The sequence below is a fragment of the Zalophus californianus genome, chromosome 12 (assembly GCF_009762305.2).
Source record: "Zalophus californianus isolate mZalCal1 chromosome 12, mZalCal1.pri.v2, whole genome shotgun sequence".
NCBI lineage: Eukaryota > Metazoa > Chordata > Mammalia > Carnivora > Otariidae > Zalophus > Zalophus californianus.
Window position 1 is genome coordinate 2,113,669 of NC_045606.1, and position 281,332 is coordinate 2,395,000.

The 281,332-nt window shown below is 52.4% G+C and overlaps 7 protein-coding genes across 18 annotated transcripts in view; 3 read left to right on the forward strand and 4 right to left on the reverse strand.

Moving 5' to 3' along the window:
• Positions 1 to 26,520: 26,520 nt before the first annotated feature.
• PKD1L1 (polycystin 1 like 1, transient receptor potential channel interacting) lies at positions 26,521 to 126,523 on the reverse strand. The gene is made up of 50 exons (XM_035723181.1): positions 126,360 to 126,523; positions 120,184 to 120,357; positions 118,333 to 118,452; positions 117,704 to 117,872; positions 117,029 to 117,268; positions 115,514 to 115,646; positions 111,212 to 111,418; positions 108,119 to 108,300; positions 105,576 to 105,797; positions 104,433 to 104,593; positions 102,630 to 102,917; positions 101,863 to 101,928; positions 99,591 to 99,752; positions 98,707 to 98,784; positions 97,296 to 97,438; positions 96,114 to 96,234; positions 93,490 to 93,601; positions 90,502 to 90,697; positions 89,728 to 89,784; positions 84,360 to 84,572; positions 83,129 to 83,371; positions 81,401 to 81,511; positions 81,153 to 81,307; positions 79,869 to 79,969; positions 76,959 to 77,151; positions 76,387 to 76,470; positions 74,462 to 74,669; positions 73,335 to 73,441; positions 72,432 to 72,654; positions 70,798 to 70,971; positions 69,521 to 69,640; positions 69,387 to 69,432; positions 68,945 to 68,991; positions 68,155 to 68,308; positions 66,208 to 66,346; positions 65,180 to 65,264; positions 64,699 to 64,851; positions 63,779 to 63,897; positions 60,377 to 60,487; positions 55,876 to 55,999; positions 55,042 to 55,125; positions 54,113 to 54,285; positions 53,019 to 53,253; positions 51,949 to 52,053; positions 51,543 to 51,683; positions 49,858 to 49,992; positions 47,626 to 47,835; positions 44,022 to 44,183; positions 42,845 to 43,015; positions 26,521 to 27,048 (listed from the first exon to the last, which is right to left on the reverse strand). The coding sequence occupies exons 1-49, from the start codon at positions 126,448 to 126,450 to the stop codon at positions 42,857 to 42,859; spliced, it is 7,236 nt and encodes a 2,411-aa protein (XP_035579074.1). The 5' UTR covers positions 126,451 to 126,523; the 3' UTR covers positions 26,521 to 27,048; positions 42,845 to 42,856.
• LOC118356155 (polycystic kidney disease protein 1-like 1) lies at positions 126,450 to 141,521 on the reverse strand. The gene is made up of 7 exons (XM_035723390.1): positions 141,464 to 141,521; positions 136,635 to 136,759; positions 131,662 to 131,750; positions 128,105 to 128,219; positions 127,353 to 127,564; positions 126,511 to 126,658; positions 126,450 to 126,464 (listed from the first exon to the last, which is right to left on the reverse strand). The coding sequence occupies exons 4-7, from the start codon at positions 128,192 to 128,194 to the stop codon at positions 126,450 to 126,452; spliced, it is 465 nt and encodes a 154-aa protein (XP_035579283.1). The 5' UTR covers positions 128,195 to 128,219; positions 131,662 to 131,750; positions 136,635 to 136,759; positions 141,464 to 141,521.
• A 7,316-nt stretch (positions 141,522 to 148,837) lies between these two features.
• On the reverse strand, positions 148,838 to 160,468 carry HUS1 (HUS1 checkpoint clamp component). 3 transcript variants are annotated; one of them, XM_027573987.2, is made up of 8 exons: positions 160,314 to 160,467; positions 159,037 to 159,164; positions 158,775 to 158,951; positions 157,605 to 157,712; positions 156,637 to 156,711; positions 152,508 to 152,607; positions 151,037 to 151,156; positions 148,838 to 149,070 (listed from the first exon to the last, which is right to left on the reverse strand). In XM_027573987.2, the coding sequence occupies exons 1-8, from the start codon at positions 160,363 to 160,365 to the stop codon at positions 148,988 to 148,990; spliced, it is 843 nt and encodes a 280-aa protein (XP_027429788.1). In that variant the 5' UTR covers positions 160,366 to 160,467; the 3' UTR covers positions 148,838 to 148,987. The 3 variants fall into 3 exon arrangements, with proteins under 3 accessions (XP_027429788.1, XP_027429789.1, XP_027429790.1); XM_027573988.2 differs by lacking the exon at positions 151,037 to 151,156; XM_027573989.2 differs by lacking the exons at positions 151,037 to 151,156; positions 152,508 to 152,607 and having other exon boundaries at positions 148,852 to 149,070; positions 160,314 to 160,468.
• Positions 160,469 to 171,832: 11,364 nt separating this feature from the next.
• SUN3 (Sad1 and UNC84 domain containing 3) lies at positions 171,833 to 189,267 on the reverse strand. 2 transcript variants are annotated; one of them, XM_027574276.2, is made up of 11 exons: positions 188,843 to 188,972; positions 188,440 to 188,700; positions 186,796 to 186,857; positions 184,671 to 184,774; positions 183,351 to 183,391; positions 182,028 to 182,193; positions 180,741 to 180,825; positions 180,048 to 180,163; positions 177,539 to 177,706; positions 172,971 to 173,063; positions 171,833 to 172,115 (listed from the first exon to the last, which is right to left on the reverse strand). In XM_027574276.2, exons 2-11 carry the CDS (start codon positions 188,448 to 188,450, stop codon positions 171,996 to 171,998), a joined length of 966 nt encoding a protein of 321 aa, XP_027430077.1. In that variant the 5' UTR covers positions 188,451 to 188,700; positions 188,843 to 188,972; the 3' UTR covers positions 171,833 to 171,995. The 2 variants fall into 2 exon arrangements, with proteins under 2 accessions (XP_027430077.1, XP_027430076.1); XM_027574275.2 differs by lacking the exon at positions 188,440 to 188,700 and having other exon boundaries at positions 188,843 to 189,267.
• A 5,676-nt stretch (positions 189,268 to 194,943) lies between these two features.
• On the forward strand, positions 194,944 to 212,726 carry C12H7orf57 (chromosome 12 C7orf57 homolog). Of its 3 annotated transcripts, XM_035723167.1 has the most exons (9): positions 194,944 to 195,063; positions 195,454 to 195,620; positions 199,432 to 199,617; positions 201,360 to 201,468; positions 204,537 to 204,690; positions 207,083 to 207,180; positions 208,833 to 209,050; positions 210,289 to 210,303; positions 211,871 to 212,726. In XM_035723167.1, exons 2-9 carry the CDS (start codon positions 195,566 to 195,568, stop codon positions 211,915 to 211,917), a joined length of 882 nt encoding a protein of 293 aa, XP_035579060.1. In that variant the 5' UTR covers positions 194,944 to 195,063; positions 195,454 to 195,565; the 3' UTR covers positions 211,918 to 212,726. The 3 variants fall into 3 exon arrangements, with proteins under 3 accessions (XP_035579060.1, XP_035579061.1, XP_035579062.1); XM_035723168.1 differs by lacking the exon at positions 210,289 to 210,303; XM_035723169.1 differs by lacking the exons at positions 207,083 to 207,180; positions 208,833 to 209,050; positions 210,289 to 210,303; positions 211,871 to 212,726 and adding an exon at positions 206,739 to 207,064.
• A 4,558-nt stretch (positions 212,727 to 217,284) lies between these two features.
• Positions 217,285 to 242,950, forward strand: UPP1 (uridine phosphorylase 1). Of its 7 annotated transcripts, XM_027573962.2 has the most exons (10): positions 217,836 to 218,064; positions 220,986 to 221,081; positions 222,965 to 223,037; positions 232,095 to 232,159; positions 236,066 to 236,183; positions 239,288 to 239,446; positions 239,823 to 239,937; positions 241,503 to 241,712; positions 241,931 to 242,077; positions 242,636 to 242,950. In XM_027573962.2, exons 4-10 carry the CDS (start codon positions 232,116 to 232,118, stop codon positions 242,791 to 242,793), a joined length of 951 nt encoding a protein of 316 aa, XP_027429763.1. In that variant the 5' UTR covers positions 217,836 to 218,064; positions 220,986 to 221,081; positions 222,965 to 223,037; positions 232,095 to 232,115; the 3' UTR covers positions 242,794 to 242,950. The 7 variants fall into 7 exon arrangements, with proteins under 7 accessions (XP_027429760.1, XP_027429765.1, XP_027429763.1 ...); XM_027573959.1 differs by lacking the exons at positions 217,836 to 218,064; positions 220,986 to 221,081 and adding an exon at positions 217,285 to 217,412; XM_027573964.1 differs by lacking the exons at positions 217,836 to 218,064; positions 220,986 to 221,081 and adding an exon at positions 217,721 to 217,802.
• A 21,113-nt stretch (positions 242,951 to 264,063) lies between these two features.
• Positions 264,064 to 281,332, forward strand: part of ABCA13 (ATP binding cassette subfamily A member 13) — a 366,584-nt gene continuing 349,315 nt past the window's right edge. Inside the window, 1 exon segment of the mRNA XM_035723335.1 lies at positions 264,064 to 264,132. Within this exon segment, the coding sequence (XP_035579228.1) occupies positions 264,064 to 264,132 (69 nt within the window).

Consider the following 281,332-nt stretch of genomic DNA (forward strand, 5'->3'; position numbering starts at 1 on the left):
GGGAAGATGAAGACCACGGCTGCCCACCCCAGCCTCGCTATCGGCACTGAGGGCCCGGGCTGACGCGGGGCTTGGCGTGCGGCCTCCTTCCTGTGCGGCCCCCACAAGCTGGCCCCCATCTGGACCGCGAGCTCTCACCGTCTCCTCCTCCCCGCTCGACGGTCACGGTGGCCGGGACGCTGGCTGGCGGGTGCTGCCAGGGGCCACCTCGAGACGGAGCCCAGGCCCGGGCTTCGGAGAGCCAGGGGCTAACCCCCCGCTAGGCTGCATGCCGGCCTCTCCGCCCAACACCTTGCTGGAGCCTCCCAGACTCCGTTTGGGAGGTAAGGGCCCCGGGGCTCCGAGCCACCCCTGCATCGTGACCCCCATCCTCATCGACAGGTGTATCTGTCGGGCGAGGCTGCATTCTGCTACTGCAACAAGGCTGAACTTGACTTCTCTTACATGCAAAACTGCATGCGCCCGCAGCTTCCCGGAGCAGATGTCCCACACACAGAGGCATCCCGCGGGCTGCTCCTGGGCCTGGCTCGGCCCCCTCCAGGGCTCCCCCTGCACCCCCGACTCCAGCGGGGTATGGGCCAGCCCTCATGAAGTCACCACCTCCGCTCTGCCCAGACCTAGGCCCCGAGAAGTCTTTGCTGTGGGGACCATCTTGTGCGTTGCGGGACGCCCAGCAGCATCTCTGGGCTCTCCCCACGAGACGCCAGGAGCCATGCCCGGTTCCGACAGCCCCAAATGACCCCAAACCTTGTCAGATGCCTCATCTGAGAACCACTAGTCTGTATCTCTGTGTGTCTGGGGGAAAGTTACTCAGCCCTTCCCAAGCTTCCTTTTACTAATCTGAAATTTGAGTTCCTACCACCCAGCTCACTGAGATATATGAACACTAGATATCTGTGTCCTGAGTGACCGAGCACAGCACTGGGTGCTACTCATGGCCCGTTCTGCTCCCAGGCCTGGCACACGGGAGGCCCTCGGCACTGCCTGGGTTGAGGGATGGATGGATGGATGAGGGCGTGGTGAGGCCTGGCGTGGGGCAGGGCCGAGCGAGAGGCAGCCCACCTGGTCCCGGATGATCTGTTTAGGCACAGACAGGGTTTTCTGGCCGCCTCCCCCTCCAAAGGCAAGAGGAACCCAGAGAAGGAAAAGGGTGACCCCACCGATCTCTGCTTCCTGCAGCATGTGTCTCCCTGCCCAGCCCCTCCGACCACGGCTTTGTTCCTGTTATTCTCCGAGGGCCCTGGGCTAGAGTGGCTGCAGAGAGGGTCTCCTTCTGCAGATCATCATGCTTCGGCTTGGGAGGAACTCTGGGGCTGGACGGGCAGAGGGCAGGTGCTGCGCCGACTTGACCTTGGATCAGACATCCTCTTGCATCACGGCGATTTGGGCAGCATGGAAACCGTGGAAACCGTCACATTTCCTGGGCACCTGGGACGTTTCCTCCGGGCTCGAGGCTGCGCCTCTCCTGCTTGGCCTGGCCTCACTTCCTGGAGCCCTTAGTCTGGGCGCCCCTGCCCCACCTGCTGCGGGCCCCTGCCGCTCGGAGTGAGCCCATCCCGGCACCCTGGTCTGTCCGCACTGCATCTTGTCCCCAGTGGGCCCCCCTGCCCACGCCCCCCTCGCTGCTGCTCCTGGCCTCTCTTGTGCACCCTGGGTCTGGGGAGGGAGGGGGCTCTGCACCCACCTGCCTCTCACACTTGGGGCTTCGGGAACATGACCCTCAGCTGCAAAGCGACAAGGATCTTCACCCCAGAATTTGGACACAGGGGTGGACTACGTGGTTCCACGAAGTTTTGCCTCCAACCCTCACCTCCCCACTGCTCTTCTTTCGAGAAGGGCTCAGCGCCAGAGTTGGGGGTCCCACTTGGCGAAGGCCAAAGACCTCCCAGTGTTTGCTCAGTGGCATGGCTGCCTGGCACCGTCCCGAGCACCGGGCTTCACGTGGGTCATCTCTGTCATCACCTTGCGCCCCAGAGACGGGAGAGCATCCTGATTTGAGGCCACCCCGTGACCCCTCATGTGCGCGGACCCCATGCCCTTGGCTCTGGCTGATGAATTTGGATGAGCCAAGGTGGCCCTGTTTGCACCATCCATGGTTGAGTGGGCGGGAAAGCCGTGGACACTGCCGGACCCTCACAGGGGTGAGACACTCTTGTCTTTCAGGCCCCTGTGGGTGCTTTTCTGCTGGTCCCACGGGCCAGCAACACAGAGGATGCTCGGACTTCACGGTGTTGCTCTCAGGGGCTCGGCAGTCCAGGATGAGGTCACACTTGTTCTGATCCCTACAAGACAAGGTGTGTCTGCCCAGGGCAGTGAGGTTGCAGAAGGCTGTGCTCCTGACAGCGCGGCATGGGGTTGGCTCTTTGAGGTGCGGCCTGGCGCTGCTTGGGGGTCAGGAGAGAGGAAGGGCGGGGAGACCCAGAGCAGGTGGAATAGCACAGAGGTAGGCAAAGGCCAGGTGCATGTGAGATGACCCGTCTCCCATACAAAGAGCTCCGAGGTGCACACTGCACCTCGGCCCCCGGTGCAGCTGGTGAATCCCAGCAAAGCCCAACTGTGTAGAAAGCCTGCAGATCCCCAAGTCCATGTGGCCCCCACCTCGATCCTGTGAAGAATGCTATTCAAGGCATCCAGAGATGAAGTCATCAGGATTCTTTTGAGACAGCTTAGATTGCATGTAACCCGAAACTTTGACACAAACAAGTCTCTGCCGATGGAGAAACTCCCCCCTCGCAACCCTCCCTCTCTACCCTGCCTTTGATCTCGTGACAGATGCAAGGGACATGTTTGCCAATGGAAGCCACGGGACTCAGCTCCCAGGTCTACCCCGTGATGACTTCGAATTCACAGAAGTGAGGGTGAGCAGTAGTGCCTGGCTGCAAAGTGGAAACATGCACAGGAAGAGATGAGTCGACGTCAGCGGGGAGGGTCTGGGGGCCCATCTTGGGAGGCTGGGGGATCCCTGAATGGGACCCAGGGTCTGACATCATCCAGATTCTTGGGCTCCGGGATTCCGAACTGGGAAGAAGCAGGGGAGGACGGCCAACCTGGGGCAGGGAGGGCAATCTGCAGGCGGGTGGGAAGCTCACAGCCTCCATGGTGCTCGGGGGAGCCGGGCAGGTCAACCTCAGGAACAGGACAAGCCCTGTGAGGCCCATGCTGCTGGCACGCCTTTCTGCCCACCTCTGGGGAATGTCCACAAACTACCTCAGAGAAGGCACCAAAAATGAGGAGCTTCAAGAACCGGGTTGCCCTTGAAGGACCCCAAAGCCCTGAATCCCTTAGAGCCTGACACTTGATGTCACTGCTGGGACACATTTGTGTCTGATAGGAGAGTGTGACTGCTAATTTCATGGGCCCTGGTACCTGATAGTTTGTCAAACATTGTTCTAAAAGTTGTTGTGAAAGTATTTTTTGTGATCATATTAACATTTACATCCGTGGGCTTTTGAGTAAAGCAGATTGCACTCCACTCTGTGGGTGGGCCTCATCCTATCAGCTGAAGGACTTAAGAGAAAAAGACTGACCTCCCCTGAGCACAAGGGAATTCTGCTCCCAGGCGTCTTCCCACCTAAAGTGCACCCCTGACTCTCCCCTGGGTCTCTAGCCTGCTGGGCTGCCCTGCAGATTTGAGACTTCGCAGCCTCTACTTCCACGGTTTTATTCCCCCAAATGAATATCTCCACCCCCACTCTATCTCTATCTCTATCTCTATCTCTATCTCTATCTCTATCATCTCTAACCTATTGGTTCTGTTTTTCTGGAAAAACCCAGAGCCATTTTTGTTTGTTCAGCAAATCACTATCAGGAGCCCTGGTGGGTCAAGGGTTCTCCCTCGGACCTGCTGAGCAGAAGGGAGAAGACTCTCCATTCTTCAGTGAATCCATCTGTTCCAACACCTCCTAGATGATGCCTCTGCTTATGGATCCGCCCTCAATCAGCAAAACACACTGTACATGCGGGAAGAGAAGCAGGGACCCCTGCTATCCATGCTCCTCAAAGGCTCTGCTGTGAACACTCACATGTTCGGGTTCATGGAGGATTCTGGGAAAGTACACCTCTTCTGAACTGTCTCCCTTTCGAACTTGGATTAAGCCAGAGGAGGGAAGCCTCTCCCGATGTGGGTCCTCCAAGAAGAACATTTACCATTACGGAACTACACACGGGCATTGTGTCAACAGTCGGCATTGAGAGGTGGTCTAGCCAAGAGTCAAATAAGAAGAAAGAGTCAAGGCACAGACAGCATCACCCATTGGCGAAAATCTGGTGTCCTCTGGTGTGTGCCTTAACGTGTCTCTGCCTCAGGTTCCCTGCCTGTCAACAGGCAGCCCTTCCCACTTTGCAGGTTGGACTGGCCTCACGAGACAAAGAAGGGAAGATGCCATGCCCCATGGAGCCGGTGACCAACAGATGCCAGTGGCCCTCAGTGCATCGGGAGGGACGCGCAAAGGTGGGGGTGGGTAGAGGGTGAAGGAGAGGAGGCTGGTACCTCCTGGCCAGACTGCTGGCACCAGAACTGCTTCTCGGTTCTGTTTTTCACCAGAGAACCCCACTGCTCCCCCATGAAGCCAACCCAGAGCCTCTAGCCATGGCTTTTTCCTGCATGATTTGCCATCCAGCCAAGCCTGTCTGCATCCCCGAGCCAGCTGCAGGCATTCTGGCCAGATGGCGGATGGATAAGCCGATTATTCTGCACAGTTCTGTCCTGGTTTGCAAAGATGTAATGATCCCCATTAGTGCCTGTTAGTCAACGGAGAACAGGATTTGAATTAGGAATTCTTGATTGAAAGCCTGACCATGTTTGAACTCTCCATAACCTGGTAAATTCTTAAATGTCCCTATTAGGGGGAAATTAAAGCTCTGTTGGCCTAGTTATAGATTAGCGATAGGAAATCTCATTATGAAAGTGTAAGGAGATTTCACATTTCCTCAATATTCAGATGAACAAGCAACATCAACTTGTTTTTGACATTAAGCACAGAAACCAGATTTTTACTGCCTTGGTAATGAACTTGTTTTCCTGTTCTTACTGCAACGAACAGAACGCATTTCTGGATGTGCTTGACTATAACTTGCCATAAAGACCTCAACATGGGGCAAACATGCAGGGGTGAAGATGCTCCGAGTCCATGGCTCTCCGGTGTGAAACTCCTTTCTCTGTCTCTTCCCCCCTCTATTTCCTTTTATGCCCGTTTGCTTTTCCTTTTAAATACAGCCTCAGTTGTAAAGTTTATTGTGAAAACCACTTATTTTTTAAAAAGCTATCCAGTTCAGGAGTCCCCGTGAGGCCGTGGGTCGTTACTTGGGTGAGATATGCTGGAAATTCGCTCTTGGACACGGTCGGGGAGGAAGGGGGCTGAGGGGAGGGCAGAGAGAAGTCAATGCCTCGTCTGGATTTATGTCATCGTGCAGGGAGCACCGGCCGCAGGGCTCCGCGTGGACCCGGCCCAGGTGTGCGGTGCCCAGCAGGTGCGGTGATGGTGGGTGCCCAACCCCCCATCCTTCTCCCTTCCAGCCCTGCTGTTGTGTTTTAGACTCTATCCGTGCATCTCTTCCGCCCTGAAGGATGGATCGTTGGAAATTTCGATTTCCTGAGTTATCAGTGCTTTTCCACAAACACTTTTGGCGGGAATAATTGTGGGGAAGGTGACTTAGGTCTCATGATCAGAGTCTGTCTGAATCTGAAAATTCTCGTTTCCCTTTTGGAGTGGTAGATGGAAGCAGGACGCGCTGTGCAGGCGCGTCAACACCTGGAAGCATCTTCCGTTAGGCCTTTGTGGAGGGACACGGAGGCAGGCTGGGGGGAGGGGGGAGCGCACCCGGCCTCACCTCAGCATCTGGCACTACTGCTGACCAACAGACAAAGACAGCCGGGGACATGCGTCTGCATCTCGGGACTCTCTCTTTGTGTCCACTACTTTTTAAAAAAATAGTTTCTGGGGGTGCCTGGGGGGCTCAGTCGTTAAGCGTCTGCCTTCGGCTCAGGTCATGATCCCAGGGTCCTGGGATCGAGCCCCGCATCGGGCTCCCTGCTCGGCGGGAAGCCTGCTTCTCCCTCTACCGCTCCCCCTGCTTGTGTTCCCTCTCTCGCTGTGTCTCTCTCTGTCAAATAAATAAATAAAATCTTTTAAAAAATTGTTTCTGTTTTTACAATTTCCTTATTATGTAGAGCACCGTCGTTCGAAAGAAATACAGGGCAGGACACGCCATGTGCACTTTTTTCTTGAGAACCACGGTGATGCAATTTTTGCTCTAAATGTCACAAGGAATTTAGAAAACTCGAGAGGAAAAGGACCGTCTTTTGTGTTTACCTATGTTTCTTTTCTACTCTTCGCATTATTCTTTCCTCCTCCTTGATGATCCAGTATTTGTCCTCTTGCTTCCTTTTCTGTTTAGAGAACTTCTTGTGCCCATTTCTTAGGGTAAGTCTGTTGGTGACAAAGCCTCTTCACTTCCCAACACTTTATTTCACTTTGACTCCCGAAAGCCGTTTTCCCTGGATGCACAACTCTGGGTTGAGTTTTCCTTTCACCACTTGAAGAACATTATGCCAATTTCTTCCAGTCTCCATAGTTTGCGATAAGAAATCTGCTGTCATTTGGATGTTTTTTTTTTTTTTACCCCCTGTGGGTAAAGGGCTCCTTTCATGATTTTTTTCCTGGTCTTTAGTTTTGATATGATGAGTCTTGGTGTGGACTTTTTTGATATATTTTGTTTGGGAATCACCCGCTTGAAGCCGTAGGGGTTTTTTTGTTTTTGTTTTTTGTTTTTTGTTTTTTTTGCATGTGCCAAATTCGGGACATTTTGAGACATTATTCCTCCAAAGATTCCTTCAGCCACACCTGTCTCTCCCATGGTCTCTTCTAGATTTCCGATGACACGAAAGTTAGATCTTCGGTTACCGTCCCACTGGCCTGCTCTCTCTGTTCTTCAGATTGGGTCATTTCTACAGTTCAGTCTCCAAGTTCACTGACTCCTTCTTCTCCATCTTTCTCTTGAGCACATCCATCGCATTTTAAATTTGGTTATTGGGTTTTTTAGTTCTAATATTTCCATTTGGTTCTTCTTTATGGCTTTCATTTACGTTCCTGTGATGTCTTATTTTCTTTCCATTTGTTTCGGGTGTGTTCCTGGTTGTCCGTGGAAGCATTTCTCTAATGGCTGCTACAGTCTTTGTGCTTCTGTCTTGCTCATCTGCCTCATTCCAGGCCCCTGGCCTGTAGAGATAAGCCTTTGGTTTTTGTGTCTTGCTGTCCATCTGCAACTCCTGGTACTTGCAGGCCATTGGCTGCTCCAGCTCCCAGTCCAGGATCTGCAAAGCAAGAAGGAAACCCAAGGAGCTCACCGCTGGGCCATTCCTTGGGTCCTGAGGTTTATAGCTGGTTCACCTCCCTCCACTTCCAGAGCCTTCTTATTTTCTGTTTTATAGAGTGCCTAGGATTTTTAGTTGAAAATGGAGAAAAGTATGTCTGTGCCATGTTTCCTGAAGAGGAACTCCCCTGTTGTGTGTGTGTTGATATTTTGGTCAGTGGCTGGGAGCTATGAAGGAAGCATACAGTGGACACGTGGGACAGATGACCATGACAGCAGAGAGCAAGTGTGCTAGATGACAGGTTCAGGTGTAAAAGGCGTTAATCTGAAAAAAAGAAAGTGTCGGTTAATCCTGAGCTAAATTTGAGCCAGAAAGATCTCTTACAGGAATGGTGATCAGAGAAGCGGCCCTTAGACTACCGGGAGGCACAGTGGCCAGTCTTCCAGCCTGTTGGGTAAGTCCAGGATGCCCACCCATGCCCGCCCCTGGAGCACGTGGAGGACTTTAGCACCCAGGACCCAGAAATCCTTGACTCATGCAGGAGGGGGGACGTGCTCATGTGCGGCGAAAATCAGACCACACAGGCAAATGGAAAAGTAGTGAGGAAGAAAAGACATGTCCTAGAGGCCCTTCTATTTAAATGTCAAACAGTCATCCTAAAAAATCGTGTGGCGCAGTCTGGAAGTACAAACTGATATTAACGCGGTATTTCGACAACGACTTCGAAGCACTCTACACATATTCTGTAGCCATTCCAATCCCTTCTCTTCATCCCTGACTCTCTCTATTCCATCCTACACGCCCTCCCCGGACCACACATACATGTACTCACGCACACTCACACACATGCAGTCTCATGGGGACTTACACACGTGCACTCGTGCACACGCACACATACACTTACACACATGCACCTGTGCACACTCACACAGGCACGCACACACTTACTTATGCGCACTCACACACAGTCACCCACATGCACACACTGACACGCATGCGTGTACGCACGCACGCACGGTTACACACACATGCATTCACACGTACTTACACATGAACTCAGACATACACACGCACTCACACACTACACACAGTTATATACACACATGTGCTCGCACACATGCACTTGAATGCATTTACATGCACGCACACATATGCACACACATGCGTTCACACACGTGCACACACGTGCAATCACACATGCGCGCGCACACACACATGCACTTACATACACACAAACCTACAATTAACACAAGTGGGCACATTACAATTAAATGCTAAGGGGAGTCAAAATCAGCAAAGAGAAGTGCAAGACAATAAAACAAAATCAAACATAAATACATCAGGAGTTTTTAGTTCAACATCCTCTCTCCAAATGTTAGTCAAAAAAAGAGATCTAACCCCTCTCCTGAGGAAGAAAGGTTTTTTAAAGACACTTTTACAGAGGAGTTGTTTATGATCAGAAGATCCAGATGTGCTCATGTTTTTCAAAAATGTTGAGACTAGAAATGACTTCCCAGGTGATGGACTCATAACTTCCTGTTTAATGTCACTGTTGCTTAGATGAAAATAAGACTATTGACAATAGTAGAAATATTTTAGTTGTCAAGGTTGGGTAGATACCAAGATTGAATTTTGGGAGAGCGGGTGCTTGTGACTGTGTATTTTCAAATTAAAGCCCCAGCTCGACAAGATTCTTACTATGATTCCAAGCATTTCACCATCAAGCTCCTTGGCAGTAGGGCTTAAACACTAATTTTTAATAAGCACACAAGTCACGGGAGTAGCATTTGAGGCACTGCCGCAGACGGGTCCAGAAGCACCTGCATAACCATCACCACGCCGGGGCCTCCCGTGACCCGTCCCAGTCCCTGCCCTTTCCTCCCTCCCAAAGGTAACCTGACTTCTGACAGCAGTGAGTCCCGCTTGCTTTGTACTTCTTTCAATGGGAACTGTGCACTAAGTGTGCCTTTGGTTGCGCTGTTTTGGGTTGGCCTCGCGTCTGCAACTCACCCGCATGACGCCTTTTGCTACTACTATACCACGATGTACCCATTCCACCGCTGATGGACACGGGTTTCAGTCTCATTTTTGGGTTACAACAAATGAAGCCACAGTAGGCATTCATATATAGGTTTTCTTGCTATCCATCCATGTGCTTGCATTTCCTTTGGGATTTTTTTAAAAAGATTTTATTTATTTGTGAGAGAGAAGGAGCACAAGGTGGGTGGGGGGAGCAGAGGCAGAGGGAGAAGCAGGCTCCCAAGTGAGCAGGGAGCCTGACACGGGGCTCGATCCCAGGACCCCGGGATCATGACCTGAGCCGAAGGCAGATGCTTCACCGACTGAGCCCCCCAGGTGCCCCAGTTTCTTTCTTTTATTTTCCCGCAGGGAGAGAGCCTCGATGCATCGCTTTGACACCAGAAATGCTGCCCGTTAGAAGGCTGGGCTTGTTACCAGCAGGGCCGTCAGAATGACCCCAGCTTCGAAGTGGGTTCCTGCCACAGTTAGAGTGAGAAGGGCTCTTCTAGCGCCAGAAATTGACGAGTCCCTAAATCTTAGAGCTGAGAGGCGGCAAGTGCTCCACGTTTCTAAGGGGCAAGGCAGATTCTTGGGGAAAGTTTTATTAGGAGTCAGCCTGACAGACTTGGAAGCATCGGGCCCTCACTGTCACTTAGACTCCCAGACATGTGCGGACACGTCCACCTGTGACCTCCCTCCGCAGTCAGCGACGTGCCCCGGCTCCACTTCACCTGCTGATTCTCCGAACATCTACCTGTCTCATCATTCGTGTTCTTGTTTTAATGCCTTCAGCGTTGACTCTGCATCTCTTGTTCTGGGGCGGCTCGTGACTCACAATTCCGGGAGTTTCCTCCCAGTTCCCTGCAGAGCAGCTCCCCAGCCTGCCAGAGTGCATCTCCTCGGCCTCTGTGGCAGGCTGGCCCTCATCCGTATGGCCAGGGGGTCCTAGAGCCTCTGGACTAGCCTGGAGTCCAGGCTACGGGTCTTCCCACGACGGCCGCTCCTAGAGGGGCTCTCGGGGGTTTCCATGGGGGTCCCCTGCTCGCGCATCTCCATTGGCTTCCACGCTGCCCTGTCTCTCGGGAAAACACCCCTAATGGGACAGACCTTCTCCAGTAATGTCAGATCTCCTCCCAGCCAGGTGAGAACGAAGCCCCGATGCTAACGTGCCCACCTGACCCCTCAGGGATGCTCTATCCCCTTGCAGGGGAAACATGCTTCCCCCAAAGCTATCGTGGTCCCTGAAAATAAACGTAGGGGAAATAGGGTAGTCGGTAGCCACCTGTCCACTGGCCCCAGCGGATGAGCTTCCTCCACTGAGAAAGAAAGGGAGAGCCATCATCACGCTCTGCCATGACCCCCAACCACAAACCCGCCTATAGACCCTGGAAAATCTCTCCTCCGATGAAGCCCCTGCAGAATCAAGCAGAAAGGCTTTCTTGTAGCTGTCCCTGGCTCCCCTCCGCTGACCGGGGCTGAGCCTGGGTCACTCCTGCTGGATGCTGCTCTGACATGCGCTCTTTTCTTCCACTGACTTCCCCGTGCACGTGCCAACCGTGCGATCCCAGCCAGGCACCCAGAGACCAGATGTGGCCTGCGTGGACTCCATGGGATATTCCTCAGTGGGGAGCTGCTGGCTGTAGGTGTGACCATATTGATCTTCCCTGGATGTGGCCAAGTGCCACGATTCACAGGCTACTCCGCCAGCAGAGTCTGGGATCTCCAGGAGTTTCGGGGGAACCGCGATTATGGGAACTTACTGCGTGTTTGGCTAACACAGAATTATGGGCCCCATCTAAGGGCACGCTCGGACACGGGAGGGAAGGAAGTAGTCCTCTGCACAGCAGTGACACATGTAAGGAACTCATTAGCCACAGGGCATGCGGGGTGACAATATAAATAGGCTCAAAAAGATCTAGATACGTTCATGAATGACAGATAAGCAATGAATGGGTCATTAGGAAGATCTGAGTTTATCTTTGGATTTTTCCTACTAAACATACATTTTCCACTTAAAAAAATTAGAAATGCCAACAAGTTGGAACTAAACATTAAATATGGCCAAGTATCAAAATATGAGCGCCATTGCTGTTTTGTTCTGTCTTCTTCCAGTCCCCACCGAAAGGCTTGTTTGCATAATCGAAGCTGTGCTAGGTCAATACCTTTATAACTTGCCGTATCCTCTGATCTTCTAAGATAAATATCTCTTCAAGGTGCGCAAAACTCTCTGCAACCAGTTCTTAAATGTACCCGATAGTTCAGGGATATTTAAGTTATTCCCAAACAGACTATGATAAACAGCTTTGTACATAGAATTTTGGGGGTGTGTTTAGACTTGTTTCTTTTGGTTATATATATATTTTTACATTAAATAGTTTGGATTTGGGGGAGTCATATTTACTGACATAAATTACTGCTTCCATGATATAAATATCAGGTGAAAAGGTATTCATACCTTTTACAGTTCTTAAACCGTACCGTCAAATTGCCTTCGAAACTGGTTGTACCAATTTCCACATCCACCAACATCGTAGGAACTTCCTTGATTTTACCAGCATTGGGCCCGACATTATTTCAGACGTTTTTGTTAATTTCATAATTAATGAAAGGCACCTCCTTAAGGTCATTGCTATTTTTTTTTAATCACCAGGAAGGGCGACTGACCATTTTCTCCCATGGATGTTCCTAAATTCTTTTTCTTCAGTTGTGAATTATTGGTGTGTCGTTCTCTTGCCTCAAGGGAGCCGGTTTTCATCATTTGTATGAGCTCTTTGTGGAACAAAAATATCTGGACTCTGGCATTTCCCTAGCCTGTGAATACGGTAAATGCTGCCGTGGGCACCACCGGCCAAGCCAAGGAGAAGACATCTCGTTCTTACTTTTTTGCTGTCTTCTCTTTACCGGGCCTTGCTCTCCTTTATGAGCGGGGTCGTGTATATTTTACTTTTCACTACAATTTATTAGAATAAGTGAGTCTGTGTTTTTGCTAACTGCCCACTTCCTCCGTCTTCTCCCAAGGAAAACACAGATAATAGGCGTATCTGGCCCTGGAAAGAAGCGTGCATTTCGGGGCAGCTGTGCCCCGGAGACCCTCCACAGCCTCGTTAATCAAACCCAAATGAAGTGCACCAGCACCCAGACTCGGCCTTCTTCTACAGAGAGAATCGGGTTACAGAGACCCAGGGGCAGCCTCTGCAGGGCAAGTCTAGTGGAGGGGCGGCCTGTCCATGTCGTCGGAGGGGCTGGTGGAGGTGTTGAGACGAGGTGTGTGCACGTGGGATGCTCAAGGCCTCCGCTTTGCCTTGTTGTCGTTGTCAAGGATAATGCCCTGGTTTCTGTCTTGCCAAATCAGGGTGTTGGTGGGGTCAGTCCCTGGGGGGTAAGACAGGGTGAGGAAGACGATGGGTGGGCCATGGGGAGCACTGCCTGGAGGCATGCTCCGGGCCTGAGCCAGCCTGGCCTCCCTCCCAGGCAGCCCGCGAGAAGGAAAGCTCCTGTGGGTGATTGACAGCTCATGGGTTTGATCTAGCCTGTTAGGAATTTAAATCTTGTGTTTACAGGGGTGCTTTAAGGAGCCGGTTTTCTTAGCGGGACAATAAGGTCCTTAGAAACAGCCTTCTCTCATAATCTTTTCTTTTTTAATGAATGGACCGATTTTTCTTCTTCAACCTGTTGATGTGATGGATTGCATTACATGATTTTTGAATGTCGACCCAGTCTTGCACACCTGGGGTAAATCCCTCTTGGTCATGGTGTATAATTCTTTTCATACATTGTTGGATTAGATTTGCCGATATCTGTTGAGAATTTTCACAGGTATGTTTATGAGATGTATTGATCTGTAGTTTCCTTTTCTTATAATGTCTTTGTCTGGCTTTGTTGTTAGGACGGTGCTGCCTTCATAGAATGTACTAGGAAGTGTTATGTTGCTTCTGTTTTCTGGAACAGACTATAGAGACTTGGTATAAATTCTTCTTTAAATGTCTGGTAGATGTCACCAGTCAATGCATCTGTTTGGGAAGGTTATTAAGTACGGATCAGATTCATGAATCAATATAGGCTTATTTGGATTATCTATTTCTTAGGAGTTTGATAGACTGCCTCTTTCAAGAAATTGGTCCATCTAAGTTAAATTATCAAGTCTGTTGGCATGGACTGTTCATAACATTCTTCTATTAGCTTTTCAATGGTCATGGCTTATAACCTTTAAAAATTATTCCACTAGTTTTGTTCTCGGTTTGCAGGTGTTCCGGCTCATTTGTCTATTTAGATAGTCACTATTTTTTGCCCACCTGCTGAGGTCCGGGCTCCGCGCTGAAGCCTGGGGGTCAAAGGGTAACAGTGGGAAAAGGCTCCTGGCAGGTGGGCCTACGTTACACTGTGGGAGACCTTTGGGCACATGGGGCATCGCTCCTGGCTCTGTAGGGGAGGTAGACCACCAGAGAGGTGTTAATCAGAGTCGATGGTCTGGGAGGTATTCTGGAGATAGGGCTGTCTGTGCCCTGGGTCGGGCGAATCTGGATGAGCACGTTTATTCTTTGGTGTGGGGTCTGCATAACTTCTGGGAGGAGGCAGCTAGAGGGGCATCAAGGAGTTGCTGGCCCTCACTTCCGTCACTTTGAGACAGTGACAGGATGGTGGGCTTATGTCAACATATACAGAAGGATTTTAGATCACTCACTTACGAGAACTAAGGATGCTGGGTCACGGAATTGTTGAAAGGGTAAGACACTTTCCCCAACATGACTGAGAAATGCATCTCCTCATAGTATCTGTTGTGTTTCTTTGCTGTGAACAGTGGCCAAGCCTGGCTGCCTGTAGGGAAATGACAGGAGGCCGTGACCCTGGGCTGGGCGCGCAGGCTCCAGGCAGAACGTGCTTTCCTGGAGCAGAACTCCCACCCTTTTGGGTCTCTTTGCCCTGCTGTTCAAGATTCAGACTCTGGGGACAGGGGCATCCCTGTGGGATGGGCTCCCCTCTAACGGAGACCACCTGTTTCTACCCAGTGGCAAAGAGGTCATATGGGACCTCCGAGGACTCCTTTAGGGTATGTTTCAACAAAGCATAATTACTAAATTGAAAGGAATGTCCTTTAAAAATGTCCCAAGATTAAGTGGTGGGTGGGTATCATTTTTGAGTTTCTAGCAAGTCGTTTCCTCTGTATCTCTCTCTTTTATATATAAATACACACACATATATACGGGCCACTGAAAACATTGGCAGACGTAATGGCCCTTCACCAGGAAATGTCTCTCCAAAGATATTCTTCCGTAGGGCCACAAAGCCATTATCAGGCCCTGTGAAATTTAATATTGATTCGAATATTTTCCTTTGTCCACAAAATGTCTTTTAAAGTTTTTTTTGTTTTTTTTCAGAGGCTCAGTTATTTATTTTAGAGAGGGTGGGGCAGAGGGAGAGGGAGAGAGGGAATCCCAGGCAGACTCCCCAGTGGGCACAGAGCCCTGTGTGGGACTCGATCTCACGACCCTGAGGTCATGGCCTGAGCCAAAATCAAGAGTCAGACACCCAATCGACCGAGCCACCCAGGTGCCCCTCTTTTAAAGTTTTCTAAGCAAGACCCAGTCAAGGATTTCACGTTACATTTGATTGTCATGTCTCCCTAATCTCCTTTCATCCAATAGTCTGTTTCATGATTTTTGTTTTTCAATGGTCAAATCTTAAGTCAATCAAGAGGTCAACTCATTTATGGAAAATCAAGAATGTGCCACGAGCTTTGCAGGTGTCAACATAATCTCAACAGTACTTAGTTTAATTTGGGGTTGCCTCCCTCCCTGGGGGAGACCTGCCAGGCAGGGGTCACGTCTGGGTGCTGACTGAAGACCTGCGCGTTGGCAGAGTGACTACCCTCGACCCCATGAGGGGTGCATCAGTACGTGATGCTCAGGGCAGTTACGAGACTCGCTCGAATCACCCAGAACCGGGACAACGGTCATTCAACAAGGACCTCTGATTCGACATCAAAGTCTGCACCGCTTGGAGGCAGCCCATCCTTCAGAACTTCCATTTACCCACACGGAGATTAAGGAATTACACGATCCTGTCTCAGACATACATTCCAGCTCTTGGTATGCTGAAAGTCCCAGCATCCAGAAGCTCAGCAGGAGCCCGCCGAGTGGCTTACAGCAGAAGGAGCATGTTAGGACCCTGGGCTCCAGCCTTGCCTCCACCACCTACCATCCGTGGCCAATAGGCAAGGCATGGAGTGCCTCACCCACACCCCGTGGCCTCTCATAGGAACCAAGGTAACAACAGCTGCCTACCGGGTTGAAGAAGGAGAAAATGAGTCAGGGAGGCAGAATGACGCCCGGCAAAATGCTAGTTTAAACAAGATGGAAACGGAGAACCCATAAAATACAAGATGGAGCATAGGGCAGGCTGGAGTTGAACAAAAGGCACATCTGAATACAGTCATGAAGCAGTCAGCGTTTTCTGCTCAGGGGAAGCTCTCTATTTGTTACATACTTCCAGAAAATGAAGGCCAAGCTTCCTCTTGTGTACTAAGAACACCAACCAGGTGGGAAAATGTTAGCATTTGTTCCTTCCTAGGTGACGGCCAGCTTCTCAATGCAGAGTGTCTGGAGAACACCGACCGCACCATTCCGAGCAAAGGGAATGAAAACCAGCCGTGACCTGGGAGCCTGATGCCATAATTCACCCACACCGTGCTCTGCCGGCGGGCTTCCGTCTCTGCCCCAGGTTGTAGCTCAGAGAATGCATTACACAGGGATCTGTGGCCTCGTTTTGGGATGGCCAGCTGCAAAGTCAAAACAGAATTAAAACTTACTTTAACTCCTGTGAATGAATCAGCATGTGTTGTGTCTTCCTAGTTTTGGGCAAAATAAAGTACACTTAAAAACAAGCAAAAGTGTTCCTCGTTGCTAAGGATTTATGTCTGGGTCCAAACCATCCTCGTTTCGTACACTTTCGATTACTCTCGATTTCAGGAGAACACGCTTCAGTTTGAGAACACGCTTCAGTTTGTTGGTGAGCAAGTGGAGATCTCAGACTTGAGTCCGGTGCTCGACTAGATATTCTAGAGAGAATTCCAGCATGCTTCCTCTGGAAAATGGAGGTGAACGGGATCTCTCAGAAGCTGAGGTCTGCACCGGTGTCCCAGGAACCCAGGCAGGGAAGCCCAACATTTTTTTCATAACCCGACTGGAGAGCTAATGGCTGGAAAACCAGTAGGACGCTGTTATAACAATCCAGGCAGGAAGCCCTGTGGCTGAGGCAAGATGGCAGCAAGTAAAGGACAGGGCTTGGGTTCTGGGAGGGCCCCTCTAGGGGGCCCGCTCGCTGACGGAACGACTAGACGGAGACGGTGGGCCGCATGAAGAGGGGAGTCCGGGGTGAATCCAGGCTTCTGGCTTGAGCTGTTGGGTGGTGGTTATGCCCCTCGCTCTGAGGGGAGACTCAGGACTTAGCAACACTTTGGGGAATATTCCGTAGGCTTTCAAAACCTCAGTTTCTTCTTCCATAAAACGGAGAAGACATCATGGACTCTACAGACGATATGGAAATTGGGAAGTTGTATAAAATATCTAAAAGCGCCTGGGATGGAGAGCGTGTTTTCTATGTTTTTCACACTGCACGCCTACAGCTCCCGGCCTCCCTCCAGCGCTGCCCCCACCCCTGGCCACGGAGTGAAGCCTTTCCTCTCCCGTCGGCCTTCCCCCAGCACCTCATCAAGGCATCCTGTCTGCGGAGGACGGCGGAGGCCAGAGCAGGTATCAGGTCGGTTACTGAGATGAATCCCTGAACTCTAGCCGCAGCACGGGTTGCTGCTGGAATATGGGCTTTTCACGGCACAAGGGGTTACTATTGTTAAACGTTTTCAGCAATGGATCAGTTTCTTTTTGCTTCCTGCTGTTCCCCACTCATGCTTAGCCTTTCCCCTCTCCTTCCCTCAAGCCAACAGCTGGACCTCTCTTGGCTTCGGGAAAGGAGGGGGTGGTTGGAAAAGAGAGACAACAATCAGGAGCAATAGTGACAGCACTCCCAAGTCTCACCAGTGCAGATTCTCCAAACAAAGTGCTCAGGGAATTAAGAAGGTGCGAGAGAAATGAGCACACGCCCATCTGTCTCTTCTTTCCACAACCCACAAGAACGCCTCCCTCCTTCATGACTGTCCCCAAAGGTTGCATGGGTGTGCATGCATGTACATGCGTGTAAGTATGCGTGTGTGCATGTGTGCACGTACGTGGCTTTGCATACGCGTGCGTGTGTGTGCACGTGTGTGTGCGTGCACATGTGAGTGAGGGGTCCGGCGACCTCCCCAGGGAACGGCCCCCAAGTGCCGCTCTCTGGGCTAAGCTCTGGGAGGTGACAAGACCTTAGAAATGTGGGTGTGCACACGACTGACCCCCAGGGGAAGAGCCCCCTTCTGGCCCGCATGGATGCCCAGCACGGCAGCGCACCCAGGGGTGTAGGCAGCCGGGGTCCACAGCCGGGGAGGCAGGAGGACACGTCACTCGGCGCCACTGCACATGCGGAGCCCCAGGGCGGGAGGGTGGCCCGTTGGCGTGACCAAGGCCCCCATACAAACTCAGACTGCATCTGGAGAGGAATGAGAACCCATCTCAAAGTTGTCAGTGGAGCTGATTGGCAATGACCAGCTATTGGACGACAGGTTGATTCTAGAAAACGCTCTTCTATAGATAGGCTTCCTTCATTTCTGAGAGAGCACACAGAGCAGGTTGCGACTGAATTAAGCTTGTCTTTTGCTTCCAGAAAACTATCTTTGGAATAGTTTGTATTCTCACATCCCTGGCCCTCGGCCCACTGGCGCTCGGCGCCGACCGTGACGCATTCTCTCCACCAAGGACCGAGGGGAAGCCAGCCCTGACACCACCCTTTGCTGGCTCGAGAACCTTCTGCCAAACCCACGTCCATCTGTGCCTCTCCACCCCGGGTTCAGTATTCTGATTCGATTTTCCCAGGGAGCTTCATTAGAATGAGAAAAATTAAATTTACCAGGGAAAGGAGGAAATGAGTGAATAAAAAATATGACAAGTAATTTAATTTTCGGTCCATGAACTCCCCTGTGTGATTCAATTCTGCCACATGGAACAAGTAACTGAAGGATGAAGCCTCCTCTCTACGCAGACACCCGTTAATTCGTATTCACTCACATGTGCATGCACACACACGTATTAATTCTGTGCTCATGCTCAGACGGTCCCCCCCAGGGACGTGTGACCTGTTTACTGGTCCTTACAGAGTGGCCCCGGGCCCAGACTTTCCCCAGAACCAACACACCACACACCAGAGTGTGATGTCCTGAGAGCCCACTGCATCGTCAGGACCCCGGTGAGGATGCTCACTTTACCTACGACAAAACAAAGGCCTCAAGGGTCTGGAAGAATAACACAGAGATTGCCAGAGCTGAGACTTGAATCCTGTGCTTTGGTTCTAAGTGGTCTGTTACTTCTTCCACATGGGTGGTGGCTTCTGGAAGGATGCTCCTCACGTGAAGGTGCCCGAGGATCGGGCTGGGACCATTCCAACTGCTCACTGAGCATTTAGCACCTGCTTGTTCTCGGCATCCTTTTCGGTTCCAGCCACTATGAGGGGAGAAATGCTCTCAGGTTCTGGGGAAGGCCCCAAACAGCCAATTCACAGACGGCCAGTTTACGTACGAATGAATTCCCAGTTTTAACAAACCCATCAAGAAGCGATTAAGAAGGAAAAGATAGCAGCCAGCGCTGGGGAGGTGGTAATGGAGGGCCACCCGAACGCACCGCGGATGGGGGAAGCGCACTGCCCTAAGCTTTCTACGAGGTGGGTTGGCAGGGGCAGGAGTCAAGTGGTGTCCCTCTGGAGTTCGTATATTGAAGTTCTGGCGCCTCGGGATGTTCTGTCCCCTATCTGGAAGTAGGGTTTTGCAGATGGAATCCGGGGAAGATGGGACTGCGTGGGAGCGGGGTGGACATAGGCCAGTGTGATGGCACTCCAGAAACCAAGGGGAACCTTGCACAGAGCCGGGCACAGGGAGAACACGATGCAAAGAGACACAGGGAGTGGGTGGCCGTCTACAGTCCAGGGAGCGGATTCTCCCTCCTTCCCGCCTCAGAGGGATCGCGGGCTTCCGGCCTCCAGGTCTCTGGGGCGGCCGCCCAGCAACCCGGCGCAGGGATGGGTACTGAGACCCTCAAAATGCACAGGGCTGTCTTGCCTTTGGCTGTCTCCTTGGATCACGCAGATCCACGCTGATTTACACGCGAGAGTGCAGCTAGCTAGCTGGTCTCTCCTCAACACGCTGAGGCCAGAGGCCAATCGGAGAGCCCTCTGGGCCCCAATCCATTTCTGAAATTTCTCTGGGAGTTTGCGCATTGGGTCTCCCTCCTCATCCGGGCTCCTGGGTGAGTCTGCTGCCCGGCTGGCGGGGTGCTGTCCGGTTTGGCGGAGCCCGCCTTGTTCTGCAGGACACCACCGCCACTACCCAGCCTGGGCTCTGCTTTGTGCATGCCCCCCGTGCCCCCACGCCGAGTGTGCAGGTGGCGGCGGCCTGGGGGTGGGGGCCAGCAGGTGTCACCACGGGCTCAGAACCGTGGAAGACGTGTGTGTGGCTCCCCCATCCTCTTGGGGCAGCTCCCCTGTATTTCTGATCTGAATCACCCAATATCCCCCACAGCCAGGGGCAGGACGAATGGCAGGACCCCTCCAGTGCGGGTTGGCCGACCCCTGAGCTTCAGTGAAAGCAATTCTGGATTTAAACAGCATCTCCTTGTGGGGCCTGTTTGCTGGACCACATGGAGCACCCCCCCCCCCAACGGCTCTATTGACCTCTGACCCCTGGCCCACTCAGTGAGACAAGGTGAGTCCTTCTGGGGCGCCTGGGCCCCTGGGAGGACCCGAGAATAAATCTGAACCTATTTACATTCTCTTTTCCTGAAGGTGATAAATGGCTTCCCCCCATTCAGGCCAAGCCCCTGTGGCCCTTTTATATGCTGCCCGGCTTTAAGAAAGCGAAGAATGTCCTGTGAGTGTTTCCACTGTTTACCAGCAGAAGGGCAGAGATCGGATTACCAGCGCAGAGTGATTCATCTTTTCTCCCAATGCAAAGCCTGTGTCCACAGAGCCTGTGTCCACATGAGTTCACTTTGCGGATTCGGCGATCAGGAGCAGGAGGTCTGAGCAAGGGCGCAGGGGGAGAGGGGCGGGGGGCTCCAGCCGGCAGACGGGGAGCCACGTGGGCCCTCCTTCTGCCTCCTCGTTAGGACCCTAATGGAGCTTCTGGGTTTGGGGTTTTGTTTTGCAACACAAGTTAAAAAACTTGATATCCTCCCCACCTGGGCAATTCATGATGGTTTCCCCAGGCTGCTGGGCTGGAAGGGGTTTTCAGAAGTATGTATGATGCTTGGAAGCATTAATTCGGCAACTGTGAGAACAGAAATTCATATTCGAAGGAAAATATGAGGCCGGGCTGGGGGTCTGAGCCAGGTCATGCCATCACCACTGGCATTTTAAGTTATGGAACATTTGGAATGTTCAGAAAGTGTAGAGAAAAGCATAAGGAACACTTACTTGCCCACCTTAAAAATTCTACCATTTTGCCATATTTGTGTCCGTTTTCACTAAGAAATAAAACACACAGAGAAGCCCCACTGTGCTCCCCTCCCTGTCCTTAAATTGCTCTTTCTCATCCCCAGGATGTAACTCTGCTCTGTTACAGATGACCACATCCATACACAATATAGAGAAAAGGACCGAATTTGCATGGGAGTGTATCATTCTGTAATAAGCTTGTTTTCACCCGACACAGTGCTCATTGCAATGTAATAATATTGACAGATGAAGCATAAGTCATTTCATTTAACTTGCACGCAGCGTTTCATTTCATGGGCATTGCACACTTTAATCGTGATAATGGTGGATGTTTGGGTGGCTTCGGTCAAGAACTGGGAAAGGTCTGGGATCTCATCCACTTGCTGGCCAGCAAGTTAGGCTGCCCCAGCCTCAGGCCGCTGGAAGAAGACATAAGGTTCCAGGGTCAAAGACGGAAGACTTTGTTATTCACGGCCAAAGCAGAGCCGGAGGGCCAGGGTGTGGGCACTGGTTCCCTGCACCTAGTACCCACGGGGTGACCATGGAGGGCCAGGCGACAGCTGCACATGCCGCAGGTCCCATCCGAGAGAGGGCCTCTGACCTTAGGGGGACCCCGTGGGTGTAGAGCAGATGGTACGCGAGCAGCCGCTCTGTTCTGGGGTGATATCACCTCGTCCTTCGCAGTTCCTTCCTATAAATACAGCTTTGAAAAATGGCAGGTCAAGAGCAGTCAAGCCTTTGCAGCCTTGGCTCAGCCAGCGAGGCACAGAGGGGAACAGGAAACCCGAGGAGGACACTGTCTCCCAAAGCTTCCCAGTGTTGGCTCTTCAGAGATACACAGAGCGCCACCAGTGGTGTCCTCACACAGGCCGCAGAAGATAAGATTTATTATTTATTTGGGGGGAGGCGAGTGGGAGGAGGGGAAGGTGGGGGGAGAGAGAGAGAATCTGAAGCAGATGCCCCGCCGAGTATGGAGCCCAACATGGGACTCGATCCCGCGACCCGGAGATCACGACCTGAGCCAAAACCAAGAGCCGGATGCTCAACGGAGTGAGCCACCCAGGCACCCCCAGAAGATTTGCTTCCTGGCAAATTGTTTTGAGCAGTGATTATAGGAATTTGCAGTTCTCCAGCATACAGGGGTTTTCTTCCTTCCTCGCCCCCTGGCAAGTGCTCGTGTCATCACACCCTTTAATCTGTGCCCAACTGAGGGCTACGGAGTGGAAGGGCAGCTTATTTTAATGGTTTCTGGATTCCTGATGAGTTTGAACATCTGTTCTTTCCTTGTACGGTTGCTGCTATACTGACTGGACTATCCCGTGTCCTTTCACTTTTGCCTGGTTTTGTGCATTTGCCTTTTTCTCATGGATTTGTTGGTGTTCTCTGTACATGCTGCGTACTAATCCGTTGTCAGTTATACGTGGTAAGACTATCGCTTCTCACCCCATGGCTGTCTTCTCACTCTGTTTATAGGTTTTAGTTTCAGAGAAAAGTGTTAATGTTTTAAATGTGAAAAAAGAAATTACAAAAAATACATCGCACTTATAATGATATCAAAAAGAATAAAACACTAGGGGAAAAAGTTTAACCAAAGAGGTGAAAAATCTATACTCTGAAAACTATGAGACTTTGATGAAAGAAATTGAAGACCGGGGCGCCTAGGTGGCTCAGTGGTTAAGCGTCTGCCTTTGGCTCAGGTCATGATCCCAGCTCTTGGGATCAAGACCCGCATCGGGCTCCCTGCTCGGCGGGAAGCCTGCTTCTCCCTCTGCCACTCCCCCTGTTTGTGTTGTCTCTCTCTGTGTTAAATAAAATAAATAAAATCTTTTTAAAAAAAGAAACTGAAGAAGACATAAATATATGGAAAGATATCCTGTGTTCTTGCGGTGGAAGAATTAATATTGTTAATGTATCCATACTACACAAAATGACCTATAGATTTAATGCAATCCCTATCAAAATTCCAATCGCATTTTTCACAGAAATAGAAAAAAATAATCCCCAAATTCACATGGAACCACAGAAGACCCCCCAAACAGCTGAAGCGACCTTGAAGAAGGACAAATTGGAGGCACCATGTTTCCTGATTTCAAACCATGTTAAAGAGCTGGATGGTACCGGCAATACAAACAGACATGTGGACCCACAAACAGAATAGAGAGCCCAGGAATACATCCACACGGACACGGGCACCTGATCTTTGACAAGGGTGCCAAGAACACATAATGGGGAAGGGACAGTCTTCAATAAATAATATGGAAAAACTGGACATCCACATGCCAAAGAATGAAACCGGACCCCTACCACTCACAAAAAATAACTTGAAATGGATTAAAGACTTCAGTGTAAGACCTGATACCATAAAACTGCTAGAAAAAAAACACAGGGAAGAGGTTGCTTCTTTTTTTAAAAAGATTTTATTTATTTATTTGTCAGAGAGAGAGAGAGCACAAGTAGGGGGAGCGGCAGAGGGAGAGGAAGAAGCAGTCTCCCCACTGAGCCAAGAGCCCGATGCAGGACTCGATCCCAGGACCCTGGGATCATGACCTGAGCCGAAGGCAGACACTTAACCGACTGAGCCACCAGGTGTCCCTGGGGACGAGGCTTCTTAACACTGGTCCGGACAATGAGTTTTTTGGATTTGACACCAAAAGCAAAAGCAACAAAAGAGAAAAAAAATAAATAAGCAGAACTACTTCACGCTAAAAAACTTCTGCACAGCAAAGGAAACATCGACCACATAAAAAGGCGATCTACAGAATGGGAAAAAGTATTTACAAAGCGCATATCTGATAAGGGGTTAATACCTGGTATGTGTATATAACACACATAACTTCGTAGTAAAAAGCAAACGAGAAAATAACCTGGCTGTAAACTGGGCAAAGGAACTGAAGAGATGTTTTTCCAAAGAAGACATAGAAATGGCCAACAGGTACGTGAAAAGATGCTCAGCATCACTCATCATCAAGGAAACGCAAATCCAAACCACAATGAGATACCACCTCACACCTGCCTGGAAATGGCCGTCGTCAAAGCAACAAGAGACCTTACATGTTGGCGGGATGTGGAGAACAGGGAACCCTTGTACACTTTTGGTGGGAATGTAAATCGGTGCCGCCGTTTTGGAAATAGCATGGAGGTTCAAGAAGTTAAAATAGGGCTTCCGTGATCCAGTAATCCCACTTCTGGGTATTTACCCAAAGGACATAAGGTCACTGTCTCAGAGCGATATCTGGACCCCATGTTCACTGCAGGATTATTCACAGTAGCCAAGACATGGAAATGACCTAAGTGTCTGTCAGCCGACGAATGGATAAAGAAGATGTAGTATATGTATAATGGAATATTATTTGGCCTCAAAAAGGAAGTTCTGCCATTTGCAACAACATGGATGGACCTAGAAGACATCATGCTGAGTGAAATTTAAGTCAAGCACAGAAAGACAGATAATGCAGGATCTTACTTACCTGGGGAGCTAACCACTTGGAACTCACAGACACAGAATGGAATGGTGGCGACCCGGGGTGGACGGGAGGAGGGGCGGGGAGACATCCGTCAGAGGGCACAAACCTTCAGTTATAAGACGAGTAATTTAGAGGGATCCAATGGGCAGCATGGTGACAATAGTTAATGATAATGCATTGTATACTTGGCATTTGCCAAAACAGGTCTTGTGTTCTTACACACACAGATGATAAGTATGTGAGCTAACGGATGTGTGAATTAGCAAATTATTGTGATAATTTCACAATGCATATGTATACCAGATTGTTATATTTATAATTTTATTTATAAATTATATCTTGATGAAGCTGGGCAAAAGCTATAAATAATAAAATTTACTTTTCAGTTTTTTGAGTTTTGCTTGTGTCTTGTTTAAAAAGAAACTTTTTCTGCTGTGAACAAGGCCATACTAATTTTTCTTATTTTTCTTTTAAAAATATTAAAGTTTTACTTCTTACATTTAGGTCTCAAATGCACTGGGAACGTACTCTTTTTTTGTAGTGTGAGGCATGAATCTAATTCATTTCCACACACGTGGACACCAATGGTCTCAACACCATGAATTCCCCATGGACGTGTCAAGGACCCATTCCGTCCCACGTACATCACTTTGCCAGTTGCTCTGGCTCAAAGCCTCGCTCAGGGCCACCCTGACTCCTCTACCTGAAGCCCACTCCAGTCACAAAGTCTGAGAGCTCTACCCTGAAACAAAGCTCCTCGAACCGGCCATTTCTCACCCAACACCAAACCACCCCCACCTTCTGCCTGGGTGACTCCATGGCCTCCCAGCCAGTCCCCCTCCCTCATCTCTTGCTCCCCTACAGCCTCTGGTCCACGCAGCAGCAGAGACAGGTCTTTAAAAATTCGTCGATCATCCCTCCCATTCCCTGCTCACACTGAGAATCAAGTTCACAATCGTACTGTGTCCGCAAGACTCCCCATGCCCTGTCTCTCTCTGTCTCTGCCTCTGTCTCATTCTGCTGCAGGTGGGAGGTGGGAGCACCTCAGGGCCTTTGCACTTGCTATTCCTTCTGCCTGCCTTTTATCCCCTCACGAGGCAGGTGCACAGCTTGCTTTAACCTCATTCAGTTTTCTTTTCTCTTTTTCTTTCTCAAGAGTTATTTATTTATTTTAGGAAGAGAGAGTGAGTGAGTGTGGGGCAGGGAGGGGCAGACAGAGAGGAAGAGAGAGAATCCTCAAAGCAAACTCCCCACAAGCGTGGAGCCTGACCCGGGGCTCGATCCCATGAGCCATGAGATCCTGACCTGAGCAGAAAACAAGAGTCAGACGCTCAACCTACTGTTTGCTTTCTCCTCCACGAGTTTTATTCCCCAGCTGGTTTATTGATTACGGTGCGGTATTGACATTCTTGTTTATACACTGTCTCAAGATTTTGTTCATTTATTCATTTTGTTGGAGAGAAGCCAGGTATAAAGAGAATAAAGAAAAACAGAAATACATAGAATTCATTGTTTGCAATAAAAATACTTCTAAAAAACTTTTTTTGTATCATACGTTTTAATGTTTTTATTGACATCATTGCCACGTAACATTATATTAGTTGCAGGTGTACAATGTAATGATTTGATATTTATATATGCTGCAAGTGGTCACCATAACATCATTACCTCACATCGTTTTCAAATTTCTTTTTTTTTTGTACCCCAAGAAGCTGCAAAAAGAGCAGGGAGGTTTTTAAATGGATTCAAAATATCAACCTAGCCAACTTCAAAGTTCAGTTTGAATAACCATTTTACATTGAATTAGTAAGTCAGGAAAAATAAGAGCCATTAATCTGGCAAGATTCAATTGCTAACTTTACAAAATGAGGACTTTATTTGAAAAACCCTACTTAAAAATCAAAATCCCATCCTGGTCCAATACTTCTGTCTTGTCTTTCCTTTCTTCCTTTCTTTCTCTCTTTCTCTCTTTCTTCTTTCTCTCTCTCTCTTTCTCTCTCTCTCTCTCTTTCTCTCTTTCCTTCTTTCCTTCCTTCCTTCCTTCCTTCCTTCCTTCCTTCCTTCTTTCTTTTCTTTCGAGAGGGAAGCGGGGAGGGACAGATGGAGAGGGAGAATCCCAAGCAAATCCCCCACCAAGTGGGGAGCCCAATGGGGGGCTTGATCTCACCACCCTGAGGTTATGACCTGAGCCGAAATCAAGAGTCAGATGTTTAATCGACTGAGCCACCCAGGCGCCCCCATCCCAGTCCATTTTATTGCATTTATTAGATTTATGTGCTACCTTATAGGAACCGAGACTCAACAGCTAGAACAGAAACGTCACACAATAAGATGATAGTCTTTTGATACCAGGACGGATTCAGTAAAACAAATAAGCAAACAAATACAACAATACGTAGCTCCAGGGCAGCTAGGAAAGGAACCATCTGGAAAACAGTAGAGATGGACTCTTACCCCAATATGGACTGTTGGGAGGGGGGTTTTGAGTGATGGTCTGGTGACAGACAAACCTCGATTGTGACTTAGTTTTCCGTATACTTGTGTGAACTTGAATCATGGGTGCCTTCCTGGAACCTTGATTCTTGTCCTTATAAAGCCCGGACGTCGGCTGCAGACGGTGTTGTGTGGGTTCAGATGTTTGAGAGCACCTTAGCATGGCACCGGGCTGCCGTGAGTCCTCCCTCCCTGGTGGCCAGAAAGAAAAAATGAAAACCATCTTACACCGGAACAAATCCCAAATCCACCTAAAATAAATAGACAGAAAGATGAATCCGTATTATGATCTGTCAGGACGGAGAAGGTTCTGTGCAGTGAACCCCAAGGGCAGAAGCTGAGTCCATCCCGGGGTGAGGTTTCCGTGGACTCTGCTCCCCCCAAGAGGCAGGATGTCCGGATGCGTAAATGCTGGTTCCAGAACCCCAGTGCCTGGTTCACGTGCTAGCGTCACTGCCTTCTCGCTCTGGGACCCGCGACACATTACTTTATCCCTCTGTGCCCTGACACAAAGGCAGAGGCTAATAAAACCTATTTCTCAGGGCTGTGTGAAGACTCAACTAGTTAATATTTGTAAAAAAACAACTTCAAACCGTGGCTGGCATGTGGCAAGCAACAGTAGAATACGCACACATACATAGGTGGTCTGTTGTATTTGTTATCAACGAGAATTTCAAAGGCAAAAAAGGAAGTAGGTAGAATAGTTAGAATTCTTGGTGTTATGGGCCGAATTGCGTCCCCTCGGGATTCATATGTTGACAGTCCTGTCCATGTTCATACGTCGGAATATAATCGTATTTGGAGATAGGGCATTTAAAGATGTGATTAAGACCAAATGAGGCCGTTGGGATGGGTGCTAATCCCATCTGACTGGTGCCCTTATAAGAGGAGGAGGTCAGGACACAGAGGGAGAAGATGGTGTCTCCCCGCCAGGGAGGGAGGCCTCAGGACAGCCAGTCCCAGACACCCCGATCTCGGACTTCCAGCCTCCAGCACCGGTAGGAAACCCATTTCCATCCGGGCCACATGATCTGTGCTACTGCGTTCTGACTGCCCTAGCAAATGAACACACTTACTAAATAAAGATCTTTTTTTTTTTTTAGATTTTGTTTATTTATTTGACAGAGAGAGACACAGCGAGAGAGGGAACACAGGCAGGGGGAGTGGGGGAGGGAGAAGCAGGCTTCCCGCCGAGCAGAGAGCCCGACGTGGGGCTCGATCCCAGGACCCTGGGATCACGACCTGAGCCAAAGGCAGATGCTTAACGACTGAGCCACCCAGGTGCCCAATAAAGATCTCTTCTAATCAGACACAAAAGTAAGTATTTTTTCCAATTGAAAGATGGGCCAGGGCGCCTGGGTGGCTCAGTCGGTGAAGCGTCTGCCTTCGGCTCAGGCCAAGATCTCGGGGTCCTGGGATCGAGCCCCACATCGGGCTCCCTGCTCGGCGGGAAGTCTGCTTCTCCTTCTCCCTCTGCCTCTGTCCCTCCTCCCCCAACCCTGTGCTCATGCTCTCTCTCACTCTCTGTTGCTCCCAAATGAATACATAAAACACCTTAAGAAAAAAAAGAAAGAAAGAAAAGAAAAGAAAGATGGGCCAAGTACATGAACAATTTACTGAAAAAAAGAAAAGTGGCCAGCACACATAAAAAAAAAAAAAAATACTCAACTTCACCAGTAATCAAAGAAATGTGAGTTTGGACAATGGCCTGCTAGTTGGCACAGTGGACTGACCAAGATGGAAGGAAAGAGGTCCCCAGCACGGCTGCTGCGGTGAGGAGTGGCGCCCTCACTGCTCTGCCCACGGCCACGGCCAAGGCTGAACAGCCCGTCGGCCCCGTGGAGGGCATGAGCAGAGCCCTGCTGTCTCCCGGACTTTGTGCGGGTTCTGACTCAGAGCCCCTGTGGATGCGGGCGCGTGTCTCTGGGCTGGTCGGGAAGGCCACCAGCACGCTGGCTCGGGAGCTCGACGTCTCGATGACGTCACTGAAGGCTGTTACGTCTGCGTGGCCCCCAAGTGTCTCCTCATGGCCGTCTGTAGTCCCGCCATCCCCCACCCCCAGGCCCCTGCAGCCGTGGGTCGGGCTTCTGTCACCACACGCTCATTTTCCTGCCCCAGAATCGCGTCTGAACGGAAGCACTCGGTGCCTGCGGACTCTAGCCGTCCGGCTGCTTTCACTCGGCGTAGGCTCACGGGGACCCGTCCCCATCATCCCGTGAGTCAACGGTTCATCCCTCTTTTGCTGGAAGACAGGGAACGAGCAAGAAGAGCCCCAGGATACACGGCCCGCTGCTTGAGTTTCCAGGGAGGGCACACAGAGGCAGGGCACGGCAGGCTCCCTGGGCTGGGGGGCAGAGGTGAGGGCCTGGGGGTCCCGGCAGCTGGCGTTCGCAGGGGGCCCACAGAGGAGAGAGGCCCAGAGAGGCCCTCCACACGTCTGCGAGGGGAAATTCCTCAAGGCCAGGCCGAGAGCAGCTGAGCGGGTTAGAGCAGTGCCCGGTGCCCACGCGGGGCCGGAGTGGACAACCTCATCGTCGGCGTGGCCTCGTGCAGGCCCTTCCAGAAGGGCCTCATCTCTGCAGAGACAACGATTAGCTCCGTATTAAGGCTGCCCATGGCCTGCCTCACATGTCTGCAAAGCAAGAGTCACGTGGCTCAAAGTCTTTCCAAGGAACTCAACAGCATCCCAGAACAAAGCCCATGAGTTTTCACAGAAATACAAAATATCCAGCGTTCAACATGGTAAGACTCACAAGTGTGGTATAGCAGGTATGCAAAGCAGTGGAGAAACGTGACCGAGATGAGAAAAATCAAACAGTTAAAGCTGATGCGGAGGGGACACAGATGCTGGAATTAGAGGGTATAAACCAAAGACATTATTATAACTGGATTTCTAGATAGTCAAGAAATGAAGTAGAGACGTGGAAGATAGGTTTAAAAACCCAACTAATCAGGGGCATCTGGGTGGCACAGTGGGTCGGGCGTCCGACTCTTGGTTTCAGCTCAGGTCATGATCTCAGGGTTGTGAGATCGAGCCCTGTGTGGGGCCCCTCACTCAGCGCAGAGTCGGCTTGAGATTCTCTCCCTCTGCCCCTCCCCCCACCTCTCTCTCTCTGTCTCTCAAATAAATAAATCTTAAAAAAAAAAAAACACAACCAGTCAAACTTCTAGAGATGAAACCTATAAAGCTTGAGATAAGATGTGTGTGTGTGTGTGTGTGTGTGTGTGTGTGTGTGTGTGTGTGTGTGTGTGTGTAAATATACATGCTGTATGGGATTCAGGGAAGATTAGACATGGGGTTAATTACTTAATTAGAAAGATTAGCAAACTTGAGGATACAGAAGATTAGACACTGGGTTAATTACTTAATTATAAAAGATTGGCAAACTTGAGGATATAACTATTTAAAATATTCGAAATGAAACACAAAGAGAAAAAAAGATTGTTTTAATACAAGACTGATGAATCACGGATCTGTACTTCTGAAACAAATAATGCAACATATTTTAAGAAAAAAGAAAAAGAAGAAGATAGCAGGAGGGGAAGAATGAAGGGGAGTAAGTCGGAGAGGGAGACGAGCCATGAGAGACGATGGACTCTGAAGAACAAACTGAGGGTTCTAGAGGGGAAGGGGGTAGGGGATGGGTTAGCCTGGTGATGGGTATTAAAGAGGGCACATTCTGCATGGAGCACTGGGTGTTATGCACAAACAATGAATCATGGAACGCTACATCAAAAACTAATGATGTAATGTATGGTGATTAACATAACAATAAAAAATTATTAAAAAAAAAAGATTGTTTTAAGTGAAAAGGACACCCGTGAGCTGTGGGACAACGTCAGGGGGCCTGACAGGTGCTTGAGGCCATGAAGGATGTGGGGCAGGTGTGAGGAAAATACTTGAAGAAATGTCTCCAAATTTTCCAGTTCTCATGGAAGCTGTACATCCCCAGATCCAAGCGAGGCTGAGCATCGCAGACAGGAAGAAAACCACCCCAAGCACATTGTGCTCCAATTGCTCAAAACCAGCGATAGAGAGGAAATCTTAAAAGTGGTCAGAGATAAAGAACACTTTACATACAGAGGAATGAGGATAAGAACAAAGTAAGAAAAGCTGTCGGCGCTGCAAAGAGAAGCAGACAATCCGTAGCCGCAGGACGTGACTTCAGTCCCCACGTCCTGACCGACTCCAGCAGACAATCAGCAGGTGCGCGAGCCTCCAACAAAGCCGTCAGCCAGCCCTCCCTCAGGGACAGCCAGAGTGCTCTCCCAGCGACAAAGGGGACATGCTCCTTAGGACGTCCAGCCACGTTCAGGGACATAAAACAAGTCTCAGGAATTGTCAAAGGATTCAAGCCACACGAGGTATGTTCTCTGACCACAACAGAATTAGAAATCAGTTACGTGAGGACATCTGGAAAATCCCAATACATGCGGACTAAAAGGCAGGCTTCTACATATGGGGTCACAGAAGAAGCCAAAAGGGAAATTAGAAAGTATTTTGAACTAAATGAAAATGAAAACGCAGCCTGTAACAGCCCGCAGGATGCACTAAAGCCATCCTTTGAGAGCGAACCATAGCACTAAATGCTTGCCATGGGAAAGAAGAAACATCTCCAGCCAGGGAGCTCAGCTTCTATCTGAAGAAGGACAAGAAGAACCAATTAAACCTAATGGCAGCAGGAGAAAGAAAATACTAAAGATCAGGGCAGAAATCAGTGCCTAGAACAGAGAAAGGCAATGAAACCAAAGCTGGTTCTTTGAGGCCAGAGGACCCCAGCCGGGCTGATGAGAAGGAAAACCAGACTCCCGTGAGCCACAACACAGGACTTCCCCCGACCGTCCTGTTCCTGGACTAGTGTTTATCATTCTGGGCACACAGACGGTACACACAGGGCCAGAGGAGGATCGCCAGGAGTCAGCAGGCAAGGGAAGGGGCTCATGGGGACGGTGGGGGTGGGGCAATGTCAGGTGGAGATGGGGACATCATCAAAAAATATAGTTTACAGTTGGGTGGAATGAGGAAAGTATTTCTCTTACAAATAATAAACAATAACTAACACAAATAATAAATAATAAATACAAATAATAACTAATAAAGCCACTTCTGTTGTTTGATGTGCTGAGGTCTTTGACCCAAGCCACCAATTTTCAGTGCATTTAAATCTGGACTAGGGACAAGGGCACTGGAAATGTGGCTGTATCACTGGCACATCGGTTAGTGACTTAAAAGTTCCTCTTTCGTGGCATCTCGCATGTCTCAGTCCCATGTGTGCTGGTCTCTCCCCCCTGACTGTCGTCCCCGACACGGGGGTCTGTGGTGGCTCCTACTGACCTCAGAGGCATCTTGGATCTTGAAGCAGACCTACCCGGAATGCAAGGCAAGACTATTTTATCTCAGAAGGAGTTTTGCCCACAGAACAAACTGGTGGCTGTACCTTTTTAAACATGAGCTGAGCTGACAAACTGTTGTATCAGTAATTCAATCAGGACATTTGCCCCATGGAGAAACTCAACGGTCTTTGACAATATGCTCTCATAGCCTTAACTTATCTGGTCTAAAGCACGACCGAAGTACAGCTTCAGCCCTGCCCAGCACCACGAGGATTTCCGCTTCTTTCTTAGGTGAGGGCAGCGAATGTGGATCCAGAAGGAGGAGGTATTCGACCGTGCGGACAGATGGCCCACCAGTCAGCCCGCCGGCTGCGTGTCCCGTCAAGTGGGCCGCCCTAGAGCAGAGACCAAGTATTTAGTGGTGCATGTGGACATTGAACTTGCATGGTCCTGGGCTGAGTTGCTTTCCTTCATCCATTTCGTTCGGGGGTATTGATGCTGTTCGGATGCCAGGGAGCCTGTCATGGCGGAAACATGTTGCTTGGTAAGGAGCAAGATGCCCATTCGCTGAGCTGCCATGTCAGGGAGGGTGGTTCCGGCTTTAGGCAGAACTCCTGTATCTCTCAGGCTTGGCCGATGCCCTGATCTTTCTTCCATGCACACTTCTGCCAGCGTTCTCTCTGCAGATATCTGGTTACTGACACAAACATATTACTCTGATCCCAAATAATCCTGAGTTTTGGAGCTTCCAAGAGGGACTCTCCAGGATCCACCGTGGCATGGGATCGCCCCTGTCTGAGTCTTGGTACAACAGGAAGTGGAAACAGATGGTGTGGGGCCCAACACGGGCTGGACCCTCATTAGGCAGATCAGAGCACTGGGGACGGCCACCCCTGGAGGATCGCAGATGCCTCCCTGCTCTGGAACTTTCACGCTGGAAAGATAATGGAGGCAAGGGATAAACCCTGGGCCGGGCTGGAGGAAGGAGGTACCGGGAAGCTGCGCGGGTTGTAAAGCACATTTCTGATTGGGGCCACTCTCTTGTCTGCTAGAGAAAGCATTACATTTTTTATTAATTATAAAGTGTCATTTCCATCATGCTAGTTTTGCATGTTAGAACAATCTTAAGTTATTTTTAAACTTTTTTTTTTTTTTTTTTTTACATTGAGAGATCGTAGGTACAGGTGCAATTGTAAAAACCTTGTACAGAGATCCCATGAACCCTTTACCTGGCTTTCCTCACAGTAACGTATCTCGTCTCTCGCAACCACAGGACCATCTCAACTTGGATGTTACATCCGATATGGTTAAGACACAGAACATTCCATCCCAGGGTCCCTCCTGCTGCCTTATTCTAGCTGCATGTCTCTCCCTCCTGCTCTAGAATCTGCTATCCAACTTCGTAATGTTGTCACTTCAAGCGTGTTACATAAACACGATCATATAGTACGTAACCCGAGCTTGGCTCTGACAGTCAGCGTAATTCCCTGGAGATGCACCCTGGTTGCCACACGCACGGATACCCTGTTCCTCTTCACTCCGGCAGAGTGTTCCACAGGCAAATGCCCTATAGTTTCGCTGTTTAATCAGTGACGGGTATCGGGGAGGTTTCCCCACTTAGGGGTATTACAAGGAAGCTAGGAAAGTGCACGCTCAGGGTTTTGTGTGGGATAAATATATCCATTTCTCTGGGATAAATATATCCATTCTGGTACCATTTCTGGATCCCAAGTTCTTGCGTTTCATTTTATAAGAAGTTGCCTATTTCCCAGAAGGGCTGTACCCCTCTGCATTCCCACCAGCAATGGATGCGAGAACGGGTCTCTGCGTGCACGCCCTGTGAAGTGTCACTTTTACTTGAGCCGTTGTCATGGGTGTGGGGTGATGCCTCACTGGTCCCACCCTTCGTCACCTTCGTGGCTGCTGAGGCTCACATCTCGTGAGTTTCTGGACGTTCTCTTCAGTGAAATGTCCGTTCATGTTTTGGTCCGTTTTCTACCAGGATTATTTGTAATTTATTGCTGAGTTCTGAGAGTTCTTTATATATTCTACATACTAGCCCTTTGTCGAATGTGTGGTTTGCAATCTCTAGTTGTTTGTTTACCCTTTTCCCAAGGTAGCTTGTAGAGCAAAGCTTTTAATTTTGATCTTATGGATTGTGCTGATTTGCTTCTTTGGTTCTTCTTTTTTCAAAAATGCTGTGGTTTTATGTTTTTCCTTTGAGTCCCTGATCTGTTTTGAGTTAATTTTTGTCTAAGGTGTGAGGTGCAGATTGAAGCACTATTTTTTTTTCACTTTTTTCTTGCTTCCAGCTGTCCAATTACACCAGCACCATTGTTGAAAAGGCTGTTCTTCCTTCAACTGCATTGTTTTGCACTTTTGTCGAAAACTGGTTGGGCCTGTTTGCATGGCTCTATCTCTGGATTCTCTGCTCTGTCCCCATGACCTCTGTGTCTGTTCTGCCCCACATCACCGTCCTGACCACTGCCGCGACCCGGCATGGTCATCCCTCTCCTCTGACTCAGCGTGCAAGAAACCAGCCACCTCTGAGGATTATAAACGTTGTCATCCACAGCTTTGGGAACAAACCCGCTCACCGTCTGCAGGGCACTGGGTATGCTAAGGTCATCCAAAGGTTCCAGTCACATTCCTGAAATTTGATGATCCAGTTTCCTTGCTCCTTGCCCAACAGCAGGACCAGGAAGATGGTGAAAATGAAATGCAGTAAGTTATGAAGGTGCCTCTGGCCAGCACCGATCTCTGGAAAACAACTGAGCTCTGCTCACTGCACAGAAAGCCTTCCTAAGGCTTCTACATTTCCGAGGCCAAAGGCTAGTATTTTTGTGCTCTTTAGCCAGTTCCAGACAGTCCACAGCAGCGGGAGACATCAGGGAGAAGGTAGCCAGCCCTAGAACAGGGGTCCCCAGTCCCTGAGACTTCCACAGCTGCCTTCTACAAGCACTCTAATTCTGCAGATCCGGCCCAGTACCTTCCCACACCGGGGCAGTGAGTGGGGACGTGCTTGGGTCTGGCATGCCCACGGTGCCTGCTGTAATTAGGACCCCTTCTCTCCCACCCAAGAGAGACTTGGCGATGCCAGAAAGGGAGCATGGGGTCTGACAGGGAAGGTCTAGCCACTGCCCCACCTCTCTCCTTGGTCCCACTGCAAATTACGTGCCTCACCCCTCAATGTCATGAGGCAGGATGAGCTCCTCAGGACACGTCCCCAAGTGCGGCACCTGCTTTGATCCACTGCACTAGAACCCACCCAGACTAGACACTTCCTTCTGAGCTGCTGGGGAGTGGGGTCAGTCCTTTACAAAGGTGTGGTATCCAGACACCCATGGTTTCAGGGGGAGGCTCAATCGTGAGCCTATATATTTTTTTAAGATTTATTTATTTGAGAGAGAGAGTCCTGGGTGGGCTAGAGGGGAAACAGAGCGAGGGAGAGAGAAGCAGACTCTGCACTGAGCACGGAGCCCGACGTAGGGCTCGGTATCAGGACCCTGAGATCATGACCTGAGCTGAAATCAAGAGTCGGATTCTCAACCGACTGCGCCACCCAGGTGCCCCATCGTGCTCCTAGTTTAAACTGCCATTTCAGGTGGCAAAAACGAATTCATTTTTTGGTTATCACCTGATCTTTTTCAGGGTCCAAGAACTCGGATGATTCATTCCTTCTGTAGTTTTTACGATAATCAGCATGTCCTAAGATGCAAACATTTGTCCTATGAAAGCCTCCCCACAGGAGGATCTATGCGGAGTAAAAAAATAGAAAGCTTGTGAAATTTTTGTTTTACTTTTTTTCACCTAGTGGAATGAAATTCCTCAAAAAGTTGAAATTAATTGAAACGATATAGCCCTTGTCCTCAAGTAGTGACATTTGCTCAAAGGTATTCGTGATGGGTCCCCCACCCAAAGATGCCAAGGTGCCACCCCAGTGCTTGTAGATGCGACCTCACTCTATGGATGATCACATCAAGATGAGTCCCATGGGGGGAGCCCTAACCCCAGGTGACCATGTCCTTATAAAACACACAGACAAACGCAGGGGGCCACCCCAGGAAAACAGGAGCTGGGGGTCCCCAAGCCGAGGAGCCGGGCAGGGGAGGTGGGGAGGCCTGGCACAGACCCATCCCCGGCGCCTTCAGAGGGTGCGAGGCCCAGTGGCACCCCATCTCGGATCCCGGGGCTCCCAAACTGTGACACGTTACGCTTGTGTTTCTGGGCTTTTGTTGCAGCCGCCCCGGCAAACAAATGCAGTATTTTGCTTATTATTTTGGGACATAACCGTAGTTTGAAAGACTCTCAGCTAAAACAGAAACTTCTTCGGAAGGCAGTCAGCTGATAGTGCCATTTAGTCTTTAGGAATCCAGCTTCCTTGGCTCCCACGACAAGATAATTTGGTTCACGTAAATAAATTACGTTTTCACAGGCACACAGAAGTCCTGGTTTCTATCCATCGCGTCTCAAGTGTTACCCCAGCACACCACGAAATGGAGAAGGGATTAACAATAATACTTCAATTTGGCCAGAGCTCGGGCTGCCAGGAAGCAATGAATCAAGTCCGACAAAGTCCGACAACAGCTCTCCATCTTGGGAAGTTATCAGGGGCAAACTTAAATATAATCCCGAAAGCAGAGGAAATTATCTCCAAGACTTTCGGCTTCAACATTTGTCTGGTTCTTTCCACTTCTGATATATTATGCATCTGTAAATCACAGCTGAATAGTTCTCTTAAATTTAATTAGCTTTTCTTGTGATGTCCACGGAAGGGAAAAATTCCAAGGTATTCTTAGACATGGAGAAAAGTTTAGAAAAACAATAAGAACCATCACAGCTAATCACACCCGTAGCTTTGACTCCAGCATGTTGCCATCTTGCCGTGCAGTGATTCAACAGAGCCTTTTCGTTTATTTTTTATTTTTTTTAAGTCATCTCTACGGCCAGCGTGGGGCTCGAACCCACAATCCCAAGATCAAGAGTCGCACGCCCCACCGACTGAGCTGGCCAGGCGCCCCAAAGCTTTTCATTTGGAAATCATCTTGAACATACAAGAAAACTTGCAAGAATAGTTCACTTGAACGCTCCTATACCTCGTGTTGGAATCACATATTAACACTCTGCCCTATTTACTTTATTTTCCTTCTTTCTACCCATATACATATTTTAGTAGCTTCTTTTGGCCAATCACCGATTACTACGTATTTAGTGAGCACCAGGCTCTGTAGAAAGCCCTGAGAGGAGAGGGTGAGACACAGCTCACGGGCAGACCTGTGGGATGCTGGGTCAGTTCAGTCAAATCCAGGGCCAATCTCCTGCTACATATTGAGTGAATCTTGGGAGTTATGGGGGAGTGCATTCTTCCTAGGAAACCTCATTTTATTAATTTATTTTAAAGATTTTATTCTTTATTGGAGAGAGAGAGCAAGCACAAGCAGGGAGAGGGGGAGAGGCAGAGGGGGAAGCAGGCTCCTTGCTGAGCAGGGAGCCCGATGTGGGACTTGATCCCAGGACCCTGAGATCATGACCTGAGCCGAAGGCAGACGCTTAACGACTGAGCCACCCAAGCGCCCCGTCGTTTTAATTTTTTATTATCTTTTTAAAAGATTTTATTTTTAAGTGATCTCTACACCCAGCGTGGGGCTCAAACTCATGACCCCGAGAGCAAGAGCCGCAGGCTCCACCAACCGAGCCAGCCGGGCGCCCCGAGACCTCATTGTAACCCAGCATCTGCATCATGAATGGCCCCTTGCAGCCTCCCACGACGAGGCCCTTCATGCTGCAGATCCAAGTGGGCACCGGAGTCGCTGAGAACTTTGCCTCCAATTCTGAGACTTGTATTTTCCAAGTTCCAGGAATAGTGTGTCTTCTCGGGAGACACAGACATCCCTGGACCCCTGTCCCCAGCCCCTGGGAGCTGTGCCCATCATAGCACTCGGTCCTTCACCCGGGAGGACACTGAGGTTCAGGATGTTAAGTCGCTACCCTAGGCCCACCCACCAGCCAGCCAGCGCCTAAAACCAAATCCCACTCAGCAGGTGCTCGAGTACCAGTCCCACCTGCCTCTCCCGGGAGCCCATACTTCCTGTGTGCTCAGGCCAAGCGGATATTTCCTTAAACCAACCCTTCATAACCTGTTTTCTTCTCAAGGATTCGAGTTCCGTGTGTTCATGAGTCCAGAAAGCTGGGTTTATGGAACCCGATCAGAACCACAAAAAGTCCTGGATTTGGGGGGGAGGGGGAGCTCAGCAAATTTCCTGGGCGGGTTTCTGTGACATTCATAGGCTGTCCACGTTAAGGAAAGGCCAAGCCTTCCAAATATCTTTTAAGGCCACCCGCAAACTGGCAAAGGGAAGGGAAGGAGTGGGATGAAAACCCACCCTTCTGAGGGCTCCCCGAGTCCTGACAGTCACTGACTCACAGGGCACACACAAACCTCTCCGAAGGTTTCCTTGGAGGTGGAAAGTGAGCCCCGGATCCTCCACGGCTACACCAAATGCCCAGCTTCCTCCTGGCAGGTGGGTGCTAAGGAATGACATGTCCTTGTAAAGAAGGACCAAAACCGCTCAGGCAGACTGTAACCTGAGGTCGGGATGTTCCTGACCTTCTGGATGCTCCTGCCTGACTCAGCCATATTCATAAAAGTGAATCCAGAGGGAAATCAGCAGGAAAAACCCCTCTGGCCCCTCAAAGCTGCACTGAAGTCTCAGTGGCCTGGCCACTCCCACAGAGCAGTGGGTCCCTGGGGTGGTGGGGTCGGGGGGAAGTGACGGGGTCCGGGCATCAGGAAGAATTTGGGGCAAAGTCCTCTGGTGTGCAGCTCTCCCCGGGTGGGATCGACACAGCCTAGCAGAGAGCGTGCTAAGGTACTTGCGGCTGCCAAGCGGGCAAGGATGAAAGCGCAGAGACGGGCAGCCCCGCGGCATGTCGCTGCACTGAGTCACTCCAAAAAGACAAAGAACAATGTGATTGTAGGTGGTTCGCATAGCTCCAGGAAACCAACCCTTCCAGTTTATAACGATACGAATCTGAATTATTAAAGGCTAAGATGAAAAACAGCTACCCTGAAGTTAGGAAATTCAAACGGGTTGTTTGCTCAGATCACATCATACAAAAGAGGGTCTGTCCCGTGTGGGGCCAGCAGGTTGTGGCGCAGGAACTGGGATCTACAGGCAGCCCCGTGCCTCCGTGGCAATTGTCCTCGAACCTCAGGAAACTGGTCTGAACGGCACAGGCTGGTGCCCCATCCGAGGACCCACCGTAGGCTGCGCTGTGCATGGGGAACACGAGCAACCACGCTGGGAAGTGTGGCTGTCCGCTATTAGATGTATCAACTCGGGCGTGTCCAGGAAGGAGACCGGTAAATCCCTTAAATGTTCTTTCTTATTGTTCTTTTAATCTGATGCTGGATTCAATTTGCCATTGTTTTTGTTTGTTTTGTTTTGTTTTTTAGAGAAAGAGAAAGCATGAGCAGGGGAGGAGGAGCAGAGAGAGAGAGAGAGAGAGAATCCCAAACAGACTCCACACTCAGCATGGAGCCCGACATGGGGCTCAATCTCACAACCCTGAAATCATGACCTGAGCTGAAATCAAGAGTCCAATGTTCAACCAACTGAGCCACCCGGGCGCCCCAGCAAGATTACATTCTTAATAAAGATCATAACCTTCAATCACAACAATATTCTTCTGAGAAAATGCTAAATTCCCAAAGTCCTTTTTTATGATTTCTAGATACTTGCTTCTAGGCAATCAGGATCAGTATGCCCCGGGAATCATGTTGGAAGGCAGCCTCACCGCCCTCTTCACTGGGACACCACCAGCTCCAGGAGGAGGGGCAGGAAGGTCCTCTCTCCACACAGAGCCCGTGGCCTGGTGTGAAGACCACAGAGCTGCAAGCTTCCTGCCCTCCTTCAATGGAGAAAAGGGGTTCCACATTTTGCGGCAATGCGTGGTTCCCTGGAATCCTTGGTTTCATTGATAGGATTCATTCACCTTTATAGGGTTTTCTCAATTTAGGTATTCTGGTATCAAAATCAGTAAACTGGCATGTGGTTGTTTTGTCTGTTTAAATTAGAGATATTGCTGCCCAGTTTTGATATTAATACATTACTTAGATTTGTAGAAGCACATCTGGAGGCTTTCTCTCTCTCTGTGCTCTGCAACAGTCCAAGAACATTTTGAACGTATGCGTCTCTTGTAGTTTGGTACTATGTCACCTGTGGGACCATCGGAACCAAGGTGCCTTTGGAAGGGTGGTCTTCACACGCTGCTTGAGGCTTCTGTCTGACTCGAGTTAGCTGGTGCATAAGGAGTATTGAGAGCTGTTCTTGCGTTCCAAATATTTTATAGTTCACTGAATTTCCTTAATTTTTGCTTTCCCATTTTTATTCTATGCATTTATTGCACTTTCTTCCATCATATTTAGCTACATATTAGCTAATAATTAATTGTTGTTAAAAGATTAATCTCAGGCTATTTCTTGCTAATTTAATTAAATTGCATTTTCATCTTTACAAATGCTTAGTTTGTGCATGCATGTGTACGCATGTGTGTATGTGTGCACATGTGTGCATTGCGTGTGAGTGTGCATGTGCGTGCATGCGTGTGTGCATGCATGTGTGTGCATGTGCATGCGTGTGCGTATGCACATTTCCCCTGATGATTTCAGCTGAAGACTTATTTACTTTCATTTGCTGTGCTCCATAACAGAGACCCTACTTTCCTCTGAGCACCAAGTTAGCGGTATACATGGTCCTTTGTTTTAACCCTAGAATCTAGAGATAATAGCACTAACCTTATGGTATGAATGAATACAAATGCACAGAATCATCTTTCTCCTGAAATTCTGTATTGAACTTTTCCATCATTTTATGTTACAAACAGTAAGGGGCACCGGTCCTTTTGTTTTCATAGATTTTCTTCTAAGTTCTCTACACAACTGGACATCGTATTTCCTATTCTGTAACAATTATGTTTTCCTATCATTTGCCCAATTTTCTAATGATGTGCACACTTAAATAGCTTTCTTACAATTTAAGTAATTGTTAGTAAATAACCTTTAAATAATTGTAATTACTTGGAAGTGACTTGATTTTCGGGGGATATAGGTAGGGAAGGTATCGGGCTGTCGGTAAGACTCTCTAGTTCTTTACTCTAGTTACTTTATCAAGATTTGTCCTTTTTTTAATAGATTTGAATCCATTTCTTCCCTGGGATACAATTACTCTTTAAACGTATAGATCTATATCTTTAATTCAGGAAAGTTTTCGTAAATTATATCTTCTAATACTTTTTTTCTGTGCTTTCTTCTCTGGGGTGGGTGGAGGGAGACACTAATGACACACGTCTTTTCTCTGCCTTATGCATATTCTTCTTTGTCTGACTTCTATGTGTATGATTTTCCCTAAAATCAATTTTAGGTTGTTTTTTTTTTATTTCATTTTGTTCTCAAACTTGCCATCTGGATCCTTCACTCTCTTTTCTGTGAGTCTGTTACTTTTTTCTTTTGCTCAGCCCGTGTTTCTGGCATCTGTTTCTTCTCTTTCCTCAACTCTGCCCATTCTCCTTTGTGCTTTTATTCCACTTTTAGCTCTGTCATCTTGGCTCTGCTCTCTTACTTCAGAGAGGGAACTTTTCTGTGCACTTAGGCTTGCGTGCAGAGAACCCCTTGCCTACAGTCTCACCCGTGTGTGGCAACCCTTTGCAGGCCTGCTCTTCATCTCCTTCCCTTATGGTCATCTTTAGCGACTGCTCTCTTGGGCAGCATGTTGCATCGCCCTGTGGTGATCTGTGTTTGTTATGAGCGTCCACTTCTGCACAAAGGGTCCATCTCACTGTGGCCAGGGAGCATGCCCATGCCACTGGGCTGTGTGATGGTGGCTGGTCTGGGCTCCACGGTGTCTCTCTGGATCTCAGGGAGCCCCCCACGAACACACGTCACGGTGGAGCCCAGTGCTCATCTGGCTTTTCACTGTGTATCTGCCGCAGTGTGTGCATCTCAGGGCTTCAGACCTGTGGGCCACCAACAGCCCCTCTGCTGGCTACACATCAACAGACGGTTTCTGCAACAGATGGCTTTCCTCCAGCCCCATGTCCCCAACACTCATGTTCCAGGGGATTCCTTTAACTCTGTTGTGTTGTATTATCTTTTCATCCAAACCAGGGGCCTTTCTTTGGCTGCCATCCCACCCCCCTCACGTACTGTTGAGATTGGAGAACTCTGTGTGCTCTGGGAAGTGGCAGGATCCTCTCCCCCTTTGGTCTAATTTTCTCTGTAGTGGCCGCCATTTGGGGGATTCTTGGTCCTGTTCTGGAGCACAGATATTTCCTGGTGTCTGGGAGGATGGAATTTCCATTTCTGGTTCTCCCTAGCTCTGCTGCTCCCAGCTCTAATCAGAGGTCAGGGAGCACAGAGATATTTCTGCCACCATCATAAGCTGGAAGTCGCAGGACACATTTTCCATGATTAAGCAGTTCTTCAGTTCTGACCAGCGCACCTTCCCACCAGCTACCTACCCAGAGGGCCCAGAGGGGATATTTATGCAAACGGACCTCATGATCTGGAGTGGAAACCAGTTCCTATCTCCCTTAGAACTTAAAAAACATCCTTGCTCTAAAGTAGAGTGATAAAAATAATTTCTCATTTGCTTACCTCAGTGGCTTGTTAGGCAGAAACGCCCACCGAGGGACGGCCTTCTGCCCTGGCCTCTCCCGTATCACCAAATCGCTGCTCCGGACGAGGACGTCGTGGGCTGTCCGACAAACCATGAATTTTCCACAGAAGTTCATCTAGCAGATCAGAAACTTCATCCAGGTGGTAATTCTGGAGCAAAGAAAGCCAGATTAGTGAATGCCCTCAAGAAATGAAACTTTTTCTTTTCCTCTATTATCTGAAGCATTTCGTGGTACTGACTTTAGATGGTATTGTGCTTTGTGAGAAAACTCACTGGAGTCAGAGACCTCGGTGCTGGGCCTGAGTTCTTGACCTCAGTTCCCTGACTCCCTGGTTCACACACACATGTGCACACTCGTCCCTGAAGCCCTGGGTCACGTACATGTGTGCACACTCGTCCCTGACTCCCCGGCTCACACACATGTGCACACTCGTCCCTGACTCCCCGGCTCACACACATGTGCACACTCGTCCCTGACTCCCTGGCTCACACACATGTGCACACTCATCCCTGATGCCCCAGGTTATGTACGTTTGTGCACACTCATCCCTGATGTCCCGGGTCACATGCAGGTAAGAGTTAGGGTTCAGAATGCCTATATGAGGACTATCACATGGGTTTAAAGGCAGTAAGGGATGGTAAAATACATAATAAAGAGTGAAGCCCTAAAAAATGCCCAAGATCACAGTTGCACATGATTGGCTTTGGAACTATACTCAGAGATACGTAAGTATCAGTCGTGAAGGATAGCTGGGCATTCAGTGTGCAAATGCCTGCTTTGTTTGCTTGCAGTCATGTCAGGGGGACTAGGCTGACCTACATCCCCGTTTGGGGAGAAGTTTGGCACTGCTGGCAGAAACCAAAAGCAAATGGCTGTTCTGTAGGGACATAGTGGGGTATGTGTGTGTGTTACAGGGAAGGGGGGAGGAATCATAAACTCAGTCTTTCTAACCTCACAGGGTCATCCAAGGACATCATGAGTTAAGGGAAGAGAACCTGCTTGGTAATCTGCTAAGTGCTAGAAATGCCATGGCTCTGCAATGACAGGGGGCACAGAATCCCATCGTGCTTAGATAACCGGAAGTGAGGTTCTACAAGGAAGAAGAACTGTCCGGGCGAGACATCGTGCTCACTAATCCAACACCCACAGCTTACCTGCCTCTCAGCCATCTCTGCCTCTTCCCGCTGTGGCCTCTCCAGCCCCAGCCAGGCCTGGGCCGCCCCTTGCACGCAGGCAGTCACATCGGCCAGGCTCAAGAGGGACTGTCTTTGAAAAGATTTCCTTTTTCGAGCAAGAGTCACGAGGGAATCTCTCAGCTGGGGAGAGGAAAGAAAAGACAAATTTCATGTCATCAACCAAAACATGGCTTCGTTAATGTGATAGACGATAAAATGGGGATTCTATCTGATGATGCTATTTTATGACCTTTTAGTAAGACAGCAACTGCTTAGCAAAAAAAAAAAAAAAATCGGGTGCATGGAACTAAATTGCAACAAGGTGAATTCAACAATCAAAATGGGTATATAAATGGATATATACATAAAGGCTCTTTTCAGTCTCTAAAAGTTGAGGATGAAGATTGTCAACATGGTGTGCATTTCCACATGCAAACTTGGTTTCGGGGTGCTCTGCAGCCCCGCCAGGCTCTGGGGGGGCCCCACTGCGTGAGCCTGAGCCTGTGCCCAGGAGACAGGAAGACGAGCTCACATGCTCTCTGCAGAATGGCCCCAGCTTGTTTCCTTCTTTACTACAGGCTGAGACCTGCTTGCTCAGAAAGCCTGTAGGCACCAAACTCAAAGTTGTATGCGTTCAACTGTTGTAAAAATAGTCCAAACAGGCAAAGTTTGAGCCATTTCAGAGCCTGCTTTGCATACCCTGCGGATATCACAGACAGCTGTTATCAGTTCCTGGACTCCAGCATGCCACTGCCCTTGGGATCTCTGACTCAGACTTCCCACTTGCTGTTGGGTGACATCTACACACAGAAGACCCCTCTCCCACCCCTCCCCATGTCCCCCTGCCCTTCCCTGGTTCTTGATGGTGGCCCTGAGACACAGCCTCTGGACAGTCCTGGACTGTGACCCCTGTCAGGACGTGGCCACATACAGCTTGTGTGCATTATTGTCTCTCGTGGTCTTATCTTTTTCCTGGATCAGCCCTAAATCCCTTGAATGCCTGGCCATGTGTCAGAACCCTGCAGGGAGGCCTAGGTGCCTGAGGACAGGGCACTGTCCATTCAGACAGTATATGTGGGTCTGCGGCTTCCCTGCTTTACCAGCCACAGGAGCCTCAGGAGCCCGCGGTAACGCGCCCCGACTCCTGCTCTCAGGGACCCCCGGGTACCACTGCCTTCCTGTTCCTCATGATAAAGCCCAAGCACCTCATCATCTTAGTGTGACATTCAGGGCCCGCCATGACTGGCTCCAAGCATCATTCCCAAATCCAGCATGGGCCTCACCACCATCTTCACTCTTGTGATGCCTGCCTCCCCCCCAGGTGCTCTTCCCTTTGAGGAGATGCCTCAGATAATTAAATAAATACTTCTAAAGTAAGATAAAATAAAATAAAATTGCATATAATTTGCTAAAAACTACTGAACACCGAAGACAGACGTGAAAGCTCTAAATGAATGGAGACACAGACAGGATTCTTGGGTTGATAAACTTGCTCTGATGAAGTTGTCAGTTCTCTCCAAATTTGATTTACGCATCCACAGCAATCTTGAGCAAAATCCCAGCATGCTGTTTCATAGATGCCGACAAGCTGATTCTATAATTCATATGGAAAGGCAAAAGAACTAGAGCAGCCCAAACTGCAAAAGAACGAATCTGGAAGGCTCACCTGCGCTATGTGAAGACTTACTATAGAGTTCTAGTAATCCTGACAGTGTGGGATTGGCGACGGAATAGATCAGTGGACTAGAACAGATAACCCAGAAACAGACTCACGGAAACCACGAACAGATTTGTGACAAAGATACACTGGCAATAAAACATGCTTTAAAAAAAAAAAAAAAAAAAAAGACTTATTTGAGAGAGAGAGAGAGAGATTGAGCATGAGCCAAAGGGGAAGAGAGAGGTAGAGAGAGAATCTCAAGCAGACTCTGTGCTGAGCTCTGAGCCCGACACGAGGCTCAGTCTCAGGATCCTGAGATCACAACCTGAGCCGAACTCAAGAACTGGATGCTCAACCAACTGCACCACCCAGGTGCGCCTCAACATGCTTTTTAAAGATGGCGCTGGAACAACTGGATATCCCAAACAGGAAAGAACATTCACTCTGAGCAAAAAGTTGTCCCTTACACTAACATTAAATCAAAATGGAAAAATCAATCAATCAATCAATCAAAATGGACTACTGACCTAAATCTAAAACATAAAACAATAAAAGTTCTAGAAGAAACATAGGAGAAAATGTGTGTGACCGTGGGGTTGCCATTCATTTTCAGATAGGACACCAGTAGAATCTATAAAAGAAGAAACTGATAAATTGGCCTTTATAAATATTAACAACCTCTGCTAAAAAAAACTGTTAGAGGAATGACGAGGACAAACCACGGAATGGGAAAAATATTTGCAAACCACATATCCAATAAAAGAAATGTATCAAAAATACAAAAATTGCTATAACTCTTTGTTTATACATGTCTTTTTCTATGGACTGTGGACCATGTCCTCTTATGGTTGGTTCACCATTGCCTGAATAGAATAGGTATTCTTTAAGTAATTGCTGAATGAGTGCATGAATGAACAAATGAGTGGATTGGATGGATGGATGGATGGATGGATGGATGGATGGATGGATGTTTGATGGATGGATGGATGGATGGGTGGGTGGATGGATGGATGGATGTTTGGATGGATGGGTCAGTGGATGGATGGATGGATGGATGGATGGATGGATGGATGGATGGATGGATGTTTGGATGGATGGATGGATGGATGGGTGGATGGATGGATGTTTGGATGGATGGATGGATGTTTGGATGGATGGATGGATGGATGGATGGATGGGTGGATGGATGGATGGGTCAGTGGATGGATGGATGGATGGGTGGTTAAGTGGATAGGTGGAGGGATGGGTGAGTGGATGGAAAATTAGATGGATGGATGGAAGAATGGGGGAGGGAAGGAGAGAGGGAGGGAGGGATGGGGGGAGGGAGGGAGGGAGCGAGGGATGGAGAGATGGGTGGATAGATGGGTGGGTGGGAAGATGGAAGACTAGATGGACGAATGAGCAGTGAGCAGGGAGCTAGGAACCCTGGAAAAAACAAAGGGCTTAGGTCTGAGTACTGTCAAGGTCTGAGTTTACACTGGGATGTGTGTGTGTGTGAAATGACTGTTTGCAAGTGGTATATCAGTAGGAAGGTGGTAAACAGGGAGCCCCACTCCTAACTCAGCCCCGAGGCCAGAGAACCTATCCAGGGAAGGCTGGCTGATGGAGTGAAATCCTTATAAGATGGGAAGTTTGAAATAACAACCAAGAGTTAGCAGTGACCATGAGAGGAGGTTGGGAAAGAGACGGGGTGTGGCTCAGCACTTGGAGGGCCAGGGGCTCCCTGGAGGAGGCGGCACCCTGGGATGCCGGTCTTGCTGGACCTGTTCAGGTTGCAGCAATGTCCAGCCCTGCCCAGTGCAGGGCAGGTGGGCCTCAGGAAGCCATGGCCATGCGGAAAGGTGCACACGGGCCACGGAGAATTTCGCCCCGACAGCAGGTGAATCCCCGGCACACCCTGACTTCTGGGATGTGTGCACGTACCATTCCCCACCACGCAGTGCTCACTACTGTGAAAAGGGCCCCGCAGCACCAAGCCGGGGCCCACAGGTCAGACCCAGAAGGACCGCGGGATGTGTCTGTTTGGCTTCTTCCCGGAAGACGGAACAGCGGGCCTCGGGAGAAGTCTGCGAAGGCGCCCAGCGGTACCGCGCGCAGGTGGCAGTGGGCGGCCAGTGTCAGGACGCCCACCAGCTGCAGGGAGAAAGACCTGTGACTCTGGGCCCTGCGCCTAGGAGCCCAAGACTGGTGTGCAGGCTGCCAAGTGCCTTAAAATAACAACAAGCTTGGAGAAGCGGTTTTTGGAGCGTTGATCGGGTCATCCCTAGTGGCCCGGCTCTGTCTCTTGCACACCCTCTGGGGCCCTGCTCCCCTCTCCTGCCCTCCCCCCTCCCTTGTTCCTCCCTCCCTCCCCTCCCCCTCCCCTCCCCTCCCCCTCCCCTCCTCCTCCCCTCCCTCCCCTCCCTATCGCTCCCCCTTTCCCTCCCTGCCCCAACCCTCCCCCAGACCCCCACCCACTCCCCTCCCTCCTTCATCTCAAACTGGGGGGGGGGGCCATCTCTCCTGCTTGCTCTCTGCCCTCCGCCCTGGGTGCTGGCAGCCACGCTGTCCCAGGGGCTGGTTCTCTCACCCTCTTCGCGTCCCCAGCACCCAGCAAGGGCTCAGTAAAATAAACCACTTCAGAAGCAAAGGCAGTTAAGTTTAGTTCAGGTGGAGTTTTGTGGTCTGGTTGTTGTTCGCAGGCTGGGAACCTGGCCTGGGAGCCTGGGGTTGTACCCTGGGCCCAGGGTGTATGTGTGTGTATCTAACGCACCTGCATGACAAGCCAGGAGCCCGCTGTCCCAGGCCCCCACGGGGCCCCATTTCCCTCGCTCCTAACCCCGGCCCTGCACCCGAGGCCTCCCCACAAATACTCTGGCGCGCACTTCACCACTGTTTACTAAGTGGGACCGCACACCACCAGCGGTCCCCCATCTGGACCAAGCAAGTGTGGTCACCCTTCCGTGCACACCCCTAATTTCTGAACGGTCCAGATTCTGTTACTTAATTTGGACACTATTTATGATACTCTGTGTTTTCTTAACAAAAAAAAGCATTCTTCACATTGCTATGTGGTATAACAATGACCAATTTCATACATAAGTTCCACATACATGTAATCTCTAAGCCCGTGGTACCCCTCCAGGCACACACCTGCCAGGAGCTTCCGGAGCTGGAGCTCGTATAACGGTCCCACGGTTGTGACAGTGGGTTCGGGAAAGGTGCAGCCGGGCTTGAAGCCAGGTCTCCAACTCCTGCGTCAGCTTTTCCTGACCCAGTTTGCGCAGTCTGTCCCACTGAGCACAAGGCCAGCAGGGTTTGGAGATCTGTGCTTGGTTCCCTGTGAGCTGCCTGAGCCTGGGACCCTGACAGCCAGACCCCTCATCAGACTCGCTAGTCTGCACCCTCCCGCTGCCCTGATGACAGTCCAACTGCGGGGGCAGGACAGGGGCCACCGGGCTGGTGCAAGCTCTTCCCCCTGGGGGCCAGGTCAGAACCACCTGCACCCCAGAATCTGGCCAGCATCCCATGTGGGGCTCTGGCCCTCCTGATTCTGGGTGTCAACAGCCTGCCAGATTGGGCCAGCCCTGGACTGAGACCTGACCCCCCAGGGTGGGAGCCAGGCTTCCCCAGAACGCTACACGTGTGCTTTCTTCTGCGGCCCACTGAGGCACGATTCCACGTGGGGGGTAAACAGCACTCAAGTGGGTTTTAGGTATTCATAGGGGGGTTTTCGGGTGCAGGACCAGAGTTAGGAGCAAGGGAAGTGGGGGCTGTCACTGGCGTTAGCACCCCGCCCCTCTCTCGGAGGAAGAACCGTCCCTCTCCCCCCACCTGGCACCTGCCGTGCTTGGTTGTGATCATCAGGGCGGGGATTACTAGAGAGCCAGGGGCTATTCCTGGTGTGCAGAACCTGCTCCGTGGGTGGTGAGAGCTCCTTGCATGAGTCGTAAGGATGAGTGCTCCGGGAAGGGGTGCGGCAGAGCACGTGTGGAGTGCGTCTGGGCTCCCGTGTTCACAAGCACACCTCACTCTGGAACCCCCTGCACCCCTGATCTCAAACCACTCCGGGATGCTGGACGCCTGGGCCTCACCTTGAGAGCTCGTGTCTCCGTGGAGAAAGAGCTCACTGCAGAGAACCCAGACCGTGCTGATTTGTCGGGAGATAACCCTTACCCCTGCCGTGCAGATGCCAGCCAGAGAGCGACGCAGCAGGAAGGAGCAGGATGCCCTCGTGCTCGGGATGCCAACGAGGCAGATGAACTTCAGCGTCAGGAGGAACGAGAGGGTCCCCTGGAGCCAAGTCACCCTCTGAGACAGAAGGACAGGGCAGGTCAGTGTGTCCCACCGGCTACGGACGGTGCACAGACGCAGTCACGCTAGACCACACTCACTGTCGCCCCACGGTGACCCCTCGACAGGACCGACCCTGCCCACACCGGCGAGAAGATCACGTAGAGAGTGGGTACCGCCCCTTCCTGAGGCCCAGGCGCAGCCCTCCGTGAGCCACGGATAAGGCGGGCACAGAGATGGGCAATGCCGGCCACCGGCCCGTGGTTCCCTGAACCGGCAAGGGAAAGCCAGGCACTGCAGCCACGGTTACGGGGCGGGGGGCGGTGGCGCCCATGGCCAAGCTAGAATCCAGCTGGAGGAGGGCCGAGGAGCGCGGACACGCCGTGACAGGCAGACCCGGAGCCTGCCGTCCGTCCCAGAGAGCAGCCACCCGATGGCAGTGAAGCAGAGCGTCCATCTCCCGCCCTCCTGGAGCCTCCAGCCTTTTAACCAAGTCAGTACAACGCACGTCATAGTGGAGGCTGGTAAGCGCCATGAGGATAAGATGACATTTAACAGAGACAGGAAGGCCGGGAGGGGGTGCACTGTGCCAGCACCTGTACGTGAAGCTTGACCTCGGGGCCCCATTGTGCACGAACCCCCTCCAGCCTGGAGGCCAGTCAGCACCTGGCTCACAGAGTAACTCATTCTTTTTTTTTTTTTTTTTGAAGATTTTATTTATTTATTTGAAAAAGAGACAGACAGAGGGAACATGAGCGGAGAGAGGGAGAAGCAGACTCCCCACTGAGCAGGGAGCCCGATGTGGGGCTCGATCCCAGGACCCCGGGATCATGACCTGAGCCGAAGGCAGACACTTAACGACTGAGCCACCCAGGCGCCCCAGAATAACCCATTCTTCTAGGTTGTTCTAGGAGGGCCCAGCCCGGGGGGATGAGGTCATCTGGAGCCCTGGCAGCCCTCACTGGGTGGAAAAGGGAGCTCCAGGAGTCCTGCGGCATGGGGGAGGTGAGCTCTGAGGCAGCAGGACAAGGAAGCGGACCATGGGGGCTCTGCCCACCTACATCCGCGTCCCCCCGCAGGACCCCTGCCTGGGCTCGCCTGCCCTGATGTGCACTGGTCTGGCTCTGCTCGTCTCATGGAGCCCCCATCCCCTCCTCTGATGGACCGACCCCCACATGAAGCCCCACCCGTCCCCGTGGTGGGACCGGCTCACACCGCCCGCCTCTGGGATGGCCGCAGAAGGAAGAGGGAGGACAGACCTGACGTGCCTAAGTCTGCCGGTGCCTCCTTTTTGCCACCTCGACACCTGCTTCCTTCCCCCAGGTGGGGTCACAGGGAGTCACTGGAGCAACTCCGTGCTCTGAGTTGTGCTGCACACAGAACACAGGCACCCCAGCCCGCAACATGGATTCCAGCCCTTCCCTGTCCCGCTCACCCTCATCCTCGAGCTCAGAGCATTTTCACTCAATATGGAACAAATCCCTTGTCTGGAACCTTCTAGAACGTGTATGACCTCTTCCTTTGGACAGCGTCACAGGGCATGGACCCACCTGGACGCCCTGCTGTACCTGATTCCACAAGGCCGCCACAGTGAGATCCATAAATCCTCGGAAGTGTCCTCTGTGGAAGTGGTCGGTCACCTCCCCAGCAAGCGTGGCCAGGTGGCTGGAGGCTGCGTGGCAGGCGAGGCCGGCTCCCACTATGGCGAGCTGCAGCGGGGAAGAGAAAGGAGCCTCAGGGGGCACTGGGGGAGGGGCCCACCGTGGCCCCCGAGCGGCTCAGGGTGCAACGTCGGTGCGAGAGCAGGAAGTGGACACTGATCTCATGCTATTTGTCATGAACACGACGCGGGGAGACCTCACGACAGCTGGAATCAGCCAGGGCATAAGCAGTTTCCCACTAAAAACAGGTTCATTTCCAGGTAAGGACTTCACTGTTCCTGCTTTTCCCACGGAAAACGACAGGAGTGGCTACCTCCAGCCAGGTCCCTGGTTTGCGCCAGTAGCTGCGGAAACCCTTCTCGGCCAGGCTGCAGAGTCGCAAGCAGAGGTGAGTCAGGCTGAGCAGCAGGAAGGCCAGCTGGTGGAGGGAACACAAACAGAGCAGAGCAAACAGAAAGACGGACGGGACACGTGGTTTCCCGAGCTCTGCACTAAGCCCATCTCTGGCTCTGCAGAGTGCTGACGGTAAGCCTGCTCTTTCCAGGCACCTCCGCCAGCAGAACCGCCCGCCCATCTCCGTGCCGGGGTGAGGGACGCGGGTGAGCTCTCCGCGGGCCCCGCGCACGAGCAGACCCTGAGCGTGACCTGGCAGGGTCCTCCCGGCCCGTCCTCACCCAGCTCCAAAGATGAGTTTTCTCATATTTGTGATATATATATATATATATTTATTTACTTATTTATTTATTTATTTATTTACTTATTTACTTATTTACTTATTTACTTACTCACTTACTTACTTACTTTACTTACTTACTTATTTATTTATTTATTTATTTATTTATTTATTTATTTACTTACTCACTTACTTACTTACTTTACTTACTTACTTACTTACTTACTTACTTACTTATTTATTTATTTATTTATTTATTTATTTATTTATTTATTAATTATCCGCTCCTTGGCCACATACAGCCTCCGAAGCTCCTGTATCAGGGAATTTCTCGAAGCTCTGCTTATGCTTATCTCTGCCTGGATGCGTTGTGCATTCCTGCTGGCCTGCGTTCATTCACTCAGAGCGCCAGCTGCGAGAGGAAGCTTAGTAAGGGTCGGAGCTAAAGCCGTCGCAGTCCCTGGGCAGGTCGGCCCTGCTGAGCTCCCCTGGACCCTCCGGTTAACACTCTGGAGCTAATAAAGCCTCTTTGGGGACACTGCTCTGTCCCTCTGGGGAGCAGTGCTGGTGCGGGCCAGCGTTCGTGTCAACCAAAGAAAGACTGACGGTGCCAAGTGCCGGGCTCTGCGACCCTGCGGGTCCGGGTGAGGTGGGGAGCAGGCCGCAGGAGCCCCGGGGTCCACGTGCAGGGCAGGGGCGGGAGGACCCACCTCAGGAAGCGTGGGGCCGGGCCACAGGGCCGAGTCACTGCGGAAGACAGCCAGCGACTCCACCAGCGGGGAGAAGGCCAGGCCCCCCGCAGGGAGAAGCTCGGCGCGAAGGGACACAACAGACAGGAGTTGAGTCGGGGGGTTATAGAGAGCGAAGTGCACAGACACGGTTCTGGTGCTGCGGTCGATCCACCTGCTGGCCCGGAGGCTGCTGAGGGCCGCGTGGGCTGCCGGCCTGCAAAGTGGTGCACGTCGGGGCAAAGCCTGCATGGAGCCTTCCGGCCCCCAGCCTCGCGCCCCGGGGCCCCTGAGGCCACCCAGGTTCCTGGAGCTGGACAGACACACTTGTGCGTGTCCCCGCTCCTTGCCCGGGCCCCTGAGGCAGGGACGCTCCAGGGGAGGGAGGCCCTCCCTCTCTCACGGGCACAACTCGGAGAGAGGTGACCACCTCTCTCTGCAAGGCCTCTAGAATTCTAGAATCTTCTTTTATCTTTTCTGCTGTGGGCTTACTCTGGTCCTGGGAAGAAGCTAACTGTGACCTGTCTGTGTTTGGTAACAATGAAAGAATCTCCCTTCTGTGTTGTTGCATCACTCAGAGGCACCTATCACCTGCCCCAGGGTCCCATGTCACCCTCAGACAGTCCACCCCCACGCAGGTCATGTGCTGCCATGGCTGCCAGAGGGTCGGGCCACCAACCGTGCACCGTGGCTGCAACTCAGAGGCTCATCCGCACAACGCCAGACCAAGGTGGGACTGCCTCCTTCGCAGAGCCACGTGAGGACCATGAGGCCCCGTGAGCATCCTACTCAGCACAGAGCCAGCGAGGACAAGTGTCCACTAGGCTCCCTGACCTCCAGACCTCTGGCAAATTCTAGAGGAACGTTCGGCTCGTTCCTTCTTATGCTCAGAGACTGAAGCCCTCCATTGGCATTGATCTTCTGACATGGCCTCCTGCCCTGGGCCTCACTCCTGTCGTTCTGCAGTGCGAACACACCTGCCCTTGCCTTGGGATGGGCGTGCCGTGGCATCCAACTGCCGCGCGGAGCCATGGATGGGCAGGCCCGGGTGGAGCCGACCTCTGAATCTCACTGACCTTGTGCTGCCCAGGCTGAGCACCCAGGGCTCCCCGGCCCCACAGCCTCTGGGGCCACTCGGGGCCACTCTTTGGACGGCGGGATCTGCCACGGAGGGGGTGTCAGGGCCTCCGACTTTGGGGCCATGCGGAGGAGGAGAGTCTTCGGAAAGCGCTGAAGGTGGGCTGGGAAGCTGGAGGAGAAACCACCAGTCGGAGGGAGAATCAGACGCTTGCTTCAAAGTTAACCTGTGGCCTGGGATGCCCAAGGCTGGCCGCACACAGCCCCTGCTCCCTCAAAGCCCCCTCATCTCCCTGGGGTCCAGCTGAGCCTGAAGGATCAGGGCTCCACCACGCGGAGGCTGGCACCTGAGCCGTGCACCCGTCCTGGCTTGGACATCAGAAGGGCTTCGTCGCAGGAGGACACGGGTGAGCTGCACGCCCTCGAGCAGCCTCTCCCAACCAGGAAAAGATACGAGACTCTTGGTTGGGAGTATTTTCAGTATTTTAGATAGAGATGTCCTGGTTTCCCACAGCGTGCCAGGACCGGCAGAGGGCATGGGAAAGGTTTGGCTGTCCTGGACCGTGGCCGCTGATGATTTCAAGTCACAGCCAGGCTCCCAGAGAGGGTTCCTGCAGTCTGTGGCCTTCCTGCCCAATGTCTCCAAGACTTTTCTAACTCTAACTGTATTTTACAGAGAACACACTGGCGGTTGCCAGAGGGCAGGTGGGCCGGGGGATGGGGAAACCAGGTGATGGGGATTCAGGAGTGCACCTGTCGTGATGAGCGGCAGGGGACGTACAGAATGGCTGCATCAGTGTATCGTACACCTGAAACTCATAACATGGTATATTCACTCTACTTCAATAAAATAAATACATAAATAAAGAGCGATGCTTGGGAGAAGACGCACACACACAAAGAAATAACCAGGAGGAGAGCGGCTTACCTCGCACACGCCGCCAGAAGGATCTCTCAGCTGCTGGATGACCGGAGTGCCCAGTAGGTAGCACTTCCCACCAAGGGCTCCAGGCTGGAGGAAGAAGGGAAACGCAAGACCGTTGGACAGACCGCAAAGCTGGAACATGCTGCGAGCCATATTCTTAGACGTCAGAGGGACGGAGCAGTGTCCCAAAAGAGCCTTTATTAGCTTCATATTCTGTGAAATGCTATTCACTGGTAATTTTTTTCTCAGAATTTGGGGAAGGGCTTTTGCCTCTTTCTGGATGCTCCCCCCCGTCCCTCAGTGCCCTGTGTCCCCATGTCACAGCATTTTGCTCACTGATCTAGCCATCCCCATTGGCCCACAAGCTCATGTGGACCCGCCATGCCCTGCGTCCAGTCCAGCCTGGCACCTGCTGGTGTCCGGGGGTGCATGTGTGGCTAAGGCGGGTATGCTGAGATGGAGAAGCCATGGGATGTACCCACAGCAGAGAGCCACTGGCCTGCAACCTAGCGGTCATCCAAGAGTACACACAGTGGGGGCGCCTGGGTGGTGTAGTCGGTCAAGCGTCCAACTCTTAGTTTCGGCTCAGGTTGTGATCTCAAGGTCGCGAGATCGAGCCGCGTGTTGTGCTCTGAGCCCAGCAGGGAGTCTGCTTGGGATTTTCTCTCCCTCCCCCTCTGTCCGTCTCCTGTTTGTGCTCTCTCTCTCTAAAATAAATAAATAAATCTTTTAAAAAAGAGAGAGTGTGCAGTGTTGCAGGTCAAGCATCTTGGCACCCTTGCCCCACCTCGACGCACTCCCCTGCTATGTCTGAGTGGACAGCAGACGGAAGCCCACCTGAGCGCCTGGCGGGCCGGCCGTGGAGGCGCCTCCCCCATGCAGGCCGTCCAGCAGCGTGCTCAGACTCCAGCCCCACCAGTCACCCACACTTCTCAGGCCGCCAGAGACGCTCCTGGCACCCCTGAGCACAAGAGCAGAAACAAAAAGCGATTTTTCTCTGACACGAATTGGTGGTAACTGCAGGAATGAAAGCAAAGTCATGCGCAGTCTCAGGTACAGCGTGACTCCGGAGCCCACTTTGTTCCTCAGCGGGAGGCGGGGAGAGGGCCCTGTGACAAAGCTGTGTTACTCTTATCAGATATCTGTTTCACTTTCCAACAAGGGACTGATTTAAGGGAGCCCTGAAATCATTTCAGACCGACACCATTGATCGTTTTCGCTCGCTCAGATGATACGGTGGAGCCACACACACGGACCGAGCTACACACCAGAGCATCAGGAGCTCCAAGCTGCTCAGCCAGACATAAAAGGAAAAGGTAAATTTCTTTAGAGAGCAAAATACTTCTCACCCACCCCTAAGACACTTCCTTCCACGTGGCCTCGCAGGAAGGACCCATGGGAAAGGCAAGGATGGTGTGTGGTTAACGTCCCCACGGCAGAGGCCAGTGGGCGTCCGGAGGCTCTTGCAGCCGGGTGTCCCTCCATGAGAAGGGGAGACCAGAATGCTTCTCGGGAGGTGATATTGTGGGAGAGCAATGAGAAGTTAGGAAAAGATCTAGACTCTGGTCATCCAAGGACACAATTTTCATCGTCCTGCCTCGTCCAGCCACCAAATCTAGACCCCACCCCCCCCCCAAGAACACAGCGATGATGAGCTCTTCAAACACCTTTCTGGTTTCATTAAACAGATGTGAGCACAAGGTCGGGCCATCACGTGGCCGGGGCCCAGCCCTGAGCGGCCCCTGAGAGTCGGCCGCCACCCGCCGCCCCAGCTCCGCACCCACGGCCATAGCGTGAAACAGACCGTGGTGGGAGCGCTGACAGCACGGGAAGAGGCAGGCAGGTGCGACAGGTGGGTGCTGTCGCTCCCCAGAGCCCGTGTTACACTTACCACCACACCTCGGAGAGGGATTGGGGCAGATACTATGTTGCTGATTGAGGCCGATTTTAGAGACACTTAGGAAGTGATTTAAAACCTGACAGTCATGACAGAAACTGGACAATATAAAAGGGAAATAAATCAAAGAGGAAGAAGTGTCCTGTTAGTGACATGTTAGCAATAAGTCACTAGTGCATAGATTAATAGAGAAAAGCAAATGATCTCAATCAACATTCGCATGGGCTATAAATATGTTCAAACACGTCCGTGGAGTGGGGATGTAAGTCTGGTGAGCTCACTTATCTTACTGCTTCTGTCTCCTTCTCCTTACGGACTCACTCACACATGACTTCTGTCCTTCCTTGGTTTGTCCATTTTTAGAGCCTAATCCAAGCAGACCCTTCATAGGTGCTGGTTATACACTGCACACTGAGCAAAGCCCTGGTTGAACCATAGTTTGGAGGAAATAGTATCGCTTTCTGATGGTCGCTCCTCAATGGGATGACGTTAAGGAAACAAAGTCTTCAAGAAAGACCTGGATGTGGGGGCTCCTGGGGGGCTCAGTCAGTTGAGCATCTGACTCTTGGTTTCGGCTCAGGTCATGATCTCAGGCTCCTGAGATCGAGCCCCACATAGGGCTCTGCACTCAGCACAGAGTTTGCTTGTCCCTCTCCCTCTGCTTCTCCCCTACCCCCCGAGCTCTCTCTAAAATAAATAGATAAATAAAATTTTTAGGAAAAAGAAAAAAAAAGAAAGACCTGGATGTGACCAGAGATAGCTGTCACACGCCCAGACTGTGCACAACTCACGCCTTGTTCTCGACACAGGCGGAGAGCAGGGAGTGAGCCAAACCATCCAAGAATGTTCTCACTCCATATTAATTAGAGCTATTAAATAAAACAGGCCTACAGAGCTTGCGAAACATGGCAAAACTAAAGTCAGTAGTTATATCCCATTTATGGCTCTTGGACAGAGTGACTATTTATTTCATTTATTGGTGCTTTATTCGGTGGTTTATTTCTGTTTTACTTGGACTTTCATGAAGACTTGATTGAGTCCAGAAAGACTTCAAAGAAAACTTGAATGTGACGGAATCCAATATCGTGATCATTTTTTTGGTGAAGACCTAAGAAATCAAGCAGCGCAACTGCCTCACTTTGCAGATTGGGGATACTCAGCCCAGAGTCGGGACTTGCCCAAGTCACCTGCTAACTGAACAAAGTGGAACAAAGCCAGGTCCCTTGATCCAACTGTGCTTTTGTTCTTCCTGGATGCTGGCAAACTCTAAACCCTAAGATGCTGTTGAAGTTTCAGGATCAGGCACCAGGGGATGGTGGGGGAGAGGGTCCAGCTTGAATATCCCAGTACAAACCCGGACACACAGATACCCCTGCCTGGTGGCCAGCACACCAGAAGTAATGGGATTTTGCATTTTGCATTGTAGTAGGAAATATGGGCCCATGCACACCCAGGGGGCCAGCCTCTGAGCCAGGAATCCAAATATATCAATGGCTCTGCACGGGACACGTCACACAAATATTATTTCAGCTGCGATATTTCTGATTTGAGTACCAAGAGGCAAGAATTCGTATGAGAAATATGTCAAGTAGTGCTGACTTACGAAATATGAGATCAAAACTAAACGATGAAGGCCAGAAATAGCTCAGGTTTTCCTTTCCATTTAGAGAGGACGACCCACATGGTCACTCTGCTTTGCGCATGGTGCCCCCTGCTGGCCCAAACTGTGCCTATGTGGGGGTGGTTGGAGAGCTGACAATGTTCCATGTTCTTCATGGAAAGAACAGCCGTTTCTGCAAAGGGGGAGGCAGTTCCACTGCTAGAATGTTCACCGGTGAGCAGCTGCATTACTGTGTTCTGCAGGGAGTCCAGACTCATGAATTCGGGCATCTTCACTAGTGGCTCCTAACTCTACATTTGTCCGCCCGTCAACTGGGTGGGTATTAATCACCAGCTTTCTCACAGGAAGATAAAAAGAAATACACCCTTAACTAATAGATAAAATTAAATAGATTTGCCAGCCACCCACCTCTGCCCCCGCAAAAGCAACAAAAGTAAAGTACATCAAATTGAATTACTTAGTCAAGGGCAACATAGTCATAGAAAAAATGCAGGAATGTATTTTAAAATATTCTCCAGAGATATGCCTGGGTGACTCAACTGGTTAAGTGTCTGCCTTCGCTCAGGTCATGGTCTCGGGGTCCTGGGATCGAGCCCCGCGTCGGGCTCCCTGCTCAGCCGAGAGTCTGCTTCTCCCTCTCCCTCTGCCCCTACCCCCTGCTCATGTTCTCTCTCTCAGAATAATAAATAAAATCCTTAAAAAACAAAATAAAATATTCTCCATGGAAAGAGAAAGTAAATCTTAGAACACTGTCTTTTACTTCTGCCATAGTAAAGAATCAGTATGAGTTCATATCATGCACTTCAGAACTCAAAGCCAAACTTTTTTGAAACAACTATCAGACTGAATATTTTTGGCAGGTGAAAACAAAGTCACTTAATAACAACTGTCAAAAAAAAAAAAAAGAATGCCACACAAAGAAAGTATCCACCTTGATACAGTTCCTGTTCCAATTTCAGAAATGCTGAAACACGGAGAAAATTCTGGCACGCAAAATGTGTCCGTGGTTGCCTCTGGGTGGTACTGTTACTGAGATTTTTCTGCTTTCTATTTTTCAGTTCTTCGATGCTTACCTACAATGAACATCTACTACTTTTATTTATTTACAGATTTTATTTATTTATTTGACAGAGAGAGACAAAGAGAGACAGCACAAGTAGGCAGAGGGAGAGGGAGAAGCAGACTCCCCCGCTGAGCCGGGAGCCCAATGTGGTACTCGACCCAGGACCCTGAGATCACGACCTGAGCAGAAGGCAGACACTTCACCAACTGAGCCACCCAGGTGCCCCAACATCTACTGCTTTTAAAAGTAGGAAGAGACCAATTAGCACTTGAGAAGTGGTAGAGAGCTCAAGGGGAATTACCACCACTGGAAATCGTGTGCCATTTCTTGCAAATCGCAAGAGTCTTTGGTCGAGGAACTCAGACGGCCTCCACCAAAGAGCCACCCCAATAACCTGTTTTAGTGTCTTGGTGCCCAGACCTTAATGTGCCTCAAAATATCATTTCACTATTAATCAAAATGAGATGCTCTGAACGTGCCCAAAGTCTGCAAAAAGAGGCCTCCTGTTAACAGTGGGGCAAACAATGTCCAAGTCAATTCGACCACTTTTTCCGTACTTCCTATGTGGGATGGTGGCGACCATCTAGTCCTCTCCCGCAGGACGTTCTACTTCTGCAAAATGGAGGCCCAGAGAAGGTGCCTTCCACCGTCCCGAAACCCTGGTCTCTGGGTACCCCCGTCAGCGTACGCTGGCCACGAACAGACCACTCCTAGTGCGGTGGCCGGGGGTCTAGAGAAGGTGGACAAAACATCTTACCTTGTAAACTCATTCCGGATGGCTTGATTGAGAGAATATTCATCCTGGGAGCATCTCCCACAAAGTATAAACACATGCAGAAGCAGCATGAGGGTGTACATGCAGATGTCTCTACAAGAAACACATTTTAAAATTAGCATCTACACCAACCCTGGATGTCTAAACCTGACTTTTAAATCTCTGGGTGAATTTTTGGATAAGGTGTGAAGTGTGTGCTGAGGTTCATTTTTTCTGCACATCTGACATCCAGTTTTCCTAGCACCATTTTAAAAATCCATTCTCCAACGAGAAGGGCCTTGCCCTGTCAAAAAATCAACTAAGCACATTTGTGCCGACCTATCACCAATATTGGTGTCTTGGTTACCATGGCTTGGCTTTGTAGGGAGACTTAAAGTCGGGTACAATCAGTGCTCTGGCTTTGTTGTTCTTTTCCGGAATTGTTTTTGTTATTCTAGTTCTTTTCCATATAAATTTTAGAATCAGCTCGCCAATACCTAGAGAAAAGCTTGTGGGGGTTTGGCTGGGACTGAATGTACAGCTTGAGTTAGGAGTGGGCACCTTAACACCAGTGTCCCAACAGACACGACGTGTCTCTCCGTTTCTTTAGATTTTCTCTGATTTTGTTCATTAGTGTCTTGTGGTTTTCGGCCTATCAGTTCTGCACGTTTTCTTAGATTTATTTGGAATATTTGAGATTTTCTGCATAGACTATTCGTGTCTTCTTGCAAGAGGCTGTTGTATTTCTTCTTTTCAAACCTGTAAACGCTGTGTTTCTTGGTCTTGCCTCTGGCACTGGCTGGGCCTTCCCATGTGAGGTTTAACCAGAGTTGGGGGGAAAGGAGCTCCTCGCCTTGTTTCTGATTTTTAGAAAGCACACACTGTCTCACCAGCAAGTGTGAGGTTAGGTGTAGGGTTTTCACAGATACCCTTTATTAGTTTAGGGAAGTTCTCTTCTATTCCTAGCTCGCTGAGATTTTTTTTTTTCTTTTCCGCGAATGGATGTCAGATTTTGTCAAATGGTTTCTTTTCCATCTGCTGAGATGATCATATGGTTTTTTTTTTTTAAGATTTTGTTTATTTATTTGATAGAGACACAGCAAGAGAGGGAACACAAGCAGGGGGAGCGGCAGAGGGAGAAGCAGGCTTCCCACGGAGCAGGGAGCCCGACGCGGGGCTGGATCCCAGGACCCTGGGATCACGACCTGAGCCGAAGGCAGACGCTTAACGACTGAGCCACCCAGGCGCCCCTCATAACGTTTTTCTTACTAGTCTGGTACTACCGTGGTTTCAATTCACTATTTCCTTCTTGTGTCTCTTTTACCCCAGAGGCAGCACCTCCATCCCTAGTTGGTCTCTGTGGCTTATTTATTGAGAAAACTGGTTCTATTGCTACCTCTCTCTCTGTATCCTGCTTCCTAGGGACACAGCATGTGCTCTCTTGTCAACAACATGCTGGCACAAAAATGTGCTCAGATAAAGACCAGGCTATTTGGGGTAGATTACATCCTAGGTGATGTGTTTTCCATCAGAAGACACATAATATCTGGTTCTTCCTCTCCTTTTTTTTTTTTTTTTTTTAAGATTTTACTTATTTATTTGTCAGAGAGAGAGAGCACAGCTGGGTGAGCAACAAACAGAGGGAGAAGCAGACTCCCCGCTGAGCAGGGAGCCCAACGCGGGACTCGATCCCAGGACCCCGGGACCATGACCTGAGCCGAAGGTAGACGCTCAAACAACTGAGCCACCCAGGCGCCCTTTTTTTTTTTTTTGTAGGCTCCACCACATCCAGGGTGGAGCCCAACGCAGGGCTTGAACTCACAACCCTGAGATCAAGATTCGGATGCTTAACCGACTGAGCCCCCCAGGTGCCCCAGTGTTTAGGCTGTTTCTATTACAAGGGGTCCCGCGTCGCCTGCCTTGCACCTGGGTCTTCTCGGGTTCTGCTGATGGGTTCCCTGCAGCAGGGGTGCTGGGAGGAGGTACGTGCATCTGTGACATGCAAGGGACTTCCCAGTCCCCACAGGTGGGACCAGCCTGCATTCACACCAGCGCCACGTGATGTCACGTCTTCACAAGCTCATCAGCCACTGCGTGTGGTCTCACTTCCAGACTTTTGTACTTTAAATTTGTGATCTCTCATCGTAAGTGCAAGTGACATCTGCATTTCTTTTCTCTGTGAACTGTCGGCTTCCTGAGCCCAGTTTTATTCTAAAGAGGCGGTTGGTCTTCTTCATTTCTCTGGAAACTCTTTGTATTTTAAGATTAAGCCTTTGTCTGCTACAGATATTTTCCCTCGTCCATCACTGCTTTTTTACATAACGTATGGCATCATTTGTCATATGAGATTTTTCTTCTTCAAGTTACATGTCACCAAATTTGTTTTCTCTTTTAGTTCCTGGATTTTAAGTCACAGGAGGTTTTCCCTGCCCACAGGTCATATACTGACACGCATGTTCTTCTGGGACATGTATGGTTTTGTTTTCACATTTAAATCTTTATTCATGTGGAATGAACTTGTGTACATTGTGACAAAAGCATCTGGTCGTTCGTTTTTTTACACTACCCTCATGCCCATTCAGTTATTCCTTATTAAAAATTCCATCTTTTCCCCAACGAGCTGAGATAACGCCTCCGTCATAGACTCATGCACCGTGGCATTTGTATTCGGGTCTGGTTCTGGATTTCCAATCCTGGCCCACGGGGCTGTCTTCTGTTCGTTCACAGAGCCACACTCCTTAGTAGAGGCCTGTGCTCTGCAGGCACGTCCAGCACGGCGAGGCCCCCACTCACTCCGCTGCCTCGGGTCTTCCTGACCGGCTCTCTGCGGCTGTTCTTCTAAAGGGACTTCGTAACTGACCAGATCCAGTAAGAAGGGGAAGCGGAAGGAAGAAAAGAAAGGTCCAATGGCATTTGATCAGGACTGTGTCGAAGTCAGACACAATTTTAGACAGAGCTGGAGAACACGTGATGTTCGAGTGACATTTGTGCTTCTCAGGACCGCGCACACTTCTCCTGTGGAAGTTTGGTGCATTTCCTCTCACGTGATGCCCACGTGTGTTTGTGGTGTTTTATTCCTTGGCCACGTTAAAGAGTCTTTTGGCAAATCCTCTACTGGCTTTCACTGTCCATATATGAAGGATGTTGGGCTTTGCATTTTAGTGTTTTAACCTTTACTTTACTCAATTCCCTTCTGTCTGCTTTTCTCATTTTCACTTTTGTGGGATTTTCCAGACTTTTGGGCGCAGCATATGCAGAAGGAGCGGCTTCAGCCTCCCTCCAGACCTGCTGTCTCTGGACCCACTGTCCCCTTGGTGTCCCCTCCCTTGCAGCTGGGCCCCCACCTGCACACCCCGCTCCCAGGGGCCGTGGGAGAAGAGCAAGGCCTGGCCGGCTGCCACCCACCTCAGGGCCACCCTGGTGCGGGTCTCTCTTCTCATCCTCTCCCTGATGACGCTGAGCTGGGCTGCAGACGGCGGACGCGCCCAGCGCAGGCGGCGCGCTTGCTGTCGGGCGGCCAACATCTGTGGGGACGGCAGTGCTGTGAGCTGGGGAGCTCTGGCACTCCTGCCAGGCCCAGGGAGCAGCGGCGCTGTCCGTGCCTCCTGGGGCTGGGGACAGGGACACTTCATACGGGCCACCGACAGCAGGCCGGTGGGCAGTGGGCCATTTACGAAGTCTGCTCCTGTCACTGTCACCGACGGGGTCCCGGGGGCGCCAACAGGTCGCTTAGAGGAGGGGAGTCATTAGGAGCTCACTGGCCACCTTTGGAAGGATGGCAGTCAGGGGGGAGAAGGGAGGGGTGTGGTCTGACTGTCGGGACCCTGGGATGCGTCCTTGGTCACGGCCCACCACTGCTCACTGCACCCGAGGACACAGCGCCCGCCACAGGTCACTGCACTGAGGTGGCCTTGAGCCTGTGCGTGTCCCCGCCGGAGACCTTTCTCCTCCTCCCTGTTGCCCAGCCTACCCCACACACGATGGGGACCACTGACCACCACAAGGAAGCGGGGAGGAAGTGAAATTCTTGTGGGTCCACAGAAATGTAAATGACTTACGAGTTTTCTAAAACTGTGGCCAAGAATTCTAGGTCTCATTTTGCTTCAATAATTTAAAATAAGCTCACGTACTCGATGCTCTGATTTCTCTGGGATGGGGGTAGAGGGAAGGGAATGGATGCTGTGTGCTCACCCATCGTGTCGTGCACAAAAAGGAGCATAAGAAATGAAATCACACTCTAGAATGCAATTGAATTTGAATCCACAGAGTAAGTGCAGATCGATCGGCCTGATGGGGCTGGAATGGGGCACGGAGGGCAGCCTCACCTCCTCCATCGGGCTCGCATGCTGGCGCGTGCGGGGCCTCGCTCGCTCCTCAAGCTCAGCGTCCAGGTCTTCGGTGGCCGCGCGCAGAGACTCGGTGAAGAAGTGCGGGTCGTCTCTCCTTCTCCAGGCAAAGCCCACGGCCACAAGGCCCACCTGGAAGGAGAGACCCGACGATGTGTGCACGGTCACTGCCCCACGTCCCTGCTTCCCGGTCACAATCCCGCACAAGCTGGTGTCACCTGCCTGGGATTCCCGGGCCCCCCGTTCCCCAGGCTCCGTGTCCTCGAGTGAAAAATGGGGTTTAAGAGGTCCCCCCCCCACCTTCCTGGGAGGTGTCTGTGGGCAGCCTGGCTCCCAGGTTCTCCTCACACTCAGTCAAAATATGAAGAAATGTAATAATGCGACAGGAACGTGGAGCCCCAGCCCCAGCCCCAGCCCCAGGCTGACGCAGAGTGGCGCCCACAGGAGGCCCCCCGCTCACCAGAAGCGGCTGCGAGATGAAAACACAGCACAGCACGGACAGCGTCAGCAGGTGCAGCCAGCGCACACACTGCGTCGGGCTGAACCTGTCCCCCCGAGAGAGGCCGTCAGCACCCGCCTGCACGCGCACAGGGACACCACACCCAAGGGCCCGCGTCCTCGTGACGGCAGGCGGGGAGGGGGCCGTGAGCCAGGCACCCCATCTTTCTGCCCAGCGGAGGGAGTTCTGTCTGTCGCGAGGGGCGTCAACCCCGTGAAGCCGCTGAGCGTGAGAGAGAAAGGAAAAGCCAGCCCAGCGATGCGGAGAGCACGGAGGGGGTGGGGGGCTTAATTACAACAACGACAACAAAGTTTGCATCTGCAGAGCACTGAGCAGGTGCCAGGCACCGGGCACGGAGGACTTCATTAGCTCCTCCTAAAACCCTGTGAATTTTCCCATTTCGCAGCTGAGCAAACTGAGTCACGGAGAGGAGTTTGTTTTTTAAGCAACGTGCCCACCATCAGCCATCATCGTGTGAGTCATTTCGCGCATCTGAAGAGAGGGAGGGGTGGGGCAGGGGAGAGGGATGCGTCTTGGTTTCAGAGCTGCCCCTCCTGGACCCACAGGAGCCACGCTGGACCGCCCCGGGGACGCTGGGGGCCCGAGCTGCCCGGGAACGAGATGGTGAGGCCACAGTGTGGACGGACAGAGCCCGAATCGCACCAGCACACCTGACCCTGAGGCCCAGCTTCTTGGGAGCTCTGCAACCGGGTTCCCTCCTTCCTGAGGGAGGGTCCCGTGGCCTCTCATGACACAGGGACTCCATCCAGGCCGAGCTGCTTTCCCAGAGCCGGCCAGGCCCAGCGGCCCTTTGGGGTTTGTACACAGATTGCTCACCCCCAGGGCGTGGGAGGGAGAAATGAGGACCAAAATAGCAATAGACCACCTGGGCCCACCCAATGCATTCCCAGAAGTGCAGGGAGGTTTTTACTAAGTGCTAGACTCTCCCACCCAAAGAGCCGGGGACATCTGAAACCGTGACCGCTCACCTGTATCCCAGAAACGCCGTCCCTGAGCCACAGGCCACGGAAACCATCCCGCAAACGGCCCACACCGCGCAGCGTGACCAAGGCCACAGAGCCCGTGGCCACCGAAGCTCAGCAAGTCCTCGAAATCCGCTGTTGGGGGCTAAAGGAGAGCAGGAAGAGGTATCCGTAACAGGCCTCATCACTTCTGTCCACCTGAATGCGGTCGTTAATTCTATCAGCGGGCCTGGGACGTGGGTGTGCAGACATTTGGGTGACCAGTATTCTGGGCGTGTCCATGAGGGGGCTTCTGGAGAGATGGACACGTAAATGGCTGGACAGAGTAAAGCTGGTTGCCTGCCCAGTGGGTGGGCCTCATCCAGTCAGGTGAAGGCTGGTATACGACAAAAAGCCAACCTTCCAGAGTAAGAGAGAATTCCTCCTGCCTGAGGGCCTTTGAGCAGGACACCTGCCTTTTCCTGTCTTTGGACTTGAACTGAAACACTGGAGCTCCTGGGTCTCCAGCTTTCATCAGACCAGCCGGCCTCTGAGCGCACGAGCCAGTTCCTTGTATATGTACATGCACCCCTGCACACACCCCGTGCAAGGTGTTAACAGATCTGCATTCTGTGCAGAGCAGCTGCGTCTACATGGCAGCTGCGTGCAGGTACCACCATCTTCAGCCTGGATGAAAAGGGGCCTCACTCTCTCACGTTCTCAGGGCAGAGTGCTTTTTACACTCAACATTCTGCATCAAAATGATGCCGTGCCTGGGCCACAGTTTAGAGTTTTCATTGTGCATATAAAGGAGGGGGAGGGAGGAAGTGGAGGGGTGGGGAGGAGTGTGGGGGAAAGGGAAGGGGAGGAGCGGGGGGAGGGACCAGGAGAAGAGCAGAGGGGGGGAGGGAGGAGCAAGGGGAGGGTGAGAAGAGCCACACAGAGGAGGAGGAGCAGGTGGGCAGCAGCCGCCTCTCGTGGGCTCTGCTGGGTAAGTTCTCTGGAGTTGAGCACACAGTCGGAGGGTCCCCCGCCACATCCCATGTCTCCAAGAGGAGGCCATGGAGCTCTGCTTTCTCAGGCGATTGCTCGGATAGGAAGACGCCCCAGGGCCCGTCTAGAGGCAGAAGGCAGCTGACGCTGACTTGGAGTCAGGAGCACCCGCCCGGGAGGAGGCAGGGGAAAGACACTTGCTAGGCGTACAAAGGGGACACTGAGCCCAGGTGCTGTCCTTTGTCGAGAACCTCCCCCGAGTCCCTTGGCTCTCCTCCGCTCCCTCCCGGCCGGGTGCGTGTGCCGGGCTGTCGGGTGCAGGTCTCCATTCCCTGGGTGTGTGACCGCCAGCACCGGCACGGCAGGTTGCTGGCCCCAGGCCCCATCCGCACACAGAAACCAGGTATTTTATACCCCACGCCCCAGCACGTAGCGTGCTGTGTGCACCAGCCCAGCCAGACCTGGCCGCCTCCCAACACCGGTGCCGCCTCGCCAACCGCGGTCCGTGGAGCAGTGTCCACGGCCAGCGCCCGAACCTGGGCGACCTAGAGCCAGGAAGCACACTGCTCATGCACCCCGCAGCCCCAGGCCCCACAGCCACGTGCACCTGCCCAGCCAGGCCCCGGACGGCCCCCTTGGGCAACACTGACCAGCTGCTTGGCTGCCCCCTGGGGGCCCCGTCCCAGCTGGCTCTCCACTGAGCTACCGCCTCGTCTGAGGCTGTCGCTAGGCACTCTACTCCACAGCACGTGAAGAGTGTATTCCTGACTTTAGAAGACGTGAGCAAACCCGTGTAAGTATACAGCAGAAATGGCCAGCACTTTGGAGCAAAACTCAGGGCTGTTTCGGGTGGGCCTGGTGTCCATGTGACCAGAGTGTCCAGCCTCATTGGACCCAGCTCCCGCTGTGCGGCCCCTGTGTCTCCCAGGGGCCCAGGACACAGGAAGGGGCCCAGCATTGCACCCCCAGCCCCAATATCACCTTGCACATGGACAGCGCCGCGGGTCCCCTTCTCCCTCGGAGCCTGCTGGCCGGCGTCAGCTCCGCAGGTCTCCTGCTCTGGGGATGGACAGCCCACACTCCGGCCACCCACTGCCCCCCTGCAGGCCCTGGGGCACCCCGAGAGGCCGTGACACTGGAAGAGACAACATGGGAACGGGGTTAACACCTCAGCACCCACAGTTCTCCGTGCTGTATTGTGTCCTCCGCAGCACAGCTTGCAAGCTTTCTCAGGAGCTGAGCCAGCACCTCCGCAAGCCTCAGGCTGGGGGGAAGGTTCTGGAGAGGAGGCACGGGCAGCCCTGGGACCAGCTCGTTTGCATCCGCAGAGGGTGGTGGGGCGCCTGCGGGAATTGATGGGGCGGCTGCAGCCAACAGCAGTGCCACCTGCCCTCCGGAAGCCCGAGCAGGGGGCGGGCGAGGCTCACCGCGGAAGGGCAGAGAGGCAGCCCCACGCAGGGGAGCAGAGGGGGCCGAGGCCTGGACACGCGCCTGGGGACAGCGTGCCCATGAAGGACAGGAGCTCTCAGCGGGGAGGCGGAGATTCAAAAGCACAAGGACCCATGCGTGCCCCAAACGTCCGCACCGACCAGCAACCACACCCCTTCTCGTGTGGCCTCCACTTGGACTCCGGACAGTGGGCCTTGAACTCCCTGGGGAGCAGCCCCCTCTCTCTGCAGGACCTGCCCTGCGTGGGGTCTCCCCCTGGGCCCGACCAGCCATGTCCGGGCCATGGCCGAGGGAGACACCAGAGAAACATAGTTGTATTTACCTCGTGCGTCTTCTGGGCGTCTGCCGTCCTTCCCCGGGAGTGAGGGCCTGATTTAAACGGAGTCCAGGTTAAGACATTAAAGGAGGGATCTAGGGTTCTTTGGGAGAGAGCATCCTTCAGGAAATAGCCCTCCCTGAGGCCCCACCAGGACGGGCCTCCCTGAGACCCAGGACGTGGCTGCCAGTGTGGCCCATCCATGTGGCATCTGGGCGAGGGCTGCACGGCCCCTTTCACGCAGATGGAGTGAAGCTGTCTGTCCTGGCAGTGAACAGCAGTGAACAGCAGTGAACACGGGGAGCAGGAGACCCGAGGTCTCCTTCACAAGCTGGCCTCTCGAAGAGGACCAGCTGGGTCGGACTGGGGAGACCTCATCATTTGCTGTTGCTGTGATTTGTAAACAAACAGAAAACACCTTCCAGGCTTTTCTTAAATGCACACTTACCCTGAGCTGCCTCCGAGGGCGCTCTTCTCAGGGGCCTGCTGGCTTCCTGCAGAAGGAAGGGGGTTGTTTGGGGCAGGCATCCCACCATGTGGGAGTTCCCGGAACAGCAGGGCACACGGACGGGCTGCCCATACCTGGCTGAGCCTCAAGAGCAGCGACAAGAGCTGTGCCCCGGGAGAAGCCAGCAGGGTGCACAGGAGACCCGTCTGGAAGGACCCGGCGGTGGCATCGGGGGCACCGAGAGCCCACGGGAGCTGTAGGAAAGCAGTGGTCAAGGCACCCGGAATGCATCCACTGTAGCCACCAAGGTCTTTGATGTGAACGTGTACCCTGCGTTTAACCAAAGCCCTGTCTCCCTGAACCCTTGGAAACAATGGCAATGCACAAGGAATCCTTTTGTTTTTCCAATATACACAATTTTCCAGATTGAATGAACGTTTTCTGTGTGCCCACTTCCTCCCAGGCATGCCTCGTGGGCCCCTGGCTGAGTCCTTGCTACAATCTGATGAGAAGGCGTCCGTAACCCCGACGCGTTGGTGAGCAGAGAAGATCAGACAAAGGGTCGAGCCCAGGGGGAGGGCGAGTTCAGGTTCTTGGACCGCGGGCCCGTTCCTGTCCCAGCTGGACCCAGCCTTTCAGCTTCTTGCTGCCTGGTGTGATTTATCACCATCCTACAAATTCCATGCACCTGTCACTCTGTTTTAAAGGTTCTGCCAATCCGTTACTATTCTCACACATACTCTACACTGTGCTCTCTGCTGGACACCATTTCTGGAAAGAGCCCCTCACCACATTCCCAGCCACTGGGGGGACCATGAGTGGCCACGAGGTTGTCAACAGAAGCAAAATGGACTATTTCCCCACAGCCCAAAAGTCATGCTGTGCTTCCATAGGAAGGCAGGGTCCCCACTCTTGCTGCCTGTGCTGATTTACAATTCACCTCCCTCCTGTAAGTGACGGTGAGGCTGGAGTTGCCAGTGGCATCTCTAGGGCAAATGTGGCCATCAGAACTCTTCCCTGTCTTTTCTGGCCAGAGGATTTTTAAAATTTGAAATAACTGCCAACCTTAAAAAAAAAAAAAAAATCCAGGAGTGTGCTCTGGGACAGTCCAGGCTGCTGACCCCTCCGGAGAAGTCACACTCCGTGGCATGAGGCGGGCGTGAGCTCTGCGTGGCAGGGGTCAGGGACGGCAGGCCTGTGCTGGCTTCACCCTGAGCCCACCACCCAGCAGACCCCCCGGCTCCATCCAGCCCAACATCCCCTCTGCAGTGCTCAAGACAGCTGGCTCCCTCCCCCTGCTTGGAACCTTTCTGCCAGGACTGCCATTTTTGCTTATTCCTGGGCTGAGAACGTGTCACATGGCAGGTCTGGGAACTGGAAGCCACTTCCAGGAGAATCCAGTGCCCCCCACCTGTTCTTGTCCTGCAACCGTGAGCAGGGCCGTGAGACAGGCATACGCGCACAGCAAGGTAAAGGCAACGGTGAGGCGCGCTGTGTGCGGGAAGCTGCTGGGGGAGGGCTGGCTGTACACGGAGGTCCAGACGTGGAAATCCTCCAGATACTCCGTGAACTTTGAATACAGGAGCTGAAACAGACCAGAAGAGAGATGCTGGTACCACGGCGAGAACTCCTGGCGGGCAAGCAGTGATTGGGTGATGTCGCTAGCTCCTCAGCCGGATGCTGGGTCCCTGCAGACCCTCACCCACCATGTGCTCAGCGCCCTGGACCTGCGCTGGGGCGTCCGCAGCTCTGGGACAAGCTGTCCCTCCACCTCTCCTGTCTCACCCTTGAAGGTCTTCACGCCCTTCTCTTTGGAGCCTCTGTCTACAAGCCCTCCCTGTTCCCAGCACGTTCCCTGCAACACAGGTCATTTTCACTGGGCTTTTTGCACACTGCAGCCCTGGAGCATGCCGGGCCACCTGGGTGTCCTCAGTAGCCCTGCAGCATCAGCCACATGGTGGGCGGCATGTTACCTACAGAACCGCACTGGGTTCCAAAGGATCAGTTCAACTCAAGGAACACTCGGTGCTCAAGGCTATTCTAGAAAAACGGTGACGAGCAGCAGAACACAGAAGCAAAGCGAGGGAAAACCCTTTTAAGATGAGAATTATACCTTCATATCAATGGACCGGCCCACAGGTGGTCTTATGACTAATACACTACAGATTTCTCCGCACAAGTTCTCAAGCAAAACAGCTGGAGAATAAACAATGTGACTGTATTTTGAATAATTATCTAAGGAAAGTGCCGGTTGAGCCAGGCATTCAGCTCTGGGGAGCTGAAGAATTTCCATATTGCCAATGCACTGTGATCATTTTCTTACTCGATCGGCAGCACCCATGACGGGTGGCGATAGAGACACACTGGAAGGAAGGATCTGGTGACGTGGGAGGACGCCAGCCCTCACTGGCCTCTGCCCGTCTGAGACCAGCTTGCGAAACTGGTCCCTGGAAACACAAAGCCCCCATCAAAGTGTTTCTACAACTAAACTAAAGAGAATCACAACGTCCAACATGGCCCTTCAGTGATGTTTCTAAAGAATATTCTTGAAGATAATACATTAGAAAGCACAAAATACGTAAGTGTCGGCACAACTAGATCAAACACTCCCATATGGGGAGAGATTGGAGCACGCGCAGAGCGAGTTTCATGGGTGGTTTGTGAGTTTTAGGTGATTTTGTCTTTTTTCTTGATCCCTTGCTGCTCTGCCCCCGATCACACCCATACTGTTGACTGGTCATCTTGGGGTTCAGGATACACAGGGCACTCCCGTCTTTAGTTAGCGGCCCTCTGGACTCCGCAGACCACAGGCAACAGTAAATTCCGTGAATGTTATTACAGGAAAATCGTCACGGTAGTAACGCCTGGCAAGGGTCCTCCTAAATTGGGAGATTTGGAATGAATTCATTCTCGCCCGCAGGCTCGCTCGCTCGTGGCATCCTTTAGGACACGGCCACCTTGAGGTTAACTTTAGTGCAGTTAGTCAAACGGCTGCAGGGGGAAGCAGAGCTGGTGTTGCAGCCGGCCAGCTGGCTGATCACCTACCTTCCAGAAGCCAAGACCCCGGCGCAGGCAGCCCAGCTCCCGCTGCACGCGGCCATCCTGCCTGCTCGCCGCCAACCAGCACTCGGCGGGGAAGAGCGAGCTCCGTCCATGCCCGGGGGCCAGCACTCTCACCATGATGTGGCTCACGTACCAGTCCGGGGAGGGCCCACAGCTGTCGTGCCAGAGACGGACGCTCCGGAGCGGGCCCAGCAGGGCGGGGGCGCTGAGGACACACACAGCAGCCGTGGTCAGGCCGGGGTCTGTGCAGTGGGGGGCCCTGCAGGGCGGCCCCAGCCCTGATTCTCACCCTTGGGGGCACCTTGGACGTGTCAGCACATGCGCGCTACGCAGAGTGACCTACGGAGCTGCTTTGGAGCATGGGGTGTGGACCCCACACCCAGCTCCCACATGCCTGCAGGCTCCCCAGAACCCCGTGCACTCCAGCTCCGTCACGCATCTGTGTCCAGCGTGGACAAGTCTGGAGCTCACCTCTTCTTAGTGAAGATGGGGCCCGAACCGATACAGACCGTGCACGAGGTTCACCAGGAGAGAAAGCATTTAGCGCAGTTTCTCCACATTTTCTGAAACCGGCAGGTGCTTGGACGCCCGATCAGTGATCCCTCCCCACCCAAGTGAACGGTCTTTGCACGGCCACGTGTCCTTGCTCTTCCCGATTTAGGAGGACCTGAATTAGCTGAGCGGGATCCGTGCCGTTTGAGTGTCGGCAGCGTGTGAACCAACACCCGTCCTCGCTCCCGCACGAATCTACATCAGACAGCACCACGAACGACTTTATAAGACCGTCCGTGTGCAAGCTGACGCTCCTTACTGGACAGTGACATTGTGCATTTTGCCTCCTTGGGCTCATGATAGGGCCACACGGTTCGGACGGGCCTCGCTCACCTCAGGACGAAAGTATGTCTGGAATTCCTTTCAAACAGGGGCCTCTCTGGACAGTAGAGTTCTCTGGGTTCTGAAAACCCATTCTCACCACAGAGAACAATGTAAACCTCAAAACAAAGACACAGGGTGGAGGTGTGAGATCCTGGACACAGGACACTACGCTGAGCCAGAAAGGGGAGTCCTTGTACCGTCTCCCAGCCCCCAGCCTTCCCAGAACCTTCCGGCCCCGAGGGACCAAGGGGACACCCTGCTCCATCCCTGGATGGCCCCTCCCACACTTCCCCAGGAGAGCCCCAGGAAGGAGCACCTGTCCTTCCAGGTTGGCTGGATTTCTACATGTTTGACCTAGAAAAGACAGATGGCAACTTGGATTCACTAGGGCACGAGCTTGTCTCGGGAGTAAGTGGACAGACAGTGGACACGTCCTCCTTCCTCGGCTCAGAGGGGACACGGGGAGGCCTGAGGGCTGCCCAGGGGGCTGCGACCATGACTGGGGTGTGCGAGGCACCCTGCAGACACACAGTCTCAGCCGCGTGGGGCTCGCCCCTCCCCGGTGGGGTGGCTTCAGTGGCCCAGAAACACAAGATCAATCGTTCATTTAAGGAAGTGCCTTATTTATTTCCAGTTTTTAAAATCCTTCCCTATCGCAAAGCACATATTTTCTTCGAGAGGTTTCTAAATTTTGTTTTAATCTGTAAGTCTCCAGTCTTGTGGAGCTGCTTTGGGGTGTAATGTGAAGTAGAGTTGTTTAATAGTGCTTTTTTCCACAGGGAAAGCCACGGTTCCCGAATATCTTGCGGAATGGCCCCTGCTCCTCCCATGGGGCTGCCCCCGTGATGCCCATCTGCCCCATGTATCCATCGGTCCTTCTCCTCACGTGGGGCTGGACACGCGGGCTGCTCTCCACGGAGAAGGTGGAGAGAGACAAAGGTTCGAGGGGGCAGCCCTGAGGGCGGGGAGGGCTCGCACGGGTGTGCACGAGGTGGAGAGGAGCCCCCCACTCTGGATGGAGGAACATGGGGCAGCTGGGAAGGCCAGTCTCCACACAGGGTGTGTGTGGGGCTGTCACTCCCACCATCCACAGCCTTGCACACCACAAAGTGCGAGTCCCAGGATGACCCGCTCACCTTGGCACTACAGCGGGCAGGAGACCGGAAGCCCGTGTCCACGACAACCGCATACAGCTGGTGGCCGGGGGGAGCACCTTCTTGCAGAAAAATGTAACCAGCTTTCTTCTTCTCGTGACGATCTACACGTCTGCTTTTAGTAACCAGAAGTGCATAAAGAATCGTAAAAACAACCACCAAAATACTGGGAAGCAGGTTCTCTGGGTGTCTGTAAATGAAAGGAGGGGAATAAATGGTAACTTATGAAAACAAACCGTCAGGCAAAGACTAACCAATGCCCCCCCCCCCCCCACTGGCTCATGCTCACACACTCGCATGCACAGTCACACACACACAGAGGCCTCTGCTGGTCTTCACTGATATGTTTGTAAATGCTTGTCTGTCTTGTAACTGGGAGGAGAAAGTAGATTCTTACGGGGAAGGCCAAGAAGGACAGGGTGGAGGGCATGGCGTGGCCTCTGTCATCCCCATGTTAGGATGGGTCTGAGCCCCTCAGGGGAGGAGCTGCTGGAGGCTGACTCAGGAGCAGGGACTCAGACAGAGACGCCTGGTGACAGACCAGCTTCTGCATCTGAAGCCCGGGTGGTGCTGCCACTCATGGCCTCTCTCTGAGGAGCTTTCTTGATGAAACGTGACAAGAACACCGATCTCGCTGCTCCGATGAAGACTCAGGAGTACGATGTCTGTAAAGTGCTTCGATATGTGGGCATAATGGACGCTGCCTCCCTCCCGGCGACCGTGCCTAACTGCCCCATCCCTCCCGCCCTGTGTGCTTCGGCGGCCTGCTCCCCACTGCACCTGGCCCTCGCTGCCTGGGGCTGGGGAGTCACCGAACACTCCAGACCCACAGAGTGGGGTCCACTTCCAGTCACTAGTGCCAGGACCCTAACCTAGAGTCTTATGGGATTCTGACAGGGTTTCAAAGGGCAGGCAGGTGCTTTGCAAGGATGCTGTCCTCCCAGAATGCACCTGCCCCTGCCTGACTCGAGGTGTTGCCTTCTATCTGGGTGTCCCAAGGGCTATCCCTCTCCTGACGGTTTGTCCTCCCACCCAAGTCATATCTAAAACCACAGCTGAACAGCTGTCCTGAGTCCCACTCACTGGATTCCTGGTGACCTCACTGTCACCAGCACATGTGGTGTCAGTAATCCACTTACTGGTCTACAAAGCAATCAACTCTTTGATGATCGATTAAATAATAAGGTATGGGGTAGAGTTCCCCATTACATCAACGTGAGAGAGACCCAACGCACACCAGGAAATGCAGACCCTGCCACGGACATTCATCCAGCAAACACCCACTCAGTGCCTGCTGTGGCCAAGTCCGGTCAGTGCTCCATGTGGGTGACCGGGTGGAGGGCTCCTGCCCGCACAAGCGCACCCTCTACTAACCCACAGTTCAGAATCCAAATACACCTGTTCCAGGTAAAAGAGTGGCCACAGAAATAAGCTTGAGTTGAAATCTCTTATCTAAAATGGGACACTTTGGGGGCGCCCAGCTGGCTCAGTTGGAAGAGCGTGTGACTCTTGATCTCAGGGTCATGAGTTTGAGCCCCATGTTGGGTGTAGAGATGACTTAAATAAATAAACTTTAAAAATAATAATAATACGATAAAATGGGACACTTTTGAAGAGAAAGAGGGAGCTATGAATATGCATAAATCAGGATGGGCAAACCACTGTGTCCTCATTGACGAGAATGACCCAGTGAGTGCCGACTGACCAGGTTCATGAGCCAAAGCTGAGCTTGATGGAAAGTATGTTGACTTTCTCGTGTTTTTGCATCTCCTGTCTGCGGATGTAGGTACAGACAGAAAAGATTCCAAAATGCAAACCAGTAACAGGTGACATGGGTTTCTGGCATCTGCGGGATGACACGTGGGCATCCCGCGTGACCCCACTGTGATCTACAAAGCGAAACTCACCTCTGCCACTTGGAAACGTCACTCACTGAAAAACTGGTGTTCAGGTTTCTTCTTGCGACAGAGACGGGCACAAGGCGGTCGTAGCTACAGGAAGGAGACGCGGGTTAGGACGCCAAACGTGTGCCGGCAGTCTACAGTGCCGCGTGCATGGGTTAAAGGAGGGGCAGAAAGGGGGACAGGTTCTAGTAAATATAACTTCGTGCAGATGGCTCAGTGTCCACACTGTGCATGGTCCTGCTCAGCCCAGAGGCCGGCAGGCGTAAGCCCAGCCCCACTGCGAGTGGACGTGCGGCCACCAACCAGACACCCACTGTGTGGTTCAACAGACATCGGGGGACACCTACTACAGCTGTCACCTCAGGGGTGAGCCCTGAAAAGCCAGCCCCTGCTCTCCTAGAGGCTGCAGCCCAGGGAGAGCCAGGCTGCAGATGGGGAGGGGCGCAAGCACCAGGTACTGTTGCCGTTTTCACAGGGACCCATGGCCAGGGAGGCTCAGGCACCCAGCCCCGCGCAGAAGAAAATGCAGTCAGCCTCTAAAAGTCTCGAGTTTGTCTTCAACAGTACGTCTGTACCTGCAGGTCACTTTTTCTGGAGACGCTCCTGGCTGTGGAGAGAAGCTTGCAGATTTCCACTCTCTCGCTTCCCAGAAGAGGCACTGGACCCACTGGAAATGCACCGTGTAGTTCACTGCCTGCGCGAAGTATTTGTTCGGAGGGCTTCTGTCATAGTCAGCGTCTAGTAAGGATAAATATCCCAAGCTGGTGTCTAAAAAGAGAAAAAATAAATACACCTGAAGTTTGCAGAAAGGCATAATGCATTCCCAGGCGGCCAGAGCAGTGGGCAGTGGGCCAGGGGAGGGGCCATCTGGTGCTTCCTCTCCCAGGGCATGTAAACTGCGAGCCAAATGGGTCCAGGCAGGCTCCCCGCTGCCGATTTTCATGGGGGCTGGCAGAGTGTTGGATACGTTTGCCTATATTCCAGGTCCCTCTGGACACCCGGAATGGGCCAGCCCCCTGCCCGGGAGACACAAGACCCAGGAGGCAGCTTCCCCAGCTCCACACAACCCCTTCCTGCTTCTCCTTGGCCCCATCAGCCAGCTGCCAGTCCTGGGTCTGCAGCGGTCCCCACAAGGACAACGCAGTGGCTGTGTGTTGTTAGCCTACCACTTGTGGGTAACTTTTTATGTTTAGAAGTAAAAATATTTAACATTCCATTTATTTAAAATTTCTAAGACTTTTTTTTAAGATTTATTTATTTATTTGAGAGAGAGGTGGGCGGGGGAGGGCAGAGGCAGAGGGAGAGAGAATCTCCAGCAGACTCCCCTCTGAGAGCAGAGCCCGAAGCGGGACTCGATCCCACGACCCTGAGATCATGACCTGAGCCAAAATCAAGACTTAGGACACTCAACTGACCGAGCCACCCAGGCGCCCCATTCCCCTAAGATTTTTTAATGAGTGATGTTGTGACAATTAGCTACTAACCACTTGTAAAAACAGGAAATCAGATCTGTATCTCATGCCACCTACAGTAATAAGCACCAATCAGAGATTTAAATGTAAACACACATGGAACCGTGCAGACACAAAAAGAAAACATAAATATGAATGATTTTCTCTCATAACCTGGGCTTATAAGGAATGAATTTCTAACAAGGACTCACAATCTAAGAGTAATTTTTAAAAAGTTGATAAATACTATTTTTTACAAAAAGATTTTGCAAAGCAAAAGCAAAAAACAAAGTCGGAAACTCTAGGAGTCAAGAAAAAATAAACCCAAGAGAGAAATGGATGTATATGAACAGTTCACCAAAAAAAAAGTAGGTAATGACCTTTAAATGTATGAAAAAAATGCTCAAATCACAACATAAATTGCATATTAAAACTACCATTTCTCAAATATCCATCTGGCAAAATTCAAAATCTTGAAAACATTCTGTTGGCAAAGCTGTGGGGAAACAGGCCCTATGCTCATAGTGGGGGGGGCACGGAGTTTGGCAATATTTACGGAAACTGCACACACGTTTACCATTCGACCCTAGAATACTGCATCTAGACACTTCCTGTGCCCCTGAGTATCTACATTTTTAGTAAGGCTTAGACATTTGAGCAATAGAAATGTCTCACATATTTTTAAAAAATTAGATAAAAACAAATGGAGATCAGGGGCGCCCGGCTGGCTCAGTCAGTGGGGCACATGACTCTGGATCTCCAGGTTGTGAGTTCGAGTCCCATGTTGGGGGGTTAGAGATAACTTAAAAATAAAAAAAATCTTAAAAACAAACAAACAGAAAAAGCAAATGGAGAACAGTAACGCTTCATATTAAACATATTTAGAAAAAACAGTAAACCCAATAGTCCATAAAACTGTCAGCGGAAGTCTACACCGAAAAGAATTAATTCAAGTAATTTTTGACCATGTACTCAGGACAATGTATTCTAAGAAAGGAAAGTAAAACCTGACAAAAAGAAACGGGTGGTTAAGTGGCTGCCTTTGGCTCAGGTCATGATCTCAGGGTCCTGGAACCGAGTCCTGCATTGGGCTCCGTGCTTCAGTGGGGACTCGGCTTGAAGATACTCTTTACCTCTGCCGTTCCCCCTGCTCATACTCACTCTCTCTAAATAAATAAATAAATACATAAAATCTTTAAAAAAATAAATTGCCATTGAGAATCTGAATTTGATAACAGATTTGTCCATTTTAAAAAGAAACCAAGAGCTCAGAGTGACCGGTTCTCAGAGGAAAAGAGTCACATCCCATACAAATGAAGAGACAGGAGACAGGGGCCTCAGTCGGAAGCCAATCCCCGAGCAAGGACCACAGCCTGCAGAATCAGCCCGACCTGTGTGTTTATGCCGTGTGGACCCCTGAAGCACGCTACCCATTTCTTGCCTTTGGGGGAGAACAGAGACCCCAGTGAGGGCTGGGAGGGGCCCGGGAGCTGCAGGGAGGCCCTCGAGTCAGGCCCCTGACGCCGGGTGGCAGAGTGGCAAACGAGAGAGGCAAACACAGATGCCAGAGGAGCAGCCAGCAGGGAGGTCTTGGGGGCTGGGGAAGGTCCACCAAATTGGCCAGAATGGAGTGCTGATGCGGTGCAGAGGTGACTGCGGTCGGGCTGCGCCGAGATGGGCCACCTGCTCTGACGCGGCTTCCTGTCTCCACTACGAGTGAAGAAAGACACCGCTCTCCGTGCATCCCTTCTAACAGCTCTCGTCATCACATGGACGACTACAAATTATGGGCACCTGGGGGGTGCAGTTGGTTAAGCGTCCAACTCTTGGTTTCAACTCGGGTCGTGATCGGCTCAGGTCATGGGATCGAGCCCCACGTCGGGCTCCGCGCTCGGTGCAGCATCTGCTTCAGATTCTTCCTCTCTCCCTCTGCCCCTCCCGGCTCAAACTCAATCTCTCTCTCTCTCTCTCTCAAATAAATAAATAAAATCTGTAACAAAATGAAAATAAACATATGGGACCTTGTCCACTGACCTCTCGGAGGACCAGCAGGTACATACACATGCACCGTCTGCTTATCCCAGATGTAGACATTCCTCACGAGAAAATCAGAAGGAGTAGGTTTCTCAGAGAACCTAGGATGGAAAAACAATGCAACAGTGTCTAGTTCTGTTTTGCTTTTTCCTCCCAAAGACTTTAGTCATAGGATTTTGAGCAAAACACCCTGTTGATGACAAGGACACAGGCCGGGACTCCACGGCACCACTGGGCTTTCGATAAGAGCCACACGACACTGTCCCTCCTCACTCATTACAGGAGAAAACCTTCAGTCCGAAACACAAATGGCACAGCCTGTGGGAATAACACGGTACTGCTCCGCACACTCGGGAAGGCGGGCGCTGAGGCAGATGCACTTGCTGGTCCTAGTTACCTCCTCGCAGTAACTGCGAGCAGCCCGAACAGGAGGGTGGGGGACAGTGAGCCCCACGCAGTCATTGAGAACCTGGTCAGAACCAACTGACCTTTTACCTGCGTGACCTAAAGAATTAAGGGAAAACCCAAAGGAGAAAAGAGATTTGCTCCCAATAACGGTTCGGCCCATGTGGCAGAAGGGCGGAGCCAACGATACACAGGGAGACCATGGTGCACGCGGTGTAGACATCCCCCTGCAGAAGGCCACCTGGCTGAGGGCCCCACCCAAGCAGGGCAGTGGGACAGAGGGAGGACCCAGCCCACGGGGAGGAGAGATGATCTAACAGAACCCGGGCCCATCCAGACGGACCACGAAGTCCCAGAGCCGGTGGCTTCCGGTGACACTGTTGATGCAGGATTCCAAAAAACCTTCCCAAGTGGCCATTTATTCAGGGCTCCCTTGTGATCTGTTCGTGAAATGGGCCTACCCAAGCCTCACCAACTCAACACCGTTGAGGAACAGGGTTCATTTATTGAGTCTCCTCTGACACATCACCTGACACAATTTTTTCTTTAAAAAAAATAAAAAATAGAATTCGGGCCCAGGTCTATACTGGGAGAGAGCACTGGATTCCAAACGAGGCCCCTGGTGTTGTCACCGACACTCAGGTGTTTCTTACTCTAACAAGCTCAGTGGGCAGGAATCCAATCTCAGGGAAACAAGGCAGGAAGCTTCCTCCCCAAGCAAGTGTATGTCCCATAATTTCGTTGGACCACGAGCCTCAGGACAGCATGGAAAGTGAATTTCACTCCCTGGTTTTCACGAGATGTTCACAATTATCATGAATCATGTTGTCATTCTTGTTGCCATCTGGCTTCCATGGTGGCGGTCCCCCCACAACACACCTTACCAGCACCATGACCGGGAAAGCTCTCAAAACAGGCCTAGAAAATTCTATCCTTATGTGCAGAGATTCCTGGGGGTTTGCCGAATGCCCGATGAACTGATGAATATTCACTCTATTCCGGAGCAGCACAAACGTCGTCTTATTTCTATTTTCCTGTCCCCAAATGGAAAGCAAGGTCAGCAAAGGCAGGAAAAGCCAGCCAGCGCGGTCTGCATGAACTCAGGGCAGCTTGGAAAGACCCCTCACCAGGCCATCCTCCGCCCTGAACTCCACGGTCATGGGCTCCCTCAGCCGCCACCTGCTGATGGGTCTCCTGCTGGAGCAGCTGAACAGGGACGGGGCGACTACCTGGCCAATCTGCGGAGACAAGAGTGCCTAGGAGCGGGGGGCCAGCAGTCACACCCCTCCCGTGGGCCATGCTGGGCACCTGATGGTAGGGGGCAGTGCAGAAAAACGCGGCTCCTTTAGCTGGTTAGAATGGCAGGATTGGGGGACGCCATGCTGCCCTTGGATGATCACTCTCACTACCTTGATAATTTTTAGTCTCTAAAGCAGTTTTGTTATTTTGTTTTTTAACTGAGGGGGGAGGGGCAGAGGAGAGAGAATCCCAAGCGGACTCCCCACTGACTGTGGAGCCTGACGCAGGGCAAGATCTCAGGACCATGAGATCACAACCTGAGCCTAAATCAGGAGTCAGATGCTTAACAAACAGCCACCCAGGTGCCCCGGTAGTCTTGCTATTTACTTGGAAAGCTCATATGAAAGAAAGAGCGGCAGATCACAGACAATCAGGAAGGGACAGAAAGGGGTCTAGAACACCTTCGCTCAGAGAACCCGTCTGGGGACGCCACATCTGAAACCATCTCTATGTGCCAGCTACATATGCGGCACACAATGCACGTTCTGCATTTTTTGCATAAAAGCTTCTAAAGTCACTAAAATTCCCCGGCTGACATCATTAACTGGCTATATATAGATGATCATAATTCACTTAAATCACCAGTGAGCTGGGCCCCCGTTGAACATGCAGGTACAACTCCATTTGGGTTATCATGAACCATGTTGTTTTGAATTAATAAAGCTACACATCTTGCTTTGAGTAAGTCTTTGCTCATCTCCTCTGTAGGTTCCTGCAAGTACAGCAGCAGGTCCGGTGTCTGAAGCATCTCGGGAGCACTGCTCGGGGAGCACCGCTCAGGGAGCACACATCTCGGATGCCCGTTTGCTGCACCTCCACACAGGTGAGTCTCTTTAAACAACTGCACTGCTGCGCACTAAAAAAGCATTTTCATTTCTATTTCCTTACTGCTCGTTAGTCTGATTTTCATATGCGGGTTAACCATTTCATATGATTTTCATATGCTGGCTAACCATTTCTATTTCCCTACAAAAATAATAAAAGGTCAATGTTCTATAAGATGAGCGTTTGTTACCAAAAGAAGCTGCCCATCATTAATTGGTGCATTCATTCATCAGACAACTTCAGGTACTTGAGCCAGGCTGGGGGTGTGGAACACACAGAAAATGCCGGGCTCTGCCCTCCCAGCTCCCTGCCATTCCTGGGGTCCTTCAGATGGTTTCTTTCTTTCTTTCTTTCTTCTTTCTCTTTCTTCTTTCTTTCTTTCTTCTCTTTCTTTTCTTTCTTTTCTTTCTTTTCTTTCTTTTTTTTCTTTCTTTCTTTCCTTCTTTCCTTCTTTCTTTCTTTCTTTCTTTCAGATTTTATTTATTTGACAGAGAAAAAGAGAGAGAGAGAGAGCATGCGCAGGAGGAGAAGCAGAGGCAGAGGGAGAAGCAGACTCCCTGCTGAGCAGAGATCCCAGGACCCTGAGGTCATGGCCTGAGCTGAAGGCAGATGCTCAACTGACTGAGCCACCCAGGTGCCCCACCACCCTGGTCCCTTCTTCCTCATCAAAGCATCATTACTGCACACTGGAAGTGGTCATTGGAAGGGGCTAGTCACCCGCCATATTGTACCTGACCAGGAGCATGGCCCCCTGGATACGGGTTCTTCTTGAAGAGCACGAGGTGGCTAATGTAGCATGGGCTCTGCATTTCCACCCCTGCAGGACTCTGTCTAGCCAGGTCTGCAGGGAAATGCACCTGGACGGAGCCCAGGCCCTGCACGCAGCTCTGCAGGTCGCGATGAAGAAGCATGTGGAACTCCATCTGCCCAGTGCTGATGTGGAGCCGATTCTCCTTGTTTGCAGAAAGGCCATCCTGAAATGGAGCCGGGAGAGTCAAACGTTCCCAGTGCAAATGAGTAAGTTGTCTGGGATCCGGAACCAGGGGCGAGGCGGCAAATAATGGGAAAGGTGGCCCACCTCAGCGTGGTTGGGATTCACGGGCCCCAGCGACTATTTTGATATAAAGCTATAAATGCCCAATAACAATAAAATGCAAACTGCTTTCTTTGGTTTTGACTCATCTTCCTGTAATCTTATTCATTTTGCAACAAGTGTGATACTTCTGTTATATTTTTTGCAGCTTCTTGGCCCATCCAGAAGGAGCCTGAACACCCCATGGACTTGGCAGTGGACCTAAGCCCCACGCCGTAGGGGTCAGCGAGGGCAGGTGTAAGGATGTGTAGTGCACGCACGCAGAGTTGCTAATCCTGGTCGCTATTACGAGATTCAGAGTGAGCCTTTGTTTATTTTCTGATTTCCCAAATGTAAGGTAAACCAGTAGGTCTGGGCACGAGGGAAGATAAATGAGTAGGAGAGGAGAGACAGAGCCTATTAACTTACTGCTTCTTAAAAGTGTTGGCCATTTCTTACAGGGAAAAACCCAGTAAATCCCAATTTCCCATAGTTACTGCAGCAGAAATAAACTTGGGCGGATTTTTCTGTAGTTGAGTATCAGAGGGCTGCTCTTTACACTAACGCACATTAGAAATCCTTTGCATTACTTCTCTTCACTCCTCAAGAAGCAGAAAGTGTGCTAAAAAACGCTGGTTCTAAGTCCAGCGCTGCCCCAGACATCCCAGAAGGAAATCTCCCAAAACACAGAAGGATGGAGCAGAGAAACATTTCATAGGAACATGACAAAATTCGCACGAAACACTTGAAATTCAACCCCAAAATTTCCAAGGACCCCGCGACCACCCAGAACAATCACCATAGTACTTCCGGAACCAATTCTCTTTTTGGTTTCTGGAAGCAGTTACAGAGGAGATGGCTGCTACCCATGGAGAGAAAGTCGGGCTTACCAGCAAGAGCTCTGAGATGACCTTAATCCCCTCTTCTTGCAGGCATCCCACAGTCCTCGGTTTGTCCTGGTCATATGCTTCCAAGACTTCGGACACCAGCAGGATGAGCTCAAGCCTCGGCCCCTCGTCCACCGCGAGCCTCCCCGACAGTGGGCTTTGAGCCTGGAGCGCCCGGGCGGCTTTGAGGATGAGAGCCGCACTCGTAAAGCTTAACTGCAGGAAGAGAGAAGGCAAATGGAGAGTCTCCCCATACCTGCCTCTTCCATCACTGCTGGAAATAAAAAAACAGCACCACGGCTCGAGAGGGCAGGGTTCAAGCCTGGATTTGGTGTCTAGTGGATTCTTGGCCTACGTCACTGGTGCCAATTTCTTCTCTGGTCTTCGGTCTCCTGACCCACGAAACCACCACAGAAAATAAAGGTCTCTGACGGCCGTTTATGTTAAGACGCTACTTGCTTTGAACCCAACAACCGCTTCACAAACCCTGAAATGGGCCCCACCGCCTCCTACAGGCATCTGAGCGCACAGACCCTCCTTCAGTTCCCAAAGAACCAAGGCGTCTCCCCGCAATGCCCTTACGCTGCATCCGCTGGCAAAACCTTACTCCTCTCTTTTCCTTAACCCTTAACAGGGACCATTTTTGGACCCACACAGAAGTAGAGAGAATAATACAGTGCTATGACAGGCCCCCTCCCAGCTGTGACCCTGACTCATCGCAACAGATGTTCTATCCCTCCTTGGACTTCTGAAACAATATTTAAACGCAAATCTCAGGTATTATTTCTACCCACCAACACGTCAGTTGCTGACAGATGAGAACTCTTTCTAAAGACACACCCATGAGCTCATGGTCACCTCGAACAAGATGAATCATGATTCTTCCCACTTACCTTTTAAAAACAATTTCAAACATCTGCCACGTGAAGTGCTCTGCACCAGCACCTTTCTAGAACACTCTGTCATCTCGTCATTACAGGACCTGGCATGTTTATTGAAGCATATGTGTTCCCACATGTAGCTTCACTCATCGGTGCCCAAAAGACAGGACTAAATGATCTGCTTTGTGCCTTAGCAGCTCCCGGGAATTACTAATAAATACACATCGATGAGATGAAATTCAGATCCCACTATCTGGCAGTCGTGCTTGTTTAACCAAAATGGTAATGTTTTGGAAATACTCCCTGCAATGAAACCCTGTTTGCCAGCAGTAAAATTAAACTAGTCTGGAAACACACTTACACCCCTATTAAAGGCACTGTACCCGAAGTGACTTATCATCCAAATGGAAAGAAGAATCTCTTACTTGAACTCAAACAAATGCTTTAAGGAATACATCATGGTCAGTTTTCACACCGGATGTTTTTCAACCCAAACGATTGGAAATGGTTTCTAGAAGTGACAGGCATGCTCAGGTTTGTGCACCACTGAGCTAATTCCATCCCTGGGAGCCTGGAGCCCAGGAGTGGCCTCGGGACGGGACCTCCCGGGGGACGTGACGGGGTGAGGAGTGGCACCTCCAGGCAACACTGTCGACAAGTCGTGCCCCTTCACACCCTCCTCCAGCCTGGAAGCCAGAGGGGAGCACGAGCTGAAAGGAGCCGCGTCCCTGCATCACCCCGGGAAGCCCACCTACTAAACACCTGCGTGTGTGGTGGGGACAGGCTTGGGTCGGGTCGGGCTGCCGACATGCCAGGGCTGGTCCGTTATTGACCCAATCCAGTCTGAGGTGGAAGACAGATGAGCAGAGAGGAACCGTGAGTCGCAGGTGCTAGAGTGCCCCGACGCAGTCACGCGCGGGTTTGTCCAGAGCAAGGGGACTCTGGCTTCCAGGCTCTGGAGTCCACAGAGCAGGGGGCATTTGAACCTCGCCTGGAGGAGAAACCAGTGCTAGTGTTAGTAGGAGCACTTCAGGCTGAGGGAGAACATGCCGTCTCAGGGATACGAGAGATGTGCAGCGACAGGAGCATGGCAGGTGGCCGTGGGGAAGGTGCAAGGTGACGGCAGAGGAGCTGGAGACAGGTCGAGCGCAGGGGTGAGACGCAGGAGAACCGATGTCCTCGAGCTGCTGGGAAGTCGCCAGTACTTTAAAGGCAGCCAGGGTCACCGGCTGATGCGTCTGCTCTGAGGACGGCTCTGGCACTCGCGTGGGGATGTGGCCGGCCTTCCTGCCCAGGTGTGGCCGCTGCCGTGGAGCAGTTCAAGGTGGTGAGGATGCGAGTCAGGCAGGAGGTGGGGAACAAGGTGACAGGGCCGTCCACGTCGTCACTCATTCCGTCTGTGGCGCTGGGCTGGCGTCACGGCCGTGGTTATGGGGTGCACAGAACAGAAGGGCCCTGAGTGCGTGGGGGAATGTTCCGGTGGGGGGTAGCAGGGAGGTGATGAGGCAGCTGCTGGCTGGGAAGGTCCTGAAGCTGCTAAGCAGTGGCAGAAGGTGACTTCAGGCTGCGGGTCCGGCACTTCTCCATGGGGTGACAGGTGAGCACGTGAGCTGAGTGAAGGGAAAGCTCTCTGCCGTTGAGGGGCTGTGAGCAGGGCAGGGAGGGACACCGCGGCTGCCCGGGGTGCAGGGAACAGTCAGGGGGAGATGGTAAAGGGCAGAATCCACGTAGCCAGCTGCCTGGGTCTGACCTCACTGAGAGCCGCGGGGTGGTGTTCGTGGTTTCAGGCTGAGAAAATGCCTTTGTGCCGCTTGTGACAGTTGGAGGGGCAGGGAGCACAGTCGGGGGGCAGAAAGCACAGAGAGGCAGGGAGCACAGTCAGAGAGGCAGGGAGCACAGTCGGGGGGCAGGGAGAACAATCGGGGGGCAGGGAGCATGATCGGGGAGGCAGGGCGCATAGTTGGGGGGCAGGGAGCACAGTCAGGGGCAGGGAGCATGGGGAGGCAGGGAGCACAGTCGGGGGCAGGGAGCACAGTCGGGGGGCAGGGAGCACAGAGAGGCAGGGAGCACAGTCAGAGAGGCAGGGAGCACAGTCGGGGGCAGGGAGCACGATCAGGGAGGCAGGGAGCACAGTCGGGGGGCAGGGAGCACAGTCGGAGAGACAGGGAGCACAGTCGGGGGGGCAGGGAGCACAGAGAGGCAGGGAGCACAGTCAGAGAGGCAGGGAGCACAGTCGGGGGGCAGGGAGCACAGAGAGGCAGGGAGCACAGTCAGAGAGGCAGGGAGCACAGTCGGACACAGCCAGATAGTCTGGAATGAGAAGGGTCATCTGCGTGGATTGGGAGAACAGCCGCAGGAGGACAGAGGTAGGAAGCTTCCAGGTATGTTTCTGAGGAAGAACTGACCAGACTTTACTCACAGAGACAGATGAGGAAGAGAGGACTTCTTTGGTGGCCCCTGGGCTTGGCTGACTTGGGGAGTGGGAGGTGCTGTGCCCCTGAGCAGGGAAAGCAGGGGATGGGGGGAGGGGGAGGAAGACGGGGGAGCAGAGACACCAGACACCACCATGCGGGACCCGTGTACTGACGAGTCTGCAACTCTGGGTACAGGGTCAAGGTAGAGACCACACTGCAGCGTCACCATCACTTGGACTTAATGGAAAAGGCTGGGAGACCCCCTCCCAGGGAGAAAGTGCAGAGAGAGTGTAGGGCCAGGGACACAGCCCTCGGGCACCCACCAACCAAAGGGGCAGGGAGGAGCCCACAGTGGCCACAGGCAAAGAGGCTGTCCCCGGGGAGGGGGGGGTGGTCCTGATAGGGCAGACTGGGCAGCAGGGGAGTTCGCAGGCTCCGTGTGGAGGTGGGGACGGCAGTCAGATCCTGACAGCTTAACCATGCGTGTGCCACAGCAGGCGAGGAGCCCGCTTTCTGCAGGTTCCGCCCTGCGGAGGGGCACAGAAATGGGGTGGCATCCAGAGGGATCGTAAATAAGTGACATTCTGACCAAGCTGGGGACTGCCCTGCAGCGAAGGAGACATGGAAAAAGCAGCAAAGAGCTCAAGACCAGGAGCCGGGGATTTGACAAGAAAGAAGGGTTGGGGGTGCCTGGGTGGCTCAGCCAGTTAAACTAGGACTCTTGGTTTTGGCTCAGGTCGTGATCTCAGGGTCATGAGATCAGCCCCGTGTCAGGCTCCACGTTCAGTGGGGCGTCTGCTTGAGATTCTCTCCCTCTGCCCCTCCCCCGTCCCCACTCTTGCTCTCCCTCTCTCAAAACAACAACAAGAACAAAAAACAGATAGAAGACATGAACAGACATTTCTCCAAAGAAGACATCCAGACGGCCAACAGACACATGGAAAGATGCTCCCCATCACTCATCATCAGGGAAATGCAAATCAAAACTACAATGAGATATCACATTTGTCAGGATGGCTAAAATCAACAACACAAGAAACAACAGGTGTTGGCGAGGATGCGGAGAAAGGGGAGCCCTTGTGCCCTGCTGGTGGGAACGCAAACTGGTGCAGCCACTGTGGACAACAGTATGGAGGGTCCTCAGAAAGTTACAAACAGAGCTACAATATGATCTAGTAATTCTACTACTGGGTATTTACCCAAAGGACACAAACATACAGATCCGAAGGGGTACGTGCACCCCAATGTTTATAGCAGCATTATCAACAATAGCCAAACTATGGAAACAGCCCAGTGTCCACTGACTGAAGAATGGATAACAAATATGTGCTCTCTCTCTATATATATACAATGGAGTATTACTCCATCATCGAAAACGAATGAAATCTTGCCATTTGCAACGATGTGGATGGAAGTAGAGAGTATTATGCTAAGCGAAATGAGTCAGTCAGAGAAAGACAATTATCATACGATTTCACTCACATGTGGAATTTAAGAAACAAAACAAACAAGCAAAGGGGAAAAAAGAGAGAGAGAGATAAATGAAGAAACAGAACACACTGCTGGTGACCAGAGGGGAGCTGGGTGGGGGATGGGGAGAGAGGTGCTGGGGAGGAAGGAGCGCACCTGTCGCGATGAGCACCGGGCGATGTAGGCAAGTGTTGAATCACAATATTGTACAGCTGAGACTAAGATTACACTGCATGTTAACTAACTGGAATTTAAATAAAAACTTGAAAACAAAGAAAGAAGCGGGGAGCTGGAAAACCCAGTACCTCGATTAAGAACAGAGAGTGGTCCCCTTACCAGAAGTATCTATAGCGCGGATGGTACTGTCAGGATCCATTTCTACGTTGGGGTTTCTAATTTCTGTATTAGGGCAGAAGTTCCTCCCCCGTGACTTGGGACGGGAGATATTATTCACGTGAATTCTCAGGGCAAGTCCCGGTTCTAATTTAAGTGTCAAAACGTAACCCTGCACTGTAGGTTCTTTGAGAACTGATCGAGTCCTCCCAGTTAGGCCCCCCTCCCAAAAAAATGGTCAGGAAAATAGACTTGGAAAGAAACAGCACTCACCTTGTGAGGGAAGCGTAGGAGGTCCCTTAACATGAGAACAGAAGCGCTCATTTCTTCCTGACCGGGAGAAACAAGCAAACACACAGCAGGGACAAGTTAGTGACCGAGCTCAAAGCTGCTGCAGACAGAGCAGTCCTGGGTTTCTGAGCTAAGAGACAGGGGAGGGACCATCCCCTTGACCTGCGTTGCCTTCTAGGGCCCCGTGTCCTCTGGGTGTCCGCTGGACACTAGCCTCCTCTAGCCCAGCAGGAGTGTGACCGGAGGGGAGGGAGGAGGAGGTCAGAGCTCAGGGAAATTTTGGAAAAGGGTGAGAGGTGTCCTGGAGGGAGAAACAGAATGGGTTGAGTATCAAGGTCACAGAGACAGGAGGCCTGCGCTGAGATGCGGGCGCCCTCTAGTGGCGATGGGGGGGCAGGAAGTGCAGATGCCAGTGACCCAGGACAGCGGCATTTGAATGCCACGTGCTCATTTCCTTAGAAGCCGCACGTCATCACACATTTAACTCCATCATCTCACTGTTGGCGAGGTAAAGTCAGATGGGATTCACATCACTTTACTTAGAGAAACGTGAGCAGAATGATCTGCATGCTATTGCTGTGCACAGGGTCTGTTTTATGAACCAAAAGCATTTGTTTGTGCAGGTATGAGCCGACGGGAGAGGCCTCGCCGGCTGGCCCTCCAAACCCCATTTCTTGACTGTGTATCATAAGGAAGGCGAGCCAGCCATCCACGCAGATGCCGACCTACAGGCGCCGAGCCCTCCCTAGCCCGCACCTGATCTGTGAAAGGCAGTCTGCACACAGAAGAAATCAGCGCATCCTGTATTCGTGACCATTGGCCACACAAGGGACTTCTGTCCTCCGCAGCCCAACGAGTCAGGACCCTGGTCATCACGGTGATGTAGTTCCTGACCTCTGTGTAACTGCCCATCAGCTGAAGGGTGGAGAGGTGCTTCAGGCTGGAGTTATAGCTGAAGGAAATCGAAGAGTCATCAGGATTGCTCCCACCCACGGCGAAACTTTCCAGCCTGCCTACCAGCAGAGGAGGGGTGCTTGCTAGGGAGAGCTCCATGGGTGGGTCAGGACAGACAGGGGGTGGCTCAGAGGACAGACGGTCTGTGCAAGAGAAACTCGGAAAAGACACAGTGAAGCAGAACATCAGAATTCCATACAACCCTGGATCAGAACTGAGAGGGGCAGAGCCGCCAAGCAGAATGACAGAGACGCTTCGTGGCAAGCAAGGGAGGACAGGGCTGATCTAGACAAAGACACCACTGTGGCCACAGCAGGCTGGAGGGTCGCAAGGACCCGAACTCGGCACGGGGCACACTCAGACTGTACTCGGACACTGTGTCATGATCACAGACCACGCACCAGGGCCAAGTGGGGTTTGTGCCAGCAATGCAAGAGGAACTCCAGTATGAAAATCAGTCAAGGTAATTACCATAGTAATGGACAAAACCCACATAATCATCTCAATAGATCCAGCAAAGCACTGACAAAATCCAATACCCTTTCATGATACAAATACCCCAAATCTAGGAATACAAGGGAACCTCTTCAACCTCAAAAAATACATCTACGGAGAACCTACAGCTAACATTACCCTCAGTGGTGAAAGACAGAATGCTTCCTGGCCTAGATTGGAAGCAAAACCAGGATATGCACACTTGCCACCTCTATTCACCAATGAACTGGAAGAGTCTCACCAGGGCAATTAAGCCAGAAAAAAAAAAAGTTATCCAGATTGGAAATGAAGGAGTAAAGCTCTTCTGTAGATGGCATGCTCTTCCACGTTGAAAAACCCCACAGAATACACTAAGAAGCTAATAGAACAAATAAATGAGGTTAGCAAGGCTGCAGGACACAAGATCAGTCATATAAACATCAATTGTATATGTACACACTTGCAATAAGAATCCATAAACAGAATTTAAGCAAACAACTCAATTTACAATAGCATTAAGAAGAATAAAATGCTTATAGTTAGACTTAACCGAAGAATTCAATACCTGTACCCCAGAAACTAGAAAACACTGCTGAAAGAAATTAAAATCTAAATAAAGGGAAAACTTTGTTCATAGATTGGTAGACTTCATATTCTCAAGATGACGATATTCTCAGAGTGATCGACAGACTCAATGCAATCCCTATCACAATCCCAGGGGGCTTTTTGCTGAAATTGACAAAATAATAACCAGGAGATCCAGAATAATATCTAAATAATCTTGAAAAAAAAAAACAAAGTTAGTGCATTCATGGTTCCCAATTTCAAATTTTACTACGAAGCTACAGTAATTAAGACAGTGTGGTACTGACAGGAAGTCACACACAGAAGAAGGGGGTAGAATTGAGACTCCACAGCATTTATGGCCAATTGACTTTTGACAAAGGGACTAAGATAATTTAATGGGGAAAGACTGACCTTTTCAACACACAGTGCTGGAAGAACTGGACAGCTCCCTATGGAAAACTGACCTTGGAGCCTTACCTCACACCACACACACACACACACACACACACACACACACACACACACACATTAGCCCAAAGCGGATCACAGAGCTCAGTGGGAGAGCAAAAACTACAACTCTCCTAGAAGAAAACACAGCAATAAATCCTATGGATATACCAAGCAATAAAAGAGAAAATAAGTATGTGGGACTTCATCAAAATTACACACTTCTGTGCTTCAAAGGACACCACGTGGAAGAGAAAATACAAACCACAGACTGGGGAGAAATATTTGCAAATCATGTTTCTGACAAGGGACGTGCTTCCAGAATATGTGAAGAGCTCCTACAACTTAATCAGAAAAAGACAACCCAATTTTTAAACAAACTACGTGAATAGACATTTCTCCAAGCGAGATGTGCAAGCCCATGAAAAGATGCTCTCCACCGTTAGTCATGAGGGAAATGCACGTCAGAGGCACAGCGCACACACCATTTCAGCGGCACTGGGGTGGCTAGAATGGAAAAGAGAGATATTAGCAGTGTGGTGTAGACGGAGCCTCGTGGGAATGGTGCAGCCACTCTGGAAAACAGGCTGGCTGCTTCCCCCACGTGATACACATGGGGTGACCCTATGAGCCAGCAGCACCAGTTCTTTAGGTATCTACCCAAGAACAACGAAAACACATGTCCACACCTCTGTTCTAACAGCATTATTCCTAATAGTCCAAAGTGGAAACACCACCCGTCCGCCAACTGAGGAAGGGACAGACAGCTCATAGCGGATCCACAAAACATCACAGGAGGGAACGGGGTTGTGATGGCGCCACGGCATGGATGGACCTCAAAGACGCCCCCAGCTAGTGAAAGGGGCCAGCACAAAGGAGCACGCAGGCTGTGACCCTGTTTGCATACATGTCCAGCACCGGCCAATCTGTGGACGGGAGGTAGGCTAGCGGCCGTCTGGGGCTGTGGGGGAAGGAAAGTGACCGCTAACGAGCCCACGGGTTTAGGGGGACAATGGAAATGCTCAAACACTAGGGATCAGGATGCGGGTCTATAAACACCCTGAAGCCAAGGGACCAATGGCACACAGATGGCAGCCCAGCTCGACCTGTGCTTTGCAGGCTCTGACGCACCTGCGTGCACTCTGCGCAGATCAGTTAGGACTGCGGAACCCTAGCTGTTTCTTTTGCTCGCCCTGAGAAGATGGGTCCCCCCCCCACGCCTGTGGCTGACCTGGGGGAGACCCCGTTCCCGAGGAGACGCAGGCATGCATGCGTGAGGGTGTCTCCGTGTGGCTTACTCACGTGTCCTCGTCCAGGCAGAGATTCCCGTGGAAACGGGGCTGCACGGTCACTGTCACGGCGCATGGTGGCACCCGGGAGCCCGCCCCATCTGTGATCTCAGTGGACAGTGTGACTGAAAGGGAACGTGGCAGAGGAGGGTCACGGTGGAGATCAAGCCCTCAGGAACCAGAATCTCTGCGGGGTGGACCTGTGTGCCCACGGTGGTGACGTCCTAACACAGCCAGGCACGAGCTCTGAGCGCGAGGCTGCCCCATCCTTGCGGCAAGGCCAGTGTTCCAACATCAAGTGCCACACGGCAGTGCTGGGCACCGAGCTCCGGAGAGCCAGGGACACAGGAGCGGTCACAAGGATGGAGCAGAAGTGGCCACAGGCCACGGGAGCCAGGAAGTGCTCCACTCACTTGCTCACTCATCCCACCTGCAGGCCCTGTGTGCCAGGGGCCACAGGACCCCACCAGTGAACGGGAAACCGGGGCAGTGGGAAACCCCGAGAATGAAACCCACGCTCAGCAACGGAGGCTCAAGGGTTGGAGTAACATTTTAAGCAGCTCCTCAGTGATGTCCAGAAACAGGGCAGGTGCAGAGAAAGGCGGAGAAGCAAAGTCTGCATATGGTCCCAGGAGCGTGGCAGGAAACGGCTTTGTTGGGGCCTCAGGATGCAGGCCCGGGATTTGTGGGGCAGAGACGTGCAGATGCTGTTCCCCGGGGAGGCCGCAGGGCCAGCCGCAGGAACCACGCAGAAGGCAGACCCGAAGTGTGCCAGGGGCGGGAAAGCATTCTCAACCCGAAACACAGAGCCAAGGATTTGGGACTTAATTTTGAGGGTTGGTGCTTCTCCCAACGTGGCCCCTGGACACCGGGCCACCCAATCAGCACTACAAACAAATGCTGGGCTCCACCCTCTCCTCCCAGGATTCTGAGCCAGTAGGTGAGGGTGGGCCCCTATTCCAGCTGTGAGGCAGCGACAGTTTAGCAAGTGCGGCGGGGATTCCACCGCGGATAACACGGGTCCTCCGGCTGGACGCAGAGAGTGCAAGAGCGCCAGCAGAGTTCAGGCCAGACTCCAACCTGACACTGAGTCCGTGGGAAACCTTCTCGCAAGAGACGGGACAGGACAGGATCTAGTAGCTACCGCACTGTATTTATTGTGCTCGCGTTCCCCCTCGTGTGACAGTCGGATACTTGTAGCATCGATCATCCTGGCATTCACCATTGTAATGCCTCATGCACACTTTGGGAGTGGCCTGAGTGACATCACTCACACTGACACCGCTCGGTGACTGTGGCCTGAAATTTGGGTCTACAGATTCACGTTAAGGGACCCTTTCATCCAACACGGAGCTGAGCTCCTGCCCCCAACATCCTGTGGTCTGCAGGCCCCTGCAGGCGGGGTCCCACACGGCCCTGCAGGCGGGCATCTGGGGAGGGGACCTGCCGGGTCTGAACCAAGCGCAGGGCTTCATACCCAACACCAGCAAGTGGAGGGCTTGGCGGGGTGGGGGCGAGCATCCATTTGGAGGAAAATTTCCAGGAGACAGAGGGCATGTGCAGTTTCGCTGTGGAGGAATTTATGATGCAGGCCCATGAAAACCACCCCCATCTGTCCATCCAACCAACACGCACTGCACTCACTGTGACACACAGGGGACGTGCCCATCCTCACCGATCACAGTGTGCAGCTCAGGACGCCTTTGCTCCTTGTCTCTGACCTGCACCCAGGAGCAGGTGCATATGTGTCTAACTGGGAGTCAGGCAAGGTTTCATGAAAAGGAAACCTTTCTTGCTGGGCTTCGAGGAGAGGAGAGGTTTAAGGAAACCGAGTGGATGAGTGAATTCAGACCTCAGGCAGAAATAATCTCACCTGGCCAGCTCAAAGAAAGTTCTAGATCAGGAACTCCAAGTTGCCTGTCCCTCGGAACCATCCGGCCACTGAGCTTTATTCAACAGGAGTGGGTTCCACAGATGGGCCCACTTTCCTAAATGGCTGTGTCTCTAACGGGCTCAGGGCAGGCAGGCTCCCGGGGTCCGGAAAGTTGTCAGCACAGCAGAACTGACTTTGTTCTGAGAACAACACATACTAACCCTGCATCCCTTTACCCTGGCCTTTTCTTCATGGTGGGAGCCCCTTGATTTGGTGCTGCTGACAACCAGTGCAGGATTCACCAGATACCACAAACTTCACTAGTGAATAAGGGACAGGTTGGTCTCAAACATTTGATTCATAAATAGAGGGTGTGCTTTGGCATTTTGGCATTTACATTATGTTTCAGTTGTAATTTAAGATCTCAGTCGGTTAAGCGTCTGCCTTCAGCCCAGGTCCTGGGATCGAGCCCCACATTGGGCTCCCTGCTCAGTGGGAAGCCTGTTTCTCCTTCTCCCTCTACCCCTACCCCCTGCTCATGTGCTCTCTCTCTCAAATAAAAATAAATCTTTCTTAAAAAAATTTTAAAAAGTAGGTAATCCACCTACTCTAAAAGGCATGAGACTTTTTAAGACAAATAGATAAGTATTTTACTTTCTAAATACACAGTTTTAACATTTTCTTGTTTTGGGGAGCCAGGGGGAAAGGTTTAAGATGGTAAGTGAGGACAGCCAGCCACCCAAAAAAGTCATGGCTTGACTTACCTTTATAATCGTCCAAGGGCTCGCCAGCTGGCAGCATGGAATAATACTGGCTGTCTCTCCCATGGTACAGAGTGCGTTTGGAGGCATTTCCTATCTGATAACTAAATTCGTAACGGAAGTCCTAGGATCCGTTCCACGTGGAGGAAAAAACAGTGTATAGATGAATAAACCGTGAATTACATCCCCAATAAATACACACCCCTGCATCCTTCACTCCAACCGAGAGTGTCGTATACAGACAGGCAGGGGCAGGTACTGACATCTTGTCCCTGAATGCACATGCATGTGGCGTGACCTCTCCCCTCCAGAGCCCCTCTCCTAGAGCCACGACTACCCCACACAGGGGCTGCATCTGTCAGTCGGGGTTGTGTGCTCTCCTAGCCACAGAGACACAGATCCCTGGGCCTCCTTGGGGTGAAGGGGATACAGACTGGGGATTGGGGAAGAGGTGCTCATGTGAATCACTCTTGGTGTCAGAACAGGGCATTGGAAGAGAGAGAAAGCAAAAAACAGACTCTTCACTACAAGGAACACAGTGCGGGTCACAGAGGGGAGGTGGGTGGGGGATGGGGAAACAGATGAGGGGGATGGAGCGCACCTGTCGTGATGAGCACAGGGTGATGTAGGGAAGTGCTGAATCTCTGTACCGTGCACCTGAGACTAATACTGCACTGTATGTGAACTACACTGTAATTAAAATTAAAACTTAATAACAGGGAAGCCTGGGTGACTCAGTTGGTGAAGCGTCTGCCTTCAGCTCAGGTCATGATCCCGGGGTCCTGGGATTGAGCCCCGCGTCGGGGGAGGGGGTGCTCAGCGGGGAGTCTGCTTCCGCCTCTCCTCCCTGCTTGTGCTCTCTCTCTCTCTCAAATGAATAAATAAAACCTTAAAAAATAAATAAAATGTAATAATAAAAAAAAGCAGGGCATCTGGGGCCTGAGGGAGGCCAGGATCAGACCCTCCAGGGACGCACGTAGTGGGTTTCGGAGAGACGGAGCAGGATCAGGACAGGAATGGGGCGGTGTGTCCCTGAAAGGGTGGGGAGCAATGTCACGGCTCTCCTGCCGCCAGACCCCGGGATGAGGCTTCGCGTCCCATGGCATCTCCCCAGACTGCTGGCCACCCCTTGAGGACGGCCTCTGACCCCAGCCTCTGGGACAGACTCAGGGTGGCCAAGCGTACCGGTCTCCCCGACATGCAGAAGACACTGAAGACGGTGTGAGCCTCGAGGCCGCGGTGTGGCTGCACCTGGCAGGCCACGTCCCGTGGAGCCGGATTGAGCGTCATGTACAGCTGAGCTCTCCCCAGTAAGTGGTGCGGGGAAGCTACAGACAGGAGGGCGAGGATTAAAACCCACGCTGGAGAAAGACAGCAGCATGATTATGTCTTCACAGCACACCCCGGGCGGTTGTCAGGGTGTGGAGCCGGTCATCCACGTGACTCGCCCTCCGCAGGATTTTGGAGGGCACAGGACGTGGGGACGCAGCCAAGGAGCCCATCACGAGGTCAAGTCAAAGAGAAGGGAGTGGCTGCTCCATGGCTCGGCCCAGTGTGTGCAGGAGCCCAGGGGGTGAGTGCTGCTGCTGGGGGCAGGGGGCACGGGGAGATGAGTGGGGACACGCGGGGACACCCCGGGCCTCCCACGCAGAGGCTGAGTCTCCCCCACCTGGAAAGAGTGAGACCTGCCTAAGAAAACGGCCCCCAGTCTCATCACTTGGACAAATAGCAGCAATGGCAGGGAGGGCCAAAGGTTTGCTTTGCCGTGTTTGTGAAAGCAAAAGCAGTGTTGTCTCTCTCGTGCCAAACACAGGGGCCCGGGGGTCCGTTTCTGAACGCACCGTGGGATGGGCAGATGGACGTTTGCTGAGCTGTCGGCAGAGACAGGGGAAAGAACAAGAGAACAAAGCTCGGGGACCCCAGGGGCCCTACCGAGGGGTTTCCCACAGACATCGGCCTCATGCTTCTCATGAGAGGAAGGTGACGTGGGAGACAAGCCTAGAAATGCACCAGGGGTTTCAAGTAGCCCAAACATGTGGACTCTGACTCCAACCCCTCTGTGCTTATGAACTGTCGGATCGTCTGCGCTTGTCATATGGAACTAAAAACCGCTAGAAATGGGGCAGAAGGTCCAAAACTGCCCCAAAAGGAAGAGGTGATTGAGTCATGGAAAGGCCGGAAGCGGGGCAGAGCAGGGCGCCGGGGCAATGTGCGGCTGACGTACACGGACCCCACAAACACCTCCACCTCCCTGGGTTTCATATATGCATCGGGATTATCAACCAATTCAGGGAAAGAATCAACATACACAGCTGTCTTGGAGAAATCAAATAAACATGCACCCCGTTCCGGGTTTTTTTAAAGGCCACCATCTCAACCTTTACCGTGACCCGAACCCCCACCTGATCCCATAAGGATCAGAAACACAGGAGGAGGTAAGAATGAGCACTGCGGGCCGGGGGGTACCGAGGGGGGCTCAGGACGCTCTGGGAAAAGAGCCCGGGAGGTCAGAAGTGGCTGCAATTTCCAGAAAAAATCTGAATATAATGAAAACCCTCATCCTCCCATGCCCCAGGTCCCCGAGCGTGTAACGTACCCACAGAGGCTTGCAGGACGTATGTGTCCCCAGGGCTCAGGGAGAATGGCTTTATCGTCACCGTGTGCCCTGTGATACCTGAGGAGAAGAGGCCACAGGGAGAGGGCCATCAGCGGGCTCTGCAGGGCAGGGGGCAGATAGACCCCTTCTGTGCTGGCTTCCCCCTACTCCCGTGGAACAGGCTTGTTCCTACCTGCAAATGCCCCCAGATGTTTCCCACCCACCCTCTATACAGAGCTGGAGGCTCCCCTCTGGCCTCCCCTGTCTGAGGGCAGCGACCCTGAGCTGGGGCCTGGGTGGGGGGGTTCCTGGGTCACACTTGGCTCCCAACAACAAGAGAATGCTGGTGGGAGCTCACGCTGTACACTTTGTGGTGGCTTCCACGTCCAACCTGGCTCGCTGACACACTGACTTTGTCCATGAGGCATGATTAAGGCATTTCAAAGAGAGTTTTTCGCCTTGAAGACTGAACCATTTCTCAAATCTGGGTGTGGCTGTTGCCCACTGGTGACCGGGTCCCCTCCTTAGCGGGCAGAGGCTGACCCCGAAACGCAGGCTGGTGGTCTCAAGGGGAAACCGTCATTTCCCAAAATAGGGGCGGGGCGGGGAAGGGGGAGGAGGCAGCCTTCTGACGACAGGGGAGGCCCAGAGCCTCCACCGGGGTGCGTCTGCAGATGTGGCTCCTGGCGGGCTCCAGAGGCACATTCGGGCTTTGATAAAGAGCCTCTGCCTGCGTCCACGGAGGGACACACGCAAGTAGAAAAGGCACGATGACCCTGAGGACTTCTCTACCGAAAGGAAATGTTGCAGAAAAAACAGAGGGGCTGGTCCCCAAATGCTTGTGAACCGGCTGCAAACCCCGGATCTGAAGAGAGGGCTCCTACCAGAGGAGGTGTAGCCGTGGAAACGAGCGCGGCCGACCGGGGACTTGGGCCAGTCCACCGTGAGGGTGGGCCTGGCAGCGGCCAGGGGGGCCGAGGGGCCCAGCAGGTTGTCCCCGTCAGCACTTGAACTTGGGCCTGCTCCCGGGAGGCTGGCATCAGCCCCTAGGAAGACAAGGCAAGCCAACACATGGTCAGGGAGCAAGTGCCAATGATCTTCTGAAATATTAATTCATAACTGCACCAGTGTTGCTGGATGCGTCATATCGAAATAATGTCTTCAGCAACCACCCACGCTCCAGAGCTGTCCTTTGTCACCGCGCGGTGGGTGGTGTGATGGCCTATCCCCTCCTGCCCCATCCTCAACTGCTCAGCAAATACCCTGCTCGCTGCGCCCGGGAGCCGGTCCAGGGCAGATCCGCTCAGCAGAGTGACAGGGGCCCGGCTGCCAGGGCCCAGCAGAGCAAGTCAACCCAGCAAACCAGATGACACTGGCTGCCTCCAGACTAGGGAGCCAGGTGACCGTGAGCGAAGACAGTCCCAGCAGGGCGTGAGGAGGGGTGGGGGGCAGGGGAAGGGGCCGGCTTAGAGCCGGTGGGCTGTGGGCCATGGGTGGGAGGGGCCCCTGGGGGGTGAGGTGCAGACAGAGGCTCTGGAGTGAACACTGGAGAGCAGTTGGCGATGTGGCTGGAGGAGATGGGAAAGAAGGAAACCAGATGGGAGAAAGTACCAAAAATCCGCCCAGGACTGGCCTGGAGGCAGGAGGGTCTGGGAGTGCCCTGAAAGCAGCCGGGGCTGTCTGTGTAGGCAGCAGGCAGGGAGCAGAGACCGAGGAAGGGCTCCTGCGAGGTCCAGCACACAGCACGTCGCGACACCGCGGAGGGCCGGCTGGCTCCAGACGCGGAGCCACAGGTAGAGGATGCAGGGAGAACGCGACCTCCCCGTTGTGAGTCAGTCGCCGTCAGGCAATTTTATTTATATAGTGTTTTTTCTTCATTCGGTGTTATTTACTAGGCGCCCGCTGTGAGCGTGGAGGCATCCTCTACACGTGAGCGGGCACAGGAGAGAGCATGGACAGGCATGAAGAAACCACAGACGCAGGAGAGGATGCCGGTGAAAACAGAGCAGACTCCACGGTCAAATCCTCCATGACCGTCCAGCGCCTCTGTCCACAGACACGTCGTCCACAGACCGCCCAGCGCCTCTGTCCACAGACACGTCGTCCACAGACCGCCCAGCGCCTCTGTCCACAGACACGTCGTCCACAGACCGCCCAGCGCCTCTGTCCACAGACACGTCGTCCACAGACCGCCCAGCGCCTCTGTCCACAGACACGTCGTCCACAGACCGCCCAGCGCCTCTGTCCACAGACACGTCGTCCACAGACCGCCCAGCGCCTCTGTCCACAGACACGTCGTCCACAGACCGTCCAGCGCCTCTGTCCACAGACACGTCGTCCACTGACCGCCCAGCGCCTCTGTCCACAGACACGTCGTCCACTGACCGCCCAGCGCCTCTGTCCACAGACACGTCGTCCACAGACCGTCCAGCGCCTGTCCACAGACACGTCGTCCACTGACCGCCCAGCGCCTCTGTCCACAGACACGTCGTCCACTGACCGCCCAGCGCCTCTGTCCACAGACACGTCGTCCACAGACCGTCCAGCGCCTGTCCACAGACACGTCGTCCACCGACCGTCCAGCTCCTCTGTCCACAGATACGTCATCCACCAACCACGCATCTGTCCATTCGAGAACACGCTTGCTGTATTGCCAGGGTTCCACGCACCATGATCGTCTGGGATGGGGGTCCACACTTGCCCTGGACGTGTCCTTGGAGAGCTAGAGCCAGACAGCCAGGGAAAGAGCTGCGGGCACCACATGCACCTGCTTCAAGCAGGACAAGTATATGCTGGGCTGCCACAGGATCCGAGGGGATACGAGACAAGAAAAAGGGGACAGAGGAAGAAACAGAAGCCGACCGGACAGGAGGCAGCGCTCCACGGTGGCATCCCGGAAAGGGCGCTAAGGGGGTGTCTTCTGTATCGCTCACTCACGGACCAGCAGCGCCTGCCTGTGGGCCTGGGGCTACCTGGGGTTCTGAAGCACAGGGGACCTGGAGTGCAGCAGTGGGTGAGCTAGAAGATGCGGGTCAGATGGTGCCCTGCGTCTCTGGGAGCTCGTGACGTGGGGGAGCAGAGGGGCAATTCCTGATTTCAGAGGCTTCGGAGATTGGACTGGCGCGGGGACACGGGGAGCCCCAATCACAGACTCACAGTCGGCGGGCCGTCTCCCTCTGGTCGGCACGGCTTCCTGAATATCACTGTAATAGGCTTCAAAATCTACACAGGAGGAGAAAACCGTGACATGTCATTTAAAGCCACAGACTCCCCTGAAGTCCATACGACGCTCCTGACGGCGCACACGGGCTGCCCAGGTCTGAGTGTCGAGTGCACAGTTGGCTCTGCGCGTGTCACCGTGTCACCGCGACAGTGGAGGAGGCCGGTGTCTGGGTGTGCGGCTTCCGTGGGATAAGCCAGCTGCTGGGCGCAGGGCTGAGGCCAGGACCCCGCGCTCTCCAAGTTCCCAATGCCCCTTCGGAGAGCCTCATGCTCCTTCCTCTCAGGACGGAAGTGGACACAAGCGTGTCCTGCTGCAGACGTCACGGCCCCGTCCCCGGCCCCACACGGCGGCTGCCCTGAGCCCCGGGGGCCCCAGTGTGGGGTGGCATCTGCCAGGCTGCAGCCCAGGGAAAGCACAGTCTTGATGCCGTCACTGGGGAGGCACAATGAGGGACGGGCGGATTCTGGGCCAGAACTTTGCTCCCTGACAACGAGCTCCTCCCTCGACTTCTGGGGCACAGAAACAGTGTCTGGGCAGCCTGAAAACCAGGGGTAGAGTGAAGGGACTGGTGGCTGGGAAGGAGGCCGTGTGCACAGACGGCTGTCAGAGCCTGGACAGGGTTTGCAGTTAGAGAGGAAGGCCCTGAGACCCTAGGAGCATCCCACAAGCCGGGCGGACATGACAGGACAGCGGCACTTACCAGAGGGGGAAGGGCACGGGCTCTGGGGGGACGGCCTCCCAGGGGGGGTGGGTCCCGGGGACCCCTGGTCACCCGCAGCAGGGACCCGGTGCCAGCCAACCGCGGGCCCCGAGGAGGGTTTCCCCGTCAGGCCCCGGGTGTGTGGTGATGGCTCCCGTGAAGATGGTGTGCCCACTGCATGCGGCTCCAGCCAGCTCGGCTCCGTGGACGGTGCGCTGGACTCTGGCAGCTTCGAAACGGCCCCCAGTCCGGCGGCGCCCAGCAGCCCCACTGTTCTACAAAGGGGAACTTGAACAAACACGGGACAGGGTGAGACGTTCGGACCAGAAAAACTATGTGGTTTAAAAAGGTCTATGGGGGAGTGTGGGTGGCTCAGTTGGTTGAGCGTCTTGATTGTTGATTTCAGCTCAGGTCATAATCCCAGGGTCCTGGGATCGAGGCCCACATCGGGCTCCACACTCAGCAGACAGCCTGCTTCTCCCTCTCCCCCTGCTGCTCCCCCTGCTTGTGCTCTCCATTTCTCTCTTGAATAAATAAAATCTTTTTAAAAATAATAATAAATAAACAAAAAGGTCTACGATTACATCAGCATGCCGTTTTAACAAACGTGATCCACATCTGAGAAGGACACGTCTGAGAACTGGGCACAGTTCTCCCCCAGAGGCAGGCGGACCACCCCACCGGAAGCAGGAGGGTGGCTGGTGTAGCTCCCCTGGGATCTGCTCACCTCGGGCTCCCCCTGCACCTGCACACCTGGCACGGTGATTCACGCCTATTCTAGACACACTCTGGGTACGTGGGGCTCCTAACCCCCACTCACCTGTCCACATCTCATGCAACAACTCTAAAGAGCACTGGTATAATTTATGAGAAAGGATGAACGACAAAGAGAACATTTTTACGGATGTAACACAAGGACATCTCGCTAGAGTGAGCTTGTGCTCACTGCCGTCACAGAGCCAGATTCTGTGACATTAAAGGGAGACCCATGGTCTTCGGACAGTCACTGGCTTGGCTGCAAGTTTAACCAACGGGTGTTCATGCCAGTTCCTCCCATGCATTCCCCACCGGCTTTGCTTCTCGAAAACCCCATTACATCAAGAATGTGGGAACGGCTCCCCTGCAAAGAAGGGCACAATAAAAATGGCCCCATGTGTTCCTGTCCCCCTCGCTGTGAGGTCAGCTGCACTCAGAGCCCGTGTATGGAAGCTCTGTGCAGCCCCATGGAATGGATTCAGAATAAATAAGTGTGGGTCTCTGAGGGCTGGGCACAAGCTTCTGTCCCAGGAACCAGCTGGACCCAGCTCGGAAACCAAAGCTCCACTGTCTGCCATTCACAATCATCTCTCTTTTCACAGATGCCACCGACGAGAACCCCTTTCCCTCCTGGTTCACACCCAGGCCACGTCCCACCCCAGAGCTGGCATGTTCTCACACGTGATCTCATGTCACATGGCCACTGCCCTGCCTTTCTTGGGTAGGACCCCCACCCACCCAAGAAAACCACGTCTCAGAGAAGTGCCTGAAGTCTCGGGTTGCAGAGCCAGGGCAAGGAGTAGCCCCAAGGACAGCAGGAGCCGCGAGGGACAGAGGCAAGTCCTGGGTCCGGGTTCATGTGCAAGAGGCTGAGCCACAGCATCCAGGCATCTCCATCCCCGTGAGCATAAAGGAGAGGGGTTGGGGGTGTGCTGGGCACGACCAGGAACACTGGTCCGGACGAGTCAGCATCTGCACATTTTCAGCGATCTCCGAATACCCGAGTCCTCCCCTGAGTTAGTAAAATGAAGGCAGCTACAACCTTACCTTCCATTCGGGTCCTTTCTGTCGCGTTGACCAGGAAGAGGTCCCAGGAGTAAGACAGATGGAGCCCTTCACCACACTCATCACACTTGGCTTGAAAAGAAAGCTCCTCATTCCAGTTAACAAACATGTCCTTAAAGCTGACCCAGGAAATGTGGACGAATCTGCACCGTGAAACCAGGTTGGAGATTTTAGGGAGAGCACCAGACTTTCTACTTTTAATTTTTTTTTACAGTAGGTTCCACACCCAACATGGGGCTTGACCTCATGACCCCGAAATCAAGAGTCACGTGCTGTATCGACTGAGCCAGGCTGGAACCTGGATTCCTCCACTTTTAATACACATCAGGAGCCTTAAAACGTGCAGGTGGCCTGGGTCTGTCTGGACCTTGGAGAGGTGCCCAATCCTGTGTGCTGAGACGTATTTTTCATGGGCTTGAACCTGAACCCCGCGGCGGGGGGGTCTCCACCAGAGACATCTGTCTGACCTCGATGTCACAGCACACGTCCTCTCCTCTGTGTTGGTCCCGGCCAGGCACAGCCTTCCAGAACCCACCCTGGTCTCCGCACTTTTAACGCTGAGCTGTCTGTATACAACAAGGCGATGGTAACTGCCCAGACCCCTTGCAGGGTCCACGTACGGGAGCAGCCCTGCTCGCCCGAGTCCTTCCAGGTGTCCCGCTTGCCCCCCTGGGGGCGTACAGAGCAGCTGTGGCACACACCAGTCTGCGTCCAGTGTCTGCGGCTCAGCGAGGCCCTCACTCGGGTGCTAGCCCGGCCTCCATGTCGCAGGTCCGGTTTGCGGTCGGAGCATGTCCCTGCTCCCCGCGCCCGGTGTTGCCCCCACATCACAACTGGCCCAGCCCCGTGACACCTTAGCCTCTGTCCAGCCCCAGCCCCAGAGCAGACCCCTGTCCTGGGGCAGCTGCGTGATGGAGGGGCACCTCCTCCTTGGAGCCCCCACACGTCAGCATTCGCCTGGAGGGCTCTGCCCCGGGGCCAGGTGAGAGCGGGGTCTCCCCACCTCGCTGGTCAGCCCCCTTTCTCCTCAGCAGGCCCCTCAGGTGGCTCCCCCACCTGCCGGGCAGGGCATAGAAGGGCACACCCCTCGGACCTGGCCTACAGGAAGCGAGGGGCAGGCGGTACCTGAGAGCCGAGTCCGGGCGAGGGGAGAGGAACACCTGCGCCGCTGTAGAGTTCCGGCCGGCGCTGGACACCGTCAGCGTCACGAGAAACTGGTCATAGCTGTCGCTGAGCGAGTCTGCAGGGAAGGCCAGGGAGGGAGCCCCAGCACCCAGGCTGCGTGGGGAGGAGGCAGCGAAGCACGAGTGCCCGGGGCTGCTGGCCGCCGTGCATGTCCAGTGATAACTGTGGAAGAAGCCACCGCGGGACTGAATGCACCTGCTCCGGCAGCCAGGTGACCACCCCCAGGCCACTCATGGGGCTTTCCTGGGGCCCCAGGGGAGCAGGCGGGCCGGGAGACACGATGCTTCCCTTATTCTCTGATGGCGGTGAGGTGGGAGCTTCCAACACTGGAGCAGGGCTGCCAAGGTGAGGGGCCGGGCCCTGCCCCGCCTGGCTCACTGGCTCGGGGCCCTGCTCTGGTCACTTAATCCTCCCGACCCCACGCATGCCACCTCCCACCTCCACTGGCATCTCTGCAGCCCCCAAGGAGCACGCTGCCTCTGACTGTGGGAAGGCCGAGTCCGCAGGAGCTGCCCGTCCTGGGGCGCAGGTGGACCAGCCAGGAGATGGGCGCCCAGCACCTCCCCCACGCACAGCCTTCCTCCCTGTGACAGTCGTCACTGCACTCAACAGCCAAGAAGCCGGCCCCAGTCCCTGCCTGGAGCAGGTCCTACTCTGGGCGGACACGCCGTGACCAGCAGCCCCACCAGGAGGTGCGAGGAAGAAGGAAGTGTGGGCTGAGCAGGGGCAGGGACCCCACACGGCACCCCCAAAGTCTATACTGCTGCTCCTTCCTCCAAGTTCATTTCCCTCTTTGGACTGTAAGCAACCAGAACTCGGGCGCTGGTTCTAAACCTCCCTGTTTCCAGAGCCTGTAGGAGCTTGGTCGGCACCAGGCCAGTTCAGACCCTTGGGGGTGGGGGGAGCAGCCCTCCTCCAGGGCTCCCAGGGAGCAGACTCAGCCCGTTTCAGGAAACACACACTGAACTCTTGTTCGTGGGCGCCATGCAGGGCTCTCAGGGGAGGGTGCAGAGTGAACAAGACCCCACTCTGTCTCCTGCGGCCGGGGCACGGGAAGTACACAGCCAGCCATGTGCATTGTCCAGAACACATGCGTATGACCAGCGAGTCCAACGGGCCGCCTCTCGCCTCCACCAAAGCCCGCACTCGGGACGCAGCAAATGTCCGTGCTCATGGGGTGAAGAGAACAAAGTAGCTCCTCTAACTTTTCTGGAATACTGCTTGAGGACCCACTATGTGCCAGGCACAGCGATATGCCAAGTCACGGCCCTGCCGTCCTCAGCGAACATTCTAGCCGGGCCAGAGCACGGATGGTGACCGCAGGACGTGAGTGAGTATGGGATGTCACAGGGAGAAGGGGCTATGGGAAAAGACACCGCAGGGTCAGCACGGGATTGTCATCGCCGTCAATGGGGTCATCGGAAGCCTCCCTGGGCATGTGATGTCTGAGCGCAGATGGAAGGAGGCGGGGTGGTGACAATAAGGGCTTTAAAAGACTCCGTCCACCCACTCTGTGAAGAACGGCCTGATGGCGGTCGGGAGCACCACAGGGACCAGGGAGGAGACCTTACGGAAGGAAGCCCAAGATGCCACTCAGCCCAGACGGGGCCAATGTGTTTTCCCAACAGACTGGCCGAGAAGTGGGAGAGAAAAAGAGAGCTGCTCAAGGTTTTGGCCCAAACGATGGGAAGGATCCTTCTGTCAGCAGAGATGGGAAGGCTGCAAAGATGGTGGGACACCCAGCCTGGAGGCCAAGAATGACCTGGACGCAGGATGCATATGCTCGAGGGGACGGCGCAGGGGCGGTGTCCACAGAGGATGTGCGCTCCCAGGCCATGGGCTCTGGATGGCATCCGTGGAGGATCCATGCTCGAGGTGACTATCACGTGGATCACGTCCGCATCAGGAAACTGGGTGAGGCCGCCAGGGAGGGCATGTGGATGGTGAAGGGGACCGAGGCTTGCGCCAGGGACCTCCAACAGTAAGGGATGTGGGACACTCGGAGATCAAGCCCCCATACAGCACAGCAAGAATTTTAACCACAGCATAACATGTTTGCCAAGGACTGAATGCGTTCCTCTAAAATGTGGAAACCTAACACCCGGTGTGACGGTGTGGGGACGGGGGTCTTGGGAGGGGATTAGGTCGCGAGGGTGGAGCCTCGGGAAGGGACAGTGGGGCTCCTACAGCGGTGCCCCCGAGAGCCCCCCTCGCCCCCCGCTAGGGCCCCATGAGAAGAACCAGCTAGGCACCAGGAAGCAGGTCTTCCCCAGACACCGACTGGCCGGCCCCTCGATCTGGCCTTCCAGCCTTGAGTCCACGGAAAGCAGCGTCCACTGTGTATAAGCTACGCAGGCTGTGGGACCGGGACAACCCTTAAACTTCATTTCTCAAAATGCTCACGTTTGAGTGACACCCTTTCCCCAAACTCCCTCCTGGTAGGATCCCGAGCTGAGACACGAGCTCAGCTCCCCAGGGCTCACCTGAGGGTGGCCCCCGGGTGGTCTGGGTCGTACGACTGGGAGCCCGTGAGGACGACGGTGAACGAGGGGGCTCTGGAGAGGAGCAGGTGCGTGCCCTCGGAGATGACGCTGACGGGGGCCCGGGCTCGCACCTCCACTGCCACACTGTAGTTGCTGTGCACCACGCTGCCTTCCACCTGAACCTGGACCGCGGCGGCAAGGGGGTGTCACCCAGGGCACTGGGCAGGAGGCACGCTGGAGCCAGACGCCCCTCTGCCACTGCAAGGAAACTGGGGCGCCCGGCTGGCTCCGTCGGTGGAGCCTGTGACTCCTGATCTCAGGGTCGTGAGTTCGAGCCCCACCCTGGGTGTAGCGATGACTTAAAAAAAAATAAATTTTAAAAACAAGTAGGATAACATTGGAAGGATGAGTGTAAACGTGCCCCCAGCGCTGTACCAAGGGCTCCGTAATTGTGAACCCCAACTGGTCACCTGTGTCAGAGAAAGAGCCTCCCGTGTGCCCAGTGGAAGCAAAGTGGCTGGAACGGAGGAGGGCAGAGACACGTGCTCACGTCTGGGGGGCACACAGAGCTGGGACTCCCCAGGTACTCCTGCAATGACACGGGTCCCCCGGTCCGCCGACAGGAAACTTGTCCATGGTCTTGGTCTTGGATGGCATTAGCTGGCTTTCTATAAACTACATTTCTGGGGGCACCTGGCTGGCTCAGGCCGTTGAGTGTCCAGCTCTTGATTTTGGCTCAGGTCATGATCTCAGGGTGGAGAGATTCAGCCCCGCGCTGGGCTCCGTGCTCAGCAGGGAGTCTCCTTCAGACTCTCCCTCTGCCCCTCCCCCTGCTCTCTCTCTCTCTCAAATAAATAAGTAAAATCTTAAAAAAAAACAAACAAACTACATTTCTAGCCCCCATGCAATGGTCTTGAAGCAATGTAAATGAACTTTAAAACAAATATTTTGAAACTCAGGAACACTGGAACACTTTATAAATAGGCCATTCAAAAGGACTCTTTGAGAAGTTTGATGCAATTAAAAAAATAAATAAATAAAGCAGAGCTCTTTGTTCTTTTCATTGGTCTGGGCCCCGGTCCTTTGCGCCTCTCCTTCCGAGAGGCAGCCGTGGTTCCGTGCTGGTGGCTCTCCCGAGTGGGGACCTGACAACTACTGACTGCTGTCTGATCACACTCCACACTCCCACCTACACCTGCCATCTCTGCTTGCCCAACACCTCCTGCTGGAGGAGCCAGCAGGAACCTCCAAAGACTGGGAAGTGTCGGGGTGGGCAGTGACAGCGGGAGGTCTGGACATCGGAGGGTATGACCCCTAGAGGCAACGTATGACAAGCTCAGACATCGGCAAAAGCACCTCATTGAGTCAGGTCCCCACGACCTGGAGAAAGACATGTCTGGAGCCCGCTCGCGGACAAGGACATGCTCATGAGTAAGTGTGCCAAGCAATGAAGCCAACCTTCACCTTCACCTTCCCACACGGGCAGGAGAGGGTGCTGTGACCCCACTGCCCAGGGCCTGGGGAAAGGGACTCTCAGCACGGACACACAGGCTACCCGCACGTGGCCCCAGCGATCGTGTCAATGCCCATCTTCGGGCACATTATCCAACTGCGCGCCCCTGCCCAGAGGCAGCGGATGAAGGGGACCCCCCGTCCCTTCCTCTTTTGCCAGGTCACGTGGCACTCCCTTGTGCCCTTACACAGTGTGAACCAGGCCCTGCGAGAATGACCATTTCTAACTAAACCGACAACGGTATTTGTGGTCTGCAAAGTTTCAGGCCAGACCACAGGCAGTTGGCCTCTCGGGGAGGCTGGCCAGACGGCCTGCTTCGGAAACACTCCACCACCCCATTCATGCCCCAGCCGGGACACCGGGAAGTTAGGCTGGCAGCGTGGTCCACACCACGACCTCACAGGGGCTGCTCTGGGCCCTGTCAGTCCAGCTGAAATCTACCCTTCTAGGAGTCACTTCCCGTGTTCCTCAGGGACAAGGAGAGCCCACGATCTGTCACAGAAACGGGATACCTACTCACGCCTGCTGATGTGACAGTGGACACTAAAGAGTTTAAGCTGTGTTCAACCAAAAACAATACAGACCATTACAGGAACAAGTGATTTTTTTAAAAGACTCTAACAAAACATTTCTAAAATTTAAGTAAATTTCCACTATTTTGAAATTTAAATAAAACCGGTGACACAGATCCTTATGGTGCTTCATAAGAACAGACCAAACCTTCCCTCCTCTTCTGGCTCCTTCCCCTGTCCCATCCCCAAAACACAAGGGCTGCCTGCCTGGGCTCCTCCCTCACTGCTCCGGTCCTGTGCTCAGACACCCCAGAAGCCCCCCCACTCCCTGGAACACTCCATCTGACCTCCCTCCTCCCTCACTGCTCCGGTCCTGTGCTCAGAGACCCCAGCACAATCCCCTCCCCTCCCCCACATCCACCTGGCGTCCCTCCAACATTTCCAACATGGCCCGCTGAGCACTGAAGCCCGACCCTCCATTTCTGCCTTCCCCTGGTCTTCAGAAGAACCTCCCACTCATGTGTTCAGCCTTGTGTCCCACCGCCCACCCCCTCAAACCCCACCTGCTTCCACGGGACCGTCCACGGCCTCCGCCATTCTGCAATCCTCTCCTGACCTGGAACACTGCAGGACCAGAGGTGGGCTCACAGCCACCCCTCCCCCAGGAGGTGACAAGCTCCCTGCGGAACTTTCAGACAGCAGGAAAACACAGGGCCAGTCTCTGCCTGCGAACAGACTGCTCCATAAAGCTGCCTCTTCTAGAAGGGACCGTGACATATTTTCACCATTTTTCCAGATACAGATACTCCCCCGACATCCAGGGACTACCTCAGCGACACAGTCAAAGCAGATGCTCAGGAGGCTTTTGCTAAAAGAATAAGCAGATTTTCACAATTACTTTGCCTGCATTTGGACATGCAGTTTGCTCTCTCCGAGGAAGACCATTTCTGGAGAGCCTAGCCACACTTGTTGTGACAACCCTCGTTTTCTTGGATAGAGCAGGTTGGAGGGCCAGGGGCTGAGCTCCTGCTCCAAGGCGGGAGGGACATATGTCAGCCAACCACTCACCCTGGCAAGAGCGGTATAGTTCCCGGGCTCCAGGAAATAGCTGGGGACAGTGACGGTCTGCCTGTGGGTGCTGACAGCAGGGGGCAGGGGCACTGGCCACCCCTGGGAGTTCCAGAAGGTCCAGGTGTAGGAGAGGCCTCGGGATATGTCACAGAGGATCTCAGACTCGAATGTCACACCCAGGGTCACAGGCTGAGACCTCCACACCTGCGGGTCAGAGAGAAAGAGGTCTCGAAATGTCCATTATGCCTAATGCCACAGAGAAGCATCTGGTGGCTCCATGGGTTAAGTGAACGACTCTTGATTTCAGCTTGGGTCATGATCTCAGGGTTGTGAGATCGAGCCCCACAGCAGGCTCTGCACTCAGCGGGGTGTCTGCTTGGGATTTCTCTCTCTTTCCCTCTGCCCCTCCCCTGCTCTTGTTCTTTCCCTCTCTCTCTCTAAAACAAATAAATCTTGCTAAAAAATCATTTTAAAAAGCAACCAATGGAGAAAAAAGAACAGCTGTGCAAAATACATGACAGTTAATACTGTTTAAAATCACTAAGACATTTTCAACGTCTCCAATGGAAAAATGGGCAAAGACATACATGGGCAAATCACAAAATTTTCACTGACACTTTATTGTATGGTTTTGACTATGAGCTCACATAAATGTTGTATATATTCAAAAATCAAATCAAAAAGCAAAAACAAAACCAAAGGAAACCAAAAAGTTCTCTGATAATTGAGAGCCAAAACAAAGGAATGTAACCATATTTCAAGGAAGCAACAGGGAAGAGAGAGATATTTCAAGTTACTTTAATGTGCAGTATTGTGAGGATATATTCTAAGGGCCAAATAACCACGGATAAATCTGAAAGCTCACAAAGTAGTTTCATTTCTGGTTGAAATACTGGTATTATTACTTTGAAAACATTTCACATATTTGTTAGGAAAAGTGCTAATAAATAATGATGTTGATGTTCCAGACGTCGAGATTTTAATTCAAGAGAATTCAAGCATAAAATGTTTCAAAAGCGTGTAAATTCTGCATACGTAACGTTCCTGGGGGGGAAACAGCAGGTGAAGTCACGACTTATTTTATGTCAAACGAGCTATCTCCTACCAGTGTACACTAAGGAACTTGCACTCGATGATGCCCCGGGAACGGTGAACACCCCCGGAGCCAGAGTCCCGTCCCCAGCTGCCCATTCGAAGGCCCGGGGCTCTGTGGTGAGATGCCACTTCCAGCGAGAAGGCAGCTGTCAGCAGGCCGGGCAGAAGCGCTCCAAGACCAGCGGCATGTGGGAGAAGGCACCAGACCCAGCCCAGAGTGAACCCGGCAGGCCCCACACGGGCCACTCTGAGCCTTTACAGATCATGTCTGCATCGGACCGGACAGCTAGCAAAACAATCACACGAAGACAGACAGAGGCTTCCTCTGTTCCCCCGTCTCCCACAAATCACACACAACTCAGCCGTCACCAGCAGAGGTGGCTGGTGCCCAACTTCTTACTCTAAAAGCTGAGAATTAAGGGAAAGATTCAAGCACTGGTTTCTTGCTTTTTTGAACAAACTGTATTTTAGGAAAACTTACAGGTCTAGCTGATGAGGAAAAGCTTTTCTTCTTCTGTTCTCTCTCCTTTTTGAAACAAAAAACTTTTGTGCATCCCACATCAAACAAACAATTGCATTAAGAAATTTTGGAGACAGGGCGCCTGGGTGGCTCAGTTGGTTAAGCGTCTGCCTTCAGCTCAGGTCACGATCCCAGGGGCCTGGGATCGAGCCCCTTGTCGGGCTCCCTGCTCTGCAGGAAGTCCGCTTCTCCCTCTGCCCCTCTGCCCCTCTCCCTGCTTATGCTCTCTTTCTCTGTCAAATAAATAAATTAAATCTTAAAAAAAAAAAAAAAGAAATTCTGGAGACAGAAAAATGGGACTATGAGCTAGGTTTAGATTATATCAGGAGATCATTGCTAACTGTTTTGATAACAGCATTCCATGTAGGTAAGAAACCACCCTTAGTTTTTAGAGCTCCACACTGAAGTACCTAGGGCTTTAAATGTGCTGCGATCTGGGAAGGACTTTAGAATATTTTGGCAAAGAAAACAACAGAGGAAACCAGTACGGTGACATTTTAGTGATTGCTCAATGTGGCTGATGGTTCATCACACTTCCCTTTCTCCTTTTATTTACATTTGAGAGTTTTTTTATAATAAGAATCGTAAAATTTAGTTCATAAATACATGAACATGATATAGAACATCAATACATGAAAAAGCATACTTGCTAATGTTAATAAGCCAAAAGACAATGGTACAGGGGGATGTGAGGGTCACACCCCCACCCCTCCCAGCCAGTCTACCTCTCCCAGCCCCCTGTGCCCCCCTGCACAGCCCCTAGAACGTGCCCACCTGGCCCACTGCCCAGCCTGACAGGATGCCCCAGGAATAAGACGGAGGGTGGTGGAGGGAGGATGGAGGAGGGCTGAGGGCTGAGGGATGGGTGGGGAGGGCTGAGGGCTGAGGGATGAGGGGGGAGGGGGAGGAGGGATGAGGGATGAGGGGGGAGGGGGAGAAGGGATGAGGGATGGGGAGGGGGAGGAGGGAGGAGGGATGAGGGGGGAGGGGGAGAAGGGCTGAGGGGGGAGGGGGAGGAGGGATGAGGGCTGAGGGGGGAGGGGGAGGGGGAGGAGGGATGAGGGGGAGGAGGGATGAGGGATGGGGAGGGGGAGGAGGGATGAGGGATGAGGGGGAGGGGGAGGAGGGCTGAGGGGGGAGGGGGAGGAGGGATGAGGGATGGGGAGGGGGAGGAGGGATGAGGGATGGGGAGGAGGGCTGAGGGGGGAGGGGGGAGGGGGAGGAGGGCTGAAGGTGGAGGGGGAGGAGGGATGGGGAGGGGGAGGGGGCTGAGGGATGGGGAGGGGGAGAGGGATGAGGGATGAGGGGGGAGGGGGAGGAGGGCTGAGGGGGGAGGGGGGAGGAGGGATGAGGGATGGGGAGGGGGAGGAGGGATGAGGGATGGGGGAGGAGGGCTGAGGGGGGAGGGGGGAGGGGGAGGAGGGTGAAGGTGGAGGGGGAGGAGGGATGGGGAGGGGGCTGAGGGATGAGGGACAAAGGATGAGGGGAGGATGGCTGAGGGTGGAGGGGGAGGGGGGCTGAGGGCTGAGGGGGAGGGGGAGGGAGGAGGGCCGAGGGGGAGGGGGAGGGGGGCCATCCTTTTAGAACAGCACGCCGGGTCACACAGCCATCGATACTTTGGACCACATGCCACGGATGATCCCCCTGGGTCAAGCTTAACCAGCAACAAGCCCCGTGCGGTGCCTCGACCTAAGAGCAGAGGCAGGATTTAAGCACGGACCCCTCTCCCCGGGTCCAGGCCGCTCCCAGTCTCCATGCTGGGGTCCCCCTTGATGTGTTGTCCGTCTCCCCAACCCGGAGAGCCCCCTGCCTGTGCAGGTGCGTGCTGGCGTAGCGGGGGCCCAGGTCTTGCCCATAAGGGGCCGTCACTGTCCCACAGGACCCACATGGCCGGGAACCACCCGGGCCTTGCCCTGGGGGCTCTTCCGTGTGCCCCACGAGCCCCACCCTCACCTGGGGCGGGAGGTGCCCGACCGCAGACCCCGGGCAGAGGCCCAGCACGTGCCTCTGGTGATGGAAGGCACAGGACGAAGTCTGGAAATGCAGCTGAGCCCCGGCTTTGATCCCCATGTGCCACGGACACTTCTGCCCCAAAAAGGGAAACCTGCTCTAACCCAGAGGCCTCAAAGGAGCAAAAGAAGGAAAAAGCCACCCTCTGTTTCCTAACCCATAGTAGGCACTCGGGAGGGGACTGATCATGTCTTTGGAAGTTGACATCACATGAATCCAAACATTCCTTTCTCCTGAAAATGCTTGAGTGCTTTGCACAAGCCATTTTTTTTTTATTTATTTATTTGAGAGAGAGAGAGAGAGCACGAGCAGGGGGAGACGCAGAAGGAGAGGGAGAAGCAGGTCCCCACGGAGCAGGGAGCCCGATGCGGGACTCAATCCCAGAACCCCAGGATCATGACCTGAGCCGAAGGCAGACACTGAACCAACTGAGCCCCCCAGGCCAGCCTCCACAAGCAATTTCTAAACATTTCCTCAAAGCAGGCCGAACAGAACACCAGAGTGACGGAGGCCAATAAGGCCCCTTGGAGGCCAGGATGAGGCCCGCCCCCCACCTCGGCGCCAGGGCCCTCAGAAGCCCTGAGAGGCGCCCCCTCGCATCCAGTGCAGCAGGACCCCGGCCCCCGGAGCCCCCCCGTTCCCAGCGCTGAGATGACCCCCAGGCCTGGCCCTACCTGCACCTTCCCCGGCCCCATGTTCTTCACAGGGGGTGGCTGGCAGGGCTCCCGCACGATGAACAGTTGCTTTCTCAGGGAGGTGGTGCTGACGTCATTGAAGGCAAGTACCTGGACGGTGAACTGTCCTTCCCTGCGAGGGCCACAGCGCACAGGACTGAAGACACCCAGCCCGCCAGGCATCTGCCTCTCCTCCCCCACCCGCATCATTAGAGGACTCGCTGGCCAGATGGCCCATCCGTGAGAACAGAGGACACCCGGGTCATGAGGTTGGTGTCCACAGGGGTCACCTGCTGCCCAGTTAATACGCCGGCTGCCCGCCCAGTGCAGGGCAAGCCAGATGCCCAGCTCCCAAGCCAATGTCACCTGCTGACGGAGAAACAATCATTCCACTGGGGACACCTCCCAGCGGCCATGGCCTGGCCCCTCTGTGCACCATGGGGTGATGGGCACCCCGGCCCCTCAACTGGGAAGTCTGGGCATGATCTTCCTGCTCTGCTCCCTGAGGCTCAGGACCAGAGCGCCACCCGCTGTCATGGTGCGTCCATAAGGAAGGCAAGTCCCGCTGACCACAGCGCAGCCTGTGGGGTCCCCTCAGGGTCCAGGTGGTCGGGGAGCCCTGGGACACTCCAGAGATGAGGCAGGGGCGCAGAGTGGTGCATGTCCATCCCTGAGCCACAGAGCACATTCCCAGGTCCCGGGCCCAGGTGCCCACCTGAGGGAGCCTACCTGGGCGCCATCACTCAACTCCTTCCTCACGTGAACCCCCACCTCCTATGGAGAAGGCGCACGGTTGAGAGCCAGTGACGGGGCCATTCGGGCATGTCCTCGCACGTGGCGAGGCCACAGTGGCTCTCGAGGAAGACCTGCGCTGAGGCACATCTGCCGTTTCCCTGCTGCTGCTGGCCATGGGGGCCTCGCTTCTGGGCCCTTCTGTACATGTTACTAGCCCATTACAGCAGCAAGAATGGCACCACGCTAGCCTGAGGCTCAGCTCCATCCAGAGGTCTCCACAGCCTCGGCCACCAGGTGCCCAAGGCTAGGGCTCACCTCCAGCCAGGGAGGAGACTCAGGCTCGGACCTGGCTGGCCTGCCCTTTGTCACCCGCCTGACCTTGACAGTGGCGATCCTGACGTTTGCCCCGGTGGCTTCCCGTGGGCATGCCCGCCTCCCCCAGGCAGGCCCGGCTGTGCTTGGATCTCCATAATGCTTGATTCTAGGTAAACAGCAGGTGCTCAGTAAATGCCGGATGAAAGGACACGGCCCAAGCTCCTCAGGTGGACAGTGAGCCTTTGGCAGTCCTTCCGAGCACCTTCTACCTCCGTCTGCCCTCCACCCTGTGTCCCACAGCCCTGTCCATGTGTCCTGGTGCTCAAAGCGTCCGTTTATCTGTCTCTCTTCAGTATCTGCCAAGTGCGTGGACTGCTAGGTCGGCTGAGGAGAACCGGAGCTCACACCTCGCAAAGGCCGTTCCGGCCGCCCCCCGCAGGGCCGTGCCTGGCCTGAGCCGCTCACCTGCTGTAGGTGTGACGAGCAGAGCTGTCCCCGGGGCCCGCGGTGCCGTCCCCGAAGTCCCACAGGAAAGTGACGTCGGTGCCAAAGTTGAGTCTGCACTCAAAGGTCACGCTGGCGTTCGGCAGAGCCGAGGAGGGGGACACAAGCCGGTTGGCGGCGATTCTCCGCTGCGTCCTGATGCGGCGGGGCTCCGAGGCCACGCTGCCCAGCCCACTGGCAGCCTGCACCGTCACGCGGTACCTGCGGTGGGACCGCCGAGGGGGCGGGAGGGCGGTGGGGAGACAAGAGCAGAGGTCAGAGGAGAGAGCAGCCCGAGGGGAGAGGGGGAGGGACGAGACAGTTCATCTGCAGGGAACCCCCAGCCCTCATGGCTCCCCACTCTGGGGAGAGGTGGCAGAGACGCCGGACCGCCCCCTTGTCATTGCGCAGTCGCCTGCAGAGCGGCAGGGTCATCTGTGACCCTCGCTCGGATGGGGACTGACTTAGGTGGAGGAGGGGGCATCTGAAGCCAGTTCCAAAGCCCCACGCCCGCCCCTAGTTCAAGCAGGAGGGACTTCGTCATCCTTGAACCTTCCACGTGCATCCCTCCCGTTCACAGGAGCGCTCCGAAATCACTCGAGCGGCAGCTGGGCAATCTGCAGACGAGCTAAGGCCAAATGACTCCCATTTCCTCACCACTGGGGGACGCTGAGTCTTTTATTAATGCTCCTGGACATTGTCTTCACCGGGGGACCTTCTCCGAACAACCACACGAACTCCAGGGGGGTCATTTCCTCAGTAACAGCCAGAAAAGTGATGTAGGTGTCGGTGGCAAACACGGTTCCATTTGTGTAGACAGAGACGGCTGTGAGAGTGGGAGAGAGACAGAAGCTTTGGCGCGGAGGGCGGGGGCCGTGCTGGGACGCCAGCATCCTCACCTCCCACACGGTACGGCCGGAGGGAGGGTCCCCAGCCCACATGTAGGGCTGCAGTGGGAACCCGCTGGGCGATTCTGGCCCCAGATCAAAGGCCACACCATAGCTCAGAAATGAGAGCAATCATCCCTGTGAGTTCTCCTCGAAAGAGCACAGGACAGGGCCAGAGGCATGCAGAGGATTCTGCACCGTGACCCACCCCACACCTTCAGGTCGAAGCCTCGACGCATGTGGTTTCTAGAAAGCACTAGAATGAACTGCGGGTCAACACCGAGCTGGTTCAAGGACAAATGCAAATCTCAGCAGAGCTAATCACAGCATCCGGTGCTTTCCAGGGCCCTTGTGACCTCGACGGACCCTAACAAGCCTGCAATCAGAGTGAAGACGTACGCTGCATGTGATACCCGACCGTGACGCGGCGCCAAGCCTGGCTGCCCCCTGCTCGGCTCTGAGAAGTGAAGGCCACGTTACCCAAGGGACCAGCTGGAAATCGATGTGAGACAACAGTGCCTGAACGGACGACAAAACAAAATGAAACACATGTAAGGGCCTTAAAGTCCATTCCTTTGTCTCACGCCGTAGGTGATCAGTATTTTCCATCTTTTACTTTCCCTCTTTGAATTCCCACGAGCTCCAAGTTCTGATGCGCGAGACTTGAAGTCAGACAGGCCTGCAGAACATGAGCCTTATCCAGAATGTCTCTGACATTTTAAGTGTTTTCTACTCCTGAGACCTGCCCTGCATGGAGTGAGCGTGTTCATCCCTTTGCTGCTGGCCTTGTCTTGGAAGGATCTCCCTGAAGGGCATGCTAAGGGCTGTTTACTGCATGAGGTTCCCAACGGGGCCCCGGGGCGAGCCTTGGGCTGGTAACCCCTCAGACACACAATGCAAGGTGCCACACATATAGAACACGTGTGTGTGTGCGTGTGTGTGTGCGTGCGCGCACGCGCGCACATGTGTGCACCAGGAGGGCAGCTACCAAACAATCTGCCGGGACCCAGAGGAGGACTGGCATGTCTGGGAAGACTCAGAACAATCCATGTGTCTATATGAGGAAAGGAGGTGGGTCTTTTCTTTCAAAGACTGTTGTCCTGTGTAGGTTTTCCCTTTAGAGGGGGAAAATGCTCATTTATAACAATGATCACGCAGAGTGGGTGTTTCATTCATCTGTGCTTTAGAATTTCTGAAGAATAAATACCCCATGACTGAGAGTGACACCATCCCATGAGCAATACCTGAAGCTTCATTCTGGCGGGAATGCGGTATCGGGCCGCAGGAGGAAGCACACATAGGGATCTGCACGGGAACACCTCGTTTCGCACGCATCTGTGCCGGACCCTCCGATTCTAACTCCTGACACAGAACGACCGGGGACAGGCTCACCCCCCGCCCCCACATGTGTGTTCTAATTTCTTGGGTAGAGAGGCTCTCACAAGGCTAACTGCATGGAAGCTGCACAGTCAGTGTGGAGAACAAGTTACAAAGACCTCCAGGTGAGTGAGCACATCTGGACACACACCCACTGGCTTCCCCTTTTCCCCGTTTCTGGGAAACGTAACCCATCCCTCCATCCACTCAGGCTGAGCACTCTGGGATTGTCTTCGACGGGTGCCCATGACCCTTCCTTCCACATGTTGCTGACACTTGGCTGGGGTTCTCCGTTCCCACCCCGCCGGCCCCCGAGCCCAGTGCCTCCCCTACAATATTGAGCGGATGGGGAGTCCCTCGCCGGTGGCTGTCGGGCCTGATGGGAGCGAAGTGCAAGCAGAGCGCCTGGCCCCCCGTGGGCACTCATCCATCCCCAGTGCCCGTGGGGCCAAATCTCTGTGCTTGGAGTTCCTGCCCAGCTGTCAGCCCCACATGCTCTCCCCACACCCGCTGGACCCCTCCCCAAGGCCCATGATGGATCCACCGCCTACCCTAGAACTGCCTTATCCCGCGGTGACACACCCTCCCTCCTGACGTGTCCCAGGCCCTGGCCACGCCCTGAGAGGCAGCACCACGTCAAGGCCCTGTGTTTCCAACACAGACCTCGATGCCTTTCGTAGACCGTAAATCCTGAGACCAGGACCTGTAGGACTTCATTTCACGTGCCCCTCAGAGCACAGTACTGTGCAATCAGTGCGTCCTGGACAAGGCGGGGTAAAGGCTGAAGGCGTGTCTGAGCGGAGAAGCAGTTGGACCTGGATGTACCCCCAGCAGAGGCGGGCCTGGGCTTCGGAACCCACTCGTGTCTCTTACCCTTCTGACCTGTCCTGGAGTCAGCAAAGACAAGAAGCTCGTCCCTGTGGATGCTGCTGGAATTCATGAACACAGACACGGTCGCAGGGCCAATCTCCACAAAGTAAGGCCCAAGCTCCTTTTCAGTTCCACAAAACTCGTTGTAGATATGTGCCTTGAGCACATAGACGCCTTCTGGGAAGAGACACAAGAGCAGCCACATGATGAGCTATGAAAAGCACGTGCAACACTGAACATCCGTGCAAGGGCAATGAGGGGTGAGTGCTCTGGGCACGGACCCAGCACAGGTGGCTTTCTCTTGCAGGAGGGGCTGCCTTGTGGCAGGGGACCCGTGCAGGGCACGTGACACACGACAGGGCTCGGCGTGTGCTTTCATGCTCCGCAGTCATGAACGTCTTAATAATTTGTGTTAACCGAGGGTGCTGCATTCTCACATCACCTTGGGACCCGAGAACGACGCAGTCGAACATATTCACGAGGATGCAAACAGACACCGGCCACCCCGCAGCGAGGCAAAAGAATGCAGCGGTTGTGACGACCACAAACACACACGCACACACACTGGCCTTCTATGAAGGGAGGGGTGGGCCACGAGGCGTGGGGCGGAGCCGGCTGGCAGGCGGGAAACAGAAACCAGAGAGCTGGACTGGAGGGATCTGGAGGGAAGGCGAGAACGGTAAGCAAGATGAAATGAGCAGAAAGGATTCGAGAAGCAAAGGGACCTAGCATGTGCATGGCCCGTCTTCCATAAAGAAAGCTGAAATGCCAGCACAGAAATAGTTTCAAAGACATAATTTTTAAAAAGAAAAATCTTTCCTGGGGATGCCTGGGTGGCTCAGTCGGTTAAACATCTGCCTTTGGCTCAGGTCATGATCCCAGGGTCCCAGAAGCCTGCATCTCCTTCTCCCTCTGCCCCCACCCCCCACTCATGCTCTCTCTCTCTCTCAAATAAATAAAATCTTAAACAAAAATCTTTCCTGAAATGAAGGAAAACAAAGCACACTTACATACTGGAAAGGCACACCATGTACCAGAGCGCGTTGACCTGGAATGGCCAGCACCGAGACGTGTTTCCACAAAGTTACGGGACCGCAAACATAAACAATGACTTTGAGCCAAACATCAAGTCATGCAGACAGAGGAAACAGGAAGCTGAGCGTAGAGCCCCCATAGCATGGCAAGTGTGGAGGGTCATGCGGCTGGCTCCCCGAAGCATGGAGGGCTAAGATCCAGCCCCTGCATTTCTGAGTCTGTATGTCTGTGGCCAGAGAATCTGTACTTTATCCTGACATTAGATACGGATGATGTCGGTCCAAAAACCCCACTCGGGCCAGACTGGAGCAGAGAAACACCTCCGTTCCTCGAGAAAAGAATGTGTGGCCGTGGACGGAAGAGCCAGCAAGTTGCCATTCACATATAACAGCCTCGAATATGGAAGAAGTGGGAATTTTATTCCATGAGTCTTTCTAACACATCTGTTCCAAAACACGCATCTGATAAAGGCTGCCATCCAAAACATACAACGGACTCTTGACACTCAACAAATAAGCCAACAGACGGCCTGATTCAAAAAGTGGACGGAGGAGCTCCGGACGGAGACGCGTCACCCAAGGAGACAGTGAGACAGAGGAGCACGTGACAAGACGCTCCGCGTCCCGCGTCGAGGCCGTGCATGCGGGAACCACGCCCCTCGAGGACGGCCAGGATCAGCCCCAATGACACCCACTGCTGGCCAGCATGTGGGGTCCCAGGAGTGCTCACTCGCTGCTGGTGGGTTTGCAGAACGGCCCAGCTGTGGGGCGCCTGGCCGGCTCAGTCCGAGGAGCGTGCGACTCTGGATCTCGGGGTCGTGGGTCAGACCCCCACGTTGGGGGCGGAGATGACTTAAATAAATAAATGCATAAACTTAAAAAAAATGGCGCAGCTGCTTTGGGGGACAATTGGGTGGTTTCTTTAAAACTAAATATACCCTTACTCTAGGATCCAGCCATCACAGGGGTGTGGGCCAGACAGGTGCTGGGCTATCTGCTGAGACAGGGTGCTGCCGAGGGGGAGGACACCCCGAATCCTGCCTCAGGCCAGGCCCCCTTCCTCCTTCTCACACGCTCACACACACGCACACACACACACACACACGCATTCCCGGCAGGGATGTGATCACAAGGACCAGACGGAGGGTAAGTGCGGGTGCTGGGGACATGAAGATGCTGGGAGCCAGCACGCCCGCTCTGTCGAGGGGCATGGGGCTATGGCAGCCCCACAACCCACCAGCTGTCATCGTTTCATTCCTAACACTGCCCACATTTTAAGTCACAAAGACAACCTTGGCATTTTTTTTTTTTTAAGCAAAATGGGAGAAAACATCCACTCATCATAACGGGCTGGAACCATGAATTAATAATGAAGCCAGAACACGAGAAAGGCCATACGACAGGTGGCAATTTTAAAACTTGAATAATAAATAATAATGTAGGCATCCAACTCAAAATGGAAATCTAGAACAAAAGCATTGTATAAGAGCAGGAAGTAGGCAGTAAAGATAAAAGCAGAAATTAATAAACTTAGGGGACAAATGTAGTCAATGAAATTCAAAGACTGGTTCCTTTATTTTTAAAGATTTATTTATTTGAGAGAGAGAGAGAGTGAGCATGAGCGGGCAGGGGCACAGGGAGGGGGAGAAGCAGGCTCCCCGCTGAGCAGGGAGCCCGATGCGGGGCTCCATCCCAGGACCCTGAGATCATGACCTGACCCGAAGGAAGACGCTCAACCGAATGAGCCACCCAGGACCCCTGAGTATACAACTCTTGATTTTGGCTCAGGTCGTGGTCTCAGGGCCCTGGGATCAAGCCCCACATTGGGCTCCACACTCAGCACGGAGTCCAATTCAGATTCTCCCTCTCCCTCTGCCCTCCCCCTGCTCATTTGCTCCCTCTGTGTGTCTAAAGTAAATAAAGTCTTTTAAAAATTTAAAATTTAAAAATTTTAAAAATTAAAAAGTCCTTGATAGGACCCCTCTTACACTGTTGGTGGGAATGCAACCTGGTGCAGCCACTCTGGACAACAGTATGGAGTTTCCTCAAAAAATTAAAAATAGAACTACACGATCCAGCAATTGCACTAAGAGGTATTTACCCAAAGGATACAAAAATACTGATTCAAAGTGACACATGCACCCCCATATTTATAGCAGCATTATCAACAATAGCCAAACTATGGGAAAAGCCCAAATGTCCATCGACTGATGCATGGATAAAGAAGATGTGGTTATACATACACAATGGCATATTAGCCATCAAAAAGAATAAAATCTTGCCATTTGCAATGATGTGGATGGAGCTAGAAAGTGTAATGCTGAGCAAAATAATCAGAGAAAGACAAATACCAGACGATTTCACTCATATGTGGAATTTAAGAAACAAAACAAACAAGCAAAGGGGAAAAAAAAAGAGAGAGAGAGAGAGAGAGACAAACCAAGAAACAGACTCTTGACTCTCGAGAACACACTGCTGGTGACCAGAGGGGAGGTGGGTGGGGGATGGGGAGAGAGGTGATGGAGAGGAAGGAGCGCACCTGTCGTGATGAGCACCGGGTGATGTAGGGAAGTGCTGAATTGCTATATTGTACACCTGCAGTAATATTACACTGTATGCTAACTAGAATTTAAAATAAAAAAAAAATTTAAAAAAGTCCTGATAAAGGAGGAAAGATGAGAAGCTCCTTTGTTTTATTTATTTATTTATTTATTTTTATTTTTTTCTGGGCCTCGATCAGAAGGACTTGGGCCCAAGATGAGAAGCTCCTCAACATTCGAGAAGCTCTATCAGCCCCCAATCTGGTACCAAGTTTAATGGGCAACACCGAAAGCATCTTGAGACAAAGACGTCCCTGTCATCTGTCCTCAGCCACCTTGTTCTGGAAGGAGCAGCCAAGCTGAGTGAGACAAGGGCAGGACAGGTGTCAGCTTGGAGCTGCAGGGATGGCACCTACCCGTCTGTAAATACCGTTCATAGAACTGACAAACACTAAGGAGTAAGCTTCATGGTAACTACACACAATGTGATAATTCAGAGCGATAGAGCGGTACAAAATTAATAGTTAATACCAGCAACTCTTCTACATCCAATGACAACTCACTCGAAAAGAAAATGAAAGAAAAGATCTCATACACCCCAGCACGAAAAATAAAACGTCCTCTGAGAACTGTGCACTTTCCATATGAAGACACCTTTAAATGCTTCCAGAGACCCAAGGAACACTTGGACAGAGAAAGGTATTTTCATGAGGAGGGAGATTCTTGAGCATAAATAGTCTGCAGAAATCAATTCATGAATTTAACGTTATTCGAATAAAAATGCCAATAAGGTGTTTTTACGTGAACCAGTGGGAGTCTAAAGTCCACGTGGAAAAATGGACAAGTGAAAATAACCAAAATAATTTTAGAAAGGATGAGTAATGAAGGGGAGCCCAGCTGCATGGACAGCAGAACCCAACCCACAAGCAGGGGTGGGGAGGGAGGGCTGAGGGTAGCTGGCAGAGGCTGGGGGTGGCCAGTGGAGGCTGGCGCTCTCCAGATCCCCGGGGGCAGGGCCAGCAGCACCCAGGGGTGGCCATTCAGAGAAAAATAAAATGCAATCTGCCCCCACAGACTCGTCATCAGAATGCACACTCCAACGTACTAAATATTCAACTGTGTGGAACAGAATCATACAAATACTGCAAGATACCACGATAGAATTATTTTGCAAACTTGGATTAAGGAAGGGATTTCTCTCTATGACATAAAACCCAGAAACCATATCAGAAAAGAGAAAGTATACTTAAAAATTAAAATTGCTGCATGAAAGGAAAAAAAGCTATAAGCAAAGCCCAAACACAAATGACAAATGAGAAAAACATTCATTGCAGCTTATATCTGATGAAAAGGACTAATTATCATAATTACTAAAAGTGCTCATACAAACAGCATATCAGGTTGAACCACGAAAGTACTCTTCTTCTTGGTAAAATATGGCAAATGTTGGCACTTTCGCAGGATTGAGCCTAGTATGAGGCAAATTAAAACCGCAGAAAGATACGTTTTCACCTTTTACACTGATGTCTACACTGCTCCGGGGACTATAAACCAGCCAACCCTTCTTGGGAGCAATTTAGCAACAACCAGCAAATTACAAATGTACCTAGCATTTGAGGCAATAATTTCCCTTTTCTATGAAATAGCACATACATGCGTTTAGTGGCTGCACGTTATGTGCAATATTGAAAGATTAGGAAACAATCTCAAGGTCTACCCATGAAAGAATGGTGAGACAGATTTGGGGTACTGCACTACTGGACCCCTCTGCACCCACAAGGCACGTGTGGGAAGAGCTCTGGATGCCGACGAGCACGTGAGCGACAGGGAACGGGGCTCCGCGTGGTGCACGTGTCTGTGTTCCAGACAGAAAGATCATAGTTGTACTGCACACGCATGAGACATCTCAGAGACAGAGGAGCAGTGCCGCCTGAGAGGAGGCACCCATGACTACATGCCTCCCTATAGGTGGGGGTTTGAACTTCGAGAACGTACCATATTCAAAAAATGATTTAAAAAAATAAAGAGAGCAAACAGTGACATGATGCCGGTGAGCAGGACAAGGTTGGAATTCACCCGCTCCCACCCCCCAACGTCAGTGCTGGGGGCTTCTCCATGAAGACTGGTTCCAGCACCAAGACGTCTGGAGAAAAATGGTTTTTGTGACTTTGTCTAAATGCAAAGTGTTTGACAATTTAGTGCAGAAGATTAAGCGTGCAACGTTGTGTATGTGTGTGTGTACCCAGTGTCAGCGATTCACGCCAAAGCTCAGAGCTTTCCCTGTGGAGGGGGTCACGTGGCTCACCAGGTGTGTGACCTCAGGACAAATCCCTGCCCCTTCTGGCCTTCCCATGCTCCTCCAAATGGAGAACAGGGCCGATGGCGGGATTCAGTGAGGAACAGTGTATGGGAGCAGGCAGAGTGCAGGCTCCCGGGCCTTCGTTACCAGAACACGGCAGGCACGGGGAGGTGGGGGGGTGCGGGCCAGGGGGCGCCAGGAGGAGTGGGGTCTCCTTTCGGCCCCAGTGTGGCCAGCGCCATCTCTGGGGTCTTGCCATACCTGCACTCCCTGCCTGGGTTCACATCCTGACACCGAGCACCCTACCTTTCCTGAACTGGTGGTAGGCGGTGACCGCCATTCCTCCGGTCACATTGCGGATCGCCACTTGAACCCCAGAGCTGTCCCCGAAATCCATCACCAGACACAGAGCTGCTTGGGAAGCCACCTGGACCTGGAAGCCCAGACTCGGAGGCGCCTGAGCATCCGCGTCTGGGAAGCCATGGACGGCGGGATCCACTGTGTCAGCAGGAACTTGCACGGAGATGGCTCCAGGGTGACACTGAGCGAGGAGACAGAGCTGCTTGGGACAAGGCCAGGATGCTGAGCCATTGTGGCCGAGGGAGCTGTGGGGAGAGAGGAGGGACAGCTTCAGAGAACACAACAGTCCTACCGGGAAGGACGGAGACCGGAGGGGAGCAAGCTTTGTGGAACCTGATGGCAGGGCTTACTTTCCCTGGCTCCCAAAGTGGGGTCCCGGGCCCAGTGGTGCCAGCATCAGCGGGCACTGGTGAGAAATGCAAGGTACGTGGAGTCAGAAGCCCCGCGTGGGCCCGCAAGCCCGAGGGGACGCTGAGGGCACCTACAATCTGAGAGCCCCTGCTCCGGCTACAACAATCCCAGCCATGATGCAAATGCTCTCCCTCATCGCTGAAGTAAGGGCCCTACAAGGTATGCTCCCTGAAAGTCACTACCTGATAGTTCTGTGAAAACGCCCAACGTGGGCTGGGCACCAGCCTTTCCACCGGCGGCCCTTCCTGCTGCGAGTGCCCTGCCTGTCTACTAGGAACACGCAATCATTCACAGCTCCAGTCTGGATGGGCGTGGGCCCGATCCAAAACACAAAGCCCACCCAGTAACATGGGCTCTTGTGGGGAAAACAGTGGCCAGCTGTGTGGTCCAGGGCGCTGGGGCTGAACTGGCCACAAATGCAACCACCACTAGGTGAACAGGGAGACAGTGAAGTTGCCAGCTCACAGGGCGTGCCTCCAGAATTGGGGTCTAGGGAGGACGCTGGCCTCCCCGCCACCCTCACCCTACCTTCCTGGTAAGGTGGGAAAAGCTGCGGTTGGAGTGTGGGTCTGAACGGACGCAGCCACCCAGATGGGGGCCCCCATCGTAACGGTGGCCGCTGTGACCTCGGTCCCTGGAAGCTGCACCGGGGCCACGTCCTCTGCAGAGCGCTGCCGTCCCGGGGGGCAGGAGGGGATCTGCGTGCTCACGCTGCGGGAGCCCACTGCGGGACAGGTGCACTGGAATTTAAGAGGTGAATGAGTAAGGAGTTGTGACGGGGTCTAGGCTGCCGTCAGTCAGCCTGGTCTCTGCACGGTCAGGAAGCTGGAGAATAAAGGGTCCCCGTGAGGCTGCGGGCTCCCTCATCCAGGTGGGTCAGCTCAGGGTGGCCCCGTGCATTGCAGACGGGCTGCAGGAGAGGGTTCGCACCCGCCAGCACCGTGACCAAGGGCACACTGGCGGCAACCACCGGGAGCCTGGGGAGCCATCGTTGTCCCGAGTTCACGCTGCTCCTGGCAAAGTGACCACAAATGAGCTCCTTTATAGGGGTCAGCTACAAATCACAGGGGACGGCTGAGCGGGGATGCTCCTGCAGACATCAAAAATGCGGTGCGCATTTCCTGCTAGTGAGGATCCAATTCATATTACACTTTCAAACCGGCTGAGCAGCGTCCAAAGGACTAGGAGCTGGAAATACGGCTCACCCCCAAGCCCCAGGGCCGCCTGACCCACCGGCAGCTTACTGGAGATGTTCCCCCACGTCAGGCAGACACACCCACCTGGAGAAGACCACAGAAGTCACCACTGGCTTTCCCAGCCGCACACATCTGTCGGCCACAGGGGCCACTGCTGCCCCAGAAGTTCGCCATTGTCACGGAAGGTCCCCGGGAGTTTCTAGATACGAAAGGGAAAAGGCAGAGACAGGAAGGCTGGCTGTGCTTTGCTCACTCATGTGGCCATGAGACCACGGGAGGGCTCTCTGTGACCCACACCTGCTCATCGGTGGCCGGGGTGACACCGGGGTGTCTGCAGGTAGAAGCTGAACGCACAAAGGCTGCGCTAGTGTTCTGGAAAGGAGTGTCACTGAGGAGAAGCATATTTAAAGCCATTTACTAACATCTGTCCCCAGCTGGGACCCTGCCTCAGATGGCTCACCCGAAGGGCAGTCACTGTCCTAACGTGCTCTGCCATCCAGGGGTGGCTGCCTGGGCTCGGGTCACAGGGAGCTGTCCCGTGAGGCAGAGCCAGGCCTCTGCAGGATTCACCTGTGACTCAGGGCTGCTCCCGTGCATGGCGGCAGCTCACCGAGTCTGGTGCCCTCCAAGGTTCTGGGAATGGGATGCAAGGGGCATGACCACAGCCAGCAAGGACGAGGACCTCTTAGAGGGTCTCCTTCGTGTCCCATGTTACAGGACCCCGTTTACCTCGACCCGTGGGCCCTACAGGAGGGATGTGCTGAGGCTGGTCAGGGCCAGGGCACTCAGACACGGACGCCACCCCCCCTCCTCTGCTACAGGGCTGTGTCCTTGTCCTGGGGCCGGTGAAGCTGAACATCTCCGGCCCAGGCTGTCCTAACGCTGGGCAGGAAGTATCTGGGCTCTGGGCGCCCAGCTTCCAGCCATGGTAATGGGGAAGGGGCACAGACTTCAGATCACAGCACAGCCGCCACAGGTCCTGGGAGCCCTCCCTGTGCACACCAGGGTCACCCGTTCTCTCCACCCAGGGCCTCTGCAGCCAGTCAAGCCAGCTGTCCTCCCGCGACACAGTTCCTAGTCCGCTTGTCCTGGCTGCTGGCTTCCTACCCATTCCCATACCCTGTTAGCTGTTAATGCGCCAATGTTCCTTAAAACCCCGCAGGTCTCCGCTGAGCTCGCACAGCCTCCAGTAGACAGAGAGGGAGTGCCTCCCCAGAGTGCTGCTCTGCTCAGACCTGTTTCCAGAGTTTTCTGGGAGGAAGGCCCCCTCCCCCATGCGTGCGCGGCTGAGACTAGCTGCCCAGCACCCGCTTCGTGCAGCGGAGGGCCAAGGATGCCCGCGGCCTGCTGAGAGCCTGGTGGCGCATGAGAGCATGAATTCCAACCGGGGGTTTCTCTCTAGCAGAACACATTTACTTACACACTGGTTAAGTTCCAAAATTGCTTCGCAACAATCAACCCCGAAGTTCCTCACTGGAGGAAGAGTGAGTCTTCAGCTAGGGCCCCAGACGACGCATCAGTCCACCCAGTGACTTGTACCGGCAAGGGGACAGCCAGCCGAAAGGGCCGGAGCTACCACACCTGCAAGGCAGATGCCCGGACGGCCCCTCCCAGGGGAGGAAGGCTCTGGTCGGCACGGAGGACTCCAGACACCACCGCCCTGGGCCACGCGCCCAGGGGCACGGCTCACAGACCACCTGGCAGGCCCCACTCGCCCCAGGACTGCAGCCAGCAGTGACAGGGGCTGGCGGAGCCGGACAAGGACCGGTGTGGGGAGCAGGGGCCCTCGTCAGTGTTATTTTTCTGGCTTTTCCCACAGTGGCTGACCTGCCGTGTCCCCATAGTCACCAGTTGGACCAGGCCTGGGTCCCCTGCCGTGTGTGTGCTCTGTGAGGGTGGGCCTCCACCCGCCCCCTCCAATCTGCTCTCTGCAGTGTTAGGGCAGCGGCTAAGGCCCGGCGGGGCGACGCAGGGACACAGAAGGCCATGTGCATCCGCTCTGTGCGTGACAAGTCAGAGTCACACATAAACCTGGCCTCCCTGCGGAAGCCTGCGGGCCCGCAGCTGCAGAGCTGAAACCTCTCGCACGCCCACACCTCCTCCCCGGCCCGCCCTCCCTGGCCTCCCCCGCTCCGGTAGCAGTGGGGTAGGCTGCCGGGTCCCCGCCCTGCTGGGGGCTTATACTCGCACCCAAGGGACACCAGCCACTCCTGAGAGAGGCTTCAAGGGCCATCAAGAGGTGCTACTGTTGATGTGCATCCAGCTCGCGTTCAGCCAGATCCCGGAAGGAAGAGGCCATGGGTGCAGGGCCTCGTCTGGGCACAGAGGACACAGAAAGGAGCCTTTGTCACCAGGCAAAGCCCCCAGCGGAATAGAGCGGCTTGTCCCAGCAGCACTGCTCTCAGGGGCGGCTAGTACCTGTCCCTACAATTTACCCACTTTCCCCAAACGGGCCACGTGCCCCGCTTTGCTGGGATGACTCCTTTCCCTGGTTCCACCTAATGGACCTCCAGCTCACTCCTCAAGCTCAGTCCCCAGCCCCAGGCCTTCCCGACCCCGTGGACACAGCCGACACCCCCCGTGCATCTCCGTCGGGTCCGGAGGGTCCCACATTGCCCTATTTGCTGTTTGGGTTACGCTTCCCTCCTGCACTGGATTTAGGGTCCCCCAGTGGAGGACAAGATCTTATTAGTCTCCGCTCTAACCCAAACCCTGCCTCTAGGGTGGGCCTCAACAGTGATGGCGTTTGGTGGAGAAGGAGGAATGGTGCAAATAAATGGAGAGCAGGTGCACTGAGGTCCAGGGGGAGACCTGGGGGACACGGCTGTTACAGCAGCCTGGCGGGTAGGCCACCCGGGGCAGCGGGCGGGGGGGCTGGCAGCAGCGAACATGGTGGAAATGTGCTAATCACCAGGAAGGACAAAGAAATGTCTGTATCCGGGCACCCGATGTTTCCTTTAGGAAAGATCACGTCTGTTTTCTGCATGCGTCAATGTTTAATTTTCGTTAGGGTGAGTGAAACCATAGATTTCAGGACTACCGTGAGGTAGAATCCAAGAGCAGGCCACGTGTTTTTAGAAGTATGCTTACTTCCAATTTTTGATGGCCCAGTGCTACTTTCTTACTGTGGCAAAAAAAATAATCACATAAAATCGACTGTCCTTCTCATTCTGAAATGTGCACTTCATCAGTGCTTGGTACCTTCCTGGTGTTGTGAAACATACCCCAAGGATTCTTCATCCTAAACATCCTGCGGACCCTCCAGCCTGCACCCACTGAGCACCGGGTCCTCGGTCCCCGCCCTCCACCCTGGCACCCACGACCCATCCTCCGTCTCTAGGGACTTGGCTGCTCCAGGGCCTCATGCACATGGAATCCTGCAATACCCATCCTTCCGTGGCTGGCTTGTTCCGCTTAGCGCCCCGGGCTCAGGCTCCCTCTGATGCCACTGTTTTCAAGTTTACCCGTGTCACACCCGCAAGAAGACTAGTCACCCATTCTTCCACCAAGGTCGGTGTTCTGTGCACTCTGCAACCCCCCGCACCCCAGACGGCGCTCCAGGGCTCACCCTGGCCTGGGCAGGTCCTTGCACGCCCGCGTGCCTGTGCAGAGCAGATCCCCACTAGGGCTCGCAGACATACCTGTCGGCACGGTCACCCCAATCCGAAGCAGCCCACGTCCTCTTGCTGACAACACTTAGCACTGCTCTGCTGGTTGTTTTCAAAACGTTCTGGGAGGGGGACAAAGAGTAGTAACTTGAGAGCTGCTTATAAGAACCCAGTGAATTTGGGAAAGTAACACTATTTCACTCAAGGACAGCAGCCGGACCTGCTGGGCTGGAGCGAACAGGCAGAGAACAAAGCAGGCTAGCCCTCCGTCCTCCCAGAGCCCATGGTCTCGGGGTCATGGGGAGCCAGCTGGAGAGCAGGAGAGCTGTGGACACCAGGAGGGTAGGGGTTCCCGGGGGAGGCGAGGACGTCCGATGGGGTCTTCAAACCTGGGACTCGGCATGTCCTTCTGAACGAGACAGGGGTGTGGGCACCCGAGTGGCATAATCTGACCCATGGCCTGGCCGCCATATTGAAAAAGGATGTGGGAGACAAGAACCTCAAGGGAAATATTCTGAATTGGCTCTCAATTCAGACACTGCATCGGCCCAGAGACCCGAGCGGCTGTTTCCAGGGCTGATATGGGTAAGGCAGCACCACTGGGTACCCCTGACGGAATCCTTACAAGAGGCAGGGCGCTGTAGGACATTTGTGTCAAACTAACCAGCACAGATCTCCTTGATTTACGGTGGGGCTGCATCCAGATGAACCCATCGTAAGTTAAAAATACTGTTAAGTGGAAAATGCATTTGACACACCCAACCTCCTGAACATCAGAGCTTAGCCTGGCCCGCCTTCAATGTGCTCAGAACACTTCATGAGCCTACATTGGGCAAAGTCCTAGAATACAAAGCTTATTTTATAATAAGGGGTTGACTCCTGTAACTGACTGAATGCTGTACTGAAGGCGAGGAACAGAGCGGCTCTGTGGGAGCAGAGGGTTGTCAGGGCATTGGTTGTTGACCCTTGGGACCGGGCACCTGCTGGGGAGCCACCCAGCATCCCAGAGAGGATGTACCGCACGTCGCCCGCCCGGGAAGAGATCCCATTCAAAATTCCAAGTATGGTTTCTACTGTTTTCATAACATCATAAGGTCGAAAAATCCTAAGATGAGCCATCATTAAGTCCAGGACCGTCTGTATAACGAGAGTGGCTGGCTACTCCTAACCACGCTGGACAAAGCAGGGAGAGAAAGAGTAAGCTCAGAGATTCGAACTCCCAGCTCGAGCTGCGTATGGATCTATGTTGGCCCCCAAGAAATCCCTACCTCCTGTAGCCACTGGGCTGACTCCTAAAAATCGCCCCAGAGCCTCATCCCTGGGGCTCATTCACCAGAGACAATGCCAGCCGCACCAGAATTTGGAAAAGGCACAACCCTCCCCACCCAGCCTCTCTGGGGCCGTGACCCTGCCAACACCCTGCCTTCGGCCCCAGAAAACTGATGAGACAGAACACATTTCTGTTGCGGGAAGCCACCCAGTTTGTGGAGATTTGTCCCGGCGGCCCTGGGAAGCCCGTGCAGAAGACTGGCTCCGATGAGGGTGGCCACACCAGGGTGGTGGTCTAGCAGGTGGGGAGGAGGGCCTGGGCTGGGAAACCGGAGGAGCAGAAGCAAGGGCGGGCGGGACGGGCTGCTGGGGCGGAAGCAGGACAGAGCAGGAGGAAGAGCGGAGGGACGAGGCCAAGGGCTTGGGAGGGTGCAGGCGGGGCGCCCGGAGGGCACCAGGCTGTGATGCTGTCACTGGCCTCCCCATGCCCCACAGGAGCGGCTTCCCGAGACAAAAATCCACAATTCCTGAGCCAAACAGCGGGGAGGAGCCAGGGGAGCGGGGAGGGGCCGCTAGAGCTTTCGGGGCTTGCCACCTCGTGTCCCACACTCTCAGAGCCCCCAGCCCCCCGAGCAGTGCCCCACCATCCTTGGTCTGAGGGCCCAAGCTTCAACTAGAGCTTGACATGATTTTTAGCACAAGTGGTTTTAGCCAATAACCGGGGACCCATCCCACGGAACTGTCCACACGCGCTCTCTACCTGCTGAGTGCGGGCCAGATGCTCTGCTCCCCAGAGGGGAAAAACCTCCAGCTGTTGAGAAGGTGGAATTTGGGGAGGGGGGAGCGTGCAGTGCATATGCTGAGACTCAGGCTTTCTACTGGGGAAAACCACCACAGGACAGCTCTCCAGGGAAGGGCCCAGGTTGTTCAAGAGTTCCCAAGGAGGACCTCAGAAAAACGTATCTAGGGAGATACAAAGGTGTAAAAGAATCCTTACGAGGTTCGATGCTGCATTTATACCCATTTTCTATTTACAGCACCCATCAAATTATGCCCGCAGAGCACAAAATAAATCAGCAAGTGCAACTTTAAACACTGTTTGCCTCTGAAAGGCTTGAGATCTCTAGGAACCTTCTGGTGGTCCGCAGGGTGGCATCCCACCACAGTTCACACGAGAAGGCCCAACTGTGCACCTCTCCCCAAAGTGTACGCCTCAGCAGTAACTTACATGCTGTGTTCTCCCCGGGACAGGAAGGGTGTTCTGAGCAGGAATAGAGCTGTGTTGAAACAGTTGTGCTAATGGTAAACTTGACAAATTGAAGGAACAACAGATAACCAGGTGGGGATGCCTCTGGGCTGGTAGGGCTGGCAGGCAAGGTGGTACCCCACTGAGAAGGCCAATGGGCCACCCTCCGCCCACGACCCCGAGGACCCCCCCACACCTGAGTCACAGGCCCCCTGAGGCTGTGGGAGGCAGGACTGACTATCAGACAAATGTTACTAAAAGCCCCAAATATTTTATTTGGCATTAATGAAAACATAATTCCAATCAGGCGGCCCCAAGCTTTAACGGGAAGCAGTTTTTAGAAGAACAAGACGTCCTGAGAACAGAAAGTGCTAAGCTAGCCCTTACTGTTCTGTGCTGAAGACAAGGAGACGGGGTGTATGCCTTCCCCTCCTGAAAAGCCCAGGATTTGCCAGGAGTCAGGATGGGGTGAGGGCCCGGCTCATCCGCCCAGTGCCCCAGTGCGTCCAGTCCTGTCATTCTAAGCTCAAGATGTATTTACCAAAAATCATGCCCGATCTGCCACGTGAACTACAGAAGTGGGTTTTATAACCTTAACTGCCCATAACATGCACTTGGGGTAAGAAACTGTATTGACTCATTTGTGTTTGTTCCAGAAAATCAAATACGCTCATCAACTTTTTATGTAACATTTAACCTACAAACTATGATCTTTTACGGTTCCCAGACCCAATTCCAGAGTGGGGGGTGGGGTCCCCCCACACCACCAAGCGATTCTCAGATACCAGTAAGAATTCAACTCACTTCTGGCACCTTCTGCCCGAGACAGCGTCAGACCCCACAGGTGATGGGCTCGGTCCCCGACGCTGCCCCCGACACATTCAGGCGCCAGCCAGGAGGCCCAGGCTGTCATCTCTGCTTTACCTGCTTACAGATGGCAGGTTCCAACACCCTCCTCCTTAGGTTCTTTTCATTCGCTAGAGCAGCTCACAGAACTCAGGGAAACCACTGGTCGTGTTTACCAGTAAAGGATACAATAAAGGATGCGAATCTACAGCCAGATGGAAAAGGAAGGGGGGGCATGGGGCTCCCAGGCCCCGGGAGGGCCTACTGTCCCCAGTCTCCACGTGCTCACCAACCCGGAAGCTCTGTGATCCCGTCCTCAGGGGTTTTTAGGGAGCCAGAGGTAGGAGCTGGGGGTGGGACTGGGAGTTTCAACCCAGGATTCACAGGGCTGGTTCCCCTGGCAACCAGCCCTCCCAGCCCTGGGGAGGGGCCTAAAGTCTGCATTAACATAACACAAAACACCCTCTGGCCCTTTGCTACCCAGGAGTCCAAGGGTCTGGGGAGTAGGGAGCCCGAAGCCATGGACAAAGACCACATCCATATGAGAAATATAGTTTGGTCCTCTGGATGACCAAATCTGTATTTCTTCTAAATCCCGATATGGCACGTGACTGTTACCTAATTGGGGTGTAATCGACCCCACCAAGAGGAGACACCCGACATAACCTCCTGAAGTTAGAAAGACCTATCCGTTCTTCCCAGGGAGCAGAAGCATTTTACAAGCTGATACAGAGTCTCAAGTTTGCATGAGGCGATGCTAAAAAACGCCTCATCATCAAACCCGCCCAGGGCCCTGGTATGCAGCTCCCTGTGGTCATCACTTGAGGCTGGGGCTCCAGGGAGCAGGGCCCTGAGGGCTCGTGCGGGCGTGGGTGAGCTCAGGCTCAAAGAGAACCGCCGCGGAAACCCCAAAGGCACAGGCAGGTGAAAACCCCCCTTTGAACTTTCCCAAAGTGGCAGGTAAGCCTGGAAGAGTTCCCAACAGGAACGGGGTGGACTGAGATACGGTTAATTTTCAGACACAAATGCCCTTAGAGGTACTGTGTGCACGACTGCGGGCCCCATGACCAGTACTGGGGAACCCTGTGGGCAATACTGAGGACACCCATGATGAGTACTGGGGACCCCCCAATGGGAAATACTGGAGATCCTCATGACAAGTACTGGGAACCCCCACCAGGAGCACTGCGGGCCCCATGTGAGGAGCATTGGGGGCCCCCACTAGGAGCACTGGAAGCTGAGCTGCAGGATAATCTCTGCCAGGGGTGCAGAGGTTCCGAGAGCATCTGCAGAACTGGCCCCTTCACATCAGGACAAGAAACGCACGATCCGGGCCGACTGCGCCATCCACTCACAGTCTGAGCTTGTCCTTAGCAGAAGAGGGTCACGCACGCATGGGCAGCTCTGTCCTGGGCCACCGCGCACTGTTCACCCACCACAGCGTGCTCAGACACTGCCTCACACCCGGGAGACCGCCTGTGCCGCCCTCCACCGCCCCACCTCCGGCAGCCGTTCCAATGGCCAGGCACAGATGCATTTGCTCCTACATCCAGCTAGTCCAGCCTTAGTAAGGGGACACACATGCGGTTTCTGGAAGCAAAGCCCGAGGTCCCCACGTACGGAGGTGGCTGGCTCTCAGGAATACCTCGTCCCAGGACACCAGCGGGGGTGGATGCTCCAGTCCTGCGTCTTCTTTCCCACGTGTCAGTGGACCCGGAGGACGGCTCACCTTCTCAGTGCTCCTAAAAGGTGCGGGATTAGCGCAGACCTCTAGAGAAAAAGGAAAAACCAGGTCTTAAGACCGCAATGTGCAGGCAGGAGAGGGCGCATCCTGCATGCCGTGAGCAGAAGTCACACTCGGGTTAATGCCACCTGCCTTCCCGTGGGTCATGGAGTCGGGTGCCTGTGGGATCTGCCTCTGAGTGGGGGCCGTGTCCAAGTGTGGTGCCTCTTCTGTTTCTAACTCACTAATACAGTGTCTCGGAGGTAAGCCAACGTCAGGCAAGGTCAGAGAGCTCCCACGCCAGAGCCCACGCTCACGACCGCACCCAGAGGGCTGTCCCTCTCTCCTCCAGGGCTCAAGGCTTCCAAATCAGGGAAATGGTCACAAAACAGAGGGAACCACAGGCCCAAAGACCAGGCGGGGATTTGCTGGGCCAACATGAAGACCAGTAAGACGCCCCAAAGTTTAAGAGCCAGGATGCTCCCACGGGAGGGCTCTGGATGTGCACTGCCCAGCTCCTGGGTCCATCCAGGCCAGGATCCACCTGCCGGGAGCACATGGAGCGTTAGAAAGAAGGTCACAGGCCACAAATGGAACCACTCAGGCCAAGTCAGCAAACCAGGGCTTCATATGTAACCTAACTGCGCCTCTAGCCTCCCCCAAAAGCCATCTTAACAGTCAGTCAGGAATTTCCGGGTCAGCATCAGTGGTGGCACGTGGCCCCCTCCACTCCCCAAAGGAAGATGAGGTAATCCACCTAACAAGACCCCCCTGCCCTTCCCCTAAGGGAAGGTCACCTTGCCTGGAACAATCCTCGCTTGTCTTTTGCTAATAATTTCCTTGTCACACCATCCTTCCTATAAAAATCTCCCATTTTGCACTATTCCTGAGAGCATATCTTCTCTTGCTAGATGGGATGTTGCCAGAGTCATGAATTGCCTAACAAAGCCGATTAGATCTTCCCACTTACTCGGAGAAACTTCTTTTTTAAGCCATCTCTACGCCCAACACAGGGCTCGAACTCGTGACCCCCGAGATCAAGAGTCACACGCTCCACCGACGGAGCCAGCCGGGCACCCTGGAATTTTGATTTTTAACCCAAGAATTGCACACGGCTTAAAACCACTGAAGCTGATGCCAGGTTCAAGGGTGTTCGCGAGACCATTTTTCTCTAGTCCTGCAGATGCTTGGAAACGTCCACAATCAAAAGCTAAAGGAAGTATTTCTACGGAGCCCTGGCCCATCGCAGAGCCTGGGACCCTTTATCTGGAGACACGCAGCCCCCAGAGCAGGTCCCCAGAGCAGGACCGGGATGTCAGGTGGAAAGGAGGGGGTGCTCTGGGTTGGCTTCCCTCTGGGCTCCTCCAACACCCAGCCCCAGGCTTCCATCAGCCGCATCACCACTGGAAGCAAGAAGCCAAGCCGTGGGTGCCGACACCTTGCCACCAGAGCCGCCCCCAGCACCGCCCGGGCAGTGACACCCCCCCCCCCAGCGCCGTTCCCAGCACCGCCCGGGCAGTGACACCCCCCCCAGCGCCGTTCCCAGCACCGCCCGGGCAGTAACACTGGCCTTCAACCTCCCCGGCCTTCCAGGGTGACATCCAGTCCAATTTAAATATTTTGAGTCAACACCACTATTACTATCAAGACTCCAGTGGATTCGTACCTCAGGCTAATAAAGGCGACCCAAATTAACCTATAGCCATATTCCTGAGGCTTCTTTAAAAATTCGCTGAGTGAGGGGTGCCTGGGTGGCTCAGTCGTTAAGCATCTGCCTTCGGCTCAGGTCATGATCCCAGGGTCCTGGGATCAAGTCCCACATCGGGCTCCCTGCTCCGCGGGGGAGTCTGCCTCTCCCTCTGCCCCTTCCCCTCCCCCCGCCCCCGCTCATGCTCTCTCTCTCTCACAAAAATAAATAAAATCTTAAAAAATAAAAATTAAATAGAAAATATAGTAAAACGGCCTCCCTCCCTCCCTCCAGCTTCAGCACTGAGGAGCAGAAAGCAGAGCAGGTCAGGCCCACGCGCCCCCCCCCCCCCCCGCCACACTCCCCTGTTCCCAGGCCACCTTCCTCCCCCTCTGCATAACCTGACCCACCACGGGACAGAAGGGCCTGGGCCAGCGGGGATGAGACTATGCACCACGTGATAGTCACAAAGCAACGCGCCAGTGTACCCCTCCCGTGTGATCCCCACCACGGACCAGGGAGGGGGAGTGTAGGTACGTTTTAAGGTGAGATCAGGGGAGGCTGTGGAAGACAGACAGCTCTGCTCAGCCGCACTGCCTTTAAACGTGATGCCTCCAGAGCCAACAATTCACTGCAGTCTCCCCCGTTCCCAGAGGGGACGCCTGCAGAGCTTAGGACATGGCTCCAGTGGCCCCGTGTCCAGCGGTGCACAGCGGTGCGCGTTCCTCTGGGCTCCCTGGGCCCACAGACCTCTGCTGGGAAGCCCAGTGGTGGGGGGGGGTGGCCACTGGCCATTATTCCCCTACATGCTGTGGCCTCTCAGGGCCAGGGGCACCCGCGTCTGCGTCCACAGGGCTGCTGGCCTTCCAGAAAGATCCATGTGCAGCAAATCAAATAGCCCTGAACTGAGGTGCGGGGACTGGGGTCTTGACCAGCCATGGCGTGCCATTCGGGGATGCCACCCAGGCCCGACCCCCACAAGGGCTACATGCATCTGCACTGCAGGTGTGAATCCTGATCCCCGAGGCTGGGGCTTGCCTCCCCATGAGAACACATGCAGACTCTGCAGCCAGCGGTTTCTTACCTCTCTGTGCGCCTGCGAAGCGGGGAGGGTATGCACTTTAATTTAAGCAAGGACTTCTGCAAAGGGAAGACTATTTTTACGAAACCAGCTCCTTGATGCAATGACCAGGTAGCTGCCAGCAGAGGGCAGAGGAGGACCCTCTATGGAGACGGGTGGGGTGAGCGGAGGGTGGGGGGGAACCCGGGAGTTCTGACAAATGGGGATGGTCCCGGGCGGAGGGCCTCCGTTCAGCTGCTGAGTGAGTCATCCCAAGGATCTCCTTACCACCCCTGACCACACCTATCTCCCACACGCCAGGGAACTGAGAAAAGGAAAGAGCAGAAAAGAGACCGTTTGGAATGGCACACATCCTACGGCAAAACTGGAGGGATTTCTGTGAGGACCAGGGGCAGATCAGACAGGGAAGGCCCCAGGGGACCTCTACCCACGGCAGGCTCCTGCCTCCCAGGCCCGCCCCCCACGCAGATGGAATCAGTTAGTGGCTTTCTTTACGAAACCGCCATCAAAGTTCCTCACTAGGAGCCACGGAGACTCCACCAGCACCAAGAATGAGAGCTTCCTCTCCAGGGCTGGGCGGGGCGGCTGAGCCCAGGACCCCACGGGTCTGACTCTGACTGCACCACCCCACCTGCCTGGCCTTTCTCCGGGGGCGGGGGCGAGGGCAGGAGAGGCACAGGGACTCAGAGAACGTGGTATGGGGGACACTTCTGTTGATCAGCTCTATCAAGGAAAACCTACACACGCCCAAAGCTGTAAGACGCCCGTGTGAACAGACGCACCGGGGGGAGAGCAGAGACCCCCCCGTGTGAACAGACGCACCAGGGGGGAGAGCAGAGACCCCCCCCGTGTGAACAGACGCACCGGGGGGGAGAGCAGAGACCCCCCCGTGTGAACAGACGCACCGGGGGGGAGAGCAGAGACCCCCCCGTCGTGTGAACAGACGCACGGGGGGGAGAGCAGAGACCCCCCCGTGTGAACAGACGCACCGGGGGGGGGAGAGCAGAGACCCCCCCCCCGTGTGAACAGACGCACCGGGGGGAGAGCAGAGACCCCCCCCCCGTGTGAACAGACGCACCAGGGGGGAGAGCAGAGACCCCCCCGTGTGAACAGATGCACCGGGGGGGAGAGCAGAGACCCCCCCCGTGTGAACAGACGCACCGGGGGGGAGAGCAGAGACCCCCCCCGCCGTGTGAACAGACGCACCGGGGGGGGGAGAGCAGAGACCCCCCCGTGTGAACAGACGCACCGGGGGGGAGAGCAGAGACACCCCTCTGAGTGAACAGACGCACGGCGGGGGGGGGGGGGGGGGGGGGGGGGGGGGGGGGGGGGGGGAGCAGAGGAATCTGCATCTGGCCAGGCCCTGGGGGGAAGCTGCCCAGAAGCGCTATCTATCTGCTTTGCCTTTTGTTCTTTTCCCGCGTTTGTTCCTTCAGTGGCTGGGCTAGGAGTCTGTGCCCCGGGAATGCCCCCTGCTACGGTCCTTCAACAGGATCAACCCCAGCACCACCTCCTGGGTAGGAGTCACACGTCACAGAGTCCTCAGAGGCCGTGGATGTCCGGTGCCTCTGGGTGGTTTCCGAGGGAGGGACTGTGCCCCTGAGCCCCGTGGCTGTAAGGGGACCGTGGGTCCTGTGAGGAAGAACTTGGGACCACGAGCAGTCAGAGTCACGCACACACGGCACAGTTTCACACAAACACTCACAGACACACACACACACTTGTAATCACACCCATGTGCACACTCACAAACAGGCCAGCACACACCCAGATACTTGCACACACACATGGATACACACCCATACACACAGCACACACTGTGATGGATACACAGAATCACACACACACACAGGCAAACACACATGGGCAAATACACAAACACGTTAAGCCTAACTCCGTGGAATATTTCTTTTGAAAGAAAAAGTCCTGAGTGCACCCTTTAAAATACAGTTTATCAAAGTCCCCGAGACCAGCGCCGCTCACCTCTCCAGATCACCCGAAAAGCCTTTCGGGGATCCCTGGGCCCTCGGGACCCAGGTCCTTCCCGGTGTCACTGGGTCCGGGCTCTGGCCACAGCAGTCAGCGGGCTGGCTTCCCCCTGCGTCCCCTAGAAGACAGTGGTGGGGGGGGAGCTAATGCTCATACCCAGACACCCGACCCACGTGGCGGAGCAGAAACCCTGCCAATAACATGCTCCCCATCCGAAAAGCTTGCTTCCCTAATACTTTCACAGAAAGCTTCTCTTATTAAGTGCAGGGGTCTCTGTGAGTCGGTCTGAACCGGGCCAGCGCTCCAGGGGAAGAGGGCGCCTGGCGGCAGAGTCAGAGAAACCCCAGCACTCAGGACGGACACCACGTCAGGGCGGAGGGCTGACGGGGGACCACGGCCTCTGGGCGCCGCCCTGTCCCTGCTCCCACCTGCGCCCCACCACTGCTCACCGTTCCCGGGGCTAGCCTCGGGATAAAAGTCTCTCTGTTTTGTCTATTTGTCAATTTCCTTAATTCTTTATGTCGACGGTCAAATTGAATAGGGATTTTACAGAAGTCCTATTTCGTGTTTTCCCTAGAAAACTAGACGACTTTTCTGTCTGCTCAGGAGTGTTTATGGGTGCACAAGGCCCTGGAGAAGACAGGGTGCCACATGGGGGCACGTTTGGTGGCAGAAGCTCGTTCCCAGGTGGGGAGGGTGGGAGGGTCCCGGGAGGAAGACTAAGGAGGTTGCCAGTTCCTGGGGCAGATTTCTCGCAGTCCTGTGATTTCTAGAGTGTTGCTGGGGCCCTACAATCAGGCAGGTGAGTATACAGGGCCTGGAGCCCCTGGTGGGTTCAGGGCCCGCACACCTGACCCCGGGCCTCCCCAGAGCCTCCAGCCCCCTCGGCTCTTCTCTGCAGGGAAACTGCACTTTCCAGCTTTACCACGAAAGGCTTTCAAATGAACTGTGCACACAGGAAGGATCCATGCAATCAAATACCCACCGAGTTGGCAAACAAAGCCCTTCTCCAAAGCTCTGCAGCTGTCACCTTCCCGGGGGGGATATGAAGGCTCACTTCCACCACCCCCCGAGCTGGCGTGAGCACCTGCAGGGGGGCAATGTGCTCCTGGGTGTTCCCTCGTGGGCGGGCCCTGGGGTCTGGGCTTGAGGCTCCCGATATGCTGGGACACAGTAAGGAGCCAATGACCCACGGAGAGAAGAAATGTCCCTGTGCCGCCCCCCACGCCGTAGCCGCCTGGGGCTGAGTTTCATTAAAATAAGTAAGATTTCATGTCTCCATCACGTTAGCCACGTTTCAAGGGTCAGTGTGGGACACAGAACATTCTGGGTGCCAGGAGCCCCTGTGGCCGGTGAGGGGCTGTGGGCCAGGCCGCCCCAGGAACGGGAAGCGTGAGGACGCAGGGGCGCCACGGAGGTGAGAGGGTGGCCCGCTCTGCAGCAGATGGGACAATGTCATAGGAGCTTTTAGGACAGATGCTCCGGATGGAATCAGTTAGTGGCTTTAAGAAACGGCCATCGAAGCTCCTCACGAGGAGCCACCACGACTCTGCCAGGAAGTCACCTACCTGTCCTGGAGACTTCTCCCCACAGCTTCCCTGCACCAGGACTGAACCCCTGGGAGAACCTTCCAGGAGGCAAAGTACCCAATACAGCCATCCAATCCCCTGTGGTTTTTGCTAAATTTCAATGAATAAAAGCCACCTATTTAGAATTTTTTTTAACCACCAATTCCGTATTTGGGATTTAATGCCCAGTGAACAAGGGCAGCATGGTCCACACACGGTCCACCTCAGTGCAGATCTGGGTTCTGCTGTGACCACAGACGGGACTCCCTCCCCCCTCCCTGCCCCTGGATGGAGCTTAAGCTGGGCTCGCACCTGGCACATTACTCCTACCCTCACGTGCGTTCTGCTCCCAGAGACCCCACACGCGGGCATGCACACATTCATTGTCCTCTTTAGATGCCCCAAGCCTCCCCCACCAGCACACACAGCCTCAGAGAGGGGTGAATTCGGTAATCGTGTTGCAGGAAAGGTGAGGGGAGCTGCTAAGATGTTGGTAGATGTGGACTTACCTTCCCTCGAGCTGACCCCAGGAAGGGGCTGCAGCAAGAAGAGCAGGGGCAGGACTCGCAGGAGCACCCTCCAGCCTGGACCCCCGCAGACCGCTCCCATGGGGCCTCCTGCTCGCACCCCAAACCGTGGCAGGCACCGACAATGGGCCTGTATCGGCTGGACGGCTCTCCTGTCCCAGCAGAAGAGGGCCTGGCCCTTAGCACCTTGCCCACCGGCCAACTGGCCAATCGGGAGCTTGCTAGGTCGGGGGGGGGGGGGGGGGGGGGGCTGGGTGTCACCCACCCACTCCCCGCCCCGCCCCCAGCTCCGCCCTCCCCCCATTGAGGCCTACGGGCACCCGCCCCTCAGAGGAGCACCCGCCCCTCAGAGGAGCCGACGGACCTGGTGTGAACGAGCCGAGCGGCGGAGAGTGTAGGTCCAGCCAGGGAGGCGCCGTATAAAGTGGGTGACGGTGACAGCGAGGGGGCGCCCTGCATTCCCGCAGAGGCCAGGAAAGGACGCCGGCAAAGTCCTCTTCCAGGTTCGAGGAACATCCGCCACTCCTGGCACTGGAAGAGCGACCGTCCTACACACTCACTCGCTGGATCAGTCCCTCTAGGATCTCCTCTTCTCCCCGCGGCTTCGAAAGAAAATTAAATGTCCCTAAGTCAGTATTTAAACGGATTTTTAAGGGATCATAAGTGATGCCTGGGGCGCTCTGGTCACCCGGGGGGTAGGGCTGCCATCCTGATGGCCTCACCTGGGCCCTAACTGTTCTCCCCCCTCCCCCTCCCCCTCCTGCCTGCCCTCCCCCCTCCTACCCCCTTCCTCCCACCTCTCCCCTCTCCTACTCCCCCTCTCCTGCCCACTCCCCCTCCCCCTCTCCACCTCCTCCCTCCCTTCTCTCCCCCTCTACCTCTTCTTCCCCCTTCCTTCTCGTCCCCCCTCCCTCCCCCTCTTCTCTCCCCCTCCCTCCCCCCTTCTCCCCCACACCCCCGTCCCTCTCCTTCTCAGCAAAGTCACAGGGACACTGACGGGACACAGTTCATCACAGAAGCCATTATTCAGGACTGAAGACTTCAGTGATCACTTAGATTTTTCTCTTACAAAATACATTATGAGCAGGAAAATAACATCACCACTCTTGCATTCACCTTGTTCCAAGGCAGTCGTTAAGGAAAGCACAACACACAGATTGGGGGGATTCCGTAGGGTCCACGACACACACTGAACAGAGCAGGTCTGCGGCTGGCACCCCAGTGCTGCGTGAGCCCCGCCTGCTGGTGTCTTTCTTCCTTTGAGCCTCCATCTGGAGTAGCTTCTCCCTGAAATCTGCACCCATCAAAACTACTGTTACAGACAACCGATACACTGTAAAATAGAAATAACATCATCTTTGGAAGCCTTTGCTGTGTCCAACCACCCAGGCCATGTGATGAAAGTCAGACACTGGGTGTGCTCCTTCAAGGGGCTTCAGGACACACCCCTGCCCCTGGTTCCTCCGGGCAGGGGCCCCGCTAAGCTTCTGGAAGCTCCTGCACAGCCGAGCGGGAGCCACCACCAACTCTCCGGGTTACTTCAGACGTGTCCACTACGAAGGGAGGTGCCCTGCGTCCCTAGGAGCAGCTGAGCCACCAAACACCCCCCAAATCACCCTGAGCGTGTGATGTGACAAGCCGGCACACTCCAGGCATTGGTGGAGCCCAGGCCGCAGGATCTGGGCCGGGGGTGAAGGTGAGCGGGGGGCACGGCCCCCCACCTCCTTGCAGGCTTGCCCCCAGTGGGAGGAGCAAGACAAAGGTACAAAAGCAGGAGGGGACGCGCTAGCCCAGTCCCACTGTCACCCTCCGGGCTCCTCCTGCTGCCTGAGGGTGGGGAGGACCCCACCCAGAAAACCAGCCCTGCGGTTTCCCTCCCTAAGGAGGATGGAGGGGCTCTGGCCACCCTCTGCCAGGAGTGCAGCACTGTGGTCAGCGTGTGCTGGGAAGTGCTGATCAGACCCTCCTGGGCGCCACTGGGCAGGCCCACAAGGACGGGGTTCTGGTTTCTAACCCCCCTCCGCCACTCAGGAAATCCCTGAGGGCTGCGCTCCCTTCAACCCCACAGGGGCGGCCTCTGAGATGCTACACCCGGGACGGGGCGGGACGGGAACGCAGAGCCAGCGTCTCCCCACGTCCTCCCGCATCTCCCCGGGTCTCTGAGGGAACCAGGGCTCACTCTGCAGGGCTCAGGGGAGGGGCCTCAGCCCCGGGCTCCCAGGGGTCTTCCCTCCGGGCATCACAGATGTGCGAAGCACCCCCCCAGCCCAGCCCGGTAGCCTGGGCCCCAGCGGCTGTCACGCTCTCCTCACCACGGACGCGGCTACCCCCGGGTTGGCTCCTTCGCAGGCCGGGAAGCAATCGTTCTGCGGTGCACTGTTACCTTGTTGACGCACGACTCAGGGACTCAGCGCTGTGACCCTCCTGTGATTTCAACACGACGCCTGAGAGTTTACTTTTCTACTCAGGAAAGGACACGCGTGAAGACGAAGAGTCTCAAGGCCAATGGTGAGGAAACTGCCTTTGCCAGCGATTACGGACTGCATTCAGATAATAAATATTGTTACTCAGTCCCTAAAAAAAATTCATTTTTTTGTTACAAAACCGATTATAAGAGTTTCAGAAAATACTTAAGTTTACAAAGACCGAAATGAAACATCCACAAATAATCAGGTTTAAGTGCTGGTGTATATTTTTCCAACCTTTTTCTCACACACACACACACACACACACACACACACACACACGATCATTCTCAGAACTGGAATCTGACGGTAACACACCTGTAACTACACATCCTAACACTGAGCCACATCAGTACAGTTTCTATAACATTACTTTTAGAGCAGGAATACTGGCACACGACAGACTATTTAACAAATCCCCTAGGGATTCATATTTAGGATACTTCAGGATTTTGTAGTACAAGAATACTAGAACACCTTTGATTATAATCTCTGCAGAAATTCCTATAATTAGAAGTATTGGGTTGAAGGGCACACCAGACTTTTTAAGGCTTTCCACACACAGTCAATACCCAACCGGACCCCAGGGTATCTGTGGGGTTAATGTAGCCTCTCATCCCATCTGGACAGACTTCCCGCCTCCTGGCTCAAGGAGGACTCTGAGAAGCTGAAAAACCCACAGGAGCTTGGGCTTTCTTTCAGACCCCCCACTGGAATCCACATTCAAGGACACGATTGTGTCTTTTCAAAATGCAGCTGCGCCCATTGGGTGACATCCACCAAGAACAGGAATGCCACTCAGCGTCTTCACCACCTGGACAGAACCACGCATCCGGCCCAGGAAAACACGGAGGCCAAGTGCCAGGGTCGCTGGAGTAGGTCTTTGCCGGGCCCGGGGGGACCCGGGAGGAGGGTGACGAGTCACCGGACATTAGTCACGAGGTGCTGGGTCAGGGATTCTTAAACACGTCTGAGCCTGAGCACCAGGGACATCCCCATACAATCACAGCCAGCAGAGCGTGTCTCTAAAGTGCAGGACACGGGCGAGAGACCTCAGCACTGGGAGGTGTTAGTCTTGAAAATAGGTTACCTGTTCAAATCATACTCATGTTTCCAAGCTAGGCTAACAGAACTTCACCGTGGTACACTGCTCAGGAAAGCAGCACGGTGGTTTCCCTAAGCCCATGGCGGGGGCCCATCCTCAGTCAAGGCTCCAAGGGGCTGAGGCCCAGGCCAGCATGAAGCAGGGAGTGCTGCCGAGAAGCAGAAACAGACCCCCCACACACACCCTGACCCCCAAGGACAGCCTGCGTGGCCATGCGCACACGGAGACTCGGGCTATCCCTAAAACCATCACAATCAGGTATTGTTTAAACAGACACTATATAAATCAGAGGGAAATTACATGTGGTTTTAGGACATCTTAGAAATTGCAAGCGAAGATGCCTTACTAAAGCAGAGTTATAACGAAGACCCTCTTCCCAGACTCATGAAATGATTGGTGGACACTGAGTCTGAAATGCAGGACTCATTATTCCGGCCACGCAGCGGAGCCTGGAGGAGAGGGTTACCGATTGCAAGTCAGACGCCTGGATCCTAATCCCATTCACGGGCCGTGTGGCCCCGGGCAGGCCACGAGATCCACTCTGCCAGATAATCTGCCAGAATCTCAAGTATCTGTGCAACTCTGGCTGGACAGGCCCTGCCCACAACCCCGGATGCCTAAGGACAAGATGCCAGAAATATGCATGGTACGCGCTGGGGCAGAGAACCGAGCACGCGCGCTATCAGACAGGTGAAGAGAGGGGCCGTTTTACCACTAACTTATACTAGAACCAGTATTTTATTTCATTATACGTTAAACATCATTTAAATAATCAGAAGGAACCAATTTCCCGGATCGGTAACTGACTACTACATTTTCTTTAACCAAAAAAAAAGAAAAAAATTTATGAACTATTTTCAGACCTTGCTTCATCGAACATCATGATTTCTAAGTTTTACCGCGGCAGCCAAAGAGAGGAGAGAGGCTTGAAAATGAAAATGGTATGCTGGCTTTCAAGAGTTACCTGAACAAGTATTACATCTTACGTGAACTCCCGTTGATAAGCATCCGAAGATGGGCTCAAATACTGGTTCTGGTTTGACCCCGTACTCAGAAAAGGCCACAAAAGAATGTTCCACTTGCGCAGTTCCCCCTTCTTCCTCTTACCCTAGACCACGGCCTCGCTGCTCGGCTCTGTCACGGGAGTTAAAACACTCTTCACAGTGTCCCATCCACAGGGCAGAGGAGACTCCCCCACCATGGGATGTGATGGGACAGGCGTGGGGGATGAGGAAGCAGACCCAGCAGGGCCCAGGCCGGCTCGCCCGTGCAAACAGACACACAGACGTAGTCTCAGCCCTGAACACAGGCTCGCGGAGCTCTTCTTTGTCTAAATGCACAGGTGTGCTTTCCAGAATGACCGAGCGCTACGTGTGGAAGACAGGGGTGGTAAGGACCGTAACTGGGGACCCACACGGGTTTCAGGAACCCTGGCAGGTCCAGCAGCTGAGCCCAGGGACTCTGGCCCTCACGGTCACGGCCCCCAGGCTCCACGTGCCGCAGTCGGACACCCCCGGACAGCCCCCTGCTGCTCTGGGGGACCTCTGCGTGCCCCAGGCAGCGGGAGCGCAGCCCCGGCCAGTTATCAGGCTCCGAGGAGCAGAGCCAGAGTTGGACAGTGTCTGGGAGCCTCAACCTACCTGAAGTCTGGATAAATACATGCTTTTGTCCCCATTTTCCATGTCTTGACAACAAAAGAGACACGAGAACAAAGAAGTCATATAAAGTAGTATGTTTATCCAACTGTCTTCCATGAACTCAATTTTTAGCTAAAAGATCACGGAGGGAAGAGAAGTAGAATGGACAGATGTGCGTGGCCGTGAGGACACATCGCTCCCGGGCCGCAAGGAGGTCTAGGAGAAAGCCGGGATGAAGTACTGCAGGGAAACGTCTTCATGCAGCAAATCAAAATGGATAATCTTGTTCCTGACAATGTCTGCGGAGAGAAGAAAACCCGTCACCGCGAAGACCCCTCTCCCTGAGCCCCTACGTCACCTCCTGGAGCCCGGCCTCCCCACGCTCCGCTCCCCGCCGCAGGACCGGCCCGCAGGCAGTGGGGACAAGGCCCAGGACTTTGGCGAAAAGGCCCCATTTACTGAAATCAGGATCCTTCCAGGAAAATGCAGTTTCCTACCCAAGGGCAACCTAAGTGTGCAGAGAAGGCCCAGCACCAGGGCCCACCTCCCCCAGGGCACACATGCGGTGTGTGCCAAGGTGTAGGAGGGGTGCATATCGTGCCGAGGCCCAGGTCGGGCACTGCGCAGGGTGAAGGGCAAACTCCCCGGGGGGCCGCTCGGTTCAACAGCAGTGAGAGGCGGGGACAGGAGTGGCACAGGGAGCCGAGGGCAGGCTGCTCTCCAGGCCTCCGAGGCCAGCAGCTGGGACCCCATGGAGCCCATTAGGGTGGGCCAGGCCAAGTGCCAGGCCGAAGAGGGACTGGTCCCAGGGGACGGGGGGTGGGGAAGGGGCACAGCACCAGCAGAAACACCCCCCAGGAGAGGCGGCAGGTGGAGACGGAGGGCGTGGGGGCAGTGGATCAGACACCTGGAGGATGCCACCCCAGGGGAAGAAACTACTGGCAGGAAAGGGTAGGAGAAATCCAAATCCAAATTTTGCTGTGCCACAATCTCCTGGTCCATCTCTGCCACTTTTGGGGACCCCTAAGTCCCCTTTCCGAGGGCACCAGGAGCTCAGCTGGCCACCTGGCCCAGAACCAACAAGGCCCTCTGTCCTCAGTGGTCCACGAGGGCATGCTCAAGGGCAATGCCACCCCACCACCGGGCTGCTGCTCTGCACGGGGCACGGCTGGGTTACCCTGGAGCCATGCAAAGGGCTCGCCAGGACCACAGCCAGCAGCCTGTCTGGAGCTCGTCAGCAGATGCGGGGGCCGTCTTAAGCCTGCGCGGACCCCACGCTGAGGTGCAGCTCCCACCCTCAGCCCCAGGAACAGGCAACAGGCCAGGCCAAGGGCTCTCAGGATGCAGCACATGGGGACACTGGCACCTGCCCCGGGACCCAGCCATTCCAGCGTCTCCATCCCTAACCCGGGCCCTCTGTCCTCCGCACACCACCTCCTGTGCCCCATCACCCCATCTAGTGCCTTCTGGACGCGCTAACTGCCCTCCTGTGATTTGCTTCGCTGCATGTCTCTCCTTCTGGAGGGCTGTCGTTCCTTGGCACAGGGCCCTAGAATTCTCTATTCCTTGTCTTGAGTGCTGGCAATCTGCCAACTGTCAGGTGCACACCTGGGCTGTGCTCAGCTCCACTCCCTGGTGGCCGAGTGCTCAACCTGACAGTTCTTCCATGAAAGGCGGACCTCCCTCTTCGTTGCCCAGGAGACAGAAAAAGCCTTAAAGAATTCAGGGGCGAGTAAGCCCTTCCTCATGTGCCAATAACTGACGAGAGCCGAGAGGCAGGTGCACAGCTGAGTTAGACGGGGTCAACCCCAATCAAGGGACCGCTGTGAAAAATCAGGAGGCGAGAGGAAGCCAGACGCCCAGATATGGGACAACTGCAGGAACTGCTCAGGTTTAGACCCGGAAAGGCAACAAAGGCAGAGCAGGGGACCTTCAGTCCAAGCACAATTTATGGGGTCAGAGGCTCCTCGCGTCCGGTCAGACCAACACGGCAGGACTGGATGACGGGCACCCGTTCTCCGGAAGCTTCTCCCCAGGTACACACGCCCACATGACGGCCAGGTGAGGCGGCCACAGCCCCGTGCCAAGCCAGCGTGGCGGTGGGCCACCAGGAGCTGCTGAATCCAGGAAAACCCAGACCCCCACCTGCCCTAGAGCACCGGGTCCCTGCGGCTGAGCTGCGTCTGTGCTACGAGACCGCGTACCGCCACGAGCCTGCCTCTGATTACGGAATCGGAAACGTGAACAAGATCCCCGCGCACTCACTGCACACGGCCTTCGTGGGATTCACTTGCTGCCCAGCGAGGAACTGCAGGAGCTTCCGGATATCTATGTGCACCTCAGCCATCTGCTCTGGGTCTCTATCCTGAGAGGCATCTTCAGAGGCTACAAAGACATGAACAGCTTGGGACGAGACAGGGAAGCCGGGGCAGCATGATGACAGCTGAAATGAATGATTTATGTTTTCGCTGGCTGGCGCAGCCCGGAGACACCACCAAGGAGTGAACACCGTCACTGGCCAAGCAAGCAGGTACCAAGTCCTTCTCTCTAAAATGCTAGGCAAATTCCCAGCGAATCTTCCTTTATAGTGTCCTGAAATATGACCCACTCTCCCCATTTTGGTCCAAGAAACCGGTCCCTATTAGTTCCCTGAAACGTACTGAGGAGCAGGACCACACAGAGCTGACCCAAGACCGCTCCTTCGAAAGGGGAATGAAAAGAAAGAAAAGATCCTTTCGACCCTGGGCAAGCATCAGAGACAAGACCCTTACTGTAATTTATTAAAATAAACCAAGTAACACTGAAAGCAGTCATTTCACCCAGCACTTAGCAAAGCCTTAATCGTGTGCACTTCACTTGGCATACACGCTTCACTATAAAGTAAAACCCTTTGCTGTGCCACTCTGATGGGCCTTTGATAACCCAACCTGCACTTACATATTTTAACTGCAAAGTGGTGGGTCTATCGTGTGGTTAAGAATATGCGTGGCGGGGGGCGCCTGGGTGGCTCAGTTGGTGAAGCATCTGCCTTCAGCTCTGGTCATGATCTCAGGGTCCTGGGATGGAGCCCCACATTGTTAGTGTCTACGCTCAGTGGGGAGTCCGCTTCTCCCTCTCCCTCTGCCCCTCCCCCCCCCCACTTTCTCTTTAAAATAAATAAAATCTTGAGGGGAAAAGAAAAGAACATGCGTGGGACTAATCCAGTTTGCACATCATCAGCGGACTTCCCGGGGCCCCACCCGCCAACCGCTCTAGCACCCTCTAAGTGCGCCGTCCCTGGCCACGAGCTCTGTGGGCACCACTCGGGTCCCCCCGTTCCCCCAGTCTGGTCAGTTACCCTGTCCTTTGCCGCTACTAAATTGGTCCCATGGTCTTTGTTACTGTGTAGGGGAAGAAAACTGGGGTCAGGCAAGGAAAGCTGCCACCTGCTAATCTAATTTCGTAAATACTAGGGGCTAAAAGTGGGAGGAAGCAAACCTTGTCTACGTCATGCCATTCCAGGTGAAAAATGGGCAGAACAGGCTAGACCCAGAACCAGGGTCCCCCAGGGACCACTGGGGCAGGTGCCACTCCTCAGGCCGGGGAGACCGACCTTCCCCGCGTGGGCCTCAGCTGCCTGTTCCCTCCCCAGGCATGAAACTGAGATTTCTCCCATTTTCCAGGCAGAGAGCTCAGCAAGCTGTGCCACCCGAAACAATGTATTACACGCAAAAACATGAACCAGCAAAAACCTTACCTGACTGAGGGTTCCCCAGATCTTTAAAGTGAGTTGTAACACACACTAGTTCTGTTTCTATTTTCAAGTTCAATTCTCCACTTAGGTTTGCTTCGATAATCTGCAAAGTGAGTATTTTACATTCTTAAGAAAAGGGAAGCAAAAGGGGAGGGGGGGACATCAGCTTCTGCCAAACCAGGTGACGAGGCAGCCCCATAGCCCCAGACCACTCCCGACGGCAGCGAGACCCACCGGGCCTCTGCAGACCCGGGGCATTCCAAAACCCCCACCGGAAGCAGTGGAACTGGCAGAGGGCACGGGAGGCCTGACCCCAGCCCCAGGGAAGAGCCAGCGGTGACCCCAGGGAAGAGCCAGCGGTGACAGGACGCCTCAGGAGCAAAAGCGCAGGTGAGCAGAATGGGGACATGAGGTTTACGGGGGGGAAGACAGACAGACAGAGGTCGTGATGCCGAAGGGGACGCTACGGGGGAGGCAGCGTGCTGTGCTCACAAGGGACAGAGAACCCTAAGTTCTCGAGCTCAAACCGTGCTGGTCCCACTCCCACCCCGAAAATGAAAACCCATCCTCTAAGAGGATTCCTGGTAGGACTGTAGTCAAGCCCCACACCAAGACCTTCAGGAAAGACAGAAACAGCGGCCGAAGGGCGCGCTCGGAGACACAGAGCGGAAGGGACCCCATCAGGACCCGTGGGGGGAAAACACCAATGACAGAAGGGAGAACGCAGAGCCCGAGGCAGAGTCAGGGGAGCTCAGAAGTGCCTGGCCAGGCCTCACGCAGGCACAGGCGGACTCGGAAAGGGAAGGACACTTCACCAGCGGAGACCAGACCGGAAGGACGGGAGCAGGCGGGCCCCGGAGTGGGCAATGAGGCAGTGAGAACGACACACAGGACCCAGAGACTGCCCGGCAGCAACAGAGACCGAAGGGCCTGACGGGGACCCCAGTGAAACACAAGGAGGACTTGCAGTCCACAGGGAGCCCCGGAAACGGGGGGGTGGGGGGCAAAGCGCGGGAAGGGACGCACCTACAGGGGACACTGCCCGCGCTCCGGGACCGGGGGGACTGGGGGCTGCTGCCCGCGCGCTAAGGAAAACCGGCCGGAGCAGCTCACAGCGGCTCCAGAGAAGGTCCCTCGCCACGCCTGTCCCACCACGAAAGCCACACTACTCACAGTGACACAGAGAGAGCACGCGGCGCAAGCCAGAGTGGCCCATCCCGCCAAGCTGACCTCGCCCAGACGGGGACACGAAGCAACGCGGCTCCCACGAGTCCCTCCCAAGTGGCCCGCTAGCCAACAGCTCGACGAGCCCACAGGCCGTCTGCTGTCCCTACAGGGTGCAAACGGCAGCCCACACCTACAGGGGGCTGTGAGGGCAGAGTCCTGGGGAACCGCTCTACACTCTGACAACGGAGACGTGGTGCACCTGCTACAAGCGGGAGGGGAACGTGGAAGTCAGCAGCTCACCCACGGCCTTATTCTTTAAACGGCCTAAGCTGTATCCTAACCACCACCACAAAACCTTGAGAACTTCCTGGGAACATAACCCCTTCTTTAAAAACCAAGCTCACGGGTTGGGCTCGGTGACCTGGGCTCGGTGACAGGCGCCGGCCGCTCTCTGGTACCCGCCTCCCGCCCTCCCTTCCCATCCCTGCCCGTGACGTTTCCAAGGTCACACACAGCACTCCTTTCAAGCTCCAGACTCCCCCACCAACCAGTGGGCTTTTGTAAGGGGACAAGATCCACCAGTGAAGTTCAGAGCTCCACCCTTGGCACGGTGTGCTGCTCTCCAGGATGTCGGCACCTGCCCCTTCCTAAAGGCCGCAGGTCTTCGGGAATCCACGTAGCCGTTTGCAAGGCGGAGTTCTGTTCACCCACCAACACAGGACGCCCGTGGGAAGACATGGGGGGTGGCAGAGGTCTGAGACCGGGGGGCGGTGGAAGGCGCCCTGCCCACACGGCTCTGGGGCCACCACGTCTCTATACATCATGAGCATGGTCTAGTATTCCTCATTCCTGTTCCTTAACAGTGGTGAACTCTTGAGTATTTCTCGTTCTAGAAACAAACGTGAAAACCTGTCTGAACTTGAGTGAGCACTTATCTCTGAGGATTTTTTTTTTTTAAGATTTTATTTTTAACTCATCTCTACCCCCAATGTGGGGCTTGAACTCATGACTATGAGACCGTGAGTGGGAGGCCCACCAGAAGCCGGGCACAGACTCACATGCTCCACGGACTGAGTTGGCCAGGCACCCCAGAGGCTTTGGAAATTAAATAGAAAACAGCCCTCCAACTAACCGTTGCATCATCTCAGAAACGTGCCCTCAAATGTTAAGTATTTGCTGTCAACTTTATAAGTGAACCTAGAAATATGCTGTCGTATTTCTAAGCCCACCCTCCTGGAATCCGGAAACAATGCCTGACTGAAATAATATAAAACCACCTGTGGGTTCTCATTGCTTTTGAAAAACTGATTTATATAAAGATTTAATTCAGGAAAGCAGCTTGCCATGGTTTGAGACTCACTTCAGCCCTCCAGGCTGTTCTCGGCTTTCTTCCAAGTCCTACCACCCAAGTGATTCCACATTAAACCCCCTCCCTGAGCACCCCCAGTGTCACCCCACCAAAACGCAGTGAAGGAAGGAATGAAGGGCTGGTTCTCTGAGCACTGGTCACTGTCATCGGGAACACCCCCAACTCCAGCGTTTCTCTCTCTCTTACGGGTCTGGATAACACCTTACTTCTTCCCGCGATTTCTTGACTGATAATCACCTATCACTTCTGGAAGACGGACCAGGTGTGCTGGGCACCCAACAGGAAGTGCCTCTCTGCGCCCAGAGAGCAGCAAGGCCCCGGCGAAGCCACGCTATCCTGCCCACTTCCGGTGACACCTGGCACGGGTCCCACGGGCTGCACGATGCGGCTGGGAAGGGTCCCGCACCTGTGTGGCCCTGAGGACTCCGCCTTTGTCACCATGTCACGACGCCGTCACTCCTAATTTAACCACGAAGCTGACGTGCGGCTCTGCGAACGTGCTTCTGAGCCAGGAGGCGAGGCAGAGCAGGAAAGAATTCCCACCACGGCCCCGGACACGGCGCCTGGAAGCACATCGGGACCGGGTCCCAGACCCCGGCACACACCTCCTGAACCAAAACCTCAGCTGGCCTCACGAGACCCCAGAAGCTGGAGCGGGAGGGGGGCCACCGGAAGCCTGGCGTGGTCTCCTGCCCGCCCGTGCAGTTCTCCCCTGCTCCTGCACGGGTGCTCCGCGCACCACCCCGCGGGCCGCATCCCTCCCTGCAGGAGGTGGGGAAAGGGCGAGGGTCTCAGCGGGGGCGCCAGAGCACCTCCGGGCTGAGCCCCTCCCTTTCCACTCTTTCTCTCCCTACGACCTTCAGACGCAGAATTCTAGTCACCAAGTCATGCTCACTGTGCGTCTGGCCACTCTGGAACACACTTTCCACCGGGTATTCTAGACTGGAGCAGCCATGCCATGAAATCTCTGTTTTTACACATTCTGGAGGTACAAAAAACACCTCTGATGACTCTGTCTGGGCCACTTTGCTGAGTCATTTCCACTGGACCGAAAGAACCAACCACCAGGGCCTCGGATTAATTGCCCTGCCTCTTCCCTCCTGGGCCACTCTGAGCCTCTCGGAGGTGCCCAGAGCCGGCCCAGAGGACGCTCCCAGCCTGACAACTGGAGCCACAGGAGCCACAGGAGCACGTGGACATTCTGGGCAGAGCCCTGCCTCAGGACACTCCACTCCCGGCCACAGCACTGGTGATTCCGTCGAGAGAGACACGTTAGCAGATGAAATATGCAATGTGCTGTCCAAGGAACCAAGGCCCGAACTGACGAACGTACTCTCAACGTGCCATGGAGATAAACAGGAGGGATGAAGGCGAACACGGAACTCTCCCCGGTGAAGGGGCTGGAGAAGCGCTCGGACAGGGATCCACAGGCGGCTGTGGGTCGGCGGGCTCTGCACACAGGCCAGGTCCCGGGAGCCCCCGGGACGCCACGGGCTGAGCGTAAAGGCATCCACGCCTCCGCCAGGCCAGGCCTCCTCCCAGGGCAGTCCACGTGAAAGACGTGGACTACGCTTTTGTAAAGAAGGCATCACTTACAAGGTGATTGCTGATGTTTTTCATTTTTTCCACGATGCTCTTCATTGTCTTCAAGACTGGTAAATAAATACTAACCTACAAAACCAACAAGACACATCGGACGTGTTAAAAACATGAACATGGTCAAGTACTGACAGGTGCTCGCTACCTGCATTTGGAATGTGTGTCTGCTTAAATGCTCTGAAATCCTGTTGGAAAGCTGTCTGAATAAAGCTCCTTTCAAAACACGAAAAAAAAACACAACTTTTCAACTTTGCTCCCTCCTGCTGGCCTCTGGTTACCTGGGCGACCGTGTCCCTGGGGGCATCCTCCCAGGGCCAGGATGCAGCCCTTTAGCTGAGATGCCGCTGCACACGCCCAGGGGATGACACCCAGTGCCCGTGGGGGCCCGTCCTCTGAGGGGCCAGAGCCACGCGCCGGGCCTCCTCCCACCCTGACAGACGCTGCAAGCAAGTCTGGCCCCGGCGCTGGCACTGGGTTCCAAACGATGCCCAAGATGGCGCTGTCGGCGCAGGTGCCTTCCAGCAAGAGTCAATAGTCTACCCAATCTCCTCTCGACATTTCCTCCAGAAATTGTGAGCGAGAGGCAGAGGGCCGTTTGGTATCACTGTTCCTCTCAGGGGCTCTGGGATTCCTGCCAGCAGGACCGGAGGAGCCCCCCTCTTGGCCCCGCAAGTGCTAGGTTAGGTTAGTTTTACTCAAGCACGACGATCCAAGCACTTCGCTCTCCTGTGTGTAGAGTGGGGTGTTTCTACTATATGCAACACTGTCCTAAGATGTTTTACGTAAACAATGAAAGGCAAATACTGCAAGTTTTTTCCTGGAGTGTTCTTTAAAAATGACTAGTGTTTCCCTCAGGTACTATACAATTTTTAAATAAAATATACTGTGAGCCCAGAACTAACATCAGGGAATTCTAATCACACCACAGAACACATCATGAGCGGAAGACGATGGGCCTCACTCACATCGGAGACTGGGACTGTAGGTTCTTGCAAATCCTTCCACAATTTTCTGGGAATCACCTTAACAGGGATGTCATGTGTCACAATGCGGCTACTGCTCGACACAGATAACTGCCAAGAGAAAAATTAAAACATATTTACATAGTGTCAACATTAAATAAGCAAACAGAGTAACCGAAGGATAAACAGACACTGATACCGAATCTAAGTGGAATGTTCTTAATTCCTTCATCAAAGTCTATTCACCAAATATTTATGGCGCACCTTTTCTGCTCCGAGTCCCGTAAGGAGTTGGACATGTGGTGAGTAAGACAGGTCGCCATGTTCCAGGGGCCCACGTGGGTCAATAAGCGAGAAACCAACACACACAGGCGTGTCTGCCTTCGGCTCAGGTCATGATCCCAGGGTCGTGGGATCGAGTCCCGTGTCAGGCTGCCTGTTTCTCCCTCTCCCTCTGCTGCTCCCCCTGCATGCTCTCTCTCTCTCAAATAAACAATCTTTTTTTAAAAAGCTGCAGTGTGAAGGAAGGTGGGGAGGAGCAGCACCAGGCTGCAGGTTTCAGGGAGCCAGAAGGGGAGACATTCCAAGCAGGAGCCCCAGGGTCCCCAAAGTCTGGGAGCTGGGCAAGGGGACACTCTGGGAAACCATTTGGACGGTGGTAGTTGGCGATTTGGCTCCAAGACAGGTGGGGCCAGGAGTGCAGGGCTCTGGACATCACCGTAAGAAGGCATGTGAACGCTGTCCTGTGAGCCAGGAGAGCCTGTGGGGTGTGTGTCCCGAGGAGAGCCGGGTGATAGAGGCTTCTGGAAGCAGCACTGAAGATGTGTGCATTCTGGGAGAACGAGAGGTCACCCAAAGGCGTCACAAAGGAGGTGGGGAAAACCCTTCCACGGTGGAACTGGATGGAAAGCATGATTCTGTGCGGGGTTACGCAGACATGAGAAGGTGCAGGAGTGCTCTGGTTCGGGAAAAGGCAGGGTCCCAGCTGAATGCAATATGACCACAACACTATTAAAATACGAGGAGGCCTGACTCCAACAGAAAGCAAGTATGTGTGCACACATCTTTCCTTTTAATAAAACCAACTAGCTTTCTCCATATCGTTGAAAAGCCTAGATTTACAGGCACTTGCATCCCTTCTGGGAAGTGTCCGAAATGCTCCCTCCTACTCACCAGCTCTATAGAGACCGTGAGGCAGGGAAAGTGTTTATTCGTCAGCTTGATCTTCAAGGCTCTGGCATTCTGGGCCGTTTTCAATGCTCGAGATAAATTTTCCGACAACAGCTCTAAATAGATGGCGTTGTTTTCCGCAGACACCCCCTCCATTTGGAATTCACTGAAGAAGTTCTCCTAAGGGAAGGAAAAGAAGGGACCTGTGTGGCCTCTCCGGCGGCCTAGGGATGGCGTTCCCAGGCCTCCAGCACCGTCTGCTCACCTGTTCCAGCTCACACCACATGCTCACCCCTCCGCTGGCCGCTTTGTCCGAGACGATGAAGTTCAGCTTCTGCGGGCTGATGCGGAGCGTGCAGGTTTTGGCAAGCTTGGCTATCGTGGCACTGACCCCTGCGGCAGGGTAAAGCGAGGAATCAGCGGGAAGCACATCGAGTGTCCCAGAGCTTAACTCAGCTGGGACGGCGGCATCGGCCTGGTGACACTGCCCGGTGGGAAGACAACCCTGTCTGTTGGTTCCCCCGGGGAAAGCCCTCTGCTACCCAGGTCATGCGGGCCTCCCCACAGCCCTGCCAGGTGTGGCCGGATGAGGAAAGCCAGCTGGGGGGTTAACTGGCCCCTAGCTGAGGGCTTCACTCACTCAACCCGCACTGAGGCCCGCAGGGGGCTGCAGCCTGGGGGCCAGAGCCAGGCCGGGCACCCGCAGGACCCACGGCCCCCGGGGCCCCACCACCAAGGCACGTCTGCGCCCGAAGCTACGTGATCCAAATCAACTTGGGGAATAAGCCTTGGCACCTTGGCACCTGATCTCCTGCCTGCCAGGCCCCAGCCCCGACCAGCCCCTCCACCCCGGGGAAGCCCCATCCGCCTCCATGGCTCCCTGCTGACGGGCACTCTCGCCGCTCTGGCCCCACACCCCGCGTTCCCGCGGCCCCCAGGCCCCATCCCCGCCCCTGCCCATCGCCCCGGGCGCGCGCGCCCCCTGCGCCCCCCTCCGCCCTCCGCGCCCCCCGCGCCCCCCTCCGCCCCCCCGGGCGCGCGCCCCCTCCGCCCCCTCCGCCCCCCGCGCCCCCCTCCGCCCCCCGGCGCCCCCCGCGGCGGACGCGGCCTCCTCCGCCCCCCTCCGCCCCCCGCGCCCCCCTGCGCCCCCCCTCCGCCCCCCGCGCCCCCCTGCGCCCCCCTCCGCCCTCCGCGCCCCCTCCGCCCCCCGGCGCCCCCCGCGCCCCCTCCGCCCCCCGCGGCGGACGCGGCCTCCTCCGCCCCCCTCCGCCCCCCCCTGCGCCCCCCGCGGGCGCGCGCCCCCTCCGCCCCCCTCCGCCCCCTTCCGCCCCCCGCGTCCCCCGCGCCCCCCTCCGCCCCCCTGCGTCCCCCTCCGCCCCCTTCCGCCCCCTCCGCCCCCCTCCGCCCCCCTGCGTCCCCCTCCGCCCCCTCCGCCCCCCCGCGTCCCCCTCCGCCCCCTCCGCCCCCTCCGCCCCCCCGCGCCCCCCTCCGCCCCCCTCCGCCCCCCTGCGCCCCCCGCGGCGGACGCGGCCCCCCGCTCACGCGTGAAGTGGTTCAGACAGGCCGCGTCCACGATCTTGGCCCGAAACTTCATGACGGGACGCGGGCCCGCGCTGGCCGTCGGTCGGAGGCGGCCCGGGTCTCCCCCTAAGCGTCCCGCCGGAAACGCCGCCGCGCGCGTATTGGTTCCGCCGCCCGGCCCGCCCCGGGGGAAGGCGGGGACCCAGGGTCACACTCGGGGCCACGCCCCCGGGGGAGGCGGGGTTGGGGGGCCGGGCCTCCGAGAGAGAGGGCGGAGAGGGTCACACTCGGGGCCACGCCCCCGGGGGAGGCGGGGTTGGGGGGCCGGGCCTCCGGGAGAGAGGGCGGAGAGGGTCTCACTCGGGGTCACGCCCCCGGGGGAGGCGGGGTTGGGGGGCCGGGCCTCCGGGAGAGAGGGCGGAGAGGGTCACACTCGGGGCCACGCCCCCGGGGGAGGCGGGTCCTGCGTCACACTGCACCGCCCGGAGAAGGCGGGCCTGGGGTCAGGTCTCCGGGAAAAGCAGGTCCCGGGTCTCACTCGGGGTCACGCCCCCGGGGGAGGGGTGTCCCGGGTCTCACTCGGGGTCACGCCTCCTTGAAGGCGGGGGTCAGGGGTCACACACTCCGGGTCGCATCCCCGGAAGGCGAGGTCGGGTTTCGGGCCGCATGCGGAGAGGTCGGAGCCCGGGGCCCCGTGCCCGTCGCCGCCGGGATGCAGTGGGGTCTGTGGTCGGGCCCGGGGCGGGCTGGTCTCGGCTCATGCCCCGGCGTGAGCAGCCTCTGCTGCTCATGACCCCGCCGTCCTCAACCCCCAGGAATGAGACGTGCTCTGAGACTTCGCATTTTGAAAGAACCTTCTGACACCTCTTCCCAATTGTTGTAAAACGTTACAAATGAAATCAGTGGTTTATTTATAAAGGATTAAATAAAATTATCACTTAAATGTATACCTCCCTGACCTAGGGCGGCTTTAGAACCCCCTCCTGGCTCTGATGACAGCACCTTGATGAGTTATGGTTTTACATCTAAATTTTTAAATTGGGATCGTTAACCCTTAAAAATAGAAGTCAGCTTTTTTTCACCAACAAAAGACATGGGTTTATTCACTGGAATAGAACAAAGGAGAGGAATGCTATTTTGCGGAGAAGAGAGGAAACTGGGGAGAGTTGTCGGGAATGACCGTCTATCAGAGGAGAGCAGGATAAGCAAATAAGGGGAAAGCAAATAAGAACCTGCAAACTTGCTTTTAACCTGACGTGTAGAATCAAGATGTGAAAACTAATATGAAGTATTTGAAATGTTGTAAAATACAAAAATTACAAACAATTCTGCCTATTTTAAGACTATAACGTGAAACTCAATTCCGGTCTACATTGTAATATAGAAGTGTTTACCAAACCAAATGTGATACAATGTCACTTTTAATTTTTTTGTGAACAAAACATACTTTTTTAATGGCGTAAATTAATTTTAAAATAGACAAGTTATTACATGAGGTGGTTGCTGTGGAGATGACAGGAATATAAAGAATGTATCTAAATAAGCTTTGTAAACAATGTTTCATAGAATACTGATCTTCATTTTTATTTTTTTAAAGGTTTTATTTTTTAAGCAATCTCTAAACCCAATGAGGCTCGAACTCAGGACCCCAAGATCGAGAGTCACACGCTCCACCGACTGAGCGAGGCAGGAGCCCCTGATCTTTACTTTAAATGGCTTAATTTTATGCCATAAAAAATAAAACAATTTTTTAAACTTGCTAAGAAGACTTCCATAATAATGCGTTCTGCATAGACAAAGACCCAAATAATCTAGAGAATTTTGACCCAACGCTTATAAAATTAAGCTGTAATGATCTTTTCCTGAAAGAAAAAAGGGATCTTACCTAAGAAGTCTTGCAGTTTCCTTAAACTAAATAGGTTTAGAAAACTAATAATTTCAGTTCTGATAATCAAATATATTGACACTACTTCCCTCCATTTTTTCCAAATGATTGTGAAGTAAGGAACGAGATCACCAGAGATCTCTAGAAACCCGTGTGGGCTACTGAGTTTTCTCATTCAGGTTGCTCTCAGTCTGGCTGGTAAACAGCCTCCCGATGTAAAAACAGCCACACCTCAGGGGTTAGTAAATCAGACAGAGGATGATCTGGGGAACAGTGCTGATGTTGTTCATTATGTTTGTGTCCTGCGCCGGGAAATGCCCTGATTTTGTCCTCAAATGGAAATACAACCAGAGGGTAGCAGATGAAAGCTTTTACTGGCTGTTGCCCAAAGCTCCGTGTGCCCAGTGTCAGGTGCTTGCTCATCTTCTCCAGTCCCTGGGGGGAGGACTGTTTGCAGTCCCAGTGCTACCAGTTAGTGTCGGAAATCTTACCCAGGGGAAAGAGACGGGCACGGCTCAGAGCTTCTGCATCAAATGTGACAGGCAATATTTACCTTTTCTTTTTCTTTTACATGAAAACACATAAAATGAAGGAAAGCATACTGTAGAGGTGGCTTGAGGGCATGTTTTTTGAGAATTGTGCCGGGTTAAGGGATGGTTTTGCTTAAATGGCTTTTCAAAGACTGCTCGTCTTTTACATGCTGAAGGAAAAATACTTCCATAAATTTCATAAACATTTTTAAAATTAACGTTTATGGAGCCCGTGACAACTGTCAGGCACGGTGCTCAGGGTTGAGGTGCTTTTTTTTTAAATTTTAATTGTATTCATTTTATTTTTTTCTTTTTTTTTTCTTTTTTTAAAGATTTTATTTATTTATTTGAGAGAGAGAGAATGAGAGATAGAGAGCACGAGAGGGAAGAGGGTCAGAGGGAGAAGCAGACTCCCCGCCGAGTGGGGAGCCCGATGTGGGACTCGATCCCGGGACTCCAGGATCATGACCCGAGCCGAAGGCAGTCGCTTAACCAACTGAGCCACCCAGGCGCCCCCATTTTATTTTTTTCTTTAAATTCTTGTTATTATGTTAATCACCATATATGACATCATTAGTTCTTGATGTAGTGTTCCATGATTCATTGCTTGTGCATAACACCCAGTGCTCCACGCAGAACGTGCCCTCTTTAATACCCATCACCAGGCTCACCCATCCCCCCACCCCCCTCCCCTCTAGAACCCTCAGTTTGTTTTTCAGAGTCCATCGTCTCTCACGGTTGGTCTCCCCCTCTGATTTCCCCCCTTCATTCTTCCCCTCCTGCTATCTTCTTCTTTTTCCTTTTTCTAACATATATTGCATTATTTGTTTCAGAAGCACAGATCTGTGATTCAACAGTCTTGCACAATTCACAGCGCTCACCATAGCACATACCCTCCCCAATGTCTATCACCCAGCCACCCCATCCCTCCCAGCCCCCACCACTCCAGCAACCCTCAGTTTGTTTCCTGAGATGAAGAATTCCTCATATCAGTGAGGTCATAGGATACATGTCTTTCTCTGATTGACTTATTTCACTTGGTGCTTTTTTTTTTAAGATTTTATTTATTTGTCAGAGAGAGAGCCAGAAGCAGGGGGCAGTGGGAGAGGGAGAAGCGGGCTCTCCACGGAGCAGGGAGCCTGATATGGGGCTTGATCCCAGGACTCTGAGATCATGAGCTGAGCTGAAGGCAGACGTTTCCCCGACTGAGCCCCCCAGGCGCCCCAGGGTTTGGGTTCTGAGGAAGGGGACACAGCCACTACTCGGGACAAGGGAGACCAGCGTTTACTGTTGAAATATAATCCATGCGGGAAGAGTTAGAAAGCCATCACTCGTGTATCACTTTGATGACAAACCCCAGAAGGCAGCTGCTATTACCCCCGGTTGAAAGATGGGGGGCTGTGGAGAATGAGCAATGTGGGCCATGGCATCAGGGTAGATGGGTAGGTGGGCTGGCTTCCCGGCCGGTTTCCCAGGCTGGTTGCTGCAGGCTGTGGGTCAGACTTCTGCCGCACGTGTGTGCTCTGGCCACTGTCTGTGTGTGCATCCAGGCTCTTGGGATGCTGCCAGGATCGACTAACAGAGGGGGCTCTGCACCTTGGAGTCTTCTTTCAGGAACTGGGACCGGGATCCCGAGAAACTCTGTCAGAAAATGGGCAGTGTCTCAGTCACACGGATGTGTAAGAAACTCCCCCCAAACTGGTGGCTTCGACAACAAGGGTCTGTGGTGTCTTCATGAGTCTGGCCTCTTCTGCTTGCACCTGGGCATCCCTGTGAGGCTGCATTCAGCTGGGGACTGGCTTCGGGGGGCCTCCCACACACACCTGATGGTTGGTGCTCGGTGTGGCCCGGGGCACCTCCTTCTGTGCCCTGTGGCCTCCCATCCTCCTGGCAGGGTGATTCTGGACTGTGGTCCAAGGAGTCGGCAGAAGCAGCAGGGTCTCCAGAATTCCTACAACATCACTTCTGTCTCGTTCCATCGGTCAATGCGAGTCACAGGCCAGCCTAGAAACAAGGAGGCAGAGGACCAGCCCGCACCTCTGGCCGGGAAGAGCGGCCAAGTGGAACAGCCAAGAGGCGCGCACATGGGATGCAGAGGGAGGACCCTGTGCCCCTGGAACAACCTCCTGCCAGGCTACGATCATGCGTAAGGCTTGAGAGCCGGGGCTTGCATTCCGTTTCCTGCCCCTGTGGTTCAAGATCTCCAGGAAACTTCATAAGCCCTCCCTTCACCTGTACCGGGCTTGTCATAAGGCATTCCTCTTACAACCCAAACTGCCTGTCCTAGAACACTGCCCGAGGTCTCAGTGCTCGTTAGCTTTGAAACTGATCAGGACCCTGCGTCTCCCGATGTCAAGCCTACACTCCAAATTCATGCCACCCCGGAGAGTCATGCTCACCAGCTGAAACAGAATTCTATCATCTGTTCCCCAACCTGGGGAGGGCCTCAGGGGCACCAAGGGATGCTGTGGATGCCAACATCATTCCCACCAAGTGCTGGTACGTGCCCAGACTAACTAGCTAGCTCACCTGCCCTACGATGCTCTTGCAAACCGACCTCCACGCTGGTGGCTTGGAAGTGATTGTATCAATCACTCCCAAAGAGCAGTGGCCACTGGGGGGACCCTCCCATCCTAAGGGACCGATTTAGCCCTTCCTCCACGGCTTCGATTCCCATCTCCCCCTCCAACCCACACCTCCCTCCATCACCCCGTCCCTACCGCATGACCCTGATCCCCACCTGGACAATTGCACAACTCCCTGTCCGGTCTCCATGTGTCCACTCTTGGGCCATCTGCTCAGTTCTCCAGCGGCAGCCAAGTGGACATGTCTAAACTCACATTTGATCCCCAGTGGCCCCAAAAGTATCACTCCTCGGGTAGAGCCTAAAATCTTTACTCTCTTGTCCAGCCTCCTGGCATGTCAGTTTGCAAAGCTCTTCAACTTCCTTTCATGCCTTGAAACACCACACAAGTGTGTCTCCTTATAGTAACGTGACTAACTACCCCACACGCTGTCCCCCTCGCCCCGAGTCCCCACGTGGCGGCTCCCGTGTGGCTTCATGGTTTCGCCAAAGAGCCAGCTTCTCCACGGAAGTGCCATGTATCAGGTGGGCTACCTGTTGGCTGATGGGAAGCACGCATCCACAGAGCATTGTCCTCTAAAGCAGATCGGAGCATCCCATGGTCCTGAGGCTTGCTAAGTGGACCTTGTGCTCAAGGGAGGCTCAGAAAGGACTGAGGGCCTGAATCCTATGCTGGAGCATTCCTCTCTGGTGACAAAATGAAAGGCACCCTACCACGGCGCCATGCCTACGTCCTCACGCTCAGGAATGTGCAGGCCAGCGTCCTGGCACCTGGCTTCTCCACTTCCATCCTGGGGGTGCCCTGCCTTTCAGAAGGGCCAGGGACTTCCTCGTGTGCCCAGGGCGGTGCAGAGACCAGTCAACCTGGGAACCTCTGGCCCAGATCTCTCGCTTGCCAGAAGCTGCCCTACTTCGTATTTGCATTTCCTTCTTGTTCGAATTTTCTTCCTTCCATTTCTGTTGCTCATTCTCCCTTCACGTGACATGTTTCACCATTTACTGATTTAGTATCTACCTTTCCCCCTTGACCATGGTGAAATAAGACAGTACGCATGTCCAGGCTCCTGGCACAAAGCTCTGAAGACCCCTGTCACTTCCTAAGAGACAAGAACACTAGCAGCATCTTACACCCTAATACCTGGTCTTGGGCCCCATGCCTGACACAGAGCTCCTCAGCCCCTTGGAATCTCCTGGGTGAGAGGAGCACCTTTGATTTAATGAGGTGAGTCTTGGTGCGCCCCTGGATGGGGGCTGATCGCCAGAGAAAGCCCAAGCCCTGATCAGGAACCTGGAACTTGCTGTTCCACCCCCTATTCTCCAGAGGGGGAAGAGGGGGTGGACATGGAGTTAGTGATTGATCAAGCCTCCTTAAAAGTCCTAACAGTACGGGGTTTAGAGAGCTTCTGCGTTGGTGGACACGTCCATGCGCCGGGAGGGTGGTGCACCCCAACGCCACAGGGACAGAAGCCTGTGTGCCTGAGACCCTTCCAGACCTCACCCTATGTAACTCCTTGGTTGTTCATCTGTGTTCTTTATTACCTAATAAACTGGTAAGTATCCATTATTTCCCCCAGTTCTGCGTTCTGGCAAATAATTGAATCCAAGGGAAGTAGGTGGTCACGGGAACTTCCAAATGGTAGCCAAGTTGGACAGAAATTGTGGGTAACCTGAGGACCTGCTACTCGGCCTCTGAGGCAAGGGCAGTCTCGTGGGACTGAGCCCTTTACCTGTGGGGTCTGCGCGGAGTCTCTGCTTAGTGTCAGAATGGAGTTGAATCGTAGGCACCCAGCTGGTGTCATCGAATTGCTTGGAGTTAGAGGAAACATAGCCCACATCTGTTGTCACAAGTCTTATGAGTGTGGTCGTCATGTGAGAGTAAAGGAGAAACACACAAAAATGAGTTTTTCCTTGGGCGCCTGGGTGGCTCAGTTGGTTAAGCGACTGCCTTCGGCTCGGGTCATGATCCTGGAGTCCCAGGATCGAGTCCCACATCGGGCTCCCTGCTCAGCGGGGAGTCTGCTTCTCCCTCTGACCCTCTTCCCTCTCGTGCTCTCTGTCTCTCATTCTCTCTCTCTCTCAAATAAATAAATAAAATCTTTAAAAAAAATGAGTTTTTCCTTTACAACCATTGGGGGGGGTGCCTGGGTGGCTCAATCTGTGAAGCGTGTGACTCTTTTTTTTTTAAGATTTTATTTATGTATTTGAGAGAGAGAATGAGATAGAGAGAGAGAGAGCATGAGGGGGGGAGGGGCAGAGGGAGAAGCAGACTCCCCGCTGAGCAAGGAGCCCGATGTGGGACTCGATCCCGGGACTCCAGGATCATGACCTGAGCCGAAGGCAGTCGCTTAACCAACTGAGCCACCCAGGCGCCCGCTCTCTCTGATTCTTAAAAAGAAGATAAAAAGAAAGAAAAAAAATACAACCATCATGTAACAAAGCAAGAGACTATGCCATAAAGATCTGGTGTCTGAATAGGTAATATTTTCCCATGGTTTGAAAACAAAATATTGTGTAGTAGAACATTTTGCTCCCACCTATGTGGGAATCCTCCCGGTAAAGACTGCTGATGAATACCTTTATATGTACATATATATGTATATCTTTTGTACATGACAGCGTGTTGGGTCAGAGGGTATATGCATCTCTCATGTTGATAGATGCTGTCAAGTTCCGTCTGGAATGGTTGTGCCTTTTCACGTTTTCACCAGCAATGTGTGGGAGCCTGTTTTTCTAAGCCTTTCCCATAAAATCTTACCAAACTTTTGAATTTTTCTAATTTCACTGCTGAGACATGGTACCCCTGGGTCACTTTTGCCATTTCTCTTCAAGCAAACAAGTTCGAATACCTTTTCATGTGTTTCTGTGAGCCCTCGGTTCACACTTTTGGGCCATTTTCCTGTGGTTCTTGATATTATTATCGCCTTGTTGAGACTCTTGACATATTGGAAAGTTACTCTTTATGATGTCAGTGGCAAATCTTTTTTTTTTTTTTTCTATTTTAAGCTTTTGTCAGCCACGCTGTCTTCTTGTTCTGATGTACTAGGATTTATATCTTCTCTTTTGTGGCTTCCGAAGCTTGAATCATATTTAGAAAGTCTTCCTCTATCCAATGCCACACAGGAATTACCCCAAGTGTTCTTGTTATGTCTTTATGGTTTAATTACATCCGTAAATCTTTTACCACGTTGGGAGTTCATCAGGTTGTGAAGTGAGGAATACGGATGCAACTCTGTTTTCCTAATGAGCAGATAATTGCCCCAAGCCAGTTCTGTTCTCCCTTCCCCTTGAGATGGCCCCTTTATTGTATTCACTATGTTCCCACATAGATATAGATCTGTTTCTGACACAGTAGAAAGAGCTTTTTGTCCGTTCCATTGGTCTGTCAATGTTCTAAGACCCCAGAGTTAATTCGCGTTTATACCTCTTTCCTTGATGACTCTGGGATACCAGTCCCAGTCTGCGGGGTTTTCTTCTTCCACACAAGAAATTCTCCAACACCAGCTGGGTGTCCTATAATGCAACTCAAGTCTGACATCTCCCTGGAGATGGCATCAGGCCCCACATGCTAAAGGCTCGGTCCCACAAGCTGCCCCTCCCTCTCCTCACAGTTCCAGGAGGTCGCTGTGTTCCTGACCTGCTGGCTGTAAGTTGGGGTTCTCACGACCCCCTCCTTAGGCTCAGTGAACTTGCTGGAGTGGTTCGGAGAACTAAGAAACAGTTTACTTAGTGGATCACCGGTCTATTATAAAAGGGTAGGGGCACCTGAGTGGCTCAGTCAGTTAAGCATCCGACTCTTGATTTCAGCTCAGGTCTGGATCTCAGGGTTGTGAGATTGAGTACCGTCTTGGGCTCCGTGCTCAATTTAAGATTTTCCCTCTCCCTCTCCCTTTGACCCTCCCTGCTAATGTTTGCGTGCTCGCTGTCTCTCTCAAACAAATAAATTAATCTTTTAAAAAATAATAAATAAAAGGATATAACTCAGAAACAGCCAGAAAGAAGAGCTGCAGAGGGTGAGGTCTATGGAAACGGCGTGGAGCTTCCACGCCTCCTCAGGGCACCACTAACCCCCAAGTCTGCACTCACCAACCTGGCAGCTCTTTGAACCCCATCCTTTTGGGTTTTTACACAAGCTTCACCATGTAAGCATGCCTGATGTAATCATTGGCCATAGGTGAATGAACTCAATCTCCAGCCCCTTTCCCTGGAAGGTCAGGGGTGGGGCTGAAAGTTCCAAACCTCAAATCCTGGTTGGTTCCCGTGGCAACCAGGGTGCTTCGGGTCCTTTGGAGCTTTCCCCAGGTCATCTCATTACCATAACAAGAGACCCCCCTCTGCTCCTGTCACTTAGTGAATTGCGAGGGTTTTAGGAGCTCCGAGCCAGAAAGGGGACAAAGGCCAAATATATCTTTCTTATTATAAACCAGAATGTCATAGAGCTATTTCTCTCCCTAACAAAGGTCTCCTGGCTTCCTACCAAGTTTCTATTTTCTTATGAACTTTAGAATCCGTTGGTTCAAAACACAGCTCTTTTGGTTTCTGAGCTACATATGTGTTTTAATCTTTTCAAAACTTACTAAAATTGAAAATACCAAACCCAGATACTAAATGTAGGCAAAATAGTATAAGTGAACCCTCGTGGACCAGCACCCAATTTCAGTGATCATTTCATGGCCAATCTTTTTCATCAATACCTCAACGCGTGTGATCCTCTTGTATAATTTTGAAACATATCCCAAATATATCATTTCATCTGTAAATACGTAAATACATAAATCTAAATATAAAATATACAAACATATATTTTATAAATACATACATCTAAATATATAAATAAATCTAAGTGATAAGAATTCACATAGGCACCAAAACATTGTTTTTTTTTTTAATTTTATTTATTTATTTGAGAGAGAGAATGAGATAGAGAGAGAGCATGAGAGGGGAGAGGGTCAGAGGGAGCAGACTCCCCGCTGAGCAGGGAGCCCGACGCGGGACTCGATCCAGGGACTCCAGGACCATGACCTGTGCCGAAGGCAGTCGCTTAACCGACTGAGCCACCCAGGCGCCCCAAAACATTGTTTTTAACAATAATTCCAAATAATAGCCCATAATCGTTTCATCAATACCATAAATACCATAATCGTTTCATCATTTCATCAATACCAAATTTTTTCCGGCTTTTAATTGAGATCAAATTGACTGTGTAGGTTACCTTAAGGAGAATTGACATCTTGGTAGTGGAGTTTTCATATCCACAGAGCAAGTATGTCTTTCCATTTACTGGAGTTTTGGCTTAGTGATCCACCAGTGTTGGGGGGGGGCGGTTCTTCATGGTGGGTTCCCCTCGTCTGTGGTTCCAGGTCAACTGTGGTCCTGAAGCAGGTGGTCTCCCTTCTGATGTACTGTCAGGAGGTCAGGACAATCTAACGCTAGGTCACAAACCTGCATGCATCACTCACCCCCTTCATCCCCTCACCTGGCTTTCTCATATGTGTGTGCATATAGGGAAAAAACTTTGTCATATGTGTGTGCATCTAGGGAAAAACACAGTATATACAGGGTTCGGTACTATCCACGGATTTGGGCAAACATGTATCCCCCAAGGAAAAGGGGGGCTACTGTACAGGTAGCTTAATTCTTTTCTTTTCTTGAAATATTTATTTACTTGAGGGGGAGGGGCAGAGAGAGGGAGACTCTCAAGCAGATTCCCTACTGAGCCCGGAGCCTTGACTCGGGGCTCCATCCCACGACCCTGAGGTCATGACCTGAGCTGAGATCAAGAGTCAGATGCTTAACTGACTGAGCCACCCAGGCGCCCCTTATTGTTTTTTAATTGTTGTTGTAACTCTTTTAAATTGTATCCCTTCACTGGTTGTTGTTTGTATTTATGAATGAAGTCGATTTCTGTATGATAATTTTGTATCCACTACCTCCCTGCAGTTTCTCCTTGTTTTGTTTTGGGGTTTTTTTTTGAAAGATTTTATTTTTTCATTTGAGAGAGAGAGAATGAGAGAAAGCACATGAGAGGGGGAGGGTCAGAGGGAGAAGCGGACCCCCCGCCGAGCAGGGAGCCCGATGCGGGACTCGATCCCGGGACTCCAGGATCATGAGCTGAGCCGAAGGCAGTCGCTTAACCAACTGAGCCACCCAGGCGCCCTCTCCTTGTTTATAACGTATCCCTTCATTGACTTTTACCGCGGTTCAAGGAATTCACCAAGCCATCTGCAGGTAGTCATGGTCAGACTTCCCCTCTAATTTTTACCTCCAATTTCTCTGGCTTACCTGGTTGCATTGACCGACGCCAGCAATCACCTCTACATCACTGTTATATATATGTATACGTCAGAGCAGTAACAGGGGACATCCATGCCTGGTGTGGTTATGGTCACATGAGTAAAGAAGGCAAAGAGGCAAAGATACTAGTATGAGAGACTCTAGAGTAATATCAGCTTCATTCCAAATACATACATTCTTTTCGGTGCTTCCACAGGATTCATCCTCAAGAGCAAAACTACCACCAGACCATTGCATTTATTTTCATATCTTTTACTAGTAAAACGCATTCACATTTTATCGTCAGGTATGAACCACTTTTGAGTTCTCCCTCCCACGCCCGTTTGGATTCCTCTGAGTGAGGTGGATCTAAAGGAAGAAGAATAGTCCCATGTCCTGGACCTGTGGTCACGGCCGTCTGCACAGCTTCCTCTCTAGGGGTACTCTCCTGGGGTACCGTGGACCCGGAATCTATATAAACACGTGTACTTCGGGTTTCCCCAGTTGCTGAGGATTTTCAGTTTCACACATAATAAGGATTCAGAAACGCCATGCTGAAAATAAAGAAAAGATACAAATGAATGCCTTATACAGAAATCCATCTCCAAGAATCCAAGCACCAAGGGGTGCTGATATAATGGGAAATTAGAACTCTTTCCTTCCTAACCAGTATTTTATTAGACACCCAGTCTCATGGAGGGGAAAATAGGTCCGGGTAAGTGCAGGGCTCATAAGAAGATGGTGCCCCCGGGTGGGAGCCGGAGAGAGACACGGATAAACCATCACATATGAGAAACTTTACAGGTTCATTCATTTCTAACACGCATATCGTTTTCAGCTCAGATTATCTCGGCATTGGCCAAGAAGTGTCATGTATTTCTAAATCTTCCTGCGCCTAATGACAAATAATGAAAATATATTTCATATACCTTAATGGCTTTCACAGGTTTTTTATGTCAACAGTTGGTATTTTTCCCCCATTTCCTCTTCCTAACACTCCTCAATGTCAGGAAGACAGATTTGACTCACATTGTCCGATATTTATTTTTTCTTCCTGAGCTCCTGTCTGCCTGCAGCCATCTCCATGGGAGATGACCTAGTGACCACTAATAGTATCGAGAGAACCCAATAGATAACGGAAGGACTGAGAAAATGAATATAGTAAAAATTAAACAAAAATAGTAGCAAATGAGGAAGAATCAGGATTAGAACCCGCTCTGGTATTTGCCTGGTGTTTGGCATTAAAATCCATGTAGCACTTGGAGCTAAATATGGAAGCTGAGCCAAGCCTTCCTTAGCTCATACTTCTGTCATAATTATCCTCACACAACACTGTGCATCAACAACACCCACAGACCCGCCCGGGGTTGGAGTTTCTCACACCCCACGTTTTCCAGGGCGCTCATTACCTGCAGCTCGAATGTTTGAACGGTGCTTCCCATTTTGTTATATACGAACTGACCTAGGAATATTTCTTCTCCCTCACATTGTTTCAAGATGCCCTATGAAGGAAAGCAAGAGACAAGGGAGTTCTTGAGTGGATGCTCGGCTAAAGAAACGGAGGCAGTTGTCTGTCCAGGTAGCAATAATTCACGAGACATCTTTGGTGGTCCACCAGGAGCACGGTGCTGTGGCAGGACCCGGTGCTGCCCTATACACCCAAGAGGTGTTTAACTTGGGGGCTTGTGAGGGAAGAGGAGGCTGACCATAGGTCTGATTGGATAATGATAGGTAGATAGATTGATCAGTTGATTGATAGATGATAGATAGATAGATAGATAGATAGATAGATAGATAGATAGATAGATAGATGATTGATAGATAGATGATAGATGATAGATAGATGATAGATAGAAAGATAGATAGATGATAGATAGATAGATAGATAGAGACAGGGAACTAGAACAAATCCCAGCATTGACCCTGGCTCAGTAGCTGAATTTGCAGGTGGCATACTTTGAATAAAATAAGCACAATGTGAGGGGCGCCTGGGTGGCTCAGTCCTAGACACCCCACTCTTGATTTGGGCTCGGGTCATGCTCTGCACTCAGCGCGGAGTCTGCTTGACCCTCATCCTCCACCGCTCCCCGCTCCACTCTCTGTCTCAAATAAAAATAAATAAATAAAATCTTTAAAATACACCCCCACAAAATGAGTCCCCATGTTGACCCACGGTTTTCCGAAACGAGATAAATTTAATCCAACTACCAGACTTCAAGAACACAAATAACTCCATCCAAAAAGTAAGCTTTTGTTGACTGAAAGACCTTAGCGATATTTGTACACTCTTTCCCTTGAGCTTTTCCCTTCATCCTCTACCTTCAAAATGGAAGTTTTTGAGAGGAGACAGACCGGTGGAAATGAATTTATTTTGTGAATCTAAACTTTATCATTGGTGTCCTTAAATCATGGCAACACAATAATCAAAGAGTTCATTGGTACAATTGTTTGATAATGAAAATATTAATATGTAAACTTTATCAGAAGTTATTTTTAAGTAAACTCTACGTCCAACCTGGGCCTTGAACTCATAACCGCGAGATCAAGAGTCACATGCTCCACCAACTGAGCAGGCCAGGAGGTCCATCACAATTTATTAAAAGAATTGTCTACAGCATGACTACATAATGCAGCCACAATTGTATATTCATACAACTCAAAGCTCATACACAGCTGACCCTTAAACAACACGGGTTCAACCGTGTGAGTGCACACAGATGTGGATTTTTTGGACAAATACAGCAAGAACTGTAAGTCTATTTTCTCTTCCTAATGATTTTCTGAGTAGCCTTTTCTCTTCTCCAGCTTACTTTATTGTAAGAATACAGTATATATAATATATATATATTTTATTTTATTAATATATAACATATAAAATACGTGTTCATCGACTGTTACCAGTAAGACTTTTTACCATACTGTTTTATGGGTCAACAGTAAGCTGTTGGTAGTTAAGTTTTGGGGGTCAAATGTACGGGGGGTTTCAACTGTGTGGTAGGGGGTGCTCGCTGCAGTTCCTCTAGCTTTAATCTCACTGGTTCATAAATTGGCTAATATAAGAGAAAAATGATGAGAAGTGGTTTTTATTGCCTGAGGGGTTACCCATAAATCCCCTGTAATGAGCAACCGAGTGCGTCTCTCTGAGATGCGGTTCGAGCGGCTCAGCTCCAACCTCTGTCAGCCGCAGGTGTCAGCAGACAGCTACTGTGGGTGGTGGCAGGCCCCCATCAAAGGATAGTGGTTTCTTTTCTGTCTTGTGACCCAGAATCATGCCATTTACAGGCATTCAAAGAGTGCGCAAAGCAGACTGAGCACCCATGTTTTAACTCCAAGCGCCCCCTCCAGATAGGGCCACCAAGGAGTTGAAGAAAAGCATAGAGCAACAGGGAACACCCGGGAACAGACAGTGAGATGAAAAGTCTGGCGAAAGCCAATTGGTGACTGGTGTAGTGGCCTGGAGCAAGAATGGACTATCCCGGCTTACGGGGCACCAGCAGCATGCTGATGTTGCCATTGCAAATTCCAAGAAGGACAGACACAAGGCCACGGGCTGGGGTGAGGGCAGGAGGTTGCAGGGGGAGCGCATGTACCTATTGTCCCTGTGGGTGGTTGACCAAGCTGAAATCTGGGCACAAGGTTGCAAGATTCCTCCAGGGTCAACCTGCCCCGTATCATACTCTGGGGGTTCCAGAAGAATCGGCCCAAGCAGAGCACCCACTTGGCATCCACCACCTTGCATGCACAGCTTTTGGCTGGCTTTTTACCCTTTGGCTCTTAAATGCAACAGACAAGCATCACCAGACATGAGAGAAAAACACTTTTCCACAAATAGGAAAAGTGGTATTTGGGAATTAGGACACGGGAAGGAGCAGGAGAAAACACAACACAACTATAATTAATGTCTATTAATATCTTCCAGAGCTGAAGAGAAGATACTGCATCCATGAAGGAAGAAATTTAGACTCTAAAGAAAGGGAGTTATTTGCAGGGAAAAAAAAAAAAGTCTCAGAATAATCATGACAGCGGAAATGAAAAATTCCACATATGGGTTAGGATAAAAGTTGATAAAATCTTTCAGAGGGTGGAACAAAAAATGAAGGAAAATTAGAGAGAAAAGATTTTTTAAATACTAGATTAGATGATTAAGTCGAATCCCCAGGATGCAGACATGAAGTTCTGGTCACATCGGAGCAGAAGGGCAGAGTGGGCCAGAGGGACATTTTTAAAAAAAAATAAAATAAAGAAGAAACTTGGAAATGATCTGACATGAAGGAACATAATGGCAGGATTTTTACCCTTTGGAAAAAAGAGGTGGGGAATGGTTTTGTGATAGGAATGTAGAAAAGTCAGCAAATTCAATTGAAACGAGGCATTCGTTTTGATGAATAGGAACATCAAACATTTTAACGAACAGGAACATCAAAGTCTTACACAAAGAAAATAGTATTCCAGTATACTATAGGGCTCAGTGAGAACACCCCCATTCACACAGTCACAGTGAAAACATTGCATATTGATTGAAAGGAAGATACGCCGTCTAGCAGTGTCTCCAACATGACACGCAGATGTACCACGTGACCTAGTAATTCTACGTCCAGATATAGACCCAAGAGAAATGAACACCGATGTCCACACAAAGACTTGGACATGTATATTTCCCGCACCGCTATTCATAATAGTCAAAAAAGAGGAAACAGCTCAAATGCCCATCAGCTGATGAGTGGATATATAAAACACAGTCTATCCACACAATGAAATATGTATTATTCAGCAATTTATTTATTTTTATATTTTTTAATTAAAAATTCTTTTTTATTTATTTGAGAGAATGAGAGAGGGAGGGAGGGAGAGGCAGACAGACTCTTAAGCAGACTCCACACTGAATGCAGAGCCCAGCGCGGGGCTCGATCCCAGGACCCTGAGATCACGACCCGAGCCGAAACCAAGAGCGGACGCTCAACCCACTGAGCCACCCAGGCGCCCCTATTACTCAGCAGTTTAAAAAATGAAGTGCAGTCACACGTTATAGAGCACAGAGGAACCTCAAACACATGATGCTAGGTGGAAGGACCCTTTCACTGAAGACCACATATTATATGATTCCACTTACATGAAACGTCCGGAGTAGGCAACTCTGCAGAGACAAAGTAGGTCAGTGGTGCCGGGGGTGGGGGAGCGGGCTCAGCGATGAGAGCTGACAGCTAAGGAGAGCAAGTCTTCTTTGGGGGGCAACAAAAATGTCCTAAAGTTGATTGTGGTGAGGGATACACAACTCTGTGAATATACATACTAAGAACCACCAACGTGAACACTTTAAGTAAGCAAATTGCTGGTATGTGAATGACCTCTCAATAAACTTGTTTATTAAAGAAAAGTAAGACCTAAAAATTGGGGGAGGATGGGAGAGCCGTGGACGAGGACTGATCTTCATTTTTTATCAGAGGAAGTCAGTAGATTATAAGCAAAACTGAAAAATCAAAAAGTAAAAGTAAGGGCACTTAACTGGCCTGGTTGGTAGAGCACAGGACTCTTGAATTTGGGGTGGTGAGTTCGAGCCCTGCATTAGGCACAGAGATTACTTAAAAAAGAAGAAGTAACGGTAAAAGCAAATATGAAGGCAAGTGTACCGAAATGAGCAGCTAAAACTGTGGCCAAGTGGAAGTTTCTAGAAAGTAGAAACCTGGGACAAGAAGCCCTGGCACAAGAAAAAACTGTTTAGTTATAAGTATACAAGAATGCTGATTTTTTAACTGTGCACATATAGCTTTGATAAAAATAAAAAAATAAGTAATAGAAATCATCTGGTTCAACCCTCTCTCTTTGTAGATGGCAAAGCAGAGGTAACGGAAAGAAGTGACTTTCTCACAGTGATAAAAATGGTTAGCTGCCCAGTTCAGGTGCTATCCCAGCGTCTGATTCCTTGCCAACCCCCTCTTAGTATAACCCACTCTGAACACAGATTCCGACGGCCTCTCACATAGACAGAAAATTCCTTGGGTGCGCTGGAGATGTTTCCTGAGGGAGACACCTTCTCCGAGATGTGCTCCATGGTAATGGCAGTTGGTGTGATCTTCCTGGCAAGCTTGATCAGGGCATGACCCTGGGAACCTGGGAAGGCCCAGCACTTCCCAGGGTGGACATCCGGCTGGAAAGAAAACACCGAGTTAATCTCTTATCGGGTTGTATAGATCCACCACTGCAATATTGGTCAGCAAATCACTATTGACCACGGATCTCGCTTATGCCTGTAATACGAAGGCATTGTGTGGGGTACATACCACACAGGAAAACTGCCAAGGTACCCAGGGGTTTGGTTGTTCTTCCAGAGCACATCAGACTTCGATCATTCAAAGCCTTTCATTATAGGATTATCTCTTATATGATTATCTAATTTATTTATTATGCATTTTCTTTTATTGCTCTAACTAGATTGTATGTTGCTAGAAGGCAGCCAGTTGGCATGAGTGGTGATAGCGTGCTGGTGGCAAAGATAATGATGGAAGTGATGGTAGAGATGGTAGTGGTGATGATGATGGTGGTGATGGTGGTGGTGGAGGTGATGGTGGTGATGATGGTGATGGTGGTGATGATGATGGTGGTGGTGATGATGGTGGTGGTGATGGTGGTGGTGGAGGTGATGGTGGTGATGATGGTGATGGTGGTGATGATGGTGGTCATGATGGTGGTGGTGGAGGTGATGGTGGTGATGATGGTGATGGCGATGATGGTGGTGGTGATGATGGTGGTGGTGATGGTGGTGGTGGAGGTGATGGTGGTGATGATGGTGATGGTGGTGATGATGGTGGTCGTGATGGTGGTGGTGGAGGTGATGGTGGTGATGATGGTGATGGCGATGATGGTGGTGGTGATGATGGTGGTGGTGGAGGTGATGGTGGTGATGATGGTGATGGTGGTGATGATGATGGTGGTGGTGATGATGGTGGTGGTGATGGTGGTGGTGGAGGTGATGGTGGTGATGATGGTGATGGCGATGATGGCGGTGGTGATGATGGTGGTGGTGATGGTGGTGGTGGAGGTGATGGTGGTGATGATGGTGATGGCGATGATGGCGGTGGTGATGATGGTGGTGGTGGAGGTGATGGTGGTGATGATGGTGATGGTGGTGATGATGATGGTGGTAGTGGAGGTGATGGTGGTGATGGTGATGTGGTGGTGGTGATGGTGGTGGTGGTAGTGGTGATGGTGCTGATGGTGGTGGTGGAGGTGGTGGTGAGGATGATGGTGGTGATGGTGGTGGTGGAGGTGGTGGTGATGATGGTGGTGGTGATGCTGATGGTGGTGGTGGAGGTGATGGTTGTGATGGGGATGGTGGTGGAGGTGATAGTGGTGATGGTGGTGGTGGAGGTGATGGTGGTGGTGATGATGGTGGTGGAGGTGATGATGGTGGTGGTGATGGTGGTGATGGAGGTGATGGTGGTGATGGTGATGGTGGAGGTGATGGTGGTGATGATAGTGGTGATGATGATGGTGGTGGTGGTGATGGTGGTGATGATGGTAGGGGTGATGGTGGTGATGGTGATGATGGTGGTGGTGATGAAGGCGATGATGATGATGGTGATGGTGGCGATGATGGTGGTGGTGGTGATGGTGGTGATGGTCAAAGCAGTGGTGATGGTAAGGAAGAAAAATGTACCATTTTCTAGATCTAGAGTCTGCAGTGAAATCTGTATTATTGCTCCTGAAGGTATTCCTACCTTGGAAATGGACTTCAGGTTTGTCGGTTGTAGTTAAGATCAGCCCTACCATCTGTTGATGTCTACCTATAGCCTTCTGGATTGAACTCATATGTTAGTGGAGATCGTATTTGGAAATGTCTCCTGTTACACTTGGACTCTGGAGGAATGTGTCAGTCTGGAGAGCGGGTGGTACAGTGCTGGCACTTAGGGGCGAGCACCTGGAGTTAATGTTTGTTGAAAGACTGAAGTTTTCAACTAAAGAGGGGGGCTGCAAGATCGATTTAAGGAAAAGATATGGAATGCAAACGTCCTATTTAAGAAGTAAATAATCTAGCTTACGGATTTTAAAATGATAAAAACAATTAATAATTAATCATTTAACTAATTTTAATAATTTATGAGTTTACTGCCCATAAAATAAGAAATAATTTATATAGTTTGATGACTATTAAAATGCAAGTAGGGGGGCACCTGAGTGGCTCAGTCAGTTAAGCGTCCTACTCTGATCTCGGCTCAGGTCATGATCTCAGGGCCGTGAGATCAAGCCCCGCGTCAGGCTCTGCGCTCAGCGTGGAGTCTGCTTGAGATTCTCTCTCTCTCCCTCTGTCCCTCCCCTTCCTTCCCCCCAAAATAATAAAATAAAATAAAATAAAATAAAATGCAAGGTGATGGTTTCAGGTTCTGTGACAAATTCAGAGTGGCCTCCATTGTGGGTGTTAATATTTTCATGATAAATAATATGAACAAAATCCTCAAATATAAATAGATTCCTCTTAGTCTAGCTTCTACCTGGAGAATAATATCTGGAGGCATTTCGTAAGTTAAGAAACCGATCCCATGCCAGTGAAGTTTTGCTTTATTATTTTTGTAACTTTCCGAGGTCCCAGCTTCAATGACAGAAGCCCCTGCAAAGAGAAAATAATATTTTAAATAAACAATTACACATCTCAAGACACATCATTTATATTTTCACAAGGTTGTTAGAATAGCGGTCCCAGGCAAATTGCCAGTAAGGTGACGTTCACACTCGGGCATCGGTAGGGGGAGTACGGCTTCCCGCTCTCATTACTGCTGAGACTTTGTCACTTTGAGAAAACGTGTGGTTTTCTTGCTCCGTGTGGTTTCATAGCATTTCCGAAACTGGTACTGAATGATTCAGAGGGGGAAATACGATGTGGACTGTGTTTATTACCTCAACAGACGTGTGGACGCCCATATTTTAACAACTCATGTAATGAGACTTTTAAATCAGCCCAACCTACTTAAAAACAAAAAAGGCATAAAAACCAACAATGTCAGGGGCTCAGTCAGTAGAACATGCAACTCTTGATCTCTGGGTTGTGAGTTCGAGCCCCACACTGGGTGTAGAGATGACTTAAAAATAAAGAAATTTAAAAATCTTTAAAAAATAAAAAAAAATAGAAAATCAAATATAAAGAATACGGACCGCTTGGGAGCATTAACTTTTCGGTTTTTACTCACCTGCTGATTTAAGGGCATAGTCGGCCATTTGGACTTGGTCCTCTCTCAACTTTTTAAGGACATAATTTACCAAGTTTGACATTTCCTGTAAAAATATTAGAAAGAGTTCTCTGTTAACAATCTCGGCTAACTTCTTGGGTTTTGACAATTCACTTTGCAGACTTGCAGCTAAGCACCATAATCTGCAAAATACAAACGGTGAACATTGAGGAACTACACAGAGCCAGGTGCTGCACCCGGATTTCTAATGCCCTGCACAGCCCCGAGGGGTCGCCATTCTCCAGGTCACTGGGGCATGTCCAGATGCCCCCCAGTCCCAGCAAGGTTGGAGCCAAGGCCCCTTCGGAAGCCCTAACGACCCCCCCATCACGCTCTGCAGTGAGGTGGTCACACGAGGTTGTGCATGCCACCTGCTGGGTCCCCCCGCTTCATTCGCGTCTCTGTTTAGTAATAAAGACTTGATCATTCTGTAGGTATCTGGGCATCAGGCCTTTTACATGGAGTTCATGACTGCTTCTGAGAAAGTATCCATCCTTGGGGCGCCTGGGCGGCTCAGTCGGTTAAGCATCTGCCTTCAGCTCAGGTCATGATCCCAGGGTCCTGAAAATAAGCAAGGGGTCTGCTTCTCCTCCCGCTCCCCCAGCTGACTCTCTCTCTCTCTCTCTCAAATAAATAAATAAAATTAAAAAAAAAAAAAGAAAACATCCTTTGAGTTAATACTGGCTTCTTAAGGACGTTCTGATTCTAAGAAAGCAAGTGTCCTAGAGGACCCACCGTTCCAGTTCTGACTCGGACCCTTGTCCTGGGGCCCTGACAGTACAGGGCCCGGAAGGCAGGAGGTGTCAGGATGAGGTTTCTGTGTGCTTCAGGAAATAGGCATTAAGGGAAGAAGAGAAGCTAGTGTGGGAGACGGGGAAAAGCAGCCAAGCTCATTGGCCTCCAGCAGCATGTGCCCTGATCGGGTGCTGATGAGGTCAAGGGCGCTAGCTTCGGCTCCGTGAATAAAAATATTCTGCTCTGTAAGTGTTCAGAGGCTGCATTTCTGAATGATCTTCTGCGTGTCTTACGGGAAAATAAAACGGCATCGGGTACTGACTTGGGCGGGAAGTCCGTCAGATGGCAAGGCTTTTCTGTGACACAGGGATCGCAGGCAAGCGGGTTCCCAGGGCAAGCTTTCTTGAGGTAAGCTCCTGTCAGGGAGAACCTTCCGGAGGAGGACAAAGCATCCAGTGCTTGAGTTTTCTGCTCCCAGAAGCCATGCAAGGCGACCCTCCCAAGCGCCCTTACCTCGTCAGCAGCCTCCAAGGGCTCCTGGTCCTCATCTCTGTCCATGTTCCAGCTGTAATTGTGCAGACCGTCCCGCGTATCTCTAAGCAGTGCCTTCAGAACATCTATTTGTTCAATTAAAAATAGAATTTCACGGAAGTTGTTCTCCAGAGTCTGGCTTTCCTTCCTGTAAAGGGAGACCCCCTGAGTGAAGGGAGAGAGACTGGGCTTTCTGCCACGGGCTGGGCTTCAGAAGCAGCCCCGGGAAGAGGCTGCTGCAGGAGAGGCCAAGTCTTGAGAGAGGCAGTCGGGGACGCCCCTTGGTCTAAAGCGCCGCCCGTCACTCCCTACGAACAGCAAGGACATTCAGGGCAAGAAGCTTCCAGAGGGTGTCCCAATGCTTGGGGCGTGCTCTACGCAGGCAAGTAGGGCTTCTCCAACCTTATGCGTCCCTGGGCCCTCCCTGGGGGCTCTGCTACCCTGACCGGAGCCTGCATGACTTCACAGCGTGAAGCCTAAATCCCCATGGGCCACCTTGTTCCCTTGTTCAAATGGGGAACACCCTGTATTTCCAGTGGACTATGGAGCAGGGGTTTCATCCTGAGCCCTGAGGTCCTATGGATGAGGCTCAGGCAAGGAGGGTGGCTGGAGGCTGCGTGGCTGGAGATTACAGCTGGGGACAGCCACCTGTCCCTGCTGACAGCAGGAGGGTGCAAGACGTTGTTTTCGCAGAATGGCTTCTGCCGCTTGGACAGTTTGAAAATTACTGGCGGACACAATGAGTACATGTCAAGCCAGCAGGTGTTTCTTTTGGTTGAAAAATGTAAGCACCACTCACCTATGACTTTCTTCTCCCCCACCCCTGCCCAGTTTGTAAAACAATACAGGTTCAAGGTTTGGCAAATACAAAACTCTTCAAGAGATAAACACTGCTGCATTTCTGTGTGCTTATAACAGTTTTTATTCCATGAGAAAAACTAGGAACAAAATACAGATGCTGTTTGTGATCTTGTGTCCTGCTGCACTTCCCGGGTACTAGATACATTATTAGGTATTATAATCATTAAATATTTACATTATTCATTATTACAGTTATTTCGAAGGCTTCATAATTCCCCATTACACGGATATCCTCAAACGTATTTAACCGTTGGCTTGTTTTTCTTCTCCAAGCGGTTTTCATTTTCTTAAATCATAACTCATCTGGAAAGCACGGCTCAGTGTCTATTACCTTAAAGAATGAGCCCCAGAAGTGGGAGTGATTTTAGTTTTATGGTTTTAGAAAAACATTCCACTGCTGGAGTCACACCAGCAAAGTCCCCCGAATCAGAAAACCTCACTCACTTTAAAAGCTCCAGTTGTTCTTTTGGCGTCCGAAGTCTGGCCTGGAAGAAACCAAAGGACCCCAATCATTCGGCATCCTGCCTAGTCAAGCAGAGTTAGTGTTCTTATTCGTAAAGGGGAAAGAAATCACACTTGCACCTGGATAGACATACATACGTGACACGGGGGGACGCCGAGTGTCCTCTAAGACACCTGCATGTCTGTCTGCCTTCCTGCAAATGGTTACATTTTGTGGGGATGAAGCAACATCCAAATCCGAAAGTGACAACTGGAGTCTAAGAGGGGCTGTTTCTCAAGGGAGTGAAAGTGCTGGGGCATCTGGGCGGCTCAGTGGGTTCAGTGCCTGCCTCCAGCTCGGGTCATGATCACAAGGTCCCGGGATGGAACCCCACATCGGGCTCTCTGCTCAGCAGGTAGCCTGCTTCTCCCTCCACCTGCCGATCCCTCTCTCTCTCCCTCTGTGTGAGCTCTTTCTCTCTCTCTGCCTCAAATAAATAAATGAAATCTTTAAAAAGATATCTAAAGAGAAGGGAATGCTATTTAAAATCAGTTGTTAATTGAATAAAAACAGCTTCTATTGCCCATAGCTACTGTAGCTCAAGTCTAAAGGCTGCTTGGAGGCAGAATTTCTTCGTCTTTGGGGGTCTCCACTCTTTCTCTCTTAAGACCTTCAACTGATTGGGTGAGGCCCACCCATACTACGGCGGCTAATTTGCTTTACTCAAAGCCTACCAGTTTAATGTTAATCACATCAAAAAATGCCTTCACAGCAACATCTAGAACTAGTGTTTGACCAAACGTCTGGGCACCTAGCCTAGTGAAGGTGACCCCTAGAATTAGCCATCGTAATAGGGGTAAGCCTCCAAAGTCCTAGCTCATTCCAGCATCACCTGAAAACTCTAAAGTCCATAGCCTCGTCTAAGTAGCACCTAAGTCCGATATGGGTTAAGATCCCAGATAAGATTCATCCTGAAGCTAATTCCCCTCCAGCTGTGAGGCTATGAAACCAAACACGTGATGTGCTAAATACAGGGATGAGACAGGTGGAGTATAGACATCCTCATTGCAAAAGGAAGAAACAGAGAAGACAAAAGGTTCACAAACATTCAGTCTATGGTAGGAGCCTGCCGGGATCAGAGGCTGGAGAGGATTTGTAGGTCAAATTGTAGCTTCGCTTCGTCATAAAACCGCTCAATAGGACCCTGGTCCCTACGCTAATTCTATTAGATATTCACATGCAAAACAAAGGTAACACACTGCAAGTTGGAGCATGTTAAATTTTAAACGAGTGACATACAAAATGACTTAACAAGACATCACCTGGTAATTATAAAGCCTCGAACCGTATTCTGCAATTAGAGCGTAAAATTGTCTGGATTTCTGAGGAAACTCCGTTTCGTTAAGCCACATGTGATTGCCAAGTCCTGTTAAAGAAAAGACCAACTCTGACGGAAGAGTCTGTCTGCAAGCATTTATGATCGTCTACATGTATGTTCTCTAAAGATTTTTAAGTCATCTCTCCACCCAACGTGGGGCTTGAACTCATGACACTGAGATCAAGAGCCGCGCTCCTCCGACGGAGCCGGCCGGGTGCCCTGATATGTTACATGCATTGATAAGAATTTCTCTAAGCATGAAGGATACATACACTCTTAAATAGAATATCAGAATCTTGGGTGACAATATGGAAAATGGCAATATTGGGTGCTTAACAAAATCAGGTCTCCATTGAAATGTTCATATGCGGGCAAAGATGAACAGGATCTGCTTTTGTTGGACTCTGACATCTAATCCCAAACTTACAGCAACCAGAGGACTGAAGAAAAGCAGATTATCGTTAAGAGTATGGGATTCCTGCTCCCCTGCCTGCCATCCCTCGGTCCCCAGCATGGTGGCAGGGACTGGGAGCACGGGGGGATGGGAGTGCACATTGCTCATGCAGCTTGCTGGTTTCAGGGGGGCTAATGCAGACTTGTTCTTAATCTACAGTGACTGGGAGTTTTGAACCTCCTGGTGTTCCCACCCCCTTGGGCTAGAAGGGTTTTCTGGGAGGCTGTGATATCTGGCGAAAGATGGGAGCCCGGGTGGCTCAGTGATGGAGCGTCTCCCTTCGGCTCAGGTCATGATCTCTGGGTCCTGGGATCGAGCCCCAGGTTGGGCTCCCTGTCAGTGGGGAGTCTGCTTCTCCCTCTCCCTCTGCCCCTCCACCCCGGCTCATGCTCTCTCTCTCTCTCTCTCTCTCTCTTGCTCTCAAATAAATAAATTGTATCTTTGAAAAAAAAAAAAACCTTAAGGACATAAATTGGCCTTCCCCACCTGGGCAAAGAATAGGGCATGGGGCAAGGGGCAGACAGACCCAAAGCATGGGAGGGAGAAATCAGAGGAGGAAGTCCCTTGTGGGAATAGGGCTTGGAAGGGAAAAGAGAAGGTAACACGCATATCCGGAACTGGATGCATGTTCAGAAGAGATCATACAGAGGATCCCGGGCTTGCATGTCAGGTGGCTCTGTGGGCTCTGTGTGAGCCAGAGGTGAAGGTTAAAGCAGAGTCGTGGGTGGCCCAGCTTAGCCCTGAAAGAGTGCCCAGCGTAGTGTCACAGGATCAAGACTCGGAGAGTCCCCATTCTTCCCTCTCTGTCTCCCCCTCGATGACTCCAGGAAGTCTCTGTCAGGTCACCAGCTGACCACTGAGATGGCAAACAGTGACTGTCAGTAAAAAATGACTACAGCCCTCAATGAGGACTAACAGCAATCTCTGGGAAAGGGGAAAAAAATCTGACTTCCAGAGTTACCATATTAAAAAATTGAAATGCCCCGTTTCCAGCACAAAATTACAAGGCACACAAAGAAACAAGTGAGTATGGCCCATTTAAGGAAAAAAAAAATGGACTGAAACCATCCCTGGAGAAGTCCAAACACTGGACAGAGTAGGTAAAAACTTTATTTAAAAAAAAACGTTTTATTTATTTACTGAGAGAGAGAGAGAGAGAGGGAGAGAACTCATGCGCCCATGCGGGCGGGGGGTGGGGGAAGGCAGAGGAAGAGGGAGAATCTCAAGCCCACTCCCCTCTGAGCCTAGAGCCCAATGCAGGGCTCAATCCCACAACCCTGAGATCATGACCTGGGCTGAAACCAAGAGTCAGATGCTTGACGGACTGAGCCACCCAGATTGGAACCTTGATTTTACTGGGCACTCTGTGCTTCAAGTCATCTATATATTAAAGAGCAATTTTCCACGTGCTAGGGGGTGCGACGTGGGATATTGGCAGTCAGAAACCTGCAAACGGCACGTTCAACCATTTCTTCAGCCCCCCTCGGGATCAGCGAGAGGCTTTCGTGCCGTCTATCTGGGACATTTATTTCTTTCCAGAGCTTTCTCTGGCATTTCCACAGAGATCCCCCTCCCTACACAGAAACATCCTGAGACATGGCTTTAAGGACCTTACCTATAAGAAGAAGGGTCAATATAGACCCCGTGCTTATGACAATCTTCCACGACTGGGTTAACCTAAAGAGAAGAAAAACAAGAAGAGCGTAAGGGTCCACCACCAGCAACCGGTACTTTGAACATGAGACTAACCACTACAACCAAGTCCACAAACGTGCTCCTTCTAGGCTGAGTCTGAGAACTAATTCACTTCCTAACCGAATTTGACTCCAGAGAAAACAGTTTCTGGGGTGGAGTATTTACACACTCAGACGTCCCACCCCTCAGGTCACACGCGTTATGGTTGTGCTGGGGTTTACGTCTCGTGTACGCCCCAGTGTTTTCATGTGTGTGTAATAGATGCTTACAAAGGATGTAACAGAAAGGGTTATCCTTGTGGTCTGAAGGCAGAAGGAGACGAGCTTAGAGTCTGATTTCATGGAAATTAGGTACTGGGTGACTCGGTCGGTTAAGGTCCGTCCGACTCTTGGTTTTGGCTCAGGTCTTTTTTTTTTTTTTTAAGATTTTATTTATTTGACAGAGAGAGAGAGAGAGGGAGAGAGAGCATGAGCAGGGGGAGAGGCAGAGGGAGAAGGAGAAGCAGACTCCCCGCTGAGCAGGGAGCCCGATGCGGGACTCGATCCCAGGACCCTGGGATCATGACCTGAGCCGAAGGCAGACGCTTAATGGACTGAGCCACCTGGGAGCCCCGTCGGCTTAGGTCTTGATCTCAGGGTCGTGAGATAGAGCCCCGCGTTGGGCTCCACCCTAGGTGAGGAGCCTACTTTAAAAAAAGAAATGATTAACAACTATCTGATGAAGTTCTTTAAATAATCATAACACTTCCCTTCACTGTTGCTTGCAGTCTACCCTCTACACAGAAAAAGACACAAATCCTAACCGCCTGACTCAATGGACTTTTACAGGGTGAACACACCCGTGTCACCTCAGCAACAACGGGCAAAAGCCCCCCCCAAAACCCCATCAGACCCTGCGCTTTCCATCCCAAAGGTCACCTCTGTCCTGACCCAGAAGCTTTTCCCGATTCTTTGCCCTCAGAGGGAGGTGTATCTTGAAAGCACACCCTCCGTAAATATTATTTCTTGGTCACGTGTGGGGTCCACTGCCTAAAGAGAGTTATTCAAAGGTGCATTTACAGCCCGGGTGAGCCCTCCCGATGGGCTGCATGAAATAAAAAGGACCACATGCAAATGTTCGGCAAAGGTTACTTCTGTTTTTTGATAAAACCCTGGCTGTCAGCCTCTGCACTTTAAAGCCCCTTGGATGCCTTTGCATGAACTGTGGGACCCTGTCTTCTGCGGGGAGCATGTTTTGCTCCTTTAGATTGGGACAGTCCAATTCCTCTTCTTGTATCATGACAAATGATAACAAAACTTTGTAGCCCTCCCTCGTTTGTACGGGCAGGTTTGTTTCCGTGCAAGGGCTCTTCTGGTACCACTCATGTGGCTATTCTGTGACTTTTCATTTTTGTTTTCCCAGCAGGTGGAGCAGAGGGGACAGGGGAGGGGGGCTGGGGTCTTTGCCCTCCTTCCTCCCACCCTGCCCTGGGTGGGCAGGGATTCTCTGCGGCCTCCTTCTGGCCAATCCACACCTGCTCTGACAACAGGACACAGTTATTGGCTCCAAATGCGTGCCCACTAACCGTGCAGTCATTTGTCACCCAAGGATGCGCTCAACGCACTCTGTGTCGGGGTGTCCTCAACCGCGGGGCTAAGCACCATAAATCACAGAGAACGGACAAGCTAGGTAAAGAGGGGAATAATCCGCAAATCCGTCAAGTAGAATAGTAATCTTGCTGCTGCTGAGGTTCATTCTTCTTTAAAGGTGGCTTCTGGTTCACAATCCTTGTGCCCCGTGGTCTTGAATGAGTCAAAGTACCCCCGGCGTGGTGATCAAGAGACACCTGCCAGGAAAGTGTTAGGAAATGACTTTCTCTCAAAAGGAGAAAGGCTTTTTGGGGGCTATTTTCCAAGTAAACGGAGCACGTCTGGCCCGCGGCACGTATGTATCCGATCTGATAGCGATTGTTCTTCAGAGTTACGTACCCGTTGGCGTCAGGGTTCCCGTGCTCCGAGAGCAGGCTGCTAAAACTGGCGCTGTTGCTGGCTTCCTCAGAATGACCTCTAAAAAACCTGGCGGCCCTTCTCGGCTTCGGCCTTCCACTCATTTCCCCCCACGAGGTAGCAAAGAGCTGGGAGGAGGAAGAAGAGCATCCGTGTGCTCTTTGCTATTTTAGGGAAAGCACGACGCCCTACAGAGAGAATCTGGGGTTGCTTTCTTGTCTTACTTCCCGGGTGTTTCTCCTTCGAGGGGGAAACTGTGAGTGAGCGAATCTGGAACCGCTGCAGACCCCTCTGTTGCATCACCTTCTGTGACGCATCACAATGGAAACCCCACCCCATGGCAGGTGGGGCACCTGCGGCCGCCTCTCGGGCCCGCACCTCGTCCTGAACGCGCGTGTTCATGCTTCATTGTAACACCTTCTGCATGGCCCGCAGGTCCTGCCAAGGCTCCCCCTGTACCCAGCTCTCCGCTGTCACAAACCAGGGGTTTGCTGCGTCCGCTTCACAAGTGAAGTACCACGGAGACCATGGGAGACCCCAACATATCGCTCCCCAATGTTGCTCTTGTCCCTTCCTTCCCACAGGGAACTATGATCTGGAAGTTGTTATATGGAATTCCCACGTATTTTTAAATATTTTAGCACCGATATATGTGTCCATACAGAACACAATATTGTGTGTTTGCTTTCGACCGAAACGCTCTTCCTCCATTTTCTCCCATTGTCTTGGGATGTTTTCACTCCAGCTCGCTCGCTCTCGCGGCTGCGCAGTATTCGATGATATATTTTATCACATACACGTCACAGTCATTTACCTGCTCTTGTACGGATGCACGCTGAGGCTGCTTTTAGTTCTGCAGCAACACAAAGAATGGCCAACGCCCATTCTTGTGCGTGTCTCGTGCACACCCTTCGCCAGGGCCCCTCCGAGGAGAGAGTTTATTGAGTATACGGGTCCGTGGGTGACAGCTTTGGAGCATGACTCACTGGTGCGTGAAGCAGGTGGCTGCTGATGGGGATGACGGTGATTCTGCCTCGTGCATTCCTGTGTGTGTGCCTGCCCATGTCTGTGCATGCGTGTGTGTACACAGTGTGTGCACGTGTGTGTCTGTGTGTGTCTCTGTGTGCATAGCGTGTGTGCAAGTACACATGCGTATCTGTGTGCACACGTCTGCGTGTGTGTGCAAGTACACCTGCGTGTGTATCTGTGTGCACATGTCTGCGTGTGTGCGCGCGTGCACACGTGTGTGCGCGCCTGTGTGTGTATGTGACAGTTTGGTCTTTATCCTCTTACAATTTTGAATATTTCCTCTCTCCCTCTTTGGTGTTCCTCAGTTTCAGTTCGATTCACCGAAGTGTGATATTAGTGCTCATTGTTCCGACTCGGCTACTTTAAAGGTCCATTTGGGCGCTCATGCATTTCCTCAGTTCTGGAGTATTTCCCCCCCTTCAGGTCTTCAAACGCTGCTTCGCTGCCAGAGTCTCTGGTTTCTCGTGATGCCCACCGAGCGACATTTTGAAGTCTTTGGATCTACTTTCCCCATAGCTCACTGCCACGTTATAGTTGGTGTTTTTGTGAGTTTCTCCCCTCCTTTTATCTATGCTGGTTTCACGGTGAATTCATAAGTGCTACTTTACAATTCGCGGATCTGCTCTTTGACACTGTGAGGTCCGGATCTATCCCAAGAAATCCCAGCGCGTCTCCTTTACTGCCTCATCGTCCCAAACTCAACGGGGACAGAATGGAGCAGAGGAACGCGCTTTCTCAGTGCCACACTCTGACCCCCGCTGCGGGCTGTCCTGCCTCCCACCTTCTTGTTTCTTTTCAAGGCTATGGAATGCGCATACAATGACATACTTATGTAAAATGTGGTTATGAACAAATACATAAATGTGTCTGTGTGTATCTACAAATATACTCATCTCTTCACATTGTGGACTTGGTGGCTGACCGTACACCATGTTCTGCAACTTGCTTTTTTCCCTTAAAACATCTAGCTTAGAAGTCCTCCCGACTCACTTGGAGGTGACCTTCCCCAGTCTTTCATGGCTGCATGTTGTTTTCCGAGGGCTGAAATCTGTCCAACCTGCCCCATACTGATGAGCCGTTTTTAAATTTTTTATTATTTTTTAAAAGATTTTATTTATTTATTTGTCATAGAGAGAGAGAGAGAGAGCACAAGTAGGGTGAGCAGCAGGGGGAGAGGGAGAAGCAGGCTCCCCACTGAGCAGGGAGCCCGATGTGGGACTCGATCCCAGGACCCCGAGAACATGACCTGAGCCAAAGGCAGATGCTTAACCGACTGAGCCACCCAGGCACCCCAATGAGCATTTTTTAAAAAAGATTTTGTTTATTTATTTATTTATTTACACAGCGTGCTCAGGGGGAGGGGCAGAGGAAGAGAGAATCTCAAGCAGACTCCGCACTAAGCACAGAGCTGGATGCTGGGCTCGATCTCACAACCCTGAGATCATGACCTGAGCTGAAATCAAGAGTCGGACACTTAACTGACTGAGCCACCCCAACACCCCTGATGAGCATTTTGACATAGAAAACAGCATGCGATAAATAACTGTGAGCTTATGTTATTCTGCAGCTGCCGATAAAATAGACACTTAAGAAGATATACCCTTTCTTCTCCCGGCTAAGACCCTTGTTCTCCTGGGATCTGCTTTTTTGGTCTCTCAGGTTTTGTTTCATCTCTTCCTTCTTTTGTTTGAAAATTTGTTTTTGTTTAAAGTCAATATCAGTCCTTCATTTATTTCTCTAAGGGTTGTGTACTTATTTTTATTTTTTTAATCCTCTTTTTTAAATATTTTATTTATTTCAGAGAGAGAGAGCAGGAGCACGTTTGGGCTGGGGAGGCAGAAGGACAAACGGACTCCCCGCTGAGCAGGGAGCCCAACGTGGGGCTCGATCCCAGGACCCTGAGATCATGACCTGAACTAAAACCAAGAGTCGGACACTTAACCAACTACACCACCCAGGCGCCCCTCATATTAGATTATTATTATTAAATTTAAAAAAACCCACTCAGTTTAGTAATCCCTCCTGTTGGTGAGGCTCTGGTGTAAAAAGTATGCCCCCTGATGGAGAGGGGGCCAATGGAGTCCTGGGGGAGGAGGTCTAGGGAAGGGAATTGTCCAGACCTTTTAGCTGCTTCAGGTTGGATATGTAACAAGGATGGGCAAAAGCGGAAATGAACATGTGTCCTGGGAGTTGAAATAAATCAGCTCAGTCAATAAGAGGGGTAAACCAAGAGAGAGGAGACAGGCGGGAGAGGTTCAAGGGCTTTGAGAAATCAGAATTTGTACTCAACTGCATTTTTTTCCTTTTCTCAAAATACTCCTGAGCAGGAGCTATCTATATAAGATATATCTATAATAAGATGTCTATATACATGATACGTAATATATAAAATCTTATATATGATATGATAAGATATATGTAATAAATGAGGATATCTATATATAGATAGGCATATAAGATAGATGTAGGAACGGAGCCTGGGTGGCTCAGTCGGTTAAGCTCTGCCTTCTGCTCAGGTCATGATCTCAGGGTCTTGGGATCGAACCCCACGTGGGGCTCCCTACTGACTGGGGAGCCTGCTTCTCCTTCTGCCCCTCCCCCCTGCTCATGCACCCGCTTGCTCTGTCTCTCTCAATGAATAAATTAAAAAATCTACACTTTTTCTATTTTTTTTTTAAGATTTTATTTATTTGACAGACACAGCGAGAGAGGGAACACAAGCAGGGGGAGTGGGAGAGGGAGAAGCAGGCTTCTGCGGAGCAGGGAGCCCGATGCGGGGCTCGATCCCAGGACCCTGGGATCATGACCTGAGCCGAAGGCAGATGCTTAACCATCTGAGCCACCCAGGCGCCCTCTACACTTTTTTCTAAACATCTACAAATAAAACCGCATAAAATGTGCATCAAGTGGAATTGTGTGTGAGGACGTTTGGATCCTTCTAAACACTGAGAACTGTTATGGCACAGAAAGCCCACCGTGATAAAGGGTAGGAAATGAGATCTGCTCGTTCTCAGCTGATTACCCTGCCTCACCTTTTCTTCTGCACTGCGCCCTACCTAGATTCTTATTTGACCTGACATCTGCAAACACTGCTTTCAAGCACACTCCGGAAGCAGGAACTTTCTCCTAAGGGAGTGATCGCTCTTCATGGTTGGAATTATGAGCAAGAGAAATTCAATTTTCGAGTTATGACTTCCATTCCAAAGAAGGTCCTCAACTTGGGTGAGTTCTGCCCTTTTCTATTAACCCAGTTCATAAACAGAAAAAGATACTCGCTAGGACCACTGCAGTTACTAGGATCAACTATGCTATTCCAGTCTGTTCATTCATTCATTCATTGTAAATTTTTTTAAAAATTTCAATGCCAGTGTAAGTTACCATAGTGTTGCATTGGTCTCAGGTGCACTACGATCCACTATTCTCAGAAACAACCTTCTCTGGACCCTACAATCCCCTAGGCAGACGAGGTTGTGACTTACACAAAAGGAAACCCGTTATTCTTGGTGAGAGCCTAAGCGCCTCTACACACAGTGGGACAAACCCGTGACATTGCAACCTGGAAAACTCATCAGGCTCTTATCTGAGAGCCGGGTAAACGGCAGAGTCAGGGTTTCTTCCGGTCGCAAGAGCTATGGTCTCTCCACCCGGTCCCAGCCCGCACCTGTGCAGATCCCCAAGCCAGCCAGGCCGGAAGTCCACACTGAAGTCAAGTGTTTGGCAGAAATCTGAACGCACTTTCCCAGAAACATGGCCAAACAGTCTCTCCATTTACAAACACAGAAATAGGGGCGCCTGGGTGACTCAGATGGTTAAGCGTCTGCCTTCGGCTCAGGTCATGATCCCGGGGTCCTGGGATGGAGCCCCGCGTCGGGCTCCCCGCTCAGCGGGGAGTCTGCCTCTCCCTCTGCCTCTGCCACTCTCTCTCTCCCTGACTCTCATGAATAAATAAATAAAACATTTAAAACAAACAAACACAGAAATACTCCTGAAAACATATGGTATGAGGAAGGACGTTTACATGACCATTTCACTATTGATACATAATTGGCAGAAATGGCTCTTGGCTTTTTTTTTTTTTATTTTATTATGTTATGTTAGTCACCATACAATACATCATTAGTTTTTGATGTGGTGACCCAGGATCCATTGTTTTATTATAACACCCAGTGCTCCATGCAGTACGTGCCCTCCTTAATACCCATCACGGGGCTAACCCATCCCCCCTCCCCCTGCCTCTCTAAAACCCTGTTTGTTTCTGAGAGTCCATAGTCTCTCATGGTTCATCTCTCCCTCCGATTCCCCCTCCTTCATTTTTCCCTTCCTTCTCCTAGGTTCTTGGCTGTTTTACCTCCTCTTTTTTTTTATTTAGTTTTAAAGTCGATTTAATTTTAAAGTTGTTTTGTTTTTCGTAATCTCGACACCCAGTGTGGGGCTCAAACTCGCCACCCCACATCAAGAAGAGTCTCGTGCTCTTCCAATTCAGTCAGGTGCCCCTATTCGTCCTCTTTAAAAAAAAAAAAAAAAAGTGCATGAGGGCGCCTGGGTGGCTCAGTTGGTTAAGCGACCGCCTTCGGCCCAGGTCATGCTCGTGGAGTCCCGGGATCGAGTCCCGCATCGGGCTCCCTGCTCAGCAGGGAGTCTGCTTCTCCCTCTAACCCTCCCTCCTCTCACGTGCTCGCTCTCTCTCTCTCTCATTCTCTCTCTCAAATAAATAAATAAAACCTTTTAAAAAAAATGCATGAAATAAACGGGAGATTGACAAGCAAATCTGTCCAGTTCGTTTTCCTTTGGGGAAACTTCCCGGGGTGGAGCTCCTCCGCGACCAGGAGGCCGGCCCCGCCCCGCCAGCAGCGCGGCCCCGCCCCCGACCGCAGCTCCCCGCCCCCCGCTCCCGCCTGGTCCCGGCTCCGCCCCCGCCACCCCCCGGCTGCTGACTGGTGCCCGCGCTCCGCCCCTGGCTTTGATTGGTCGGCCGCGTCCCCGCAGGCTTTCCCGATTGGCTACGGATGCTCCCGCCGCGCCCGCCGGTTGGCCACCGAGCCGTTACCCGGACGACGCAGGCTGTTGCGGTTCCGCATCCGCTGGGAGTGCGAGGTGGGCTCGGCCCCCAGCGGCGGCGGGTAGAGTCGTCTTGGGAGGTGCGGGCCGCGCTCACGGAGACCCTCGGCAGGCCGGTGAGCGGGGCGGGGGGAGGGGAGGCGGGGGTCATCTGTCACCCCGGACCTGGAGAGCCGCCGGCCCCCCGCGCGAGTCCCGCCGCCGCGCGATGACCTGCTGCCCAGCGGTGACCCCGCATGGACGTGCCCCTGCTGTATTCTTGGCGTAGATGTGCTCCTGCTGTATACCAGTGTGCATGCGCCCTGCTGTATACCCACGATCATCTGCTGTCCCCTGTTGTGTATCCGCGTGAACGTGCCCCTTCTTTATACTCGCGTGCATGTGCCCCTGCTGTACACCCGGCATGGCTGTGCCCCTGCTGTATACCAGCATGCATATGCCCCTGCTGCATACCCACATGGTCGTGCACGCCTTCCTGAATGATGAGACGCCTGCATACCTGGCAGGTGGAGGTGGACTGAGAGAGGAGGCCGTCAGAAGTGGCCTTGGCAGCTCAGCTCCGGCGGCGTTCCCGCCTCACCCGAGAACACCCACCCGGTCCAGCGTGGCCCCGCCGGCATGAGGAATACAAGCAAGGAGCTGCACGGCGCGGCGAGCCGCTATGCTCCCTGCGGTGAGTGATTCGCGAATGGAGCCCGCGTTTGCCCTGAGCCCAGCATCCTGATTCTGCGCGCCTGGGACAGGGGTGAAACTAATGTGCCCTCAAACAAAGCAGCTCCTGGGCCCCAGGGTCAAAGCAGCTTAAAGGGAAATAGGAAAAGAAAAGGAAAAAGCAAAACAAAACAAAAAACCAGCTAGTCTTTATATTCAACAAAAAGAAAACCAGGCTTCCTTATTGTCGCCTCCGCTGTTGGAGGATATAGGATCTCTGAAGTTGTCCTGTAATAGTTTGACCCTAGATAAGCCTCAGCTGTTTCCCTGAATGTAAGCACTTGCTTTCTCACTACATCCCAGAGTATGTCACGATCTATCTTCTGCCGGTAATTTATGCCCCCACCAAGTTAACCATGTCTCAGGCTTTAAGTGGCTGGACACAGAAAAGAAGAATTGGGTGGAGGGTCCTGCGGGGCAGCTGGGCAGAAAGGAGGGAAGGAGAGCTGGATGCTCTGGTCTGTGTGTGCCTCTTGTCTTGATTCCTCTCCTGCTTGTGAATGTGGGAAGAAAGGCTGGAGCAGGGGGCTCAGGTGGGAGCCCCAGGGGTGGAAGCTGGTGGGCACCTGCAGCGCTCACATCCGCTCAGAAGTGTAATGGAGCCTGGCCTTCTCATTCCTAAATGAGCTTGTCCAGAGCTCCCCACTGCCATTGGTGAGACTGTGGCTGTGCTGGGAACTGGGTGTGTGGTGGGCCGGGGTGTGGAGGGGCTGCCGGGTCCCCTTCTCCACTGTGGGCTCTCAGCCTGTATGTGACTTCTCCCAGCCTTAGTGGCCTCCCCTCTGTACACGACACCAGTGGACACTGACAAGGGCCAGGCACTTCTGTACACTAACATTTAACCTCAAAACAACCTGATGTGGTATCATTCACCCCAGTTTATAGACGTGGAAACTAAAGCACAGAGAGTTTTAGGAAGCTGCCCGAGGTCACACATCTCACAGGGGCTCCTCTGCTCAGGCTCTGCAAAGCTGCAGCATCCCAAAGGCAGGAGCGTGGCCATCAGCCTTCGGGAGCCCTGGGCTAAGTGGGCATAAAACACTGCCTTGTGACTAGAGATCCGAGAGCCCCAGAGTCCCTCTCAGCCTGTCTCCTTATTGATAACGTAAGGCTTCTGATATCCTGCAGGTGAGGAGGTAGGGAAGCGACATCAAGAAGTCTACGTGGGGCGGGCAGGGTGCCTGGGTGGCTCAGTCGGTTAAGCCTCCAGCTGCTGGTTTCTGCTCGGGTCATGATCTCAGGGTCCTGGCATCGAGTCCTACACCTGCTTCCGTGCTCAGCGGGGAGTCTGCTTGACATTCTCTCTCTCCCTCTGCCCCTCTCCCCCACCCCCGATGTGCTTGCTCTCTCTCTGTCAGATAAATAAATAAATCTTCAAAAAAATCTACATGATACCCAGTGCTGCTGGTAAAAATGAAACAAACAAAAAGAAATCTACATGATAGTAATTGATCACAGTAGTGCTGATAGTAATTGCTAGACAAGTAACAATAGTTTCTAAGCCATAGAAGCTGCTAGACAGTTCTCATTCCTTTCACCCGGTGTGCGTGTGCACATGTGCCTGCATGTGAGCTTTTTTGCACACAGTTATAAATGCCTGGAATAGAGTTCAGTGCCTGCCGGAAGCTTCTAGTAATGAGAACTGAAAGATACACTGTTCTCTGTGGATTAATTAGTAATCAAAACAGAGGAAAAATAAAGCAAGAAGTGCATGCCTTCCCTCTGTAAGGGAAAATATTTGAACTGTGTTGAGAGTAGGAAGCTGCTTAGCTCTTCCTCCTAATGTTTAAATTACCTATGAGCTTCTGCCCCCATTCTTAATGCTTTTTTTTTCATTCTCAAAAGTATAATGTTGATTGAGCTAATTGCTGTCATTTAGATATTCAGATATTTTGTTAGTTAAATATCATCCATTTTCATGCAGTGAACTCAGTTTTAGTTGGAAGTAGAAATTGGATGTGTAAGCTCTTACCTTTAGAGGACAATTGTTCATGAGATCCTTTCGTGTTACATAAATTAATTTTTTAAAAGATTTTATTTATTTATTTGAGAGAGAGAGTGAGCAAGGGGTGGGGCAGAGAGAGAGAATCTCAAGCAGACTCTGAGCTGAATGCAGAGCCAGACATGGGGCTCCCAGGACCCTGAGCTGAAACCAAGAGTTGGATGATTAACCAACTGAGCCACCCAGGCGCCCTCTACATAAATTAATTTATTCAGCAGTTTTCCTATGCTCCTACCATATCAGAGTTCTCCAGAGCAACAGAACCAACAGTGCATCTCTCTATCATCCATCCTCTGTCAATCTGTCTATCTAATCTATCCATCGAAGGTTTATTCTAAGGAACTGGCTCACACAGTTGTGTGGCTGGAGACCCAGAGAAGAGCTGATGTTGCATCTTGAGTCCGAAGGCCATCTGGAGGCAGACCCCGCCATGCCCCAGAGACCTCAGTTTTTTTCTCTTAAGGCCTTCAACTAATTAGATGAAGCCCACCCACGTGATGGAGGGTGATATGCTTTAATCAGAGTCTACTGATGTAAATGTTAGTCTCACCTAAAAATGACTTCAGAGAAGTCCGAGTGTCCCCGATCTGTTCCTTCTGTGGGATCATAGTGGACACCGATAACTGCAGGTCTGGGGTTCTGCGTCCACCTCTCCCTCCCAGCAAGGGCAGGTGGTCCCAGAGTGGCCTGCCCGGCTGTCCTGGATGCCCTCAGCTCCTGTGCCCACTTGGGGGCCCCATGGCTCTGCCGATGCCACGTTCACCGCATTACCCATGACCCCTCTGTCCGTGGGGCGCAGAGCAAGGAGGGGGAGGAAGAGCAGACAGCCCACCGCCTTATTCTCCCCTCCTTCATCCTTCCTGTGTTGCCCCTCCTGCTCATGGGCCCCGCCCACAGGAGTAGCCCGCCCTCGTCCGCCCTCAGCATTCCCCCCCTCCCCCCGCCCCCGGGGAGCCAGACTCAGCCACGTCAAACACCTGTGGCCCACGGTGGTTTCCCATCACACCTGGCTGTCCGGCCGAGGTCCTGGCCTCCTCCCATCTCCTTACACTTGGGACCTCTCACTCGGTCCCACTGTGGCTTCAAGCAGAGGCTGTGGGTGCAGAGGGGTGGGCCGATGGAGGTGTGGGGGCTTCATGCAGGGAGGTCCCCAGATGAGGCTTCCCCTGCCTCTTTCTGCTCCTGCCAGATGGCTGGTGGGCTGCTTCTGTGGTGGACCGTGTGTCTCAGCGTCGTTCACGTGCTGAGGTCAGCCGATCTGGGCCAGCCCCGGTCACACGCCCCCCACACTAGCCTGCAATGTTGTGAGCGGTTTGGGATTTTTCGGGAATGTGTATTCCCCGATATATCCAGAAATGCAGGTTACTCCCAGTTCCCTGGAGGAGAGAGAGCACAGGACACAGACACATGGGACACCTGGAGGAGGCCCTGGTGCCAGTGCTTTGGAGCAGGTACAGCCTAGGGCAGAGGAACGGCAGGGCCTCATGGAAGGAACTCTTCCTTCTGGCAGCACCAGCGGACGGCATGCTGGGGGGCTTAGGAGACTGATGGCTACAAGCTCATCGCAGGTGTTCCAGAGGGGGTGGAGGCATCTCCCGAGCTGAAGTCCTGTGGGGACGTCTCCCGTACAGACGGCCTGCGGTGGACTGACTCTCTTGTGCTGATTTCCTGTGGAGGCTGAGATGCTCTCTCTGGTATGGCTATGTGGTAGGTAGTGCAGCAAGCCAGCCTGAACTCTGTAATAAGTTGGCCCTTTTCTCCTCCTCTCTAGACTGGTATTACCACCTTCCCGTGAAGCAGTCCGACAAGCCCGTGGATGTCCCACCGGCCTCCCAGATCCCGGGCCTCAGTGATCTGAGGGAGCCTCCCAACGGGCACATGCCTGGGTCGCGGAGGTACTGGATAAAAGAAACAGACTCCGAGTACGTGAAGCTCGCGAAGCAAGGCGGCCAGCCCGGTAGGCACCCCATGCACGCCCCAGGGGCTCTGATGCATGGGTCAGGGGGATTGGGTGGTTTGGGTTCTCATGGCTTCCACATGAAAATACCTGTAACATCTCTGAGTTCTGGCCAAGGCCAGTGGACATCGAGGGTCACAACACAGCCTGGGGTGCGTGTGGCCCGCAGGTTGTCTACATCTTATGGCAAAGACCGAAAAGACAGAAATTGCAGAACTGGCTTACGAGTGACCCCGTTTCAGGGTCCCCACCCCCATCCCGTGGTCCAGGTGCAGAGGGTCTCCGGAAGCTGTCCACCTCCCCCCCCCCAGAGTGTCCCTGCCTGCGTTTCCGTGGCCTCGCTGGGGCAACCAGTTCGCGAGCTGGTGGAGTGCGGGGCCCTGTGCTTTATGCTCATGGCCCTCGTCCTGCGTGTTCGTGTGGTTTCAACACTGAGGCCACAGATGAGTTTCAGCGGCGATGCTGATGAGCATCCACCTTGGTCCACGGTTTAACCGAGAACGTGCTGCCTGGCTGTGCTCATACAGAGCACTGATGGGCGGCGGGGCTCAGAACCTGTGGTGAGGGCCGCTGGGAGCCGCCGCCTTTCCTGTCCTGTTTCCTGGCTGCCATACTTCCCCAGGAGGTGGTCACGGGCAGTGGGAAACAGCACGGCAACACCCAGGCTTGGATGTTCAAGCGCCCAGACCACACCACCCCGTTCACTCCAAGTCCGGCCCCGGACAGGAGCACAGCGCTCCTCCTCTCCCCTCCCCGCGCCCCAGCCTCGGTTAAGAGAAAGCTCCTGGGGTAGCGGGCAGATTCTAGATGGGATCTGCAACTTAGCTCAGAGAATGGCATCAGCACTGACTTCCCGGTGTGCATCCAGGCGCCGTCCTTACGTAACACCCGTCTTCTGGAACCTTCCACCCAAGTCCAGGGGGGCAAAGGGGCCTCAGGTCTGCGAGAGGCTCCCAAACTGCTCCCCAAACAGCAGTAACAGTGATGTACTAATGAAGGGGGGAGGGCGGAAGAAATGAAGCAGATGTGAGCCTCTGGGGAGGCTGGGGCTTTCCTTCTATTCTTGCAACTTTGCTCTTAGTCTGAAATATTGCAAAATCAAAAACGAAATACAGTGGTAAACATTTCCTACGGATGGTAAGAACTCAGTGCCTGCTAGCTCATGAGCAGGCAGGGCCAGACGGTCCCGCCTCCCCGCCTGCTGGCCCCCAGCCATGACCAAGCCCGTGGAGGGGGCACCGGAAGCCACAGAGCAGGCAAGTGGCCTGGGAGCTGGGTGGGTCTCAGGGGAGAAGGAGCCTCGTGCTCTGTCCCTCTCGGGGGGCTCCAAGGGGGAGCCCTGATTACCATCCTCCCTCACCCACATCCCCTGGAACCTGGAGGAGCGGCCTGTCCCCAGAACGCTGTGGGAGGTGAGGGACGGCTGCATGGTGGCGGACATGTGGGGGTCGTTGAGGGGGTCACCAGCAAGCAGCCTCCCCCGGGACCTGAGGGGTTTTGTCCCCACAGGTGTCCCCCTGGAATGGAATCTCGGGAGCAGGGCAAGATCTGGGCACAGAGGGGCACGAAGGATGCCCCTCCTGAACACCAGGCAGGACCTGTGCATCTCCACCTGTGCCCCGGGGGGTGGGGAGCCCAGAGGCGACCCCGAGGGAAGTCCCAGTCCCCGCTTCTTGGTAAGCTGCTCTCAGCTGCTTGCTACTCGCACTGCGCGCTCACCTCGGTGTCTTTTTGGCCTTGAGATCTGCTGAAGCACTTCGTCCCCGGGACCAGGAAAGGCTCCCCCGTGGCCTACTGCTTGCCGGACTGGTACGTCCACCACAGCAAGCCTCCCACAGCCGGCCAGAGACCGTGAGTATCTCGAGGCTGCCTGGCTCGTCTTTACAGGGAGAAAGTAGCGCACTCTGCATTTACGTTTTTCTTTAAATGTATCTTTAAAAATCTTTAAAGATTTTACTTATTTATTTGAGAGAGAGCAAGAGAGAGAGAGCACAGAGGGAGAGGGAGAAGCAGGTTCCCCGCTGAGCAGGGAGCCCCATGCGGGACTGGATCCCAGGACCCTGAGATCCTGAGCTGAGCCAGACGCCGGCGCGTCACCAACTGAGCCCCCCAGGCACCCCTCACTCTGCATTTTAAATCAACAGACCTTGAATGGGGATGCTGAGAGTGGTACCACAGCCAGCAGTAGGTCAGGGGGCGCAGGAAAAGGGGTCACAGCACAGGGGTCCCAGGGCTGGGCCTCTGGGGCTGCTTGGGACACGGCTTCAGGCTTTGTCCTGTGTTTCCAGGGCCAGTGGCCGCGTAGACCTCCTAGAACCAGCGGCTGGCAAAGCGTTCTTCGCCCCGAAGGACACAGGTGCCCTGCGAAGCCAGAAATGCAGGAACCCCAAGTTCCTGTGGTCATTACAGAGCTGTGGGGAGCCTCTGTCCCCCAGAATGTAAATTACGGGGGTTCCTGGCTCCCCCCCTGTAATGTAAAGCTCCCACTCGGCCAACATAGCTGACCTCTGATTTGAGCAGAGCAGAGAGGAGAGAGAAGGGGGCAGGAGAGGGCTTGCATGCCCCAGGGGGAGCTTCCAGAGACCCAGTGCCACGGGGCGGGGGGGGGGCTGGTAGGCACATCCCCCTGCCTTCCTCCTGGCCCTGTGGACTGCCCCTCCCACTGTGTCCCTGGCTGTCCCTCCCATCCTGTGTGTCCTTGTCAATCTTCCAGGCCCCCTGGTGGCACTCCAAGGGCACGGGGATGGGAGGTATAGAGAGAAAGGTTGGGAGCCCAAGAGCCACAGTGGAAATTGTCCCTTCCGCAGTGAGAGTCCCTTCCGGGCTCTGGGGCTTCTCCCTGCCCGCAGAGAGCCCTAAACATCGGAGGGCTGGCTCCACCGTCCCTGTGGTGAAGCAGGTGGACCCGCACTGCAGGCTTCTCTTCCCGGGCATTGGGGTCGCAGCCCGAGCCTGCGTTCCCAGCCTCTGACTTCTGCTCCCTGGCCTCTCCACTGGCTTCCTCAGGGGCCTCCAGCCTGCTTCCTGCCTCCCTAGGTGTCAGGGTCAGTGGGAGCCACCTTTTCTCTCTGTGTTTCCTAGTGCTCTGCTGATTCCATCTGCATCCCTCCATTCCCCTGCTCAAGCAGCCCAGGCATCCAGGAGGGTTGGCCCTTCCTCCCCTGCCCCCAGCTGCTGGCCAGCCCCTTCCCCTGTCCCTGCCCCGTCCATGCCCCTCACTGCTGCCAGGATACAGTCCCAGCCCTTAGCCCTTAGCCCCTGGGCAGTGTTGGGGGGCTGGTGACATCGGAGCATGCAGGCAGGTGCACATCCCCCACACCCCCACCCCTGCTCCTGGCCTGAGTGCTTTCCAGTGGAGACAGGAAACCAGGCTGGAAGTTTAAGTACTACATTAAAAATGACCATTAGGGACACCTGGGTGGCTCAGTCGCTTGAGCATTCGACTCTTGGTTTTGGCTCAGGTCATGATCTCAGGGTCATGGGATCGAGCCCCATGTTGGGCTCTGCACTCAGTGCGGCATCTGCTTGGGATTCTCTCCCTCTGCCCCTCCCCCTGCTTGCATGCTCCACCCACCCCATCTCCCTCTCTGTCTAAATATAAGTAAATAAAGTCTTTAAAAAAATGACCATCAAACACAAAACAGGAAAAGGGTATTATTGTTATGAAATGACAGTGTGAGATGGTAAATGTTGAGGGACGTCTAGGTATTTTAAGAGGACAACGTAGGAGATGATATAACAAATAATTTGTTTATAATTTATCTGCTTCAATAATTCGTAATTTAATATACTCTCATTTTACTGAGAATGACACCCTGTGGTTTCTGACTTGGCCCCCCAATTCTGGGAAGCAGGCCCCGGGAAGCGTTAGCTGTTCATTCAGTGGAATGAGGGCGGATGGTCTGCAAGAGCTGGTGTGGGAGGAGGAAAGAGATGGTGTTTACTGTGCGAAAGCAGGGAGAAGGAGGAGGGAGGAGGGAAGGAGGGAGGAGGGAAGCAGGAGGGAGGAGGGAGGGGAGGAGGGAGAGGAGTGGGGAGGAGGGAGGGGAGGAGGGAGAGGAGTGGGGAGGAGGGAGGGGAGGAGGGAGAGGAGTGGGGAGGAGGGAGGGGAGGAGGGAGGGGAGGAGGGAGAGGAGTGGGGAGGAGGGAGAGGAGGAGGAAGGATGGAGGAGGGAGGGGAGGAGGGAGGGGGAGGAGGGAGGAGGAAGAGGAGTAGGAAGGATGGAGGAGGGAGGGGAGGAGGGAGGGGAGGAGGGAGGGGAGGAGGGAGAGTAGTGGGGAGGAGGGAGAGGAGTGGGGAGGAGGGAGAGGAGGAGGAAGGATGGAGGAGGGAGGGGAGGAGGGAGGGGGAGGAGGGAGAGGGAGAGGAGGAGGAAGGATGGAGGAGGGAGGGGAGGGAGGATGAAAGAGGGAGGGGAGGAGGGAGAGGAGTGGGGAGGAGGGAGGGGAGGAGGGAGAGGAGGAGGAAGGATGGAGGAGGGAGGGGAGGAGGGAGAGGGAGGGGAGGGAGGATGAAAGAGGGAGGGGAGGAGGGAGAGGAGGAGGAAGGATGGAGGAGGGAGGGGAGGAGGGAGGGGAGGAGGGAGAGTAGTGGGGAGGAGGGAGGGGAGGAGGGAGAGGAGGAGGAAGGATGGAGGAGGGAGGGGAGGAAGGATGGAGGAGGGAGGGGAGGATGGAGGAGGGAGAGGAGGAGGAAGGATGGAGGAGGGAGGGGAGGAGGGAGAGGAGTGGGGAGGAGGGAGAGGAGGAGGGAGAGGAGGAGGAAGGATGGAGGAGGACGGGGAGGAGGGAGAGGAGTGGGGAGGAGGGAGAGGAGGAGGAAGGAGGGAGGAGGGAGGGGAGGGCGGATGAAAGAGGGAGGGGAGGAGGGAGAGGGAGGAGGGGGCATCCAGCCGGAGCTCGTGCACCTGTCTCTGCAGGACGCCCGCCGTCTCCATGCCGGATTACATGGTTCATGAAGAGGTTAGCCCCGATCAGACCGCCGGTAACTATGAGTCCAGAAGAGGGCCCTTTGACTTCGATGTGAAAACGGTGTGGCAAAGGGAGGCGGAGGAACGTGAAAAGAAGAAAAAGGTGAGGGGCGGGCGCCTGCCGCTGCGTCACCCTGCGTGCCCCTCCCCGGATAAGCTGAGGCTGGGTGTCTTTAGACACAGAGCGCATGTGTGGGAGGGAGGGGCAGAGGGAGTCTCGGGCCGACTCCCACTGCGCAGGGAGCCCGACAGCTCCGGCCCACGGGCATGAGGTCGGGACCTGAACCCACACCAAGAGTCGGCCGCTCAACCCACAGGGCCACCCAGGCGCCCTGGCTCTGTATTTTAAATTTGAATCAACTAAAAGGCAAGAGGCCATGATAATATTACTTTTTTTTTTTTTAGAGTATTGATTTTATAAGATTACCTTGTACTAAGTGAGTTTTAGCTAGTCACTGTTTATCCAGGGCAGCCGTGGTGTGGCCTTTCTCATTCAGCAGGTGTAGGAAGGACATTTTATATTTACTCGTTACCCAGTCTCTAAATGTGTCTATTGTGTTTAAGTCTTTAAGTGAAGATTTCCCTGGAATACTTTTTTTTTTATTAACAGTTCTTTTTTATTTTTTAAAGATTTTATTTATTTATACTTTTTTTTTTAAAGATTTTTATTTATTTATTTGAGAGAGACACAGCGAGAGAGGGAACACAAGCAGGGGGAGCGGCAGAGGGAGAAGCAGGCTTCCCGCGGAGCAGGGAGCCCGATGCGGGGCTCGCTCCCAGGACCCTGGGATCACGACCTGAGCCGAAGGCAGACGCTTAACGACTGAGCCACCCAGGCGCCCCTATTTATACTTTAAGAGAGCAACTATGAACTGGAGGGCCATCTCTAGTTGGTGGCCTTGTGGTTGGGATGTCTCAATTCCAAGGCCTTCCGATCCCCAGGCTGGAGCCCCACTGTCCAGGTCTGAGCATTGCCCACTGAGGCTCCAGCACCAAGGTCTTAGCTCTTGGGACCCAGGGAGAGAAACAATGGGTCTCCTGGCCTGAACCATCTGTGCCTGACTCCCAGGCTTGGCTTCTCAGTGTCCTGCTTTGAGGAGAAATGCTGATTTTTGGGGACTCCAGCAGTTGAACACCACATAGAATGTCAGGTGTCCTGCCACAGGCTGCGTGGTCTTCCTCAGAACAGCCCCAACCTCCAGCCGTGGGTCCCGCCTTCAGTTCCTCTGCACGATCAATGAAACGGACTATTTTTAGGACCAGGTCTGTGTCTTGGTGATACGTAAGCACCTACACCATCGATTGAAAAAGGGGATCTTTGGGAGTAACCACAGCCGCAGTGCGCATCTAGGGAAACTTTGAAATGCTAAATGCTGTACCAGCCCCAAATCGCATGGGCTTTCTGAGCCACGGACCAAAGCTGTGCGGGGCTGAACCCAGGGCAGGAAGCAAGCCTGTGTGGGCCGCCACGCTTAAGGAGGCAGGGTGCCAATGAGCTGTGGTTAAAGACACCAACATGGCGGACAATTGAGTTCCAGGAACGAGGTGTGGGGTACCAGCCGGGGCTGTGGGCACCCCTTTAGCGGGCATTCAGATAGCCCGGACTTATCTTCACCTGCTTCTGCACACAGCTCATGGGAAGCACAAACTGCACAGAACCTGGGGGTAGTTCTTGTATTATTTTCTCCCTATGTCCCACGGGACCTTTGGCACAACTAGAGTGTGAACTTGAACGTGGCTGGAAGCGTGCACAATATTAAGCTAGGATTTGATGGGCATCCGGCCCCAGCCTCTCCTGAGTGCCTGGCTGTCCCATCCCATGTCCCCCAGGCCCCGCCATGACTGGGCCTCAGGGAGCGGAGCAGGGACACGGAGCTTCCCCAGCTCTGGCCCCTCACTTGGCACGTGGCAGACGTGAGACCATATTTAGGGCACTGTTCCCCGTGGATGACCAGCATTGTGGGGTCTCACTCACCTCCAGGGTGATTGGGCTGAAGCGGGTCTCCGCTTTCTGAAAGGCCACCTTCTCCCCCCAGTAAATGCCAGCGGTACCTCCGTGGGCTCTGTGTGCTTGCTCGGTTTTCTGCTCTTTGTTGTTTTTCTTCTGTTTTTCTGTAGCATTTTCCCCAATTTTGTTATGCTGTAATTTAGACGCAGGAAATCCACATTCTTACTGAGCGCTGTTCTGCGGGTTTCGACAAGCACGTAGCCACCACAAGCCATGAAGGCACAGAGCTATTCCGTCGCCCCCAAAAGTCTGAGCCCCTTTGCAGCCAGGCCAAACTGCCGCCGTGGAATCGCGGGTCATGTCTGGGGGGTGACTGTCGCATGGGGTGCTTGCTGAGTTGTGTTTTCCCGTGGTTTTGGCCCAAAGAGTCATGACCCCGCCCCAGGGTCCTCCTGTCCCGTGTGTCGTGTCTCCTCTCTGGGACTGTCCTCCTTCAGCTTCTGGGCGTCCGTCCCTCCACCACGGTTCTGTGTGCTTCTTCGCACAGGTGAGGCTCCCAGCCATTAACTCCAAGTACCCGAGCAAAGTGGGGACCCTGCTCGGCCCCAAAGACCCTGCAGGAGGCAAACTCTCCTTCCCTCCCATGTAAGTGCACGGGCAGTGCCCACACATCTGGGGCGGGCTTGGGTTTGGGCTTTTTGGTCCTCCATCTGGGGGACAGTAATGACAGCAAGGCGCTGGGCTGCTGGCGGCCGGATGATGCCCACTTCCCGCGAACACGTTTCGGTGCCGTGACTTTGATGTCACACCCCCGTGGCCTGGCCTTGTCCCCCGGTGTCCGTCATGTCCCCATGGGGCACAGCTGTCCCCCTTCCATGTCTGTGCCATGTGGGCACCGAACTTCTCCAACCAGCTGCTCTGTCCCATGAGCCTGTGTCCTGCCCGAGACACCCCCCCCCGGGGACCCTGTCCTCACCAAGGCTCGCCTTTTATGTATTTATGTATTTATTATTTGTATTTATTTTAAGATTTTATTTATTAGAGAGAGAGAGCACAAGCAGGGGGAGCGGCAGAGGGAGAAGCAGGCTCCCCGTTGATCTGGGAGCCTGATGTGGTTCTCGACCCCAGGACCCCGGCATCATGACCTGAGCCGAAGGCAGACGCTTAACCGACTGAGCCACCCAGGCGCCCCAGATAATCTTTTTTTAAAAGTGCATTTATTGAAGTCGTCTCTACACCCAGCCTGGGGTCGAACTCATGACCCTGAGATCAAGAGTCGTGTGCTCCACCAACTGAGCCAGCCAGATGCCTCCACAGCAGATAATCTTTAATGTCAAGGAAGAGCTAATCAAGAAAGTGACAATTTGGTAAAGAAATGGTAGAGCCCGAGCAACCAATTGCCACATGGGGAAGGGCGCTGTTTTGTGAAGACGGCGTCCCTAAGAAATGCAGCATTATCCTCTAATTGGCTGTCATGAACAAAGGTTTTAGAAACAACTAAGCAGGCTCCCACCCAGTGCAAAGGGATGATTGGAAGTGTGTTTCCTTTTGCTCAGAAAGAGGGACAAAGGGTGATACTTGGCTGCTCCATCGGAGGAGTGTGCGACTCTTGATCTCGGGGTTGTGAGTTCAAGCCCCAGGTTGGGTATAGAGATGACTTCAATAAGTAAATAAATAAAATAAACTTTTAAAAATGGAGAAAGGGGCACCTGGGTGGCTCAGTCAGTTAAGCGTCTCCCTTCGGCTCAGGTCACGATCCCGGGGTCCTGGGATGGAGCCCCGCGTCGGGCTCCCCGCTCAGCGGGGAGTCTGCTTCTCCCTCTGCCTCTGTGCTCCCCCTGCTTGTGCTCTCTTGCTCTTAAATAAGTAAATAAAATCTTTAAAAAAGTTTTTTTAAATAAATTTAAAAAATGGAGCGAGGGACATTGAGATCAAGAGAGAGAGAGAGAGAGAAATAGCTCCATTATGATTTAAGGGACAATAACGCATCTCAGTTATTATCAGCACGCCCACTAAGACCTGGTCCGGACTATCATTAACCTTTCCTTTTTTTTTTTTTCGAAGATTTTATTTGTTTATTTGAGAGAGAGAATGAGAGAGAGAGAGCACATGAGAGGGGGGAGGGTCAGAGGGAGAAGGCGACTCCCTGCTGAGCAGGGAGCCCGATGCGGGACTCGATCCCAGGACTCCAGGATCATGACCTGAGCCGAAGGCAGTTGCTCAACCAACTGAGCCACCCAGGCGCCCTATCATTAACCTTTCTACTGAGGTTTGACATTCATTTCTCTCTTTTTGAGGCCTGGTCAAAAAGCCAGTTCACCCACAAACTTCTCCAAACTTATCAGCAATGGGTACAAGGATGAGTGGCTCCAGCGGCGAGCTGACTCAGAGAAGAGGGCTCTGCAGACCTCCGGGGCAGCCCCCCCATCTCCGTCCACGCAAGAGCCCGAAGGGAGCCAGGAGGCAGGGTCGGACCCAGACCTGGAGGTGCCCGGGGACGCTGAGGACGTTCAAGGTGAGTCCCGGTTTGCTGAGGCTTCTGTTCCTTGAGATTTCTTGTCTCCTTTTGGATCTCATCCTGAGTAATCTAAAAACCATGGACAATCCTATGGAAGTGTAGTGCTTACAGTGACACAGGAGGATCATATATGTTTTGCTCTCCTCTTTGGTCCCATGAATAGCAGAAGTCATGATCTCCATGGCTTTCCATTTTCTTCTTTTTTTAAAAAAAAGATTTTATTTATTTGAGAGAGAGAGAATGTGAGAGAGAGAGAGAGAGGGCACATGAGAGGGGCAGGGTCAGAGGGAGAAGCAAACTCCCCGCCGAGCAGGGAGCCCAATGCGGGACTCGATCCCGGGACTCCAGGAGCATGACCTGAGCCGAAGGCGGTCGCTCGACCGACTGAGCCACCCAGGCGCCCCTCCATTTTCTTCTAACTGTCAACACCTTTGGTACTTCATTGGACCTACAGGATCCTGGCCCCTGCGATATGTGAACTTCTGTGTAGGCGGCTGGTCCCCTCTGGGGCAGCTTCATAAAAAGCCCTCAGTTCTGTAAACAGAACTTGCACTTCAAACTTGAAATTATTCCATTACCCATGTTCCTTACATTTTGTTCTTAAACTCTGAGTAGTTTGGAAACAAGTGTGCCTGTCATTAGATGTTACAGACCCTATATTCGTTCTGATTTTTCCTAGTCCCAGTGACAGGCGGACTTAGTCTTATTTTTGGCCACGTCCGTCGTAAAGCCCGTCGACTATGGTGTTGACTTTCTGTGGCTCAGTGATTATTGGCCATTTGTCCGTAGGCAGCTTGTTTCTTCTCCTGAGGCTTCATTTCTTTGGTTAAGATGGGAGGAGGAGGTTATGTCTCTGCAGGCGTCCGAAACGCTGCATGTTGACGTTTGTCAGCAAGGTCTCTGCCCGCCTTCCCCGTCCAGCCCCCAAGCGACCCCAGCGAGGGGGATGGTGCCCGGGCACCTGCTCAGCGCCGGCCCCACACTGGCCCTGCACTCTGTCAGTGACATGTCCATGTCCTGTCTCCATTGTCACGACGGATATGTGATGAGGTAGCACTCAATGTCGCTAAGAAGTGCACTTGTGGACATTTCCGTGTTAATTGTGTTCTGTGTATTCTTGTTTTAAGGGATACAGTTTTTTAGTCAGTTTATGTAATTATCAAAAGTACTAATTCTTTTAGTACCAACTCTGTTTTATTAAATTGAACAGCTCATGTATTTGTTCTTTATTATAGATGCTCCTCCTCCAAGTGAGTATTTATAGAGAAACTGACTGCATCCAAATGTGAAAAGTGTCTCACACACACAAATATCGATGGACATAGTCAAATAGGAAGCTGAAGCCGCTGGGCAGCCCAAGACGTCCTTCCCCAAACTGCATGTATTCTAACTGCAAGCTGGACCTAATTTTTTAAAAATTAGAGTCTTGGGGCGCCAGGGTGGCTCAGTCGGTTAAGCGTCTGACTTTTGGTCTTGGCTCAGGCCATGATCCCAGGGTCCTGGGATCGAGCCCCATGTCGGCCCCAACTCAGCAGGGCGTCTCCTTCTCCCTCTCCCTCTGTTGCTCCCCCTGCTCATGCTCTCTCTCACTATCTCTCAAATAAATAAATAAAACCTTTTTTAAAAAAATTAGAGTCTTAGAAGCACAATTTGGAGGTAGAAAGAAAAGGAGCATGCATACTTCAGCATAAGGTTCCTTTATTCTGTTATAAGACATACCTTGCTTTAGTTCAGAGGTGGGCATCCTGTTGCGCACTGTGACCGATGCGGGTTTCAGTGATCGAGCAGGACTGACCGCACCGCGGGCGGACTCCAGCCCAGCACCTCACACTCCGTGGGCGCAGAGGCTCCCCGCCCACAACATTGCAGGATGCTGAGCATGATTTTTCTGCACTGCCTGAAGCAGGGAGAATTTACTTTACCACCAACGAAATGTATGATCTAATCAAGGAGTTATCATTTGACATTAGTGTAAGTTTATAAACTTTCTATCAGGAAAAGAATCGTTGCGTATGTTATGTAATTCATGTGTTTAAATTAGTGAAACTTGGGGCGCCTGTGTAGCTCTGTCGGTTGAGCGTCCGATTCTGGGTTTCGGCTCAGGTTGTGATCCCAGGGTCCCAGGATCGAGCCTTGCGTTGAGCTCCATGCTCAGCGCGGAGTCTGCTTGAGATTCTCTCTCTCTCCCTCTGCCCTCCCCACCCCAAAATAAAGAAGTCTTGAAAATAAGTAAATGAGTGAGACTGGCATGAGACACAGGATTGCTTTTTGTTTGTTTGTTTGTTTGTTTTTTCCCCTTTTGCAATTTTTGCTGCCGGTCTCTATGTTTTTGGCATATGCCAGAAAGCTAGCCTGTAGCCACCGGCCCAGACTTGTAGTTTGCTAGAGCCAACATTGATGACAGTGCCCAGGCAGGAGCCATGCAGTGCCCTCTGGGGCTGGGGAAGTGCAGGGGCCCTGAGACCCCGTCTCTCCCTCCTGCCCGCCCCCTCCCTGTCAGCTCCGCTCAGCACACCGATGTCTGGGGCCGCCGGGCCTTTCCAGCATGTGCAGGCTCAGCCCAGGATTTGGTCAGGGTCCCTCCCTTGTCTAGCTGTGCACAAGGTGGAGATGGAGGTTTCCCAGGTATGAACTGGGTAGGCAGGTAGGGCCGTGCATTTCACTGTTAGGTAGACTTCTGCAGTAGTCCTGAAAAATAAGGACAGAAATATGCGCTTTCCATCCCTTAAAATTAGTAGGTTAAAATTCTTAATTCATAAAAAATGTCGTCTTTATGTTTCTTTCCCCATCAACCCATCTCTTCCCTTGGCTTCACAGGGGGAACCCCATCTTCATCGGCATCTACACCAGGAGAGCTCAGCTAAACCCCCGCCTACTACGCACCTAGGATCGCTTTCTGATGGCTGAATAGGATCTGACTACACAGCTATATTTATGGGGCTCCTGCTTTATTTTATGAACATAGATTCTTATGAGATAGCGTATCTTCGAGCCGATTTGAGATCATGGTTGCATAGATGGTACAGATGTTGGGCGTTGCTCCCTGCGTCTCCCTGGGATGTGAAGCACTGTGCCCCCCTGGCCTGGGACGTCCCAGTGTCTTGGAAGCACTTCCTCCCAGCCCACCATCATCTGACCTCACCTGCTCCTCTGTGAGTCTCCGTCAGTGACATTTCGATTGAAATCAACTATTTAGACTCAACCTAGAAGAAACGCAAAGTCTTCCTTTATTTGGTCCTGTAATCTTTGTAGAAATAATTTTTTCTGTTTCAAAAAAATTTAACTCCAGATTATTGTGACATACTTTATATTAAGAAAAAGGTTGATTTATGATGCCTTAAGGTTCTAAGCATTTAATGTAAAAGCATGGTAGCATTTGCCGGTTTAAAATGTTTGCTGATATTTTTTGCATAAACTGAAATTTATAATATTACACACTTAATATTTTGTATCGTTTAGGTAAAACTATGTTTAATTTTAACCTTTAATTTAGTAGTCTTAGCAAAAATTTTTAAGTAATCAGATTGAATTTTCTTATTTTATAAATTTTGCTACTGTTTATACATAAGTAGTTAGCATGACAATGTAGCTTTATATTTTGTACATTTAATTCATGAATAAAATAATTTTTGCTGGAAGATTTTCAGAAAGCCAAATAAGGTCTCAAGTATTTTTTTTTTTAATTAATGTATTTGAGAAAGAGAGAGAGCGCGAGTGAACGAGCAGGGGGAGGGACAGAGGGAGAGAGAGCATCTCAAGCAGACTCCCTGCTGAGTGCAGAGCCCGACGTGGGGCTCAATCTCACGACCCTGAGATCATGACCTGAGCGGAAACCAAGAGTCAACACTTAACAGACTGAGCCACCCAGGCACCCCACGTTCTTGGGTATTTTAACATTTCTCCCGGAATAAACTTACTATGCACTTACTCACCAAAATTTGAAGTTTTCAAGAACTGTGGTTCTTTAAACGAGATACTTGGCTGAGCATCTGTACTGTGTGAGCCACAGGCAAATGGGTGAGTGTGAGACAGGACGGAGGTCTGGTTGTACTGAGTGAAAAGACTACATAGTCGACCCTTGAACAACCTGGACTTGAACTGTGCGGGTCCCCGATAGGTGGATAGTTCATAGAACAACACTCTAAATGTGTTCTCTCTTCCTTATGATTTTCTTAGTATAATTTTCTCTTCTCGAGCTTACTTTATTGTAAGAACACAGTATATGATCCATAGAACATACAAAATATGTGTTCATCGATTGTTTATGTTATTGGTAAGGATTCCAGTCAACAGTAGGCTGTTAGTGGTTAAGCCTAGAACAGAAGACAAAATCCTGAAATGGACCCACACAAATATGCTCAACTAACTTATCTCAAGGGGGCAAAGGAAATTCAGTGGAGAAAGGACGGTCTTCCTGGAACCATTAGACATCTTATAGGCAAAAAGCACAAAAATCCGGAAACCCCCTTCACCAAACCATCACACCTAAAAAGGGATCATGAACTTAGATGGAGAACGTAACACAATAAAACTTTAAAGAAAAACATAGGGAAAATCCTCGGGATCTAGGGCAGGGCAAATAATTTTTAGGTTTGACAAGAAAAGCATGACCTATAAAAGAGAAAATTGATCAATTGATCTCAGAATCGGAAAGAATGTTTCCCAGTGAAAGCTCATACGAAGCAGACAAAAACAAAAACAAAAAAAGCTACAGACTGGGAGAAAATATTTGCAATATTGGCAAACGAGCTACCCAACAAAGAACTTGCATCTAGGATAGGCAAAGTACTCTCAAATCCCAACAAGAATCACCAAACAACAACAAAACCCCAAACGGTCCAATTAAAAAATGAGGAAAAGAGGGCGCCTGGGTGGCTCAGTCATTAAGGCGTCTGCCTTCGGCTCAGGTCGTGATCCCAGGGTCGTGGGATCGAGCCCCGCATCCGGCTCCCTGCTCTGCGGGAAGCCTGCTTCTCCCTCTCCCACTCCCGCTGCTTGTGTTCTCTCTCTCTCTCGCTGTGTCTCTGTCAAATAAATAAATAAAACCTTAAAAAAAAAAAATGAGGAAAAGACACGAACAAACTCCACCCCAAAGAGGGTTTACAGATGTCTTAAGCACATCCAAAGGTGCTCAACACCCTTAGCCACCAGGGAAGTGCAAATTAAAACGGCCACGAGAGATCAGCGCACAATGATCAGACGGCTAAAATTAAAAGAATATAACATCAAGTACTGGTGAGGATGTGGAGACACTGGATTTCACATCCATCGCTGGCCAGAATGCAAAGTCTTAAAGCCCCCGCAGGAGACAATTTGGCAGTTTCTTGTAAGACTAAATGTGTAACTACCCTACTACCTAGCAAGTGCACTCTTGGTATTTATCCCAGAGAAATGAAAACGTATGTTCACACAAAAACCTGTACATGAAATTTGAGAGCAGCTTCATTCCTAATAGCCCATAAGCAGATACAGCCTGGCTGTCTTTCGGCGGGCGAATGGTTAAACAAACCGGAGCGCCCACATCTTGGCACAACGCTTGGCAACAAAAGGACCTGCTGCCTTTAAGAATAAAACTGCCGGTTATTTAGCAAAATGGGTTTATTCAGGAAGAGTAGAGAAATGCAATCGGAGACAACCCAGGTTCAGGCAAAACGAGAGGTGAATCCCTAAAACAAAGGAGAGGTCCACTCTTCGAGAGGAAGGCGGAATTTGGGAGCATTGGCATAACGAGAAGTCTATTGGAATAAACTGGGAGCGCAAAATATACAGGCTTCTCATTGGCTGAGCTGGGACAGTTTCTCATTGGCTGCATTCTGCCTGCCTCTCATTGGCTGGGCTAGGACTGTCTCTCATTGGCTGAGCAGGGACAGCTTCTCATTGGCTGTGTTATGCCTGCCTCTCATTGGCTGGTCTCTTGCAGGGGGTGGAGGGGGGACCCTCCTTCCTCCTACAGGCGCAGCGAAGTAGTAAGTAACTAAAGTAGTATCCAGGTGCAAGGTGCCTCTTCCCATTGGGTGGGTAGCAAGTGGTAGAGTGTGAGAGCTCCCCCTGCTGGCCTCCCGACTCCATCCTGAATGAAATTTCCTTTCATTCATTTTCACAGAACCAACTACTGGATACATATATACGTACAATGTAGACGAATCTCCAGGGAATTCTGCTGAGTAGAAAAAGCCAGTTCGGAAAGGTCAGAGACTATTTGTTTCTATGTATATAACTTCAAAAAAAATAGCTTTAAAAAAAAATGACACACTTTAGAATTTGAGGACCAAGGAGAGGATGCTAGGGTTTAGGGGATGAGGGGTAGGGGTGGGGATAGGGCTCCATGGGGGTTCTTTTGGTAACGGAGGGCTCAATATCTTGACTGTGGCAATATCACACATGTGACAAAGTTGTACTGAACTAAACACAACACGAAAACGAGTATAAGGAAAACAAGTAATCTGAAGAGAACTGGTGGGTTGCGTTAATGTCATACCTTGGGTGTAAATCCCAACTCTAGTTCTTTTTTTTTTTTTTTAAGATTTTATTTATTTGGGAGAGAGGAGAGAGGGAGCGAGCACGAGTGGGGGAAGCAGCAGAGGGAGAGGGACAAGCTGACTCCCCGCCGAGCGGGGAGCCCAAGGCAGGGCTCCATCCCAGGACCCTGAGATCATGACCTGAGCGGAAGGCAGAGGTTAACCGACTGAGCCACCCAGGCGTCCCTCCGCGACTCCAGTTCTGCAAAATGTTCCCATGGGGGAAACTGGGTAAAAGGCACAAGACACCCTTCTGCATTACTCCTTACAACTTTATCTTAGTCATTTGAGCTGCTTGTTTCACCGCCTGCTGGCTGTCTGAAAACCACCGTTGTCCGTTCTTTGAAGTCTCTACCCACTGTCTTGAGTGCTCTAGAACGCAGGAGAGCAGCTGAGATGGAAGGGGAAGGGTGGCTGGCGCTCGGACTTGGGGTGTGGGCCCAAGCAGTGAGGAAGCCTCAGTTAACAGCTCTACAGTACTCTCAGCTCCTTCTGGGACAATTTGAATAGTGTGAAATTAGTGTTGGTCCTGGTGAGCCGGATAGGAATGGGTGTCATTACTCTTCAGCGGCCCCTGTGGCGTGACTTGCTGGTGTGTGAGGCCACTCAGAGCCCTTGTCTGCAGAAGTCCCAGGCCCTTGCGACTGGCCTGGCCGTGGTGAGGTCTGTGTGTCCTTGGCATTTCCGTTGTGAGCAGGGGCGCCTGGAGGGGGCCGGCTGGTGGGCGGGGCTTTCAGATGTGGTGTAGAAATGGCCAGTCTCCCTTCCAGTCTGTGCCATTCATGAGGTGTTACCTTGACAAATATGTCTCCGGTATTCAATTTGCCAGTTCATGGGCAGCCTCTTGGAAATGGAAGAAAAAGTCCTTAATCTGCCCGAGATCATCAGGCCCCGGGTGGGCACTGCTCCAGAGATGCTCAAGCACTGAGCTCGCGGGTGCTGGAGGCCTGTCCAGGGCACCTGCCGGGCAGCGCGGGTCAGCCTGCAGTGTTGGCTGGGCCAGGCCCTGCAGTCTCAGCTAGTGACTGACTGAATGAGTCATTTTCCTCCCTGAGCCAGAATCTCCTGGCTTTCCCCAGTTACTAGCGAGCTCCCGGTACCCAGAGGGTCCCAGAAAAAACGCCCCAGGTAAGGGGCTGGAGAGATCGAGGGACTGCAGCAGACATGGCCCAGCCCCCTTTTCCTGACACCCCCACCCCCACCCCTCCCGGACCTGGTTCCTCCTGTTATTTCTCTCCAGTGGCTCTGGAGCTGGGGGTAGGGCTACTCTGGACAGACCTGGGCTCCTCCACCGCAGTCACTCAAAACCACCGGCTGCATCCCGCCGAGGCCAGCCGGAAAAAAGATTTCCTCTCGACCTGGCAACAGCCTGCAGCCAATGGAAGGCCACCTCCACCATCACCTGCGGCCAATGAGAGACCACCTCCAGCTCAGTATTCCTCCAATGAACGTTCGTTCAAAGCTCTTCCCAACTCCCCCCTTCTTCTGGAAGTCGGTACTCTCCTCTGTTTCGCGGGGTTTGCCCACGATGCGCAGAATTGGCTTGCCACCATGGCAGTTTGTCTGCTCTTTCCAGAATAAGCCCTTCTGCGGCTGCATAACCTCTGCTATTTACTTGTTAAGGTTGACAAGAGGTTTCCTGCGGGGCAGAGCGGTTTAATAAGTAACAGGGATGTCCCCGGTGACGCACCACCCCACTGGCCCTAGGACGAAAGAACTTTGGGCGGAGTTGGGGGCAGCCTTCCCGGAACGGGGCGGGGAGGGGGCGGCGGCGGCGCGGTGACCCGGGCTCAGCACGCAGACCTAGGTCCGAAATCGACGCTGCCGGTGCCTTTGCGCCGGTGAGTGATCCACGCCGGGCTTCGGGGTTCCGCTTTCGGGAACCATGCTTTCGTGTCACCTGCTGGGGAGGTGACTCAGCCGTTGGCTGGGAAGGATGTGCGGGGAGCAGGGTGCGCGGGGAGGGGGATACACGGAGAGGGGAGGGCTCACGGGGAGGGGGCACTGCGAACAGGGTAGTCGAGGAGGCCGAGCAGGATGCGCGAGGAGGATGAACGGGGCGCGCGCAAGGAGGGCAAGCAGGGTGCGGGGAGGGTGGGGGAAGGTGTAGGGAGGGGAGTACACGGCGAGGGCGTCCGGGGAAGGTGCGCCGGGAGCAGGGCGCGCGGGAGGAGGAGCAGCGTGCGGGGAGGATGCGCCATCCCGGAGGATGCTCAGGGAGCGCTCAGAGGGTGCGTGGGGAGAATGCTCTGGGAGAGGGGGTGGGGGTGCATTTGAGAGCAGGGTGCACAGGGAGAGCGCTCCGAGGGTGCGGGCGGGGGGAGAAGGATGCGCTTCCCGACCCGGTCACAGCCGCCTCGCTCCGGGACCCCCGGCCGCCGGCGAGCGCAGCCGCTGTGACCTCCGGTGGTGGTGGGCAGAGTGGGGACTGTCTTCTCCGCAGCCCAAACCAGAGAACACCTAGAACAACCCCCCCTTTTCTTTGGGGGAGAGGTAAGTAAAGTTACTTTTCGGAGGATGATTTTTACTCGTAAAAAACAAAATTCCACCGAGTAAGCTTGAGGATCCCATTGGCTTTATTTGGTCACTCAGCAATGCGGCAGCATCCCGTCCAGCAAGCAGAAAGGAGCTGCGGGGACCTGTACAAGGGGAAGACTTGGGGCAGAAGGAGGGGTGGGGGGTGAGGGAGCCTGATGGTGAGGGGTTAGGGACCCGCCGGGAGCAGACAGAAGTGACTGTCAAAGGAAAGGATTGTTCCGGCAAGGTCATCTTCTTTTGGGGGAAGGGCATCTCACTATCGTGAGCAGGTGATTGCAGACGGACTGGTTAAAAGTCAAGTTTCTGAGAGGCTGATGGGTTAGCCTCGTCTCGCATGATAAACTTTTATTAATTGCTACTCTGGTGAATCAGGGGCTTTCCTTCTGTTCCTTCTGAACTTCCGACAGTTCTAACCCATTAGCCTCTCAGAAATTTGCAAACAGGGGGCGCTCAAACCAGAACATGGGAGGCTTTACAGGGATGTATGGTTATAAAGCAGCAGGAAGGCACCCACTGTTCTTCACAGGGCTTGGCTTCAAATTTAGAATCTTCTTAAATGGTAGGGAATTGGTCCCCGGTTACCTCAGACCCATCTCGGCGAAACTGTAAGTTTCACTCTCATTTTCCAGAGGCATAAGGAAGAAGTGGCTGGGGTCAAGTTAGTCTTGCAAAAAAAAAACTTCATGTGACTAAACTTATCTTCTGCTTGGATTTTTTTAAGGGTGGTCTCCCATTTGGTTTTGATTTAACGGATATTAAGTCTCGGTTTGCTGTCGTGGGGCAGGTGAATCCATTTTTTCTTTTCTTTCTTTCTTTCTCTCTCTCTCTCTCTCTCTCTCTCTCCTTCTTTCCCTCTTTCTTCTTTTCTTTCTCAAACCTTGAGAGCCCCCGTGGATGAAAGCATGCATTGAACCAACAACTGAACAAGTGTTACAGTATGAATACTGACATCCGTTTGTCCAGCGGGTGTGAAGAGAAACCACAGTCAAAAGTTATAGGGCAGAGATAGAATTGGCACGGGGAGTGGGTCCTTTTACAATTTGTGTCTCTCGTAAACTGTCCAGTGACCTGGAAGCGCCCACAGGGGGGACGTCGTGCAGCCTCAGAGGCTGTCCACAGGTCTGTCCCCCTTCCAGGTCAAGGCTTGGCCGGGTGACCTGCCAGATGACTCAAGGTCGCTGGTGGCAGTCTTCCTGGCCAACTTGGAACCGGTCACCCATTCCAGAGCTCAGCCGTGCACCAGGCTGCTCCCGTCAACGGGGAGTGACCTAGAAACGCAAACCTCCGGAGAGCAGGGCTACTTTTAAGGCCACTGAGGCAGTCTTCAGGCTGCGCGGTGTCCTCCCCTCCCCAGGCGCTCCCCCACCACCCTCCCCCCTGCGCTTCCTTATGCCTTGTCTGTCCTCCGCCCTGCCCAGCCCTGCCCTGCCCCTCTGACTACGTGACCCTCCTAAATCTAGAGGTTTCGGGTTCCTTTCATCGGCTCTGAGCTTGGCTTTTGAAGGATTAGTGATTTCGGAGAACTGAGTGGAAGTCTAAACCTTAAACCCTTAAAAAGGTTTTCACACGCTGCCCCGCCCTTCCCGGCTGCAGTCCTGGGTCCCACCTTTCTCTGAGTCAGCCTCCAGCCTGCCCCAGACTCCCCGAGGCTCAGCCAGTCTGCCCTTTTCCTCCCCCTTTTGGAGGCCAGACTTCTGGCTCTTTTCACGTAAGTTTCATGATCCCACAAATCACATTCTTAGCTCCAGGGCTTTCCACCCTGGTGGACACCAAGTAACATTTTAGTTATACATAATAAATAAGCTTTTTACATGGGTGGGCTTTTGTCCAAGAGGAGTTGGTTATCTTTGCTGATCATTAAATTAATACAAATGCATTGTTAAGAAATCAAAACTCGGGGCACCTGGCTGGCTCTGTCTGTGGAAAGTGTGCTTCTCGATCTCGGGCCCAGGGGTTCAAGCCCCACGTTGGGTGTAGAGATTGCTTAAATAAATAAAACTTAATAAAAAGAAAGCCACCAATATAAAAACCAAGTGAAACTTGCAGCTTTTCCTACTCCCTAAAGATAAACGTTGATCATTTTCCTCCCTCTCTTTCTCCCATACACACACACACACACTCTCTCTCTCTCTCTCTCACATATTTTCTTTTGAACTATGTTCATTCAAAAAAGTTTTATAGGGGCACTTGGGTGGCTCAGTTGGTTAAGCGTCTGCCTCGGGCCTAGGTCATGATCCCAGCGTCCTGGGATTGAGCCCAAATCCTGGCATTGAACCATGTCTGGCTCCCCGCTGAACGGGGCGTCGGCTTCTCTCTCTGCCCTTCCCCCTGCACACACACTCTCTCTCTCTCAAATAAATAAAACCTTTAAAAAAAAAAAAGGTTTTATAAACATTTATACACCAAACTGTTTACACTGAATAGCCCACCTATCTGATTTTTAGTTTAATGGGTTAAAACTAAAAACAACCCCCAGAAAACCGCAATCAACTATGGGGTTTTTTACAAGTTGGATCGGGCAACAGGTGAATGGGGAGCCCCAGGTGCTCACAGCAAGGGCTCCTCCCTAAGAGCCTGAGAGCCAGAACCAAGCCCACATTTCTCTGGGAGGCTGAACCTCCGGGGCAGGAATCTAGGGACACCCTCCCATTGTTTAGAGAAGCACATGGGGTCCTGGGGAGGTAAGAGGAGACTCATCTTGGGGAAGCGGACTTACCCTTTCCTCCGTGTGAAGTTTGAGGGTCGCTGTACAATGTCAGAAGGAATGCTGCTTAAAATAGCCTCCGGGCTGATGTCCTCCTTGGGTGCCGGTCCCACCTCACCCTCACCTGCCAAGCTGTTGGCTGGGCTGTAGGAGAGCTGCCTGTTCTCCGCAGAAGCTCCATCCCTCAGGACAAAGGGACACCAAGTGTCACAACCGTCTGCCAGTGCTGACCGTGCTCAAAGATCAGGCTTTTGAAAGACAGCTTTGAGTAAGTGTTTCCTTCTGCAGTGACAGGACGTGGCCCTGGTCACCCCCTTGCTCCCTTGATGTCCCTCTCATGTCCTGGGCTCCCCTCAACTGTTGGTTGGGGGCATCTGCCTTAGACCCCGAGTTCCCACCCGCCCTGTTTTCCCCAAGTGAGCCTTATCTCTCACTTTTCAAACCCGCTTCGTGAAGACACCTCAAGCCTGATTTCCCCCATGGGGCGATGCCCGTAACCACCTTGTGCTGACTCATAGCGTCTCCAGTGAAACGGCCCTCCTTAGCCCCATGCCTAGTGGATGACACTCTTCCCTGTCATTTAGCTAGACACGGGCATCCCTGCCAGCCTCATCCTAATACCACCTTCCAGTCAGTCCTTAGGATTTCATCTCTGGGATCCAGAACCTACCCCACTTTTCTGTTCCTAGCACATCTCTGCTCAGGCTCTGCGTCCCTCTAACTGCGCTGGAATCATGTGTTGGGGAGAAAAATGTTTATCCTCTTAGGTGCAAGTCTTGGGGGACTGCAAATTAAAGTGACAAAAGAGACTAGCAAGAGAGAAGACGGATTTTTATTTATGTCTACAAAGGGAGTTAACAAAAATGTGGCTCCGGGAGGTGGTGAGAATTTGGGGGCTTATTTACCATCTTAATAGGGCATGGGGGGCACAGAGGGACACTTCTGGGAGAAAAATGGCTTCTGGGGGAATGCAGAAAGGGCACTTGGGGAAACAAAGGACTTTGGAAAGATAAATGATTTCTTAGGAAAACAGATAGGATAATAACAGTGTCTATTTGGATTTTTCTCAGAGAAGAGATTACAGTTGCTCCCAAGGACATAATACTTAACAATCGAGTTCTTGTAGGAGGCTCTACCTGTAGGCACACGAGGGATTTCAGGAGCTCAAATCTGTCATTCCCTACCTCAACCTTTCAGAGGCCCCCAGTCACTTCCAGGTGCTGCTCAAATTTAATGGACACACTGCCTGAGCACTTACTTGGCCTTTGACCTTTCCCCAAGGTCAGTGACTGATGCAGGTCATGCTTAGCACTTTCTGGCATCTTACAGAGAGCTAATGCCTTCTCTAGGGATGCTAGTAAACAGATGAAGCTTTTCCCCGGTGAGCTAAAAGCACCGCGCAAGCACCACCACGCACCTAGCAGCCTTGTTCTTGGGGGGGGGGGGGGGAAGGAAGAGGGAGAAGGTCAGCCCAAGCCTTTCATGGATGGACAGTGAAGCCGAGGGCTAAATCGGGGACCGCATTTTGCAAGTTGGCATCTACGCGGGAGACAGGAAGTGGAATGGGCACCAGGGTTCGTTCTGAGATGCCCAGACTGCAAGACCCGTTTTATACCATCAAGCACGGACTGTCAGGAAACGCATTATTTGCCTCGTCTGTGGAAGGGGAAATGTCTGGGGTGTGCGATAATTTAAAATCAGCCAAACAATTGAAGCAGCGCTTGTCAGAAATCTGCCCTAAATTCCACCAATGACCTCTCTTGGTTAAATTGCACCAGAGGGGTGTTTGGAAATCCCCATCACCCCTTCCTCACTCAGCACCCTGCCCTCCCACAGGGGCTCCCTCCTCTGGCTGAGGAAGGGTCTCCAGGCCTTTGGTCTGGATTTACATTGTGAGCCCGAGGTAAGTGGACCGGGGTGGATGCTGGGGGGCAGTGGACCCTGCAAGCAGCGGCTTGTCCGCCTTTTCTAAGCTCATCTGGCCTCGTCTCGAAGGGGACTGCACCGCTGACCAGCCTGAGTTCCTGATTCCTTTGAAGGTTGGAGAAATACAATGTAGCTTTGTTCCTTTTTTTGCCAACTGGGAAACCCCTTTTGAAATACGAGCACCGTGTCCCTAAATAGTCATTACCTCTTTCTTTCTTATCACAGGGGCTTCTTTTCCAAGAGCAAACACCTGCTCCCCAGCACTGCCCCTTCACCTGTGGCCACTGGAAGAGTCTAGGTGAGTAGGTGGCTGCCCACTAGGATGGACGGGCTCCTGGTTCCCGCCCCTTCTCCTCCTGCTTTACCCACTCCTGGCTTCAACCTTTCAGCGGGCAGGTGGGGCGATGGTAGAACGTATCCTTTGGAGAGTGAACTGTGTCTCTGAACCTTAAGCCAGGACTGGCCATGCAAACCCGCGCACAGAGCCACTCTGCCTGCAAGCCTCCTCCGTGCCTAGCAGGAACATTTCCAATCAGAGCATTGCAAAAGTCTGTGGTTTTCTCCGCACCAAGTTGGCTCAATCTTTTACTGAGTGCAGGGCGGGGGCAGTCTTGGGGTCAGCTTTGGGGAGGCTCACAGTCTGGATGGGGTGCCTGCGAGCGCTAAGGGTGCCAAGGAAAGGGGGCCGGGCCGACTCAGTGGGGCAGTGCACGGCAGGGACTGGGCAGGGAGATGGTTTCTCTGGTTCAGAGGCAAGAAAAGCAAGCAGGTGAGGACAGTAGCACTTGCTCGGTGGGGAGGCCAGACAGGATGCTCTCTGCGGCTTGGTTTCCATTTTTGGATTCTGTCTGCTGCCCCGCCGCCCCCCCGGGAAGACACATCTAACTCTTCCTCTTTTGAGCTCTCTGCCAGCCCACCGGCTCCCCACCCACAGAGGAGAAATGAGCATCCTGGAGGATCCTGATGGTTTGGGGGGAAGGGGGTTGCTGTGAGCAATACAGGTCTCACTGGGGACCACTGGGGCCCTGGGGACGCAGCTGTGAGACCCCAAGCCTCCTCTCGGGATCTCCATGGAGAAGTAAGAGCCTGAGGGGGAGGGCAGGAGGGGTGGACCCCAGCGGCCAGTCCCCGCAGGGTGCTGCTGATGGTTGCATTTCCTGGACGCCAGACTTGGGCGGAAGCCTGGCTGTCTGTGTGGATTTGTCCGATGGTAGTTGTGCTTGCCTGCCTGGAATTAGGACCCAAGATTCTGATCACAAAATCTGACGACAGTTCTGACGCATGTGTGGGTTCCTACCGCTGCCCGAATGCAACTCACTCGGGACACCATCTACCCGGAGACACAGACCCACAGGTCGAGGGTCGAGGGTCGGTCCCCCAGCACCGCCCTCCCCGACGCCAGCCCCACGTGCAGGCTGTCACCTGGGTTCTGACCCACCAGCCACAGACCAGAGGGCGCCACGGCCCCTCCCTGGGTTTGATGAAGCCGCTGGAGCCGCTCACAGGACTCAGGGAGACGGGTTACTCCCTAGATCACCGGTTTGTTAATAAAAGGGTTAACGCAGGAAGAGACAGAAGAGCTGCCCGGGGCGCGGCCTGGGGAGGGGCCCCGGGGCACCCATGCCCCCGCCCCACACACACGGCCCACGGTCCCCACGTCTCCACCTGCTCGCCAACCCAGGAGCCCTCCGGACCCCGTCCTTTTGGGATCTTATGGGGGGGTTTGTTACACGGGCAGGACTGATGAAATCACTGGTCATTAGTGATTGATTCAACCTGCAGCCCTACCCCAGAGGTGGGGGGTGGGGCTGAAAGTGCCAACCTCTAGCCCTGAGATTGGTTTCCCTGGCAACCAGCCCCCATCCTTAGGCGTTTTCCAAACATCACGTCATTAACATAACAAGAGACATCCCCTTGCTCACAACTTTTAGGAAATGCCAAAGGTTTTAGGAGCTCCACGCCGGAAATGGGACGAAGACCAAGCCTGTTCACCCTCGAACATCAAGGGTCTGAACTGGGCAGATCCACTTACATGTGGGTTTCTTTTGATAAATACACAAAGTGCTGTAAATGTATTTTCTCTTGTTTACGATGCTTTAAATAACATTTTCTTTTCTCTAGCTTCATCGTACAGTACTTAATACCTATAACATACAAAATAATGTGCTCACTGACCAGTTCTGTTTCCCGGAAGGCTTTTAGTCAACAACAGGCTCGTAGTAGTAGTTAGGTTTTTGAGGAATCAAACGTCAAAAGCACCAGGCCGGTTTTCCACTACGCAGGGAAACATCCCGTCCCCGGTGCCGGCCCCCCCCGCCCCCCCCCAGTTCAGGGTCAACTGTATGTATCTGTTAACCTTAAAAGCTAAACTGCCAGGGAGGGGGGCGCCTGGGTGGCTTAGTGGGTTGAGCATCTGACTCTTGGTTTCAGCTCAGGGCTGTGGGATCGAGCCCCGTGTGGGACTCCATGCTCAGCGGGGAGTCAGCTTGTCTCCTCCTTGTGCCCCTCTCTACTCAAATAAATCAATGAATAAATAAATCTTATTGTTTTTTAAGATTTTATTTATTTGTTTGACAGAGAAAGAGAGACAGCGAGAGAGGGAACACAAGCAGGGGGAGCGGGAGAGGGAGAAGCAGGCTTCCCGCGGAGCAGGGAGCCCGATGCGGGGCTCGATCCCAGGACCCTGGGATCGTGACCTGAGCCGAAGGCAGACGCTCAACGACTGAGCCCCCCAGGCGCCCCAATAAGTAAATCTTAAAAAAAAAACAAAAAACCTGCCAGTCACTTTACCAGCAACAGGTGGGTTTATTCAGGAATGAAAGAGAATTACAACCCTAGGCAAGTAAGCTGTTGCAAAATCATGGGCCAGCCGGGGGCACAGTGGAGAGGCATGCATTTTAAGGAGAACGGGTGGGGGGGGGGTGAGGAAAACTTCTTGCCCTCAGGCTGGGTGAGTAGAGCTGTATCCACAGGCAAGGTCATGTCCTCGGAAGCTCCAGTCTGCCCCTGTCCCGCTGGGTCTTCAGTTGACCATGAGCATTGGGCATCCCGGGACCATCTCACAGAGAGAGGCCAGGAGTTCCCAAGGAAGCAGAGTTGAGATTCAGAACGGGTAATGACAATGCCTTTGGCCAACGTGTTTGGGGGGGTCCCTACGAATGTTGCCAGCTGTGTCTTCGTAGCGCCCTTAGTGCCTCACCAACCCTGAGGGTTGAGGCTGGTGTGCACAACGAAAGTGTCATAAAACCAGCCAAACAGCACAGGCTTGTTGAAGCACCTGCCTGGTAAAATGGGCTCCCCCGTCAGAACCCAGAATACAGCGCCCCCAGAACCACAGCTCAAGAGGTAGGGGTCATCTTTCCTCATAGGATTGTAGTCCGAGAAGAGGTGTTGGCCTGTCTACAAGGCAGGGCTTCAGTCCGATAAGAAAACTTACAAACCGGGACTAAAACCTATTTGTATCCGTGACACAGAGGGATCTGCATGAAGCCCATTGGCCAAACCTCAAAGGGTCCATTGGGCAGGATGGGTACATTTCCCAGGATTGTATTTTGGAGAAGTGGGACAAGCAGGGTCCCCACCAACGTTGGTTCGTGAACGCTGTGATTTTCCCGGTGACCCACGGTTTAATGCGCGTACGGTTGTAAGTACTGGGAATTTAAAAATTTCTGATAGGGCCAGCTTGTTATTTGGTGTAAACCCAGTTTCCCTCTCTTATCAAACCAACAGTTATCAGATTTCCAATACTGAGTTAACTTTTCTGGGGCCGATTGTTGGGCATCTCTGGTCCATTTTTTCTAATCGTCATTTGGAAGAGCATCTCTTTGGAATATGACAGAGGTCTGGCTCTTGGGCTCCTTCAGAGCAGCGTTTGGGTGGAAATAGCAGCGACGTGGTTTCCTTTGGCCTCCAGGGAGTTGATGCTGGAATGCCCAAAACCCTTAGTAATAGCTCAAGCCACCAGCAAAAGCATGGCACCTCGTTAATGTTGGACCTAGGAGCCATTTTTAATCTTATCCCCAGGGAAGGTAAGAAATCCTGTTGCCTCCGTTCCCAAATCTGGAGCTTCCTTCCCCGAAGGCATATTGACTGTCAGCATAAATGTTTGGGGTTTTGCCCTTGGCTGAAACACGAGCTCAGGTGAGGGCGTTTAAATCAGCCTGCTGGGCGCAAGTAGCCAGGGGTAACGGTACTGACTCAGTGACTCCCAGGGATTTGCAATAGTACACCCAGTATGATATTTTATCCTTTAAGTAAGAAACCATCAGGAAACCGTGAAAAATCTGCACTGGTTAGAGCAGGTCCCTGTAAATTGTCACCGGGGGTCAACAGGTGATCTGTCAACACGAAGCTGTCCTGGAGGGTTTTGTCCTGGAAGGGCAGAAAGATGGTAGGGTTAAGGCTATTGGTACCAGAAAGAGTTATTATTGTGAGGGGCAGTTACCGTGAGGGTGTCACAGGAGGTGAGGTGCCTGGCAGAAAAGTCTTTTTCTTTTTTAAATTGTATTTATTTGAGAGCGAGAGATGGAGATAGTGACAGAGAGCACAAGTGGGGAGGAGACGGAAAAGGGGAAACAGACCCGCCACTGAGCAGGGAGCCTGATGTGGGGACGCGATCCCAGGACCTTGGAGTCATGACCTGAGCTGAAGGTGGCGCTTAACCGCCTGAGCCACCCAGGCGCCCCTGGATGAAAAGTCTTGAGCGTCAGGAGAATTCAGGAGGCCTTCTGTGTGGGCCTCAACTCAGAGGGTAGTGGCAAGAATGGCCCCGAGGCCCCCAGCCACAGCGCCTAATTGTCGGCTTTGATGCCCCATGGGGCAATGGTGGGCCCCGTGTTTTTGGGGTGAGTGCTCCAAGGGTATCCCCTTCCTTCTCACGTACAAGGAGGGATAGTTGATAATTAAGATGTCTGAGGGCAGAGACTTTTGTTAGACTTTCCTTTAAAGTCTCAAAGGCCATGTCATCCACCTCCTTCTAAATAATAGGGTCAGGTTTGTCCTGACTTTACTAAAAGTAAAGCTCATGCAGACTGGGCCATGAGGGATGAGTTTGGAATCCAATGTCGGCAATAGCCAGCCAGCTCCAGGGAGCCTCCTAATTGGTGCGTGGTTTTCCGTTTTGGGAAATTCAGGATGCCTCTGAGTCTACCTGGATCCACATCAAGTCCTCATTCGGAGATCAGGTGCCATAAATATTGAACCTGACGTGGTGCAAGCTGCAACGTTTCTTTGGAGACTGTAGGTCCCTTTCAGGCCAAAAGTTTTGACAGGGGGAGGCTGCCTTCCTGTGAAGAGGTCCAAGCAGGAAGCAGAAGAGCAAGTCATCTACACGTTGTAACCAAGTCGAGGCTGCAGGAAACTGTGTGTCATCCGAATCAGCCTTTGAAGGACCCTCCGTGTCACCCTGGGGCATGACTGCCCAGCTATCCTGCTGTTCTTCCCGAGTGAAGGCAGAAAGACACTGGCGGTCCTTATCGAGTGGAGTACTAACCATGCACCCCATAGGTCAATTACGCAGAAACCTCGCTTTCAGTGGGAACGGCTGCCAGTAACACGTGGGAGCGAGGAGCAACAGGGTCCTGAGGGGTAACGACGTTACTTACTGCTCAGAGGTCCTGGCCGTTGGGTTTCCTTTCCAGGTAAAGTAGGGCTGTGACTAGTACAGGGGATCGTGAGGCCCTGAGCCTCGAAATTCTCCATCCTGGGCTGGATGCCCTGAAGGGCTTCTTTATTTATAGGGCATTGATTAATTCTAGGGAGAGGTTTTGAGGGATCTACCTGAGTCTTGTTGGGAGGTGCACTGTGCATTTTATCAATAGCAGTTGAGGATTTTGTCCAGAAAGAGGGTGGTAGCTGATCCAATAGGACTACATGATCGGTGTCCCCAGACTCAGCTACGGTCCCGCCAGAGACAGAGCAAACAAAAGACATCAGAGGGTCATTTAATTCCGCTGGTTGGCTATTTTGATCGCTGCTATCAGATTCTGGAATTATCTTCCCCTTCGGGGAGAAAGAAATTCTGGCACGATACTTCTCTAGGGAATCTCAACCCCGTAAAGGAGTAGGGGCAGAGGGATTGAGGAGAAAACAGTGAGTACCTCTCGAAGGGAATGGGTTCAGAGGCGGGAACCTGTTGAGGTTGGTTGGAGACCCCCACCACTTGAACCGGTTTGGTGCTCCGAGGGGCTGCTCTGCAGCCGTGGGGCCGGGCACTGAGAGTATAGGTCCTGTGTCGCTAAGGACAGAGATCCATTCCGAATCTGGGGAGTGGTTTCCCTGGGTTGATTAGGAGGACTGGAAGAGCCCCAGCACTGGGAATGAGGAGGAGGTAGAAGAGCTTAGCTAGTGGGCTGAAAGCACCGGGAGAGCTTAAACCCGTAAAAGTCCTTTATCCAATGTCCTGGTTCCGGCAGTATCAGCAGAAACTAGGCTTTTTGCTGGGGTGGGGGGGGGCTTTGTCTGATGGCGTTGAACATTGGAAATTTTAGTGGTCTTTCCTGCAGGTGACTCAGCTAGGGTGTGAGCAAACTGTTTTGCCAGGGCAATTGAATCTGGGGGCAGACCAAGTTTCCCATTTCATCCTGGGCCTTTTAACGAAAAGGAAAAGATCCCAGATCAGCCCAATAATAAACACAGACTTAAAAGGAAGACCAGAACTTTCTTTTTTTTTTTTTTAAAGATTTTATTTATTTATTTGAGAGAGAGAGAATGAGAGATAGAGAGCACGAGAGGGAAGAGGGTCAGAGGGAGAAGCAGACTCCCTGCCGAGCAGGGAGCCCGATGCGGGACTCGATCCCGGGACTCCAGGATCATGACCTGAGCCGAAGGCAGTCGCTTAACCAACTGAGCCACCCAGGCGCCCCAGAACTTTCTTTAAAGTCAGTTTGCAGTCAATCATAATAATGACGAACAGATTCATCAGGCTTTTGTGCACAAGCCTGAATTTTGGCCCAGTCAACCGGCTTCGGAAAAGCCATTCCAAGTGCTCGGTGGAGATTTCCAGCGAGTGGTCTAGCATCTTGCCAAAATTCGGGGGGTCTGTGTCTCTAAATCCTGCTCAGGATGTTCCCATTGGGCTGGTTTTATCCAATGCTTGGACTAGCCCTCAGCCACAAGCCTGTGGCCCAACTATTACAAATCCCAGAAACCAGGTTGCTAAGTGTGAGTAACTCTGTTAAATTCTCCAGCAAACCTGTGGGGGTCCTCAGCCACTTAGGGGACCCCCTTTACCTCTGGCTCAAAGTTCAGCCTTAGTCCGGGGAACTTAGGAAACCTGGGGTCTATTTAGATCCCCAGAAGACTCAACTTTGAAGGAGCAAGGGTTTTAATAGGTTCAGGAGACGAGGGAGCAGAGGGAGCATCAGAAGAAAAGAGGGTCTGAGAGAAGGATGACCAGGCCGGGGTGAAGATGGGGCAGATCGTCTGAGCACAAGATGGCGGCAGCGTCTGAGCGCAAGATGGCGGCCTCGCCTCTGTGGATGGCGAAAGAGGGGCGGGGAAGAGGCCTCAGAAGCCCCCCCTTTTTTCCATTTATTTAATTATTTAAAGATTTTATTTGTTTATTTGAGTGAGAGAGAGTTGGGGGGGAGGAGCAGAGGGAGAGAGACAAGCAGACTCCAGGCTGAGTGCAGAACCCGACCCCGGGGCTCGATATCCGACCCTGAGATCATGACCTGAGCTGAAATCAAGAGTCGGTTGCTTAATCGACTGAGCCACCCAGGCGCCGCCCCCTTTTTCCTTTTTAATTGTTTGTTTGCCTCATTTAGTTTACAAACTGTATTTTGGAGAGAGGCAATTTTAGATTCCAGACAGCGCTTGGAAGCTTCAAAATACCAGTTGTAGAAGGAATTGCGTTTAGTTTTGTCAATTTTAGGACCGTGGTTGTCCAGTTCAGCTTTGAGACAATTAAGTCTGGGGAGATGGAAAGTTCCCCATAACGGCCATTGGAAGTCTAGATCTAAATTACTTCCGGTTAAGTCAGTCCATTTATTTATAAACGGGCATTCCGCGGGACCATTATTTTTAAACGTAAAACGGGCCACAGTCCCAGTAGTGGGGGGAAGGGGGGCACCCTCAAAGCATCTTGACGACTGAGATCCCATTTCTCTGATTCCTGCTGGGATCAAAGGCCACCCAGTTTCTGGAAGGATGGTCCCGTCCCAAACAGAACTCAGACCGAAGGCCAATGCGGTTCCATCAAACACAGTCTGAATCAGACTGAAGGCCAATAGAATATTCTCAGAGATGCTTAAAAAATGCTTAAAAGATGCTTAAAAAAAAATCCTTAAAAAATGCTTTAAAAAAAAAAAAACAAGAGAAAAAAAAGGTCAAGGCCTTGGTAAATCCCGGGTAAAGCGTAAAGCGCTTGAGCACAAAGCATGGGGCTCAAAATCCAGGAGAACACTTGTCCTCAAGCCCAGCTTTGGTGAGAAAGCAGTGAGCCCAGCAACCCTGCGGCTCACGGATCATGCACCTGTCTGCTCACCGGCCCCGAGTCTTCTCTGGCTCCCATCTCCGATCACCAAGTCATGTTAACCTTAGAAATAGCCACGGCCAGCTACTTTACCAGCAACAGATGGCTTTATTCGGGAATGAAAGCGAATCCTAATTCAGGACACAGCAGGTCCGGGAAACCAAGGAGAGGCGCGATTTATAAGGAGGAAAGGGGTCCGTTGGGAGGCTATTAGGAACTAAAGCCCATTGGAGTAAGCTGGGGTGGAAGTGTTACAGTGTCTCATTTTCTCTGGGTTTCAGATTTTGCTAAAAATGGTCAGTGATAACGGTTATCGATCCCTTTCTCCGAAAAAGGGCCTTTGGGGAGCGACGTTAGTGGGCTCTAGTTTCTTGATCGCTGGCTGGTGAGCTGGCAGGTTGGGAACCCGTCCTGGCTACATGGGGCAGACTCCACTCCCGGGCTTGGTGACCCCTGGGTCACTGGGTTAACCTGGTTCCTCTTTCCTGTCCCCATGGCAGGACATGGGCTTTATCAACCGAGTTCACCCGCAGGACGCCTGGGTGGCTCAGTTAAGCATTGGCCTTCAGCTCAGGTCATGATCTCAGGGTCCTGGGATTGAGCCCCGCATCGGGGTCCCTGCTCACCGGAGAGCCTGCTTCTCCCTCTGCCTCTCCCCCTGCTCTCCCTCTGCCTCTCCCCCTGCTCGAGCTCTCTCTATTACACATATAGATAAAGTCTTTAACAAACGAAATAAAAAATCTGTCCCGGGTCCTGACTAACGCATTCCTGCTCTCAGTTCGACACTGCCCCGTTGCAGTAGAGTTCTGCCAAACAAACTCGTGAGGTTTTGTGTATGCCTGAGTTTTTTCTTAAATAATATTCTGTGTTGTTTTCTCCTAGGGTCCTGCCCCTGTTGAGAGAATGGCTTCCTCGGGGTCCCAAACAAAGAAACATGATAATCACAGGTGAGGCTCCAGCTGACTGCGGGCGGGTTGGATTTTGGGGTTTATCGTGATTACTTTGTGACATACATTTTCCCGAGAGCCGCCGCACAGGAACATGTTTGACTCTTGTGATGGAGCCTGGGGCCCGGCGGGACAGGTCCAGAGGCTCGAGGACTGACAGGCTAACAGCTCTGCCCTCCGCCCTTGGCCCCTCGGGGTCTCAGCCGGACAGGCTGCTCTTTTGCAACACAGCCCTGCTGCCTCCCAGCTCTGCCGGGGTTCTGAGTCTTAAATACTTCCTTTACGGTTTTCCAGAACTCCACTTTGTGATCCTGCCGGCCCCTCTTATATGCGAATTTGTGCACTGAGGGCAAAGCGAGAATTCCTGCCTTCATCCTGATTCCTACGTGGGCTTTGAATCCAACAGGATTTTGGTTTCCTTGCCGCCCCCCCCCCCCCCGCCGCCATGTCCTCCCACCTCTGCGGGGGCTACCAGGGACGCCCCGTCCTGCTGCAGGGGACCTCCGGGCCCTGCTGGCCTCCCTCCTCGACAGCCCCGGGGTTGTGTGTGTCGCCCTCGGGGAGCCCTGGAGCTGGGCTCCTGGGTCATCTCTCGGGGGGAGGAGTCTCAGGCATTCCCCGTGCCCTCCTCGGGCCTCCCTGGACTCCCACATGGACACCTGTCCTCCCTCCCTCCTTCCATGGAGTCTGGGAGGGCTGTTTTCACACTTCAGGATGTCTTGTGGACATGACTGCGGAGATAAAGTTCTAAGTGTTCTAAGTCACTGGCAACCCAAACTGCCCTGTCCTTATCCAGGCCCCTCGGGCGCTGGCGGGGGGTGGGGGTTGAAATGGGTCTGAGAAGGGGGCACAGGGCATCAAGGGCCGTGGACGGGACTCAGCTGGAGTCCCCCGCTGCCCTGCCCCGCCCCGGTGGCCACCCTGCCCTCCCTCACTGCTGGTATTGCCAACCACTGGCTTCTCACTGTCCCCCCCCCGGGCTGAGAGGCGGGTGTGGTGTCTGGAGCTCAAAGGCCAGCTCATGGGTGCAGCCTCTTGTGAAAGATATTAATTTTTTAAAGATTTTATTTATTTATTTTAAAGAGAGAAAGAGCGGGGGGAGGGGCAGAGGGAGAGAAAGAGAGAATCCCCAGCAGACTCCCCGCTGAGCACGGAGCCGGACGTGGGGCTCGATCCCACGACCCTAAGATCGTGACCCGAGTGGAAACCAAGAGTCGATGCTCAACCAACTGAACCACCCGGGCTCCCCTCCTTTTTTTTTTTTTTTTTTTGGAGGGATATACTAATATTTAAAGTGAGCCTCTAAGGTGGGCAGGCGGCTAGGACCCCACTTCTGTGGTGCTCACGAGCTTCAAATGCAGTATTACGCACCAGCTCTGGATAACGTCATTTCTACTGCAAGGTCAAGTGCCTCCCAGGTACTACTCTGTGTTCCTTGTGCCCAGCATAGGGCCCCATGCGGGGTTGGTGTGGGACCCAGATCTCCCTCCCTCCCTACCCCAGACTCCCTGCCTTAGTCCCCGAGTACCTATCCCGAGCCTCCTGGGCGTCTTCTAGAACCAGCCAACTCTCACTCGTTTCGCATATTGTTCCAGCAATATTTGTTAAATGAATAAAGTGACAAAATAGAGCGAGATAAAGTGACTGGAAACTGTATCTAGAGTAGAGAACCAGAGTTCCAAGTAAGGCCTTTGACATGTTATTTTAAAACCTTCCAAAAAGTCCATTTGAACCTGTTCTGCTTCATGATGCCACATGCCCAATTAATATATTCGAAAACCATTGCTGTTCTTCACAGTTTGACCCCATTTCCTTCTCCTTCTCTACCTGGAATCAGAGAGAGAGGAAAAAAAAGTTGAAATATGTTGAAATATGGGGCAAAGTTGTCTCAATCACATCCTGTTTTGTCAGCTCTGACTCTTGCCAGTCAGCCCTTACTCAGTCCCTGCCGTGCTCAGAACATCCTGAAAGAGTGTAGCCACCACCTTACATCAGTGATGGTTTCATGAGAGGGTGTGATGTCAGTTTTCCCTGCAGCCAAAGGGAGTATGTGAATGCATGAGGAGGCTGAGTGCCAGCAGAACCCCAAACCCACTAACCGACTCCGGGCTGGATCTGATGCCCGAGAGCAAGACAGAGCCTGTCCTTTGGCGGCCCTCCAGCTCGCGGAAGGCACTGGTGCTTGCTCCGGCAGCACCCCGTCCTAGCATCGGGGTGCTCATCGGGGTGCCCTGGCTTACAGCTGTTCTGGTGACAGCTTAGAGCCGTTTCCCTGCCAGATTTCCAGCACCTCGGAGCAGACAGGGTCTCCCGGGACTGGGGCCAGGCTGGCGCTCCACGCGGGCGCGTGGGGACTCACGCCTGACTTGCTGGCAGTTTATGGATCGCTTGCTTTCCGGGGAGATCACCCGTGTCGCCGCCCCCAGAGCAGGAATACAAAAAGGGAAGAAAAAAAAAAAGGAAATTGGCATTATGGCTATCCAGAGCGTCTGGTTGGTTGGGAAATAAGTGTTTCCAGTTAGATTTTGAAATATTAGACACATCTTCTAAATGCGCCTCCCCCCCGCCCCACCGCAAAGGTAGCGGCTGCTCCCCTGGGGGCCTGAGTCACAGGACGCATCTCCCCAGGGGGTCCTGTGCCCTCCTTTCTCCCAAGTCACGGGGGGCTTGGAGCTGTGTCTCTTTCCTTCCTTCCTTCCTTCCTTCCTTCCTTCCTTCCTTCCTTCCTTCTTTCCTTCTTTCCTTCTTTCCTTCTTTCCTTCTTTCTTTCTTTCTTTCTTCTTTCTCTTTCTTTCTTTCTTTTTCTTTCTTTCTTTCTTTCTTTCTTTCTTTCTTTCTTTCTTTCTTTCTTTCTTTCTTTCTTTCTTTCTTTCTTTCTTTCTTTCTTTTTCTTTCTTTCTTTTTCTTTCTTTCTTTCAAGTTAGATTGAAGAAGAAACAGATCAGTGGGTTCTGGACAGAAAGTCACACTCAGAAGGAAGAACAAGAAGGTCCCGAGTGCCCTGACTCAGGGATCCATATGTGTCTCTGCACCGCTGCGGCCCGGCAGGCCAGGGTTTGGGGGAGCCCCGCTGCCCGTGGGAGTCAGTCAGGCATAGATGTCGAAGGAGGTGCATGTAAGGGTGGCAAGCTGGAGATGCAGTGTAAATAAAGTTTTATTAGAACACAACCTCACTCACCTGCATGTTGTCTGTGGTCCCTTCCACGTGACAACAGCTGGGTTGAGTTGTGACGGGGCTCCTGTGACCTGCAAAACCAAATATATTCACTCTCAGGCCTTTAATGGAAAGAAGTTTGCTGACCCTAGGCCAGTGGTGTGCTGTCCAGTAGAAATAATAATGGGAGCCACACACACTTTCAGGTTGAAAGTGAAAACCACTGAAGAGAAAACCAAAATGGAAAGATGTCTTATCTCCCTCCCACTGGACATCACACGGAAGCACTGGCTAATGCAACAAGGCAAGAATAATTAAATGCAAGGTGTACAGACTGGAAAGGTGATCTCTGGAAGGGGGAACTAGAGGCAATTCTTTTTCTTGTATTTCCATCCGTATTTTCTATGTGATGTATTGTTTTCAAAATAAAGCCAAGGTCGTGTGTCGAATGAAATGGAGTTGGGTAGCCTACTACACTCTTTCTATTTAGCATCTTGATCTTTGTACTTTCTTGTGCTCCTCTGAGCTCTTTCTGATCAGCCTCCAAACAGGGGCCTGGGGTGTGAGATGGGGCCACGGGGAAGGAGGAGGGGGCAGAATGGAGACAGGGAAGCGGGAGCGCTTGTGGGCCGGGGTGGCCTGTCTCACCCCACGACGTGCCGCACGCATCTCGCTGACACCGGGCGCCTCTGTTACGGTGGCCCCTGGGCGCTGGTGCTCCCTAAACCTTTCACCTTCCTGTTTTGTAATAGTGACCACCTTGTACAACCCACCAACCCAAATGTAGCAGCGATGCAAGAAGATGTCCTCTACCATTTCAGTCTCAGCACCAGCACGCATGATTTCCCTGCGATGTTCGGAGATGTGAAGGTAAAAAACAGGGCTTTCGATCCTGGGGCTTTGTCTTAAGATCAGCCTCCTCGTAGAAGATATGGGTAGACTGGGCGACAGAGGACCAGGTCACCAAGTTGTCTTGTCACCAAGGGGGCACCTGGCTGGCATGAGACTCTTGATCTTGGGGTCGTGAGTTCGAGCCCCAGGTTGGGTGTGGACATTACTTAAAAATAAAATCTTAAAAAAACAAAGTTATATCTTCATCAGATTTTTGCAAATTGTTACTTTTAAAATATGTAAACTAATGAGTGAAAGAAAACTCCTCTAAGTTCTGCCATACTGGTCCCTAAATAATCTCTTATAAATTCAGCGTGTGATGGGAACCAATACAATAAATTTCTGAATGCCCCACTGAGAGAAAAGGAAAAAGGGGACACAGAACATTCTGTAGAGGAGCAAGGGATAATAAGTGAGTAATTACATGTGTCTGTTTGTGATTTAAGGTGTGTGTATTTATCTTTTTTGTAATGGCTTATTTTGCTTCTAGTCCTTCCCCCCCCACCCCCCAGAGTCCTGAGTTCCTCAGGGCTGGTTTATCCTGGCACGGGACTTTTGAAATGTCTGATCCCTGTGGGTACAGATGCACTAATGTTTAGATTCAAAATCGAAACAACCAGTGACTGTCCCAGCAGCCGTCGCGTTCATTTCAAACCGTGAGACAAATGCCCATGTGTTCTTCTTGGATTTACTCTGGGTGCTTATAGCTCGTAGCATTTTGCTAATTGAGGTATAACTAATATACGGTCTAATATTCATTTCAGGCACACAATATAGCGGTTCAGCGCTTCCATGCATTGCTCAGTGCTCACCAGGATAATGTAATCATCATCTGTGAGCAAACAATGTCATTCCCATCCTACTGAGTATACTCCCTCTGCTGTACTTGGTATCTCCATGACCCATGTATTTTGCAACTGAAAGTTGGTATCTCTTAATCCCCTTTATTTCTTTGGCTCTTCCATCTACCCTTTTCCCTCTAGCAACCACCAGTCTGGAGGGGGGAGAGAGAGAGAGAGAGAGAGAGAACAGGAGCAGGGTGAGGGGGCGGGGGAGGGAGAGAGACAAGCAGACTCCCCGCTGAGCGGGGAACCCGATGCCGGGCTCGATCCCAGGACCCTGGGACCATGACCTGAGCCGAAGGCAGATGCTTAACTCACTGAGCCACCCAGGCGCCCCTGGCAACCACCAGTTTGTTCTCTGTATTTAAGAGTCTGTTTTTCCCTTTGTCTCTTTTTTCTTAGTTAGTTTTGTTTCCAAAATTCCACATGTGAGCCAAATCCTCTGGTGTTTGTCTTTCTCTGACTGACTTATTTCAGTTAGCATTATACCCTCTCGCTCCATCCACGTCGTTGCAGATGGCAAATGTCATTCTTTTTTTTATGGCTGAGTAATATTCCTCTGCGTGTGCGTGTGCGTACACACACACACACACACACACACACACACACACACACCTGCATCTTCTGTATCCGTCCATCAATTAGTGGACACACGGGCTGCTTCCATATCTTGGCTGTTGTAAATAATGCTGCAATAAACATAGGACTGCATATCACTTCCTGATTAGTATTTTCATTTTCCTTGGGTACATGCCCAGTAGTAGAAATACTAGGTCATAAGGTAGTCCTATTTTTAATTTTTTCAGGACCCTCCATACTGTGGTCCAGAGTGGCCGCACCAGTTTGCATTCCTACCAACAGTGCATGGGGTGTTCCCCTTTCTCCGCATCCTCGCCAACACCTGTCGTTTCTTCTGTTGCTGATTTTAGCCATTCTGACAGGTGTGAGGTGGCATCTCATTGTGGTTTTGATCTGCATTTCCCTGATGATCAGTGATGGGGAGCATCTTTTCATGTGTCTGTTGGCCATCTGGTTGTCTTCTTTGGAGAAATATCTATGCAGGTCATTTTTAAAAATCAGATTATCTGTTTTTTTTTTTTTTGGCTGTTGAGTTGTATAAGTTCTTTTTATGTTTTGGATAGTAACTCCTATCAGACATGTTATACGCAAACATCGTTTCCCACTCAGTAGCTTTGTCATTGAGTTGATGGTTTCCTTTGCTGTGCATTGTGGTCTTAATTTATTTGCTTTCCATGCATTAGAATTTAACCTAAAATTTTTTCTAGGCTATGGAAATGTTGTTTGTCCTGTTTATTTTATTTATTTATTTATTTTTAAAGATTTTATTTATTTATTTATTTGACAGAGAGGGACAGCGAGAGAGGGAACACAAGCAGGGGGAGTGGGAGAGGGAGAAGCAGGTTTCCCGCGGAGCAGGGAGCCCGATGCGGGACTCGATCCCAGGACCCTGGGATCATGACCTGAGCCGAAGGCAGACGCTTAACGACTGAGCCACCCAGGCGCCCCTGTTTGTCATGTTTAGAGATGAATCATTCTTTCATCATCAGACTCCTTAAAACTGGCTTATGTACATTTCCCTCTTGGGTAAAACAAAATGAAAAATAAGTTATTGTATGTGGCACTTTGCAGATGAAAGGTTTTCCATCTCTGAGAGCCACCTACCCCTGTGATAGCTCCCAATTCCCCAGCCCCCACTGGGCCCCTGGCTCTTTCTACACTGCGGCCATCTGGCTCTTGGACGGCTGGGGAGGTGTGTGTTAGAAGCCCATCTTACAGAGGGGCTGTGGGGTCCTGCTCGCACAGCGAGGAGTCCACATCATTTTATCCCAAACCTAGGCTCCCTCCAGGCGCCGACCGAGCTGTGCACATGATGGACAGAACCTGGAACTTCCTCCCCAGAGAGAGAGCAAGGGTCGGGTTTTCCTGGGTTGTGTGGGACGGATTACACAGGGGCCTCGTGCATGGAGCAGTGACCCCATGACCCAGTCAGTGCCTTTCAAACTGGGTGAGCATCCAAATCGCCAGTGTCTGAATCTGAATCACTCACAGAAGCACCCATAACAGGGCTCCCCAGGCGCAGTAGCTCTGGGCTGGGGCCAGGGACCTTCATTTCCCGCAACATTTAGGTGATGCTGATGTTTGCTGGGGGCCCCCCTTGGAGGGACCCCTGCTATGAAGACGGTGCGCTGTGCCTGACGGGGCTGTGTTCTCTGGCCGCAGTTCGTGTGTGTCGGGGGAAGCCCTACCCGGATGGAGGCCTTCGCCAAATACATGGCCAAGGAGCTGGGCCTTGACCACCCAGGTGCAGAGTATCCCAACATCTGCAGGGGGACCGACCGCTACGCCATGTTCAAAGTGGGCCCCGTGCTGTCTGTCAGCGTGAGTACCTGCCCGGGCGCTGGGCTCGGGCCTCGGGCTCTGCCAGCACCCTCCCCGGCCTGCCCTCTGCACCCACGGCCCGGGTCCCCTCAACACCTGTGTCCAACAGCTGTGTCAGAGTGGGCACAGCGAGCAACCATTCAGAGCGCTCCGGGGTGCAGAGACGGTATTCAGCTCCAGATAACGGGAGCAGGTTGTTGCTTCCCCACTGAGCCTCGGGGTGGCGAACTGTGTCACGGCTGTGTGCGTGAGCTTTGTGCAAACTCTGGCACCTCCCAAAGTGATGTTTGGACGTCCATCTTGTCTGACTGCCAGTTTGACGTGCCCAGAGGCACCCCCACCCTGACCTAATGTGGGCGCTTCTCCCTGGTTCCAGCACGGCATAGGCATCCCCTCCACCTCCATCATGCTGCACGAGCTCATCAAGCTGCTCTACCACGCCCACTGCTCGGATGTCACCGTCATCCGCATCGGCACGTCTGGCGGGATCGGTGAGTGTGCACAAGGCCTCCGCCCGGGGCCAGCATCCCGCACACGAGGACCTGGAGCCTCCCTGCGGGCAGGCCCCGTGCAGGGCAGGCTTGGGTACTCGGAGCTTCTACCCGGCTTTGTCCGAGGAAGCTCATTAGCAGGAGACATGAAAAGAAGCTCGTTTTGTTACTTTTCATCCAGCCGATTCTCCCAACCCAGCCCCCAGAAGTAGGTTGCGGAGAGGTGCGGGGCCCGGCGTTGCAGAGCCTTGTCCTCTCGGGGTGATGTGCTCGGAGCCTCCTCGTCTGCCTGCCTGCCTCTCTCCCTTCCTTCTAACCGCTTCTCTGCCTCTCTCCTTCCTCCGCACCTCCCTATTCCTGCAAGGATTCGAACCACCGTAGGAGAAAACCGACAGGAAAATCAAAGAGAGAGATGGAACACAAAGTTAAGTGTCCTTAAGTTGCCTAAAGGGTCCCCAGGCTGATCCTGAGCGTGTTGTTTTGTTTTGTCTCTGAAAGCCATAGAGAGAGCAGAGAGAGGACTGGATGCAGGGAGAAAGCCCAGGGCACATTTGCTTTACGGAAGCTGCCGGCTCTCTGACTCTGACAGTCCCCCCTGGGGGGGCTCAGAGCTGTCCCGTTCCTGGCCCCCCTGGGAGGGGCTCACACGCCCCACCTTGAGGGTGACGAGGACAGCAGAAGGGGCGTGACATCCCCAGGCTCATGAAGGAATGAGAGCCAGCAGCCGAGCGCCCTGCAGGTTAAGCCCCAGGGTGGGAGCAACTCCACTGACCAGAACAGGGACCAAAACAGCCCGGGAGAGAAAAGTCCAGATAAATCCACAGGGGACCAGGACATGCTTTGTCACATTTCATGGAAACGGCTGATGGGGGCACTCTAGAACCATCCCCTAGCTTCCTCGTCCCTGCTTCCTAAATGTTTAAGAAACCCAACTTCCCTTTCAGGTAAGTATTTGGAAAGGCTCATGGTCACATCCCACACAAAGTTATTAGAAGATCAAAGAATAGGAGCAGAGTGATGTCCCTACAAATGGGAAAATGCCCCAGGAGGGGATGCCCAGGAAACTTGGGAAGTGGAACCCCAGTATCGCAGGGATCAAAGGAAGGTGGGATCTGCTGGGAGTCGGGAGGTGCTGGAGCTGGGTTAGGGGTGCACAGGGGTTCCTTAGACTCTTCTACTTCTGCAGTTTTTTGAAATCGTAAATAATGAAAAAGCACAAAGCAGGGACCAGGTAAGCACACCGTGGCCACCTGAGCGGTGGCGTGTCAGTTAAAATCAGCAAGGACTGGAGGACGTGGTACATGTAACAGGGATGGGGGGGTCCCCAGCAGTTCCGTTATCTTTGCTCTTTTCTCTTCCGTGCTCTCTGCAAGCCTTATGCATTACTTCTCTCATCAGAAAAAAGAATTCGATGCAGAAAATGGATCCTTAACGATTGCCTTTTAGAACAGTACTGGGTGTCCCGGTATTTTGGTGCGTAGACGGGTCATTTTCCTCTCTGTGTGCGCTCTGCGGTGCCCTCCCCACCTGCCCTGGATGGTCACAACGCCTGCTTCTCTCCTCAGGTCTGAAGCCTGGCTCTGTGGTCATTACCCGGCAGGCGGTGGATGCCTCCTTCGAGCCGGTGTTCGAGCAGGTGGTCCTGGGGAAGCGGGTGGTTCAGAGGACGCACCTGGATGAGGAGCTCGCGCAGGAGCTGATGCAGTGTGCTTTGGATCTGCTGGAGTTCCCCACGGTCATAGGGAACACCATGTGCACCTCAGACTTCTATGAAGGTGACAGGGAGGGGTCTCCATCCTGCCCGGGGCTCCCGTCTCTTCCGGGTTTCCATGGTGCCCTGAGTGCTCTGCTTATGGGTGGGCAGGGCCCAGAGGGATCCGAAGTGTCCCTGCGTCCTGGTGGGTAGCACAGTCCTGGCATGTAGCAGGTACTTACTGTGTGCACGTGGGGAGCACACCCAGGTCAACGTTGGCACATGTCCATGTGTCTTCAGGGCAAGGCCGTCTGGACGGCGCCCTCTGCTCCTACACAGAGAAGGACAAGCAGAAGTACTTGCAGGCAGCCCACTCGGCTGGCATCTGCAACATCGAGATGGAGTCTTCGGTCTTGGCAGCCATATGTGGTGCATGTAGCATCCCAGGTAGGCAGGCGAGCACCTGGTCACCGGGGCCCCGTCCAGATCCTCCTCCTGCCCCCATCACCCAGCACTCACCACCCGCCAGCCGCGGCTGCCTTCCACCCACCCCCCCCCCCCAAGGCAAGTTTCTGGATGGGGTGGCATTGTCCAGTCCTATGCTCGGACACCTTTGACTGTCACACCGTCCTGGGCCGGGTCCTCAGTGGCTGTGCAGTGGCTTGCATGCACAAAGTAGGATGAGAAAGACCCACGTCCAGTCAGGTCAGGAGGCTCCCAACGCTGCTGGGAGCCTGCTTTCAAAGCCCCTTAGATTTCTGGTTTGGGGTTAATCCACCCCCGAGTTCCTAGGCTCGCCTTCGGGGTCCACTCCCCACTTCCAGAATTCCTGGACACCGGGCTTTCAAGGGACTTGCTTGAAAGCTGCTTTCGAGGTGAAGGCTGGCAGGAATCAGGCGAGAACAAGGCAGGCCTGCGGGACAGCCGAGGGAACGCCTTGCCTGTCTTGGGGAATTCAGTTGGAAAGCCGGTGCTTCGCCGTGACGAGGCGTTTGCTCTCTGCAGTGGCCGTGGTGTGTGTCACTCTGCTCAACCGCCTGGAGGGGGACCAGGTCAGCAGCCCCCACGAGGTGCTGGTCGAGTACCAGCAACGGCCACAACGCCTGGTGAGCCACTTCATCAAGAAGCGCCTCGCGGCCGCCCAAAACCCCCTGAACCTCTAAAGGCGCGCGGTTATGATTGCTGCACATTAAGTCACTATCGGGTGCCCGGCCTGCTCAGTCATGAGAGCATGCGGCTCTTGAGATCTCCGAGTCCTGAGCTCAAGCCCCACACCGGGCGCAGGGATTACTTAAATAAATAAATAAGCTTAAAAAAGAATCACCATCGAAATCTCCTTTTGTGGGGCGCCTGGGTGGCTCAGTCCTCAGGCGTCTGTCTTCGGCTCAAGTCATGATGCCGGGGTCCTGGGATCGAGCCCCGCATCGGGTTCCCTGTTCAGCGGGGAGCCCGCTTCTCCCTCTCCCGCTCCCCTGCTTGTGTTCCCTCTCTCGCTCAGTCAAATAAATAAATAAAATCTGTAAAAAAAAAAAAAAAACTCCTTTTATATATCTTCATGCACACTTTACATAAGAATTTAGGGAATTGGGTTGCATTTCAGAGGCTGAGAATCCTGCATTAACAACACAGAAGAGTTTTCTAAAAGCTTCCTTCGAGTGTTTTTGACCACATTAGCCCAGGGTGGGTTCTGTGTAAGGATGTTCCCCGAATATTTGAAATATTTCCAGAGAAAATTTTCAGACTTTTCAATTCTCGTGGTTGTCAGATTTCACATCACTAAGCAGGAAATCCAACTGTAGTTCCACAAGAACTCATTTCCTGATGTATTTTTGGAATTCCTTCACCACTGTGTAGTGAGAGATGACCAAAGAAGCAGGAATTTGAGACATCAATGCACTTAAGTATATACCCTTCTGGAACATGCCATGGCTGAGTATCACACAGTGATGACTGCTGGCTAGGTGGGTCTGGGTCCAAGCACCTGCAGGTGGGAATGACACATCCTGGCTCCAAGGCCCCTTGTGCGGCTCGTCCTCCCTGGTGCGTTGGGCTCAGGCTCTCCTGCAAGGTGCGCCGGTGGGCACGTCCCCTAGCGTCCTTCTGGAGTCGGTCACAGAAGTGGCCCTGGCTGCGATGCTGAGGGTACCAGCAGGCAGAATCCAGGGTGTCCTCCTGTCTCCCGGCAGTGGCAGCCACCCCTTCTGGGGTGTCCCGGCCCCCCCATCCCAGGGGTGCTCGGGTCTTGGGACATCCCTGGCTTCTGTTTGTCCCAGGTGACTTCACACTTTTGCATCAATGTGGCTAATTTCGGGTATTCAATTCTGTTTTAAATACTTGAGGTGTGGGGCGCCTGGGTGGCTCAGTCAGTTAAGCGCCTGCCTTCGGCTCAGGTCATGATCCCAGGGTCCTGGGATGGAGTCCCACTTCGGGCTCCCTGCTCCCTTCTCCCTCTGTCTCTCCCCCCACCCATGCTCTCTCTCTCTCAAATAAATCAAATAAAATCTTAAATAAATAGATAGATAAATAAATAAAAAGAAAGAAACCGCAAACCCCAAACAAGCCAACAGGCTCGGTGCTCACACGCAGAGGCGCGGGCACTTGGCTGGAGCTCACTCATCTGCAGCATGAGAACACCGTCCCCCTCCGTCCTGAGGAGTGCCAGGAGCTGCAGGTGAAGAGCCTTGAGGCGGCTCCTGGCAGGACGTACCTGCTCCTGTCCCCACTTTGCTTTTCCTGCAACATCGTGCTTCTCCACCACCACCCACGTGGCAACTGGGGGATCCTTGACCACTCTCTTAGGAGTGACCCCCGCCATTGTCAGGGTCCCGGGATGGGGTAGCTGACCTGCCTTCTGAAGTTCTCCCTCCACCGTGGCTGTGCTTAGCTGTGCCTTGGTCTCCCTGCCTTGCTCCACCCCCTGGTACGAGGGAGTGCGGGCACCCCAGCCCCAGGGCTGGTGTAGGAGTTGGGGGTGCAGACAGTCTGTGAAGACGCTGACTCTCTGGGACAGGTGTGGGCTGTGCAACTAGGGCCCAAGGGCTTTCCAGCCTCCCCAGACCCGGAGGTGATGTGACTCCCCTCATGGTTAAAAAAAGTCCAAGTTAAAAAAGGTACAGCCACAGTGGAAACTGTATCATGATGTCTCAGAAAACGACACATCCATGGGGCACAGTCAGCGAGCTAGAATCGTACCCGACTATCTAATTTGGGCCCAGGAAGCCCCGCCCACCCCCCCAGCCTCTCAGCTGCACCCTCCTTGTGCCACCGGCAGCGACAAAGAGAATTTTCAGGAAAAAATAAAATCATGACTCTCCCACAGGCATAAGAATAAAGACTGCATTTCACTTGCCTGAGGGGACGGGGCAGATATTCTCAAGGGTTCAGAGAATGGGGGGCATCTGGGTGGTTCAGCAGGTGGAGCTCATGACTCTGGATCTCGGGGTCCTGAGTTCGAGCCCCACGTTGGGTGTAGAGATCACTTAAAATAAATAAAGTTTAAAAAATAAATAAAGGGTTCAGAGAATGGGAGAAGCACATGCTGCTCCAGGAGAGCGCAGGGGGATGTTGAAAGGGGTGCATTGCAGGGCCGGGGAGCGGCTGTCCCGCAGGAGGCCCTGGGGAGAAGTTGCTCCCATCTCTCCATGGGTGGCAGGGGGAGGGGTGGCAGGCCGGGGGTGCCAGGCAGGGTCACAGAGCAGGTGGCCAGGAAGGAAGGGTGTGCTGCAGATGACGCAGAGTTTCCTACGGAGCCCACATTTTTTTTTTTTTTTCCTACAGAAGGAAATCTATTTACTGCTCATCGAGTAAGAAACGTGGCAGAGAGAGAAGGCGGCTCTGGATTGGGACAAGGGCTCCAGTTTTTGCTCTTCTTGCCTCGTCCTTGTGATGGGATCTCGCGGCTGGGTCCATCTGTCTGAGCCCCAGTCACCTCGTATGGGACGTGGGGGTTCACAGAACAGCCGATGGTACATCCACGCCCCGGGCTCGCTTTTCTTTTCTCTCTTTTGTTGCGGTGAAATATACCTAACGTAATATCTGCATTGTAATCATCCGTACGCATAATTCAGCAGCATTAATTTCGCAGTGTTGTGCTACCATCAGCACTCTCTGCGCCCAGAAATCTTTCGTCATCCCCAACAGAGCTCTGTACCCACACACACAAATTCTTTCCCTTTGCCCCCAGCCCCTGGGAACTGCGAATCGACTCTCCGTCTCTATGAATTTGCCTGTTCTAGGTCCCTCATGAGGGTGGAATCATAGAGTATTTGTCTTTTGTTGTTGTTGTTGTTCGTTTGGCTTCTCTCACTGTTTTCAAGGTCCATGCATGTAGTGGCATAGATCAAAATCTCATTCCTTCTTAAGACGAGATGATGTTCCACTGTAGGTATGTGCATCTGTGCACCCTTTATCCGTCGATGCACACGTGGGTTACATCCACCTCCTGCCTCTTCCAGCACTGCTGTGAACACGGGTGTGCAGACAGCTGTCCCAGCCCTCGCTCTAATTCTTTTGAGGGTGTCTTAGGAGTGGAGTTGCTGGGTCACATGGCATTTCTATGTTTACCTCTTTGAAAAACCACTTGGGCACAATTTTATCTCTATGAAGGAAGCTGAGGGACACTTGTCAGTAGGTTGACCCTCCTTTGTAGTTTGCCTTCTCACACCTCGTCCCTTCTGGAGGTGGCGTGGCTACTCCAATTTAAAAAAAAAAAAATTTTATTTTAGGTAGGCGCTACGCTTGAACTCACGACCCTGAGAGCAAGTCACGTGCTCTACCGACTGAGCCCGCCAGGCGCCCTCCGTGTTAATAAAGCCCTGACACGGTCCCTAGGAGAGGGAGTCCGGAAGATCCGACCCTGGCCCGTGGCAGTCCGCGGCTGGGCTCCCTGTGTTTGCAGGACGGTCTCTAAATGCCCCTCTTCCTGGGAAAGGTTTGTACTCAGTCTCCCAGAGGTCGTGCGCTTGAGCAAGGGATGGCATTTACCGCCCGCAGTGTGGACATTCAGCCGTGGACCTGCCTTTCTCGGAGGCGGTGAGCTGCCCCCCTGTGGAGGGTTTAGCAGGTGCGGCAAGGGGGTCCCTACGTGAGGTGCCCACTGGACCCGATGCGACGTCCAGAGAGATGCCATCTGTCTCCATTCCTGGAGAGACCTGAATGGGCGTCGGCTTGTCTGCGAAGGTGGCACGGGGGGGGCCACCCCAAAACGTGCCCCTCTGGCCTAACGATGGAGAAACAAACGGCAGAGGCAGGGGAAACTCTGAAAACAGAGTAGAAAACAGAGTAGAACTTGGCCTTTTGTGAGGGAAATTTCCGTCCATCAGGGAAATCTCCATTTGTACGGGTGTCCCCCTCCCTGTCCCGGGAAGAAAATCTGGAACTCGTGTGTGGGAATGGGGAGGGGTCGGCCTGCCAGTCTGGTTTTGCGTCAGACAGATCCCAGGTCCCCTGGAGAAGGATGGAACTGGGGAGCCCTGCGACCCTCTGTCCACTGCTCTGGACCCTCCCCAGGCTGTAGTGGGGGGCCAGGGGCCAGCGGAGCCCCCAGCTTTGACGGGGAGGGGCCGTGTGGATTTCCCACGCGGGCACCGGCGCTCACAGAAGTTGGGTGACCCGCACGGGACCCGGTGAGGTAGTGTGCTGTCACTGCACAGGGCGCCGACCTGGGCTCAAGAGAGACACAGTCACACCCCCTGTAAAAGGTGGGTCAAGTGTGTGCAAGCGTCCTGCTCACGCTCAAAGCCCTCTCTTTGTAATGGAATGTCTCCTTTCCTCCAAAGTCGCTTTATCTGACTTTGGACAATTACTAAATTCTCTGTATTTCGATTTTTTTCTCCAAAAATCTTGTGTGTATATAAGTCTGTGTTTAAGGACACTTGAGTGGCTCAGTCGGTGAAGCGTCTGCCTTCGGCTCAGGTCACGATCCCAGGGTCCTGGGATCGAGTCCTGCATCGGGCTCCCTGCTCAGTGGGGAGTGCTTCTCCCTCTCCCTCTGCTGCTTGCCCTGCTTGTGCTCCCTCCCTCTCTCTCTCTCTCTCTCTCTCTGACAAATAAATAAAATCTTTAATAAAAAATAAGTTTGTGTTTATCATACATTATACCTGATTAGTGGGACACAAAGGCAGAGGAGAAATTATTATATTTCCTTACTACCTACAGCCCACTGACAAGTCCTTGAAAGAAGCAGAGTGACATTCCTCTAGGGATTCAACTGCCTCGATGTTAATACTTTGCTAAGGGCAAAAGGCAATCCTAGCCCGAACCCGCCCCCCACCAACAACCGGCCTCACCAGGATCCTGTAAGTCTACTTTAACATATAAAAATTCCTTTAAAAATTTCCTTTATCTCTAAAGCCCTGAAGATATGTGTTGGCAATCATCCCCCAAGCATCTGGCCCACCGATCTACATCTGAAGGGTCTCATGACTAGGGTTTTATTAGACGGTAATAAATGATCTTTTCCCAACAATAATTAGCCTCCTCGAGGTCCTGGAAACCTTGCTTCGAAAATTCTTCAGAGACTCACGCTATACCCCCCTCCCAACTTGAGATTATATAATGGGCCACCCCTCATGACCCCCCGTGCGGCTCTTTCTGCCCACGGGTCCTCTCCATGTGCTTTAACTAAACCACCTTTTTTGCACCAAAGACGTCTCAAGCATTCTTTCTTGGCCATCGGCTTCGAACCCTAACATCTTCCCTACATCAAGAACGTGTCACATACAAATTAGAAATAGTAACAAAAATATGCAACGATCCCTAGTGTAAATTTCTGGTTCTCACAGAATGCTATCACTGAAATCTTAGCCACCGTGGGGTTTCGATGCACCCCTGGCTTGACAGATGGAGTCGAGTCCCATCTGCGAACTTCTTAACGCATTTATTATTGTTGAATGTAATGTGCAACCTGCTGGCAAACGATTTCTAATCCCCACTTACACTGATTAACCCAAAACCTCTGTCATCTTTAGCACTCATATATGGAGCCCCCTGGTCCATCACTACACGAGCCATTTCACTGCTAAATACTTAATCGTCCTCAAACCCTTGAAGAGCATTTTCTCAAGTTTTTCTGTTATTCACCAGCTGACAGCTGCAGATGTGAGAGGATTTGACATTTAATTTGTATTGTTAGCACTGCCCCATCGTCTTCTTTTTCTTTTTTTAAGATTGATTTATTTATTTGAGAGAGAGAGCAAGCGAGTGAGTGTGCGCAAGCAAATGTGGGGGAGGGGGCGGGGGAGAGAGAGAATCCCAAGCAGACTCTGCACTGAGCATGGAGCCCCGTGCGGGGCTCGATCCCATGACCTTGAGATCATGACCTGAGCCGAGATCAAGAGTCAGACGTTCAACTGACTGAGCCACCCAGGCATCCCTTCGCTACCATTTTCTTCAGTCTAGATAATCAATAGTACAATAAATCAAGTCCCAACTATAGTGTTTCCACGGTGTCAATACTCCCACCGCGTTGGATTACAAGCCTCCAGCATCAGTCTCTGAACACAGTGGATTGGGGATGAGACACACACAGCGGCATATTTGCATCCTGCAGGGCACGCCTGGGGGGCTCAGTCGGTTGGAGGTCTGCCTTCAGCTCAGGTCATGATCTCAGGGTCCTGGGATCCGGCTCCCCCGCTTCTCCCTCTGCCTCTGCCTCTCTCTCTCTCTCTCTCTGTCTCGTGAATAAAGAAATGAAATCTTGAAAAAAATATTTGCCTCCTACAAGTTCACTGGATATAAATATCCATTTATATTTTACGTAGATTGAAAGCAGTAACGTGCAGTAAGATGTTGAGAAGTGATGAGTTTTGAGTATTTCTCACTTCTGCTTTTTCACGTAATTACATGTCATAGTGAGTTAATTCAATTTTTCAGAACGGGGTTAACTAGTTGGTAAAATTCTCGACAATGGTCGCAATCAGCTCTTTAGACCCAGTAGGAGCCTGCTGGGGCCCATCCTTACCTGAGGGCTGGGGGAGCTGGAACTGGAGAGGGGCCCAGAGGAGGGAATGAGCGCCCAGGCGGATGGGAGGGGAGGGTGGGGGGCAGTGCGGGGGTAGAGGACAGAGACCCGACTCACCTGGTGTGATCTGTTGAGACTTATAGGGTGAGGATCAAAAGGGGCAGAGTGTGCACAAACATGGAGAATATGCTGTGGGGTACCGGACAGGTGAGGAGTCGGGAGGACCACTCAGCTCTCTAGGAGCACCATGAAAGCAGCCCGGGAGACAGGGGGGCAGCTGCACGGGGCTCTAGTCTTGTATCTAACCCCCCCAAGTTAGGTGTTGCTATGAGTCATTATGCAGATCGTGGAAACGAGGCCCAAGGTTGGGTCTTGTGACCTGTCAGTGTCCCTGGGGGGTACAGATGACACAAGGACTCTGAGGGAAGGGGCTGGGTTGACTGAGCGTTATTCTTGGGTCGGTGTCCCAGACACGGTGAAGCCCCAGGCTCACTGGGGGACTGTTTCTGGGGGAGCTGCAAATGGTTTCTGTCCGGGGGTCGGGGAGGGGGGTGCTGACATGGAAGGTGGACCCTCTAGGACACTAACCAGTGTCCATGGCGGGGGGCGGGGGTTCTGGTCTCCTCATCTTGCAAGGGCACTAATCGCATCATGGGCCCCACCCTCATGACCTCATCTACCCCTGATCACCTCCCAGGGGCCCAGCTTCCTAAACCATCACGTGGTGGGCAGGTGTCAACATACGGATTTGGGAAGGACACAAACGTTCAGTCCCTAACGGGAGTGAATAACACAAACCAGTCCTATCGCTCAGGGTTTTGGAAGCTCTGCGAGGAGGGGGCTGGGATGCAGACCAGATATGCCGTTTTATGATAGCACAGTACCACATAGGTTTATAATGTCGCTACGGCGGAATCTCCTTAAGCCAGAGAGGCCTTTGAATTTTTGATCATGTATTCCTGAGAGTAATTTTGAAAATCTGTGTACCCCTGGTGAAATTTTAAGCTTACATCAACTTTTATCATAAGTTTAACAGGGGTGTCTGGGTGGCTCAGATGGTTGAGCGTCTGCCTTCAGCTCGGGTCACGATCTCCAGGTCTTGGGATCGAGCTCCGAGTCGAGCCCCCTTTTGGGCTCCCTGCTCAGCGGGGAGTCTGCTTCTCCTTCTTCCTCTGCCCCTCCCCGTGCTCCTGCTCTCTCTCTCTCTCTCTGTATCTCTGTCTCAAATGAATGAATAAAAAATTCTTTAAAAAAATGAAATAGCTACTAGAACCTTAAAAATAAAATAAGTTTAACAGAGGCAAAGGATACAATTTCTGGGATTTTTTTTTTTTTAAAGATTTTATTTATTTGACAGAGACAGACACAGCGAGAGAGGGACCACAAGCAGGGGAAGTGGGAGAGGGAGAAGCAGGCTTCCCGCGGAGCAGGGAGCCCGATGTGGGGCTCGATCCCAGGACCCTGGGATCATGACCTGAGCCGAAGGCAGATGCTTAACAACTGAGCCACCCAGGCGCCCCTGGGATTTTTTTTTTTTTTTAAGTAATCTCCACACCTGGCACGGGGCTCAAACTCCCACCCTCCACCGACTGAGTCAGCCAGGACCCCCGATTGTAACTTTCCTTTATTTTTTAAAAAAGCTTTACGTATTTATTTTAGAGAAAGAGAGAGTGTGCAAGCTCCGAACGACAAAACTCATCCTTATTGCCCGGTCAGTCACAATCGACTTCCTGTCGGAAAAAAAGAAGATTCTTTTCAAATCTGTTCACGTTTCTACTTGGGTAGAAGTCTATTGGAAATTCTATTCACAGAAACGTGTTAATATTCACCGGCATGGAATCCCTCCGGTTCTGAATACTTGCGTGGGGACGCGTGGGGACGCGGCCGGACAGGCAGGTGCACAAGGTACTAAGGCTGGCCAGGCTTTGTCACCCGGAGAAATGGACCTAATCAGTGCTTCCTATTTCTCACTTAAACCCTCTTGACTTCGAAGTGTCCGGATTCTCCCTCAGGAGCTGTCATACCTTCTTACTGTGCCACTGGGAAGTTCTTCCACCAAACGGCCACGCATCCTTGTAACCCCAGCTTGGCTGGGGTGCGTGCTTTTTCTGCGTCTTCGTGAACCCAGAGGCACGTGCCGCCGGGGGTCGATGATCACAGCCCTGAGGGCACGGACCACACCGTATGTCTTCAGACCTGCTGCCCTCTCTCTTGTTCTTAGTGGATGGCCGTGGCTTCCGTGGCCCCACGGGTGGTGGGGTAGGTGTGTGGCCTTGCTACAGACTTGCAGCTCCTAGTCCTTCCCTGCAGAGAGGCTGCCCTCACCAGCAGGGAGAGGGGCGTAGGCTCAAACTCCGGGCCCACCGCCCTGGCACAGGTCAGGGGCCAGGTGTGAACGACCACCCCAGATGAACCCAGGGCAGCTCCCTGCGCAGACGGGAGAGGTCATGGATGGCTTTGAGAGCAAGAAGACACTCGCCTTCCCCATTCTGCTGCTCTGCTACCTAATGACCATGCTGTCCCTCTTTCTTTCCTTCCTTCCTTCCCCCCTCCCTCCCTCCTCCCTCCTCCCTCCCCCTTTCCTTCTACCCTTCTTTTTTGTATTGGACCATGACGCACTTTTGTGACATACCTTTAAAACAGTTAAGGATGAGTAAGTTATGGGAGCCTGGGTGGCTCAGTTGGTTGAGCGACTGCTTTCGGCCCAGGTCATGATCCTGGAGTCCCGGGATCGAGTCCCACATCGGGCTCCCTGCTCGGCGGGGAGTCTGCTTCTCCCTCTGACCCTCTTCCCTCTCGTGCTCTCTATCTCTCATTCTCTTTCTCTCAAATAAAGAAATAAAATCTTTAAAAAAAAAAAAAGGATGAGTAAGTTATGAGTCAGTTTTGCTTGCAAAATGCCTCTGAAATGAATTGCCTGTCTGAAAAGTGCTAACAATTCTTTAGCATGCAGTCCAGCACACATTTTGCAAAACTGGAAAGGCTTCTCTCGTGTTGTAAACTAATGCAAAGCCAAACGAATTCACGTTGCATCTAATGAAGAGACTTGAGTTAAAATGTACTACAGAGCCAGAATATGGACTAGAACATTTAAACAGTCCGGTTGCTGAGCAGTGGAGGCAATTTGTCCCTATGCAAGCCACCTGCAGGGATGCACCGTGAGGGCGGGAAAGTGCCCTTAAAGGAGGTCTTAGCTTCCCCTCTGACAACCGAGGAAATCAAGGAAAAGCTTGCTTTAAGAGACAGTGAACCCAATTCTGTTCCTTCAGAGGTGGGCTCCAGCTTTTCGTGTCACATGGTCAGAAAACCAGGGGCGCCTGGGTGGCTCAGTTGGTTGAGTGTCCGACTCTTGGTTTCGGCTCAGGTCATGATCTCAGGGCCCTGGGATCGAGTCCCATGTCGGGCTCTGCACTCAGCACACAGTCTGCTTGAAGTTGCTCTCTCTGCTCCTCCCTGCTCTCGCTCTAAAAAAAATAAATAAAACCGTGGGGTGCCTGGGTGGCTCAGTCGTTGGGCGTCTGCCTTTGGCTCAGGTCATGATCCCAGGGTCCTGGGATCGAGCCCCACATCGGGCTCCCTGCTCAGTGGGAGCCAACTTCTCCCTCTCCCACTCCCCCTGCTTGTGTTCCCTCTCTCGCTGTCTCTCTCTCTCTCTCTCTGTCAAATAAATAAATATAATCTTAAAAAAAAATAAAGACAGAAGATAGCTTCTTTAAAAAAATAATAAAATCTTAAAAAATAATAAAACCTTAAAAAAAAAAAGGATCAGAAAGCCACCAAGGAGACTCAGGTTAGGGAGTTAAGCCCCTGTTCCCAGGGACAGCTCGTGGGGTTGACTCCTTCATGGACTCTTTGTGACGGCTGAGCCAGCCCCTACCTGTTCCTCGCTGTCCGCTAAAACCATCTGTGCTTTTGGGGCGCCTGGGTGGCTTGGTTGGTTGAGTGTCTGCCTTTGGCTCAGGTCATGATCCCGGGGTCCCGGGATCAAGCCCTGTGTCCAGCTTCCTGCTCCGTGGAGAGCCTGCTTCTCCCTCTGACCCTCCCCCTGCTTGTGGTCTCTCTCTGTGTCAAGTACATTAATAAAATCTAAAAAAACCAAACCAAACAAAAAAACCATCTGTGCTTTCATCCTTGGCCCCGTGCGCAGCCCAGGGGTCTGAGCCCCAAGGGCTTGTGCGCGGCGGCTGTGGTGAGCTGGGCAGTGTCAGGCAGTGTCCAGTTCACGCTGCTGTCTGCCCCTCTCTGGAGAGCGGGCTCGGGACCCAGAGCTTGACATCTCGTGTACTGAGCCACGGGACACGCTGGAATGACAGGGGCTTGTGGGCTATCCAGAGCATGCTAAACGGGAGTCTTCCACCGGCTTCCGTGGAGGGGGCGCCTCCCTCCTGCGGACTGGTAGCTCACGGCCTGCTCCTCGGTGAGAGACTGTCATTATTTAGGTCCCCCCTCGAGGGGGCCTGGCTCCCCTTTATAACCAGAGCTCGGCAGAGCGCGCAGGGAGCGGAAACCTCTCGTTGACTTTGCCAAATGGGTAGGAGCAGGGCGGGGTTCAGCTGCAGGGTTTCATCTCCCACAAAGTGAATTCAAAATGATTACTACCCCCTAAATCACTCCAGCCCGGACGGCGTGCTCAGGGACTGCTCCATCCATCTAAGAATTGCTTCTTGTCCCGCACCGAGGGACGGCGTTGTCCTGGGGGAAGGGCTGAGTCACCCTGAGACACGGAGGACTCAGGTATGTTCCCTCCCGGCAGCACGGGCTACCCTGCAGGTGAGTTCAGAGCGGCTTAGGCAACAGGAACCAGTAACTCTCCACGGGTGGTCCTCAACTCCCAACTTGAGCCATACTTAAAAACGTGTTAAAAATGCAAATCCTCAGGCCCCAGACTTCCAGAATTAACAAATCCGTGCTCGAGACCCACAGTCTACGGCTGACAGCCCTGCAGGCAATTGAGACACATGCTCATGGGTCAGAACAATGGCCCAAACCGAGGAGGATCCAGCTGGTTACCTGCTCATGAAGAGACCCTTGTCCCTCCCTATGGATGCCACAGAACATCCCTCTCCTTACTTCTCCGTGAGCCCGGGGTCACAGGAGACCCCTTCCCGGTCCTGTCCCAGTCCCGGGGCTGCACAGACAGCTGACGTTTGCTTCTGAAGCCAGGGGGTAGGTTCCTCTCTTTGAGTCCCAGGGGCAGAATTGGGGCCACCCAAACAATAAGACAAGAGCCCTGCTAGCTGGTGGCTGTTCTGTTTTGTTTTGCATACAGTGCCATGAATTTTTAAAGATAGATGCTTTCACAACTTTTTTTTTTTACCATTTCCTTCCTTCCTTCCTTCCTTCCTTCCTTCCTTCCTTCCTTCCTTCCTTCCTTCCTTCCTTCCTCTTAAGTTTTTATTTATTCATTTGAGACAGAGAGATGTAGAGAGAGCACAAACAGGGGGAGCGGCAGACAGAGGGAGAGGGAGAAGGAGGCTCCCCGCTGAGCAGGGAGCCCGTTGCGGGGCTCCATCCCAGGACCCTGAGATCATGACCTGAGCCAAAGGCAGATAATGAACCAACTGAGCCACCCAGGACCCCCTGTTTTGTTTTAGTAGGCAGTTAACCCAGTTAGGCTCACTCTGCAAGTCCTGTTGCACGTTCTGTGGGTTGTGCATCCAATGTTAATTCAATTTTCAAAGGCTTTTTACAGGACTATTCTGGTCACCTTCACACCTGTGCTCCCCAGGGACCAGTCGGTGTCCTGGGTAGTGTCTGCTTTGTAGGTTAGTTCTTAAAGCCTCTGCTATGTGAATTCTGTCCATCCCCTGGATGCACAGCTCAGGGGGGACTCCAGGATTTCTCACACAGATCCAAAGGATCTCCTTCTCTGGCCCCATCTGCTCTGCGATGTTGCCCACAGAGCGGTTTCCAGCTCACCGTTTCCTGGTGCCCACGGCTAGGAAGCTGGGCTGCAGTGTCCCTGAGCAGTTGCACACTTTCTGCACCAGACAACCGAGCCCGCGGGGCTGCCGCCACCACTCACCCGCGGGGACCCCGAAGTGGGGTGGCGAGAGGCAGCAGAACCGCATGCCACAGCATCTCTTTGCGTGTCCTCTGGCTAGGGGTCCCCCTTTTTGGAGTTTTACCCGTCTGTGTTTGTCCACACTTCCAGGATTTGGGCTGCCCTAAACTCCAAGTCAGGCCACATGGAAGGAACCATCCCGCCCCCCAGCAAAAAGGAAGCTCACCGCCATGTGGGTCATTGTTCGAGTCTGACGTCTCTACCCATCTGTCTGCTCCTATTTACTTTTCAGAGTTCTCCAAGAGCTGATTTTTATATTCTGTCCAGAGGTTTTCGTTGCCCTCAGTGGAAGAGGTAGGGTGGAATGTGCTTCATCCATCCTAACTAGAACCAGAACCCTAAGTCCTGCCTGGGAGGCAGAAGGCTTCTAGAGAACCTGCGCCCTCAGGGCGCGAGATTGGCAGAGACGGCAGTGGGGCACTGGGGTGGCGAGCCCACCGAGTCACCCAGCGGGGCGGACCGCGCCGAGAGCAGAGGCGCGCTCCCTGCGCTCCTGGGAGGAGCCTGGAAGTGAGGGCGCGAGGGGCCGGGGCCGGAACGCGAGGACCCAGCCACCCCGGGCGGGGGGGGGGGGGGGGGGCGGGGCAGGAGGGCGTGGGGAGGGGACCAGAGGCCACATGGGAATGCAGGCACCACAGCACAGTGTGACAGGGGCTCTGTGGTGCCAAGGCCTGCGGGAATGCGGGGGGAGGGGCGCGGGGGTGCTCCTCGTCCGGAATGCCAGGGAGAGTCCTTCTCGGGAATGCCAGGCGATCCTCATCCGGAATGAGGTGGGAGGGACCTGGGGGGGTGGTTCTCGTCGGAGATGCGGGGGCATGGGGGGAGGCGGTCCTCGTCGGGAAAGCGGCGAGGGGAGAGGGCGCAGCTGGGCCCGGGTCTGGGAGCCGGCGGTGCGCACGGGCCCCGAGGCCCCGAACCCGGGCCGGGATCGCCCAGGGAGCAGGTGCACCCGCACAGGCGGAGCGCAGGGAGACGGCGCCGGGCACCCTGACGTCCAGGGCACTCAAGACCAGCACGACGGCCGGGCGGCTGAGGCTGCGAAGGACGGCCAGGGAGGCGGGAGGAGAGGACCGGAGCGCGGCGTGCGCCCAGCTAGGGAGGGCCTGGCGCCGTGTGGCCTCGGTTTTGGAAGAGCGCGGGGCTTGCAGAGCAAATGTGGTGGGAGTGTGAGGGCCGGGCCTGGCTGCGGAGGGTCTGGGCCGAGGCAGGCAGAGCTGAGAGGGTGTGGGAAACCTGTGCAAGAGTTTGGACCCCCGCAGACAAGGTCCTGCGCCGTAGCCGAGGGCTTCCCGGTGGAGGCAGCGATGCTCGCTCGTGGGAGTGCGCGCGTGTGCTCGCTCCTGTACGGGTGCGCGCTCGCGGGCACGACTCCCCAGGGAGTCGGAACGAAGCCGGGAGGGGCTGCGGGCAAGCTTCCCTCTGGCTGCCCCTGCCCACCCCGGGAAGCGCGGAGCCTCAGTGTGTGCACCCGGAAAATGAGCCCAGAACACCTGTCTCCTGCCTCCTTTGTTGGTTTGTGAGCACCCCAGGGGATGCGGGCAAACGGACTTCCGAAAGCCTGCGACTGTCGGTACAGAGGCGGCCGAGTTGTTCCGTCCCAGATGGGAGGCTTCCTTCCCCTTATTTCCAGCCCCTTACCGCCCTCACCCGGACACCGCGAGCATGGTGATCCTGAGTCCGTGGCTCCCTTGGATTTTGGATTTTGCGTTTGGTCAGGCTGTCTTTTGCTCCCGAATTAACAACGAGACTCCGCGGCCTCAGTGTAAACAGAAATTAGCTTTCACGGTTTCACCTGGAGAAATGCAACTCCAGCCAGTGGGCAGGTGCGAGAAGCTGATTGATGTAGGTCTCCCTCCCGAGGGCACCAAGGAGAATTCTACTCACTGCCCTGAGATTCAGGACGCAGGTTTGTGCAACTTTCTTCTCAGTATTGTTAGTCCATTTTCGAGGATTTCTCGTTAAATTTTCTTGGCTCAGTGGGCACCAGATAACACTGGAGGGCGAAAACCACATTTTCCTATCTTGTCTTTTGAATAAATACCCTTCAGAGACAAGGTGGAATGATGTTTTTCTATTAGAGTAAGAAGAGAAACGGGTTCAGATCCATGAGAAAGAATTGAAATTAGCAAGATAGAATTTTAGAACCAAAGAAAAGTAAATTCCCCACAAGGTTTTTGTTTTTTTTTTTCCTCCAAGACTTAGAAATTACAATCAAATAAGAAACAATTGGGTGATGAAAGTTCTTTAAACGATGAAACTCAATCTCCGATTGTCTGTAATTTTAATAAAGCTTTTTAATGGAGACAAAGAGGCGATTTTACCTGAAAATCTGGAATAACTTACATTATAACTTTCAACCTGCATTACCATAACCTTCCAAAGGGACCAGTCCAGTGTGTGTCTGGTAATCTCCTCCATTCAAGTCCGGGGCACGCTCATCTGAGGCTGTGGTTGGCTCTTGGGGCACAGTGCCCTGGCCCTGGGGAGAGGAATCCAAGCTGGAAAAGGTGCATTCAAGCAGTGCTGGCCTGGGCAAGAGGTGGGGGTGGTTTTCAGCCCTCCTGTGTGCCTTGTTCTTGCCCTTCTGTTCCGGATTCAGCCCCCCTTCCCTGTTGTATACGTTCCTGGCTCCCTATCCACCCCGCCAGGAAAGCAAACCTCCGTGCGAAGGATCGCGGGGGTGGCATGAAGGGCTGGGATGAGGGTGGCAAAGAGCAGGGAGTGGGGGCAAGTCTAACCAATCCAGAAGGCCAAGCATTATTTTTATAATCCAGTAGGAGACGTCTTAAACAAAGGGCCGATAGTTACGGCGTTGGGATCTGCAGTGACTGACTGCCCTGCGCAGATCATTCATGACACTGAGTCAACCCAGAGCGCCCGTTGACCTCCATCTGAGAGGGGACCGGGCAGTTTCCTTGTCAGGATCTATCATAAAGAGACTTTCCTGGCAAGGCTGTGGCTTTCTGCGTGTCTTCCAGAATCAGAGACTCTCCCCGATCCGGGTGGGGTGCAAGCATCTACCCTAAAATGCTTGGCCAGCCTCACCTCAGATACACAGGCGAATTCAGCTCCCAACCCCCCCTCCCACCTTTGTAAAGCCTCCGACTTTCCTGGGGTAGCTGGAACAAAGCACCCCGGGCCCGGGTGGCTTAACGACTTTATGTCACAGTGAGGGAGGCTGGGAGTCCAAGATCAAGGTGTGGGCAGGTCGGTTTCTTCCAGGCTCGTAGACAGGCTGCCTTCTCCCCGTGTCCGCATTCACTTTCCTCTGGGCGCATGTGGAAAGAGACCTACCTCTGGTGTCCCTGCTTCTCCTGAGGACACCAATCCTACCGATCAGCCCCCCCCCCCAGGACTGCATTTAACCTTAATTACCTCCCATGAGGCCCCATCCCCAAATACAGTCGCAGCGCCCCCCCCCCCCCCAGTCCTTGTAACGGAATCAAAATGAGTTCGCTCCTTGCTGAGTCTGAAACTGCATCAGGTTAATTTGTCGCCTGAAGAAAACTTTTATTTGCAGCAAATAAGGAGAACCCCGGGGAATGGCTTCCAAAGCCCTGACTCCCTAAGCGAGGGTGGCCACTTTAACTAGTAAATGCCCCACCTCCGTGGCTCAGCACAGGGACATTTGTGTCCCGATCATGGCGCATCCACGGAACGCTCCTTGCTCAGGGGGCTTCAGCACGTGTGAGGGGGGTCCCAGGATCCAGCTCCTTCCATCTCTCCCTCCTACTGTATAGGTAGGGCCTCTGCTGGAGAGCAGGGAGGTGCACCTGCATTGGAGAGCCTGGACTGGAAAGAAGTGCCGAGCTCCCCACTGGAAGTCCTGTGGGGCACCCACCTCTTCGCAGGGGCTCTGCTCTGTGGGAGGGACAGGGGCTGCCCCGCCTCACGGGCCTGGGCACCTGATTGTCTCACTCACCCTGCTACAGGCTACTCTGCATTCCTCTCATCCGCCAACCATCCCTCTTTTATTGTTATTATGTTATTATGTACACCTTGCCTTTATTATGTACGCCTTCTTCGGGGCTCTTTGGGGTCCTAGGGAAGGGAAAGGGAGGCGAAGGGACAGAGGTGGGTGAGAGGCAGCGCTGTGTTGGTTCACAGCCTCGGGACTTTGGGGGTGAGACCTGACACCTGCCTGCTCAGAGCTCAGGGCGAGGCCAAGACAGGCAGCCCTGCAGATGGGCAGGCACAGGTGTCCGCGCCGGTGAGAACAAAGGCAAACGGAGAAAATAATTAAACGTCCTTACAACCTAGAGCCCATTGACAAGTTTTTGGGACAGGCGGAGTGACCTTCCTCCAGGAGCTCAGCTGCCTCGATGTGAATACTCTGCTAGAGGCGAAAGGCAGCCTTAGATTGGCATTAGCCTGAACTCCAGGATCCAGGATTTGGAAACTTCCTTTAGCTCTACCCACCTCCCGGCCCCAAGTTATACGTTAGCAATCATCCCCCAATCATATGGGCCCCGATATACATCTGAAGGGTCACATGACTAAGGGTTTACTAGACTGTAAATGACCCGTCCTGACCACAGCTAGCCCCTCAAGGGCCTGGAAACCTTGCCTCCAAATCCCTTAAAGACTCACGCTGTCCCTAACCCCCTCCCAACTTGAAAGTGTATAATCAGTCACCCTTCACGACCCCCACCCTCCCGTGCAGCTCTTTCTACCCTCTGCTTGAATAAAACCACCTTTTCTGCACCGAAGATGCCTCAAGAATTCTTTCTTGACCCTTTGCTCCCAAACTCCAACACTTCACATCATAAGGAGCAAGAGAACTTATACTTGAGGATTTGTTTTGGGTGCCCCAAGATGAGATCTCTCCACCCCCAAACCTTAAAGTTTCTTTTTTTCTTTTTTTTTTTTTAAAGATTTTATTTATTTATGTGACAGAGAGAGACACAGCGAGAGAGGAAACACAAGCGGGGGGAGCGGGAGAGGGAGAAGCAGGATTCCCGCGGAGCAGGGAGCCCGATGCGGGGCTCGATCCCAGGAACCTGGGATCCTGACCTGAGCTGAAGGCAGACGCCCAACGACTGAGCCACCCAGGCGCCCCCAAACCTTAAAGTTTCTAAAGAGGCCTTAATGGGGTTCAGTCGCGTGCACCCTATGGATGGTCTCAGCACCCATCCCTCTCTCAGGACGGTGTCCTTGGGGCAGCCTCTGGGAGCGGAGGAGGCAAATGGGATGCACGTTTCCGGAACAGGGAGGGAGTGAGGAGTTTCCAAAGGTCGGGGTCCAGCTGGCCGGTCAGCTGGCGGTCACGTCCTCTGGATGACTCCTCCGGCCAGCTGGTGCTCAGGTCGTAACCTCTGTGTGCATGTGTGCGTGCCCGTCCCTGTGTGCGGGCGTGCCTTCCACACCGTGGTGAGAAGGTGCTCGGGGCCGGACTCCATGGAGTGGACCGTGCCCGCCTACCCCAGCAGGTAGGCTAAGCACCAGCCGCTGGGGAGGAGGCCTCGGCTTTGGCTCCTCTAAGCAGGGCTCGAGCAGCCACTGCCTGATGTCATGGGAGTCAGGATGTGACAGTTTACAAAGCAGGTGACACCACATGAAGAAGGAAGGTGGTCAGGAGTCGGACTCCAAGTGCAGACCCGTCCAGGCACCATATGTTTAGGTGAGCCTGGCTGTGAGCTGGGAGGAGATGGGTGGTGAAATGCACTAAAAAAAAAAAAAAAAAAAAAAAAAAAAATCACGCATTGACCTGAAATTCACATAACATAGAATCAGCCATTTGAAAGTGACCTATCAGTACATTCCCATTGTTGTACAACCCTGGCTTCTCCCTCGTTCCCAAAACATTTCCTTCACGCCACAGGCAAGCCTGCAGGGCGCCTGGCTGGCGTGCGACTCTTGATCTCGGGGTCCGGAGTTCCAGCCCCACGTTGGGCGTAGAGATTACATAGGCGCCTGGGTGGCTTAGGCGTTAAGCGTCTGCCTTCGGCTCAGGTCATGATCCCAGGGTCCTGGGATCGAGCCCCGCATCATCGGGCTCCCTGCTCAGCAGGAAGCCTGCTTCTCCCTCTCCCGCTCCCCCTGCTTGTGTTTCCTCTCTCTGTCAAATAAATATATAAAATCTTAAAAAAAAAAAGAAAGAAAAAGAAAAAAAAATCTTCAAAGGGAAACCCACACCTACTTAAAGTTTCTCCGACTGGTCCCTTCCTCCCCAGGCCCTGGCACCTGCCAGCCTGCTTTCTGTGCGCATGGATTTATCTCTTCCGGATGTTTCCATCCATATGGAGCATCCAGCGTGGGTCATTTCCACACCGTTTGGCTATTGTGAATAGTGCTGTGATGAGTGTGGGTGCACATGCTCTTGTTTGAGTCCCTGCTTTGAATGATTTGGGGTACATACATAAGACCAGAGATGCTAAAGTGTACTTTTATTTTTTTATTTTTTAAAGATTTTATTTATGTATTTGACAGAGAGAGGCACAGTGAGAGAGGGAACACAAGCAGGGGGAGTGGGAGAGGGAGAAGCAGGCTTCCCGCGGAGCAGGGAGCCCGACGTGGGGCTCGATCCCAGGACCCCGGGATCATGACCTGAGCCGAAGGCAGACGCTTAACGACTGAGCCACCCAGGCGCCCCTAAAGTGTACTTTTAGAGGGGCACCTGGGTGGCTCAGTCAGTTAAGTGTCAGGCTCTTGGTTTCCGCTCAGGTCGTGATCTCAGGGTGGAGGGATCGAACCCCGCGTCAGGCTCCGCACTCAGCACAGAGTCTGCTTGAGATTCTCTCTCTTTCCCCCTCTGCACCCCTCTCCTGCATACATGCACGTGCTCTCTCCCTCTGAAATGAAATGAAATAAAATGAAATGTGCGTCTTGAATTTTGGAAAACTGTTATGTGTAGTGACCCATCCTCATGGGAACACTTGTGCTGGGAATACTGCACTCGTGCATTCTCCCAATAAAGCAGGGCATGCAATTGTGCACATCTACGCAAAAAAAAAAAAAAGCCTGTTACACACGTAAAATGGAAACACACACACAGACACACACACACACACACACACACAAAAACAAACCCATAGCTGGGGGCTTTTCCTTGTACTGGAGTTTTAAAAAGATGGGGACAGTCCCTGTGATATAAAGTGTTGTGTTGTCTGTGGAGGGAGTCAGAGTAGCAAGGCTTAGGGAACAGGATGGGCCTGGAGGGCGTAAAGGCCAAGGGCGGTGGGGCCCGCTGGCCTGTGCGCTGCGCCCCACCCCTGTGCCCCACCCCTGCCCCAGGGCCAGCCTTCCCTCTAGTGCTGCGAAATATGTAACCGATAACAGATTACAATTTTTAAACCAGGTTCTTTTAAAAAATAGGTCGATGGGATAATTGAGTCAATTCCTTTGCTGAAGCCTGTGCCCCTGTTTCCTGTTGCAAAAGCCACTGATGGAGCATTCTCGGCTTGTGCAAATTGCTTTAGGGCATGGAAGACCACAAGGTGCTGGTTGCCTGACATTCCTCTGACCACAACTGGGGGCAACAGGAACCCCAGAGCCTCGGCCCCGGGGACGATGGAGCAACCTATGCCCCGCTGAATCCAGCAGGCTGCTTGACAAGGTAATGTGTGCAAGACTCACCCGGGGCCCCAGGGACCCACAGGCTTGCAGAGTCCTGCCAGCTCGGAGAAGGTGCCAGAGAGCCCCCACCGTGGCTGCTCCTGGCGCTTGGCCATCGGCCTTTCTCCCAGGGCGGCGGTGATCAAGGGCAGACGGGAGAGAGGCTGACTGGTCCTGTCTCAGCAAGTCATCTAGGGTCTGCTCACTGGCTGGAGGGAAGGCTGATGGGACCCCTTGCTCTGCCTGCTGAGCCTCCTTCCCGAAGCACCGACCCCTTGGGGGACAGGGGTGTGTGTGTGTGTGTGTGCGCTTGCGCGCGCGTGCAGCAGCGCGGCTGACCTTGAACTTAACCACCCCTGCCCTGTTCCCGGGGAGACCCACACGGCTTCCATCTCTTTTCCCTCCGATTCCCTACCAGGGGGCCTCCAAAATGGAAAAGGTTCTGGTTGATGATTCGTGTGATAGCTGAAGTGTGGGGGGGTGGGCGGGGGGAGGAAGAAGTCCAGGCAATTCACATCAGGGCCGAGGGGTCTGCGTGACCGTGAGCGCCTCCCCGCTTCCCGCCGCTCGCCCTAGGGCTGTGTGCTCTTGGAACCTTGTGCGCACGCAGGAAAGGGCCCGAGGCTGCCCCCAGTAACCCAACCCTCCCAACAGTGGGCAGCCCGTGAAAAGGAAAGATTTCTCAACAGAACAGAACAAGAGGCGACATTCGATGCCCGCCGTGCTCAGCCACCAGTAATCTGTCTTGCATCACTCACTTGTTGGGATTGACTAATGTGCGCCCGGCCTTCGCCCGGATCTGCAGATATAAGCCCAGGCTTCTCTGGCTTCCTGACCGAGAACAGGAGGGCCGGCATGGGGCCGGCTGGGCGCCAGTTTGCAGCCCTGCTCTGGAAGAACTGGCTCTGCAGACTCAGGCATCCGGTGAGTGCAGCATGCCTTCCCCGGGGGTCCCCGGGTAGTGTCAGGCGCAGGGATCCGGGAGATGGAGGAGTTGAGGGGCTGACGTGGCCTGCCTGCTCCACCCCTGCAGGGAACTTGGGGGAGGCTGCCCTAGGGGCCAGAGTAGCCGAACTGTCACAACCAGGCTGCACCGTCTTGTCAGAAAAGGGCTAATTGAGAAAAACTCTAAAAAAAAAAAAAATAAATAAAATAAAAATAAAGGTGGAATTTGAACCATAATTGGTGTTTCCGGGCCTCTGCAGATGCCTCTGGTGGAAGGCACAAGGGCTTAAATAGTATGTTACAGGTACGGACCCCATGACCCCAGAGCTGGTACGAGCCATCCACTCGCTGTTAATTCGCAGCTTTTTGGAGCCCTATCCAAATGATATTTCGAGGCGCTCCTCAGGGGATTGGAATGGCTCAAAGCAGCCTTGTGCTAATGTTACATAAACACCCTGTAAGTATACTTTTAACGATGCAGAAATAGCCGGCTTATCACTCTGGCGACCTCTGCTTTATTTCTAACTCCGCCAGATTAAAATTAACACATACCAATATCATTTCCAGCAGAAATAGATCTGCAGTCGTGTCTGTAGACTTTGCGGATTTTAAGGCCCACACAGCGTATGGGGTTTTCCTGCTGACCCACTCTTCCCTTTGAAGACATTCAGTAACTGACACTGAATTTCATTTTGCCGATTTCTCTTTATGCAGAACATGCTTCCCCCAAATAAGGTGAATGTCAGAAAAGGTGTTTTCTTTCTCATGCAGGGGCCTTCAGGATTCGCACGACTTTGGTGGGAAATTTGATTGCACCAAAGTTTTAAGATCAGGAACCAACAAGAGAGGCTCCTGTTCTTTACTGTTAGGGCTTGGGGTCTGTGTAGGTGTTTTTCAATTTACGAATCTATTTACTGACGTATAGGTTTTGAGGACCTGAGCCTATGTTTCTAAGAAAGAATGTCCCCGGGTGAAAGTTAATTGGCCAGGTACCGCAATTCCTGCTTTTTGTATATCAGCTCAGGGGGGCAGGGACCAGGACCGTCTCCCCTGCAGCCTCAGGTGCTGCGATGGTTTCAACATAGTCATGGTGACTAATGCTGCTGAGATGAGCCTGCTTATCAGATAGAAATACACACCTCATTGATTTATCTGGCCACGGCTCATTTAAGTGCTGTCCTGCATCCCATCCTTCTTTGTCTTGTTTGTCTCTGTGGTGTTTTTCACCTTACAACATACCACCAATTTACTTGCTTGTTACCTTGCTCTGGAGCCCGCCTCGGTATCTCAGATCCCCAGGAGCGGGGAGTTTTAGTCTGCTTTGTTCGCCAACATATTCCCTAGCGCCCAGACGGTACCTGGCACGCAACAGGTGTGCAATAAATATTGGCTGAAAGAGCGAAGTAAGAAAGGAATACAGGATTTATGGCATCTCTGCTGGGTGCTAGATGCTGGGTGGCCAGACAAACGCATACCCTGCCCTCAAGGAGCTGGAGCTCAGGACCCAGAACCGCAGTGGGACAAATTACCTATTTAATGAGCTCCTTCTGGGGAAAAATCCTACAAGCGTCCTTGCACAAAAGGGAAATGATACTTGCACTAAGGTATTTAGCACGGCACTGCTTAGATGAGCAACATCACAGGGCATAGACACCACAGGGTCTAGAACCAATGTTTCCGTAGTAAATAGGGAGCGGGCACAGTTTGTAGGACGAACACACTGGAAGGAACCATGATCAGGGAAAAGCAGATCGAAATCTTGTGCCATTTTTATATTTTCTGATTTTGTACATATGCAATTTTACATTTCATTTTCATTTCATTGTATTTTATTATTGTAGTTCTTTTATTTTTTCAGAGATTTTATTTCTTTATTTGAGAGAGAGCGAGAGAGAGATAGCGAGAGAGAACAAGAGCAGGGAGGAGTGGGGGAAGCTGGTTTGACGCTGAGCAGGGAGCCCGATGCGGGACTCGATCTCAGGACCCCGGGATCAGGACCTGAGCCGAAGGCAGACACTCAACCAACCAAGTCACCCAGGAGCCTCTGTTGCAGTTCTTTTAGAAAATGCTTTATTATGGACACTTGAGACAGAGAAAAATAGAATGGTGTAGAATGGATGAGTAATACCCCTTATCTTTATCTTCATACTTAGCTTCATAGATTGCTGACTTTCTATTCTTCTTGGGGGAAAAATGACTTGAGATTTATTTTTTTTATTTTTTTTTATTTGACAGAGAGAGACACAGCGAGAGAGGGAACACAAGCCGGGGGAGGTCAGAGGGAGAAGCAGGCTTCAGGCAGAGCAGGGAGCCCGATGCGGGGCTCGATCCCGGGACTCTGGGACCATGACCCAAGCTGGAGGCAGACGCTTCATGACTGAGCCACCCAGGCGCCCTGGAAAAATGACTTGAAATAGAAGAATGTTTTTATAACTATTTTAATACCACTTATTTTTTTCTCCCGATTTTTATCTATTGCACAAAGGGCACTGTGGCAATGAGGACCTCTTTAAAAACCCTCTAAAAATGTCATTGTCCTAATGCGTCTGCTACTCCTTTGGTCTTTTCTTGTCATTAGGCATATACGTGACGTGATGTTTTTACATAATGAAAATCGTAGCCTTTTCCATTTTGCTTTCACTTAGCCTGGAAGCCCAACGTTTTGAAAGTTTCTGTTTGGTCTTCATATTTATAGGTTTTACCACAAAATAGTTCATCAGTTGGATGCACATAATTTTTTTTTAGGATTTTATTTATTTGACAGAGAGAGAGAGAGAGAGAGCACAAGTAGGCAGAGGGGCAGGCAGAGGGAGAGGGAGAGGCAGGCTCCCCGCTGAACAGGGAGCCCGATGCAGGACTCGATCCCAGGACCCCAGGATCATGACCTGAGCCGAAGGCAGATGCTTACCCTACTGAGCCACCCCGGCGCCCTGGATGCACATAATTTATTTAGACGTTTCCTTATGCTGGATAGTCAGGTTCCTCCTGGTTCTTACTGCTGGGCATGACATCTTTGTTCTGCATGAGGGACACATCTTCTGCTAGGGTCATTTCTCTTGAATGAATTTCCTGGAGCTGGTTTCTGGGTCAGAGGTGAGGGCACTGGCTGGGCACGTCCAGAGCAAGGTCCCCCAGGAGCGCCCACCTGGGCTGTTTCCAGGCAACCTGGCCAACATTAGCAAATGGCCACTGGCCACATGAATTTATGTATGCGCTTTTGCATTTCTTATTAACTGTAAATGAGTCTGATACATCGCTTCTCACTTTAATAATTTAATAACAACAGCAAGAAGAAAGAATGGGGTATCTCCTTGTTCTGCAACTTTGGGGGCTTTCCGTGTTTTGTTAAGAGGCGGGCCGACCTGTCACCTGTGCAGGTGGATGGCACTGCTCCCCCAGTCCGTCCCTCAATCACGGAGCGGAGACTGTTCCCAGAGTCTCCTGTGTGTCTTAAAATCATACTCTCTGCTCTGCGTTTCTAGTTTCCCTCTCCTTTCATGAAAACTGTTGCAAACCTTTTGGGTTTGGTGAACTTTTACTGAAGACCTGGGCTAGTGGAGGGGGGCCTGGAGCATACTTGAATGTAAGGACAGCATTGTCCTAACACACCCGTGGTCCACTCCCAGCCGGGGCTCAGGGGGGGCTGACGGAAATCGCAAAACGCCACCAGCCACCTAGTCAAAGAGGAACCCACTTTCACCTGTTGACAGACCCGCTCCTAACCCGGAGCCCTCCCTGCCCATGAAGCACTGTATTCTTGCTTTCAAGGACCACGTATCTGGCAGAATACACCCTTGCTCTTAGGCACAGACAAGGGTGATGGGGTCTTCACTGGAGCTGGCTCCTTCTGGTCTAGCTCCCAGGAAGCCCCGAGGCTGAGCTAGCTCCACACCCGTGGGCTCTCCACTCAGTACAAAGCCAGACTCGAACTCCTCCCCGCTCCCACGGGAGAGCCCCTAGGAAGCCCACCCCAACCCAGGCTGAGTTCCTTGGGGCTGGTCCTTGAAACCACCCTCTGGGAAACCCCTCTTCTGGTTTCACACATGAAGAACCAATTCTCAAGCCGAGCTTCAGCGACTGCAGACCTCAGGGCTGTTGCATGTATGTGCGTGTGTGTTTTCCTTTTATGAGATCTTTGAGTTTTTGTCCACCCCTGCACGTAGGTGCTACCACCCTAACCTAGTGTCCCGACATAATTTCCCTTTGGAAACAGCATGCTGGCCATGATTCTGTATTTTTCTGACCTTGCAAGAAATCTTAGCTATCAAGTCCCAGGAGTAAAGTAGGTCTTAATTTCTCTTGGAAATTGTTTAGGTCTTAGAGACTGATCCCGGCTGGTTTTGTATAATTACAACTTATTGATTATTTGTTGCCAGATTCGCTATAAAGGTCCATAAGAGTGTTCATTGGAACCAGATTGTCAAAGGTTAAGAGCTGACCTCTTTGCTTGGCAGGTTGGAAAAAAGATCAAAGGTTGGCTCCTGACAACATGCTATAGTTGTATATTTTTTTAAAAACAGCGGAATAGGGGTGCCTGGCTGGCTCAGTTGGTGGGGCACGTGACTCTAGACCTCGGGTTGTGAGTTCGAGCCTGCCGGGTGTAGAGATTATGTAGAGATAAAATCTTTATTTTTTTAAATTTTTATTTTTTAAAGATTTTATTTATTTGCGAGAGAGAGCATGAGCGCATACAAGATTTGGGGAGGGCAGAGGGAGAAGCAGGCTCCCCACTGAGCAGAGAGCCCCACTTGGGGCTCGATCCCAGGACCCTTGGGACCATGACCCGAGTCAAAAGCAGACGCTCAACCGACTGAGCCACCCAGGTGCCCCTAGAGATAAAAATCTTTATAAGAATATAGCAGAATAGCTTTATATTAGAGGAGATGAGACAGTTCAGAAGTTCAAACATGAACTCTATGAACAGACGGATGTTGGAAGTGCTACTGAAGGGGTCATAGATATAATGACCTCCACGTGGTTTCGTGGATGAAAAATTAAAGAAAAGTCACTGGCGTGGAATCTTGGTGCTGAAAAGAGGTGGCTGAGATTCACTTACCACTGTTGTCTCGTTTGGAGGCCTGACTTGTCAAAGTGAGGCCTCCCCTGTCGCCTGGAAGGCAGTTGGGGTGCATCGGTGCCGGCCTGGGGAAAGGGTCTCGGTCCACGCGGGCTGCCTTCGCAAACCCCACAGCCAGGCCTGGCCCGCAGACACCCACCGTCCCAGATCCGAGTCTACAAGCCGGAGAACAAGAGTGTCTGTGGTCCGCCTCAGTGCAGGGACTGGCGGGTTGATGGTGAGCTCCTGTGCAGAGGGAAGTCCCCCACGGTGGGACCGTAAGGAACAGTAGGCTCTGGCATTTTCCACTGTCTGTCCATGTCCGAGCCGAGGACCTCCGGCCTCGGTGGGCTCCGGCCCCTCAGGAGGCCCTGGGGTGCTCTCACGGTAGGACCTGGGCCTCTCGAGCCGGGTCCAGGACACAGCCTGCTGGCCCTTCCTCGCCCCAGATGGCGGTCATGGTGGCACCAGCCCTCCCTCCTTGCTGAGCTTGCGCTCAGCCGAACGGACAGCGTGTGGGGCTCTGACTGTTCGGATGTCCCTGGGGTCAGGGCATCTTTGCTGCCTGCCTCTGAGCAGTGACCCCCAGGAGACCTCCACCCATGCTCCTTAGAGCTACAGACCAGGCATTGCTCCCAAGATGGGAAGAGGGTGGCAGAGTGTCCTTGGACCTTGCCACTGTCCCCAGCAGTGACAGGCAAATCCATGTCTCCCTGCAAAAAGCCCTGGACAGCCTACACGGCTGTGCGCGCTCTCCCTCTGGCTGGCACGCTGTTTCTGGCAGGTGAGCAGGTGAGCCGGTGGCCCTGAGCCCTGGGGGTGGGGGTGGGGGTGGGGTAGCTGGCCATCACTGAAGTTCACTGAGGGTCACCGAGGGTCACTCAGGTGTGTCTCAGCTTACTCAGAGCAGTGGTCCAGGAAAAGCGGTTCTGAAATCGAATTACTGAAAAGCAAACATCGTTTTGTATCTTTAGATGGGGGCAGCCTGTGTGGGTTTGTTTGGTTTGTTCCCGGTCATAATTGTGATGTCAGCAGGGCCGTTTCTTTCATTTTGATGGATTTTCAAGTGCTTCCGATTCCTCCGAGCGGTCTCAGCGTGCTTGGGATGGAATAGAGCGCCACACAGACCAGCTCTGGAGGCCAGTGGGCACTCTTTCTGTAAACAAAGTGTCTTATCTTACTCACAGTTTTGCTCACTGTGGGCGTTCTTCTGCTCTGCATCAAGGCCCAAGTTTAAGAACACAAGAATATCCAGTCTTTCTTTCTTTCTTTCTTTTTTTTTAAAGATTTTATTTATTTATTTGAGAGAGAGTGAGCACAAGCAGGGGGAGCAGCAGAGTGGGAAGGGAGAAGCAGGCTCCCCGTTGAGCACGGAGCCCAATGAGGATTCGATCCCAGAACCCCGGGATCATGACCTGAGCAGAAGGCAGACGCTAAATGGATTGAGCCACCCAGGCGCCCCTAGTCCTGGGAGATTTTATTTAGAATGGTGAATTTGTGCGGCTTCCATGAAAAACAAAAACAAAACAAAAGCCACAACAACCAAACAACCAAAAACCAAAAGCGGAGCCCTCTATCTTTCCGGACAGGTGTTTCCTCCTTACTCAGGAACGTGGGTCTTATCGGGAAACGTGGAGTTTCCCTGGTTTATTTACTCTGACCTCAGGTAAGACTGGGTTTCCAATTACAGGAAAGGTTAACCAAACCGAACCCAACCAACTTCCCGGTAACAATAACTCCAGAGACCAGGGACAAGGGGCACTTCAGGCTTGTTTTAGGAGATTGTATTGGAGGCCCCAGCCGTGTCCTGGGGACCACGTAAACTGGGGAGCACATTCATTTTGTCACCCTGGGGCTCTGAGGTCAGCTCTGCGTTTGCCGCTCAGCTGTGTCTGCCCCCCTTGCCTGCCCCCTCTTTCCCGTGGCTGAATCACCCCTCACCCGAGGGAGGGACACCACTGCGCCCAGTCCCACCCTGGTTACTGGTGTCCTGGAGCAGGTCGCCGGGGCTCGTCCCCAGGGGGTGCTCACAGGCACGTGTCCCCCTGCGGGTTCGAAGCTGCAACTCCTGGCAGAGCCTAACCTGTGCCCCCGCGAGCTCCCGTTTGGAAAACAGCCACTCCTCAGGGACGAGGGGGAAGAGGCAAGGAGGTGTGTGTCCGCCACGCACCCTGTCCTCTGTCCCAGACTTAGGGATCCTGACTGTGTGTGGGACACGAGGCTGCCAGCAGGGACCCACACGGAAGGTCAGACAGTGTTGTGTGTGCCCTCGGGGGGGGGGGGCTGCGAGCACGGAGTCTTTCCTCGGCCCCAAACACAGAAACGTTAGAATAAATTCCACACAGTGATAATGTCTCAGCCGAAAGCACTCGCACTACCTTCCATCGCTACGGGCCATGCTACCCGCCGACCGACTTCCTTTCGGAAGGGATGTGCAGGTCACATGGTGCCAACTGGTGTGTCCGGTGCTGTGTCCTCGGGGCCCGTGGTGGTGAGTGCGTGTGGTCTCTGCTGGCCTACTTCATCCACGTCCAGTGGCATATTAAGGTTTAGTCAATCTTCTCTTTTGAGAGGTTACTGTAAAAAGGAACATATTTATCTGTATTTTCCCTCATATAAATTGCCCACAGGGGCACCCAGCCGGCTCAGTCGGTGGAGCGTGCGACTCTTAAATCTCGGGGTGGTGAGTTCGAACCCCACGTTGGGGGTAGAGATAACTTAAAAATAAAATCTTAAAAAAAATAATAAATTGCCCATCAAATTCTTTTCCAATTTCGTAATTAGGAGGCTGGTGATTTTCTCTGGTGTGTGTGTGTTTTTTAAGATTTTATTTATTTGACAGAGAGAGACACAGCGAGAGAGGGAACACAAGCAGGGGGAGCGGGAGAGGGAGAAGCAGACTCCCCGCGGAGCAGGGAGCCTGATGCGGGGCTCGATCCCAGGATCCTGGGATCGTGACTTGAGCCAAAGGCGGCAGACGCTTAACCAACTGAGCCCCCAGGCGCCCCTGCAAGAAGTATGTTTTATTCACCCACAGGTTTCATCAACAGTCTGCTTACATCTAGTTTCACTAGATTTGAATTTACTCTGGTTGGGACTTCCATCTACTTAAGGTATGCTTGTGGTTACTCTGCGAAGCTTTAGTTGATCTTTATAAAAATTATATCCGAATTCAGGGGGTCTGACCCCGCCTCCCAGGCAATGGCTCCTCTCTGCCTTGTGGTACCAAAAAGTTTATTTTGTCATATATTTTGAAACGTGGTCGAGTCTGTTTTTTGGACATCCGCAGTAGGTGCCACATGAATGTTTAATGCGTGAGCGCTGAAAGAAAAGCAACTGTTATTCAATATAAAGCTTAAAAAGCCATAACAGTAAAGAACAAACAAGGGAAGCGAGAGAGCTGGCCCGTCTCTCTCCATCCCAGCTAACTCAGCGGCCAGCATAAGGATTTGCACGGGCTCTCTTAGGGAGGGAATTTTGGACGCTGATGGAGAGGTCCGGCGTGTCCCGTGCTCCGAAGGGCAATGGATTGAGGCCAACTGGGCTGATGGCTGCAATTTGGTTTTGACTCGGGCTTTGTTTGGACCTGCTCTTGTTGCACTGTTTTATGGCTAGGACCTCGTAATACTTCTGGGAAAGTCTCCTCTCCCGAGCGGCTGGCATCCCGGAGGCCCATCTGCCCCAAAGAGACACAATAGAATTTCACACTCTCTACAAAGCCCTTTGTTTCCAAAGATCAGGCAGGAGACTAATTACATGCTTTGCTTCAACTTCCTTGATATTCTAAACTTTTGTGATGTTTTCCTCCTCACCCAGCCAGTGGGTCTCATGACCACCTCCTCCCTCTGAAAAGCTCTTCCCTCTTGATTCATTGGTAATTTTAGTTTTTGTGCCAGGGGTGTTTTATTCATTGTGGTTTTCGGTCGTGACCGAAACCATATGCTGCCCGAGCAACCTGGAGGATTTAAGGATGGGTTTAATTAAACTCAGCCTGTAGAAGGTTCCGTTCAAGTCAGATGGAAAAGGATTTATTTCATGCACAGGCCTGAGATTCAGTCCACGTTCCATCGCAAACTAGTTCAAGGGTACGGAGCAAGATAATGATGATGTCTGTCCCTGATGTGGAAAACTGGCACAAAGTTACCTACCTCGCTGGTTTTGGAAGGCTAAAATATTGGATGAGCCTGTAGACGGTCCAGGGCTCTGGGTAGGGTATGAGGACAGGGCTTGGTCGTCCTCATGTGGGCGTCCCCAGAAGAGTCCCACGCACGGGATGTGCACTCGTACATGTTCTCCATCCTCCCAGACGCTCGGCCGTGTGTGTTTCCCCAGTGCCTGAAACATGCTACACACTTCCGGATGAATGAATGCATGACTGAATGAACAAATGAAAAAGTATATCGACTTCAGAGGCGCCTGGGCGGCTCCGTCAGTCAAGCGTCTGCCTTCGGCTCAGGTCATGATCCTGGGGTCCTGGGATCGAGTCCCATGTCAGGCTCCCTGCTCGGCGAGGAGCCTGCTTCTCCCTCTGCCCCTCCCTCCCCACTCTCTGTCATGCTGTCTCTCAAATAAATAAATAAAATTTAAAAAAAAGTACACTGACTTTTATTGCTCCAGTGCACAGTAATTTAATGATCCGTTCTCCTATTTTTTTTTTTTTTGCCTGACTTCCATTTTTTTTTCATTCACAAATAATGGAAGCATTGTTGAGCACACCTCTTGATTCATGTATGTAATTACCTTCTCAAAAACGATTAGCTTGAGCCTTTTTTGTTTGTTTTTGTTTTTATTTAAAGATTTTATTTATTTATTTATTTTAGAGAGAGAGAGCGAGCACATGAACAGGGGGAGGGGCAGAGGGAGAGAGAATCTCAAGCAGACTCCCTGCTCAGCATGGAGCCCGACACGGGGCTCAATCCCAGGATCCTGAGATCATGACCTGAGCTGAAATCAAGTCACACACTCCCCCGACTGAGCCAGCCAGGCGCACCTGTAATTCCCTTTTTGTATTTCTATCACTTGTTGTTTTATATTTCTTGAGGATATTTAATAGGTTTATAGATACATACAATTATTGCATCTTCCTATCCTAGCACGTCTTTTATTATGTAGTGATCATTTTTCTATATCTAAGAATGTTGCCTTAAAGCCTCTTGTCTGATTTCACCAGCTAGTTTTTAAAAAATTTTTGTTATGTTAATCACCATACATTACATCATTAGTTCTTGATGCAGTGTTCCATGATTCATTGTTTGTGCATAACACCCAGTGCTCCACACAGAACGTGCCCTCTTTAATACCCATCACCAGGCTAACCCATCCCCCCACCCCCTCCCCTCTAGAACCCTCAGTTTGTTTTTCAGAGTCCATCGTCTCTCATGGTTCGTCTCCCCCTCCGATTTCCCCCCTTCATTCTTCCCCTCCTACCATCTTTTTTTTTTTAACACATATTGCATTATTTGTTTCAGAGGTACAGATCTGTGATTCAACAGTCTTGCACAATTCACAGCGCTCACCATAGCACATACCCTCCCCAATGTCTATCACCCAGCCACCCCATCCCTCCCACCCCCCACCACTCCAGCAACCCTCAGTTTGTTTCCTGAGATGAAGAATTCCTCATATCAGTGAGGTCATGTGATACATGTCTTTCTCTGATTGACTTACTTCACTCAGCAGAACACCCTCCAGTTCCATCCACGTCGTTGCAAATGGCAAGATCTCATTCCTTTTGATGGCTGCATGATATTCCATTGTGTATATATACCACCTCTTCTTTATCCATTCATCTGTCGATGGACATCTTGGCTCTTTCCACAGTTTGGCTATTGTGGACATTGCTGCTATAAACATTGGGGTGCACGTACCCCTTCGGATCCCTACATTTGTATCTTTGTGGTGAATACCCAGTAGTGCAATTGCTGGATCATATGTTCACCACCTAATTTTAATATTTACCTTGTATGTCTTTTTCATCTCTCTCTTTTTTAAAGAAATTGTTTTATTTTATTTATTTATTTTTTAAGTAGGCTCCACACCCAATGTGGGGCTTGAACTCATGACCCTGCGATCAAGAGTCAGTCGAGTCCCATGCTCTACTGATTGAGCCAAGCAGACACCCCTCTTTTTCATCTCTTTAGTTCAACCAGTCTGTATCCTTATATTCTAATTTTATCTGTTCCAAATAACATATAGTTTTAAAATTTAAAAAAAAAATTTTTTAAAGATTTTTTATTTATTTATTTGACAGAGAGAGACACAGTGAAAGAGGGAACACAAGCAGGGGGAGTGGGAGAGGGAGAAGCATGCTTCCCGCTGAGCAGGGAGCCCGATGCGGGGTTCGATCCCAGGACCCCGGGACCATGACCTGAGCCGAAGGCAGACGCTTAAGGACTGAGCCACCCAGGTGCCCCAACATATAGTTTTTTTAAATCAAGCCTGAAAATCCTTGTCTTTCAAACAGTGAGCTTAATCCAAGCATTTATTGAAATCTAAGCCTATTATTTGCAAGTTCCTTTAGCGTTGGTCTCTGGTTGGATAACTTGGTTTCTAATTCACTGAACATTTTCTTTCACCATCGTTCTTGAGAGGTCATTTCTCTGAGTATGTAATTCTAGATTGACCGAATTTCTTCAAGCAATCTACAGATATTTAATTACCTTCTGGTTTCTTGCTATTGATGAATCCTTGGCAAGTCTAAGCATTCCTCTGAGGTAGTGTGACTTTATTTCTTGAATTGCTATTGAAGTCTTTTCTTGGACTTAGTTGTGGTGAAGGTTTTTTTTTTTAAAGATTTTATTTATGCATTTGAGACACAGAGATACAGAGACAGAGAGAGAGCATGGGCAGGGAGAGAGGCGGAGAGAGAGGGAGAAGCAGGCTCCCCGCGAGTAGGGAGCCCGATGCGGGGCTCAATCCCAGGACCCTGGGATCATGACCTGAGCCGAAGGCAGACGCTTAATCATCTGAGCCACCCAGGCGCCCTGTGGTGAAGGTTTTAAAGTGGATTTGTGTTTCCTGGTAAACGTTGTATTTCCTTTATCAATGGATTTGTGTCTTTTGTATGTCCTGGAAAATTCTCAGTCATTTGTTATTTGAATATTGCCTTGCCTGCCTTCCCTCCATTCCCCTCGAGGGGACTCTCCTCTATAACTAAATCTTACGTTTAAAGATTCAGCTTATGACTTTGGTCTTCTCTTTGATTTATTTTTTGTCCCTCTCCTTGTCCCAGTTCTTTGGAGATCACTTTCTGGGAGACCAGCAATGCAACAAAAACCATGTTCTTGTGGCAAGAGTCCTGTTGGTGCTAGTCTGTGTGTTACCTGAAACAGAAATGACGTTACTGGAATTTAAATTTTGTCCCATTTTTATTTTGGCTGGATTTCATCACCACGATTTTCCCCCTGGAGGTTCATGGTCAATAAATGATCTGTGTTTTTTCTTTTTTATGATAGAGAATATATGTATGTTGGTTTTCGCTTAAGGGCTATTTTGGTTGGTTATATCCTGTTTGTATCATATTTTCTTTTTGAATTTTGCCAATCTTGATGCATTGGCACCAAGCACTGAATGTTATTGGGGTATACTTGAGGCTGGACTGATTTTTTTCCCTGCTTGTTAGTGAGTTGGTTTTCTTCTTCCCCTCTGGATACCTGTGGTATTGTTCCTTTAGCTTTGGAGTTCAATAGCCATGGTTCAACTGTAGCTTATGTTTTCCTCCTGAAATACAGCATACTCTATGAGTCTTCAGAAAAAGTCTTCTCTATTTCTCAGAAGTTCTCCTGTCTTCTATCTCTGGGCATAATTTTTGTCATATTTGTTGGATTCTCTACTTCAGGGACACTCTTCTGTGTTTATGGCCCTACCTTTAAAAATGTTTTAAAGAAAATCACTGTTCTTATCTCAAACTGTTTCTCTAATGCAGAAATCAGAATTTAACTGGCATTTTTTCTCTTTGTGTGGTTTCTAAATCATTTAGAATTCCGCGGTGATGATTCGGTCATTGCTACGTGTTCCTTAGATCTGCAACCTCTCTTTTCATTTAGCATCTTTTTTTTTTTTTTTTTTTGAGCTCTTGTTTTCTGGATGTTTGTTCTTATTAGATTGTTTTCCTTTATGAAACAGTTGTAAAGAGATTCTTCATTTTCTCTGCGTTGTTTACTTCCCAGTCATGCTTTATGACTTTGGTTTGCTTATTTGTTTCTTTCCCTCCAGAATGTTTAGACAGCTGTTTTGCTCTTCCTTTTAATCTGATTCATCCTTGGAGAGCTCGGCCGGGTGTTATATTTGTTCTTGACTCTCTTTTTTTTTTTTTTTTAAAGATTTATTTATTTATTTGAGAGAGAGAATGAGATAGAGAGAGAGAACATGAGAGAGGGGAGGGTCAGAGGGAGAAGCAGACTCCCTGCCGAGCAGGGAGCCCGATGCGGGACTCGATCCCGGGACTCCAGGATCATGACCTGAGCTGAAGGCAGTGGCTTAACCGACTGAGCCACCCAGGCGCCCTCGACTCTCTTTTTGATAAATCTGAGACCAGTTTGATTTCTCCTTCAAACTCTAGCGCGATCTCTGAGCACACCCTCTATGTGCCGATTGTCTGCACAGGAGGGATGGTTGGGACGAGAGTGGAGATGAGTGGGGGGGCTCACCCCCCAATGAGATGAGACGCAGACATTATTACACCAGATGGGCTCTGTGCTCTGCTTTGGGATTCTCATGTTTTATGCCATGTTCACTGCATCCAGTTGGGGAAATTGTTCTCTAACTCTGGATTCTTTCCACCTGATTATGTGAAGCCCTGGAAAATTCTCCAACAGTCAGGCTCCTTGCTCACTTCTCTGTTCCATTTATTGTCTCCAGCCACATTTCCCTGCCTCCTGCTTGGAGAAGGAGAGAGGCGACACCTTCGGAGTGCTCACCCCACAGATGCAGGTTTCGGGATTGCAGGCTGCAACATTACAGTTTTGGAGTTGCTGGGCTGAGTCAGGACTGAGCCGTGGTGGGCTCGCTTGATCTCTAGAGACTTGTCCCTTGGCATTTTTGTAGTTTTTGTACTATAGAAAGACGAGTTGTCCGTCTTTCTCCTCCACCTTCTTTCCTTTTTCTCCCCTCATTTTGTCTGGCAGGAGAAAACGTCTGTAAGGAAGTTTCAGTATTTTACATGTGTATGTCTGTGTCTGGAGAGTTAAGGTCTCGGCGGATGCCACTGCCTTTCAGCTGTGTGTTTGGGAACCCAGGAGGGCCATCCATGCAAGTCGTGGTGAGGGCCACTGCAGGATGTGGACGTTGGTGCGCAGATCTGGGCACTTCTACCATCTCCTGGTGGGAACTTCCCCTCCTGGGAGTCGACTGTGTGGTTGTTGGACTGGGTGACGGCTGTTTCTCGAGCAAGGATGAGTTCCCCAGCTGATTATTTTTCTCGAGAGCCTCGGACAGCACGAGTGCAGTTTGTTTTCGCCTTTCCTAGTGCAGGGAAGCCACTTCTGGTGGGCCTGAGGTGTGGGCCCCGGTGGGAAGCATTCCCATTTAGCAAGGATGGGACTAGAAATGTCAGGCAAGACTCCAGGATAATGAGGGCACATGAGAAGAGAAGCATGAGTCAAAAACCGTGATGAGACAGAGCAGGCCGCCTCCGCGAGCTGCCAGAGAAGTAGTCTCATGAAAGGAGGTGATTCACGCGCCCACAATGGGCAGTGACACAGCAGAACCGGGTGTTTTGATACTTCACTTCTGAACAGAGTTACTTCAAATTCGGAACAATGGAAGATTTTTCCCACCTGCGTTTTTCAGAGCGGCCGGTGATTGGCTTGTAAATAAAGACCTGAGATACCATTTTTTAAAGTTGAACCGGGGTTCTGTTTTGTTTCAAGACCTCCAAGAAACTTCTCGATTATACGATGTAGAGTTGTATTTTTTTGACGATGTTATTTCCATTTGAAACTGGAGATTTCCCATTGATTTAAGGACTGGACAGGTAAATACTTGTAGCTTCACAGCTGCTTAGGGCCTGCTTTAATTTGGCCACGACAAGGTCCCTGAAATGATGGTGGTCTTTATGTGTAGGAAGAAAAACACCAAGATGCTAGAAATAAAAAGAGCGATACATTGATTGCATCAGGGATTTTGACAATAAAAAGGCAAATAAGGGCGCCTGGGTGGCTCAGTCGGTTGGGCAACTGCCTTCGGCTCAGGTCATGATCCTGGAGTCCTGGGATCGAGTCCCACATCGGGCTCCCTGCTCGGCAGGGAGTCTGCTTCTCCCTCTGACCCTCTTCCCTCTCGTGCTCTCTATCTCTCATTCTCTCTCTCTCAAATAAATAAATAAAATCTTTAAAAAAAAAAAGGCAAATAAGACACTGGAGGAAATATTTGCAATACAATGCTTTAAGCCAACAAAGGACCAATTAAGGAATTCCTTAATTCAAAAAGAAAACAGGGGGGAAAAAAAAGAAGAAACAGTGATGTACAGATCAGTTAAAAAAAAATTGCATCGAGTGGGCTCTGAAATAGTAAGACCCCCTCTGTAATGTTAAACCAACTATCCTCAAGCCCTCAACCTGCAGAATATAGAGTTCTGTTTGTGTGTTATTGAGGGTCTAGCCTGTCTCGTCTCTGACTGTAAACTTTTGTAATATATGTATATATATAAAATAGAAACATGGACGGAAACAGGGAAGAATCAGGAGTTAATGGACAGGGAATTATTATATACTAACCTACGAAAAATGCTTGACCAAAATAATTGAAGAAAAATTATCAGTTTGATAAAACATGCACTGACATTTAAAAGTTTGTTCATCTCAGGTGCTACTGAGTGTGTGACTGGAGGGAAGAATGGCTGGTTTAGCTTTTACTGAAGGCACGTTGCTTAGCTATCCAAAATAAAAATCATACACACTTCGACTCAATTATCTCACCTGGCAATGGTACTCCATAAATATATTTACGAAAGTCAGCCAAACATGTGCAGAAAACTCACGATAGCAATGTCCCCAAATAGAAAACCTTCTAAGTTTCCATAATTAGGCGATAGGTTGAATAAATTAAATTCTACAGTAGATTATCGGGCACTCTTTAAAAACAATAAGGTAGAGCTGTAAGTGCTGCTATGAAAAATTGTTTCCAAAAATATTAGTTATGCTTATATATGTTTTTTTAAATACTTATTTATTTATTTGAGAGAGAGAGAGAGAGCATGCAAGGGGGAGGGGCAGAGGGAGAGGAAGAGAGAATCCTAAGCAGATTCCACACTGAGCCAAAACCAAGAGTTGGATGCTTAACTGACTGAGCCACCCAGGTGCCCTGCTTATGTATGTTTTTAAAAATGAATTGAGAAAAATGTTCAGCAATATTATCCTTTGGGAGAGTGGTGTATTCTTTCTGTACTTTTTGAATTTCCTAACCATGCATATATGTAATTATTTATAACATCAAAAGTTGTTATAGGAGTCTTGGGTCCAGACCATTTTCTGATTTCTTTATACCTTGCTGTCTTAAAAAAAATGGCTATCATATGTTATTTAAAAATTTTTAAACCAAAGAAATTAATTATGTATTTATTCTTCTTAATGCTATCAAGTCATTGTTGACTTTGGGGCATGCTTTCGGTCTTGCACATTTATATTCAGCCAGAATTAAATAGGGAAGCCTCCTCCACCACATCTCTAGTCCCATACTTCCGGAGATGATTATTTGTTAACAGAGAATGAACAAGATGACTTGAACGATCTGTGGTCTTCTGAGTGTTCTTGACCTCTCTTTCTGGTTTAATTACCATCATTTGAGCAGAGGTTGGCCTCCTGCAGACGCTTTCCCTCTTATCAGAACGTATGATATTGGATTCAGTGATGGTGAGGAACTTTTCACAATGATGCACTTTTTGACACAAGCAGTATTGCCTCACGAACTGCTTCAAAGATGGTGATTTCTTTAATTACAGCAGGGATTGAAACCTTTTCCACTTGTGTTTTGTCTTTATGGCTTTTGGCCATATACACCCAACTCGGATGCATTTAGATGCTGTTTCCTTACAGGGAAGAATCGGGACAGGCAGCGCAAAGAGCAAGGGAACTGAAGAGACGAGAAGTTCATTTTGGTTCAAAGTGTTATAATTTGGAGCCTGAA

Bases quoted from the DNA above. Each gene is read 5' to 3' on its own strand.
- PKD1L1 (XM_035723181.1), bottom strand. From the start codon at position 126,450: ATGGATTTCGGGGACAGCTCTGGGGTTCAAGTGGCGATCCGCAATGTG. The intron at 105,798-108,118 runs GTGAGCCCTGGG...CTTCTTCCACAG, and splicing joins CACCCGGGGGCCACCCTCAG to TTATCACTGGACATGCACGG. The intron at 97,439-98,706 runs GTACGTTACACG...TCCTGTCTGTAG, and splicing joins CGTCCTGCAAGCCTCTGTGG to CTTCCCCGCACCACTTACTG.
- LOC118356155 (XM_035723390.1), bottom strand. From the start codon at position 128,194: ATGGCGAACTTCTGGGGCAGCAGTGGCCCCTGTGGCCGACAGATGTGT. The intron at 127,565-128,104 runs GTGGGTGTGTCT...CTTAAATTCCAG, and splicing joins ACTTCTGTGGTCTTCTCCAG to TGCACCTGTCCCGCAGTGGG. The intron at 126,659-127,352 runs GTAGGGTGAGGG...CTCTCCCCACAG, and splicing joins TTTCCCACCTTACCAGGAAG to CTCCCTCGGCCACAATGGCT.
- HUS1 (XM_027573987.2), bottom strand. From the start codon at position 160,365: ATGAAGTTTCGGGCCAAGATCGTGGACGCGGCCTGTCTGAACCACTTC. The intron at 152,608-156,636 runs GTAAGTGATGCC...CTCACTTTGCAG, and splicing joins AAAACATCAGCAATCACCTT to ATTATCGAAGCAAACCTAAG. The intron at 149,071-151,036 runs GTGAGTGCGCGG...TTCTCTCCGCAG, and splicing joins TCCCACGAAGGCCGTGTGCA to ACATTGTCAGGAACAAGATT.
- SUN3 (XM_027574275.2), bottom strand. From the start codon at position 188,964: ATGAGTGGAAGGCCGAAGCCGAGAAGGGCCGCCAGGTTTTTTAGAGGT. The intron at 183,392-184,670 runs GTGATGTCTTGT...GGTTTCTTCCAG, and splicing joins CGAGGCTTTATAATTACCAG to GCCAGACTTCGGACGCCAAA. The intron at 180,826-182,027 runs GTAAGGGCGCTT...ATATTTTTACAG, and splicing joins CCTTGGAGGCTGCTGACGAG to GAAATGTCAAACTTGGTAAA.
- C12H7orf57 (XM_035723167.1), top strand. From the start codon at position 195,566: ATGAGGAATACAAGCAAGGAGCTGCACGGCGCGGCGAGCCGCTATGCT. The intron at 195,621-199,431 runs GTGAGTGATTCG...CCTCCTCTCTAG, and splicing joins GAGCCGCTATGCTCCCTGCG to ACTGGTATTACCACCTTCCC. The intron at 207,181-208,832 runs GTAAGTGCACGG...TCTCTTTTTGAG, and splicing joins AAACTCTCCTTCCCTCCCAT to GCCTGGTCAAAAAGCCAGTT.
- UPP1 (XM_027573959.1), top strand. From the start codon at position 232,116: ATGGCTTCCTCGGGGTCCCAAACAAAGAAACATGATAATCACAG. The intron at 236,184-239,287 runs GTAAAAAACAGG...CTCTGGCCGCAG, and splicing joins CGATGTTCGGAGATGTGAAG to TTCGTGTGTGTCGGGGGAAG. The intron at 242,078-242,635 runs GTAGGCAGGCGA...TGCTCTCTGCAG, and splicing joins TGGTGCATGTAGCATCCCAG to TGGCCGTGGTGTGTGTCACT.